At 38.2% G+C, this 241,822-nt stretch overlaps 3 protein-coding genes and 1 long non-coding RNA gene across 8 annotated transcripts in view; 3 read left to right on the top strand and 1 right to left on the bottom strand.

Annotated features, from left to right (window-relative positions):
* The first annotated feature begins 7,209 nt into the window (after positions 1–7,209).
* Positions 7,210–8,137, top strand: LOC110679395. Its single transcript, XR_002502450.1, has 4 exons — positions 7,210–7,353; positions 7,426–7,505; positions 7,563–7,641; positions 7,722–8,137. It is a non-coding gene; the product is annotated as an uncharacterized LOC110679395 (long non-coding RNA).
* A 13,459-nt stretch (positions 8,138–21,596) lies between these two features.
* Positions 21,597–22,647, top strand: LOC5578028 (attacin-B). Its single transcript, XM_001656718.3, has 2 exons — positions 21,597–21,876; positions 21,939–22,647. The coding sequence occupies exons 1-2, from the start codon at positions 21,653–21,655 to the stop codon at positions 22,510–22,512; spliced, it is 798 nt and encodes a 265-aa protein (XP_001656768.1). The 5' UTR covers positions 21,597–21,652; the 3' UTR covers positions 22,513–22,647.
* A 19,281-nt stretch (positions 22,648–41,928) lies between these two features.
* LOC5570171 (ATP-binding cassette sub-family G member 1) lies at positions 41,929–215,286 on the top strand. 5 transcript variants are annotated; one of them, XM_021853894.1, is made up of 9 exons: positions 78,722–79,053; positions 79,349–79,960; positions 132,896–133,542; positions 193,712–193,823; positions 194,442–194,647; positions 195,834–196,408; positions 198,173–198,880; positions 198,940–199,040; positions 213,196–215,286. In XM_021853894.1, exons 3-9 carry the CDS (start codon positions 133,157–133,159, stop codon positions 213,694–213,696), a joined length of 2,589 nt encoding a protein of 862 aa, XP_021709586.1. In that variant the 5' UTR covers positions 78,722–79,053; positions 79,349–79,960; positions 132,896–133,156; the 3' UTR covers positions 213,697–215,286. The 5 variants fall into 5 exon arrangements, with proteins under 5 accessions (XP_021709587.1, XP_021709586.1, XP_021709585.1 ...); XM_021853895.1 differs by lacking the exons at positions 78,722–79,053; positions 79,349–79,960 and adding an exon at positions 41,929–42,422; XM_021853893.1 differs by having other exon boundaries at positions 78,722–79,960.
* A 19,797-nt stretch (positions 215,287–235,083) lies between these two features.
* LOC5570170 overlaps positions 235,084–241,822 on the bottom strand; it is a 19,318-nt gene continuing 12,579 nt past the window's right edge. The window contains exons 4-5 of the mRNA XM_001658925.2: positions 235,596–235,757; positions 235,084–235,534 (exon numbers count right to left, since the gene is read on the bottom strand). Coding sequence (XP_001658975.1) covers positions 235,355–235,534; positions 235,596–235,757 — 342 coding nt within the window. The 3' untranslated portion in view covers positions 235,084–235,354. The remainder of the gene's footprint in view (positions 235,535–235,595; positions 235,758–241,822) is intronic.

The following is a 241,822-nucleotide window of genomic DNA, read 5'->3' as shown; positions in this document are numbered from 1 at the left end:
TTACGGAACATTTATAAGGCGTTGCATACATCTAGGCGTTTAACGCTATATGGAAATTTCTGACCTAGATTACAAAAATGGTCCCAGTTTGTGAAAATGGCTGTCGCTAAGAGATTTGAGACCGATTTCATGTTCTACTACAACTAAGCTATCAAGGTTAAGTAACAAACTCATTATGACTTCATCAAATAGTGATCGTAGAACAGATTGTTTGTAAGCGTTTCAAAAATGCTAGAATCTTGCAAATTTTAAATAGTTGCATATAAATCCTCAAATGTACTTTATTCCAACAAAAATAGCTTTGACATGAAGTGTCATACTAATACTCTTTACTTTTGCATTCGTTTTGCTTAACTGATTAACAGAAACTTTGTTATTTCGTTTATTATGTTGTGGGTCTCGCACTATCAAAGTTACCCGCATTATCAAAGTTACCCCGTTTTACGGTACCTATGTTCAATTAGGCAACATTACCGAATTACTGTTAACAATGTAACTTTCCTTTAGGAAATTGCCTGTCTTTAGGCGTATTCTGCTGTTCGAGAAGTTTTTAATTTTAAAATAACTCAAAAAATAAATGACTTGTAAGCATTTGGCTTGCATATTCGGCTTCAGGGGCCATGATTTTAGTAGGTAACGACATTTTCCAAATTACCGAACGTTGTTTACATAGGTGATCAATGTTACCCCATATCAGACAAATAAAAAAATCACTTATAACATTTTTTAAACACGCTTAACCTTTCAAAAAACAAAATAAAGTATATAGTCACGAGCTATGGGTGGCAGTACTTGTTTTAAAAATATAAAATTTGCAACTATTGCATTTTCGAACCAAATATTTAAGATATATTCAAAAAAAAATGATCAATGTTACCCCGGATTACGGTACATACAAAATTGTTCAGAATATTATGCGAAATTTTGACACCGCGCGTAGACGTTCAGGTTACACGTTCATTTGTTTGCTAACCAATGTTGACTTCAACCAGCCTTTTTTCGTTTTTCGCAGGTTCGAGTTGCTTATTTCTACAGTCGAATGTTTAATCGTCAAATTTGTTTAAATCATGCATTTCAGTAATGGAATTAGTGTAATAAACTTTGGAGTTTTCTTAGGAATTTACGTCGGTTTTATTTTGGATTTTATATTTTAATTTATTTCCGGATTTCCATCGGAAATTCCTTTAGATTTTCCTTGAGAATTTCCTTTAAAATTTCCTTCGGAATTTCCTATGGAATTGCTTATGAAATTTCCTTGGAATTTCCTCTCAAATAACATTTGAAATTACTTTTGGAATTTATTTCAGAATTGCCTTTGGAATTTTCATCGGAGTTATCTTCGGAATTTTCTTCAGAATATCCTTCGGAAGTTCCTCTAAAATGAAGTTCCTTTAGGAAGTCCCTCCAAGAAGTTCCACTGAAATTTTCTTTGGGATATCCATCGGAATTTTCTTTTGAATTTCGTTCGAAATTACTTTTGGAATTTCTATGGGAGTTTCCTTCGGAATTTTATTCGGCATTTCCTTTGTAATTTTCTTCACAATATCCTTCGATTTTTTTTCTGAATTTCCTTTGGATTTTCCTTTGGAACATCTTTGGAATTTCACTCGAAACTTCCTTTGTATTTTCCTTTAGAATTACTTTTGAAATTTGCCTTGGAATTTCATTTAGAATTTCCTTTGGAATTTCATTTAGAATTTCCTTTGGAATTGATTTCGCAATTTCCTCTTTTATTTCATACGAAATTACTCCTGGAGTTTATTTCAGAATTTTCTTTGGAATTATTTCGGGATTTCTTTTGAAATTTGCTTCAGAATATCCTTCGAAATTTCCTCTGAAATTTTATTCGGATTTTCCTTTGGAATTTCATTCGGAACTTCTCTGGCATTTCATTCGGAACTTCTTTTAGACTTTCCTTCAGTATTTCCTTCGGAATTTCATTTTGAATTGCTTATGAAACTTCCTTTGGAATTTCCCTCGGAATTTTCTTAGGAATTTCATTTTAAATTACATTCGAAATTAGGATAGATGTCATTTAACCGTTTTAATTCAAGAAGCGCAATTAATGCACATGTTGATGTTGCACCGGGAAGAAACGATCATTGACTTAATGAGAAAAATGATTTCATCTTAGTAATCCACGACATGTCAGTGAAAAATAATACCTCTACTATTGGTAAACCGTTCCTTTAGTTGCGGTATATTTTTAATTTGTGTTCCTATAGTTGCGGTTTCCGTTGTTTTCTTATGGGATCCTCCACTATAGGAACACTTTACCGCAACTATTGGTACAAGCAAGAACAGTTTTAGCAATTTTAGTGATATTTCATCAGTTTTAAAGCAATTTGAACGATCATTTCAACTATCCCGTGTATCAACAAGCAAATACGTCTATTGACTGTGTCGGTTCTGTGGCTAATGAAATAAAATCAGTGAAAACGGCACTACCGCAACTATAGGAACACCTACAACTAAGGGAACACTTATACTACTTTTAAAATTTATTTTAGAATTTCCGTCCTACTTTCTTTCGGAATTTCCTCTTGAATTTTCTTATGATTTTTTTTTTGGAATTTCCTTTGAAATATTCTTTGGAAACTGCTTCAGGAAGTCCCTCCAGGAAGTTCCACTGAAATTTTCTGAAAGTTTTCATCGGTATCTTCTTCAGAATTTCCTTTCAAATTTCCTTCGGAATTTCCTTTGGAATCTCCTTCAAAATTTTCCTTGGAATTTCCTTCGGAACTTCCTTTGTATTTTCCTTCAGAATTCCTTTTGAAATTTTATTTGGAATTGCATTCGGAATTTCCTTTTAATTGACATTTGAAATTACTTCTGCAGTTATTTTTCAGAATTTTCTTTGGAGTTTCCATTGAAGTTTTCTTCGAAATCACTGTCGGAATTTCCTTTGAAATTTGCTTCAGGATATCCCTCGAAGTTTCCTACGAAATTTTCTTCTGAATTTCATTTTGCTTGTATCTTCAACTAAAATAGACGTGCGGGCCTGTCGCTTTAGTTTTTGCAAGTGATTTTTATTGTTTTACCGTGTTTGTAAGCGTACTTAGTGAGTGTTTCTTACGGGGTATTTAGAGAAGATACCACTGATTGTTTTCGTGTTCACGGGATATCGCATAAACCGCGCAAAACCAAAGTTGTACGCGTTTCGATAAGCGAAAAAAGCCCCCTTGAGCCGGCTAAACCCCTTGCTGTTTAGCCGGCTCAAGGGGGCTTTTTTGGCCTGTGTTGTGGATCAAAAAATTGATGACACTCATCTAGTGGCCTGAATCGGTGCAAACTTAGCCAAAAGTTACTTTTTTGACCGAGTTCAACCATAAAAAGTGTGTGTGCCAATCGTTGCCGTTTCTGACGAAGATAGAAGCCAGAAGTACGTAGCCGGGACAAAGCCGGCAGCTATATCTAGTGACAACAAGGGGGTGGTCACTCTACGCACTTCATTCGGCACAGCTGTGCCTTCAAAGCGCCAAGGTGCGCCAGGCGCGCCAAACGTGCTATAATACTATATGCCATAAAATTCAATGAACTGAAATTATGGAAAACCATCTCAGCAAGCGACAAATGTAATTTTCTTTTCTTGTCTGCCTCTCTTTCAACAAATTTTAATCTGTATTTTGCATCACCTTTTCTAGGATGCGTTAATATCAATACGTAAAATTTACGGGAAAGCCAAGTCATGTAGGTATATGTAAGACTTCGATGTTAAGGCTAAGGAAACAGCCCACACGACAATGAATATTGAATATACGGTGAAGTGACCATTCCGTTACCCTGGTGAGAGCTTCCACCGGGTAGCTCCGGATATCTAGCCGTTCCTGCCCCCTCTGGCAATTTGAGAATTCCATTCAATGAGAGAAAGTTGAACGATGCCTTGCAACCCATAGAATGGACCTATGCACGCGTTCACTATTTGACGTTTTAGCGGTGCCGTGTTATTTATGTGACCATGGAAACTAGTGAATTCGGCACCGCTCAAACGTCAAATTAGTGAACTCGTGCACTGATCCATGGATTCACTCGAATTCACTCGTTGCCATGGTCACGTAAATAACACGGCACCGCTCAAACGTCAGATAGTGAACTCGTGCATCGGTCCATGGACCGATGCACGAGTTCACGAATTAGACATTTGAGCGGTGCCAAATTCACTCGTTGCCATGGTCACGTAAATAACACAGCACCGCTCAAACGTCAGATAGTGAACTCGTGCATCGATCCATAGTTGAACAGAGCCGTGGTGGGAAATCTTTCGTCAAACTTGAAGGGCCTCCTTCCAATGATGCTCTCCAACAGACAAATGAAAGACTCGACAGTTAGCTGCTGTTATTGCTTCGGAGGACGTGGAAATTGCCGAAGCAAATTCAACTATTATCGGACCAAATCTTTGTCTTCCTGAAGGCTGTAATGCCAGCTGCCAACATATCCGTTTCGACCGCCTTATCAACAACAACCTCTGTGACAAGAACTATCCATTCCAACTAACCACTACCCCCGTAACAGCAACCCCAGTGCCATCTTCCAATGCCACCAATTCTACTAACGCAGCTACCACCGACGCATCCGCGGTAGTGGCTAAATCAGAACTAACAAACCAACAAATCGATCCGCTACTGGAATCCGTTTTTACTGATTCCGACAATATTCCTGTGAAACTCAATCTAAACGATGAATTCTTCTCCCCCCAACCGGAGAAATCCGTACTTTCGCCTCATACTCCTAAAACTACCCTTTCTAGGATTTCAGCTCTTTGGAGATGCTAAGTTAAACGCCAATTCGATGAAGACGCGGAATAAGCGAACTATCAGCAAGCTATCTCGCTCCGAAACTCTCTTACAACAGCAGAAAAAATCTAAATTCAAAAGCCCCTCGGATAGCTTAGGGACCATTCCCAAGTTACGATAAGACCATCAACCCAGGCAACCAGAAGTCGCATAAAAGTTAACGTAATAACTCGTTATTTCATACAAATTACATCAAACCCGCAAAACACGGTGGATAAAATCGTTAGATTAACGAGTTTCCTCGCATAAAACGCTTTTTATTCTGAGTTCATTTGTGCATTTTGTTTCGTCCCGTACACTCGTACAAAGTATGTCGAATCAATCCGTAGCAACTGTCAAATCAACATTTGTTATCATAAGTTAAGTCGCATAAGATCACAGGTTAGTTCGGTAGAACATTTATACATTCGCATTGTATGTTATTATTCTTCACATAATGTATGCACGTATATCGCCTCCACGTTTGTACGTAGAATGCCTTTTCGAATCATCTTATAAATTGCATTTTGCACATACAAAGTCTCCACATGATTTCGTTATACGTACATTTTGGTTGTCTGGGAACCCTATTTCCTTTTCACACCACCACCCCAACTAAACAAGATAACCATCCATACCTCGCCGTCCCGTCACGCGAGTCCTCCAATCAGCAGCGCAGCGCAGAACAAATGGTTTCAGTTCGTCGGGGTGCCGGCGAATCGGAAGCCTTGCCCCAATCGAAATCGCCGGGTCGATCCCGGCATCTGGTCGACCGTTATAGCCTGTTCATTTTCCCTGACAGTCGGGGCGCCAGCGTACCGGAAGTTTTACCCCAACCGGAATCGCTGGGCCGACTTCGGCGTCTTTGAAGTGATTCAAATGAAGAGCTCCTGCAAAACTTGTAACATTTGACAATTGGAAGAAGGAAGGAAGGAAAATCTGTTTCGGTTCTATTTTTATTGTACTTCTACTTGTATTGTAGGGAGACTTACGGCTTCGGCACCATTCGACTATTATCGGCAACCAATTTTCAAACGCCAAATACACAGTATTTTTCTATCAAAACACGTCAATGAAAACATTCAGATGATTCTTTGTTCTGCCCGCTTCCCACTGACGAAATTTCCGAGCCTGAACAAACAATTTCGCCAAAGATGTCATCAATAGGGTCCTAAAGCCCTGTCCCAATTTTAGTGCCAAACGCTTAAGTTTAGGCCAAAAACACATGTTTTCTCAATTTTCTAATGTTTTCCGTTGGTTTAAGCCCAAAAAAATTTTTTTTTTAGATTTTGTCACGTCCTTTGGCTTAAACTCAAATTTTGGGTGTATTTTGTTTTCCGTGTCCCTCACGAAATGTCAGATAGGAACAACCCCAGTGGTCGAACTAAAACCCCTGTGGTGTTTTTGTCGATTAAGCGAACGTCAAACATGATCAAAAGTGTCAAGGTTCATTTATGAACTAAATTATTAAATTAAAGTTTAAACATGATATAGCCATTATTTGAGCGGGAAAAATTGCTAAAGTAGTTACAGTAACATGCTTTTTCGTGTTATTAAATAAAAACAAGATTTCATTAAAAAATTAAGGACCCAATTCAAATGAAAACGCCTCAAATTGCGACTGATTTGGAGCTGCCGAAGAGATTCACCAGCAGTTCTTATGGGCAAGTTGCCGAAGAGAATGAGGCTGCCGACAATAGTCACACTGACAAGAGATGTTCGTAGCGTTGTGAAAACGTTTCCAAAAGCATTTTTACAAGTCTGTTGGTGTTAATCGATAGAGGATTGAGCAACGTATAAATGTAAACAGACAAACACGGAATTTGTCAACTGATGCCCGTGAAAATTACAAAGAAGCGCGGCATCAGCTTAGCCTGCCGAGAATACGTAAGTTCCCCTACTTAAAAATGTTTTTTGAGAAAACTGGACCCCCTTATTGCCACGTTGGGGCTAATCGTAGTGAAAATCCGGTGGGTAAGTGTGAATCGACCAATTGAAAAGCTTGGTGTTTAGAATTTGTACAATCGAAAGAAAGATTTACAGGCTGAGAACGATCGAGGTCTGTTACGGTGAGTATTTCCCAAACACGTGTGCCGACCCTGAGAGGTAGAATCACAGGTGAGCTAGCTCGGGACGTGAGGACGTCCATGCCATAGACACTGTAACCGTTCGGTTCCAATGCGTACTTGCTGGCTCCACCACAAGCGATTAACCATTATTTCCCCCCTTAATGAGACCCTGGAAATCATAAAAAACCTTGGAGCTTACCCACTCACTGGATGACAGTAACACGAGTGAGTGAGTGTTCCGCTTTCACGTCATACCATTCCAATTAGGATGCGTATAATTCGAGCAGTTTGAGGCTAGGCAAAACAAACCACAGCCCTGTTGATTTAATAACTGCCCAGAGATGGTGTTGGTATGCAACAGGATGGGCAAACATGTATTGGGGAATGCTTAATTTTATGTAAAACGGCATTTCATATAAAAGGAGGCTGGAATGTGGCGATCTTTCTCTTTATTATCAGTGATCCTTGAACGGAGTAGAAGTAGCGCGCGTGTGTAAAAAGTGAATATTGAGGTTAGATTTATATAAAACCCAATTGTTGGTGAACGTTTTTAATATCTAATGTTGTCTCTTTTCTAATAATAGGATCAGTTAAACATTAAAAATTGTGTTAATAGCTTGTTAGTAATAGTACGGAAAGTAATTCGTTAAAATGTGTTAGTATGGTTAGTAGTGATTATCTAAAACTACATCCTAAATGTTAAAATGTGTTGATCTTATAGCTAAAGTTATCAATACGATGAACATACAACAATACAATGAACGAACACGACGTTTAACCAAACGTTAAACAAGAAAAAGGTATGCTACTATCAGTGATACGAGAAGTGCTAGTTAGAGGTTAGGTTCAGTGACGTCATAGGGTAATCTGTGATGACCAGGTCCTCTCCTGGGACCTTTTTCTTTTATGTCATTTCCTGAGTTTCCTGCAGTGTAGTGTCGTAGATGTGCCATCCGGAAGGCCGTGCGAGTCGTCCTTGCTCCAGAATCGGTCTGTGTGACCATCGCTTCGTTTTGGAGGTAGATGCCGCGCCCCCATTGCTTTTGGCCACGAGGTTGCGCAATGTAAAGCATCACCCTTCCGACGTCGGCCATCTTCCGACCCTCGCCAGAAAAGCTCAATCCAGCAAACATACCATTCGACCAGCAGTCCCAAGGTCGAGGTCCGTTACGTCCATCGAACAACATCCACAAGTTCAGTCCAGCAACCACCGGTGAAGATCTATACCACAAAAAGCATGCAAGTACCCATATTGTGACGTCACTATCAATAATGTTAATAAATTGTAAAATTGAATAGCCTCAGGTGTAGCGCATTCTTAGAAAGAGCAGCCTGGAGTTAAGATCTGTTCACCTATTTAGCTTTGAATCGTCTTCCGGGTTCGCAAAGGAACCGTCAAGCCTCGCCTTTCGTGGATTACTGCAACAGAGACCCCCCCCCCCCTTTTACTTCCATAGTTCTGTTTGCCTTTCCACCGTCTTTTCAAACATCTTTGGACAGTTTTCCAAACACTGCTCCTGCTCAAATATACCATGAGAACGGCATGTGTATCGGGGTGATTGAAATGTCCTAGACGACCCTGTAGATTTTCCCATCCAATGAGCTTCCGAGTTACAACACGTGGGCGTCATGGATAGTTACAAACTATCACCGTTGCCAAGCTATATCCCCTGGTAGCCGAGGCCCCGTTAATGTCTCCCACACCGGAACTGACGGACAACCCTCGGCGCTGGGGGGAGACCTTGAAGAGGGAAGTCTGGCACCTACGCCTGCAACCCTGGACGACGTGGGAAGTTGTGGGCTTCGTAGCCGTGCGGTTAGTGTCACCAAGGTATTTACCCGCATCGTACTAAGGAGTGTGGGTTCGCTCCCCGCCTCAGGCCGGAAAACTTTTCGAGAGAAATGTTTTCCGACTGTGCCACTGGGCGTTGCATGCTAGTCCGTTGTCTAGTGGGGTGCTTCCTTCAAAGGGCAAATAGCCCACTGGAAGCATTAACGTTTAAAAAATTAAAAGACTTACAAGCTCTAGGGACTCGCCGGACTCTACCCGCTACCCCTATGGACGACGAGGGACGTGAAGCTACATTAACGCAAGGAGTCGTCCAATCACCCAGCCCTAACAACCAGTCCTATCCGGATGACAGAACAAGTCGACTATCGCCTGTTGCCAACCCTTTTTTCCCGCCGCCAAGACAACCCTGCCTCTGGTGGATTCAACTCCCGGACCTCCCTTATGTGGGGCTCTGCCTTGTAACGACGACATCCGTTACCAAACTCCATACGCCAATAGAAGCTACTCCATTCCAAAGCCGGCAAAGTTCTGCTTACAATGGAACATCAGTGGCTTCTTCAGCAACCTAGGTGACCTTGAGATCCTGATAAGCAACGACCCACCTTGGATCCTGGCTCTACAGGGGATCAACCGTGTCACAATTGAACAGCTCAACCGCTCCCTCGGTGTCAAATACATGTGGACTATGAAGCGAATGGGCAATATCCGCCGCTCCGTCGCTCTCGGAGTTCTAAAATCGATTCCGTTCACCATTCTCAACATCGATTCTCAACTACCAGTAGTCGGAGTTAAGCTGCAGGTAAGTCTTCCAATAGCTTGCGTCTACCTACCATGTGGGAATGTCCCTGACCTACGCGGAAAGGTAGAAAAATGCATTCATCAACTCCCGGAACCAAGAATGGTCGTCGGTGACCTCAACGCACACCACCCTACCTGGGGTTGCTCTCGCTCTGACGCTAGAGGCAATAGTTTGCTTGACCTCTTGGAGGACAATGATATCGCTATTCCTAATAACGGCTCTCCCACGTATTTCAAAGGGTTTTATGCAACGGCAATCGACGTTTCAGCCGTTACTCGGTCGGAGGTCCAGCGATTCCGTTGGAATGTTAATGCTGACCCTTACGGAAGCGATCACCATCCTATACAAATCTCGGTAGTCGTTGAGGCTCCCACCACAACTAGACGATCCCGCTGTATGATCAGGCGGACTGGGCCGCATACAATAACAACATAAATGCATCCTTCCGCACCCAACAGCCGAGTTCTCCACCATCGGCAATTGTTTCAATCCCGTAAACAAGCAATAAGCCAGGCCGGAAGGCACTCCGTTGATCGTCTCCAGAGGTAAAAAAAAGCTATCGAAGCGCGCAGAAAAGCCCTTCGTGCCGTCAAAAGAATGGAGCTTGACCATCCTTATCGAGATGCGACGCTTGTCAGATATCGTTTTCAGCGCAATGAATGCCGGCAAGTTATACGGGACGCCAAAGAGCTTGTTGGGAAGACTTTCTTGACAGTATTAACACTACACAAACAACAGCTGATCTTTGGGCCAAAGGTAATGCCCTTAGTGGCAAGCGAATCTCTCCGCCCACACTCATCATCGATGGAAACCTTACTGTGGAACCAACGACTATAGCGAATGGTCTTGGCAAATACTTTGCTAATCTTGTGCCTGTGACAGCTACGATCCGGAGTTTATCCAACGATCCGGTGATAGGACCGATGACATAGTAAACTTTAACAAATAATTTAAGCAACAACCAACTTTCCATCAACGAACCATTATTGGTAGGCGAACTACAATACGCTCTAAGCCGAAGTAAAGGAAAGTCTGCCGGTCCTGATGACATTGGCTACCCTATGTTGGAGAAGCTCGACGGTTCAGGGAAAGTAGTACTGCTAGAGCTGATCAACAACCTGTGGACTGGTAACACTTACCCTCTTGAGTGGCGTGAAAATCTCGACGATCCTATCCCGAAACCCGGAAATCAAATTCAGGATACAGCAAGCTACTGGCCAATTTCCCTCACTTGCTGCCTTTCGAAGGTAGTAGAGAGGATGCTAAACCACCGACTAACGCACCACCTACAGCAACATGGTCTACTCAACCACCGGCAACACGCCTTCAGGCCGAGGTATGAATCTAATACCTACTTTGCGGCCCTTGGCGATGTCTTGCAAGAAGCGAAGGAAAAGAACCATCACACCAAGATGATCTCGTTGGACATCTCGAAAGCCTTTAACTGGACTTGGACGCCATTGGAGACACAAAGTCTGTATCTTTAAGGAGGAAACCGGTGTTCCGCAGGGATCCGTGATATCGGTAACCCTGTTCCTGATTATGATGGATGGCGTTTTCGAGGATCTCCCTACTGGAGTCCAAATATTTGTATAAGTGGACGACAATAGTGTCTGGACCGGCTAGACGCTCCCTCTTATCGCCAATATTCACTGGCAGTGTTGGGAATGGTAATAGTAGTAGGCTTGAGTTTTTGCGAAAATCACGTGGCTCTTCTAATACAGTAGTTCAAAATTGTGTATCTCATCAAGTAGCCTATGTTGGGTACATGAATTTCCTAAATCAGTAGTGTAAATGCGGGAAATGCAGCGGGAAATAGAACATTTTTCTACAGTAGTTTTGGGTTGCCCTTAGCAACGGGTGTTTTGCTATTTTCAAGACATTTTGCCTATACAGCAGCTGTGCCTGTGATTTGCTACGCTTGCCTACTGTAGTGTGAATTTCAGAACTTTTCCCAGCTCTGTTCACTGGTATGGTGAGCTTCTACGGTCCGATTATACGCGTTATACAGATGGTTCCCTCTCAACGCAAGGGTATGGAATAGGCATTGTGCATGACGAACTCGCAGTAAGCTTAGGTCTTCCCGAACAGTGTTCAATATTTTCTGCCGAAGCAGCGGTTATATTTTACGCTTCTACCAATCCAACTCATAATCGTCATAATCACCGATCGTCATAATCACCGACTCACCCGATCGTCATAATCACCGACCCAGCAAGATGCTACTTCGCTCTCCAATCGGAAGCTCCCCATTGACACTTACGTTTGTTTTGGGTAGATGGTTAGACAAACTTTTCATCAGAAGTCAATAACGAATCTTTCTAAATGATAATTATTATTCACGTTTTACAACAAAGTGGGCATATGTACTAGTGTCTATATGTTCATTTTGTAGTAGTTTAAAGGTAATTGTGTAAAATGCCATAAATCTATTATTTTCCTGTTTATCGTATTATCAACCATTTTTTAATTTTCTTACAAATAGTACTCTATTTATTGCTAAATGTTGAAAGCATAATGATCTGTTGAATTTATTATTCTTCCAAAATATCATCATTCTTAATATTTTCGTTATTCAGTTATTGAAATATTAAGCATTGTAAAATTTATTATTCTTTGAAAATTTCATCGTTCTTTATATTAAACTGCTGATACAGTGTGATACAGTGATACACTTTCAGTGCGCAGAACTTTTATTAAGTATCAAGTATAAGAGCGAACGACCGTGGAAAAAATATGTGGGATCAGACTTTTTACGGTTGGGCATAGCATATACTTCCATATGTCAGCCATTCCATGAAAAACCAATCTAGTGGGTCTCCGAATTTCGTGCAAATTTGCTATTTTGTTCCTTATCCGAAATAAGGATACACGTATTTTTGGATTTTTTGATTAGGGTGACCATTTCCGAAATAGGGTGACCAGAAAAATCGCGATTTTGCAAAACTTTTATTTTAAAAAAAATTATAACTTTTGAACCGTTTGACCGATTTTCAATCTTTTTAGACGAAATGAAGGCTAAAGATTTTGAATTTTCGAGAAAAACATAAAATTTCACAAAAATGGATGAACCTATGGTAGAAAATCCTTCAAAAAAAGGCAAAAAAATATCTTCTGAATTTCCTTTGTAATTTTATTTAGAACTTCTCTGGCATTTCATTCGGAACTTCCTTTGGATTTTACTTCAGAATTTTCTTCGGAATTTCATTTTGAATCGCTTATGAAACTTCGAAATTACTTTTTAATTGAATTTCCTTTGGAATTTGCTTTGGAATTTCTTTTGAAATTGCTTTAGGAACTTCCTTTGGAATTTCCTTCTGAATTTACATTGGAATTTGCTTTGGTATTTACGTTGGATTTTCCTTTGGATTTTCCCTCGGAATTTCCTTTGTAATTTTCATCGGAATTTCCTTTAAATTTTCCATCGTAGTTTCCTCTGGAATATCGTTCGTAATTTCCTTAGAAATTTCCTTTGAAGATTCCTCTGAAATTTTTATATGGAATTTACTTTGGAATTTCCTATGGAATTTCATATGGAATTTCCTTTGGAATTGCCTTTGAAATTAACTTTGGAATTACCATTTAAATTTCCTTTGGAATTTCGTTTGGAATTTCCATTGGAATTTCCCTCGGAATTTCTGAAAAATAGTAATTGATTAAAATTTCACTTCCATTTTCTGTTGTTTTATTCTATAATAATCGAATGTTCATGGTTTTTTTTGTTGGGGGATTTAAACTACTGCGTCCATTATCTAGAACTATTGTAGTATATCCCAGTTTACTGTACATGTCACGCTAGCTGAACACCATTGATTAGACGATCAGCTGCTTACCTTGACACGTTCCCAATCAGGTATGATGTGGTTTATGAAACCAATCACCTTTCTCGGATCAGCAGACCAGATTTCACTGGGCTGTAAACAGCCGCTATCGAGAAACTTTGATCTGCGCCTGTATAATGCACCACAACTGCAAAGCAGATGTTCCGAGATTTCACGTTCAATATTACAAAAGCGACAAATATCATTCTGAACCTGGCCAATGTTCTTCAAATGATATTTGCTCGGACAGTGCCCAGTTACTAGGCCAGTGTATGTACAAAGAGCCCTCTTGTTGAGCTCTAAAATCTTTTTTAGTTTTATTTGCGTTTGGAGTTATAAATCTTTTAGACTGGGTACACTTTTTGACATCCATCCAGTTGGTCATCACCTTTTGTTCTTCCCAGCACTTAAGTTCCATTTTTACTGCACAGTTTGGTATACCACATAATGGTTCCGGGCCAACAAACTGAGAATTTGAGCCCCGTTTTGAAAGATCATCTGCCTTTTCATTCCCTTTAATGCCACAGTGTCCTGGAACCCAGAATTTACCGAGTTTGATTCATTCAACTGTCGCAACGAGAGAATACATTCCCAGACGAGTTTTGATGTACATTTATATGCAATAATGCGTTTAGTGCTGCTTGACTATCAGAGAGAATACATATATTTGCATATCTATATTTTCTTTTCAGACAGATATTCACACATTCAAGTATTGCAAAAATCTCAGCTTGAAACACTGTTGGCCAGTGTCCCATTGAAACTGAAATATTTACTCCGGGTCCAAAGATCCCAGCCCCTGTATTTGTTCCAATGGACCGATGCACAAGTTCACTAATTTGACGTTTGAGCGGAGCCAAATTCATTAGTTTCCATGGCCACATAAATAACACGGCACCGCTAAAACGTCAAATAGTGAACTCGTGCAAAGGTCCATTTTTGAGCCGTCAGTAAAGAATATGATTGAGCCTTCACGAACCGTGGGACCTCCGACATCTTAACTTGTACGCGTCATTTCGCTTACCTTGTAGAGAAAATCATAGTTGTCCTTAGGTCTCATCCAGTCTCCGTTCATACTCATCACCGGTCCTCTTTTAAAGTGTTGCAAAATGCTCAAATGGCCAATAAGATCACCTGGCAAAACAGTTTTAGACCTCTTAAGCCTTAGAGCACTTCTTTCCGCTTATAATTGCACATATTCGTGCAAAGGCAGCAGATTGAGAATAGCATCTAACGCTTTCGATGGAGTGCTGCGCATTGCTCCCGTTATAGCAATGCACGCAAGTCTTTGAAGCTTAGCTAGTTTCATTCCTGCAGTAGCCTCCCTGGTTTTAGGCCACCACACTAATGAAGCGTAGGTAATTTTTGGTCGTATAATAGATGTGTAAATCCACATAATCATTTTTGGCCTCAAGCCCCACTTCCTCCCGACAGTTTTGGAGCATAACCATAATGCGTTGATCGCTTTATTAATCGCAGAGTCAAGAAGCGCATTCCAGCTAAGCTTGGCATCTAAGATTACTCCCAAGTATTTTACCCGACTGCTAACTTGAATTTCAACTTCTCCAATCTTAAAAGATTTTAAGTTGACTTTCCTCTTTTTAGTGAATGGGACAATCACGATTTTTGACATGTTAATGCTTAGACCCTCCTTTATACACCATGATTGGGTATACTTTAGGGCCTGCTGCATTCTTTCCAATACTACTGTTGTCAAACTTTCCTCTTACTACGATGACTATATCATCCGCAAAGCCTACACCTCGAAACCTTTAGCTTCTAAGCTTCTGAGAAGGTCGTCTACAACCAAAGACCATAAAAGTGGCGAAAGTACTCCACCTTGCGGACATCCTTTCGTCGCCCTTATGGTTACAGACGAACCACCCAGTTCTGAAGTGATTTCTCTTTTTGCAAGCATAGTATGAATCCAGTCGACAATGCATGTGTTGAAATTTCGTTTTTTCATAGCATTTGCTATTGAAGAATATGAAGTGTTGTCAAAAGCACCTTCAATGTCCAAGAAAGAACAGAGTGCGATTTCCTTCACTGAAATAGATCTTTCGACTTTACCTACCAGCGTATGAAGCGCTGTGACTGTCGACTTTCCAGTTTGATACGCATACTGATATTTTGATAATGGATATGTCTGCATGTAAGTTGAGTTTACGTAATCCTTCAATACTTTTTCCATGGTTTTCAACAGAACTGATGACAAACTAATGGGTCTAAAAGATTTCGGGTTCGTTTTATCTCGTTTGCCAGGTTTAGGTATGAATATAGTTCAATCTTAAACTTGCCTTGAAAATCTTCATAAGAGACTGAATCAGAACCGCTTCTCCGTTTTGAATTAGTGCTGGAAATATTCCGTCCACACCTGCAGATTTATAAGGCTGGAAGGATTCCACTGCATGGTATGGTCTGCATAGAGCATCCTTGCACTCCAGTATACTGTATATCCTCGCCTGAAGCCGCTCCCGGAAAATGAGTATCCATCATTAAATCAAGTGTCTCATTACAGGTTTTAGTATACACCCCATCTTGGCGTTTAAGGTTGCCAAATTCAGAAGTATGGTTTTCAGCAAGAGTTTTTTGTAATCTAGCAACAATTGGTGTATTATCTATACTCTCGCACAAATGAATCCAAGTTCTTTTCTTTGATTTCCTTAATTCGTTATTGTATTCAGTTAGAGCTCTTCTATACTGAGCCCAATCTGAGGTTCATTTTGCTTTATTAAACAATTTCCGAGATGTTTTCCTAAGGCTTTCCAATTGTGAGTTCCACCATGGTACGTCCCTACTAGAGGACGATTGCCTGATAGGACAGCTATTATTATATGCTTTTATAATCACTTCGTTTACCTCTTGCGAAAATAATTCAAGTTGTTGTATTGTCTTAATACTAATTTCATTTGTAAAAGTGTCAGATTTCAAGTGATTAGCATAATGATCCCAGTTCGTTTTTCTAGGATTACGATATGCTGTTGGTGATAAGTCGCCTCCACCCCACTCAAAAACAATGTGTTTATGATCCGATAATGAAGTTTTATCTGAGACATGCCAATTCCAAATTTTCTCAGAAATTGCAGAGTTACACAACGTCAAATATAAAACCTCTTCTCTGATTGCATTTAGAAATGTTGGTTTATTACCCTTGTGAGGGATTCCACGGAGGCATGCAAGTCGATTCTGATCGACCATTTCAAAAATATCTGAAACTTTGCACAGTTTTTCAGTTTCATCTAAATCGTCATTTTCCGATATCAAATCTTCAAGTTGAGTCACGACTAACTTTTCAAAAGGGTGTATGTGAAAATGGTTCAAAAATATTCAAAAACTGCACAGCAAAAACGGTTCGTTCGATTGTTAGACAACTAAAGAAACAAAGTTAGACAACTAAATAAAGATTCCAAAAAAAATACACACAAAAAAAAATATTTTTTTTGCATTAAAAAACATCATTTTTGTCACAAAAACTCAAATATCTCAAAACCCTATCGAAATACCAACGTAATTTTTTGAGGGAAAACGGTCCATTATATTAGCTATCTACCATAAAAATTTGGTGATGGTAAGCCAATAAACAAAAAAGTTATGACATTTCAAATATTTCACAAATTTGACACTTAGTGAAATTTTTTTTTTTTTTTCATTGTTAATTTTTTTTAGGACCGCAGTTTGTTGCTGAATTTTTTGTTAAGGGTACCACATGAGGTTAACAAGTTGTTTTCATGATATTTTATTTAATTATTCATAACTATTATAGCATCTATTAGAAAGTTAGATGCGATCCAGTGTTGTGATCTAAAGTCTTGATAGTGTCATATTTTTTATTGTACGTAACTGAAGAAAAATTCTCTCAATAGTGTTGAAACCTTTTGATAAAAGAAACCTATAAGAAATCTAATATTGAAGACAAAAGTTAAAGTTAAAAAGTTAAAATCTGATTACACCTGGGTATAGACCCGCCTTGGTAGAGAATAGACTTTGTTAATAATATTTGGGAGAAAGCGAGTAACTTCAACAACATCAAAAACATGATAGGTACATACCATGAACATACTCACGAAAAAGCTAAAAATATACTACCACTATGGTTATAAAAGATTTAATTGTAAAATTTTTCTTCAGTCAAGCAAACGACACAAAACTAATCAGTAAAAACTTAAAAGTGATTTTGTTTATTAAAATCTAACGAGCAACAAGAGTAGTCGCTTTCTCAACTGTTGCAGGCCGTTTGCAGAAAAAAAGTGCTCGAAAGAGCTACGAAATCTCACCGAAAGCACCATAGATAAACTGAAAGCGGCTGGTTATGCTCCAATGTCTACATTGAATACAAATTTACGCATTTGTACGTCCTGCCGTTTAAACGTTGACAAACGGGCAATCTGTACATCATCGGTGGATCAGGTTGCAGGAAGTTCGAAAACAACAACAACTGAGGAATTACTAGATGCACCGACAACAACTGAGGAGTTACCAGAAGTACCAAGTGCAGAACATCTTGTCACGGTACCATCAGCGACATCTGTTTCAACAAATCAATCAGAAGATGAGTGCATCCAGAAGGTCAACATCGAACGCTTCAACGAAGGGATAGCTGGAATAAAAGTGACTCCGATTAAATGGACGAAGATGGGTTACGTCAATTATCCCGAGAAAAAATACAGTGAAATCAACGAAGCTGTACGAAGAAACCTCTTCAAATTAGGACCTGAGGATGTGGAAAATACAGACTACGATGAGGTAATTATGAATATGAAGGAAAGGTTCTCGAATCTAGCCACGACAAGGAAAGAAAAATTATTGATTTTGTCGATGCTGCCAAGCTCGTGGTCTATTCAAGACGCCATTGATGAGTTCAAAACCAATAGAAATACAGCAAAAGAGGCAAAACAATTCAAAAATAACTGCCTTGCAACCAAAAATGCTAGGTCGAGTTCTTCATTAACAGATGAGACAAAAGAAAAAATAATTCAATATTTTGAAGACGATGAAGTAAGTAGAGCTATGCCTGGCCAAAAAGATTATGTATCTGTAAAAAAAGATGGAAAGCGTCAAGCAATCCAAAAACGATTAATGATGACTACTTTGAAAGAAGCGTTTGCGTTTTTCCTCATTTGCAAGCCTTCGTCCAAGGCAATGCAAGCTTCTATCCAATCCAGTAACACATAATGTTTGTGTGTGCACAACACACGAAAATATTAACCTAATCTTACATAGTTTGAAAAGAATCAATTTATCAAAGGATATTAAAATGTTAACTGGTAGTCTTTTGTGTGAAAATACAACATCAAATTGATATCTACGATCTTGTTCGGATTGTCCAGATTCTTCATCATTGGAAAATACTTTATTCGCTGAGTTTGAAGAAAATTATATTGATCAGTTATCATTTGAGCAATGGGTAACCACGGATAGGTGTGACCTAGAAACTATTGTAAAACCTGTAGATGAGATGTGTCATTTTTTTGCTTGAAATTAGAAAGTTTAATTCCTCACGACTTTATTAAAACAGAGCAATCCCGCTTTTTAAAAAATACGAAAAATACATTACAAGATGGTGAATTTTTAGTCATTTGTGATTTTTCTGAAAACTATAGCTTTGTATTGCAAGATGAAGTGCAGTCCCATCACTGGAACGTACAACAAGCTACAATTCATCCATTAGTTATTTATTTCAATGGAAGTACGCAAATTGAACATTTTAGTTTTATTGTAATTTCCGAAGATTTAAGACACGACTCAGTATCTGTAAATTTGTTCATTGCCAAAATGATTAACTTTTTACGCGTTGATAAGGATAAAGAAATCAGAAAGATACATTTCATGTCTGATGGAGCAGCATCGCAGTACAAAAACCGTAAGAATTTTTCGAGCCTATGTCAATTTAAATCAAAGTACGGAATTGATGCAGAATGGCATTTCTTTGCTACGTCACATGGCAAAGGTCCTTGTGATGCTATTGGAGGAACCATAAAGCGCATGGCCACAAGAGCAAGTTTAGCCAAAGAACGTGAGCATCCAATTAAAACTGCAAAAGAACTATTTGATTGGGCGAATCGCAGAAAAGAAGAAGATTTAACAAAATTATCATTTTGTTTTACTACTACTGAAGAGTACGAATTAACGGCATCAGAGCTCAGCGAGCAATATAATAACGCGAAAACGATCCAAGGAACCCAAAAATTTCACTGTTTCATTCCATTGTCAGAAAATAAAATTAAAGCAAAACTTTACTCGAACTGTACTGATAATGCTGCAAAAGTGTTCGATATTGTAAAAAAATTTAATAACAATAAATAAATAAATAAATATCAATAAAATGTTTTCATGATCTCATAACGCATACCCAAATCCAAAACTTTTAAAGTTTATATATAACATTTAGAAACTCATCGATCATACTCTAAAAAAAAATATCCTGGTAAAAAAAAATTATTTTCGTGAAATCTGTTAATTCATTTTAATTTATACATATATACATATACATATAATATTTATACATATACATAATATTTATACATATAATATACATAACAACCACCGCTATGTCACGTTTGATGAACTCTGTAATAGGGTAGCATTTCATTGTACTATTAACAAGAATCGCAGTTCTCGGTGAACTCTGATTCTCGTCATAAAACAACTTACATTTTTGCATTTGAATTCCAAGAATTTTTCCTTTGTTGGACCATGGCTCTTGTAGTAGGGCCATGTCCAGTCCCTCTTTTTTGAACCTCCGGCTTAATACGGCAGAAGCGCCTTTAGCATGATGGAGGTTCACCTGCAGGAACTTAATTAGCTTCATTTTTTCCAGTAATACGCTCCTGTTTTCCTTTTGGGGGAGCGATAGGCCTATCGTGTGCTTCCAGTTGGGATCTTTTGTAGTTAACCGCTTCAGTTAAGGCCTCCATGTTGGCTCCCCTTGTTTCTGTTTTCGAGTGGTTGGGCGTTGTTTCCTGCTGTACATTTAGTTTTGGCTCATTCCCGTTCGTATTGCCATCGTCTTGGCTACGGCCTTGGGTTTTGACTTTCCTCAACTGCGTTTCGCCAAAACGAAAGTTAAGGTCAAAGTTGCGATCAGCTAACGTTCTTAGCGATCCTTCGTCCAAGTGCAACTTCCATTCTGCATGTTTGTTCGCATTTGTTCGATTAAGAATATTCCAGCCATTTGTATTAATCCCATCGTTCTGGCTCTCTATGAGCCCTTTTAGTCTTTCATCATTGAAACTCGCACTCACGGGAAAAATGCATGGAACAGCTCCGGGCGAGGAATATCCTTCTCATCCAAAGCAAGTAGCTCCGCATTTTCCCAGGGAGTGAGTGACCGAGTAACATCTTTAAGCCACAACGCCGTTGCTTGATCCTTGCAAGCAAGGATCAAACGCCCTTGTTTGTAGCTACATTTTGTAAACTTCGGTTTCACTGTTGCGTGTCTTTGCTCTTCAATTTTTAAAAGCAGAGCGTCTTGTACAGCATCGAGTTGAGCTGTCGACATTTGCCTGCTAGGGAACCCGTTCAAGATTATCCCATCTTTAACCAGGCTCGCCACGTCCCTGAAAGAGTGACCTCTTGAGTTCGAGTCAGCCTTTGAACTTCTAGGACGTTCATTAACTTCCTTAGTTCGTTCAGCTTCATTGACACTCCGGTCTTTCTGCTTTCTAGACGTAGCCCGGTTATCATAGTTGGTCAATCCAGTACGTTCCTTCGGACAGAGATGAGATTTCGTCCTTTTTGCCTCAGGCTTTTCGCCACTACCACCTTGATCGCCATCTCTTGATCGTTTACCAACATTTGGAGTGTCAGGAGCATCTTTTGAAAGTACTTTCATCCGAGCTTCCTCCATGGATAGCCCAGATTTGAGTAGTTTCTTCATTTTGTTCCGTTGACCATTAGCCAGATTTTTTCGCCATTTAATTTTAACGTCTTCTTCATTTACCAATGATTCACTATCTATCTTATCTGCTATTGCAGGCCTGATAGTGACATTTATATCGTCATCACTTTCACGTTTAGGGGTATCGAGAATGGAAGAGGAACACGATTGGTCCTCTGAGCCAGATTCTCTCAACATTATTAATTCATGGTTAATAAATTTTACAATGAACTGTGAGCTGGACATTGGGCAATGAGTTTGCTCAGCAAAGACCATTACTCAACTATTGTTTATGAACAAATATCGAAAGACCAACAAACCGACTGGGGAATCACATCCCAAAGCAACATCTTATCAGCTACGCAGCCTGGATAATTTATATCCCGCTTATCCGAATGTACTTTCTTTCATTCAAAAATCCCCGAGGATCTCCTGTCATAAAATTTGGTATAGTATAAAGAACCGTCGAGCACTCATATTATCATTATACATCAAGGGAAATTTGATCAGTTCAGAGATAATCATGGCTGCTGGATGCAACACATTGCTGTTCACTTTCGTCTTTCTGCTTTTGGCAGGCACGGAATGTCTTGCACAACTCCATGGTTCGCTCACTCCAGGTAACAACTTCCAACTGGGTGGAACTCAACGTATCGCCGGCAACAATCATGAGAACATGGAGGCTTCCTTAGGTCTGGGCGGTAACACCAACGGAGTTCAGGGCAATTGGAATTTGGACTACAACAAGTACTTGGAAAATTTCAGGATGTTCCAATCGCTGGGTTATACTAAGTTGTTCTTTATTTCAGAGGAAGAAATAGCGCCGGAATTTTCGGTTCCCACTCACTTCCCGGTCCCGACAACACCGTTGGCGCCCGAGGTAACCTGAACCTGTTCAGCGGCCAAAAGGATCGATTTGACGTGAGTGCATTCGGTAGTCAGTCAACGAACAACGTCAAACAATTCGGAACAGGACTTCACTTCAACGAGCATAGTTTTTCCGCTACGAGAACAAATCAGCCGGGCGCTGGATCGCAAACCCGTCTGGACGGAAGTGCAAACCTGTTCAAAACCCCGTCGAACCGGTTGGATCTGAATGCATTCAAAAGCCGAACTCAACCGGTTGGAAGTCCATCGTTTGGAAGTCACGGAGCAGGACTGAACTGGAACAACGCCAACGGACATGGGGCATCGGCAGGATTCGACAGGACTCCGGCGATTAAGGAGACAAACTTGTATGCTCGCGGCAGAGCCAATCTGTGGCAATCGAAGAACCGGCAAACTTCGCTGGACGCGTTTGGATCGGCTAGTAGAACCGTTTCGGGTCCAAGAAGAGGCAACACAAACTATAACGCCGGGTTTGGACTGAGTCATCGCTTCTAGAAAATTAGATTTGTGTTTTTTTTAATTCACTGAATTTCAAAGACAACTTCTCTACCGGCAGCATTAATTTTTATCACAAAAAATAATTAAATCGTAATAACTTTATTGTAATATCGAAATGTTTCACTAGTTTTCAAAGAAATCTTCTATTTTAGAATCTGTGTCGATTTTGCTTATTGAATTGAATTGGTCTTGAAGATAGATATTCAGATGTTTCTTAGGCAATCGAAATGTATCTAGGAACAAAAGAACAATCAAAAATGCTGATTAATTTGTTCATGGCGGTACACTCCAAAGTTTGGGTTCATCCAAAACAACAAAAATGTTTTTTGAGATGATAATTATAAGACGAATTTATGAACGCGAAACCAGTCGGTTACATTCGTTAACTCGGGTCACGTGCCGCACAGCTGATGGCCAACGGCAGTCCATTGAGATTTTGTGGTGGGTGGCATCATGCGCATTGAAAACTTTTCATCTGTTATTCCAATCCCACATTGCATTGATTCTCTCACGTTTCGTCTTGGAGAGTGCGTTTTTGTGAGTAACCATACAGAGCATAACAGAACCGATCGTCATCGCTCGTCGGTACACATGTACCGAGCCATCATTCATAGCGAACAAGCTGGGTATCAAGAGCTGCAGCTGGGACGTAGGTGGAGAGAAGGTCGTCGTCATTAACAGGCAAGAGCATAAATCATCAGAAACATAATGGAAAGGGTACACGCTAAAGACTATTATACATGTTGCAAGTCCGATTCTCGACCATAGATTCAACGAATTTCTTCTAGAAATGATAGAAAGCTCCTCCAGAGATTCTGGGAATCTCGTCCGGAGATTCTGAGAATCTCGTCTGGAGATTCTGGGAATCTCGTCCGAAGATTCTGGGAATCTCGTCCAGAGATTCTGGGAATCTCGTCCAGAGATTCTGGGAATCTCGTCCAGAGATTCTGGGAATCTCGTCCAGAGATTCTGGGAATCTCGTCCAGAGATTCTGGGAATCTCGTCCAGAGATTCTGGGAATCTCGTCCAGAGATTCTGGGAATCTCGTCCAGAGATTCTGGGAATCTCGTCCAGAGATTCTGGGAATCTCGTCCAGAGATTCTGGGAATCTCGTCCAGAGATTCTGGAATCTCGTCCAGAGATTCTGGAAATCTCGTCCAGAGATTCTGGGAATCTCGTCCAGAGATTCTGGGAATCTCGTCCAGAGATTCTGGGAATCTCGTCCCGAGATTGGGAATCTCTCCGGAGATTCTGGGAATCTCGTCCGGAGATTCTGGGAATCTCTTCCGGAGATTCTGGGAATCTCGTCCAGAGATTCTGGGAATCTCGTCCAGAGATTCTGGGAATCTCGTCCAGAGATTCTGGGAATCTCGTCCAGAGATTCTGGGAATCTCGTCCGGAGATTCTGGGAATCTCGTCCGGATTCTGGAATCTCGTCGGAGATTCTGGGAATCTCGTTCCAGAGATTCTGGGATCTCGTCAGAGATTCTGGGAATCTCGTCCAGAGATTCTGGGAATCTCGTCCAGAGATTCTGGGAATCTCGTCCAGAGATTCTGGGAATCTCGTCCAGAGATTCTGGGAATCTCGTCCAGAGATTCTGGGAATCTCGTCCAGAGATTCTGGGAATCTCGTCCAGAGATTCTGGGAATCTCGTCCAGAGATTCTGGAATCTCGTCCAGAGATTCTGGGAATCTCGTCCAGAGATTCTGGGAATCTCGTCCAGAGATTCTGGGAATCTCGTCCAGAGATTCTGGGAATCTCGTCAGAGATTCTGGGAATCTCGTCCAGAGATTCTGGAATCTCGTCCAGAGATTCTGGAATCTCGTCCAGAGATTCTGGGAATCTCGTCCAGAGATTCTGGGAATCTCGTCCAGAGAATTCTGGGAATCTCGTCCAGAGATTCTGGGAATCTCGTCCAGAGATTCTGGAATCTCGTCCAGAGATTCTGGGAATCTCGTCCAGAGATTCTGGGAATCTCGTCCAGAGATTCTGGGAATCTCGTCCAGAGATTCTGGGAATCTCGTCCAGAGATTCTGGGAATCTCGTCCAGAGATTCTGGGAATCTCGTCCAGAGATTCTGGGAATCTCGTCCAGAGATTCTGGGAATCTCGTCCAGAGATTCTGGGAATCTCGTCCAGAGATTCTGGGAATCTCGTCCAGAGATTCTGGGAATCTCGTCCAGAGATTCTGGGAATCTCGTCAGAGATTCTGGGAATCTCGTCCAGAGATTCTGGGAATCTCGTCCAGAGATTCTGGGAATCTCGTCCAGAGATTCTGGGAATCTCGTCCAGAGATTCTGGGAATCTCGTCCAGAGATTCTGGGAATCTCGTCCAGAGATTCTGGGAATCTCGTCCAGAGATTCTGGGAATCTCGTCCAGAGATTCTGGGAATCTCGTCCAGAGATTCTGGGAATCTCGTCCAGAGATTCTGGGAATCTCGTCCAGAGATTCTGGGAATCTCGTCCAGAGATTCTGGGAATCTCGTCCAGAGATTCTGGGAATCTCGTCCAGAGATTCTGGGAATCTCGTCCAGAGATTCTGGGAATCTCGTCCAGAGATTCTGGGAATCTCGTCCAGAGATTCTGGGAATCTCGTCCAGAGATTCTGGGAATCTCGTCCAGAGATTCTGGGAATCTCGTCCAGAGATTCTGGGAATCTCGTCCAGAGATTCTGGAATCTCGTCCAGAGATTCTGGGAATCTCGTCCAGAGATTCTGGGAATCTCGTCCAGAGATTCTGGGAATCTCGTCCAGAGATTCTAGGGAATCTCGTCCAGAGATTCTAGGAATCTCGTCCAGAGATTCTAGGAATCTCGTCCAGAGATTCTAGGAATCTCGTCCAGAGATTCTAGGAATCTCGTCCAGAGATTCTAGAATCTCGTCCAGAGATTCTAGGAATCTCGTCCAGAGATTCTGGGAATCTCGTCCAGAGATTCTGGGAATCTCGTCCAGAGATTCTGGGAATCTCGTCCAGAGATTCTGGAATCTCGTCCAGAGATTCTGGGAATCTCGTCAGAGATTCTGGGAATCTCGTCCAGAGATTCTGGGAATCTCGTCCAGAGATTCTGGGAATCTCGTCCAAGAGAAATTCTCGTCGAGAATCTCGTCAGAGAAATCTCGTCCAGAGATTCTGGGAATCTCGTCCAGAGATTCTGGGAATCTCGTCCAGAGATTCTGGGAATCTCGTCCAGAGATTCTGGGAATCTCGTCCAGAGATTCTGGGAATCTCGTCCAGAGATTCTGGGAATCTCGTCCGGAGATTCTGGGAATCTCGTCCAGGAGATTCTGGGAAATCTCGTCAGGAGATTCTGGGAATCTCGTCCGGAGATTCTGGGAATCTCGTCCGAGATTCTGGGAATCTCGTCCGGAGATTCTGGGAATCTCGTCCGGAGATTCTGGGAATCTCGTCCGGAGATTCTGGGAATCTCGTCCGGAGATTCCTGGGAATCTCGTCCGGAGATTCTGGGAATCTCGTCGGAGATTCTGGAATCTCGTCCGGAGATTCTGGGAATCTCGTCCGGAGATTCTGGGAATCTCGTCTGGAGATTCTGGGAATCTCGTCTGGAGATTCTGGGAATCTCGTCCGGAGATTCTGGGAATCTCGTCCGGAGATTCTGGGAATCTCGTCCGGAGATTCTGGGAATCTCGTCCGGAGATTCTGGGAATCTCGTCCGGAGATTCTGGGAATCTCGTCCGGAGATTCTGGGAATCTCGTCCGGAGATTCTGGGAATCTCGTCCGGAGATTCTGGGAATCTCGTCCGGAGATTCTGGGAATCTCGTCCGGAGATTCTGGGATCTCGTCCGGAGATTCTGGAATCTCGTCCGGAGATTCTGGGAATCTCGTCCGGAGATTCTGGGAATCTCGTCCGGAGATTCTGGGAATCTCGTCCGGAGATTCTGGAATCTCCGTCCGGAGATCTGGAATCTCGTCGAGATTCTGGGAATCTCGTCCGGAGATTCTGGGATCTCGTCCGGAGATTCTGGGAATCTCGTCCGGAGATTCTGGGATCTCGTCCGGAGATTCTGGGAATCTCGTCCGGAGATTCTGGGAACTCGTCGGAAGATTCTGGAATTCTCGTCCGGAGATTCTGGGAATCTCGTCCGGAGATTCTGGGAATCTCGTCCGGAGATTCTGGGAATCTCGTCCGGATTTGGGAATTCGATCGAATTCTGGGAATCTCGTCTGGAGATTCTGGGAATCTCGTCCGGAGATTCTGGGAATCTCGTCCGGAGATTCTGGAAACTCCGCTGGGAAATTCTGGGAATCTCGTCTGGGATTCTGGAAATTCTCGTCGGAGATTCTGGGAATCTCGTCGGAGATTCTGGGAATCTCGTCTGGAGATTCTGGGAATCTCGTCCGGAGATTCTGGGAATCTCGTCCGGAGATTCTGGAAATCTCGTCCGGAGATTCTGGGAATCTCGTCCTGGACGATTCTGGAAACTCGCTGAAATTCTGGGAATCTCGTCTGGAGATTCTGGGAATCTCGTCCGGAGATTCTGGGATCTCGTCCGAGATTCTGGGAATCTCGTCGGAGATTCTGGGAATCCTCGTCTGGAGATTCTGGAAATCGCTGGAATTCTGGATCTCGTCCGGAGATTCTGGGAATCTTGTCCGGAAGATTCTGGAAATCCTGAATTCTGGGAATCTCGTCGGAGATTTGGGAATCTCGTCGGAGTTCTGGGAATCTCGTCCGGAGATTCTGGGAATCCGTCGGAGATTCTGGAATTTCGTTTTCTGGAGATTCTGGGAATCTCGTTCCGGAGATTCTGGGAATCTCGTCTGGAGATTCTGGGAATCTCGTCTGGAGATTCTGGGAATCTCGTCCGGAGATTCTGGGATCTCGTCCGGAGATTCTGGAAATCTCGTCAGAGATTCTGGGAATCTCGTCCGGATTCTGGGAATCTTCGTCCGGAGATTCTGGAACTCGCTGGAAATTCTGGGAATCTCGTCTGGGATTCTGGGAATCTCGTCCGGAGATTCTGGGAATCTCGTCTGGAGATTCTGGGAATCTCGTCGGAGATTCTGGGAATCTCGTCGGAGATTCTGGGGAATCTCGTCGGAGATTCTGGGAATCTCGTCCGGAGATTCTGGGAATCTCGTCCGGAGATTCTGGGAATCTCGTCCGGAGATTCTGGAATCTCGTCCGGAGATTCTGGGAATCTCGTCGGAGATTCTGGGAATCTCGTCCGGAGATTCTGGAATCTCGTCCGGAGATTCTGGGAATCTCGTCCGGAGATTCTGGGAATCTCGTCCGGAGATTCTGGGAATCTCGTCCGGAGATTCTGGGAATCTCGTCCGGAGATTCTGGGAATCTCGTCCGGAGATTCTGGGAATCTCGTCCGGAGATTCTGGGAATCTCGTCCGGAGATTCTGGGAATCTCGTCCGGAGATTCTGGGAATCTCGTCCGGAGATTCTGGGAATCTCGTCCGGAGATTCTGGGAATCTCTCCGGAGATTCTGGGAATCTCGTCCGGAGATTCTGGAATCTCGCTGGAATTCTGGGAATCTCGTCTGGAGATTCTGGGAATCTCGTCCGGAGATTCTGGGAATCTCGTCCGGAGATTCTGGGAATCTCGTCGGAGATTCTGGGAATCTCGTCCGGAGATTCTGGGAATCTCGTCCGGAGATTCTGGGAATCTCGTCTGGAGATTCTGGGAATCTCGTCCGGAGATTCTGGGAATCTCGTCCGGAGATTCTGGGAATCTCGTCGGAGATTCTGGGAATCTCGTCCGGAGATTCTGGGAATCTCGTCCGGAGATTCTGGAACCCGGAATTCTGGGATCCGTCGGAGATTCTGGAATCTCGTCCGGAGATTCTGGGAATCTCGTCTGGAGATTCTGGGAATCTCGTCCGGAGATTCTGGGAATCTCGTTCCGGAGATTCTGGAAACTCGCTGGAGATTCCTGGGAATCTCGTCTGGAGATTCTGGGGAATCTCGTCCGGAGATTCTGGGAATCTCGTCCGGAGATTCTGGGAATCTCGTCCGGAGATTCTGGAATCTCGTCCGGAGATTCTGGGAATCTCGTCCGGAGATTCTGGGAATCTCGTCCGGAGATTCTGGGAATCTCGTCGGAGATTCTGGGGAATCTCGTCCGGAGATTCTGGGAATCTCGCCGGAATTCTGGGAATCTCGTCCGGAGATTCTGGGAATCTCGTCCGGAGATTCTGGGAATCTCGTCGGAGATTCTTGGGATCTCGTCCGGAGATTCTGGGAATCTCGTCCGGAGATTCTGGAATCTCGTCCGGAGATTCTGGGAATCTCGTCCGGAGATTCTGGGAATCTCGTCCGGAGATTCTGGGAATCTCTGATCCTGGAAGATTCTGGAATCTGTCCTGGAGATTCTGGGAATCTCGTCTGGAGATTCTGGAATCTCGTCTGGAGATTCTGGGAATTCGTCGATTCTGGAATCTTCGGAGATTCTGGAATCTCGTCCGGAGATTCTGGGAATCTCGTCTGGAGATTGGGAATCTCGTCTGGAGATTCTGGAATCTCGTCCGGAGATTCTGGGAATCTCGTCCGAGATTCTGGGAATCTCGTCCGGAGATTCTGGGAATCTCGTCCGGAGATTCTGGGAATTCGTCCGGAGATTCTGGGAATCCTCGTACCGGAGATTCTGGGAATCTCGTCCGGAGATTCTGGGAATCTCGTCCGGAGATTCTGGGAATCTCGTCCCGGAGATTCTGGGAATCTCGTCCGGAGATTCTGGGAATCTCGTCCGGAGTTCTGGGAATCTCGTCCGGAATCTCGTCCGGAGATTCTGGGAATCTCGTCCGGAGATTCTGGGAATCTCGTCCGGAGATTCTGGGAATCTCGTCCGGAGATTCTGGGAATCTCGTCCGGAGATTCTGGAATCTCGTCCGGAGATTCTGGGAATCTCGTCCGGAGATTCTGGAACTCGCTGGAATTCTGGAATCTCGTCGGAGATTCTGGGAATCTCGTCGGAGATTCTGGGAATCTCGTCCGGAGATTCTGGGAATCTCGTCCGGAGATTCTGGAATCTCGTCCGGAGATTCTGGGAATCTTCGTCCGGAGATTCTGGGAACTCGCTGGAGATTCTGGGAATCTCGTCTGGAGATTCTGGGAATCTCGTCCGGAGATTCTGGGAATCTCGTCCGGAGATTCTGGGAATCTCGTCCGGAGATTCTGGGAATCTCGTCCGGAGATTCTGGGAATCTCGTCCGGAGATTCTGGGAATCTCGTCCGGAGATTCTGGGAATCTCGTCCGGAGATTCTGGGAATCTCGTCGGAAGATTCTGGGAATCTCGTCGGAGATTCTGGGAATCTCGTCCGGAGATTCTGGAATCTCGTCCGGAGATTCTGGAATCTCGTCCGGAGATTCTGGGAATCTCGTCCCGGAGATTCTGGGAATCTCGTTCCGGAGATTCTGGGAATCTTCGTCCGGAGATTCTGGAATCTCGTCCGGAGATTCTGGGAATCTCGTCTGGAGATTCTGGGAATCTCGTCCGGAGATTCTGGGAATCTCGTCCGGAGATTCTGGGAAATCTCGTCCGGAGATTCTGGGATCTCGTCCGGAGATTCTGGGAATCTTCGTCCGGAGATTCCTGGAAATCTCGTCGGAGATTCTGGGAATCTCGTCCGGAGATTCTGGGATCTCGTCCGGAGATTCTGGGAATCTTCGTCCGGAGATTCTGGGATCTCGTCGAATTCTGGGAATCTCGTCCGGAGATTTCTGGGAATCTCGTCTGGAGATTCTGGAATCTCGTCCGGAGATTTCTGGAATCTCGTCCGGAGATTCTGGGAATCTCGTCCGGAGATTCTGGGAATCTCGTCCGGAGATTCTGGGAATCTCGTCCGGAGATCTGGAATCGTGGAATTCTGGGAATCTCGTCCGGAGATTCTGGGAATCTCGTCTGGAGATTCTGGGAATCTCGTCCTGGAGATTCTGGAATCTCGTCCGGAGATTCTGGGAATCTCGTCCGGAGATTCTGGGAATCTCGTCCGGAGATTCTGGGAATCTCGTCCGGAGATTCTGGGAATCTCGTCGGAGATTCTGGGAATCTCGTCCGGAGATTCTGGGAATCTCGTCGGAGATTCTGGGAATCTCGTCCGGAGATTCTGGGAATCTCGTCCGGAGATTCTGGAATCTCGTCCGGAGATTCTGGGAATCTCGTCGTCGGAGATTCTGGGAATCTCGTCCGGAGATTCTGGAACTCGCTGGAATTCTGGGAATCTCGTCTGGAGATTCTGGGAATCTCGTCCGGAGATTCTGGGAATCTCGTCGGAGATTCTGGGAATCTCGTCGGAGATTCTGGGAATCTCGTCCGGAGATTCTGGGAATCTCGTCGGAGATTCTGGGAATCTCGTCCGGAGATTCTGGGAATCTCGTCCGGAGATTCTGGGAATCTCGTCCGGAGATTCTGGGAATCTCGTCGGAGATTCTGGGAATCTCGTCCGGAGATTCTGGGAATCTCGTCCGGAGATTCTGGGAATCTCGTCCGGAGATTCTGGGAATCTCGTCGGAGATTCTGGGAATCTCGTCGGAGATTCTGGGAATCTCGTCCGGAGATTCTGGGAATCTCGTCGGAGATTCTGGGAATCTCGTCCGGAGATTCTGGGAATCTCGTCCGGAGATTCTGGGAATCTCGTCCGGAGATTCTGGGAATCTCGTCCGGAGATTCTGGGAATCTCGTCGGAGATTCTGGGAATCTCGTCCGGAGATTCTGGGAATCTCGTCCGGAGATTCTGGGAATCTCGTCCGGAGATTCTGGGAATTCGCTGGAGATTCTGGGAATCTCGTCTGGAGATTCTGGGAATCTCGTCGGAGATTCTGGGAATCTCGTCCGGAGATTCTGGGAATCTCGTCGGAGATTCTGGGAATCTCGTCGGAGATTCTGGGAATCTCGTCCGGAGATTCTGGAATCTCGCTGGAGATTCTGGGAATCTCGTCGGAGATTCTGGGAATCTCGTCCGGAATTCTGGGAATCCTCGTCCGGAGATTCTGGGAATCTCGTCCGGAGATTCTGGAATCTCGTCCGGAGATTCTGGGAATCTCGTCCGGAGATTCTGGGCTCTCGGCTGATTCTGGGAATCTCGTCCGGAGATTTGGGCTCGTCCGGAGTTCTGGGCTCTCGTCTGGAGATTCTGGGATCTCGTCCGGAGATTCTGGGAATCTCGTCGTCTGGGATCGTCCGGAGATTCTGGAATCTCCGTCGGAGATTCTGGGAATCTCGTCCGGAGATTCTGGGAATCTCGTCCGGAGATTCTGGGAATCTCGTCCGGCGATTCTGGGAATCTCGTCTGGAGATTCTGGGCTCGTCTGGAGATTCTGGAATCTCGTCTGGAGATTCTGGGAATCTCGTCGGAGATTCTGGGCTCGTCCGGAGATTCTGGGAATCTCGTCCGGAGATTCTGGGAATCTCGTCCGGATTCTGGAATCGCTCCTTCTGGGAATCTCGTCTGGATTCTGGGCTCGTCCGGAGATTCTGGGAATCTCGTCCGGAGATTCTGGGATCTCGTCCGAGATTCTGGGAATCTCGTCCGGACTGGGATTCTGGAATCTCGTCCGGAGATTCTGGGAATCTCGTCCGGAGATTCTGGGAATCTCGTCCGGAGATTCTGGAATCTCGTCAGGAATTCTGGGAATCTCGTCCGGAGATTCTGGAATCTCGTCCGGAGATTCTGGAATCTCGTCGAGATTCTGGGAATCTCGTCCGGAGATTCTGGGAATCTCGTCCGGAGATTCTGGGAATCTCGTTGGAGATTCTGGGAATCTCGTCCGGAGATTCTGGGAATCTCGTCCGGAGATTCTGGGAATCTCGTCCGGAGATTCTGGGAATCTCGTCCGGAGATTCTGGGAATCTCGTCCGGAGATTCTGGGAATCTCGTCCGGAGATTCTGGGAATCTCGTCCGGAGATTCTGGGAATCTCGTCGGAGATTCTGGGAACTCGTCTGGAGATTCTGGGAATCTCGTCTGGAGATTCTGGGAATCTCGTCCGAGATTCTGGGAATCTCGTCCGGAGATTCTGGGAATCTCGTCCGGAGATTCTGGGAATCTCGTCCGGAGATTCTGGGAATCTCGTCCGGAGATTCTGGGAATCTCGTCCGGAGATTCTGGGAATCTCGTCCGGAGATTCTGGGAATCTCGTCCGGAGATTCTGGGAATCTCGTCCGGAGATTCTGGGAATCTCGTCCGGAGATTCTGGGAATCTCGTCCGGAGATTCTGGGAATCTCGTCCGGAGATTCTGGGAATCTCGTCCGGAGATTCTGGGAATCTCGTCCGAGATTCTGGGAATCTCGTCCGGAGATTCTGGGAATCTCGTCCGGAGATTCTGGGAATCTCGTCCGGAGATTCTGGGAATCTCGTCCGGAGATTCTGGGAATCTCGTCCGGAGATTCTGGGAATCTCGTCCGGAGATTCTGGGAATCTCGTCCGGAGATTCTGGGAATCTCGTCCGGAGATTCTGGGAATCTCGTCCGGATTCTGGGAATCTCGTCGGAGATTCTGGGAAACTCGTCTGGAGATTCTGGGAATCTCGTCTGGAGATTCTGGGAATCTCGTCCGGAGATTCTGGGAATCTCGTCCGGAGATTCTGGGAATCTCGTCCGGAGATTCTGGGAATCTCGTCCGGAGATTCTGGAATCTCGTCGGAATTCTGGGAATCTCGTCCGGAGATTCTGGGAATCTCGTCCGGAGATTCTGGGAATCTCGTCCGGAGATTCTGGGAATCTCGTCCGGAGATTCTGGGAATCTCGTCCGGAGATTCTGGGAATCTCGTCCGGAGATTCTGGGAATCTCGTCCGGAGATTCTGGAATCTCGTGGAATTCTGGGAATCTCGTCCGGAGATTCTGGGAATCTCGTCCGGAGATTCTGGGAATCTCGTCCGGAGATTCTGGGAATCTCGTCGGAGATTCTGGGAATCTCGTCCGGAGATTCTGGGAATCTCGTCCGGAGATTCTGGAATCTCGTCCGGAGATTCTGGGAATCTCGTCCGGGATTCTGGGAATCTCGTCCGGAGATTCTGGAATCTCGTCCGGAGATTCTGGAATCTCGTCCGGAGATTCTGGGAATCTCGTCCGGAGATTCTGGGAATCTCGTCTGGAGATTCTGGGAATCTCGTCTGGAGATTCTGGGAATCTCGTCGGAGATTCTGGGAATCTCGTCCGGAGATTCTGGGAATCTCGTCTGGAGATTCTGGGAATCTCGTCCGGAGATTCTGGGAATCTCGTCCGGAGATTCTGGGAATCTCGTCCGGAGATTCTGGGAATCTCGTCCGGAGATTCTGGGAATCTCGTCAGGATTCTGGGAATCTCGTCCGGAGATTCTGGGAATCTCGTCCGGAGATTCTGGGAATCTCGTCCGGAGATTCTGGGAATCTCGTCCGGAGATTCTGGGAATCTCGTCCGGAGATTCTGGGAATCTCGTCTGGAGATTCTGGGAATCTCGTCCGGAGATTCTGGGAATCTCGTCCGGAGATTCTGGGAATCTCGTCCGGAGATTCTGGGAATCTCGTCCGGAGATTCTGGGAATCTCGTCCGGAGATTCTGGGAATCTCGTCCGGAGATTCTGGGAATCTCGTCCGGAGATTCTGGGAATCTCGTCCGGAGATTCTGGGAATCTCGTCCGGAGATTCTGGGAATCTCGTCCGGAGATTCTGGGAATCTCGTCCGGAGATTCTGGGAATCTCGTCCGGAGATTCTGGGAATCTCGTCCGGAGATTCTGGGAATCTCGTCCGGAGATTCTGGGAATCTCGTCCGGAGATTCTGGGAATCTCGTCCGGAGATTCTGGGAATCTCGTCCGGAGATTCTGGGAATCTCGTCGGAGATTCTGGGAATCTCGTCCGGAGATTCTGGGAATCTCGTCCGGAGATTCTGGAATCTCGTCCGGAGATTCTGGGAATCTCGTCCGGAGATTCTGGGAATCTCGTCCGGAGATTCTGGAAACTCGTCTGGAAATTCTGGGAATCTCGTCTGGAGATTCTGGGAATCTCGTCCGGAGATTCTGGGAATCTCGTCCGGAGATTCTGGAATCTCGTCCGGAGATTCTGGGAATCTCGTCCGGAGATTCTGGGAATCTCGTCCGGAGATTCTGGGAATCTCGTCCGGAGATTCTGGGAATCTCGTCCGGAGATTCTGGGAATCTCGTCCGGAGATTCTGGAATCTCGTCCGGAGATTCTGGGAATCTCGTCCGGAGATTCTGGGAATCTCGTCCGGAGATTCTGGAAACTCGCTGGAATTCTGGGAATCTCGTCTGGAGATTCTGGGAATCTCGTCCGGAGATTCTGGGAATCTCGTCCGGAGATTCTGGGAATCTCGTCCGGAGATTCTGGGAATCTCGTCCGGAGATTCTGGGAATCTCGTCCGGAGATTCTGGGAATCTCGTCCGGAGATTCTGGGAATCTCGTCCGGAGATTCTGGGAATCTCGTCCGGAGATTCTGGGAATCTCGTCCGGAGATTCTGGGAATCTCGTCCGGAGATTCTGGGAATCTCGTCCGGAGATTCTGGAATCTCGTCCGGAGATTCTGGAATCTCGTCCGGAGATTCTGGGAATCTCGTCGGAGATTCTGGGAATCTCGTCCGGAGATTCTGGGAATCTCGTCCGGAGATTCTGGGAATCTCGTCCGGAGATTCTGGGAATCTCGTCCGGAGATTCTGGGAATCTCGTCCGGAGATTCTGGGAATCTCGTCCGGAGATTCTGGGAATCTCGTCCGGAGATTCTGGGAATCTCGTCCGGAGATTCTGGGAATCTCGTCCGGAGATTCTGGGAATCTCGTCCGGAGATTCTGGGAATCTCGTCGGAGATTCTGGGAATCTCGTCCGGAGATTCTGGGAATCTCGTCGGAGATTCTGGAATCTCGTCGGAGATTCTGGAAACTCGCTGGAAATTCTGGGAATCTCGTCCGGAGATTCTGGGAATCTCGTCCGGAGATTCTGGAATCTTCGTCCGGAGATTCTGGGAATCTCGTCCGGAGATTCTGGGAATCTCGTCCGGAGATTCTGGGAATCTCGTCCGGAGATTCTGGGAATCTCGTCCGGAGATTCTGGGAATCTCGTCCGGAGATTCTGGGAATCTCGTCCGAGATTCTGGGAATCTCGTCCGGAGATTCTGGGAATCTCGTCCGGAGATTCTGGGAATCTCGTCCGGAGATTCTGGGAATCTCGTCCGGAGATTCTGGGAATCTCGTCCGGAGATTCTGGGAATCTCGTCCGGAGATTCTGGGAATCTCGTCCGGAGATTCTGGGAATCTCGTCCGGAGATTCTGGGAATCTCGTCCGGAGATTCTGGAATCTCGTCCGAGATTCTGGGAATCTCGTCCGGAGATTCTGGGAATCTCGTGGAGATTCTGGGAATCTCGTCTGGAGATTCTGGAATCTCGTCCGGAGATTCTGGGAATCTCGTCTGGAGATTCTGGGAATCTCGTCCGGAGATTCTGGGAATCTCGTCCGGAGATTCTGGGAATCTCGTCCGGAGATTCTGGGAAATCTCGTCTGGAGATTCTGGGAATCTCGTCCGGAGATTCTGGGAATCTCGTCGGAGATTCTGGGAATCTCGTCCGGAGATTCTGGGAATCTCGTCCGGAGATTCTGGGAATCTCGTCGGAGATTCTGGGAATCTCGTCTGAGATTCTGGGAATCTCGTCCGGAGATTCTGGGAATCTCGTCTGGAGATTCTGGGAATCTCGTCGGAGATTCTGGGAATCTCGTCTGGAGATTCTGGAAATCTCGTCCGGAGATTCTGGAATCTCGTCTGGAGATTCTGGAATCTTGTCGGAGATTCTGGGAATCTCGCTGGAATTCTGGGAATCTCGTCTGGAGATTCTGGGAATCTCGTCCGGAGATTCTGGGAGATTCTGGATCTCGTCGGAGATTCTGGAAATCTCGTCGGAGATTCTGGAATCTGTCTGGGAATCTCTCGGTTCGTCTGGAGATTCTGGAAATCTCGTCTGGAGATTCTGAATCTCGTCCGAATTCTGGGAACTGTCGGAGATTTGGAAACTCGCTGGAAATCTTGGGAATCCTGTCCGGAGATTCTGGGAATCTCGTCCGGAGATAATTTGGGAATCTCGTCGGAGATTCTGGAATCTCGTCCGGAGATTCTGGGAATCTCGTGATTCGGAATTCTCTCCGGATCTGAATCTCGTCCGGAGATTCTGGGAATCTCGTCTGGAGATTCTGGGAATCTCGTCTGGAGATTCTGGGAATCTCGTCTGGAGATTCTGGGGAATCTCGTCCGGAGATTCTGGGAATCTCGTCCGGAGATTCTGGGGAATCTCGTCCTGGAGATTCTGGGAATCTCGTCCGGAGATTCTGGGAAATCTCGTCCGGAGATTCTGGGAATCTCGTCCGGAGATTCTGGGAATCTCGTCCGGAGATTCTGGGAATCTCGTCCGGAGATTCTGGGAATCTCGTCCGGAGATTCTGGGAATCTCGTCCGGAGATTCTGGGAATCTCGTCCGGAGATTCTGGGAATCTCGTCCGGAGATTCTGGAATCTCGTCCGGAGATTCTGGGAATCTCGTCCGGAGATTCTGGGAATCTCGTCCGGAGATTCTGGGAATCTCGCCGGAGATTCTGGGAATCTCGTCCGGAGATTCTGGGAATCTCGTCCGGAGATTCTGGGAATCTCGTCCGGAGATTCTGGGAATCTCGTCCGGAGATTCTGGGAATCTCGTCCGGAGATTCTGGGAATCTCGTCCGGAGATTCTGGGAATCTCGTCCGAGATTCTGGGAATCTCGTCCGGAGATTCTGGAATCTCGTCCGGAGATTCTGGGAATCTCGTCCGAGATTTGGGAATCGTCGTCCGGAGATTCTGGGAATCTTCGTTCCGGAATTCTGGGAATCTTCGTCCGGAGATTCTGGGAATCTCGTCCGGAGATTCTGGGAATCTTCGTCGGAGATTCTGGGAATCTCGTCTGGAGATTCTGGGGAATCGTCGTCCGGAGATTCTGGGAATCTCGTCTGGAGATTCTGGGAATCTCGTCCGGAGATTCTGGGAATCTCGTCCGGAGATTCTGGGAATCTCGTCTGGATTCTGGGAATCTCGTCTGGAGATTCTGGGAATCTCGTCCGGAGATTCTGGGAATCTCGTCCGGAGATTCTGGGAATCTCGTCCGGAGATTCTGGGAAATCTCGTCCGGAGATTCTGGGAATCTCGTCCGGAGATTCTGGGAATCTCCGGAGATTCTGGAACTCGCTGGAAATTCTGGAATCTCGTCTGGAGATTCTGGGAATCTCGTCCGGAGATTCTGGGAATCTCGTCCGGAGATTCTGGAATCTCGTCGGAGATTCTGGGAATCTCGTCCGGAGATTCTGGAATCTCGTCGGAGATTCTGGAATCTCGTCTGGAGATTCTGGGAATCTCGTCCGGAGATTCGGAAACTCGCTGGAATTCTGGAATCTCGTCGGAGATTCTGGGAATCTCGTCCGGAGATTCTGGGAATCTCGTCAGGAGATTCTGGGAATCTCGTCCGGAGATTCTGGGAATCTCGTCCGGAGATTCTGGAATCTCGTGGAGATTCTGGGAATCTCGTCTGGAGATTCTGGGAATCTCGTCCGGAGATTCTGGGAATCTCGTCCGGAGATTCTGGGAATCTCGTCCGGAGATTCTGGGAATCTCGTCCGGAGATTCTGGGAATCTCGTCAGGAGATTCTGGGAACTCGTCCGGAGATTCTGGGAATCTTGTCCGGAGATTCTGGAACTCGCTGGAAATTCTGGGAATCTCGTCTGGAGATCTGGGAATCTCGTCCGGAGATTCTGGGAATCTCGTCCGGAGATTCTGGGAATCTCGTCCGGAGATTCTGGGAATCTCGTTCGGAGATTCTGGGAATCTCGTCTGGAGATTCTGGGAATCTCGTCGGAGATTCTGGGAATCTCGTCCGGAGATTCTGGGAATCTCGTCCGGAGATTCTGGAAATCTCGTCCGGAGATTCTGGGAATCTCGTCCGGAGATTCTGGGAATCTTGTCCGGAGATTCTGGAAACTCGCTGGAAATTCTGGGAATCTCGTCTGGAGATTCTGGAAATCTCGTCCGGAGATTCTGGGAATCTCGTCCGGAGATTCTGGGAATCTCGTCCGGAGATTCTGGGAATCTCGTCCGGAGATTCTGGGAATCTCGTCCGGAGATTCTGGGAATCTCGTCCGGAGATTCTGGGAATCTCGTCCGGAGATTCTGGAATCTCGTCCGGAGATTCTGGGAATCTCGTCCGGAGATTCTGGGAATCTCGTCTGGAGATTCTGGAATCTCGTCCGGAGATTCTGGAATCTCGTCCGGAGATTCTGGAATCTCGTCCGGAGATTCTGGGAATCTCGTCCGGAGATTCTGGGAATCTCGTCGGAGATTCTGGAATCTCGTCGGAGATTCTGGGAATCTCGTCCGGAGATTCTGGGAATCTCGTCCGGGAGATTCTGGGAATCTCGTCCGGAGATTCGGAATCTCCGGAGATTCTGGAATCTCGTCCGGAATTCTGGGAATCTCGTCCGGAGATTCTGGGAATCTGTCCGGAGATTCTGTCCGGGAATCTGGAATCTCGCTTGGAGATTCTGGGAATCTCGTCTGGAGATTCTGGAGAATCTCGTCCGGAGATTCTGGGAATCTCGTCCGGAGATTCTGGGAATCTCGTCCGGAGATTTCTGGGAATCTCGTCCGGAGATTCTGGGAACTCGCCGAGATTCTGGGAATCTCGTCCGGAGATTCTGGGAATCTCGTCCGGAGATTCTGGGGAATCTCGTCCGGAGATTCTGGGAATCTCGTCGGAGATTCTGGGAATCTCGTCCGGAGATTCTGGGAATCTCGTCCGGAGATTCTGGGAATCTCGTCCGGAGATTCTGGGAATCTCGTCCGGAGATTCTGGGAATCTCGTCCGGAGATTCTGGGAATCTCGTCCGGAGATTCTGGAATCTCGTCCGGAGATTCTGGGAATCTCGTCCGGAGATTCTGGAATCTCGTCCGGAGATTCTGGGAATCTCGTCCGGAGATTCTGGGAATCTCGTCCGGAGATTCTGGGAATCTCGTCCGGAGATTCTGGGAATCTTGTCCGGAGATTCTGGAAAACTCGCTGGAAATTCTGGGAATCTCGTCTGGAGATTCTGGGAATCTCGTCTGGAGATTCTGGAATCTCGTCCGGAGATTCTGGGAATCTCGTCCGGAGATTCTTGGAATCTCGTCCGGAGATTCTGGGAATCTCGTCCGGAGATTCTGGGAATCTCGTCCGGAGATTCTGGGAATCTCTCGGTCCGAGAGATTCTGGGAATTCTCGTCCGGAGATTTCTGGGAATCTCGTCCGGAGATTTCTGGGAATCTTCGTCGGAGATTCTGGGAATCTCGTCCGGAGATTCTGGGAATCTCGTCCGGAGATTTTCTGGGAATCTTCGTCTGGAGATTCTGGGAATCTCGTCCGGAGATTCTGGGAATCTTCGTCCGGAGATTCTGGGAATCTCGTCCGGAGATTCTGGGAATCTTCTGGAGATCTGGGAATCTCGTCGGAGATTCTGGGATCTCGTCCGGAGATTCTGGGAATCTCGTCGGAGATTCTGGGAATCTCGTCCGGAGATTCTGGGAATCTCGTCCGGAGATTCTGGGAATCTCGTCGGAGATTCTGGATTCGTCGGAATTCTGGGAATCTCTCGTCCGGAGATTCTGGGAATCTCGTCCGGAGATTCTGGGGAATCTCGTCCGGAGATTCTGGGAATCTCGTCGGAGATTCTGGGAATCTCGTCCGGAGATTCTGGGAATCTCGTCCGGAGATTCTGGGAATCTCGTCCGGAGATTCTGGGAATCTCGTCCGGAGATCGGAATCTCGTCGGAGATTCTGGGAATCTCGTCCGGAGATTCTGGGAATCTCGTCCGGAGATTCTGGGAATCTCGTCCGAATTCTGGAATCTCGTCCGGAGATTCTGGGAATCTCGTCCGGAGATTCTGGGAATCTCGTCCGGAGATTCTGGAATCTCGTCCGGAGATTCTGGAATCTCGTCCGGAGATTCTGGGAATTCTCGTTCCGGAGATTCTGGGAATCTCGTCCGGAGATTCTGGATTCTGGAGATCTGGAATTCGTCGGAGATTCTGGGAATCTCGTCGGGAGATCTGGGAATTCGTCGGGGAAACTCGCTGGAAATTCTGGGGAATCTCGTCCGGAGATTCTGGGAATCTCGTCCGGAGTTCTGGAATCTCGTCCGGAGATTCTGGGAATCTCGTCCGGAAGATTCTGGAATCTCGTCCGGGATTGAACTCGCTGGAAATTCTGGGAATCTCGTCTGGAGATTCTGGGAATCTCGTCTGGAGATTCTGGGAATCTCGTCTGGAGATTCTGGGAATCTCGTCCGGAGATTCTGGGAATCTCGTCCGGAGATTCTGGGAATCTCGTCCGGGAGATCTGGGGAATCTCGTCTGGAGATTCTGGGAATCTCGTCGGAGATTCTGGGAATCTCGTCTGGAGATTCCAGGAATGTCGTGCAGAGATTCTGGGAATCTCGTCCAGAGATTTCGGTAATCTCGTCCAGAGATTCCGGAGAATCTCGCCCAGAGATTTCGGAGAATCTCGTCTAGAGATTCCGGAGAATCTTGTTCAGAGATTCCGGAGAATCTCGTCCAGAGATTCCGGAGAATCTCGTCCAGGGATTCCGGAGAATCTCCTTCAGAGATTCCGCAGAATCTCGTCCACAGATTCTGGAGAATCTCGTCCAGAGATTCCAGAAAATCTCGTCCAGAGATTCCGGAAAATCTCGTCCAGAGATTCCGGAAAATCTCGTCCAGAGATTCTGGAGAATCTCGTCCAGAGATTCCGGAGAATCTCGTCCAGAGATTCCGCAGAATCTCATCCAGAGATTCCGCAGAATCTCGTCCAGAGATTCCTGAGTATCTCGTCCAGAGGTTCCGGAAAATTTTCGTCTAGCGATTCCGGAAATTCAGTTGAAAAGTTCATATAATTAATTGATGAACGTTTTTGTGTGCATCATTCTTAGCGTGTAGCACAATCAACTCTCTCACGCACCCTCGCATTCACCAACCACTCTCCAACCACCAACCAACCCTGCTCTCGCTCCATCGAATCAACTCCCCGCACACGCTTCTCGCGAGAGGTAGGAGGGTAGGTCAGCGAACCGCTTATTCGCTATGCTTCTGCTGCCTAACCACTTCCAATGACGATGACTGTTCGGTACACTCGCACCGAGCAGTGTTTAGCTCGCTTTGGTGGGCCAAGTGTGCCGAGGGGGAAGCAACTGGGAGAGGAGGGGGATCAGCTGTTTGGGTTTGAGTGCGCCTGTACTCGCTCCGTTCGTTCTCGTTGTCTACTGCTGCTCTAGCTGCTGGATAGGTGTAATAAGGGGCGAGCCCCTTCCCGTTCGTTGCCATCGACCGTCGTCGTGACGACGACTCGAGCCACATTGAGAGCTTCAGCGAGGTGCGGACGATGGGGTTGGTTGGGATGTGGTTGCGGCTGGGTTAGTGGAACATGCGGAGAATACGGCCAAACCTTTGCACAGTGGTGACGCCAGTTGTGATGGTGTAGCGAAGAAGTTAACTGAGTGGAGTTAACGCAGAAGCAGCAGCAGCAGCATCTTCAGGTCAGGAAGTCAGGGGATTTCTGATTGGTGACACGATTTCGCGAAGATAATCATATTCATGTACGGAAATCGAATGCAGGATAACCGGAGTGGATTGTGCAATAGGACCTTAAGATATCGCGGGGACTGAATGTACATTGAAATCGTTCGCGATGATTGTGTGATGTTCTTACGACAAAGTGATCTGGTGTTGGGAAAGAAGAGAAACTGAAATCGCTGAAAACGGGTAAAGTTCAAGAACAAAGAAATCTCGATATGTATTGTAGAAGCAGTTGATTGCGGAACGAGCTATTCTCCAATGGCGTTTACCCAGTGTGAGTCACTTCCAGATGTTGATGCAGCTGATAGAAAGTAGCTGGAACGCTAGTCGCTAGCAAGGTAAGTTTTGTTCCCCAGGGTGTATCTCGTGTGCCTCGTTTTGCGAGTTATACATATACCGAGTGAATTGCCCGGTCTTTGTTCCGCAACGTAGCTCCAGTCGTCATGGTTGGCCTTCCTCTCGTTGTTATCGTTTACTCCATCAGTAAGAAGGCTAACGATTCACAATTCTACTCGCAATTACGAAGTAAATCTAAATAGCTCGCAACAGTTTGTTTGCAGCAGCGCAATATTTTTAAGTGCCCTGCTATGTTTTGCTACTAAACCTTACAGTAGGAATTTTCAAGGTGACGTGACAAATAGGTTCTGTTTTGGTACGAATCCAGCCAGTTGCTCCATTGATAGCCTAGATTCGCGCTGAGGGATGCTATCAATGGACGTTGTTCATGTGTAAACTACAACTACTATTTGCGTCACTCGGCACTAGGCAAATCCCAAGCAAATGCAAGGACGCATGTGGGCGACAACAAAAATAGCACACTCTGCTCCCAGATGATGGCCACACGTATCGCTCCTGAACAGGAACAGTATAGAGCGCAGTTTCAGGAGCAACAATCTGAAACAATGAGATGAAGGTCTTGTTGTGTCGGACGGTACAGTAGCAGCCAATAATGTATCCGCATTATCATTGGAGTAAGAACAGGGGGCAGAGGGGCCAGCTCCCCCCACTCCACCAGAACCCTACAGACTCCCTCCCACCCCGCCAGATTTTTTTCATGAAATTGATTAGTTATGCCGAACAATCTTATGTGTTAAATTAAGAGCTTAAAAATTAATATAGTTAAATACTCTCCTGATATGTCAAGCTTCTAGCTGATACGACTTCCTCCACAAGCACCTCGTTAATGCTGAGTAAACTTACGGTGGATGAGATGGTTACATTTATGGTTTCTGATCTATTCCATCAAATATATGTTATTCAATATAAACAATACGTATTTATTTTTTCATAATTAAGCATCTCCAATAAGTTCTTTGGAAAAATTTTACATGAATTTAGTAAAACATTTTTAATCTTCCTCCAGAAATACTTTAACTCGTTAACGCCCAGCGTCCTATTTTAAGGACAGATGCGCCGAACGCCCAGCGTCCTCAATTGAGGACAGTGATTTGCGCAAATAACTTGAAAACGATGCAAAATTTAAATATACTATGTTTGGAGAAGTTGGCCATAGACCTGATTTCTTTCACTCAGTTGACATTATATTAAGGAATTCATTCACCAGATAGCGCGACAGTATGATCAAATATACCTTATACCTGCACATCTAACTCCCTGAAAAACGTGGAAGTCCAGCTTTGACAAAGCATATCTCTGTTGTTTTCCAAGCGATTTCGAAAATTCTTTAAGCAATAAATCCGAGCATCATTCAAGATCATTGTCCAATTTAATTGTCTCCAAATAAATGCGTCGTCCCAAAGTTATTTAGCAATAAACACTTCCTAGCATTTTGGAATATACATTCAACAATTAAACGAAATTCAAAGCGATGACAATTTTTTTTTTCGGCATGAAAGTTATTGTAGAAATGCAGTGAATCATTTTAGCAGGAATACATTTTTGGTAACACTCAAAATTTATTTTACCAAAAAATAATAATTACACTGCGGAACACGTTTTTTTCTCCAGCATCAAAATACCTTTATTTACTTAATTATGGGTTGCTGAATCTATTGCCGTTTACAGAAATATCATAGCACGTCTCGTTTTTGAGATATTGGTTGTTGAAAATGCAAAAATTGACTATTTCAGGCAACTTGCATGCAAGTTTGCCAGCTTGTAAGGCAATTTATTTGTTTAATTTGCCACAGAATTCAAACTTTATGTGTATAACAATATTTATAATCAAAGTTTATAATATTTTTGAAGCGGAAAAGTTATTTTTTGATGGTTTAGAAAAGTATTGTATTTTGCCATATAAGAGAAATGAAGAGTTTTGTATGGAGACTGCAAGCATGTAGAAAAAGATCGGTTTAATCTAAATATAATCGTGAAATTTCGACCAAAATATATCTAAAACGAAAGTTTTAGTCCTCTTTTGCATGTTTGGTGGATAAGATCAGAAAAATGTTTGATAAATTGTACTTCAAATTTTAGGTAAACATCAATAAAACTAATGTTTTATACAACTTTGGCGACCTGTAGCTAAAATTGTGACGTGCTGGAAAATTTCTGAGAACGGCATCAGATTCAGCAACCCCAAATCTACTAGAGACACATAATTTGATCCTTGAGACACGCAAAAATGTCATTTCTGTTGCGCTGTGTTATTATTCGTTATTTGAAACTGTTTGCTTATTAAACAAATTCCAAAGCAATAGCATACAGTTTCATTGACATCAATTTGACAAAAGTCCACTGATCATTTTTGGGTAGTAATATAAATTATTGATAGCATTCAAAATTTGTTTTTTTTTTTAAAAACTACGAGACACTTTAGGTATCCAAGTAAATCAAAATTCATAGCTTATTAGTATAAATTTGCTTGTACATTTCCAACGAACATATTTGAACAGACATAGTTATTTTGGATTACACAGAAAACATTTTTTTCTTTCCAAAATAATACGAGAAACCATAGAATTTGAACCTCTTTGCCTTAAAATCAATATATAAAGCAATGGCATACATTTTTTTGGCATGAACTTACTTGTAGAAATGCAGTTACCATCTTTATGAAGAAATAGTAAAGTATGAAAACACTCAAAATGTATTTTACCAAAAATAAATATTGAAAAAACTTATGTTGTATAACTGTATGCTCATAAATCGAATTGCAAAACAATGACATGTAGTTCTTAGTAATAAATTTGATTAGGCATGAGCATGAGTATGATTGACTGCCCGCAGATGCAACTCCGTTATTGTGAGAACAGCTGTACTTACACAGTGAACCAACAGACACTACTCAGGATCAGTAGCATCCTCAATGTGTAAGTACTGGTGCTCTCATTATTATAATAAACAATAACGGCGCCGGCTGCGTCCGAATGCAGGTTAATTTAGGGATGGGAGGGAAATGTTGACGTGTTACTTGATTTATAGAAGCCGAGGAGTCCTCTGCACTTCCACGAGTAGACACTGGGAGATTGATAAGGGAAAGGTTTGGGTAAAGGATTCGTTTTGGTAAGCGATAAATATATCATTTCAATTGAATGCACCTAACCGGATTCCCGATATTACTCGATAAAAGCATTGAACGCCAAACAAGTGTTCGTCGCTCGCCCTACAGGAGCAAGTGACAAAATCAGAGGATCAAACACTACTAACGCGATCCGATACTATTCCGCCGTGCTACGCGAACGACGCGCGACATGTTTGATCCTCACCTTATCGCCCACTCCCACAGGAGCAAGCGTCAAGGTCGAAGGATCAAACAGAACCTAGTTCTGAGTAATAAATTTGATTGTACAAGAACAATGATTAAATTTGAGGGAAAAGATAAATTGTTGATTACACTCAAAATTTATTTTGCTTAAAAACTACAAGAAACCCATGTTTTGAACTTATCGGCCTGTAATTCGAAATTCAAATCGATCCCACATATTTTTTTTTTTTTTGTATATTTTTGCTTATAGAAGTTAGGTTAACATGTTGAGGTAAAATGAATATTTCATATCACACTCAAAATTTATTTTGCTGAAAAATTGAGATAGCCCTCATTGTTTTAAATTAGTTATATTCAATTGAAGCCATAAATTTCATTTTTTTTTTTTTTCGACATAAACTTTATTCTAAAAGTCTAGAAAATTTGTTTGGGCAGAGTAGAAATTTTGGAAAACACTCAAAAATTATTTTACCCAAAAACTTCTTAAGAAATTTGTTTTACCTGTTTGCCTGTAAATCAAAATTCGCGGTAATTACTTGAAATCTTTTCGGCAATGCATTGATTGTTGCAGTCTAGTCAACCACTTAGAGCAGAAATAAAGCTTCTATGTTGTTATTTTTACAACAATTTGCTTTTTGATGTCTAGTGAACATGTTTGAGCAAGTACTATTTTTTAGAAACTACTCAAAATTTATTTTACCTTAAAAACTAGAAAATATCCTTTTATTTAACCTTTTTTTACCTCCAATCAAAACTCAAAGCTATGACATGTTGTTTTTTTAACCTAAGTTTGTTCGTATAAGATGTTTGGACAGAAATAAACGAATTCACGAGTCATCGCATAAAATTTGGTTAGAAACAAACAGTTACGAACATTCTTTTTCGTTATTTTAGAAAAATATATTTGAGGCCCAAGTAAAAATAGTACAGAAGCCAAAACTGAAAAAGCAGTTTTCTCTTTTAAAATAGGCCACTCAAAGGAAATAAAAACACACAGCTTTTTTATTTGCCAAATAAAACAGTTGTGTCTTTTTATTTTCTTTGATTTGTTGATTAAAAAAAGAGAGAACTGTTTTTAAAGTTTTGACGTTGGTACCATTTACACTTGGGCCTTAAGTATAATATTAGCTTTATACTCCAAACCATAAATTTTCAATGGACTTCTATTAGCTGATTGAGGTTTGAAAGTTACAAGTCTTTGTTTTATTTGTTGAACTGGATGACATCGACAGAAAAAAAAGAATAAGATTTTTGTTTAGATCCTCACCATAGACTTATTTTTTTTTTTTTTTTTTTTGCTGAAACTGTGTTTATTTTATGGAAACGTAACTATTGATAACAATTTCTAGATTTGAGCACAATTGTAGGATACCTTGGGCGTTAACGGGTTAGGTACGTTAACAAAGCGTTATACATTTCCATTAATTTGTCCCGGAATTCACCAGAAATCGTCCCTCATTTCCCAAAAAGCTTGTTACCATTTTCCGGAAGTAGAATTAATTTTCTATATAAACGATGGAAAAAACTGTCCAATAATTCGTCTCAAAAATGCTTAGGAATCCTACGTGATGTTACAGCTTAAATGCTATCAGATAATCTACAATGCATTGCAACAAGGTCCCATTAAAAAATTTTACCGGTAGCTTTTCGAAAAAAAAAAAACACTCTTCGTATTGCTGCGAACAGTTTACAAAAATGCTACTGGCAATTCCTTCATGAATTTTATCAAATGTACACGAGAAATTTATTCAGGAATCCTTCAGAATATACTTATTGATTTTTTCGCATGAAAATCCAGTCAAAGTGGCTGAAGAATATTTTATGCAATGCATTCCGCTTCAATACCCGAGCAAAATTGAATAGCAAAATGATAACATATCTAGTTACCCGGTTATCATCATTTGATAACTGATTTTTTTATCAGTTTGGCTGAATTAACAGCCAACATAACAAAAATGAGAACTCAAATTTGTTTGTCGAATAACAAAGTAATAGTAAATTATGTTATCATTGAGATCAAGTTGATAACTAAATTTGAATCATCATATAATTTTGAATTTTATGGTCATATATCAGAGAAAATTTTTGAGAGATGAGTGTTTTTAATTAAACCATCGCTTCAAATAATTTTACAGAATTTTGTATGACGAAAAGTCAACTTTGTTTAATAACACACGCTTTATAGAAATGTTATAGAAAAGATGTCTGATAACATATTTTGTTATCAACCTGTTATCAAAAATGTTTGTCGCGGATTCAATGATAACAAATTTTGTTATCATTCGGTTATCATCGATAACATAATATCAAATTGATAACAGCGATAATAAAAGTTGTTATCAATTTGATATCATCCGATAGTTATCCGACTTTGCTCGGGTATTTGATCGAAATTGGCTTGAAATTAATTTAAGTTATACAGTGGAATTCCGTTTTTGGCAACAAAGTCGAAATTATCAGTTGTTAAAAAAGGAACCGTTCCAAAATCGGAACCCATTCTCAAAAATATAATTGGGATGTTGCTACATACCCGTTATGAAACAAAATGCTGGCCAGAATTCGGCAATGGTCCCCTAGACAGACAGTACAGAAGAAACCGGTGGATCATTCATTTCTCCAGTTACTGTCAAAGTTATGGATGATTTATTGAAACTTCAGAAATTCACTTGAATAACGTAATTTATTTTTGAAAAATCCATAAAAAGTTAAGGGAATGACTTTTTGCATGATTGTGGAATGCTTCTTCATTCGCATTGTATGTAATTCTATGCAATAACAAGAATAGTGAATCCAAAATTTGTGTTGAAAACTCTGTTTGAATCATATACTATCTTGTTACTCTTGCGTGAAAACTTGTGGTTTGTTTTTGTTCAAACAAGCTGCTCCAAATTTGAAGAAAAATGGTTTCTATTGACTGTATCACCTAACGGCAGACTCATGTGGGCTGGTCACGCCTCCGCAATTCGAATTTTTAATATCCTTAAAATTTCTACTAGTACAGTTTTGTTGAATTCCACTACCATATATAATTACCATGTATTTACAGAAGAAGATGAAAATCATTTTCTCGAAAAATGTTGCTTTTAATTCCGTAATAAAATTTCATCAAGGATCTATCTTAAGTAATGTGGAAAAAATCTTTCTTTGATATGTCACTGGTATTTGAGCTGTTTATTCAACAGAATGATGGGTATCAGCTTCTCATAGCATTTCCACATAATTTCTTCGTGGTAGTCTGTAAGAAAATTTGTTAACGAATCCCACGATAAATATCTTAAAATATGCGGCAAAACTTCATTACAAAACAAATTTCATCATGATTTTGGAAATAAAAATATTTAATTATGCATTTCTAAGAAAAACTTTAGCTCTAAGGCCATTTTTAATACTGATTCTGTTGAGAAATTTCGTTAAATATCTTCTCGACAGCAGTTAATTATATCTCTGATTTGAATTTTTATTGACGCTGCTCTAGTAAATGTGTTGGGGTTTATTTTACATACTTTTCAGGAATAGCTTCGCCCAATAAATATCTCAAAATGTTTTTCAATATTTTTTCTTGAAATCCCGGTAAAAATTGTTCCATTTGTCCATGGCATCCATTTTCGATCATAAGCCTTGTAGAAATCTCTGAAGGTTTCTTCATAAGATCCAGGAAGAACTCTTCATGGGATACTGGAATGTAAAATCCTGTATAACATCATTCAAAATAATCGAGAAAGTGATGAGAAAAAAAACTACTTATTAAACTTTAACACTTCACTTCTGTAAAAAAAAAATTAAAAAATACTAAAATCACTAGTAAGGCGAGCAAATACCTTCAAACTCAAATATGTTGCTTATCTTGATAAGATATATCTGTCAGGATAAGCACATATTAGAGTGTAAAGGTATTTGCTCGCCTTACTAGATATTTAAGTATTTTTTTTTTTTTGCAAAAGTGGAGTGTTAAAGTTTAATTGGTACCGTAATCCGGGGTATCATTGATCAGCGGGGTAACATTGATCGGAATGACCCATCTCGTAAAAAGTTTGTATCGCCATTTATTGATGGAACATTTTCAAATCATGAATGGTGTTTCTCTTTCTTATATTCATAAGCTAATGAAAGTGAAGATTGTTCCGTTAATTGCGTTCACCTTATGCGTAAATATAACAACTTTACGAAACAATTATTTCAATGGTTAAGGATGACACTACCGAACATTCATGTCTCACATAAGTTCTGCAAACGATATGAGCAAGGAAATTGCGGTTCTCACTAAAAATGGCATCGCCGAAAACGATTCCGTTGTCAAAACATTCATAAGTATGCTTAATTAGGCAACATCAACAAATTACTGTTAAGAATATAGAATTCCCTTAGGAAATTGCCTACCTTTAGGCGTATTGCGTGGTTCGAGGTGTTTTTAATTTTAAAAAACTTAAAAAGTAAATGACTTGTAAGCGTTTCGCCTTCATATTCGGCTTCGGAGGCCATGATTTAAGTAAGTAACGACATTTTCAATATTACCGATCATTGTTTACATAAGTGATCAATGTTACTCCATATCAGCTAAATCAAAAATCACTTAAAACATTTTTTTAAACATGCTTAAATCTTTCAAAAAACAAAATACAGTATATACCCAGTAGACCTATTCATATTTTCAAAAATGTCTGGAAACTTCCCAGTCAACCAATACTTTGATTTTACATGTCGAAATGAACTTCTGGTCAAAGTTTCAGCCAATTTGGAGTAAATTTAGGTGTGCTTCAATCAATTATGTGTTTTGGCTATTTCAAGCTTTAAAATCATAACTACTGAAGGAACACCCAAACTTATCGCAAATACCTCTACACAGTAGTTTAACCAATTCTACGAACTTTTGTCGAACACGATTTTATGATTGGAGCAAGTTTTAACATAGTTTGGTCGAGGTTTGTGTCTCGAGGTTCTTGAAAATCTCTATTTTCGGGGAGTGTTTTCTCTAAAAAGCATACCTGTATGAAAATTTCGTATTTTTAATTTCCAGAACATGATGACTATGCATGTCTAAAAGTTAATCCCGTTCAAAGCTACCATTTATCTTACGAAAATAAATTGTGAAAAATAAGTAATTATGAAGCACATTTGCAAATCCGCTGTGAGTGAGCCAAATGCACCACCGTGAGCTTCAAAGAACATAAAAAATGAACACGTTAGCACTGCCTTTTCTCAGTCGATGATGATGATTGTTTTCAAATCGTTCTAAATGGTCAGTGAAATGCGATCAAAACAATCATCACATGGAAAGAAAAAGCAATGCTAACTTGTTCAATTCATTCAATCGTCGGTATATGTGTCATGCATGATTTAACTTTCATCAGGTTGCGATGCTGTGATCGATCTTTGGGCATTTTTTGTGATTTATTGCCTCAAGCAACATGTAAGCATTTGATGGTCAATGAATTCGTAGATTCATTATGTTTGATTCTCGTTGAATGGGGCTTGAAAAAATAATGTCAATGTGTGTTTTCTATACCATGTATAATGAGGAAACTGTGATTTCTGGGTACTGTGGCGAACAAATCTGGATCAAACAATGTTAAAACTCAATTTAATCTTTTTAGCGTCTTCGACAAACTTTAACAGAATAAAATAAGCTTTCAAGTAGTGGTAATAGCAAGTGGTTTTGATTTCCCACATGCTAGTTATGAATTTTCAAACCTTAAAATAAGCCCAAAAACACATTTTTAACTTGAAGCATACCGTAATCTTTATCAAATGAGCTGAAAATTTGACCAGACGTTGTTCTTAACATGATAATTCAGTATACTGCTTGACCGGAAGAATTTCAGACAATTTTTTAAATATGAACAGGTCTAATACCCAGTCAACATTTTGGTTGGTATAAATTTTGTTATACATCATTCTATATGAATCAATTCAATCGTATAGAATGCACGAAAAGGCTATATACCCACCAAAGTGGAGGCTATATGCGTACTTGGCACGACTTTTTCGGACTTTCTGCGATCAGATATACGATGCCACAAAATTTGGATGAAAATAAAAACAATAGTTTCCAGCGAGTCTCGAACACAGGACCTCTGGATCAGGAATCGAGCACTTTACCACTGTACCATCAAGGGTTACTTATCCGTTGGGTGATTATTTGCCAATCTTAATACATGTTTCATGTACAGCGACCCATCGTCAGCAGATAGACAAAGTTTGGGTGGCAATTTTTGCTAAGTTATTGCGATTTCATACGATGCTTCTTACTGGATTGATATGTGATCTGTCAGTTTATATAACATAACGTGATTCTATGTTGCACTATTTACGACATGTTTTGTTGTCAACACAGATTGTCGTTTATAAATCGTATTGGGGATTTATATACAACTTGTATTGACATTGATAACGCTTAATATGGCATCTTGTGCAATTCTGATTTTGATCGCATGAATATGTGATTTTGGGTGCACATTCTTAAACGATACGTGGTTCACTGGGTAGTCACGAGCTATGGGTGGCAGTACTTGTTTTAAAAATATAAAATTTGCAACATTTGCATTTTCAAACGAAATATTTAAAAACTATTCAAAAAAATGATCAATGTTACCCCGGATTACGGTAGTTTTTTTTCTCTTACACATACATCCCTCCCATAAATTTAATAAAAAAAAGTGTAGAGATAGTGATAATGAAAACCTATTTGATTTTATGTGTAAGTTTGATTTAATTTCTTTATTTCTTAAATAGCTTAAGACTAAAGAATTTTTACATGTTACACACCATACTTAGGATGATTTTTAATGCTTTTTTTAGTCGTTTTTAAGTATTGGAATCGTAGGAAAAAAAACTCTTTAAGACTTTCTGGTGTAATGTTCAAGAGAATCGCAACTAATATTCTTTGAGTTTTTTTATCTATTTTTGGAATTAATGGAGGATTCTCTGAATAAATGTATACATTGATTCCTTGAGATAGTTTTGGGGGAGCGCAGAGAAATATCAGAAGGAAGGTCTAGGTTATTCCTGAAGGGTTCTAAATTTATTAAAAAATGCAAAAGGGGATGGTTATAAGAACAAAAGTAAAATTATAGTGGCCTATTTTCCCGGAAAACTCTAGATGAATTTTCACGATTTCCCTATATACCTCAAATTTTCAAAATTCATATCTTCTGAACTATGCACCGTAGAACTAAAGTCTTCTTGTGAAATCGAAACGAAATTTCCTCAGCAATCTATTAAAAATATAAAAAGAAAAACATTTCCTGGAAAAATTTTTACCATGGAGAGAATCGTCGGAAAAATAGCGAAAAACTATCGTCTGGGCCGACAATGCTCATGCCATCCGTGAAGCAAACAAATTTACTGGATCTGTTGAAAATAGTTTCCCGGCTGTTAAACCCTGGTCTCTGCATAGGCTCATTTTCTAGTCCCCGGCGGGATTCAAACAAACTGGAATGTTCGCCTTAAATCTTCTCACAATTTTGCACACCTTCCATCGTCACTCTTATCTGTTTAGTGAACATCCCAGAAAAGCTGTCCATGATTTTCCATAGCTCTACGCGGTCGTTACTGTCATATGTCGCCTTGAATTCGATAAGACGATTAGGACCTGGTATTCACGACATTTTTGGAGGGTTTGCCAGTAAAGATCCGGTCCGTTGTTTGTCGGTTGACCTGTCTGATTTTGATTCTGATGATTATCCAATATCTGAAGTAATTTTTCGAATGCCTTTTGTGTTATAACGTCATCATTCGTCATATAAACCATTATCCGCATAGCATGCCGAATAGTCTATACTAAGCCAAAACTATAATCCGAAGAAGAAGTCCACTTCCTATCTTCCGTTAGAGCTAGCAAGGTATGTACTATATAATCGAATAAGCACTATACTAGAACGCAACGTTCTGCTAGCGGGGACGCTACCAACTACGCTAATGCCAGTATCGAATCGATATCGGTATACTTTCAAAAAAAAAATCACGAAATGTGTAGTGACCAAGTGAAACAATATTAGTTCCACAGTCCCATACATCAGCCCCCATTCGAACAGGAATTTTATCCCACTTCTGCGAATCGCACCAACCCTCGAACGACCACGATGCACAGAGATTCAGTTGTCCAAAAAGCTGGTAAAACCCAAATTTTCAAAGATAGTGTTTTCGGGGATTAGAGATTAGAGAAGATTCTTCGTGTCTAAGTTTTGAGAAAGATGAAAACCTCAATAGGTATGAAAAACAGCAAGTTCAATCTATGAAAACCAAAAAAATGCAATTCTACACCTCATCAATAGTAAAATGATGAGAATGCAAAATCTATGTCATGATTATTTCAAAAACTGTACCACTGTGCAACGGTGGACGAGACTTGCGCAATACCGGTAAAGGTACCTACATATGAGGATTTTTATTCGTGGTATTTAGCGTAAACAAAAAATACCATTCCTATATACCAACACGCCAAATTCTGTGTCCGAAACTATGTCGGGGCCAACGGAACAGAAACGGCTTTAGGCGGATGGACGGTCGGAAAAGTGCGAGGGCAAACGATGGGATGATGGCGAAAGCAAACCGACTTTTCTGTGTGGTCACGGATGTTTGCTTGATACCGTTCTATCCTATTCTGGTGATCAAGTATTCGCAGCAGATCACATCCGGAAAGGATTGGTTTTGATATCGGTTGATGTGCAGTTACGTCTTCCTTGACCGAAAGGCTTCATTTTCGATGGAATTTCGACTGAGTTTGGCTTCCGAGCAAACAACCAGAAAAGCCGTATGACCACCTAGGTGAACGATTCACGGTATTTCAGTTTGAAGTGTGTTAATAAAACTGTTTGGGCAGCGTTTCATTCGGAGAATATTGAGAGGCGGAGGCGAATGATGCTTAATTTACAGCTGATGCGGGACGTACATTGTGCTAGATTCTTGGAATTTGATTTGAATTGATTTTGGAAATTTTTAGCTCGGTCCGTTACCAACGAGTTTTATACGGTTTTGTCTGCTTCGATTACGCATAACATATGCATTTTTTCTGCAAAATTTGGGTTCATTGCCCTGTGGGGTCTAATTGAATATTCCAAATGTAGATATTAGTCGGTCATGCTTCGTGTGTGTATTTCGAACGGAACGTTACGCTACTATATCTGAAACTTGGAAAAGATTTTTTTGATTTCTTTATTAATATCATTCCAAAAATTACATTTATTTCTTATATCTAGGTGTTCTGTGTTAGTAGACAACACTATCATCCTAATTTGGTAAAACAAATTTAAGATTTTATTAATATTTTGTTAACAACATATTACATTTCACTTGCCGTAGCAGTTCAGATTTTTACAGGTGAGTTGATTTCACCTGCTTATTTCAACATTGGATATTCTGTGTAATTCATTAGTACTACACCGGGTAGGGAGCTTCAGAATCATTTTCAAAATTCTATATTGAATCCTCTGCAGAGCTTTCTTCAACAGCTTGTCCATAGGCAGCATTCATTTATTACGTAACGCTAAAATTGTAAATTTTTGACCACCTCCCCCCCCCCCTCCGTAACGTGAAAAATTTCAAATTTTTGTATGAGTCGTAACGCTTGGGCCTTAAGTGAGCCGTAAGTTACGGTAAAGATGGGCATGGCCGGGAATAGCGGTATTCATGGTTCTGGTATTCTTTTTTCAGATTAGATCAAGGGTAACTCCCAAACCTTGTACTTGAAAGCAGTCTATATGAGATTATCGAAGATAAAATATGAATACAGCTAGTATCCAATCTACGAAGTATACAGTAACTACGCTAACGCTAACGAATATTATAGGTTGAGTTTTGGAAGCATTAGGAGAAATATTCTATTTTAGCATGTATGAAAAATAAATCCAATCTTTTTGCTGTCTACTACAGATGACACGCAGGCCTCGTCCTTTGGTCTGTGAGGAGGCCTGTGTCATCCGCAAACAAAGATTTTTGGGTTGTAGGACATTTCCCACAAAGTCAAACCATAGAACGCCATTCCCCAGAATAACGTTCCCAAGAATCCCATTCCCCAGTTGAATACCGTTTTTGCTATTCCGTTTCATATCACCCTATTTTTCATCAAGCGGATGAACAACATAACGGCCTACTTTTTCAAACAAAAGAAACAGTATCGAAAAGTACTACTTTTCAGCACTGTTAGCGGTGCTGAAAAGTACCACTTTTCAGTTCTGATTTTGGAGTCAGATTAAACATAATCTGAGTATCTTTATACGCGATTGCTCTAAGGCGGTGTCCACAAATTATGTAACGCTCGAAGGGGGGAGCGGTAGGCTCAAGCGTTACAACTCATACAATTTTTTTAAACTTTCCATACAAAAAGCGTAACGGGAGAAGTGGTCAAAAATCTATAGATTTCTATTTAGCTTCAAACTATACATTCGCTGGGGGATCCGGATCTTACTACAGTCTTTCTGCTATGGAATCAGAACATTCAGTGGACGTAGTGAAGGTAGTAAAGTCAGTTTTTTTGAGTCTGAAGTTTCACGCGACGATTCGGTAAGCATTTTGGCACATCTAAAGCAACAGTACAATATTGACCATTCCACGAATTTTTAGATTCTAGAGAAATTATTCATGTGCTGGATACAATTTGCACACTCACTAACTTAGCAGGCGTATGGTTTGAAAGCTATTGACGTTTCAAAACAATTCAAAGCAGTTCAAATAAATTGCATGAAAGTTTCTATATGGTTATGTTCATTAGAAAGCAATTAGGATTGATATAAAAAAATCTCCACCGTATTGCCAGCTACATACCACTACCAGACTTATTTTACATTGTTCCTTTTGCATGGTCTTTGAAAGCTCGAACGGCCAATAGCCAGCAGCTGTAAAGCTCATTGGGAAGTTTTCCTTCGAAAAGATATTGTTTGCTGGATCCAATCTAATTGAGTCATCCAAATTGTCTCCAGAATCAGATCTGTTTCCCGCAGATTCAGGACATAATCGTTTAGAGGTTCGGCATTCCTCCTGACGGAAGAACTTTCAGCAACTTGATCTACGTCTTTCTCTAACGGTTCACCCAAGTACTCCACGTTGAGAAACGAAGTAAACTCGTCATTCTGCACTGAGCTCTGTAGTATTCTTTCGGTGGCGTTTATGGCAATGTACAGATTGCATTTCTGTACTGAATGAATTAAATTCTCCGGTGGATGAGTCAGTTTTTGGCACCCAAAATCAAAACTAAGACGAAAATAGTTAGTATCCAAGCATGCTACTAAACTAATGTGTGAGGTGTGCAAATGTTCACTGTGCAAAAATTTTCTGCACAGTAGTCTAATAAGGTGCAAAATGCTCAATATGATTCAGAATTATTTTGGCTTCTTACCTGGTTTGTTCTCGAATAGGAATAGCCTGGAAGCATGCATTTCAATCAGTATGGTATCGATGCAGGTGTGAAAATTTGTGACAGTCATACCACCTCACTGTATCACAGCCTACGTGATTAAAAATTTTTGAGCAAGGATAGCCACGTGGATACTCTTGAAATATGTTTATGCTAATAGAAATAATCCAACACGGCATTTTTCGTAATAGCAAAAAATGTTGTATGCAACTCGTTGCAAAACTCGATATTTTCAGCACTCGTCTTACTTACTCGTGCTGAAAAAATCTTCATTTTGCAACTTGTTGCTTAAATAACTATTAAAAGGTGAATGATTGCGTCCCTTGTCTCATTTATGTCTAAATTTATACGATTCTTTGAATGCTGTCTTGTAATCCCTCGTCAGCTCTGCGTTAGATAGGGAAAGTGTACCAGTTATGGCCATAGTGGTTCCCTATTTGGCCATACGGGAAATTTCGATAGCTTTCACATTTTAAATCTTTTTGAATGTTTAAACATCAAACACCTCGATATAACGTAACTCGATTTTTATTTTCGTTACGTTATATCGAAGCAATTTTTTTTCTAAATTTCGGTCCACATGTATTTGATGAGAAAATGGGTCTTACATTGATATTATTGAACTAACAGGATTTTTTTTATCTGACGTATTTTTTCGATGTTTTTCGGTTTTAATTTTTTTTTATATTTTTTTCTTATTATCTTCTTTTTCCAGTAATTCCTCCTAATGAAATGTATTCAGGAAAAGTCTTTGGAGGAATCCTTGAAAACTCGGAGTAAATAAACGAGATCTTTCAGAAATCTTTAAAAATGTTAATGTTGAGCAGTGAACATTGAACATTTCTAGCAGGCAATTATGGAACTTCAATAATTTTGTTATGAGGAGCTCGTGGTAAAACTCCTAAAGCTAATGTTTTTGTTATTTCTTGACAGATTTTTAGAATGAATGTTCCAAGAATTGCTTAATTTTTTTTCAGAATTCATGAAGAAATCACGAGAACACTCCACTAAAAAAAAAGATCTTAGAGAATTACTTGAAAACCTCAATGAAAAAGAATCAATGAATGGTTTTATTTCACATAGAATCATTGAAGAAACTTGAGTAGTTCATAAAATGTTTTTTGCATAAATATTTGTAGAAAGTTCTGCAGAAAATCATAATAAAATTGCTGGAGAAATGCCAAGAAAATTGTTTTTCAGGTTTTTGGACGAATACCTGTACGATTTTTTGGAATTATTTGCAGAGCATTCTCTAAAAAGGTCGCTGGGAGAATTCATGAAAAATTTGCTGTAATTATTTATGAAGCTCTAGACTCCGGAAATATATTGCTGTTTGCATTTCAGATGCAAATCTTGACCAAACTTCCTCCAAATGCGGTAACACAAAACAATCAAAGGAACCTAGTAACGATTATATAAATCACCGCCGCCCTAGCAAGAAAAATCTATCTTTGACATCGCATTTCTTGTGAAAAATATTACCGCGTTTGGTGTTTCCGCATTTGATATTTGCATTTTATACGTACAAAGCAATATAAGGAATCACATGCGGAATGATTTGAAGAATTCATAGTTGAATCTACTTTATATGCTGGAGAAATTACTTGGTGATATTTTTGTACAAAGGCACAGTAGAATTTACAGATATATAAAAAAAAAAACTATTGGAGAAATTTAAAATAACTGAATTTAAAATTCCTAGAATCCGGAATTCCATGTAAACAGTTCTTCGAGATATGCTGGAGAAATTCCTGAAGGAATATACGAACCAATTTTTGGTGAAATTGAATGCGAACTTTCTGATGAAATTCCTCAAGGAATTCTTAAGACTGGAGTCAGGTCAATTTTGATGCAACGTTGCTGAAATTGCTTAAAAATATCTGATGGAATCCCTGGCATCATTTTTGAAAAAAATCATAATCTTAATTTAACATAAATATCAGGAGGATTAACTAGTGGAATGTCTGGCATATACCTGTTGGAATTATTATAAGAATGTGTTTTAAGTTTTATACATGAATACCAGGAGAGTTTAGGATCCATGGAGAAACTTTTGGCGGAATCTCTGGAGGCATCCTCACCCGGATAAAAAATACAATACAAAAACAATATAACGTATTGTAACAGTACCATTCAATCTATTGGAAATACAATACAGTATATTGCAAAATGACAATACAATTACAGTACAATATATTGTTTTGAACAGTTCACTGTATGGTATATGAGATTTTTGCAATATAATGTATGGGTTTTTAAGTATCGTAACAATACAAATAAAGATATTTTCTCATACATACATTTTGAAAATACAATACGATATATTGTTCATGTCTTGATTAGCATTTTGTATATTGTTGTACAACACAAAAACAATTCAACGGACTGTATTTCAATTAGTGGTGAAAAGTATAGAATTTGTATTTTGTATGGATTGTTCCCCAATTTACCGGATATTAGTGCCAACAGTAGCAAAATAATGCTAACTCCTATAGAAGTAAAGATATTTATCATGGTTGCATTCGTCGTTACAGCTAATGTCAAGTGGCTTCTACAAAACTACTTATTTCTACTTTTTGAATATTTTTCACCCAACATTTCTTGCTTTCTGAACTTGTTTTGTTTACTTCTTTCAGCCAAGCTACACAGAAAAAAACAACAGTTGTTTTACGCGAAAATAGGAATTTGACCAAAATTGTAAGGTACAAAACCAATAAAAAACAATACAGTGTTCTGTTACAATATATTATATTATTTTTGAATTGTATGTTCAAACAAGAATAATGTTGCTTCGACATTCAATTACAATACGCTGTATTATATCCAAAACGTTATATAGTACATTAATGGTTTATTCCATTCACTGAATGGTACGTTTTTATCCGGGCAGAATGATCCTAGTTGAAATCCGTGGAGATATCGGTTAATGACTGTATTCAGTGATAATAAACGCTTGCATTGCTTTGATTTAGTATTGGTTGGTGTTTGAATCTTGAAAAATATTTATTGCAGTTCATAAACCGTGTTTTTAATGAAAATTGAAAAAATAAATGAGAGCCAAAAAAAAGTTACGTTATATCGAGGTAAAAATTACGTTATATCGAGTTACGTTATAAAGAGGTTACGTTATATCGAGGTTACGTTATATCGAGGTATGACTGTATATCTTAAATCTTACTACTAAAACACACAAAATCTTTCAAAATGTGAAAACATTCAAGTAATCCTGTATGGCGAAATAGGGAACCACTATTTCCATAACTGGTACACCTACCCTAGTTCGTTTCAGTTTTTATTTTGTTCAATAGTTATTTATTTACTCGTTGTATACTTATGACACACTGATGGTATACATAATATGGTACAATTATCTTAAAATGAGATTCATACTAATAATTGCCTAAGGTAACCTTGGAATAATTTTCTTGACAACTTGTACCATGGAATATACAGTACTGGACAGAATAAAGTACGCATTGGTCATTTTTCCAAACAAAATGGTCAAGTTTGGAGATCTGAATCTCAGCTTCTAGAGGTCCGATTGATCTGAAATTTTTACCACAGCCTAGATATAACATAAATTTTACTCAATTGAAATATCACTATATTTGAAACACAATCTTTGGAATTATTGAAAATCTCTCAATTTGCGTAAAATTGCATAATTTTATTTTGAAAATATTTTGGAAACAATCTGTTTTACCGAAAAATGATGTTCGGCAAACTTGTGTGTCTTATCAAATTGCAATTTTTTGTAGAAGGACATTTTGCTCTAAATATTTCCATATAAAAAATATTGCTATTTCAAAATTTTGTCATTTTTATCGAAATTTGAGATTTGCGATAACTTAAAAGTTTGTTAATGAAAAACTATGAATTTTTATTCTAACAAATTTGAGGTTACTTTCAAGCTGCGGTGAAAATTTCAGGTCAATTGGACATCTAGAAACCGAGATTTTTTTTTTTTTTTTTTTTTTTTTTTTTTTTTTTTTTTTTTTTTTTTTTTTTTTTTTTTTTTTTGAATTTCTTTATTAGTATCATTCCAAACATTACATTCATTTCTTATATCTAGGTGTTCTGTGTTATTTGACAACACTATCATCCTAATTTGGTAAAACAAATTTAAGATTTAATTAACATTTTGTTAACAACATATTACATTTCATTTGCCGTAGCAGTTCAGTTTTTTTTACAGGTGAGTTGATTGCAGCTGAATTATAAGAGAAAAAAAAATGTTTTTAATATACTTAACCTAACTTAACCTAAACATATAACGCATTAATCGTGGCAATAGAAGATTGTAACGATTTTTGCCTGAAATTATTAATGATTGTATTTGACATTTGTTCCAATGTTTCAACATTGGATATTCTATGTAACTCATTGGTACTATACCAGGGAGGAAGCCTCAGAATCATTTTCAAAATTTTATTTTGAATTCTCTGCAGAGCTTTCTTCCTGGTATTACAACAGCTAGTCCATATTGGTACAGCATACAACATGGCTGGCCTGAAAATTTGTTTGAATATCAACAGCTTGTTCTTAAGACAAAGTTTTGATTTTCTATTAATAAGGGGATAGAGACATTTTACATATTTATTACATTTGGCTTGAATGCCCTCAATGTGATTTTTGAAAGTTAAATTCTTATCTAGCATGAGCCCTAGATACTTAACTTCATCTGACCAATTTATTGGAACCCCTCTCATCGTGACAACATGTCTACTTGAAGGTTTCAAATAAAGAGCTTTTGGTTTATGTGGGAATATTATTAGTTGAGTTTTGGAAGCATTAGGAGAAATCTTCCATTTTTGCAAGTATGAAGAAAAAATATCCAAACTTTTTTGCAATCGACTACAGATGACACGCAGGCTTCGTCCTTTGGCGGAGAGGCCTGTGTCATCCGCAAACAAAGATTTTTGACATCCCTGAGGTAGCTCAGGTAAGTCAGATGTGAAAATATTGTATAATATTGGTCCCAAAATGCTGCCTTGGGGAACACCAGCTCTTACAGGAAGTCTTTCAGATTTGGAGTTCTGATAATTAACCTGAAGTGTACGATTTGACAGATAACTTTGAATTATTCTAACAATGTATATTGGAAAATTAAAGTTTTTCAATTTTACAATCAAACCTTCATGCCAAACACTGTCGAATGCTTTTTCTATGTCTAGAAGAGCAAGACCAGTAGAATAGCCTTCAGATTTGTTGGAACGGATCAAATTTGTTACACGTAAAAGTTGATGAGTGGTCGAATGTCCATGGCGGAATCCGAACTGTTCATTGGCAAAAATTGAATTTTCGTTGATGTGGGCCATCATTCTGTTCAAAATAACCTTTTCAAAAAGTTTACTGATGGAGGAAAGCAAACTGATTGGACGATAGCTAGAAGCTTCTGCCGGATTTTTGTCTGGTTTTAAAATTGGAACAACCTTAGCATTTTTCCATTTGTCAGGAAAATATGCTAATTGAAAACATTTGTTAAATATATCAACTAAAAATGATAAGCTACTTTCTGGAAGCTTCTTGATGAGGATGTAGAAAATTCCATCATCGCCAGGAGCTTTCATATTTTTGAATTTTTTAATAATAGTTCTCACTTCTTCCAAATCAGTCTCCCAGGCATTTTCGAAAACGTTCTCTTGATTGTGAATATTTTCGAACTCCTGAGTAACTTCATTTTCAATTGGACTAGTAAGTCCTAAATTAAAATTGTGCGCACTTTCAAACTGCATAGCAAGTTTTTGAGCTTTTTCGCAATTAGTTAGTAATAATTTGTTTTCCTCTTTCAATGCCGGTATTGGCTTCTGAGGTTTTTTCAAGATTTTCGATAATTTCCAAAAGGGCTTAGAGCCAGGGTCCAATTGAGAAATTTTATTTTCAAAATTTTTGTTTCTTAATTGAGCAAAACGTTTCTTGATTTCTTTCTGCAAATCCTGCCATATAATTTTCATAGCAGGATCGCGAGTGCGTTGAAATTGCCTTCTCCTCACGTTTTTAAGACGGATCAAGAGTTTAAGATCATCGTCTTTAATCACGGATTCAAATTTTACTTCACATTTTGGAATTGCAATGCTTCTGGCTTCAACAATGGAATTTGTTAAAGTTTCAAGAGCATTGTCAATATCAAGTTTAGTTTCTAAAGAAATGTTAACATCAAGATTGGAGTCAACATACGTTTTATATATATTCCAGTCGGCTCGTAAATAATTGAAAGTGGAGCTGATAGGATTTAGAATCGCTTCTTGGGATATTTGAAATGTAACAGGGACATGATCAGAATCAAAATCAGCATGAGTAATCATTTGGCTACAAAGATGACTAGAGTCGGTTAAGACCAAATCAATCGTAGATGGATTTCTAGAAGAGGAAAAACATGTGGGGCTATCAGGGTATTGAATTGAGAAATATCCTGAAGAGCACTCATCAAATAAAATTCTGCCGTTGGAATTACTTTGAGAATTATTCCATGACCGATGTTTGGCATTAAAGTCACCAATGACAAAAAATTTTGACTTATTGCGAGTCAATTTACGCAAGTCAGTTTGGAGCAAATTAACTTGCTGCCCAGAGCATTGAAAAGGCAAATAGGCAGCTATGAAAGTATATTTACCAAACTGTGTTTCAACAGAAACACCTAAAGTTTCAAAAACTTTAGTTTCAAATGATGAAAACAGTTGATGTTTTATACGCCTATGAATGATGATTGCAACTCCCCCACATGCCCCATCAAGTCGATCATTACGATAAACAAAAAAGTTAGGATCTCTTTTGAGTTTAGATCCAGGTTTTAAATACGTTTCGGTAATAACTGCTATATGCACGTTATTAACCGTAAGAAAATTAAACAGCTCGTCCTCTTTACCATTCAGAGAACGAGCATTCCAATTTAAAATATTTAAATTATTATTTGGATCCATTAGAAAAACGTAATCCAATAACAATTTGATTTGTAAATTTTACACCTACTTGGACTGCTTCAGTCATAGTGGTGGCTTTGAACATTGCATCAATCATTAGATTCAATTGTTCAGTTAGAAAATTAAAATCAGAGGCAGACATGTCATGTGATTTCCCATTGGAATTTTCGGTAGACGAAGAAGCGGAGTTACCTGTGGCGGTAGGGTTTTTTCCATTTGATTTGAAACTAGTAGAATGGGTACCCATGGATCGAGCAGGGGAGGAGTTCGAATTTCCTGCTACGATATCGGCAAAGGATTTACCGTGGGTAGATACATTCGAAATAGAAAGATTCGAACGGCTACCCGACGGATTAAAATTAGTTTGTGCCTGAGCATGATTATGATCTTCCTGATGGGTATGATTCCTAATCAAGCGATCGTTAACTGAAAAATGAGCATTGTTCGATACTCTACCAGGCAAATTCCGGAAACGACCGTTATCGTAACGGATATTATCTTTCATCTGCCTGGCACGAGCCTCAATGACCTTTTTTCGTGAAGGACAATTCCAAAAATTGGACTTATGGTTAGCCCCGCAATTACAACATATGAATTTGGTGGTATCTTCCTTCACTGGACAGACGTCTTTGGCGTGAGAAGAACCTCCGCAAATCATGCATTTAGCATCCATGCGACAATTTTTTGTACCATGACCCCACTTTTGGCACCGACGGCACTGAGTGGGGTTCTGGTAATTTCCTCCAGGTTTCTGGAAATGTTCCCATGTCACACGGACATCAAACAAAAGTTTTGCTTTTTCTAAAGCTTTAATATTATTTAGTTCTTTTTTGTTAAAGTGAACTAAATAAAATTCTTGAGAAAGCCCTTTCCGAACAATGCCAGATTGGGTTCTCTTTTTCATAATGATTACTTGGACTGGGGAAAATCCAAGTAAATCATTTATTCCATTTTTGATCTCTTCAGGTGATTTATAGTCACTTGAGAGACCTTTCAAGACAACTTTGAACAAACGTTCAGTTTTGTCGTCATAAGTAAAAAATTTGTGCTTCTTCTCTTCAAGATGTTTGAGAAGAAGCTCACGATCTTTAAGAGTTTCCGGCAAAACGCGACAGTCTCCTTTCTTTGCGATTTGGAAGGAAACCTTGATTCCCCTAATGGAGTTCAAGATCTCCTGCCTAAATCCCCCAAATTCGGAACAACTGACCACGATAGGCGGCACTCTTTGCTTCCTCACTTGAATCAAAGAGCCTGGGCTAGAGGCTGCTTCGATTTGGTGTTCGGAAAATTTGTCTAGAGCATCGAACTGATTGCTCATTTCGATACAATTATTCATTTCACCCTTGGAAGAAACTTCGCATTCCGGGGAAGCGTCCTTTCTTCCATTCTTGCCACGTGTAGTGACAGTTTTAAAACCCACTTTTTTGGAAGGAAGTAGTGAATTCAGAGATTCACCCTTCCTTTTGTTTGTTGTTGATACCATGTTTAATTAATAAACGAAAGAAGACGTGACCTTCGAAAGGTTTTTTCCCAAGACGGTGTCCAAGAAGGATTACCACCGCTAGCTTTCGCCAACGGGTCCAACGAAAAATCGAAGGCACGGGTCCAAACAAGGATCGTAAAGGGATCAATAGTAGAAAAAATAGTACTGAAAAGTACTGTTTTAGTAGCACTGAAAAGTACCGTTTTTAATTTTAGCACTGAAAAGTACTGTTTTTGTAGCACTGAAAAGTACTGTTTTATTAGTAGATGAAAAAACCGAATTTAGTACTATACCATTTAATTCCACTAGAGTTTGTATCCTTTGACAGATACGCGTATTTCGACCTCAACTGTAAGGCCGTCTTCAGTGTCGTGTACTAGACGGGAGTCTAGTACACGACACTGAAGACGGCCTTACAGTTGAGGTCGAAATACGCGTATCTGTCAAAGGATACAAACTCTAGTGGAATTAAATGGTATAGTACTAAATTCGGTTTTTTCATCTACTTATAGGTATTCTACTAAACAGCTCGAAGATTTATTATCACTGTTTTATTGCTTTAGGTAGTTTTTAAGAAAACTTCCAAGAGCAGAGAGAATTCGTGTACGCACAGCACGAAAGTACGATGCGCACTCTCTAGAAACCGAGATATAAGCCTCCAAACTTGACCATTTTGTATGGAATAACGGCCAATGCGTACTTTATTCTGTCCAGTACTGTATACTAGATATCTGCCCTAGGTATTACACAATATTCAACCTACAAATATAGACTATTTTTCTTCTTAAAATGTTTTGAGAGTCGCATTTGTCTTTGAAGAACAAGTATGTAGAAAGCCTTTTATGGCATTCATGCAACGAGACAAATCATCTAAGGGGCCGTCCATAAATTATTTGGTGATCTATGCAGAAATTCATAGAAGTCTAGCCAAAGACCACGGCCCATACAAATTTTAAGATGCTTGTATGGACAAAAAAAACCGCGAGTGGAAAGAGTGAGGTGCCTTGAAAATCCAAAAATTACCACATCGACAGTCTCTAATGTAATCTGACGCACTGACCAAATTCTTAGGCGGAAAAAACAATCCTTACATATGTTATACTATGTATTATTATCAATTTTGGCCCAAAATGTTGGAAAAAATAAATATTTTGTTGTTTTTATAGATTATTCTCCCTCCTTTTGAACATTGACTGTTCTTTCTAGGTTTACTGTATTTGTCTTATGAAGAATAATGAAACACAATTACTCAAGAGAAGTCCGTTTCTCTTTTATAAAGTTATTTAGAAGATTTGTAACAAAACGTAAGAGCTACAACATATTTAAGCCTGTGTGCAGTAGAATGGCCTATTTTGATCAAACTTAAAAAAATCTTTAGTTACATCCACCAAATTTGTTTAGCTTCTGGAGGTCCAAGAAGCTACTGTGAAAATTTGATTAGAATCTATCAACTCTAAGAAGGGAATAAACGAGCTTGAGTTCACGGATTCCACTCTTATTTTCAGAGTAGCTTCTTTGGGTCCAAATGAACCAATTTGGAGTGTAACTAACTTGTGATTATTTCAAATTAAGCTTTTCCATATATAAATGGATCATCCTAATAGAAACATTATTATCGTTTTGTATTGATTCCAGTTCAATACTGTTGTAGATGAAAAGCTATGATTTTCGAACTACAATAATTGTACTAATTTTCGGATTTTTATACAAAGTAGACCAATATCATATGAATAGGTCGAAAACTAATGTAAGGTCAAAAATTAGTGCTCTTCCTCTCAACTATCGGTGTTCATTTAGTCTTTCAGACCTGGAGTTCTGATAATTAACCTGAAGTGTAAGATTTGACAGATAACTTTGAATTATTCTTACGATGTATATTGGAAAATTAAAGTTTTTTAATTTTACAATCAAGTCTTCATGCCAAACACTGTCGAATGCTTTTTCTATGTTTAGGAGAGCAAGACTAGTATAATAGCCTCGAGATTTGTTGGAACGAATCAAATTTGTTACACGTAAAAGTTGGTGAGTGATCGAATGTCCATGTCGAAATCCGAACTGCTCATTGGCAAAAATTGAATTTTCATTGATGTGGACCGTAATTCTGCTCAAAATGACATTTTCAAAAAGTTTACTGGTGGAGGGAAGTAAACTGATTGGACGATAGCTAGAAGCTTCTGCAGGATTTTTATCTAGTTTTAAAATTGGTACAACTTTGACATTTTTCCATTTGTCAGGAAAATACGCCAACTGAAAACATTTGTTATATATATGAATAATAAAAGAATGATATGCTACTTTCTGGAAGTTTTTTTTGATGAGGATGAAGAAAATTCCATTATCGCCAGGGGATTTAATATTATTAATTTTTTTTTAATAAAAGCTCTCACTTCTTCCAAATCATTCTCATGATTCAGAATGTTTTCGAAATCCTGAATAGTTTGATTTTCTATTCGACTAAAGTCCTAAAATTAAAATTGTGCGCGCTTTCAAACTGCATAGCAAGTTTCTTAACTTTTTCGTAATTAGTTAGTAATAATTTGCATTTCCGAAAAAAGTCGTTTCTTCCATTTTGCCACGTTTGGTGACAGTTTTAAAATCCACTTTTTAGAAGGAATTTGTGAATTCAGAGGTTCACCTTTTGTGGTAGCAACCATATTTGGTGAACAATTGACAACACCTTCTAAGAGATTTTTTTTTCAAGACGGTGTCCAAGAAAATTTATAGATCTAGACTGCAATCTTTGAAATTCATATTTCTCATCAATAATCGAAGCCACTACGGTAATTTTTTTCCATCAAAAGTAGTGTAGCTCTCTTCCCTAGCATGCGCTCTCAAAATTTTATGTTTTATCTTTCTCCAACATTTCTCCACCAGTGCAACAACAAAAAATATGCACACGCTGCAGCAGAGCAGCCAAGTGCATATGTCCCTCCACCGTACATAAGTTCGCCAGTTGAGCCTGCATTACTCGATTACTTATCGCTGTCCGTCCACCACGGTTCGCAATTCGCAATTTGATCGCCACCGCGTCTTTGTTTGGACGCACTTATGGCACTTATATCATCATGCGCCTCCATCCCATTCCACTACTGAGCAGCACGAACGATCACCCCCTTCCTTGTGCGCTTACTAGGTTGGTATAACTCTTCCTTCTTCTATACACAGCTGTCTGTGGATGGATACGATATCCAAACAAACCAACAACCCGGCATTGGCGATAGGCATAAGAAGGTAGGGTAACTCGGTGTTATACGCCCCACCCGGGCAATACGCCCCTCCTCGATATTTAACGAACCAGATTCAATATGAAATTGAAAATGACTGAGAATCCTTACAATTCATGAGACTGTCTCACTATGAAAATTTGACAGTTATAACGCGCAGCACAACAGAGATAATGCAAAAAGTATCAAAAGTCGAATTTCGATGTAATTTTTCACGCAGTGTTTTTAAGCATTTTTTGAGTCAAATATCACAACATAAAAGCAACCAATTGTAAAACGTTGGCTCTTGAACTAATGAACGAATATCATTAGTAAGGATGACCAAAAAGAGTGAAAATTCACTGAAATATTCGTTTTCCAACAACTTCTCATCCCTGGGCAATATGCCCCATCACGGGCCGGATGATATGCCCCACTCTTGATGCCATCTATTCCCGAGCAAGCTCTTTAGCAGTTTTTCAGCGTGCATAAGCAGCTGACAGTCCTGGGGCATATAACCCCTGTGTTGTGGGGCATACTGTCCATTTGTCATGGGGCGTACTATCCGTTTGTTGTGGGGCGTATTATACTGATACTGGGGCATATTGCCCAGGCTCTTTTTGAAGTGCGTGATTCAGATGATTGTAAAAAAGATGTTATTTTCAGATAATTAAATAGATGTTGCGGAAAAGCTTACATTTGTTTAACAACTAGTAAGATAATGGTCCTATTGAAGTGCTTTTTTCATTAGAGATAGTGCTTTTGACCGAGATATATCCATTTTTGCTTAAGGGGGGGCATATTATACCGAGTTACCCTATCTTGTTGTTGGATGCCGTTTTGCTTCTGGGTTGAATCGCGTTTTGATTAGGTTCGTATTGGTGAGCTCGGTTTGGGTGCTGTACAGCGATGCCAAATCTACGGGAGCTAGGGTTTTCGTTAAAGAACTGAGGATTTTGGAAAGAATGCTAATAGTTAAAATCTGTCGGGAACCACATGATTTTAAGTACAATCTAGATGTTTTTGAATCAGTCTAGCGAATTGGCGTAAAAATCAATTAGTAAGACATTAATTGATGATTCCGAACGGTAGAGTGAGGTGGGGCAAAAATTCGACATTAGTGGTATAAACAAAACTTCCATAAAAACAATAGCAGTTGAAGAAAAATTTAAACCACACAATGAACCTTGAAAATATTGACAATAATATTGCAGAACAAACTTGTATCAAAATATTTACCCATTTTAAGTTATCACTGTTTTCAAATTGATTTTCTTAACCCTCTGTCTGTATGTCGAGGTCAATATGACCCTAGAGAACTTTGAAGGACTTTAACTTTTTTTGTTAGTGAATCGATATGTTAGTTTTTTTTTTTCACACATTGGTACGTGTTTGTTTCGCACATGAAATTTTCTCAAATATCTCGTAAAATCAAGGGGTGGATCACTTTATCGATGCACATTTGATGTGCATCAAATGCAAGAAATACATTTTTTATCATCAAAACATCAACTTAGCACTGATAAATGAGATCACAATCAAACTGTCAAGCTAAGCGATGTTGGTTGTTATTGATTTAATTTTCTCTGCAATCCTGAATAATATTCATTTTCTTCTTCCAGATTTTTTTTAGATAACCGAAGTAGAGAAACGGCGGAAAGTATTACAAACCTATTTTGAACAGTAGAAGACATCACAGAGGGAACTCTTGGCCATTCTAATGGAATGAAGTAGAATAAAAACTAGGGACAAATGTATGAATAAACATGTAAATCTGGTGGAAGGGAATTGCTTTGAAGAAACGTTCCAACCACTCGAGTTCCAACAAGGCACATTGCAAGCGTTAAAAGAATACAAATTTGCTACCATATTACGGATTAGAGCACGAAACGGAAAAGTAATAGATTTACTGGTGCGTCCATAACACGTTGGTTTTCAAGCAACAAGCGCATCAAATATTGACTAGTAGTTGGACAGTATTGCTGTGTGCGTTTGAAAAGCAATTATCAAATGCGGGAACACCAAATTCGGTAAGATTTTCAACAAGGAAGGCGAAGTCAAAATTTGATTTTCATGATATGCATCATGGTTGCTAAGTATCCTTTGGTTACTTTGTGTTACCGCATTTGAAGCTCAGTTAGGCTGGATTTGTACGTCAAACGCAAACAGCAATAATATTTCCTCCAACATATCCATTGTATCTAACACATTTTTAAAATCCCGTCCTCAAATCTCAGATACAGTATTGTGCCACGGGCCATATTTTTTAAAACAGCAAAGCAATGGTATAAGTTAGTAGAACAGCGAAAGGGCCAGATATGGGAAGGGTCTTCAAGCTCTCCACGAATCGCACAAAACGAGGCCGCAAACCGTACATTGGGCAGGCCTGATTTTAGCTTTAGGTTAACTATAAATCAATAGTACACGATTATTTTATTCATATATTTGGGATGCCGGTTCAAAATTTTTGTTTGCTTTGGGGGTATGAAGGACCAGTATCCACAGTCCATTCTTTCCTTTTATTTTGTATTTCGTCTTCTCACGCGGAAGTTGCACTGAAGCCAAGATATATGGTCTCTCAGTTCCAAAGTAAGCTTGTCTTTTTCTCTGAGGTTTTGTCTGCTAACAGCAATAGGATTTTGCTCCTCCGAAACTATTGGCATCTTCTGAGATTAAATCCTGAGAATAATCTTTACATAATTTCTTCTGGCTAGTGAAAACAGGACGTACCGGAAATCAGTCGTCACGGTAAGCTGATGCAGTTATCCTTTCTTGACCCTTAACGACTGTGGTCAGTTTATCGGAGGATTCTATGGGTCGTCATATCCGAGCATGAATTTAAAAATAACTTCCGCAAAATGGACAACGTCTTTGAATATGTTTTATCTACCTCAATAGGGCAAGTGTACCATTAGTGGTGCACCTAAGGGAAAACTGCTAAAACACGGTGTTAAGATCATGAAATATATGATTTTAACGTATCATTCGATAGATCTCAAATCCTTCTATCATTCAAATGTATAAAAATCACGATTCATTTGAAATTTCCCTGCAAAAAGCCTTGCACCAATAATAGGAACACTGTTCCTTTAGTGGAGGTATATTTTAAGGATGGTTCCTTTAGTGGCGCAAACCATTGATTTCTTATGGGACCCTCCACTATGGGTACTGATGCACCACTATAGGTGCAAAGGAGCAAAAAAATTAAGCAAAATAATTGTTTTAAATAGTTTTACGGTTGAATTTCATGAATATTATTCGATTACTTGTACCATTTTTGCATCGTACATAATACAAAAATATCACATAATCATTTATTAGCGCGAAACATGCCAAAACACATTACCTCCACTATTGGAGCTACCTCCACTAAGGGAGCGTTTGCCCTAGTTCTGTTCAGTAGCTGAAAAAAAACGTTTTGGATTATTGCTCTCATTAGAATAGTGATTACCCATCAATTTCCGGAAATCCGTGAGAAGAATCATATTGAATTGTATCGAACCTGGGAGGGAGAAACCAATACGCATTTTATGCACGTCAAGGTGCCAGTAATCATAAGCCATCATGAGAGCCTTCTACGTATCATTTATATAACATTAAGTGTCAGAAAGAATGTTTTTGTACAAAACTATTTAATCATCGCAATACTTGGTAGTACATCATTCGTTTGTATCAACTTAAACAGTCAAGCATTTGAAACTAACTGTCCCATTTAAAATCAATAACAAACTCAAAATTATGAATAGCATTTTGTTCAGAAAAGAGTCATAACTGTGTGATTTTTAGAGCTTTACAATTTTATAAATTATGTTAAACGTTCAAAAACATCATAACCGACAATAATGTATAGAATCAGTTTGAAATTCATGAAAAAAAAATATTTTCAAACCATATTGATTTCTTAAAGTGTCCAAAGGTTCCAAACGGGGCTATTTTTGTTTTGAAGGACACATTTTTTTTCGATATTCAAGCATTTTTGTTTTAATTTCTGGATGGATTTGCCTCATATTTTGCAGAATTGGGTACGCACATATACAACTTAGATATATGCAAGAATTATCGAAATCTATCCATAATTCTTAGAGCTATAAATCCTCAAAGTTGAAGACTGTGGACATAATACTAAAGCTCCGATTGTCGGTACGCAGAAAACACTTCGTCATTCCAGGTTATAACGCATTTATCGTGGTAATAGAAGATTGCAACAATCTTTGTCTAAAATTATTGATGAGAGCCCTATTTATAAGTTGAGTCGATCAAAATGACTCGACTAGAGCCGCTGTCGACCAAAAAATTTGCTCCGCACGGCTCTGTCACTCGAGTTTTTTGCCAGTTGTCATTCTATGTGGCTAGCACGGCATACGAAATTAACAAAGCAGGCTCTTTATTAATGAAAACTTCAAATTTGATTGTAAACATGTGACGTCATTCCAATAGTTGCATGTATCATCCGGACCACTAGATCACTTTTTTCACAGGTGGATAGGAATGCCGTCATCAAGTAGCTGTCAGTTTTCGAAATATACACTGGTCCCACAGTTATGAAAAATTATAGAGAGCAAAATAAACAATATTTTCTTATGAAATCAATTCAAAATGGTAAAGTGAAGTATATAACTGCAGTTCATGCACAATGTTGTCATTAAAATTTTTGAAAACAATTGAAATATTCACTTATTTGGTCATTGTCGAAAACCACAATTTATAAATCGGCAAAAAAGTTGTCCACAAATATGAATCAAAGTGAACACGATTTATGAATCAGTTGTCTACTTTCAATTATTTTGCAATATAGGTCATATGTTTATTAAAACACTGCCTCGGACAGCGTTTATTATATCCGGGGGTGAACCGGAACCAAGTATTTCCAGAATCTGCATGACATTGCTTGATTTTTAATTTTGCTACTGAGCGAGCTTAGTGAACATTGAATTTGTGGATTTATATGCTTCTGGAGCATGTTTATTTAGAGGATGATGGCAGGTAGTGTAATTAGACAATCATTAGAAGTAGATGGCAAAACTCGTAAATGCTTGACTCTGCGACTGCTTTTACTGCACTGATAAAAATCCACAAGTTCGATCTGCGTGTTTAAATTGTGGATCGATTCATGAACGTCCATATCGATTTGCTATGATTTTCTTGCAAACTTCGTTCCTTTGTTTTGCTTCATGGATTGATTCATTTTTTCCACATTAGTTCTCGAAGCTTTCCCTTCAGATTTGTATGCGTCAACCTATGCACGCATAGATCATCACCCAACACGGATTCAGTGTGTTTTGCTTATGTTTTTTGTTTCTGTTCGGAACATAAACCACTGGGACCAATATTTGATCTATTGTGGTATATCCCGTGTCCTTTGTTTAGTGCATGTCGTGTTACATTATCACTATTGAGAAGTGATTAAGTATTCGGTTTTCTTACAGTTGTAATTCCTAACTTGATCACAGGAAAGGATTCTAATTGAAAGGTTCCGCTATATATACCCTTTGAAGAATGTGGTGGGTAGACTCTCCACAGGCGCGCCCTTTATCAGTCAAAATCGGATCCCTTGATAAAGTCAAGAAATTACACCGATATTGTCCATGCATCAGAATCCTAGTCCTTACATCTTCAAACTAGAGAACTAAATAAATATTAGATTAGAAAACAAATTGTTGTATTCGACTCATTTTTTTTTCCTTATCTCAATATCATTCTCGGCAACCGGGAAAACCGAGACTTGTCGCTTTCAACAAGGTTTAAAAATGTAACAAGGACTAAAAATGTTCCTTTGATTACTATAATATCCTGTTCTCTTCGTTTGAAGCAGTCAGGACTAGGGTTCACTGGTAGATCTTTACCCCATAACGCACCACGAAAAGGTGATCTACCCACGTTATGGGTCTTGCTTATGGTTAGCTTGTGTTTTTTCAAATTGGTCAATTTATCGATTTGCGCAATGAGTTTGTTATGGTGAAATCGATGAGCTTTGCTATCAATTTCCATGTTCAAAATTTCATTTGTGATCAACCCACAGCGAACTAAATTTTGAAAAAAAAAAATGAAGTTTGCTAATCCCGGGCTTTCCAAATTATGGATTTGCAGCCTCCCGCTTGTTGCTGACTCACTTGAATAAACAAAACATTCAAGAGGAGGCAGAGGAGCCTTCCCAGTAAACACACCATCGTATATGATGGTATATAAGAGTACAAAGGTGGAGGCGATATACGTACATCTTACATGTAGCCTTATGGCGCATGTACGTGTATCGCCTCCACTTGTGTACTCTTATGCGCTATCGTATACGAGTTTGTGTTTACTGGGTTGAATCCATATTTTGGGGAGCGAGAGTTCTTCTACCAAATTTCTTCCTTCATTCTTATGACATTCATGTTCTGTCACACATGGCTATCTAAAGTCACTACATTTCGAATTCAATAAGCAAATCAGTCGATTCTTATAATTTATTATTTAGACATTCATGTTTGCTTCACATGATAACTTAAGTTTGATACACATGTGAAGAAATGACGGAATCCATATGGCTACCGCACTCAAGTCATGTGGTCTCCTCATTGCGCAAATCTATGAGTAAAACACATGACCTTGACGTGTAGATTTTTATCAGTGTGAGGATTCCAATATTATATAGTGGCACATTACGCACGTGAAAAAATCAGAATGTAAACGATACTCCATGACCACTGTTTTTTTTTTGTATTTTTTAAAAGTGTGAATACTTTTTACTTCTCCATGTGTCTGATAGAAGAGCCAACAGTTTAGCCTGGGAGTAAACCTAAAAAAAACTTACGTGCAACAAAAGAGATCATAAAAATGACAAAAATGGTATTTATATCAATCAGGAAGAATGCAAATAAGTTCTTTTAATTCCCACTCGTTGCTTTTGGTCCTTCTGCAGAAGCAAAACCCCGTTTTATAGCAAAATTATGAAGAACCTATCAGGTGTAGTTAATAAATTCTTTACATATTTTACATCTGTACTGTTTTTTTTTGTTCCTCCATTGTTTATCCATAAATTATTCAACATAATAATCTCTGAGGCCTTACATAAACAACGTCTGCAATTTGTATGGCCATATAATACCCCTAAATAACTTTTTTCATAAGAATTTGTTTTTCCTAAATCATGGAAATTAATTGTTTTGTTCAGACTCCTTTTCCACAAAAAAAAATCGTAGTTTATGAACGGTCCCTTTGCACTGTTGCTCTCCCGTAACAAAATTTTACATTGAACATTATTTGAAACTTAGAATCATTTTTCATAATACTAAGTACTAGTAGTTTGAACGCAGATTCATAAATTGTGACTGGTCTTTATATTTCCCACAATTTATTGATCAAGTATTTTACTCAAAAATCTCATCAAAATCCGTATAAATACGCATTTACCTCTAATAGCTATGTTTATTGAATCTGTAAATGTTGTCTGGGGCTCAAACTCTTACAAAAAATCTTTGAAACACACTTAAAAACGTCATTTCTAGCTAGGCGTCAATATGTACACGGCTTACGAAGTTGGCCAAAAATACAGCCCAAATAGCTATAAAAAGAATTTAGTAATATTGTTGGTTCATACCGCGATCGAGAGCTATTTTACTGAGATAAAAAGCCTTGAAATGGTTGAACACTATGTGTAGCTTGTCAGTAAAAATGATTATGTGATGTTTTGTGATAAGTTTGATAATAATTTTGTGTTTTGAAATCAGCTGATTCATAAATTGTGGGTGATTCAACTGCGTGGGGTGACTGTATCATCTTCTCAATATTGTACACGGTGTATGAGTCGACGAGTGACATCTGAAATATGCATAATTTCTTTGATAGATTGATCTGGTGTCACAAACGAGTGAATCTGCTCGATTTACAAAATATACCCCTAATTAAATTCGACATTTGATCGAATGTTTCAATATTGGATATTCTATGTAACTCATTAGTGCTGCCAGGGAAGGAGTTTCAGAATTATACAATTTGTCAATATACAGCATACAACATGGCTGACCAGAAAATTTGTTTGAAGATCAAAAGCTTATGTTCTATTAGTAAGTAGATACAAATATTTTATATATTTGTAGCATTTGGGTTGAATGCCTTCAATCTGATGTTTGGAAGTTGAATTTTCATGTAGCATGAGCCCTAGGAACTGAACTTTATCTGACCCATTTATTGGAACCCGTCTCATCGTGACAACACGTCGAGTTGGAGGTTTCAAATAAAGAGTTTTTGATTTATGTGAGGTTATTACAAGTTGAGTTTTTAATGTATTAGAAGAATTAAGAGTGTAAGTAATCTTGGCTTCTTCTTGTGATCTCCAATTTATTTTTGATTCCACGTGCAACTGTTTTCAAAAAAAAATACAGCTCCTGCTCAAACCCTTTCTATCATCTGAATTTTAATTCCAGAAATCTTCATCCTGTCTTACAAATATCTTTAAAGTGTATCTAAAATATCATGCATTCTACCGAAATCCTTTTATACTTCCAAAGTTGGCAGCTTTTGCCGTCCTCGCTTTCTAACGAAATCCTTCTTTCTGTTGAACCCAACTTTCTTCTACTATCCGCACTTTGATCTTAGATTTTCAAGCATATTTCTGAAAACTTCAGCGGCATTCTGAAAGTCCTATCTTTCGCTTGTGGTTTAAGGGATGACCAACAAATTAACTTTTAGTATATTTCAAGGTGTAGTTCTTATATGGTAATTTTAACTGGGATACTTTTGCGTCCACTATTCACAGTAATAAATCTTTTATCACATAAATCAAAACTACAGAATCAATGTTCAGAAAATATGGCATCGCTGCTCTTGGCATCTGCTGCAGCGCTGCCAGATATACAGATTTCTCTGTATTACACAGATATTTTTATTCTGACACAGATTCAATTTGTATGGAACACAGATTTTTTATCAACAATTTTTGTATGGCCACAGATTTTTTTGTATGGGACACAGGTTTTTTAACCCGGTAGATACAGATTTTCTATCAAATCATCTGGCAGCTCTGATCTGCTGTTGATGTTGCGAGAAAGAGAGTTTCACCAGTTTCACGCGCCGCAGCCCCCACACGCTAACTTTAAAGTACCCTTTAAATGAGTACCATGTACCCATTTTTATAATCAGTATGGGAATGTCAGAAAAAGGGTATTTTCCAATGTCATAAAAAAGGGTACTTTAGCCCCATTTCGAAGTATCTCCTCTTGTGAAAATAATGGGTAAATTGTACACATGCTAGTTTAGTATCATCAAAACCGCCATTGTACGATTTCATTTCGTTGCCACCCGGACTTAATGAAAAATAAATTGTTCAAAGTGTAAATGACGCGATATTTCAACCAAATCAACTGACCAGTTTCGTACGATGCTTTTCAGACACGTAAGTAATTTCGGCGATTATCTGGAATGACCTCAAAAATGAAGATTTTTGCAAATTTCTCTTTTTTTGCAGACACTTTGACATCCGTTCCAATTCACCCAATCGGTTTGGGCCGGCTCCAAGGATGATCGCAATGATAAACGAATGTAAAAATTTCAAAACATTGTAGAATAAAATAATTAATATGAATGGTAAATACAGTGCGTTACATTTACGAAGTTTTTTAATGGTATTTCAATATATATTCGTAACTTTTTTCTCTGGATCCCTAACCTCAATCTACGGCAATATTCCTTTACAAAATGAGGTTTTATTACCCATGTTCATTGTGAAGACCAAGAGTGAAAAATACCCATTATTTGAAGTTCAAGGCGAATACTCTTTAATGAGTAAATCGACTTTACTCTTTTAATGAGTTAAACCACTTTTCTTGGAAATGGGTATTATTTTACCCATTAATGGGTACTTCCGTCTTAGCGTGCATCCTCCGTTACCATGCAGCTATCATCACCGCGTGTTGCGCGTGGAGGGTTTTAGAATGGAGCACAGCGAAAACCAGCTGAGAGAGAACTTTGAACCATCAAGCAACGGCAGCAGCAGAAGCAGAAACAGCAATGCACCACCGGTTCCGAGATCAAGAGCCAAGTCCAATCCCAATCAGTCTGAGAGCAGTTCGCCAGACGGTTAGACCGTAAAACTGTCCTCGTCGTGTCGTTGGCGTTATCGGTTCGGTACCCAATCATCATCTCGGATGAGTTTTTTTTTTCTTGCGGGTGCACCGACGATATCCGGACTCTTGACTCTCTGCGCTTAATTCAGCTGTATTCGATGAACTTGTGCAACCGGGCAGCAAAAATGTCAGAAATCAGCCATCCACGGACGGATCTGAAAGTGTGAATTCGCAGGAACCATCTTTGCTTCGCTGAATTTCGGGTGAACACTTTCGTTGTATCGGTCGATCGAAGTATGCGAACTGGTTAGTTGCTCTGTCGCTACGATCTCTACGCGGTGAACGCTATTCTTTAATAATCCAGTGATTCGCAGTTTACTTGGATGAATTTCATTGTGATGCCGCAAAGCTTATTCTGATGAAATGACGATGGTGCAAAACCAGATGTAGTAGGCTGCAGCTGCTTTCCAATGGAAAGAACAAGTGCACAGATCCGTGATTTTGCAACGCACTCTTCGATAAACGGCCTCTCATGGATATCGCTAGATCGTCCTTGAGTTAACTCATGCACGGAAATCTAGTCTTGTTTGATCGTTCCCAGGTGATATGTTTCCCGTAGTTCGGAAGAGCGATTTGGTTGGAAAATATTTGTCTATGGGTTAAAAATAGAAAAACAAAAATCTGTGTATGTAAAGTGTGCTCAAAGTGGTCATATCAACCCATTTGCATAGGTGCTCGCCGTGGAAAAATTCAGATTGCGGCGAATAAGTGGAAAATTTCACAACCGTAGACGGTACCGAAAAAATCTGAAATCTTCATAGAAATCGATCACCGTCTAGGGTTCTCTGGGGCGTCTGGTTTTTCCTTTCGGTGTGTGAATGTAGTGAAAACCTGGTGAGAGAATCTCATCCCGCTAGGACCTACGCGTGTATAAGTGGGGTGGAAATTGTGAAGAAGAGTGTTCGGGAAAATGCTTCAACGAGAGTGAGAGTGGTGAGCATTGTGATCCTTGGTGTGCCCCGGAGAAAGAGCGAAAGTTACGAAACATAAACACGGCCGCCACACAACACAAGGAAACAAGTTTGACATAAATATAAACATAAACATTTCACGGGGGGTGGCGGCTTGAGTGCACGTGTACTTAACTGAACAGAACCAGCCAACGGGCGGTTTGTTGGTGTAGGATTCTCGTCATCGTCGGCGAAATAGGAAGGTATGTTACGCGGCTGGGAAATGGGACAATGCTATGTTTCGTTGTGACTCGGCATATGCCACAAATTGGTCGACTATTTAGGCAAATTGATCTAAACACGAACTTGTTGACAAACCATTCAATCAAAATGAATCCTTTGTTGTCTTGGCATTCCTAAGCTTACAAACCTTATCAACTAATCGAGCTGAGAGAGTATATTTACTGTCTTGCTTTCGATCGATGCAAATGATTCAATCAAGGTTTTAGAACATGATTCAAATAATGTTCTAGGTCCGTCAAATATTCTGGGAGTATAGGTCAGATTATGTACTAGATCTACCAAGGCTTTGACTGCTTGCTTTTCAACAGTGCATATCCTATTGAGCTCGGTGAGTCTATGTGCAGCAATGTTAATTATGTTCTCACATAATTGATGTTCTAGGGTCTCTAAATTCACTTAAAGCTCCAATCATTTGAATTACTTTGTATTTTTACAAATAATAACGATATTTTTGAACCTGAATCTTCACATATTGGGAACATCGGTTTTACTTCTCTTCCGATGGAAGTCAACACTATAACCTTTGAATTGTCAATAACTACCTCGGGAATGGGATTCGATTCCAGGTCATCGATGTGAGAGCTATGTATTTTAAACACTACGCCAGGCTCGTCTACTTTTGTAATGTTGTTTTGTGAAGATGAAAAGGATTTGTGTTGCTTTTTTTAATTTCTTTATTAGTATCACTCCAAACATCACATTCATTTCTTATATCTAGGTGTTCTGTGTTATTAGGCAACACTATCATCCTAATTTGGTAAAACAAAATTTAAGATTTTATCAACATTTTGTTAACAACATATTACATTTCATTTGCCGTAGCAGTTCGGATTTTTTACAGGTGAGTTGATTTCACTTGCTTATAAGAGAAAAAAAACGCTTCGAATATACTTAACCTAACTTAACCTAAACATATAACGCATTAATCGTGGCAATAGAAGATTGTAACGATTTTTGCCTGAAATTATTGATGATTTTATTTGACATTCGTTCCAACATTAGATATTCTATGTAACTCATTGGTACTATACCAGGGAGGAAGCTTCAGAATCAGTTTCAAAATTTTATTTTGAATTCTCTGCAGAACTTTCTTCCTGGTATTACAACAGCTAGTCCATATTGTAACAGCATACAACATGGCTGGCCTGAAAATTTGTTTGAATATCAAAAGCTTGTTCTTAAGACAAAGTTTTGATTTTCTATTAATAAGGAGATAGATACATTTTACATATTTATTACAATTGCCTTGAATGCCCTGAATGTGATTCTTGAAAGTTAAATTCTTATCTAGCATGAGCCTTAGATACTTAACTTCATCTGACCAATTTATTGGAACCCTTCTCATCGTGACAAAATGTCTTCTTGAAGGTTTCAAATACAGAGCTTTTGGTTTATGTGGGAATATTATTAGTTGAGTTTTGGAAGCATTAGGAGAAATCTTCCATTTTTGCAAGTATGAAGAAAAAATATCCAAACTTTTTTGCAATCGACTACAGATGACACGCAGGCTGAGCAGTTCCACGCCGTTTCGCAAACCCGATTATTTTTGTATTTTTTTAATCGCCTGAAAATTTGCATACAGATTCTTTATGACCAAAAATGCTATTATGCACTTTCAGACCGCCATTTTGAACCTCGTCTTATTTTTGAGAAGGGCGTATCGGAAAATGCATGGCAAATCTTTAAAACACTGTAACTCGAAAACGGTTTGTCCGATCGATTTGAGATCTTCTACAAAGTTGTAGGTATTGCTTAGGACTATATGGAGAAAATATGCACGGTAAAAAAATGTTACAGATTATCTTTTATTTCAAAAACAAAATTCTAAAATCGATTTTCTCCAGAAACGCAGTTTTGATTTTTTTTTTTGTTTTTGGATATGTTTTAGGGGACAACTTATTTGATTTATTGCACAATGTTTCAAAATGGAAGAATTATGGACAAAAAAGTTATGATTTTTTTTTTAAATTACAGATTTTGAAAAAAAAATCGAAATAGAGGAAAACAAGAATTTTTTATGTGATTATTTGAAAGTACAGAAAAATTGCAATCGAAAAGTACCTAAGTAAATTTTTTCTAGGTTGCATCAATTTCGAGATATACTCATATTTATATAAAATTTTCAAATAAAAAAAGGAAAATAGGCCCTTTTCAAGCATATTTCGTGTTTCTCCATTCCAGAAAAAAATTATTTTGATTGAACGAATCGTAGCTAAATCGTTTATCGTTTGATCAAAACATTTATGCTTAAAGCTAAGTATGCTGTTCCGCTCAAGAAAAGTAAAAATTTCTGCGGAAGAAATGGTCAAGAAATTTTCTGCAGTGAGCTTCATTTGAAATGACATTTCTTTTCAACTGCGTACTGCGATCGAAGCAAAATGCTTTTCTTGACCATTTCTTGCAAGAAATTTTCCACGCATCGATTTGCTGAACAGAATAAACTAAATAGTAAGCTTAAAATTTGTGATTCTTGTCGTTTAAAACTATCTAATTGTACTCAACTATCTAGTAGCGATGACTCATCGAGCAGTGATGAACATGTAACTTCTGATACTGAAATGAATGTTCCAAGTCAGGAGTCTTTGGTAACTGTACCGCCAATGACCTCGGTCAATACGACTGATTCTGAAATAGGTGAATGTTCACAAAGTGTAAATATTGAAATTTTTAACCAATCAATTTCCAGTATTTTAACATCTCCAATTGATCGTAAAAAAATGAATTCAATAAATCATGTAAAGCGAAAATATGAAGAATTTAATAAAAAAATAAGAAGAGAAATATTCAAGTTAAATAATATTGATGAAATTGACAGAGATAAGGTTAACGAGTTTGATGAAATGATTGCACAAATTAAAGATAAATTTTCTAAAGACGGTATCACCAGGAACGAAAAACTCCAACTACTTTCAATATTGCCGAGGTCATGGACGGTTCAGAAAATAATGGATACATTTAATACATCCAGGTATTTGGCAACACAAACTAAACAGTCATTAGAAGGATTGTTCCTAATAATAATGTAAATCTCGTACATCTTTCGGGCTAAGTAATGTAGCAAAAAAAAATATAAAAATAAATATAAAAAAAGCTAAGGAACTATATGATTGGGCTCAAAATCGGAAAGAAAAGCAGCTTACACAAATCTTCATTTGTTATTCAACTACTGAGGAATATGATATCATTGCACAAGAACTTAACCAACTATTTTCAAGTGTAAACACAGTTCAAGGCACTCAGAAATATCACTCGTTTATCCCTATCTCTGAAACACAAATTGAAGTTAGACAATTTTCGAGCTGTGACGATAACAAGAAAGTAGTTGATATAATTAAGAAATAAAATTGCAGTATATACAAAAAAAAAAAACAAAAAAACAAACTATCCATGGTTGTACGATCTTGCCGCGATCAGATGGCTTTACTCATTAGCCAGGCTTAGCCCTGGGGACCAAAGGTACACCGTTGTGATAGAATCACATTTTTAATGCCACGTTTAGATTTACCGTGTATATCTCGGAAGTGATGCATCTCAGCTAAATTTTACTTGAGTATTTTTCGATAGAAATTTTTCATATTTAAAAATATATAGTTATTTTTCTGTACTCAAAAAAACGGACCAAAATTATCGTTTTACATAAATTCGTTTTATTTATTTTTTTGAATAATTTATTTTTTATCCAAAAATTTTCCGTTTTGAGGCATTGTGCAAGAAATTACAAACAATATGCTGCAAAACATATCCAAAAATTAAAAACATTAATTTTGCGGTTTTTAAGAACAATGAACTTCAAATTTTCATTTGAAAATTTCGTTTATATTTTTTTTTACCGTGCATACTTTTTTAAATACTTTAGTATATAGGTTTTGATCAAACAATAAACAATTCAGCTATGATTCACTCAATCAAAATAAAATATTACTGGAATGGAGAAACACGAAATGTGTTTGAAAAGGGCCTATTTTACTTTTTTTTATTTGAAAATTTTATATAAATATGAGTATATCTCGAAATTGATGCAATCTAAAAAAAAATTTACTTAGGTACTTTTCGATTGCAATTTTTCTGTACTTTCAAATAATCACATAAAAAATTATTGTTTTCCTCTATTTCGATTTATTTTCAAAATCTGTAATTTTTTTAAAAATCATAACTTTTTTGTCCATAATTCTTTCATTTTGAAACATTGTGCAATAAATCACATAAGTTGTCCCCTAAAACATATCCAAAAATAAAAATAAATCGAAACTGCGTTTCTGGAGAAAATCGATTTTAAAATTTTGTTTTTGAAATAAAAGATAATCTGTAACATTTTTTACCGTGCATATTTTTCTCCATATAGTCCTAAGCAATACCTACAACTTTGTAGAAGATCTTAAATCGATCGGACAAACCATTTTCGAGTTATAGGTTTTTAAAAATTTGCTATGCATTTTCCGATACGCCCTTCTCAAAAATAAGGCGAGGTTCAAAATGGCGGTCTGAAGGTGCAAAATGGCATTTTTGATCATAAAGAATCTGTATGCAAATTTTCAGGCGATTTTCAAAACATACAAAAATTGAATTTAAAAAAAAATTCGTCATGTTCGGTGGAACTGCTCAGGCTTCGTTCTTTGGCGGAGAGGCCTGTGTCATCCGCAAACAAAGATTTTTGACATCCATGAGGTAATAACTTAACTCAGGTAAGTCAGCTTTGAAAATATTGTATAATGTTGGACCCAAAATGCTGCCTTGAGGAACACCAGCTCTTACAGGAAGTCTTTCAGATCTGGAGTTCTGATAATTAACTTGAAGTGTACGATTTGACAGAAAACTTTGAATTATTCTAACAATGCATGTTGGAAAATTAAAGTTCTTTAATTTTACAATCAAACCTTTATGCCAAACACTGTCGAATGCTTTTTCTATGTCTAGAAGAGCAAGACCAGTAGAATAGCATTCAGATTTGTTGGAACGTATCAAATTTTTTATACATAAAAGTTGATGAATGATCGAATGTCCATGGCGAAATCCGTACTGTTCATTGGAAAAAAATGAATTGTCGTTGATGTGGGCCAGCATTTTGTCATTTTGAACAGACCTTTTCAAAAAGTTTACTGATGGAGGAAAGCAATTTGATTGGACGATAGCTAAAAGCTTCTGCAGGATTTTTGTCTGGTTTGAAAATTGGAACAACTTTAGCATTTTTCCATTTGTCAGGAAAATAAGCTTATTGAAAACATTTGTTAAATATAGCAACTAAGAATGATAAGCTACTTTCTGGAAGTTTCTTTATGAGGATGTAGAAAATTCCATCATCGCCAGGAGCTTTCATATTTTTGAATTTTTGACGTAGAAGTACGTCTTTCTTCTCTATACAGGAGTGAAATTGGAATTCCAAAGCCAAGAGCGTTACGCTGGCATGAAATATTTTAAACGTTTATAACTTTTCGCTGGCTTAACGAAATTTCTTGATTAGCACCTCAATCGAAAGATAAGACATCAAAGCTTCATGTCGTTTACTTACTGAATCCCACATACCTGTCCAAATAGTTTAATAACTGTTTTAAAAACGAACGTTGATTTCAAGCAAATCTATAAATAGGGGTGGCTAGAGAAAATTTGACGTCATTTGCTTTTCACTCTCCGATTGGCTCGCATCACAGCAGGCGACAGATCGGCTTGCTCTGACTGGGCGTGCTTCTCAGGCACAGACATCGATAGCGAAGGACGCCCCCGTTTGTCTTGCTTCGCTCAAATCAAACTGTCAAGCGAGCGAGAGAAGATGCCGTCCGAAGCTAAAGCCATCACCGCTGCCGCCGCCTAGAAGAAGAAGAGGAAGCAGTCCACAGGTGAATTTGCGGTCGAACTGTGAACACGGTCGGGCGAGTCATTCTCGCTTTGTGGTTCACCGCTTGTTTGCGTTCACCCAGCCATCGTCATCGCCGCCGCAAATTTCATCGGCCGAGGAGCTGTTGACCCGCGCTTCAAAATTTCGACTCGTGATGAAATCATCATTGGTGGTCAAGAAGCAATCCCGTTAGGAGCAAATACCAGAAGCCCCCTGAGTTTTGCTGGTCCGAGCAGTGTTATTTATCCGTAACAACATCGAAGCTAACAAAGCCATCGGTTCTTTTCAGAGCCATCAAATTTGTGGAAAAGAGTTAAAAGAGAAATATTTCCAACTTTATTTATAAGTTCTAATATTCCTAAATCAATTTCACGGCTTCATACAAAATTTCATTTGTCATGAATAAGTTATGACTCAACCATTTGAGATTGTACTCGCGGACGCTGCTGCAGTGTCGTCGGGGTGAGTGCTCAACGATTGTAAAATAGAGTGGCTTTTCCAACAGCGCCTTTTATGTTCCATATTTTATGGGAACACTTTGATTAGGAAAATTATCCCATGTAACATAATTGCGACATATTTAGAATGCTTTTGATAAGACATTCTCATTGAACAATTGTAATAATTTTGGCACCCATGGATCCGAAATTTACCGTCATAATAAAGAAAACTATTGACTATTAATAGCTCGTATTGAATATTTAGGGAATGCCAATCATTCCAACAATTCATGTTCGACCAATTTCTCACGTATTAGTATTCTCCGCAATTTTCAAGTAATTCCAAGCCCAACACATTATTAGCACATACCCATTTCCCAGATTGGTCGATCAGAAAGCGAAGAGCACAAAAGGGAGGAGCATCATCTGCTATTCCAAGGTTATAAAACATGCTGCCTTCGTTGGATTCAGTTTCATTCCATTTCCGCTTTCGAGCTGGAAAGAGCTCTTGCTTAGCGAGAAGTACCTCGCTGCTAGAAGCCTGCTGAGCTGTTAATCTAGAATCTGGTTTGTGAAAACGCTCAAGATTTCAAAATTGAGCTACGTTTCCAGATTTCAACTAAATCCCTGTGATCCGCTACCCTGTTGCTGTTGTGCTCCCATGAAATATTTAGCTGGTTTGTCGAATAAACTGAGAACTTATTCACATCTTCTTATTCTTCTTCTTCTTCTTCTTGGCATTAACGTCCTCACTGGGACATAGCCTGCTTCTCAGCTTAGTGTTCTTATGACACTTCCACAGTTATTAACTGAGAGGTTTCTTTGCCAAAATTGCCATTTTTGTATTCGTATATCGTGTGGCAGGTACGATTATACTCTATGCCCAGGGAAGTCAAGAAAATTTCCATTACGAAAAGATCCTGAACCGACCGGGAATCGAACCCAGACACCTTCAGCATGGCTTTGCTTTGTAGCCGCGGACTCTAACCACTCGGCTAAGGAAGGCCCCAACTTATTCACATGCATTTGAAACTTTTTCAATTTTCCATACAAAATGACCAACTTTGGTATGTTAGATCTCAGTTATTTATGGAAATATTTTCGAATGAAACTTTCACAGAACATCAGATGTAACTTGAGTTTTAACATATATTTTTGAATAATTTTTCCAATCACAAGTTTATAAGTAATAACGGTTTGACTAAACCGTAATTTTCGACGAAAAATTCAAAACTTTTTATCTTAAAATCTGATAGCCTCACACGAAAACTGTCTTCAGCAAACTTATTCATCTCGTCAAAATCTACAACTTTGCTGAAGATACCATAAAGCTATTCCTTCAATATGTTTAGTTATGTCAATTATAAAAAATCGTCAAAAAATTCACTTTAGTCAAACCGGTACTGCTTGTCAACATGTGATTGGAAAAATCACTCAATAATATATGATAAAATTTAAGTTATGTCTGATATTCTGTGAAAATTTCATTCAAATCGGTCCATAAATAACTGAGATATAGTTTATCAAAGTTGGTCATTTGGCATGAAAAATCAAAAGAGTTGCAGTTTTTTTTTCTCAGCGAAGAATCACACCATCAACGAAAATAGCGCGAAAGCAATAACCAATCGCGTGCGAGTAGCGAACGGAGTGACGAAACAACCAAGCGAGAACCCCACCACTTGCCATCGGTGAACGGAGCTCGAGCCAATAAAACCACTGGTTGTTCTGCTCCCAGCTCATTCACAAATCGAACGGCATAACGAACGGATCAAGCAGCGGAGCAGCAAAGAAGAGCGCGTGAAAGCCACAGCAGTGTGCGAGTAGCGAACGGAACCAGAGAGCGAAAGCAACAACTGAAAAACAATGGATGTACAAGATGAGCATTATGCTGTTATTTCATCCCGATGGCACTGCAGCAGCGTTCTCGGAACATCCTCAAATTGTCGTATTGTCGATTATTCGTGATAAATCAGATATTGTATGATGCTACGAGATGAATTAAGAGATTATAGTAAGCTTGTGGTAAGCACATTAAGAAATATTACTAGCTATACTGTGTTTATCACGAGAAGTTCTTACTAGCTCGAAAGTGTAAATGAAATGAACCGAATACTGTTGTTGTTACAGAGGGATTTTAATCCGAAGGTCATTCGTCCCTTAAATGAACCGAATCTGTCGAAGATAGTATGTTTTACATAATTTGAATTGCAGACGATGCTCCTCCCTTTCGTATTCTTCGCCTTCTTCTGATTGACCAATCTAGGATAAGATACATGAAGTTGATGTCTTGGTTAGGGATTTACATATCTTGGAAAATTCACATGCGCGTTCGTATGGACAGTAAAAATATCAACATTATTTTAACAGCTTACAATAAATTGAAATCACGCATGTTTTGGTTTCGTGCAAATTTTAAATATTTCTGATCAATGTTCAATGTGTTCTGATTTATATACTATGACATTTGCAATAGACTAACCTGTAGAAAAATTTCAGATCAATAGTTGCTCATTACAATTGGTCAGGAAACAGTTTATTGATCAGTATTTAAAATCTGTCGCAATTTTAATATATTTTCCAATTTCCATACTCGACAATTTAGGAAGTGTTCCCCTATTATATGATAAATCAACGATGCTGTTAGAAATACCATACAATGCTGAGTAGTATGATGTTATTACGGTCCGACGGTGCTGCAGCGGTAAATTCTCAAATTCATGTAATTATGTGGGGTAAATTATGTGAACCAAATTATAGTATACCGCGATATTTAGATCATTATAGATAAATCAGTAAATATCATCCAATAAACCCTTTTATGAACGTATATTGGCCCTGAAAAGGGCCGATTGAGCTTGGATGCTGTGACCACGAGTCGAAATTTAGAAGCGCGGATCGGTCAACCTAGAAATCTTGAGCGATTTCACAAACCAGATGCTGGATTGAAGCTTGAAGATTAACAGCTCAGCAGATTTCTAGCAGCGAGGTTCTTCTCGCTGAGCAAGTTCGGAGGAGCTCTTACCAGCTCGAAAGCGGAATTGGAATGAAACTGAATCCGACGAAGGATGCATGTTTTATATCCTCAGAATAGCAGATGATGCTCCTCCCTTTTGTGCTCTTCGCTTTCTGATCGACCAATCTGGCAAATGGGTATGTGCCAATAATGTGTTGGGCTTAGAATTACTTGGAAATTGCGGAGAATGCTAATGCGTGGAAAATTGATCGAACATGAATTGCTGGAAGGGTTGACGTTAACTAAATATTCAATATGAGCTATTGATAATCAATAGTTTTCTTTATTATGAAGGTAAATTTCTGATCCATGGGTGCCAAAATTATTACAATTGTTCTATGAGAATGTCTTTTCAAAAGCATTCTAAATATGTCGCAATTTTGTTACATGTGATAATTTTGCTAATCAAAGTGCTATGGAACATCAAAGACGCTGTTGGGAATACCACTCTATTTAACAATTGTTGTGGAATGTTGAGCACTCACCCCGACGGCACTGCAGCAGCGTTCGCGATTACAGTCTCAAAATGTTTAGTCATAAATTATTCATGACAAATGAAATTTTGTCTGAAGCTGTGAAATTGATTTAGGAATATAAGAAGTCATATATAAAGTCGGAAATATTTCTCTTTTAACTCTTTTCCACTAATTTGATGGCCCTGAAAAGGGCCGATGGCTTTGTTAGTTTTGATGCTCTTACAGATAAATAACACTGCGGGATGTTATCAGTTGATTGCCATGGTCAAACGGGGAATCCTCAACTCAAATGTATAAATTTGAGCAAGTTATTTGCTTATACGACGAACCGAAAGTTTCGTGGCGTGGATGGCGCACAACAGTAACAGGTAGTGGATCACCGGGCTTAAGTCGAAATAATGATGGCGGCGATGACGATGGCTGGGTGAACGCAAACAAGCGGTGAAACACAAAGCGAGAATGACTTGCCCGACCGTGTTCACAGTTCGACCGCAAATTCACCTGTGGACTGCTTCCCCTTCTTCTTCTTCTTGGCGGCGGCAGCGGTGATGACTTTGGCTTCGGACGACATCTTCTCTCGCTCGCTCGACAGTTTGATTTGAGCGAAGCAAGACAAACGGGGAGGTCCTTCGCTATCGATGTCTGTGCCTGAGAAGCACGCCCGGTCAGAGCCAGACGATCTATTGCCTGCTGAGATGCGATCCAAACGGAGAATGGAAAGCAAATGACGTCAAATTTTCTTTAGCACCCCTATTTATAAATTTGCTCGAAATCAACGTTCTCTTTTAAAACAGTAATTAAACTATTTTTACAGGTATGTGGGATTCAGTAAGTAAACGACATGACCCTTTGATGTATTGTCTTTCAATTGAGGTGCCATTCAAGGAATTTCGTTAAACCAGCAAATAGTTATAAGAGTTCAAAATATTTCATGCAAACGTAAGGCTCTTGGTTTTGAAATTCCAATTTCACTCCTGTATAGAGAATTTTTTTTTTACTTTCAAACTGTGCGGCATAATCAAATGCAAACGCATTCAGTTCCCGATGGTTAGTGCCTGTGCTTTTACTGTTCATAAGTCGCAGGGTGGAACTTTCCCCGAGGTCGTGTACGACTATGACAAAAGCCAGGATCAGCAATTGGTATATGTTGGTTTGTCACGGGTTACTTCACTGCAAGGACTATTTTTGACAAACTCTACCATTTTTTCAAGTTCCATCACGCCAAAGGCAGCAATTCTCCCAAAAGGGTTGACTTGAGGAATGAGCTGCAGCGCTTAGGCAATCATCGATTAGTGACGCTTTGAGACGAACTGCGTGAAATACTGGATCATAGCGGCCCAGCCTGCATATTGATGAGTATCAATGTACAGAACCGAAATGCTCATGCAATGGATATTGCTACATACCGAAGCACTGGACCGATTCTATCGATTCTCACGATCGAAGCACCCGTGCTACCAAACATCTAATCTACTGGAGGAGTTTGGCGAACTACAGCTGGAGCCAGAAACCGATCACCCAACCAAGCAACACAAGGAAGCAACGACCAAACAAACAAATTCAATCATCTGGCATTATTCTTGGAAAACCAAACACTGGTTCTCGGAACCACAGAACGACAAATGGTTCTTTTCAGGACTACCAAAATGAGTTCAAAAAGAGTTAACTTCTGAAAACTTCATCCGATCAATAACAACACAAAACTAGTACACTTACAAATTCATACACATGACAAATCAAATTATTAATTATCGTAGTTCTACGTCAACCCCGCGGTAATGTAATATACATTACCCACCCCAATTTTTTTAATAATAGTTCTCACTTCTTCCAAATCAGTCTCCCAGGTTTTTTCGAAAACGTTCTCTTGATTGAGAATATTTTCGAATTCCTGAGTAACTTGATTTTCAATTGGACTAGTAACTCCTAAATTGAAATTGTGCGCGCTTTCAACATGCATAGCAAGTTTTTGAGCATTTTCGCAATTACAATAATTGTAATAATTTGTTTTCCTCTTTCAATGCCGGTATTGGCTTCTGAGTTTTTTTTTCAAAATTTTAGATAATTTCCAAAAGGGCTTAGAGCCAGGGTCCAATTGAGAAATCTTATTTTCAAAATTTTTGTTTCTTAAATCTGCAAAACGTTTCTTGATTTCTTTCTGCTAATCCTGCCATACAATTTTCATAGCAGGATCGCGAGTGCGTTTAAATTGCCTTCTCCTTTCGTTTTTAAGACGGATCAAGAGTTTAAGATCATCGTCTATAATCACGGATTCAAATTTTACTTCACATTTTGGAATTGCAATGCTCCTGGCTTCAACAATGGAATTTATAAAAGTTTCAAGAGCATTGTCAATATCAAGTTTAGTTTCTAAAGAAACGTTAACATCAAGATTAGAGTCAACATACGTTCCATATATATTCCATTTGGCTCGAAAATAATTGAAAGTGGAGCTGATAGGATTGAGAATCGCTTCATGGGATATTTGAAACGTAACAGGGACATGATTAGAATCAAAATCAGCATGAGTAACTAATTGACCCAGATAGCCGTAGCGCTAAACGCGAAGCTATTCAGCATGACCATGCTGAGGGTTGTGGGTTCGAATCCCGCTGGTCGGGAATCTTTTCGTAAAGGAAATTTTCTCGATTCCCAGGGCATAGAGTATCTTCGTACCTGCATACGATATATACATGCAAAAATGGTCAATCGGCAAAGGAAACTCTCAGTTAATAACTGTGGAAGTACTCATAAGAACTCTAATCTGAGAAGCAGGCTTTGTCCCAGTTGGGACGTAATGCCAGAAAGAAGAAGAACTAATTGGCTACAAAGATCACTAGAGTCGGTTAAGACCAAATCAATCGTAGATGGATTTCTAGAAGAGGAAAAACATGTGTGGCTATCAGGGTTTTGAATTGAGAAATATCCTGAAGAGCACTCATCAAATAAAATTCTGCCGTTGGAATTACTTTGAGAATTATTCCATGACCGATGTTTGGCATTAAAGTCACCAATGACAAAAAACTTTGAGTCAATTTTCGCAAGTCAGTTTGGAGCAAATTGATTTACTGTCCAGAGCATTGAAAAGGCAAATAGGCAGCTTTGAAAGTATATTTACCAAGCTGTGTTTCAACAATAGAAGTTATAAACTATAGAAGAAGAATGTCGCTGGCGTCGCAGTAGGAACATCTTTTGCTGGTGGAGATTGGCGGGGCTATAAATGTCAAAGCGGAAATGTATGCAGTTTGACACTTATGTACCCAACATGTTTCTGAGCGAGAACAAAGGGAACACCAGCGACATTATTCTTCTATGATTTATTATTTCTATTGTTTCAACAGAAACACCTAAAGTTTCAAAACCTTTAGTTTCAAATGACGAAAACAATTGATGTTTTATACGCCTATGAATGATGATTGCAACTCCCCCACATGCCCCAGAGAAATAAATATTAAAAGAAAAAAAAATAAAAACAAAAAAACAGTATCAAGTGGCCGTGCCAAACGTCTTCTTCTTTCTGGCGTTACGTCCCCACTGGGACAGAGCCTGCTTCTCAGCTTAGTGTTCTTATGAGCACTTCCACAGTTATTAACTGAGAGCTTACTATGCCAATGACCATTTTTGCATGTGTATATCGTGTGGCAGGTACGATGATACTTTATGCCCAGGGAAGTCGAGAAAATTTCCAACCCGAAAAGATCCTCGACCGGTGGGATTCGAACCCACGACCCTCAGCTTGGTCTTGCTGAATAGCTGCACGTTTACTGCTACGGCTATCTGGGCCCTGTCATCATTAGTGAATATTGAAAAAAAAATATTCGTATTCTTTTGAATTGCTGCCAGAAACTTAAGAAACTTCTTCATTCGTTAGAAAAACAAAGGAACCATCTCTATGGCATTTCTGAATGAATCAATGTATGGTTTCTTAAAAAAAAACATCTACAGCCTGTATATTTTCTGGGACTTGCCGTGAGCATTCCTTGAAGTAATTCTTGAGAAGTTGCTGGAACATTTATAGAGAATTATTAAAAGATTATTGAAGACTCTTTGGATGAAGTAATGGATCAATCTAATACCACATCCTGTTATACACAGCACGAGTGTGATGGTGCAAGTGATTTCTGAACATGCGATTACACTTGTGATAATCTAGCACACTCTCTAGAAGTTCTGATATTTTGTGACACCATTCATAAAAATATTTCTTCTTCTTCTTGGCATTAACGTCCCCACTGGGGCATAGCCGGCTACTCAGCGTAGTGTTCTTATGAGCACTTTTACAGTTATTAACTGAGAGCTTTCTTTGCCTAAGTTGCCATTTTCGCATTCGTATATCGTGTGGCAGGTACGATGATACTCTATGCCCAGGGAAGTCAAGGAAATTTACATTATGAAAAGATCCTGGACCGACTGGGATTCGAACCCAGACATCTTCAGCAAGGCTTTGCTTTGTAGCCGCGGACTCTAACCACTAGGCTAAGGAAGGCCCCATAAAAATATTTAGAGCAGCTGAAAATTGTTGTGGGAAGTTACCCGCGGGAAGTGGCGCAAAGAAGTAAAAAAAATGTTTTCTGTTAATCCATTTGTTATTTAAATATAGGTGAGGAAAAAAGAACAACCTCACTGGCTTTAAGGCAAGCAGTTTGGTCTAGTTTTTGGGAAATTTGTTCAATAAAATTGCTTTTAAAAAGACTATAACGGGTTCAGCAGGCTCTTCAAAAATTTCGTTTCAGATTCCCCGAGGAAAAGCTTCAAAAGTTTTCAAGGGGTTTTTTTAGGTACTTTCAGGGTCTTTTACAGGGATCTATCCCGAATTTTTTTAGAATATTTCACTACCAATTCTCCCTTAAATTCAACCCATTTGTCGAAAGGATGCTTAGAAGAATTTCTCCATAATTTGCTCCAGGAAATGCTTGATAGCTCCAAAGCTACCTCCAGTAATTTGCTTAGGTATTATTTTGATTTTTGTTTTTCCAAAACAATCGAACTTTCTTCAGATATTTATTCACTAATCCTTCAACCGAATTCTCCAGTTGTTAACCTAGGAGATCTTCCAAAGATTTCAACAGATTTTTTTCCGAGGATGCCCATGAAGGTTTATTCTAGAGAGTTTGAAAAAAATGGATTGAGGGATCTGTAAGGGAACCTGTCTGTTCTTTAAGAATTCATCCACGTGCCCTTCCAGAAGTACAAAATTCCTTGAGGGTTTCTTCTAACCATTTCTTTTTTTCAAAATATCATTCCTGCAGTTTTACCAACTCAAAAAGTTTCTCGTAAATTTCCCATGCAATCTTCAAAAGTTTATTTAAGTCCTCACGCTAGTTGAAACTTTCAATATATTTCCGATATTTCCTACACAAATTTCTATCCAATGCTTTTTGAGAAATTTCCCCAGAACATTATGCGAAATTCTATCGCAAGATTCGATTGATTTGTGTTCGATTTTCTTATCAAATTATCTAGGAAATCTTCTGAAACTTCCTCAAGAGTTATTGCAGCGTTCCTTGTTCATTGAGAGTGAATTTAAAATTTCCCAGAGCTTTATCGGAGATTACTCTAGGGTTTTCTTTGAAAAAAATCTCACGGATTTATTTTTCAGAAAAGTTTCCTTGGCATTTCCCTGAAAAAAAAACTTTTAATACTTATTTGAGAAAATCTCACAGAATTACTGGAGAAATTTCTGTAGAAAACATAGAAGAAATATATGTACAGTTGCTGAAAGTATCTTTAGAGAAATTCCTAGTTGAAATCATATATTAATCCTCAAAGACAATTTTAAAGAATATCGCCAGAATTTCTGGAAAAGTATTGAAGTATGTCCAAGGAAATCGATAGATGAATCACTGGATAACATCTTTGAGAAATTAGGACTTTCATGAAAAGTTCCTCAAACAATTTTTGGAGGAATTCTAAAATAATCTTTGGAGAAATTCCATTAATGCGATTCTCTTTGGAAAAATCCAGGTTGAGGTTTTTCTGCAATTTTGTATTCTATACAAATTATATGGAAGTCAAAAAATCAAGCTAGTCATCTAAGAAGTATGTTATTTGTTTTTCTGTTGAGCGGAAAAATCACCTGAAAATATCGTTAGAACACTTGGAACAGTAGAACTCAACTCAAACCTGACCAAATTGTCACTTACGCTCCTTCACATTTGAGTCCCTTGAACATAGTCACTTTTCAGGATTAACATTTTTCTTAGTTTGAGTTTGAACGTGGACGCGCCTCTGAGAGATTGTAAGTAGCATATGATCTATAAGTTGTGCATAAATGATTCATATTTGAATAAAAGCAAACATAGCATTAGGATTTCTGTTTGATCTATTTCAATCCAGATGATCAATATCGAGATCCAGACAAAAAATAATCATTCTCATATAATAATTCCCTGCATGCAATAATAAAATGGAGTCCAAATGCTTATGTAAATCGGATGCTCTGATGTTTCAGTACATCAAACAAGGCCTCCATCAAAGCTAAAGTATGACTGACCAAAATAATTCAAAAATAAGTTTGATTGAAACGCTTTAAACAAAGTGGAATTGTTAGCGTTTAAAATAGTATAGAATCTGCAAATATGTTATTCATTTTAACTTGTTCCATTTTGGACAATGTTCCTATTACTATTTGATAATTTCTTGTCTTTGTCATAGATTATGTACAGCGAAAACAATGCATTATGTAGTTGTTATAGAGGAAATGATGAATAGAATGCAAATTCATTGCGGAATATTGACAAATATGTTCAACGGATAATTGTCCATGTATTCCGAACAACGCTGACTTCAAGATCATATTTTCAGGCATTTTAAACTATTCTAAAAAACTTTATAGTGTATTTTTACAATGTATGAAAGAATCTTTGAACATTTACAATGTTTTTTGGTTATATGAAACATAAGCAAATTTGACTTAATAATGCCTTTATTAACACAGTTTTCAAATAAAAAAAACCCTTGTGAATATTTTCAAAATGCGTCTTAGCCATCTCAAACATGACTTTTTCATGTTTTCTAAAGTTTGTATTACTTTTTGTTCATTTTAAAGGCGTTTGGAATTTTGTCGCGAAATTTTGTTTTCTGGCCCATAGTGCCCTGATATACCATAACCAAATTCTCGTGATCTTTTGGTTTTAATTTCCTCATTTTTCAGGCGATTTCAATGAAATTTTTAAAGAATACATGTTTCATGAACTGTACTGGAAATCTGAGTCGAACGATCCGTTCCGGATTTATACGGATGTCCCGTGTGTATATCGACTGTCTATATCGTTCTAAAATGCTAAAGGTTGGCGTCAGCGGCAAAAAGTATAGAAAATAACCCGCACACCTTGGTCGATGCGTCTAAATGCTTTGTAACTCTTGAAAAAAAATCTATTGTAACCCCTTGAGGAATCCTCGGATAAATTTCTGGCTGAATCCCTGGAGAAATTCTTGCAGAGGCCTATCGAGGGATCTCTGGAGAAATTACTAAAAAAAATCCCTGGAACATCAAATATGCTTTTTTCCTACGCAGTCTCTATTTTTCACCGGCTTTTTAATAAAACAGACTTCGTAGAATAATAGCATATTTCATTAATATACACAGTTGATTGTCCACCAGCTCATCTCTGGAACAATTTGTAAATGAAATAATTTAGAGATTTTTCTGAAGCAATATTTTGAAAATTCGTGAATAAAAAACTTAAAAAACTCTGCAGGAATTGCTATAAAGATTTTACTAGAGAAATTCTTGAATGAGTTCATGGAAAAACTGCTGTACGAATCTCTGAAGGGCTTCCGGAAAAAAAATCTGGCTGAATTCTTGAATAATCCTTAAAAGTATCCCACGAAGAATCACTGTAGAAATTTTGCTGATGGAATTTGTAGAGAAATCCCTAGAAAATCCCCTATTAAAATTTCTCTGGAGGTATCCCTGGAGTGATTCTTTGAGAAATCTCTGGAGTAATTCTAAGGATAATTTCTGATGAAATTTCTGCAGGAATCCATAGCAGAATTTCTATAAGAACTCTTGGAGGAATCCCCGAAGGATTTTTAGGAGTCCCTGGAGAAGTTTAGGGGGAATCCCTGGAGGATCATCTGGAGAAATCATTAGAACAATTCATGTCGCGATTGTTATCGTGGTAACTCTGGGAGAATTCCTGCAAAAAGTTCTTGATGAATTTGTGAGTTGCACCTGCAGGAATTCTTGTAGAATCCCTGGAGCGATCCGGGAAGGAATCCTGAAGGAAATCTCCAGAACAATTCCTGGAAGAATCTTGAGAGAACGTCCTAGGACTACTTGGGGATACCTTTGTATGTTTCCGTTGAGAAATCCAAAGAAATCGATTGAAAAATCTCTGCAAAAATTCCGGAGTTTTCTTGAAAGAATTCTTGAAACATCTCTTGGAGCTTTTCTGGGAGATATTCTTGGAAGAATCCAAGTAAATTTTATTACTTCAGGAATCTATGAAGGAATCATTAGAGACATCCTCCATCACTGAAGGAATCCCTGTAAATATTTTTTTGCAAGAATCCTTGGACGAATCCCCTATCGAATCTCTGGAGAAACTCCGGGATGAATTGCTACACACTTAGATATTTTCACGAGCTCGGCTGTGCGAATCTCGGTTTTCCAATTTTAACCGAACCTCAGCTAACAAATTGTCCGGTTGCTTACGAACGAAGCACGATTTACTGATACTCGGCTTTTATTTGCTGAGATCCTAGGAATTTTATTTGCCGACTACTCGGCTGTGCGAATCTCGGTTAAAATTAGTCACGATTCGGCATTCTAAATTAAGTGTGTAAGATTTAACTGAAGCCCTATCGGAACTGGTCTAAAATGTATCATGGTGAACAATAGTTCTTCCTGGAGGAATCTCTGACCAAAGCCCTAGTGAAGAAATTCCTGTAAGGACATTTTCCTAGAGATTTGTCTTGTAAAATCTCTGAAGGAATATTCGAAACAATTCCTAAAGAAATGTCTGGAGATATTTAGAGAGGAAATCTTGACGAAAATTTCTCAAGGTTTTCCTAAAGGAACTTCTTGTACCCTATTTGAATAGGTCTTAAAATTACGATTGGTGCCAAAAGTTATAATTCTCCAGCAATAAAATGTCGTTTTACTTATCCAAAACATGTATTATGACTTGTCGTATGATTTCGATTCCTTGTATAACGGTGCTCCCCTGACTGTTATTATCAGAAAAAAATCTCCATCAAATCTGTGCTCACCAGTCGGTTTCCAAAGCTTAGTTGCATGTCTGGGCAAAATTTAAAAAAAAAAACGACGAAATTTTCAGTTACGCCCTGTTTGAGGTGTAACCATTGAAAACGCTAATTTCAAAAAGATTAAAAAGGCATTCTAATACCGAAAAGGATGTTCAAATAATTTCAATGACACGTTGCACTTACATGTCGTCAAACTCTTTCATAATTGTTTATTTTTTCAAAGGCTCAAGCGCTCTGAGGCATTACGGAGCCATTTATTCTTATTAAAAAAATAATGTTATTGCCCATCTAGCTACCCCTTCGGCTGTTCCGGCTAACTTTGTACTGCCCTAGAACTGGCAACTTTGACAAAAAAAAAGCTCTCAGTTAGTAACTTTGGAAGTGCTCATAAGAACTTTAAGCTGAGAAGTAGGCTCTGCCTTAGTGTGGACGTAATGCCAAGAAGAAGAAGATAAAGCTAAAAGAACAAGAGTTGGTTCAAAAATGGATTTTTGAGAGCGTTTTAAAGTCATGGGTCATTTTTGAACCTTAACCCCTCTACCGGCAGCTTCATTTTGTACCGCAAGGAAAAAATTCAAATCGCGATAACTTTTTTGTTTCTCAGTATTTTTGCACCATTTTTTCACAAGTTCTAAAAAAACTCTTCTAGTTTAAGAATACGTGTCGATATTGACGATTGGTGATCTGGTTTTAAAGCTATTCCAATGTTGCTTGGGGGACCGACATTTTCCATATAAAATGTCTTGGGCGACCATTTTGTTTTACGTCAACTTATCGAAAAAATAAAATGTGGGCTATACAATGCACAGTGGGACGGATTGGGGTTTTAGGAGGAAAGATGGAACTCACGCCTTCAATTGTGATTTTGCGTAAAAATGATGTTCTACAAAGTTGTTTCTATTTTAAAAACAATTTTTTTGGTCGGAGCGAAAATCAGGGTGGCCCTTTGAGAAAAAGGATAACCATAAAAACTTTTTTATTTTAAGGAATATTGGTACAGTTTGTCCTACAAAGTTGAAGATCAGAAAATTTTAGGCTGATTTGATCAAAAAAGTTTTTTTTCTAGCTCAAAAATTGACCGTTTTGGAGCATTTTTCGCTATTGATGTAGGGTGGCCCTTCAAAAACAGGTTTTTGTGTTTTATTTTTTTTATTTAGAGTATTTCAGCAAAGTTGCCTTCCCATCACCTGTAGAGCTGATTAAAATGCAAACATACAAGATATAGCTAATTGAAACGAATAGATACAAGAATCTTTTCGTCATGAAAATTTAATTTACTTTCTTAGACATAATGTATCATCGATACTAATACATACGATATACGAAAGCAAAATGACAAAGATGAGAGCTTTCTTCTTTAATAACTGTGGAAGTGCTCTTAAAACAGTAACCTGAGAATCATAATCTGTTCCAGTTGGAACGTAATGCCAAGAAAAAAATATTAAAACATTTTTTCTGATGAAGAGTTATTGTTTGTTTTTCATGAAAAATGTTTCTAGCTCTTCATCGAAAAAATTGTGCAGGCCCCAAAATATGGGTTTCAATCAGCTCTACAGGTGATGGGAAGGCAACTTTGCTGAAATACTCTAAATAAAAAAATAAATCACAAAAACCTGTTTTTGAAGAGCCACCCTACATCAATAGCGAAAAATGCTCCAAAACGGTCAGTTTTTGAGCTAGAAAAAAACTTTTTGATCAAATCAGCCTAAAATTTTCTGATCTTCAACTTTGTAGAACAAACTGTACCAATATTCCTTAAAATAAAAAAGTTTTTATGGTTATCCTTTTTCTCAAAATACCACCCTAATTTTCGCTCCGACCAAAAAAATTGTTTTTAAAACAGAAACAACTTTGTAGAACATCATTTTTACGTAAAATTACAATTGAAGGCGTGAGTTCCATCTTTCCTCCTAAAACCCCAATCCGTCCCACAGTGCAATGCCATGTAATCAGGAGCTACTGTAAAAAAATCATTCAAATTGGATAAGTATTCTTTGAGATATCTGGAAATCACGATATTTGGTTTTTTGAAGTTTTCAAGATCTTTATTTGGCCAGCGTGGTACCATCAACATTACTCAAAGACGGATTCACCATATAGCTTCATTTTTTCACAACATACTCTCATTAATATATTGTTTCGAAGAGTGTATATCCGATTACGATAAAAATTCTGTGCGTCGGTCCCTCAAGGAATTTCGGAAAATCTCTGGATCCAGATGGCCAATCATCAATGTTGACACAGATTCTAAAACTAGATGAGTTTTTTGAGAACTTGTGAAAAAATGTTGCAAAAATACCGAGAAACAAAGAAGGTATTTCGATTTGAATTGCTTTCTTGCGGTAAACAATGAAACTGTCGGTAGAGGGGTTAATGCATAATGTGTCCTTGATGCATTAGGAAGGTTAAAATGAGATGATTGATAAATTGTGGGTGATTCAACTGTTTGGGTTGACAAGACTGTATGTCTTCTCTTGCCAAACGTCAAAAATAAAAATATAAAAACTGTTGTCATTATAGATTGGAATGTGATAATGCTATTTTGGGGTTAGAGCGCTCAGTATGATACTTATGCTTAAGAAAACGAAGTTTATGTTTTCATCTGACGTTTCGGACACATTTATTGTGCCATTTTCAAGGAACGGTTAAAGCCTTCAAAAATACACAATAAATGTATACGAAATGTCAGATGAAAACATACATTCCGTTTTCTTGAATATTTCCGACTGAGCGCCTTAACCCTAAAATAATTGTTTTACACCAAAATTAAAAACAAATGGTACAAATATTTGGAATGAATTTTTGATTCCATGTGACTTGCACTATTTTGGACGGTTGAATAATTTACTATTTTAGTTTTTCGTTTGTCCAATTGCCACGTTGACATTTCGTTTACTTCACCGCCTTCTACAAAGACAAGGGTGTACTTTTTCAAAGTCTTTACCACCTCTGAGTTTTCCATGTAGTATATGGATGGTCCCTTAGCTCTTAAAAATAATTCAATAGAAAATAAGCTATTCAGTCTTACCACATTTGTATGGGAGTCCCTTCGGTCGGCCACTTACCCGTGACATTTTATTGCTTGTTTATTTATTGCACTATGATAATACCATAATTTTGCTGGCACACTGAGAATGGTTTTTCCTTGAGTTTTTGCTGCAAGTGATTGGGTTCTCATTAAGCTATCGAATCGCTTCCGTAAAGCATCAATAATTCAGAACATTTCTTCGATTGAACCCTTCGACGAAACGTTGGAGGCGTTCCTTCACACACTTGGCATCCACGTCATAATGAATAATTTAATAATCAAAAAGCGCAAAATAAGCTTCCCACTGTACACAGATTCCTTTTTTTGCTGTTCTATTGGTTGGCTTTAAGAATCCGTACCCCAGCAATATCACGCTATCAATATTGATCGGAATCATGCGATGAAAATGCATCAATTTTTTATCCACCACGCCGTGCTGGTCCCAGAGGTGGCGTGCAATGCATGTCCCAATAATCTACATTTACTTGTTCACGTAGTTAGAAAACATGATTTACATAATGCGAAATTCCATATCGATTTCAAAAATTGTCGTGAAATGCCGAAATTTATTACATATTAGTACATCCCTAAGAGTAACAGTTTTAAAATTCATTAGAAATCTCGACCTGCTCTACGAAACACCTTCGTGTGGTCTCCTCACCTAAATGGGGGTGTTTCGTGAAGAACCAGCACCTGTTCCCTCGGCATGATAACGCCCTTTCGCTAAATGTTTCCCACCAGGGCGGACAAAGAAGATGAGACTTGCACGCTTGCAGGTGGGAAAGAAAGGTCGGTAGCTGTCGGGTCGGAACAACGTCGGGCTGAGGACATCCTCCAAGCACCTGTTAGAAATCCCAACAACAGCGATGCGATATATGATGCAAGCCGTAGTTGACCTGAATTTTGTTTTTCCGCCAGTGGCGGTGCACGCTGGTTCAATATGAGTCATGAAGCGATCATAAATCATCTTAAGGATTTCTATGCTGTATCAATATGAACTAGCTGTTGTATTAGCGGGAAGAAAGCTCTGTCAGCATCAAGTTTTTTTTTGTAAAGAAATGTTAACATCAAGATTACTATCGATGAGTGTTGTAAAAACAATTGTTTTCACATCCTCAAAAGCTTAGTTGACCCATGAAAAAGTGAGGGATTGAAAAACAAAACAACTTAGTTTTCGTTTTTGGCCTATGAGCGACCCCACTGTGCGATAGTACTTCCCGGTAAAGGTGCTTCAGGATTCTAAGAAAGGGCAATCTCGTTCGTATGTTACCAACATGAACGCCGCTTTCGTTGGCAGCTGCCGGTAGACGTAACAATCACATGGGACGTTGTCCCTAACTGCATGTGCTATGCAGTGTTCATGTCAAGAGGAAATCCGATTTGCTGTGTTTATCTTTTCAATCATGGATCCGTGCTCTTTTAGGTTCGCTTTTTGTAAGTAACATCTATTCTGTCTCAGTTGATTCTTATTATTCTACATTTGTGCCAATGTTTTCCTCTCCTTGCTAGAATTTACTAAAAATTTGATTTCGTTATTATATTTAGAAACTCTATCTGCACTGGTGCAAACAAGTGCAGCTGCACTTGACCGATTTCTTGCAACCAGTTAACCAGACATAGTCCAACCGTCAGCCACTAGTTGCTGCCGGACTTAACGATGACTACCAAATGACAGCGACGGTAGCAAAGTGGATAGTAAAACGTATAATCAACAGAGAAAAAAGAAATATTGCCCGCAAATTAATGGGAAACCTTCGACCGGTTGCTTTCTCAGTAATGAGTTTCCTAGAAAGTTAATAACTTTGCTGGAAGGCGATCAACTGGTATTCGGTACTTAGAAGGGAGCACCTAATGGAATGTAGAGTATGAGTCAAAAGGTTGCGTGGCCCTAGAAGTGCAATGATGTCGATGATGAATCATTAGCAAGATGAGGTGATGCAGTGATTGGCAGCTTGTCGTTCTTTGTCCAACAACACGTGCTGATTACTGGATGCTTGTTCGTTTAATAAGTTGGAACTTGGGTCCAAGAATCAACAATCGCGCAGCATAAGATCAACTGAAGTTCTTAAAAGAAATAAAGTTGTAATTGCGATGCTGCTGTATAATATTTCTTCTGACAAGTATTATTTTTCTCGCTGTTTGTTTCGATTTCTTTGATCTACAGTTTAATGCCTACCCAATATGTGAAAAAAGTATATAATGGTAGCCTCAATGTCCTTCTAGTTAACAGCTATCCTTGTTTTTGAGAAGCATTGGCGTAAACAAGGAGGGCCTTTTGGTAATATGAATTTTGGTAAAGTTTTACAAAAAAAATGTTTTTCAAAAATAAACAATGATGCAGCAAGCAAATTTTATTTTGCATTCTTTTTTTCGTGAAATTTTAGATATTGTATATTCAAATTTATGAGCCATTCGATAAATTTGTCTCTGAGACGTCGGGAACAGAAATGAACTTCTGGTGAGTAAACAACAGCGAAGCAGTTGCATTCAAATGTAACAGCAAAAATGTGAACATAGAAATTTCTTTATGTATAGTAAGATAGCGAAGGATTCGTACAAAAAACAACATCGAACCGAGTAAAGTCGTGAATGTCGCAACGATTTTTTTTAAATGTTAAGTTGACACCAATTTTCTGAAGTTCTTGTATTGATAAGGTAATAAGACAATGTTACTATTTGTTTCTTTAGAACAAACCTAGAAGTTAAAGTTTGAACAAATCTAGAAACTGCAAACGATTTTCTGTAAGTCACACTAATATTAGAATTTTTTGCATGTGAAATTACAAAATATTCTTAAATTTTTCTTGGCTCAGATTCCTTATTTTACCAAGCCTAATGAAACAGCCGTTTCCCAGACAACCAAAATGTACGTATAACGAAAACACCTGGAGGCTTTGTATGAGCAAAATTTCACTTATAAGATGTCGCGAAAAGGCCTTCTGCGTACAAAAGTGGAGGCGATATGCGTGCATATATTATGTGATGAATAGTAACATACAATGCTTGTGTTTAAATATTCAACCGAACTAACCTGTGATCTTATGCGACATAACGTATGATAACAAATGTTGATTTGACAGCTGCTACGAATAGGTTCGACTTACTTTGTACGAGTGTACGGGACAAAACAAAATGTACAAATGAACTCAGAAAAAAAGTGTTTTATGTGAGGAAACTCATCAATCGGACGAGTTTATGCACGGTGTTATGCGGGTTTGATGTAATTAGTATGAATAAACGAGTTACACGGATAAAAATCTGATCCCCACACCATGATTTACAAATCATGAAATTCATAAATTGGTTAGGTCATAATATCAGGATCACAAATCATGGTTCCTGGAGTCATAATCATGATTCCTTATAAGCGTAACATCCAGTGTGAAAACACTAAGCGGCGCATTTTGCTTCATCACATTCGTATCGAGCACTCTTAATTCAAGATGACGAAGCGGTTGAGTGGTAGAGTACGTGGCTCACAATCGGAAGGTTCTTGGCTCGAATCTCATTGCATGCTATGTTAAACTTTTTTTTTTATTTTGTCGATCATAAACGGATAAGCGACTCAGCATTTTTGGCATTTGAATCATGATTCCGAGCAATCAGCTACAAAAACCTAACGTGTGTGTTGCGTTACGGCAATCTGACTCATGATATCATGAGTCCAAATCATGGTGTATTTTCATAAGACGAAAACACGCTGGAATCATGATATCATGAGTCATAATCTTGTTTTTGGATTCTGATTTCTACCCGTGTATAACGTGAACTTTCATGCGATTTTTGGTTGTCTGGGTTGTTAGACGACCTTTACTTACATCTATGTCAATCGCCTGTATAAAAACTGATTGTTTTTTTTAAGAATGAGCTCATGATTTTTTCGGGGTGGTGGGACATTTCACATATAGACGTTTCGCAAATGGACGTTTGACATAATCGACTTTTGGCATTATATAAGAGAATTATATGCCTTCTTTAAAATGCTACCTGTTCTTGCATGAAACTGCTTTATGCCAAACGTCCTTCTAGGCGTTTCTAGGCCTATCGTAAGAATGATCTGAAGTGTATTTTTTGACCCATAGTGGGGCGGCGAAATTTACAAATTAGCCCGAATCTACATTTTATCTTCAAGTAGCGAAGCGTAGCGAAATTTGCCTGAAGTGACCAAAAATTTTCCACATTTACACTAAGTTTTGCGAAAAACTGTTTTTTTGGTTTATTACAATTAAACTTTTTTTTTGGCAATTTTTCGATGAAAATTTAGTGTGTATTTTTCTGTAAACATAAGTTTATGGCTGGTATAAAGTATGTCTGTCGTAAAAGTGTCGATATTTTGTGTTTCGACCATCGAAGACAATCAATTTTGAAACTACAGTCGACTCTCCATAACTCGATATTCAAGAGACCATCGACTTATAGAAATATCGAGTTGTAGAATATACCGACTCAAAAAATCCCAAATTCGAAGGAACGAATTCCGGTATTTCCAATACATATATGGTCACTTGTATAAGAAAGCAATTTTATTTTGTTGAAAATAGCTTAGCTTAGCTTAGACTGACTACACATATCAATGGTTGCTATTCCGTGATAGACCGAAGTCAGTGAAAATGCACAAAGAATCAACTGGAAGTTCGGCTGGGATTGGCCATAATCTTCTTCAGTGTGCATAATTCAGTGCCTCTATTAATACAGGGTCAATAACGGCGCCGGCCACGTCCTTGCAGTCAGGTGGAATTGGGGGAAGGAATGTTAGTGTGTAACCTTTGCTATTTGGAGACCGTGTTTGCCTCTGCATCTCCACAAAGGTTACTGGGAAGGATATTTGTTTATGGGGAGGATCGTTGGGTCAAAGGATTCACTTTGATAAGTGATTAGACCATGATAAATAGTTTTTTGTCAAATATAGGGAGTCGATGCTGGTTATGGACCATTTGCGTATTATGGACCCCCTACAGAAAAACATAAAATTAACACTCAAAGCAACTTTATTCCTATGAAAATCCACCGGGGGAACTTCGATTACATTGTTAGTCAGCAGTTTCAGGCAAAATATTTGGTTTGAGTCGCATAAATACAAATATTTGAACAGTCCATAAAAGGCTCGTCGGCAGCGAGCCGGATTACATGGGAATCAAATGGAGGGTCCATAATACGCAACGTCAAATTTGTAAACAATCCTATTATGGACCCCGGGAGGACCCATAATAGGCATTCGGACAACAGTTTTTCAAATACATATTTGGCTGAAAAAATCGAATGATTTTGTATGTTTCATAGACGTACTATGAAGTAAAGACATTGAATTTGTTGTTAGACTCCATAAAACGTATATGCGTCTGAGATATCATTGCGGAAAAGCGTCTAGAATGAATTTCAGCTACTAAGGGGTCCATTACTAGCATTGAAACCCTAAATATGCTTTTATGAAAATATAATATTTTCATTTGATATGAACAATTTCTATGTAAAGGAAAATTATGCCGACACTTGAGGTGACGAACCATTCAAAGTTAGTTGAACAAATATCTAAATGTAACATTCCTACAGCTGTCAGGACGAAAGCATGTGTTATTATATTTTACTTATTTGAAAAGAAACAAAAACTCGATTGGCTGGAACATCATAGAACACTCTTATTCTTATGCCGACACTTACAGTGGCGAACCATCCAAAGTTTGTTGAATAAAGTGAACCTTTCCCAAGTCTACACTTGTAGTGTCGAACCATTCAAAGTTTTTTTTTATAATTACAAAAATAAAGATAAAAAGAAAGGGGTGTTTTGAAAACAAAAAAATGTTAAACATAAATAATTCATGAATTAGAGTTTATGTCGACACTCACAGTGACGAACCATTCATAGTTTGTTGAAAAATCATGTTTACGTCCTACCGTTGTATTGATTAAATGTGCAGTCATACATATTTTATAGATTAGAAATAGTAGCATGAAACGAGCTCACCAATTGATCCGTCATCCTTGACTGAGCAGCAACAATCCACATTCAGCTTAACTCGTTTGCTCGGCTATATAAAAGCACTCAGAGAAAATAGGCGCACGACCCGAGAGGGAAAACAACTGACGACTGCTCGGGCTTTCTTGACGCACTGCCAAGGAGCAATCGTCAAGGTCGAAGATCAAACAGAACTAACCGATCGCGGAACTTTTTCACTTCACTCGACCGACGCGCGACATGTTTGATCCTGCCCTCGTCACCCGCTTCCGCAGAAGCAAGCGTCAAGGTCGAAAGATCAAACAGAACTCTCAATTTTATTTTGTTGAAAATATTTTACAAACTATTATTTGACAACTTTTTTAGAAATGCTTGACAAATCACTGATCATATTTTTTATTATCGTGCTTTTCAACATTTATTACAACTTGCAAGTATTCCTTCACCTCTAAACAATAATTAGACCGAGTTTCCTCGAAAAAGAAGGATTTAAAAACAAATATCGAGTTATGGAGAGAAATTTACCTCTAACGTGACATCGACTAATGGAGATATCGAGTTATAGAAATATCGACTTATAGAGAGCATGGCAATAATCGGTCGGTGTTTAGACAGACTGGATTAAGTATTTAAAAATGAGTTCTGCAAAACGTACCATTTAAATGCTTAAATTTGGAATAACCATATATTTGCCTTGTTTGCTGTAATGTTGGAACCTGTCTATTTCATAACACATCTGTATCAAAATCGTACCGAAAAGATCTAAATTAATAAAGTCCTTGATTTATCTTTAGCAGGCCGAAATATCATCTAATCCGGTATGTCTGAACACCGACCAATTGGTGAAATTATTTCTAGGGAAGTGTTTCAAGGAAGATCAATACAAATTTCTTTATGAATATCCTAATAAATCTTTTCCCTCTTCTCAGGTATTTTGCTATATGTTTCTCTACAGATTCCCTTATCGCTATTCTAATTTCTGAAGCAAAAGATTTCCTGTTTTTTTTTTTTAATTTCCTCTGAAGATTAGAAGGCAAGATACATTTCAAAAACAATTTTCTTTCCAATTCTGGAATAATACGGAATAATGCAAAATTTCTTTAAAAACATAGAAGAATTTTTGACGTATTCTAGAAACATTTTTAAGGAATTTTGATGAACTTCGCGGAAGAATTTGTAATAATTTGTTTGGGAAAACTATTTAAAGAAATTCGCAGAAGAATTTCTAGTAGAACTTGCAGCGAAATATCTCAGTATTAGACTGGACAGAATCAATGATTTTTTGGAGGAATTGCGAGGGAATACTGAACTTTTGAAATATTAAGTAACATTTTTAGGTGAATTCGGGAACATATTCCTGAATCAATTTGCTAATAAAAATTAGACGTAGAAGGAATGGATGTCCACCAAAAGGAATTCACTTCGAAAGTATGAATAAGTCCCACAATATAAGTTGACTAATTTCAAAGAAATTTGCAATTATGTTCTTCTGTTCTTCTGTTCTTCTGTTTTTCTGTTCTTCTGTTCTCTGTTCTTCTGTTCTTCTGTCTTCTGTTCTTCTGTTCTTCTGTTCTTCTGTTTCTTCTGTTCTTCTGTTCTTCTGTTCTTCTGTTCTTCTGTTCTTCTGTTCTTCTGTTCTTCTGTTCTTCTGTTCTTCTGTTCTCTGTTCTTCTGTTCTTCTGTTCTTCTGTTCTTCTGTTCTTCTGTTCTTCTGTTCTTCTGTTCTTCTGTTCTTCTGTTCTTCTGTTCTTCTGTTCTTCTGTTCTTCTGTTCTTCTGTTCTTCTGTTCTTCTGTTCTTCTGTTCTTCTGTTCTTCTGTTCTTCTGTTCTTCTGTTCTTCTGTTCTTCTGTTTCTTCTTCTGTTCTTCTGTTCTTCTGTTCTTCTGTTCTTCTGTTCTTCTGTTCTTCTGTTCTTCTGTTCTTCTGTTCTTCTGTTCTTCTGTTCTTCTGTTCTTCTGTTCTTCTGTTCTTCTGTTCTTCTGTTCTTCTGTTCTTCTGTTCTTCTGTTCTTCTGTTCTTCTGTTCTTCTGTTCTTCTGTTCTTCTGTTCTTCTGTTCTTCTGTTCTTCTGTTCTTCTGTTCTTCTGTTCTTCTGTTCTTCTGTTCTTCTGATTCTGATGAGATTTATTCGAAAAGTTGTAATTTTATATATAAGGACTATGGAATTTCTGAAAGAAAGTTCTCAAGGAGTTCTAAAAAATGTTTCTGAACTTATTGATTGCATAATTTCTTCAGAGTTTCTATGTTTGATTTCAAAACAATCTCAGAATAAAAAATTGGATAAATTGTTGAACCTTACAATATTTAAGGAGATATTCTTCAAAATTTCTGGATACATCCTTGTATAATTCTAGTAACATTGCTATATCAATTCAAGAGTGAATTCCTGAAAGAAATGGTGAATTTTTAATGGGGTGTATGCTTGTAGAAATTTCTACTGGAAATTTTAAAGCATTCCTTGTAGTAATTTCTGATGTAAATTCTGGTGGAATCGATACAACAGATGCAACAATATTTGGGTGGCGCAAATCATCAAAAAGCAAAAATCGTAACAAAACACCCGCTATATTTGTTCATTTGAACTCCCAGAAGCTACTGTGAAAATTTGATCGAATACCTTCAAGTTGAAGAAGAGCGGTCTATTTTTTTTTATTGGTGACTTGAAATGGTTTTCAGGGCGTTGTCCTCTAAATCATGCGATAAATATTAGGAATATATTTGATTCCTAATGGTCTTATTTTGTTTATCTATAAATTGACCACCTTTGTGTTCATCTAGTTAGGCTATAGGACTATGTAAATTTGTGCTCTTAAAAATTTGATGTGTTGTTTCGATTGATTTCTCCCTAATATTAATTCATAAAAAGGCTGTGCTAGGGTACCCGTCCTATTATGGAGGACTTAAGCACGGTGTTGAAATTTAAATCGTATTTCAGTGTCTGAAACCTTAATATTGTAGTATTTTGCATTTTGAACTGTTAAAACTATCCTTTATCTGGAGTATAATAAAGTAAAAAAACAAATTTTGGAATCAAACATACATTTCTTTAACATAAATCTGAAGCTCTTCCTCTGTCCTATTATTGCGGTATTTCGTCCTATTATTGCGGTAGTGCCGTCCTATTATTGCGGTATACCAAAACTCATAGATTTTATTACATTCAATATACATTTGATGCCACACAATGTTCTAGCATTGAAATTATGCTCCCTCCATGTTAATGACACTGCACGGTACTGTCAGTTTGTGTGACTTTGGACGTATCTATAAAGAAAACTAATTAATTACTTTATGTTACGATTTGAAAACAAATCAAAAGAATCGAATGATTTTCTGCCGGTTTCGTCTCCTCTTCCGTCGTAGCTGGACAATGTTAACGCAAATAGACAAGGTTCTTTCATCTAAGACCACTAGTCGCAATATAAGAAATTATTTTTTGACTCAAATATAACCACAATTTTGGTGCTTTTAAAATATTTTTCACTAGTTTTCACCAATCCAATGCAATTTCAAAAAATTGCTTCCTTGCAATCATCTTGTATTTTAGTTTTTCAACGCATTTTTGCCATGTTTTCCGATTTTCAATCAGTTTACGTGATTTATCGGTAAAACATTGTGTTTATTTGCAATATATTTGTAAAAAAAGAGCAACTACAGGGTAAAGATAAACAGATATCTTTTGTTTGATCAAATTAATGTATGAATGACACAAAATTATGTTACAAAATAGTACCCTAATAATATAATTAATGTTTCCAGCAATTACATTGAAAATGAGTATTGAAATATCGGATGTTTGAATGTGATTTACAGATACCGCAATAATAAGCAAACAGCTATTTTCATTGTCCTATTATTGCGGTATATGCTTTTTCTCAAAAATATAGAACTTTCATTCAAAATTCAATATCTATCATGTAACTACATCCATACTGAACTGATATACCCACTGCATATAATTGTTTTGTTTCTTAACTTACAAATTCACGCTTATGAAAACCCGTCCGTAAATAGAGGGACTGGTTAAAAATATAGGCTTTTATTGATGCATCATTTGTTTGTTCTTCCATCGATCAAAATCGTTTAATTTTCAAAGCATTTATCTGGCACAGCTTGGGACCACTATAAGCTTTCATCATCATCAATAATATCCACAGAAAACAGAGTTTTCGATTAATAATGAGTGTTTAAATCAAATGCCGCAATAATAGGGAATACCGCAATAATGGGCAAATTACCCTATATATCGATATTTTATTTTCGCTGAGAATAATGTTTGAAATACATATTGGGGGTAGGAGTAGGTGTACATCGTATAGCAATACTGGACCCCAAGCTTGGAGCTTGTTTGATTTAATCATGCACTATTATCCCCCCGATCTAATCAGAGCTGCAGCAGAAAATGATAAACAGACTGACATGATGTGTTGCGGATCATGATTGTTACAGAGAGCGATAAGTGAAAAATATTCTCAATTTTCTTCAAATTCAATCCATGTATGTTGACTAGGGAGCCGGATCCAATTCTTGGCACTTTTGATTCACTTCGGCAGTGGGGTTTTTTGAAAGCAACAGATCTCATATTTGGCTACAATATGCCTCATATTGAAGCGCTTCTTGTTGCAATGTTTCAGACAATTCGGCCGAGAAAAACTCCCATCCCAAAGTGAATCATTGAAGTGCCCAAGTGGTTCAGGGTGCAGAACCTGGAGATGCAGCAATGTTAGTATAATAAATGTCAAATCAGTTGTACGCCAATTGGAAAATATAAACATCCCCAGTTTCTCGCGATTTCTTGACATTATTCTGCTGAAACTCGTCCAGCAACAAACCACGTTTAATCAATACATTTCCGTTAAATTGCCCTAGATTGGCCACAACCAATGTTCTGCTTATGGGGGTTATGTTTCGACAACAAGCCCGTGCGCCGTCGAACCCGGACAGTTATGCGACAGTTTCGTTTCCTCAAACTGTCAGCGGGCTGCTATCGGGCGCAAACCACGTTGCGGGATACGGCGAATAAGCAGCTGTCCGTGTGTGGATGAGCAATGAGGCGACAATGACGCGAGAGGGCGCGAATGCACCCACAAGGAAGAGGGCACGAGCACTAGTTCGTTCTCTCGGTACGTTAAGGGCACTCGTGGACAGTTGGGGATTTCAGCTATACGCGTTGTTACGTTTGATGTGGTGATTCATGGGCTTCCGCCGATTGCACAGATGATGGTCGACGAAGACGTTGCAGTTATTGCGATAGGGCATCAGTAGTTGTAACGTATTGAAAGCGTTGGTGTTTGAACTATACCGTGAGACTTTTGGCACTTCTGGTCGGTGTCGGGTCACGTGTTGTAGCACAAAGTGGAAATAAGAATATAGGAATAAATCCAAAGTCCGTATTAGCCACATTGGACTGACAGGCGACAAGGATTACGATAGTGACAACGACATCAGTGGAAAGTAGATATGACGCAAGTTGATGTTTTCCTAAGTTGCTTGAAATACGGTGTTCGAGCATATCTAACGATGATATACGAAGACTCACCGGCGTAATTAAGTAAACTGTTTGTTGAATAGTTTATTTGACTGATAAACAACGTCCGTCATATTGCTTTTACGATTTTCGTGAAACCCTCGCTATCTTTCGCCGTATCTTCAAACAAGTATAGTGGTTATCACGCTCAATTGTAAGGGTGCCCTAGTGTAGATGTAGTTCCGGGTGTAAATTTTTCAAATTGGGTAATATTTCCATATGCATTTTGATGAGTCTGGAAAGCGTGTGCTAGTTTCTTTGAGGAAAACAAAAACAAACTGTGTATGACGAGCGTATGCGAGTGTTCGTGTGTTCAAATGTCACTAAGCTCTATTGACCATTCAGTGGCTCATAACGATCAATAGTCCAATAACTGATCATAAATATCGAATGCTACTAGATATGTGCCAGAAAGAACGTATCTCATCCATCACCATAAAGGATCACTAGGGGTGAATTGAAACACTTTTCAAGTTCAAAGCCGACTTGAATCACATAACAAGATTTTAACACGTTTTTATCAGCACATTATCGTACCTTATATTGTTACACCTTTAATGAGATTTGTTTTATTTGTGGAAAATTTGGTTAGAATTTTGTTGTTTTAACTACTAACGATGGGTATGGGGTAATTTGCAACACAGTGTCACCTAAAGTTGATTATCGTAAACAGTCGTTGGGGGTGAGATTTGGTCAAGAATGCGTATTACTTTTTACTTGACTTGATATATTCTTCTAAATATTAGCAGCGGTTTTCAGAACGTGCTTCCCAAAGCATTTGGTGCTCCACGAAGCATTAGCAAGTGCTCCGCGACACTTCTGAAAATTTCAAAAGATTGCCTTAATTTAATCATACTTTTTGTTTGAAAATATACTAAAATTTATGTAAAAAATACGAACTAAACCAAGTCACACCTTGTACTAGCATGAACCTACACGGAGAAATTGTAAAACCCATATTTGAGTATTTTTTAACTTACTTTTGAGTTGTTTTTCTATCCCTATTTCATTCGCTTCTTCTATTGTTGTCAGAGAGCGAAGAGCAAAACAACCCAAAAACCGAACCTTAGTGCGTTACCTCAAATTTGAGTAAGTGATACAGTACTGGAAGTTGAGTTATTTGATCTACCGATTGAGTGAAAAGAACTTAGCAAGTAGGTATTTTTTCGCATGGTTGCAAATGAAAACAACTCTTCTACCCCATCAACTCGAAATTAGGTTAACGCACGAACCCCCGGAATTGAGTGGAATGAACTCACTTTTGAGTACTTCATTTTCTTCGCGTAGAGAACAAAATAAACGTTCATGCAGACGAGTTTATCGTTGCTGATTGTGGCCAATTTATTATTGTTTTAGCTCAGCGCACTGTTCAGCTCTATAAATGCTTTGTTTGTGGTTTCAATTCATCTGCATATGAAAATGTTATGATTTATGATAAAAAAAGCAAAATTTATAAGTTAGAATGTTAAAAACAACTAATTATAAATTTCAACAATTCCATAAAGCTTCTAGTGGAATACGTTCAAGTGCACTCTCAAAACTCTTCCGCAAAAGTACTGACAAATTTCTCCAGAACTTTGTTCAGGGATTTCTTTTGAGAATTATATTGTTGTCGTCCTGGGATCTCGTCCTGTGATTCTTCCGAAAAATTCACCAGAGATTTATTCAAGTATTTTCCAGAGATTTTCTGAGCACAAGCAATTTTCCTGAGGGCTTTTTAAAGAAATTTTCCAACAGATTTACTAAGAGAATTGTGCAATTCATTGTAGAACTTCTCAGAAAATTTCTACAAATGTTTCTTCTCTAATACCTCTGTATTTTTTCAAGAATTTCTTTACAAGTTACTCTACAAATCACGACATATTCATATCAAATTTATATCAGATTACTAGAGCTAGAGTTTCCAATTTTCCCGGGATTCGGCTTCCCGGGAAACGGGAAATAAAATTACGATTTCCCGGGAAATCCCAGGATCCCGGGAAATTTTCAAAAACGTGAAAATAAAGCAAATTTGGTGGAATTTTTATTCATAAGTTATTCGTTTTCCATGAATATTTATTTACACCAGCAAATTTCTATGGTTTCTTCTCTTTTTGTGAGTTTGTGTATCTAAAAAATGTTGGTTTCGTATTAATCGCTAGACTTCAAGACAAGAAAATTTATAACATTGAGTAAAAGTCCATGTGGGCCTTATTCTTGACAATTCGTTTTTTTTTTGTATTTTCGTACAATTCGTATGAAATTTAAATAATGTTTACCAACATTGAATCAATCCTTTCAAGCAGTAGAATAAAAACCAACTAGTTGAAAATTATTTTGCATCCATGAAAACTTTATAAGCCTACTCAATTCATGGAAAAGATCCCTGGAAAAGTATTTGTTCGTATAGCTTAAAATCATTTTTAGAAGAACATATTGTTAAAAAATATACATTTAATCAACAACTATTTAATTTCGGAAAACAACAAATCAACATCAATATATAACTAGTGATCTAGTGAGTTTCAAGCTTATAATGATCTTCTTCTTCTTGGTATTACGTTCTCTTTGTGACAGAGCCTGCTTCTCGGCTTAGTGTTCAACGAGCACTACCACAGTTATCAACTAAGACTTTTCTTTATCAAAGTTGCCATTTTCGCATTCGTATAGTCAAGGAAATTTCCATTACGACCGGGACCGACCGGGAATCGAACTCAGACACCTTTAGCATGGCATGTATCCGTGGACTCTAATCACTCGGCTCACAAAGGCCCCTGGTTAGAATGACATGAAAAGGAAATAGCGCGATGGTTTTTGTTTGAAAATAGATGGTCAATCCTTTTTTTAATAGAACTGCCCGGGAAATACAAAAATTCCGGGAAATACGGGAATCCCGGGAAACGGGAAATCTCATTTCCCGGGAGATGTTCCCGGGATTGCAAACTCTATCTAGAACTATACATACAAATAAATATTTGGAAAAACTTCAATTCAAATTGAATTAAAAAAAAATACTAAATTCCTGTCGAAAATTCAGAGTTTCTGAAATTCTTTGATGATATTCTATGCGATATACTTGACAGTGGTTTGTGTACGATTTACTACAGAATATCTTGTTCTTTTTTCTACATCTTTTGTAATGGAAAATTATCGGAAATTTGCTGCAAGTATCTGAACATGTTTTGCATGAGCTCCAAAATTGCATGATACTATGGCGAACAGTTTAATGTAGAAAAAAAAAGTTTCCTACTTGCAGAAACTCAAAATAAAATGTTTTTTTTTTTAATATATATTCTTAATTATTACAGTAGGAACTGTAGAGAATTACCACGAAACTATTGGCGGTAATTTTAAAGATCATTGCAAAAATAAGTAGAAGAAATTTTTGCATCAATTTGAAAAATATAAAAATTTTCAGAAATCGTACATTATTTTTGTATAATCCGGGGATTTGATGCATAATATCCAAAAAAAATAATAGAAGAATTTCTGACGCAATTTGTGATGGACTTTAGATGAGCTTCATGGCAGAGTTTGTAATGAAATTTTAAGGAAAACTATTTGAAGGAGTTTATAATTAACGAAGGAATTTCTAGTAGAATTTTCAAATTGCATACTTAGATATTGTATGAAATTTGACAAAATCAATTATGTGTAAGAGGAGATGCGAGGGGAAACGTATGAACAAATCTCACAATATTATTTGACTAATTTCTAAGAGATTTTAGCCACCCTTCGATATTCCTTGAGGAATTCCACAATACGAAAATTCTACCAGGAATATCAAAGAGCGGCTTCAAAAATTTTGGCACAAATCTGATGGAAATTATTCAATTTTTTTTTGACTTGCTTAAGAATAATAAAAACATAGTAAGTTGTCTTGAATAATACAGTTTAGAGTTGAAGCAATAAGTTTGTTCATGTAAAATTAGTTTTAAAATTTAGCAAAACGTAGAAAGAATTTATAGCAGAATAAACAAACAACGTCGATTTTGTTGAACTTTTAACTGTCATCCATCTGAAAAAAAACTTAGGCAGTTTGAATTTTTCCCTAGTTTTCATTTAATGTTGTAGGAAATTTTACGGGTTGGAGTGCTTTGTGAAGCCCAAGCAGGACAGTTCGGTTTTGCGTCGTCCGATTGATTTAGCTGACGGATTCGCGCGTTTTCGTTGCCGGAGAATTTTTTTCCCCCTGTTTTGGAGCGTCTTGCTGGGTAGTGCTTTGTGAAGCCCAAGCAGGACAGTTCGGTTTTGCGTCGTCCGATTGATTTAGCTGACGGATTCGCGCGTTTTCGTTGCCGGAGAATTTTTTTCCCCCTGTTTTGGAGCGTCTTGCTGGGTAGTGCTTTGTGAAGCCCAAGCAGGACAGTTCGGTTTTGCGTCGTCCGATTGATTTAGCTGACGGATTCGCGCGTTTTCGTTGCCGGAGAATTTTTTCCCCCTGTTTTGGAGCGTCTTGCTGGGTAGTGCTTCGAGAAGCCCAAGCAGGACGGTTCGGTTTTGCGTCGTCCGATAGAGTTTGTTGACGGTTTCGCGCGTGTTTTCGTCGCCGGAGATTTTTTTTTTTTCCCTTTGTTTTGGAGCGTCTTGCTGGGTACGTATTTGGGAAGGCCCAAGCAAGACGGTTTATTTTCGGGACGCCAAGAAGTTTTGCTGTCAGTGTCAGTTTTGTGTTCAGTCGAGAATGGATGGCCAACTGGTGAGTTCGTTTCATGCTTATGATAACACATATTTTCTTGAAAGCGTAACTTTTATGTAATATTAAAACAAACTTTGTATGGTTTGTCACTATAGGTGTCGGCATTATGCTTTTTTCTTATACAATTTGAATATACATATATTTTTCTCTTTTTGACATTATTAAAAATTATCCTTTGAATTGTTCGACATTGTGAATGTTGACGTATTTTCTAAAACTTCTACCATATCGAGACAAAATGCACAGTAATACTCATATGTAATTTTCAAACAAACTATGTATGGTTCGTCACTACAAGTGTCGGCATTATTCCTGTTTCATATAAGTTAAAATATATACATGTAATTTTCAGTTTTCGTCATTAATAAAAACGTCTTTTGAATTGTTCGACATTATAGATGTTGACGTAATTTTTCCAAAAACTTCTCGAGACAAAAATACAAAACTAGCTTTAAATACAAGTCGTATATTTCCCCCTTGTCCATGGATCGCATCACCGACCAGAGGTGACTCCCAGATCTTTTCCTTCCTCACTAATAAACACCCTTCCCGTGGTGATTGTGGAGATGCAGAGGTATTCTCGGTCTCTAGAAGCAACAATCATTACACCCTAACATTCCTTCCCCATCCCAACTGACTGTAAGGACTTGGCCGGCGCCGTTATTGATCAATAATATTAGATCTGCTAAAATTGCACTTCGAGAGTAAGCGGAAACTCCCATCCCTTATTCATTTGGATCGTAGTGCAATTCTTACCAGTTCCGATCAATCACGGAGTAGCAACCATTGACATGTACAGTCAGTTTATGCTATGCTATGCTATGCTATGCAAAACACCCCTTTCTTTTTACCTTTATTTTTGTAATAAAAAAAACTTTGAATGGTTGGACACTACAAGTGTAGACTTCCGAAAGGTTCACTTTATTCAACAAACTTTGGATGGTTCGTCACTGTAAGTGTCGGCATAAGAATAGGAGTGTTAGGAATGTTTCATTTAGGTATTTGTTCAACAAACTTTGAATGGTTCGTCACCCCAAGTGTCGGCATAATCATGTTTATATCTCACAAATAATTATTTATCATGGTCTAATTGCTTATCAAAGTGAATCCTGTGACCCAACGATCCTCCCCATTAACAAACATCCCTCCCAGTAACCTTTGTGGAGATGCAGAGGCAAACACGGTCTCCAAATAGCAAAGGTTACACACTAACATTCCTTCCCTCAATCCCACCTGACTGCAAGGACGTGGCCGGCGCCGTTATTGACCCTGTATAAATAGAGGCACTGAATTATGCACACTGAAGAAGATTATGGCCAATCCCAGTCAAACTTCTAGTTGATTCTTTGTGCATTTTCACTGACTTCGGTCAATCACGGAATAGCAACCATTGATATGTGTAGTCAGTCTAAGCTAAGCTAAGCTAAGCTAAGTTTTCATTTAATGTTGTAGGAAATTTTACGGGTTGTTCTTATGTATGGATTTTTTATAAGACAGAACCGCCTCACGGATGCTGTGTTGCGAGGATTTTCTACTTTTGTTGCAAAAAAACGTGACTACCGAAGAGTTTTTTAGTCAATAATAAGAGGCGTGTAATTGAGGTGAATGAAAGAAATTAGGCATTTAAACTGACCCGCAGTAAACCGAATATACCCCTGCATCTATGCCAAATCATGCGGGAAGGTAAATGGGTAAGGTAATTTTATAGCAGAGAGAGTTGCTTTTGGTTAGCTGACTGCCTATTTATCAGGCATAAGGATAAGCGTACTATAATGATGGAATAATGGAAGCGTAAGGACACGGTTTCTTGCCTGTCTCTGTTTCTAGCGATTGCTATAAACAAATAGTTTAATTTCAGTAAAGACTTTTGGTCATTTCCGATCCATTTCAAACTTCAAATCAATGTAACTTATGAAACTTGATGATTTTGACAATTATTTTTTGTGGGGGACTGAGGGAGAGGGAGACTTCCATAAAATAGTTACCCGAAAATTCAAACAGCTCGCAAAAATCAGTGTATAGACCGATTTTAGTTCTTTTTGGCTTAAATGAAAGACACGTATGTCTAGTTTCAAAAACCCTCTAGGATATCCGGAAAGTTTCTAAATATGCCGAGATAAATCCACCAAGCATTTGAAGTAGAATTCATTAAGGATCAGGTTAAGAATCAATCAAAGATTCATAGTAAATTGCCAAGTGGGATCTTGAAAATCTTAAATCATTTTAATAATAAACTACAAAATACACCAGTTAGAGTGTTAGCACAAATCTGCTATGGAGAATATTAGGGCGAAATCCACCCATTTTTTCCATTAATCTGTTACACTTTTTTTTAGATCTACATATGAGTGTTTGTTCCAGATCCCTTCATTGGTCTCCACACGAGTTCACTAAAAATCAATACAAGCATTATGCATAGAATTTCTCAAGGAAGTTTGTAAGAAATTTGTCAAATATCTTGCTTAGAATCTCCAGATTAAGTTTCAAAGAATCACTTTAAAGCCATGAGTGGCACGTCTTAGATGGCGCTTAAAACTGGATAAAGATCTCGGAAAGAATCTACCGAGAATCACGTCAGGAACCAATCAAGTATTTAGAGTATATTTTGACAATAACATCGTCAGGAATCTGATGAAATATTATTTATCTTCTAGGAAAGAGCCTGCCTATCAACTGAGTGTTCAATGAGCGCATCCAGTATTGTTGACTGAGAATTTTCTTTGTCAAAGTTGTTATTTCAGCATTCGTAAATGATGCGCAAGCACAATCTAACATAAATCTTATAAGCAAATATGTTGTTTATATCAGAAGAGATTCAAAAATTATCTCGTCAGGATTTTAGCAAAAAAAACCTCTCACGCATTCAATGATCTTCTTGTGAATTATCAAAACCCGTAAAATATTTTCTAACCACGTTTTGTTTTCGAATAACTTGGAAAAGTCGATGTTTTGGACCCAGCAAAACTAAAACTAAGAAAAATGTTTTGGAATCCCAATTAGGATCCTATCGATGACGTAGGAAACAGTTAAAGTTACTCCTTAATATACGTTATATCTCGATTTACAGGAATTACAGTATTTTAAAGACATGCGATCATTTGTTCATACTTTTGAATAACCTATCCGATTGTTATGTAATGGCATCTTTCTTCGATTGCTTTGATTCGATACTACTATAGATCATATAGAGCTGATAAAACGCTAATGAGTACATTGAAAATTTTATATTATTATCAAACGCCCAATTCGAGGAATTATAGGGCTCGGCGGATAAAACATTCAACTAAAGCCTTCTTTTATGTGAACTCAGCTGTAATGAGTAGATTCAAATCCGGTAGATATACTATATACATTAGACCTATTCATATTTTCAAAAATGTCTAGAAACTCCCCAGTCAACCAATACTTTGATTTTTCATTGCAAAATAAACTTCTGGCCAAAATTTCACTCAATTTAGAGTAAATTTAGGTGTGCTTCAAATCAATTTTGTGTTTTTGGGCTATTTTCAAGCTTTAAAAAATCATAACTACCGAACGAAACATCAAAATTTATCGAAAATATCTCTACATAGTAGTTTATCTAATTCTACGAACTTTTGCCGAACACGATTTTAAGATTGGAGCAAGTTTTAACATAGTTTGGTTGAGGTTTGTATCTCGAGGTTCTTGAAAATCTCTTTTTTCGGGAAGTGTTTTCACTGAAAAGCATGCCTGCATGAAAATTTCGGATTTTTAATTTCCAGACATGATGACTATGCATGTCTTAAAGTCAATCCCGTTCAAAGTTACCATTTATCTTACGGAAATAAATTGTAAAAAATAGGTAATTATGAAGCAAATTTGTAAATCCACTGTGGGTGAGCAAAGAGCACCACCGTGAGCTTCAAAGAATACAAAAAATGAACACGTTAGCACTGCCTTTTCTCAGTTGATGATGATGATTGTTTTCAAATCGTTCTAAATGATCAGTGAAATGCAATCAAAACAATCATCACTCGGAAAGAAAAAGCAATGCTAACTTGTTCAATTCATTCGTTTTCGGTACATGTGTCATGCATGATTTAACTATCATCAGGTTGCGGTGCGGTGTTCGATTTTTGGACATTTATTGTAATTTATTGCCTTAAGCAACATGTAAGCTGTTGATGGTCAATGTATTCATAAATGTATTATGTTTGATTCCCGTTGATTGGGGCGTGAAAAAATAATGTCAAAGGGTGTTTTATATACCATGTATATTGAAAAAACTGTAATTTCTGGGTACTGTGGAGAACAAATTTGTATCAAACAATGTTAAAACTCAATTTAATCTCATTAGCGTGTTCGACAAAATTTGTCAGAATAAAATTAGCTTACAAATAGTGGTAATAGCAAGTGGTTTTGATTTTCCACATGCTAGTTATGATTTTTCAAACCTTGAAATAAGCCCAAAAACACATTTTCAACTTGAAGCATACTGAAATCTTTATCAAATGAGCTGAAAATTTGACCACACATTGTTCTTGGCATGAGAATTCCGAATACTGCTTGACCGGTAGATTTCCAGACATTTTTTAAATATGAACAGGTCTAATATACATGCACCGGTTAATATTCCGAATGGATGTCTAGATCGAGTTTAATTTGTAGCCATCCTTCGGCCATCAACCAGATCCATGTTAACCCCTATACCGGCAGCTTTATTTTTTACCGCAAAATTCAAATTCAAATCGTTATAACTTTTTTGTTTTTCAATATTTTTTCACCATTTTTTCACTAGTTCTCAAAAAACTCTTCTAGTTTCGAAATCCGTGTCGATATTAATTATTGGTCATCTGGTTTTAAAGATATTCCGATGTTCCTTGGGGGACCGACATTTTCCATACAAAATGTCTCTTGCGGCCATTTTGTTTTTGATCAATTTATCAAAAAAATAAAACGTGGGCTATATAATGCCAGGTAATAAGGAGCTTCTCTGAAAAAATCATACAAATCGGTTCAGTATTCTTGGAGATATCTGAAAATTACGATATGATGTTTTTTGAAGTTTTTAAGATCTTTATTTGGCCAGCGTGGTTCCAGAAACCTAAATGGCCATTACTTAAAAACGGCTGCACCAAATTGCTTCATTTTTTCACAACATACTCTCATTAAGGTGATTATAAAACGAAGCCAGACTTCGAATTTTCAAGTGCACAAGACGAGAGTGTCTGACAACATTTCGCGTTGAAAACCAATCAAATTGCTTGCTTGCTGGTGGTGACCAATGGGATAAATTTTCAACGCGGAGCGCTGTTTGGTTCTCAAGTCTTGTGCTCTTGAAAATTTGAGGTGTGGCTTCGTTCTATAATCACCTTAATGTATTGTTCCGAAGAGTGAATATCCAAATACGATTAAAATTCTGTAGCCTGAGAAATTCACGGGGGGTTCTAGTTACGGGTCGATCCCCCAAGGAATTTTTGAATATCTACAAAACCAGATGATCAATGATCAATATCGACACAGATCTTGAAACTAGAAGAGTTTTTTGAGAGCTCGTGAAAAAATGGTGCAAAAATATTGAAAAACAAAAAAGTTATAACGATTTGAATTTGAATTTTGCGGTAAAAAATGAAGCTGCCGGTAGAGGGGTTAATCAAGGCGCAAACAGAGAGACTCACATTAGCCCTATGTAGGGGAGATGTACCATGCCCACACAGTTACGGATCACCCACAGTGACGGATCACTTTGGCGTTCAACATCGGATAACTCGCTCAAAACATAAACGTTGACGTAAAACATATTTTTCCCATGTTATACTATTTGTCTTCTACCATTTGTAATGTTAAGCATAACATTCAACCGCTAAATAACAGTGTTTTTGACAAATGTTCAGTTGGTACCACACAGCTATCATTATATGGTCGTTTTCTGTAAGAAGTGCCGTCAGCATTCATAAGCTCCCACAGGTGGTAAAATTCAAATGTTATAGTATGTTTTATGCTCGTTCGCTTCGATTTAGTATGAATTCATCTTTGGAAAACATTCTACTTGAATTTTGATTCAAAATACCGAATATTAGAACTTCTAACTAGTGATCCATAATATGGACCAGGAACTGATTGTTTACCACGGTTATGGATCACTTCCAAAGAATGTAGATTTCTGCTATTTTATGCATTGGATTCGACATTTTTAGACAACAGCACTAAGGATAAAACTAATAAAACATAAAGGTTTGTAAATTTCATATTTTAGCAGACAAAAATGGGTGGAAAACTAGGTGTGGAGCGGAAACAGTTCATGTCTCAGTTACTACAATGCAGTATCACAATAAAAAGGGCATTTTACCCTTGTTTCCAGCTCTAACGCTGCTAATTTTTGCAGTAATATATAACACATTGTTAACTTTTGCCATACCATGCAATACAGATGCATTGAGTTGAAAATCCCTTGATTTTGCGCACTGATCCATAATATGTCACAATTTGATCCATAATATGAAAATTGATCCATAATATGGTTTTCAGGAACCGACACAATTTTTAATTTTTATGCAATCCTATGTAAATATTACACTCAAAACAGTTTACTAACCGAAGTTCCAATTTGGAACGATTCGATTCGTGCTTTTAAATTACAATTTTACGTTTTCCATGTCGTTTTATTGAATTTTATAGGTTGGACTCCACACTATTTGATCCATAACTGTGGGGTCATGGTATGGGGCTGAACTTCAAACGGCATTGCACTTCCTATACCTAAGTACCTACGTACTGTTGTCGGGTCAAACAAAATTGGAACTCGTTTACATGCTTTCCTTAGTGTCGAGCACCGACAAGCGAGGCTCAATTCGGTAGCAAGACCATATTAGCATATTGATTTATATTAAAATGGTACATGCTTTTGTATGTTGGTACAAGCAAATGCTTCGGGGCTCTATTTTCGTAAGCTTTTTCTCTTTTTGTGCTGTTTTTCTGGGTTGAGCAAGTGAGTGGGTGACACAGAATTCTATGTCCTTAGAAAATATTTTCATGTTGCTGTTAAATATATTACATACTGTTAAATGCTGAATTTCTTGTATAAACTATGTTAAGCATAAACAGTTATGTCTCATGTTGATACTTCTTCGTCTTCTCAGCTTCCATTTACATCGGTCTACCTCGAAACTGATCGAGATTATCTTCTACTATTGGATGTACTGTTTACCTAATAGCATAGAGAAGTGAACTAAAATCTAATCGTTTTCATAAATTTTATTATGTTGAATTTCTTAGCACAAATGACATATATGCCCAAGTAATCATTAGCCGAAAAATCGCATTTTTGCGCTATTGAAAGTTACGAAAGAGTATGCCAGCTGTATAACAGCACTATATAAGCATGCAGGGCGAATTAAAGTGCTATTTGGTTGCTTTGATATTAAGACATAGCATATCAGGATATCCCGTATACCGCAGCTTTCCAACAAAGCGGTTTCCATCATCGTCACAGACAGAGGCGTTACTGTAGGGTAAATGTTCCAATAGTGGAGGTACTAAGCACGGTTCAACTTCATTTAACCCCTCAAAATTCTAGTAGCGCAATGAATGTACATATTATTGTTGTAACGGGAAGTAATGACATTCACTTATTGAGAAAATTGATTTCATCGCAGTAACCATCGTGATGTCAGTGAAAAATAATACCTCCACTATTGGTACACTGTTCCTTTAGTGGAGGTAAAATTTTAATTTGTGTTCCTTTAGTTGCGGTATCCGTTGTTTTCTTATGGGACCCTCCATTATAGGAACACTTTACCGCAACTATTGGTACAAGTGAGAAAAGTTTAAGCAGTTTTGGTGGTCGAAGGAGTTTGAACGGTGTTTTCTGCTATTTCGTGAATCAATAAGCCAATACGTCGATTGGAGGTGTCGGATCTGCAGCTAATTCAATTAAATCAGTAGCACTACCAATAAAATGGCATTACCGCAACTATAGGAACACCCACAACTAATAGATCACTTACCCTACTTATTGAACACAAGGCACAAAGGATCAAGGATGGAAAAAAATCAGCTCTAACGACAAACAACACGGTATTTGAACGGTCCAAGAGGGCCATCGCTCTTGCAGCAACATGATTTCAACACCTCACCACGCGCGCTAATCATAGATATATCGAGCATCCGATAAACTGTTTGTCGTAGGACAAAAGGTTTGTCGGATATTGTAACAAGTTGCGATTAATGCGAATCAATTTAAAATTCACGGATAAACTTTCTCACATTCCATGCACGATTGACTTGAGGATCAAAAATGGTATGCTAGAAGTCATATCGCAGAGTGAAAGCGTGAAAATCTTCCAAAATTTATGAATTCGGTTTGCGAACAATTGATCGTTAGCACACATGCCGAGCGATTCATTTTTCGCGGAGCGAAGTTTGTTGTGATGGCTTGACGACTAAGGGTTTATCGTTGTTGCTATGATCGCATGACAAAGAACAACCACGATGCATCATTTGTTTTATCATGATCACTAGATTTCCATCCTTGCAAAGGATACAACGAAACACAAGTGTCACATTTGCATTGAGCCACTATGACACATTCCAGTATCCAGCTGTTTCCATTTGATTGTATAGCAAAATGCATCCATTTTCAACGCCAGCAGAAGCGACAAGCTCAGCGTCTGTCTGTCTCAGTAAGTCAGTGTGTAGCTGCAATACTAGATTTCCATTTTCCGCCAACAACAATCCTTCGGTCATCTACAGGCTAGGGGGGAAAACACCTTTACGGCTCGATTGACATTGACGCTGGTCCTATACTTGGATGTTTCTAGCTAGATTGTGAGTTTGATTGAGCTTCGGAATTGCTGCCTAAATGGCTATCATCGTTTACCCCGGGTGCAATCTGGGCAGGTAAACCTTGAATTAGGTGAAATCGATATGGTTGAGATCAAAATGGTCGTGGAAGTTAACTATGACTGCATCTAGTTGGAAAACATAGTATGAATATCTGATTGCAGTATGCATGGGGGTGCATGCTGCGTCATTGAAATGTGTACGAGTCATTTGATTTCTGTCTAAAATCAAGTTACTCAAAATCGGGTTCTTCTGGACCAACACTAGGACGGATCAAAATTTAAAAATGTTTGAAAATCCAATCTCCCACATCTTCCATTCCATCCTTACCATAAAAAAATGTTCTGTGAAATCTTCAGCATTCTTCTGCTTCTGCTTCTCTTCTTCTTGGCATTAACGTCCCCATAGGGACAGAGCCTGCTTCTCAGCTTAGTGTTCTTATGAGCCCTTCCACTTTTATTAACTGAGAGCTTTCTATGCCAAAGTTGCCATTTTCGCATTCGTTACGGTTACGGTTATACTCTATGCCCAGTAGGGTGCCAATGAAAATCGATTTTTCGAATTTCAAAAAATGATTGTGCTCAAAAGTTTTGTCTTCTCGAAAAAAGTCCCCATGCAAAATTTGAGCTCAATCGGACTTCATTAAGTAAACCCCCAAAGCGGTCAAAAAAGCCAAACTTTGACCGCTTTGGGGATCCACTTAATGAAGTCCGATTGAGCTCAAGGGGTACATGAGCAGAGGGGTCCGATTGAGCAGAGGGGTACATGAAATTTCCGAAATCGAAATTTTTTTTGATGCCAGATGTCTTGGAAATGCATGAAACGTCGAGATCTGGTGTTATTTGGATTTTTTTTTTTAAATCGACCTTTTGGGAGTGAGTTGGTGGAGTGAATTGAATTTGAAATGAACGATTTGAATTCAATTGCTGAGATATTCAAGGCAATAGTATTGAAACATATCCTATATCATTGTTGGCCACTGAAAGCATCTTCTTCTTCTTTCTAGCGTTACGTCCCAACTGGGACAAAGCCTGCTTCTCAGATTAGTGTTCTTATGAGCACTTCCACAGTTACTAACTGAGAGCTTTCTTTGCCGATTGACCATTTTTGCATGTGCATATCGTGTGGCAGGTACGAAGATACTCTATGCCATGGGAATCGAGAAAATTTCCATTACGAAAAGATCCTCGACCAGCGGGATTCGAACCCACGACCCTCAGCATGGTCATGCTGGATAGCTGCGCGTTTACCGCTACGGCTATCTGGGCCCCACTGAAAGCATATTATATGTGATATTTCATTAGGGTGGTTCATTTACTTTCCATTAGGGTAGTCCTTTTTGTTAAAAAAAATGAATTTTAATTGAATATCGAAGACAATAGTATTGGAACATCTCTCACATTATCGTAAGCCATTTTCTACATTTGATATGTGGTATTTTATTAGGGTGGTTTACTTATTTTCCATTAGGGTGGGCCTTTCTGTCGAAAAATCATAATTTGAATGGGATATTAAAAACAATAGTATTTTATCACCTCTTTCATCATCGTAGAGCATTTCCTTCATTAGATTCGTGATATTTTATTAGGGTGGCTCACATATTTTCCATTGGTGTTTGCCGAAAATTAAAAAAATAATTCAAGATATTTTGAATTTGATTCTTTTTTTTAGCGCAATAGTATTTTAACATCTCTTAAGGTAAGCAACGAAAGGGAGAGGAAAGGAATTGTGATATTAAAAAAATATCTTGTTGGTTGTTTTTGGTACATTACTGTTTCTGATTTTCATCCGTTGACAATTTCGAATTATATGTTTTAATTAATGCAATACCTCGTTCCGCATTGTCATTTACGACTTCCAAACTTTGAATACGCCTTTTGGCATCTTCATATTCTTTTTTGCAATTCCACTGCGTAATATCAGTTTCCAACAAGGATTCCGGAATTTCTAGAGTATGGAACATTTTTTTAGTATCCTGACATCCTTGTACAAACGAGTGTAGCTCGAGTGTTGAAACGTCGTTTGATTCGATTATGGATTTAGCAGGTACAATTTTTTGGTATCTGAAAATCAAAATATTGTTAGAAAAATAATAATCTCGGTACAACAAATTAAACAAAGTATTTACCTGATGTGTGTAAGGCTTCCATAATTCTTTTTTTATCTGCTACATCCAACTTTTCGTCAAACAAACACAATCCGATGAGATTGCTATCCAAATACTGCAGATGATTCAAGAACCCTTTATGTACTGCTTCGGCAACTTCTTTGTCAACAGCCTCGTAAATTTTAAGCGATTTTATCAAATAGAAGTCATTGCTTGCAGACATTGCAGCACACGAAGAAAGAAACCAGTTTCTTAGATATACTTTCACAATGAATACATTAAATCGTGCTAATCCATCTTTAGTTGCCTTAGGTAACGCAAAAGTGTATCGGTAAAGGAACATTTTAAAAGGATAAATCATTTTAGGCATCCATCTTGCATTATGGAAAGCACCAGGAGCTCTTATTTTAAAATTTTCATTAATTTTTCCACCCAAAAATATAACCGTAAGCTGAATAACTTCACGGTAATCTTCGCGGTGATGATGTTCTATTAGTTGTCGCTGAAAAAATTCTAATAGAATCATCCTCTCGTTGTCTGTTATTGATGATTTAACGAACGCATCATTCAAACCAGAATGGTATGAACTCTTTTCTAAGCGGTGCCATTCCATCTGAAAACGCTTAAAGATTTCAACATTTGGAGATTGTGCTGTTTCAAATTTCAGTACCTTGAATGCCTTGCCAACTAACAGCTCGTGTATGTGATGTCTACAGGGAAGTCCAATAAGCTGTCTTTTAAACATATTGTTTAGATGTTGACACGCTCCTTTCTTTCGACCAGTGTTTGATGCAGTGGTATCATATGATGTAAACAAAACCCTAAAATAATAAAATTGAAGCTAAAAAAAACTTACCTGTCTTCAAGACCCCAATCGACAACTGCATTATAAACTGCTACTGCTTGTTCTATTCCTGTTGAATTTTGGATGGAGGGAACAGCTAACAACTTACGGATGCCATCACCAGATACAACTATAGCCAATCGTTCAGTTTTGGGGATGGCTTTAGACGACAATATACTAGGAAGCAGCTTTGAATCCCAGTGAACTGTTAAGTTAACCTGTGGCTTAATGTTGTTTTCAGCTCATGGTGCTTTTGCTCAAGAATTTTTTTCTTGAATATCTAATGGACTCCTTGTTCAACAATAATGTTGAAACGTCGTGCCCCAAAGATTTCGCTATAGATGAAATTAGAAATACCGCATTTCGATCACTCACTTTGCAGCGGTCCAACCCAAGTAATCAGTAAGCACGATAATGCGGCACGGTAACAGCATTATATGCGCATATAGGGTTGTTGTCCTGCTCCTTTGCTCCTACGGCCACATAAGATGAATAGTATTGGAAAGAAAAGTGATCAATTTAAACCATCACTTTTCCCCGCCATAAAACCTGCAATTGTAGTAGTGAGAAGATTTATGTTTGACTCCCTCTTACCACTATATGCAAACACAAAGCACGTGGTACATCTGTCAAAACACTGGATGGCATTTAAACATGCCCTGAATTCAAATATAAAGCCAATATAGTGCTTATTTAATGCCTGTATGCATCAGGCTTAGAAGTATTAATGATGCTGTAATAGGGTTTCTATGCAGCGGAAGTACTGTTATAAGGTGTGTAAGCATTTGTGGTGCTATTATAAGGTATGTACGCATCTATGATGCTGATTTAAAGCTTATTATTAGTGCTTATGGTTACTTGGGAAAACAGCAGCCACATCGACAGTAATAACGTGTTTTAATTGTGGTTTAGGAGTTGAAGATGGTTTTGAAGGACCTAGAAGAAAATATAAAAATCAAAAATATTAGAATCCATGAAAAACATTTTAAAACATATTTGCAATGTATTTAATTCACACTTACCTGGTATCTGTAAATCTTCGCCGATAGTACCGAACGAAGTAAAGCACTCACTCTGGGTTTGGGATGAGGACTCGAAATCGCTACCAGTCAATGTTTTCTTTTGCTGTAGACTTGCTTCTTTCTGCTCACTAGTTGGCGGATTAGTCTCTTCTGTTGCCTGTATATTAGCTTCCTCCTCAAAATCACTATATGAGATAGTTTCCTTTGGACCAGTCTCAGTTGTTGTTGGAGGGGTGGATTATTCTCGTTGTTCTTGCAAATACTGAGATGCTTTTTTCTCCTCTTTAGTTTTTGGTTTATACTTCTTCACGATGTCGAAAAGGTTCCGCAATGAATGAGAGAATTCATTTCTCTTTTCAGTTTCTTTCGCCAACATCCTTAGTATGTGCTTCGGCAAGCTTTTCCAAGTTTCATACTATCGCAAGATTTTTTGTTCCACTGTCACGTCGTCGATCAAATGATTCAAATGCTTTTTGTTTCATGTTGTCTTCAAAGCTTGTGTTGTTAACTGGGCGCTAACTCTAGGCTTTTGCTTCTCTGCTCGCAAATGAAACATGAAATTCCGGAATACTTCACAGTATGTCGGCAAATTTGCAGATTAGGGGAACAAAGGTAGATATTTTCCAACTAGCCGAATACCCTCCATTTTTAACAAAAAACGCTTGCACACGGCTTGATAAATTGTTTTGACACACGAATTGCTTTTCTTATTCACCACTGAAAACAAAAGACTGAAGACAAAAATCTACCGATTTGATTTTCTTTACTTTAGGTATAACTTATATTCTATGTAGGTAGAAAAAGCAGGAGATTTTAGCTACATCTTTGAAGAATAAACGAAAACTGATTGTTAAAACTGGAATTGCCTACGTTGTTACAACCGAATCGCGTGTACTATAGCAAGCAGAAGGCAACGTACTTCTGTTTCGGGAATGAAGACTGAGAATCTCTTTTGAAAATATAAACTAAACACTTTTGTTGCCCTTCATCGTCGCCCATCTTTTATTAGTTCTTTTATCAAAGATTTCAATATTTTTCTTAGTGATTCGATTATCCGGAGAATTCGATTATCCAGAGTGAAAAAAATCGATACTCCGGATAATCGAGTCCGACCTGTTCTCCCCATAACTGCATATTTGTAACATTCGACAAAAGTAGGCATTGAGTAAATGGAATACAAAGTTTGCATTTTATGGCAGTATGGAAGGAAACTAAAGTTTCTAAAAATTACCAGGAACTCAAAAGTGCTTATTTGAGGCTGATATGTTGTACGACTCATATCGCATACTAGGTGAATTGTCAGAAAATAATTCTGATAGAAATTTCATTGATATTACATCACGACGCTAATTTATAATCTCAATGTGACTGTTATGCGGTTGTAATTACCAATGTGACAAAACGACTTGGTATTTTTTTCGAATTTTCTAGAGCAATCTCTCAGATTTCAGTAAGTTGATCGAAAGTATTTATCGTTTGATGACTCTCCTTGGTATTAACTTCGATTTCTCAAAAATGTCGAATGTGACTGTTTTGCAGTTATGGGCAGTGTATGTCGTTGAGAAAATGTTGCTTAATGCTTAGTTTAGTTGTATTAAATCAGGGTGATGGTGAACAGCTAGATAGAAGAAATGAATGTAATGTTTGCAATGGAACTAATGAAACAGTTAAAAAAATGAATGCATTGTTATTAATTACTCACAATTAGACGACAATCAAAATTCTCGAAAACTCTACAGTTCAAATTGACATCCAACAGCCTATCGGTGTCAACCGATGCAGTTTGCGAAGGGAATTAAAAAACATGACACACAATTCAATCAATTAGTTGCTAAATGCACTGCTGCTCCACCATCATTTTTTTCCACCGATATGCCGAAACCAGAGAACGGCTTTTCTGTCGTGCAATTATCACTAATTTTCTGCTTGTCATCACATCTACTTTTATCTTCTCTTGTTGCAGAGTTGCCCTCATCAAGCGAGCTGCTGGAATTGAGCCGCAAAAGCATCATCATCATCTAGGTATCTACCGACATACATTCGGTAATTATACATAGTGTCATCGGTGCAGCAACCAGGCTGATCCAATTCTACCACAACGCAAAAAAAAAAAACAAAATGAACTGACCGCACCCTACTCCGGCTAGGTCCCATCAGACCTACGTAGCATAGCAACATTTTGTACTACTCGGGCGCGGTAAACCTGAACCATCTTCACCCTCCGATGGCCACCGAGTTCAGTGGCCAGATAACCCGAAGCGACGGTGCCATAGAGATTTCTCAAGGCAAGGCAGCTTTATCGACGGCCGGACATCACCACGAACTAACCGAACTGTCGGTGGTGGACATCAACGCATCGCTGGCCGCATCGGTGCCAATGATTTCGTCGGCCATCTCCAGTGCTTCGGCACCGACGACGGTCCAGAATGTGTCCACGGTGACCACGAGTGGGAATGTGTGCCCTGGAACCGGTGGCGGAACGTTCTCCAATCTGTTCAACTTGTCTAACAGTGCGGATCTGACGGCGGTGGCGTACAATTCCTATACGCAGAATGTGCGCTGCAAGTCACCGCCGACGTTGGTCGATAATCTCAAGAATGGAACTATTGGGTGAGTAATCTATTTCATTATGCATACATTCTCAAATAAAAAAAAAATGCTCTTTAGTTCAATATGATGTCATTGGGTCGGTGAAAGAATCACAAGAATGTCGAATCTTCGACATTACCTAAACAAATTGAACAAGTACTCGTTCCACATGATTGATTACCATGGGCGTAGCCAGGTTTGCCATCAAAGCGGGGCGAGCAACATCAAATAATCATTGACAAATTTCACTCGAAAACAATTATTATTCATAACATGGAGAAGAGAGGAGGCGTGGACCTCCATTTTTTAGAAAATTTCGATTTATGATACAATGAAGTTCACCGTCGTACTTGTTTTCATGCATTCAGTTGTTTGCTGGCCTTGATAACATTCTAGAGAAGAGCCGTGCAGAATCGTTGAAAATGATCTATTCCACTAGAAATTACGGTACCGTAAAATAGGGTGCCATTGATCAGTGGGGTAACATTGATCAATGTGACTCCAAGTTGAAATTTCGATGTATTGATATGCATGAATTGTGTTGCTCTTTTTTATATTCATCAGCTAATGAAAAGTAAGGATTTTTGTGAAAAAAAAATAGTTTTGTTCATTTTTTTCCAAATTTCATAACAATGATTTCCATGATTATGGATGAGACTACAAAATATTCATTTCTCACAGGAGGTCTGTAAATGACATTATTTATTAACTTGACCTATAATTTATTTATTTACATCAATGAGTTACATCAATTAGTTTGATAAAATCTCGATAACGATGTTACGCCAATTAACTCGGTCCATGGCTTTGTCCCTCCAACTTCAATTTTGGCCCACGCTCTCCAGATCTTGTTGCACCTGATCAAGCCTCCTCACTCGCTGTGCTCCCCTTCTTGTACCAACCGGATTCGTTGCCAACTATCTTTGCAGGGTTTTTGTCCGGTAGTCTTACAACATGCCCTGCCCAACGGCTTTCGCCATCTTCTGGGTACAGGGTTCGCAGTAGAGCTCGTGGTTTATTCTCCGCCGCCACACACCGTTCTCCTGCATGTTCATGAAATCTGTTCACAAATCCTTTTAGGAGTTCCGCGAAACATTTCTCTTGACTTTTTTATTGACATTATTCCAAAGATTCCTCCAAAGATAGAGCCTGCTTCCCAGCTTAGTAAACAATGAGCACTTACACAATTATGAGCTTTGAGGTTTATTTGTCATAGTAGCCATTTGAACATTCGTATTATGTGTGATACTTTATGCCTTTATGCCCAGAAGAGTCAAGAAAATTTTCATTACAAAATCAAATTACGGGAATCGAACTCAGACACCTTCGGCATGGCTTTGCAGCCGAGAACTTAACCTCTTTACTAAAGAACCCCCTTGATTAATTACTTAAACAAATTTCAAAATTAATTGCGGTAAAATATCTAAGTACAAATGCTTGAAGAAATCCCAAGTAGGATTTATTGAAGAATCCATGACAAAAATTAAAATTGCTTGGAGATAGTCGTAAAATAGATTCAGAACGAATTCTTGAAGAAGTTCTTCTTAGAGTTTCTGGCCAAATTTGAGAATTTCGTTAAAAAACAATATATTTTTAGAAATTTCAGAAGTCTATGGACGAATTCTAATATTGGGTGGTTCAGTAAAAAAAATATCGAAGTGGCAAAATAATGCATAATGAAATTCCGAACTGTTTCGAACTTTTGTTTCAAAAGTTTTAACAATGATTCTTACACAAACCATCAAATATTTTGTCAACTATTGAAAGGAGAACTTCACTACCGGCCTTAGAGTGTCCATTTCTCGTCGATCTTGCTTGTCCCGGGATTTGGGATAAAAATTGATGCTTATTCCGGAAAATCTCGGGATCTTTTGCAAATTCTACATTATAAAGTAGTTGACCTGGCAAATGTATTGCCACCCATAATTCGTTTTAGAAAGCTACGAAAATTTCCCCCATACAGAGTACAGCTTAATTTTTACTCACTTTTTGAAAATTCTTCTTCTTCGTTCCATGGATTACTACGTTTTTTACTCTACATTACATAACTCGTACATTACTTAGCTTAGCTTAGCTTAGACTGACTACACATATCAATGGTTGCTATTCCGTGATTGACCGAAGTCAGTGAAAATGCACAAAGAACCAACTAGAAGTTCGGCTGGGATTGGCCATAATCTTCTTCAGTGTGCATAATTCAGTGCCTCTATTTATACAGGGTCAATAACGGCGCCGGCCACGTCCTTGCAGTCAGGAGGGATTGGGGGAAGGAATGTTAGTGTGTAACCTTTGCTATTTGGAGACCGTGTTTGCCTCTGCATCTCCACAAAGGTTACTGGGAGGGATGTTTGTTAATGGGGAGGATCGTTGGGTCACAGGATTCACTTTGATAAGCGATTAGACCATGATAAATAATTTGACGCGAGCAAAGGATCAAACACTACTAAACTGCTTCGCGATCCGCGACACTATTTTATCATGCCACGCGAGCGACGCGCAACACGATTGATCCTGCTCACATCACCCGCCCCCGCAGGAACAAGCGACGCGAGCAAAGGATCAAACAATACTCTCTACATTACATTACTCGTACATTACTTATACTAAGTCGCCTGTTTTAACATTCTATCATAGGATTGTGCATCTTTTCCCCGAATGCAATATCTCCAAATTCCAGTTCCCGGATAACCCGTTTCCCCGAAAAGTGATGCAGCTCAAAAAAGAGCAAGCACATTCTTTAAACGAATTCCATCCAGAATGAGTCGAAAAAAATTAAAATCGTGCTCGATAGTCTTCTATTTGGATTAAATTTTGCACATGTTTTTGGTATGGGTGAATGAGTGTTTTCCATAGCAAAATTGATCATTCTGACTCAAGAATAACTTTTGAAAATGGCCTATAATTTTTTGCATGCAACTTATTTGAAAAATTCGAACTCCAAAATTGTTGATTTTAGAGAAAAATGTTCTATCAAGAAGTTGTAGCGAACCGTTCCTTCTTTCTGGCATTACGTCCTCACTGGGGCAGAGCCTGCTTCACAGCTTAGTGTTCTTATGAGCACTTCCACAGTTATTAACTGAGAGCTTACTATGCCAATGACCATTTTTGCATGCGTATATCGTGTGGCAGGTACGAAGATACTCTATGCCCTGGGAAGTCGAGAAAATTTCCAACCCGAAAAGATCCTCGACCGGTGGGATTCGGACCCACGACCCTCAGCTTGGTTTTGCTGAATAGCTGCGCGTTTACCACTACGGCTATCTGGGTGAACCGTTTGGACTATAAAAAAAATATACACTGGAATAATGTTTCATTTATTTCCATGAAAAATTCAAAAACTACACGAAAACCCTATTAGTAACATTTTTTTTAGATTTTTACCATAGATTCTTGATAGTAAACAGATGTTTGGGACAAAGTTTCGTGATGGAGACATTTTTAATAAAAAAAACTTTTTCTAAGAACAACTTTTGGCCGATTTTCAATTTTTTTTTGTCCAAATAAATACGTTCTGATGATACAATAAGAATCCTGAAACTATTCTGAACCATAATGATGATATGGATAATTTCTCTAGAAGTAGTCATTTTCGAATTATATCGAGTTTAATGTAAAAAATATCATTTAAATATTAAAATAGGCCATTTTCATTACTTATTCGCGATTCTCCATCAAGGAAAATAAGTATATGGAAAGAAACGGATTGTTATTAATGGAGAATCGCGAATTACTAATGAGAATGGCCTATTTTAATATCTAAATAATATTTTTTGCATTACTGCTCGATATAATTCAGAAATGGCTTCTTCTAGAGAAATAATTCATATAAACATTATGGTTTTGAATCATTTTAAGATTTTTATTGTATCATCAGAACGTATTTATTTTGACAAAAAAAAAACAACATTTTGAAAATCAACCGAAAGTTGTTCTTAGCTTTTTTATTAAAAAATTCTTTATCATGAAACTTTGTCCCAAACATCTGTTTACTTTTAAGAATCTATAGTGAAAAATAAAAAAATATTAAAAATGAGGTTTAAAATTTAAAGGCCATTTTCAAAAGTTATTCTCGAGTCAAAATGACCGATTTTTCTATGGAAAACACTTATTGTACCGAACCAAAACCATGGGCAAAATTTGCTTCAAATCGAAGATGGTCGAGTTCTGCGACTGACCGATTTGACATGGAATTCGTCTTTTGTGATAGGGTTCTGAACTAAAAGAAAAAGCAAAAGGCAGATATTTGATTATTCTCGACTAACCACATATTGCTAAAAATGCTGTGAACAGTAAAATTCGAAAAAAAAACCGCCAATCAAATAAAGAAGGGTGCACATCCCAAGTAACCAAATAGTACTTTATTTCGTCCACACACTTGATTTAGAATGCCGAATCTCGGCTAATTTTAACCGAGATTCGCACAGCCGAGTAGTCGGCAAACAAATTTCCTGGGATCTCAGGACATAAAAGCCGAACATCTGTTAATCGTGCCTCATTGTTAATCAACCAGAAAATTTGTTAGCTGAGTCTCGGTTAAAATCGGAAAACCGAGATTCGTACAGCCGAGCTCGTGAAAAAAATCTAGGTGTGCAGAATAAGCACTCTGCTAGTGCTAGTGCTATTATACAGTTGACACGCACTGTACTGGCCGTATTATAGCACTATAAGAATAAAAAAGTGAATTAGCAGGCTAAGGGGTTACGTGGGATTCGATGACCAGTTCGTTCACCACTTTGAAATGCAAGAATTTACAACAATTATGAGTGCCAAAAACTTTTCAGGGAACTATGCTATTCAAACGGGCTATCCGGTGAACGGGCATTCGGGGAAAAGTAACACAACCATATAATAGTGTTGTCGAATTGTATATTATGGGGTACTTTGTGTTAAAGAATGTTAATTTCTATGAAAATAATGTTAAATTCCTGAATCATGTTTGATGTGGTATTGACAGATAAACACAAACTTTTTGTTATAAACAAGGATTTGAACATAGTTTTTTCGCACATTCAAGCTTATAAATACAAATGTCAAATATTAAAGTGCCATAGTAATCAAGATCAGAAAATAGTCTTTGAGATTTCGTACTACGAGCGACTCACAGTAAGGACAAATCAGTAACGTTGTCAGAATAAACCAATGTTAGTCCAAGCTAAGTAATGGCTCGTGCCACTAGGATTATGTTCTAATATCGTACTTATCTTTGATCAGCGAATGATGCTGATACAAACCGATGCCAAACAATTCTTTCACAAGACGACTTTCGTATTGTGTTAAAATGATTTTGATAAATATTAATGATTTATTAATAATTATTGGAAATAATGCAATGAAATAATTACTTACCGTTGCTTCTATTTGTCGTATCCATTTTCATTTCTATCGCAACCAGTTTTCAAATTCGTCTGCGATTTCGGTGACAAAGTGCAAAGCGAACAATTGAACTGAAGTTTTTTATCGAAATACATTAGTTTTACTGCATTTGGATGTACAACTGTACAAACAATAAAAGTTTTCACAAAATTACACTTAGAAAATTAATCTCTGTTGCAGGTAACTTTAAATATCCACCTTAGTTTGATACGACGAATAATAGCGCTTATATTATTTTTTTACACAATTTTTCTATAGTATAAAAATGCTTCAAATATCACAAAGATACTTGCCTTATATGTATGTTATAGTCCAAGGTTTCAGTAAAAAAAAATCATTTTGATTTTCGAGCTTCGAAAAAATACACAAAATTTGGTATACCTTCTAAACGCGGGGTTAGGTATGAGCACATAACATATGTGGAACTCTGAAGTCAAAGCGAGTTGAAAAGTTGTAACCACTTTCAGCTGCTGGCAAGTGGTGTATCTCGTATAGAAGACATCGAACTGTCATTGCCAATGGTAAACAAAAAACATATGATTCGAGCAGTAGACCAGTTGCTGCGAAGATAGCAGATCGGGGGACGTTTAACAATGATGTCTGAAGATAAAACACATTTATTTATCATAAAATGTAAATGTTTTATGCTGTACTCTTCAATATTCATGTTCCAGAACCACAGAATGTGATCTTTTCGAAAATATTATTTTCCATCAAAATAGTTATTGAATTACATAACGTGAAAAACTTTTGTTTTCCAAAATCCTTCCATTCATTCATCTAAAAAATACTTTGTTAGAAAAAACATAGATAGCTTATACATTGACTCAATTATTTCAAAAATGAGTGGCCAAATTCTAATTATGAGGCTGAACTAAATAGTTATTCCCACTCTCTTCGTTGCCACTCTGGATATATGTTATCTTTTTTTTCATTTCAATACAATGACGATTGATGTATTGGTGGTATAACTCTTTTGACATTTCGATGTCCTTATACCAGCATGCAAATATTAAAGTGGGTCCTGATTTTGAGTTTCATGTCCTGATTTTGAGTTTCTTTTGAGGCGTCTAGATTTATTTTTCATATTTTAGGATTTGTCCTGCTTTTTCAGCACAGATAAAAGCAACCACGGGATTTCCTACCTTCGTTTCAATACTTTGATGCAACGCAAACAGGGTTTCCTCCATCTAACATCTCGTGCTGCACACCATGTCTAATCAGAGTTTCTGGAGAGATCCTTTACGAATGTTTCATAGAATCGTGTAGAAAAAACCTTCGGTTTCCAAAGAAAATCTTTGATGGATTTCTCCCAAAAAACTGACGAGCTCCTTAGAGAATTCTTACGAGACCTTTATGGAAACTTAACGGAAGCTTTTTTATGAAATTATTTAAAAAGATTCTTATTGTCTAAGCAAAAAAAAATAACTAGTTATATTTAAGAATTTGTACGTTTACTCATACCTGCTTATCAGACGTGTCTCGTGATTTTACATTACAAGCCCGCGACATTAAAAATTGAGAAAAAAACATTTGGAAATGTAATTGGGAATATGAGTCATATTCGGAATTTGACCTAAAACAGAACTTGCAAAAGTAGGGCCGGATCATATTTTTGGCACTTTTGATTCATTTTGGCAGTTGGGTTTTTGAAAGCTACTGAACTCATATTTGGCCACAACATGCATCGTATTAAAATGCTTTTTATTGCAAAGTTTCAGACAAATTTTCCGAGAAAAAACCCCAATGTACCCTAAGTTGTGAAAATTTTAAAATGTCCTGATTTTGAGTCTTCAGGAGATGGTCACCCTACTCATTACGCGTGGTAAAGATGGACAAACTATGGGTGAAATTATGAAAAAAATCCACGTGCTCGGCTGGGATTTGAACCCAGGACTCTTGTATGCTAGACGAGTGCTTTACCAACTAAGCTACCGGTCACCAAGTGGCTCGATAGCTTAGTTGGTAAAGCGCTCGTCTAGCATACAAGAGTCCTGGGTTCAAATCCCAGCCGAGCACGTGGATTTTATTCATAACTTCACCCATAATTTGTCCATCTTTACCACGCGTAATGAGTTAATTAATTTAATAACCATGCCGATTGGATTACCGAACAGCTCAATATAAGCGTCAATTTATAAAATGATGACCATTATTGTCAGTATTGTTGCGGGCCGATACTTTCAGGAAAATCGTTCGTTGGGTTTAGAGCTACGTATTTATGCTATTTATTTTGATATTCTGCCACAAAGAAAGTGCTGGTGACTATTGATTTTTGAAACTTTTATATCTGAGCGGTTCCACAGAAAATGACGACTTTTTTTTTCCCAAATTTCATTTTTATATTTTTTGATTTGGATGAAATTTTGTACATGCTTTCTTTATGCCCAAAAATGCCTTTTTGCATCATCGGCTCGCCATTTTGACTCTAGCCTTACTTTTGAGAAGGGCCTAAGAAAAAAATCCTTAATAATTTTCAAAAAATTATAACTTAGAAACGGTTTGTCCGATCAGTTTGGTGTCTTCCACAATGTTTTAGGTTATTGTTGGGACTATCTGGAAAAAAATATTCACTGGGAAAAAAATGTTGTAATTTTTTACATATCAAAATAAAGCTTAAAAAACAATTTTCTCAAAAATCGTATTTTTGATTTTTTTTATTATTTTATATGTTAAAGTAGACAAAAAATGAAGTCTTTTGCACAGTGAGTCAAGATGGAGAAATCATGGACAAAAAAGTTATGATTTTTTAAAAAAAGGTTGATTTTTCAATATGGTCTAAATAAACTTTTTGAATGCTTTTCGACCCGATTTTATGAAAGTACGCAAAATTTTCAACAAAAAAGGTATATGAGAAAATTTTGCTAATTGCTACCGAAACATTTGAAAAGTTTATTATGACCATTTTCAACAAATTCACCTTTTTTTTTAAAATCATAACTTTTTTGTCCATGATTTTTCCATCTTGACCCACTGTGCAAAGACTTCATTTTTTGTCTACTTTAACATATATAAAAAAAAATCAAAAATACGAGTTTTGAGAAAATTGATTTTTAAGCTTTATTTTCGATATATAAAAAATTACAACATTTTTTCTACAGTGTATATTTTTTTCTAGATAGTCCCAACAATAACCTAAAACATTGCGGAAGACACCAAACTGATCGGACAAATAGTTTCTGAGTTTTAATTTTTTGAAAATTGTTAAGGCTTTTTTCCTTAGGCCCTTCTCAAAAGTAGCGCTAGGGTAAAAATGGCGAACCGATGATGCAAATAGGCATTTTTGAGTATAAAGAAAGCATATGCCAAATTTCAGCCAAATCAAAAAAAATTGGGGTGGGTAATGTATATTACATTACCGCGGGGTTGACGTAGAACTACGATAATTAATAATTTGATTTGTCATGTGTATGAATTTGTAAGTGTACTAGTTTTGTGTTGTTATTGATCGGATGAAGTTTTCAGAAGTTAACTCTTTTTGAACTCATTTTGGTAGTCCTGAAAAGAACCATTTGTCGTTCTGTGGTTCCGAGAACCAGTGTTTGGTTTTCCAAGAATAATGCCAGATGATTGAATTTGTTTGTTTGGTCGTTGCTTCCTTGTGTTGCTTGGTTGGGTGATCGGTTTCTGGCTCCAGCTGTAGTTCGCCAAACTCCTCCAGTAGATTAGATGTTTGGTAGCACGGGTGCTTCGATCGTGAGAATCGATAGAATCGGTCCAGTGCTTCGGTATGTAGCAATATCCATTGCATGAGCATTTCGGTTCTGTACATTGATACTCATCAATATGCAGGCTGGGCCGCTATGATCCAGTATTTCACGCAGTTCGTCTCAAAGCGTCACTAATCGATGATTGCCTAAGCGCTGCAGCTCATTCCTCAAGTCAACCCTTTTGGGAGAATTGCTGCCTTTGGCGTGATGGAACTTGAAAAAATGGTAGAGTTTGTCAAAAATAGTCCTTGCAGTGAAGTAACCCGTGACAAACCAACATATACCAATTGCTGATCCTGGCTTTTGTCATAGTCGTACACGACCTCGGGGAAAGTTCCACCCTGCGACTTATGAACAGTAAAAGCACAGGCACTAACCATCGGGAACTGAATGCGTTTGCATTTGATTATGCCGCACAGTTTGAAAGTAAAAAAAAAATTCTCTATACAGGAGTGAAATTGGAATTTCAAAACCAAGAGCCTTACGTTTGCATGAAATATTTTGAACTCTTATAACTATTTGCTGGTTTAACGAAATTCCTTGAATGGCACCTCAATTGAAAGACAATACATCAAAGGGTCATGTCGTTTACTTACTGAATCCCACATACCTGTAAAAATAGTTTAATTACTGTTTTAAAAGAGAACGTTGATTTCGAGCAAATTTATAAATAGGGGTGCTAAAGAAAATTTGACGTCATTTGCTTTCCATTCTCCGTTTGGATCGCATCTCAGCAGGCAATAGATCGTCTGGCTCTGACCGGGCGTGCTTCTCAGGCACAGACATCGATAGCGAAGGACCTCCCCGTTTGTCTTGCTTCGCTCAAATCAAACTGTCGAGCGAGCGAGAGAAGATGCCGTCCGAAGCCAAAGTCATCACCGCTGCCGCCGCCAAGAAGAAGAAGAAGGGGAAGCAGTCCACAGGTGAATTTGCGGTCGAACTGTGAACACGGTCGGGCAAGTCATTCTCGCTTTGTGTTTCACCGCTTGTTTGCGTTCACCCAGCCATCGTCATCGCCGCCATCATTATTTCGACTTAAGCCCGGTGATCCACTACCTGTTACTGTTGTGCGCCATCCACGCCACGAAACTTTCGGTTCGTCGTATAAGCAAATAACTTGCTCAAATTTATACATTTGAGTTGAGGATTCCCCGTTTGACCATGGCAATCAACTGATAACATCCCGCAGTGTTATTTATCTGTAAGAGCATCAAAACTAACAAAGCCATCGGCCCTTTTCAGGGCCATCAAATTAGTGGAAAAGAGTTAAAAGAGAAATATTTCCGACTTTATATATGACTTCTTATATTCCTAAATCAATTTCACAGCTTCAGACAAAATTTCATTTGTCATGAATAATTTATGACTAAACATTTTGAGACTGTAATCGCGAACGCTGCTGCAGTGCCGTCGGGGTGAGTGCTCAACATTCCACAACAATTGTTAAATAGAGTGGTATTCCCAACAGCGTCTTTGATGTTCCATAGCACTTTGATTAGCAAAATTATCACATGTAACAAAATTGCGACATACTTAGAATGCTTTTGAAAAGACATTCTCATAGAACAATTGTAATAATTTTGGCACCCATGGATCAGAAATTTACCTTCATAATAAAGAAAACTATTGATTATCAATAGCTCATATTGAATATTTAGTTAACGTCAACCCTTCCAGCAATTCATGTTCGATCAATTTTCCACGCATTAGCATTCTCCGCAATTTCCAAGTAATTCTAAGCCCAACACATTATTGGCACATACCCATTTGCCAGATTGGTCGATCAGAAAGCGAAGAGCACAAAAGGGAGGAGCATCATCTGCTATTCTGAGGATATAAAACATGCATCCTTCGTCGGATTCAGTTTCATTCCAATTCCGCTTTCGAGCTGGTAAGAGCTCCTCCGAACTTGCTCAGCGAGAAGAACCTCGCTGCTAGAAATCTGCTGAGCTGTTAATCTTCAAGCTTCAATCCAGCATCTGGTTTGTGAAATCGCTCAAGATTTCTAGGTTGACCGATCCGCGCTTCTAAATTTCGACTCGTGGTCACAGCATCCAAGCTCAATCGGCCCTTTTCAGGGCCAATATACGTTCATAAAAGGGTTTATTGGATGATATTTACTGATTTATCTATAATGATCTAAATATCGCGGTATACTATAATTTGGTTCACATAATTTACCCCACATAATTACATGAATTTGAGAATTTACCGCTGCAGCACCGTCGGACCGTAATAACATCATACTACTCAGCATTGTATGGTATTTCTAACAGCATCGTTGATTTATCATATAATAGGGGAACACTTCCTAAATTGTCGAGTATGGAAATTGGAAAATATATTAAAATTGCGACAGATTTTAAATACTGATCAATAAACTGTTTCCTGACCAATTGTAATGAGCAACTATTGATCTGAAATTTTTCTACAGGTTAGTCTATTGCAAATGTCATAGTATATAAATCAGAACACATTGAACATTGATCAGAAATATTTAAAATTTGCACGAAACCAAAACATGCGTGATTTCAATTTATTGTAAGCTGTTAAAATAATGTTGATATTTTTACTGTCCATACGAACGCGCATGTGAATTTTCCAAGATATGTAAATCCCTAACCAAGACATCAACTTCATGTATCTTATCCTAGATTGGTCAATCAGAAGAAGGCGAAGAATACGAAAGGGAGGAGCATCGTCTGCAATTCAAATTATGTAAAACATACTATCTTCGACAGATTCGGTTCATTTAAGGGACGAATGACCTTCGGATTAAAATCCCTCTGTAACAACAACAGTATTCGGTTCATTTCATTTACACTTTCGAGCTAGTAAGAACTTCTCGTGATAAACACAGTATAGCTAGTAATATTTCTTAATGTGCTTACCACAAGCTTACTATAATCTCTTAATTCATCTCGTAGCATCATACAATATCTGATTTATCACGAATAATCGACAATACGACAATTTGAGGATGTTCCGAGAACGCTGCTGCAGTGCCATCGGGATGAAATAACAGCATAATGCTCATCTTGTACATCCATTGTTTTTCAGTTGTTGCTTTCGCTCTCTGGTTCCGTTCGCTACTCGCACACTGCTGTGGCTTTCACGCGCTCTTCTTTGCTGCTCCGCTGCTTGATCCGTTCGTTATGCCGTTCGATTTGTGAATGAGCTGGGAGCAGAACAACCAGTGGTTTTATTGGCTCGAGCTCCGTTCACCGATGGCAAGTGGTGGGGTTCTCGCTTGGTTGTTTCGTCACTCCGTTCGCTACTCGCACGCGATTGGTTATTGCTTTCGCGCTATTTTCGTTGATGGTGTGATTCTTCGCTGAGAAAAAAAAACTGCAACTCTTTTGATTTTTCATGCCAAATGACCAACTTTGATAAACTATATCTCAGTTATTTATGGACCGATTTGAATGAAATTTTCACAGAATATCAGACATAACTTAAATTTTATCATATATTATTGAGTGATTTTTCCAATCACATGTTGACAAGCAGTACCGGTTTGACTAAAGTGAATTTTTTGACGATTTTTTATAATTGACATAACTAAACATATTGAAGGAATAGCTTTATGGTATCTTCAGCAAAGTTGTAGATTTTGACGAGATGAATAAGTTTGCTGAAGACAGTTTTCGTGTGAGGCTATCAGATTTTAAGATAAAAAGTTTTGAATTTTTCGTCGAAAATTACGGTTTAGTCAAACCGTTATTACTTATAAACTTGTGATTGGAAAAATTATTCAAAAATATATGTTAAAACTCAAGTTACATCTGATGTTCTGTGAAAGTTTCATTCGAAAATATTTCCATAAATAACTGAGATCTAACATACCAAAGTTGGTCATTTTGTATGGAAAATTGAAAAAGTTTCAAATGCATGTGAATAAGTTGGGGCCTTCCTTAGCCGAGTGGTTAGAGTCCGCGGCTACAAAGCAAAGCCATGCTGAAGGTGTCTGGGTTCGATTCCCGGTCGGTTCAGGATCTTTTCGTAATGGAAATTTTCTTGACTTCCCTGGGCATAGAGTATAATCGTACCTGCCACACGATATACGAATACAAAAATGGCAATTTTGGCAAAGAAACCTCTCAGTTAATAACTGTGGAAGTGTCATAAGAACACTAAGCTGAGAAGCAGGCTATGTCCCAGTGAGGACGTTAATGCCAAGAAGAAGAAGAAGAAGAATAAGAAGATGTGAATAAGTTCTCAGTTTATTCGACAAACCAGCTAAATATTTCATGGGAGCACAACAGCAACAGGGTAGCGGATCACAGGGATTTAGTTGAAATCTGGAAACGTAGCTCAATTTTGAAATCTTGAGCGTTTTCACAAACCAGATTCTAGATTAACAGCTCAGCAGGCTTCTAGCAGCGAGGTACTTCTCGCTAAGCAAGAGCTCTTTCCAGCTCGAAAGCGGAAATGGAATGAAACTGAATCCAACGAAGGCAGCATGTTTTATAACCTTGGAATAGCAGATGATGCTCCTCCCTTTTGTGCTCTTCGCTTTCTGATCGACCAATCTGGGAAATGGGTATGTGCTAATAATGTGTTGGGCTTGGAATTACTTGAAAATTGCGGAGAATACTAATACGTGAGAAATTGGTCGAACATGAATTGTTGGAATGATTGGCATTCCCTAAATATTCAATACGAGCTATTAATAGTCAATAGTTTTCTTTATTATGACGGTAAATTTCGGATCCATGGGTGCCAAAATTATTACAATTGTTCAATGAGAATGTCTTATCAAAAGCATTCTAAATATGTCGCAATTATGTTACATGGGATAATTTTCCTAATCAAAGTGTTCCCATAAAATATGGAACATAAAAGGCGCTGTTGGAAAAGCCACTCTATTTTACAATCGTTGAGCACTCACCCCGACGACACTGCAGCAGCGTCCGCGAGTACAATCTCAAATGGTTGAGTCATAACTTATTCATGACAAATGAAATTTTGTATGAAGCCGTGAAATTGATTTAGGAATATTAGAACTTATAAATAAAGTTGGAAATATTTCTCTTTTAACTCTTTTCCACAAATTTGATGGCTCTGAAAAGAACCGATGGCTTTGTTAGCTTCGATGTTGTTACGGATAAATAACACTGCTCGGACCAGCAAAACTCAGGGGGCTTCTGGTATTTGCTCCTAACGGGATTGCTTCTTGACCACCAATGATGATTTCATCACGAGTCGAAATTTTGAAGCGCGGGTCAACAGCTCCTCGGCCGATGAAATTTGCGGCGGCGATGACGATGGCTGGGTGAACGCAAACAAGCGGTGAACCACAAAGCGAGAATGACTCGCCCGACCGTGTTCACAGTTCGACCGCAAATTCACCTGTGGACTGCTTCCTCTTCTTCTTCTAGGCGGCGGCAGCGGTGATGGCTTTAGCTTCGGACGGCATCTTCTCTCGCTCGCTTGACAGTTTGATTTGAGCGAAGCAAGACAAACGGGGGCGTCCTTCGCTATCGATGTCTGTGCCTGAGAAGCACGCCCAGTCAGAGCAAGCCGATCTGTCGCCTGCTGTGATGCGAGCCAATCGGAGAGTGAAAAGCAAATGACGTCAAATTTTCTCTAGCCACCCCTATTTATAGATTTGCTTGAAATCAACGTTCGTTTTTAAAACAGTTATTAAACTATTTGGACAGGTATGTGGGATTCAGTAAGTAAACGACATGAAGCTTTGATGTCTTATCTTTCGATTGAGGTGCTAATCAAGAAATTTCGTTAAGCCAGCGAAAAGTTATAAACGTTTAAAATATTTCATGCCAGCGTAACGCTCTTGGCTTTGGAATTCCAATTTCACTCCTGTATAGAGAAGAAAGACGTACTTCTACGTCAAAATACAAAAGTAAACCGACATTCGAATTCAAATGGAACCGCTCATCTGAATATGCAAATCAGTGAGAAGATTAATGGTTTGGTAGACCAAGAGCTATGCAATACATAAAAAGCTATTTCACTGAAAACACCAGCCTGGAATACTGATCTACATACTGAGATTTATGAGTTCCTCAAGTGCCTCCTAGTGACAAAATATCGAACTAACTGAACGAGCAATATGTAGCCTTTCAACAAATGAACAACTTTGCCGAAGAAACTAGTCTTCTAGCATAACCCAAATATTTCTGGTGTTACGTCCAAACTGGGACAGAGCCTGCTTCTCAGCTTAGCGTTCACACTTTGCACACTACAACAATTTGTATCACAATTTTTGTCAAATCCACTTTCGTCGTGTTCGGGCTAGTGATTTTCGAAATTGACCACAATTTTCACAGCAGCGATTTTGGTAACGACAGCTTGAAACTATAAATTTATTATTACTATTTTTCTTATAAAACTAGTTACACCTCTACTTACATTTTATGGTTTCTTCGCTTTATCTAATTTCTCTTCGGGTCTCAGTAGTGGGCGCAGCGGTATCGATTATCCTGCGATTACAATTTATATTCTGAAAATTAATTTCCTTTACCGCAAGATATAATGTTCTAACTTCTACAATACACTGAAGACCCGTTTCCACTATTCTTCCACTATCCCAAACCTTCTATGCTTCAAATTCTTCTATTTCAGTTCTGTTTCCCGATTTAATTCAACTCACAATTTACGATTGTTTGTTTACTTCTCTCGCTTGGAGCAATTTAACCACCAAACAATTCACCTACTTCTTTTACCGCCAACTTCACAACGACCATCATCAGCATGCGCGATAAGCGCAGGGTTTTTCGATGTATGGTGGTGCGAACACGTCGGAATCCAGTACATTTGAAGCTTTTTATTTTCGAAACGTTAAAATCGATGAGATTTTAGCGTTTTTTAAATCCTCATAAATAGTCTGTTCTACGATCATTATTTGATGAAATTTTAAAGAGCTCGGCACATATCTCTGATCGCCCAGTTATAGAACATGAATCCGCTCTTAAATCTCGTAGCAAAAAAAAAAAACATTTTTACAAATTGGGGCCATTTTTGAAACCAGCATTTTTATGACAAGCCCTACAAAATTGTTGAAGCTCTCATACAAAAAGCGTGACAAGGTTAAGGGGTTTGAAAAATTCCCAATTTAGCGTGACATACTGTGTAAACCAACCGTTTTGTGACTCGTCTCGAGACAAGTAGCGTGATTTGGGGCAAGTATGCCACCGTAAGAATATTGTTCTCTTACTTCGTCCAAAGATTATCAATACCACAAATTTAGTCGCATGATGTTAGTATCTCATGTCACCTCGTAAGCGGCATTCAAAAATAAGTACTACGACTAGAGTCGACTCTGGTACATGGCACTGGAGACGGCCTTATAGGGGAAGACGGAGTAAGACCGCCCGCATAAGCAATTTAATTAATATGTCAAAAATAAGAACCGATAAATCCTGTTTTGACGCAACATGTCGTTTTTTGAAGCCTTGGGCATGATCAAAAAATATCACAGGCTGTGATATTTTTTGATCAAGACCAAGGCTTTAGGTGTTGTATCTGTAAAAAAAAAATATTTCTTGCAGCTTAAAAAAGTGATTTCTTATCACAATAATTTTGAGCGACGGAGTAAAACCGCCAACCCACAACAATTTTCGTACACAATTTTGCGAGAAAATATATCAGTTCCCTATGATACTAAAAAGTACAATGTTTTATAAAATCTACATTGAATAACGTGGATATCAATTTTGGGGTTGATTAATTAAAAAAAAATAGCTAGGGAAATTGTACCAGTTATGGCCATAGTGGTTCCCTATTTGGCCATATGTGAAATTTCGATAACTTTCACATTTTTTATATTTTTGAATGTTTTAACATCTAGATACATCCTTCATCTTACTGCTAAAACACACAAAATTTTTCAAAATGTGAAAAAAATCAAGTTAACACGTATGGCGAAATAGGGAACCACTATGGCCATAACTGGTACACCTACCCTATATACTTATCATCACCTTGAGAGTCAAGTTGAGACACCCATATTTTGGGAAAATATGCGGATTTGGCTATATTTTTCAACAAAATAGGTTTCATTTGACTTGCATTGTAATGTACAACGAAATTACAAGTTTTGAAATGGTTAAGACATTTTATTTAGTATAAATTATGTTTTTGGGTTTTCGGCTTTCAGTCTCTAGAGATCATAAACGGATTTCCGTTCTACACCTGACGTTTCGGTCACATTTATTGTGACCGAAACGTCAGGTGTAGAACGGAAATCCATTTATGATCTCTAGAGACTGAAAGCCGAAAACCCAAAAACATAACCTCCATCACAGTCGATTCCTGTACAGTATAAATTATGTGTGGTGGTCTTAACAGTAGTTGCCTTAACCCCGCTTGCGCAATTTGCACAAGTAGGTCCTTATTTCAAAGCTGAATTTTTACAAATCACATTTCTTCTCACAAAAGAATATTTCACATTTTTGTGAAGGCATGGACGGTAATTTGTTATGCTTTTACAAATAAATCCTTTCCGAAATCCTAAAGTGAGCTTGTTTTTGATATGTGTTATGAAAAATGTAATGTAAATATCACTTTAAATGCTTCGGAATGTCAACATTCTTGTGCTTATGCAAAGTGCTTGGTGAACTTTCAAGAAAAGCGAACTGAAGGTGGTCCGTCTTATCCCGTCTTCCCCTACTTAAGGTCGAAAAAGATTATTTAATTTAAAGAATGTTCTATCAGTGTTCCATAAATATATCTATGACGGTATGCTGAGAGAAACTATTTGCACAGATTTCATAGAAATTATCGGAGGAATTTATGGATGAACTTCAGAAAAAAAAAACCTTATATGCTATCATTTTGCAACCAAGATATCTATCGAAACCAAACCAAAATGTATTCCTCAAGAATCTTCTTAAGAACAATAATCAACAGTTTTTATCTACAGTATGGCCTTTTATAATACGGTTAAATAAACAAATGTACATGGAAGTCGCATAAAAATGAACGCATTTCGAGTAAACCATAGTTTGAAATCGGTATATCTCAAAATCCCGATAATATTGGAACTTGGGGTCTTCAGTAAAGTTGTTCTGGAGGTGAAATGCTAACGATGGTACCTCATTTAATTCGGAATTCGACCGCTAGGTGGTACTAGTGGGCATGAGAGTTTGACTTTTGTTTTGCAGATATTTCAGGATCTTGACCTTCAAAAGGATGTCGTGTAGGGCAAAGTTGTTTAGTAAGTTAAGGACTATCATTGTTCGAGCTAGTTGATTCAAAATTTTGCCACTAAGCGGCGCTAGGGAGCATGAAACTTTTGTTTCGCAGATCTCAGGATTTTGACCACTTGAAAGATAGCGTTTTCGGCAACGTAGTTCAGTAGCTCACGAGCTATCATCGTTTGAGCCAAGAAATAGGATACTTTACCACCAGGCGGCGCTGGTGAGTATAACTTTTTTTGCGAATACTGCAGGATCTTGACTTTTTAGACAGGCACCTTCGGCAAAGTTGTTCTGAAGCTCAGAGACTATCATTATTTTACAAAATCTCGAGCTTTAAGCATTAAACAAAGACATAATTTGAGCTACTGAACAACTCTGCCGAAGACGCCATCTTTCTAAGCGATCAGGCTTCTGAGATATTTGCGAAACAACTGTTTTATGCTCACTAGTGCCGCCTGGAGGCAAAATTTTAAATCAACTAGCTCAAACAATGATAATCCTTGAGTTACCGAACAACTTTGCCGAAGACGCCATCTTTCTTAGTGGTCAGGATTCTGAGATCTGCGAAACAAAAGTTCCAGGCTAACTAGCGCCACCTAGTGGCAAAATCCCGAATATCTTGGCTAAAATAATAATAGCCCTTGAGCTACTGAACAATTTTGCCGAAGACGTCGGATTTCTAAGTGGTCAGACTTCTGGGATATTCGCAAAACCAAGGGTGTTGTACAAAGTACAACGCGCGACTACTCGCGTTACAAAAATTCGCGCCACGGCCGAAAGGTTAATTAAGTGAATAGCGGTATGTTCATGCTTGAGACAAAAACGTGTTCCGCAGTGTTATTGAAAAAGCTTTTTGAAGAATCTAAGCAAAAATGTCTAGTAGGATATAAAAAGTAATCCCAGAAAAATAATCCTGGGAAACATATTCAAATTCCTTGAAGAATTCTACGACTGGTTTCACGATAAATACATTTAAACAAAACTTGGCAGTTCCTTGGCATTAACTTTCTGCGTTCCTTATTATTGGCAGAGCATTTGTAAGATCCATTTAAGATTCCATTTAAATATCTTTGGAAAAAGCGATCGTTATACAATTATTTAAAAAAATATGCATTCAAAAAATCTTTGAAAGAAGAAAAAATAATTTCGACTGTGATTGTATTTTTTTATCCGACAAGAGGGAGGTTGCACAACGCCCTCTGCTCATCTTGACTACGTCCATGTTTTTTACTGTTATCGCTTCGTTCCGCTCTTCACACAACCCAAAACGGAACCGGTTTCAGCACTTAGAAGTCAGATGCGAATTTATTTCAAGTGTCATTTAATGTGATTGCCGGCTTTCGAAAAAAAAGGCCACGGCGACACGTCGTTTCGAGTAGGTACTTGCCATATAATGGGAAGCCCGAAAATTATAATTCAGCTGGTAAGGCGGCATCCACAAATTACGTAACGCTCTTGGGGGAGGGGGGGAGTAGGCTCAAGCGTTACGGCTCATACAAAAATTTGAAATTTTACATACAAAAAGCGTTACGGAGGGAGGGGGAAGGGGTTCAAAATTTTCCAATTTTAGCGTTACGTAATGAATGGACGCCGCCTAAGGGCATGCCTCCACAGACAAACGGACATCTTATTACGTCACCGCAAATAGACGTTTCCCCTAGCACTGAACGCAAAGTAGAATTGCATTAACGACTGCCACCAGAACCATAAATTATCCGGCATTCTCGCTCCACGTAACACACGTTCCCGTGCTGTGTAATGGTGCTAAATCATCTTGACTCTGGCGCCACTTCCTGAAAGCTGTTCGACTTCCTTCTGCGATACTGGTGGAGACAACCTCGGCAAAAAGAAGTAGGTATACGCAAACGCAACAATGCCGGACGGTGGCACATATCTTGCTCGTCGGTATCGTAGCCTGAACGTATATTTAACAGCGTACCATCGAAGGCGAATGCATATCTTTAGGCGACAATTTTACACTCGACCGAAAAACGACTGCTACAAGAACAACAAAAGTTTTTCATTCTGTACGTGGTAAAGGTTAGGAGTCAAGTGAGTTGCATTGCATCATCGCAACGCTTCGTCGTCGTTGCAGTTGTTCTCGATACGAGTACCGGGATGCTCCTCAAAGTTCACGAAAAGATATTGTATTTTATTATCTGGAAATATTTGTTTAAGTAAATTTTTCCATCTCGTTGATTTGCGGTAACATTGATTAGTAACACTCATATAAAGGATGTACTGATCAAATACCAAATACCATAATACCAATGGCCTCAGAGTCATAATATTGAGGTCAAATTCTTGCAGATCCTTTACGATGGAAGGAAATAATTAGATAGGAAATAGTAGTTTACGCAACAAATTGCAGAATGATGATTTTTACAGCACGAGTCGTAAATTTATGCTACGAGGCTTGCCGAGTAGGATAATTACGACGAGTGCTGTGAAAACCGAGTTCTGCAACGAGTTACATACAACATGTTTTGCAATTTCCACACAGCTAAAAATATGTTGTAAAATTAAGATTATTTTGATGCACATATTTGGAGCATCAAAATAAACCTAAATTTCAATGACAAATCCATTATTTTTCAATCGAATTCACTTTAAATTTACACGATCATGTAATATTCAACCAGTTTTGGTTGAAAATTGAATGCATATTCATTTAAGTTTACATGATGCTGTAAAAATACAAGACTTGGATTTATTTTTACAGTAAACCTCAGTTTACATCACATTGAAAATTAAATATTTTTTTCTGTGCACTTGAGGGTATCAGAAATTATATCGGAGCTACTAGTTTCGGCGCTGCAGTCTTGGGTAATCAAAACCACTGTTTTAGATTTTTCCCGACGTTTCGACTCTAATCCGAGTTTTCTTCAGGGGAGAATTCTGTTTAGTCGTATTTCGTATGGTATAACATAAAACTGTCAGTGAGGAGATTCGTTGAGGGAGATATGATATTTGTTGAGTTGTAAATGTATTCCTGGTTTGAATAAAGAGAGTTGCAGCTGCTGGTTGAGGTATCAGCACAGACAAACAGACGTAACACTTAGAACAAATCTCGATCAAAATCATAGTCACGAGGGCATGTACGCCCAATGCTAAAATCGGTGTGTTTGGCCGATAGGCCAACAGATGGCGGTAGTGTGTAAACGTCAAACACGAACAAAAACGATGCGAGCGCTGCGGGTGGCGGACTGGCCACCTACCATATTTTTGAATCGACCGTTAAAAAGATGGTCGATGGACAGTGATGAGAGTGTGACGTCTGTTTGTCTGTGGTATCAGTCAGTAGCTGTCTAGTTGAAGGATACATCTATTGTATTGTTTTTCTTTATGATTTGCAATCGGATGTGGACGGGCTGGCCTCGCTAGAATCTGCGTGGTTTTAGCGGGCTAGACTTTCAACAGAGCACTTCCACAGTTTAAGGTTCTGTCTGCAAAAAATACATTGTTTGTGCCTTAGGGTCCTTTTGAACCCAATTCAAATCGCAAAAGCTTCGCGAAATTTAAACCTATTATTGATTTTTCTGCAGTTTTGGGAAGAAAATTTAGTTGAGTTTTATTAAAATATATATGAAAACTACTGGTCCCGGCAAACTTCGTCTTGTCATCAAGTAGGCTGTTTAAAAACGCTGTGGTTCCTCCCATACAAAATGTCAGTTACCTTCACTCTTGTTTTTCCGACTTTCCCGGTGAAGATCCTGGGATTTTTATACACACAAGCACGTCGGAACCCGTGACAAACAAAACGAAGAAAGAATCATTCAGATCCGCTGACCCGTTCGTAAGTCATTTCGTGACATACAAACACCACTCCATTTTTATTTATATAGATTTAAAACGGGGGTGGTTCAACGCGGGGAGGGGTTATTTTGTAAAAGGTGAAAAAATGCGAAAATTTTAAATTTTAGTTGATTCTATTACAGAAACAGTTTCACTAGAGTTTGTATCCTTTGACAGATACGCGTAATTCGACCTAAACTGTAATGTCGTCTTTAGCGCCGTGTAGTTGACTCGACTAGTGCAGGAAATTTTGCTGATCGTCGATAACACTTCGCTGAAGTTCAATCAATCGTGCTGAATTGTTTGCAACATGTTTTGCTGAAAACTTCAGCTTTGAAAAATTCTGCAAAATAATGCTGAATGAATTGAGAGTATATTCAACAGTAGCCCAGATGGTGTAAGTCTACTAAGCTATTTATATTTACTCGCCCTAAGATATTTGCGTTGAATGACATAATTAGATGAAGGCCAGGGTGCACTCCCACAACATCGTCTAATAATAGCTGATAAATAAGGAAGTCTCTACCTGGGTTTCTTATCAACGTTTGTTGTTTGTCTCCGCTGTGGTGATGGCAAAATACTGAACGAATGTAAAGCTTTTTTTAAAGATGGCAAACGTTTTGAATTTAATCTGTCGGCTGATTCCATCATCATCAGGGCAATTGGAATCACAAAAAAAAATCATCCAGCTTCTCACATTTAACTTTTGAAACTAACAAATCTGTCATTTGGGTGGTGGTCTGAAGAAGTATGATAAAACCAACATACATATCTCACAGCATCTGTCCAAGTCCCGTGATTGACGATTTGCTAGCCAGCAATATGGTTCATACAGCTGATCAGTAGGTATACCTCCATCAACGAAAGGTCCGATCCGATCGGTTGATCTATGCAGTGCATGTTGCACTTGTGAGAAAATTCATACTTCGATAAAGCGGTCAATTAAATTTAATCAAAATTAAATTTGCTTTACGCAAGCAAACGATAGTGTGACTTAAGCACATGACATCTTGCGTGTTTCTTTTTTGCGGTACAATCTCTTGGTTAGTTTTAAGATGTTCTTTACATAAAGATATCATGTTTGCCCTTTTTGCCATTACAGTCAATCTAACACACAGAATTGCATCCTGTTTCACAATTTGCTAAAATTTTAAGCTATCATATAAAAGTTGATCTTGGATCTCTCCTCTCGGTATATGCTTAATTATTTAAATTAATCAAAGTTTGATGTAAAAATCCGATCTAAATTTGTAAAAAAAACTCGTTTGAACAAAATACGTAAACATGAAGTTATAAATTTTTACTTTTTGTTCATTGCCATGAAGATCACTTCGAATGTCAATTCAAGTTTATGAATTATCCTTTTTGTCCAGCTACGGCAAACAATGCGAGATATCGTTGTAAAGACAAGGGGCGACAAATAAATTCTATAATCGAATCAAACAGCAATACAGGGAAGGATGTTTTGGTAACAAGCGAATTGTTACCAAAACCTTAAGCTCTCAGTTTAGCAATTGTGTGGCAATATAAAAGAATGTGAAAAGCTAGGAAACAAACACAAATTTCGCATTCGAAATACTGTTTAACAGTAAAAAATAAACATAAATTGAAATGGTTTTGCTAATTTGCTAACAAAAAAAGTGATGCAAAAGCTTGAGAGGTTTTTTTTTAGATTTCTAGCATAATTCAAAACAAATTTTAAGAATGTCACGGTGGTTCGAAATATCTTCAAGTAAAGGACTTTCAATTGTTTTTATTTATGCAAAAATTACAATTTATATCTAATCCACCACATGGAGGTGTATTAATTTTTTCACAAATGTTTGAAAGCAGTTTTCAAGCCATTGCGGAGCCAAACGTTTGAATCCGTGGGGATTTGTTCACAGCCATTCCATGAAAAACTGATCTAGTGGGTCACCGTATTCTGTGAAAATTTTTCTATTTTGTTCCTTATCCGAAATAAGGATACACGTGATTTTTGAATTTTTTTTGATTAGGGTGATCATTTCCGAAATAAGGTTACCAGAAAAATCGTGACTCAGCATAATTTTTATTTTTAATAAATCATAGCTTTTGAACCTCTTGACCGATTTTCAATTTTCTTGGACGAAATGAAAGCTAAAGATTTTGAATTTTCAAGAAAAATGGCAAATTTCACAAAAAATGTTTTTTACATGAAATTTCCGTTTTTCGTGTTTGGAAGGCCTTGTGATTGGAACCAAAAAAGCTATTGCTGTTCTCATTTTTTCTTGAAAGTTCAGAAAATTTTACGTTTGCTGTTAAAAATTTAAAGCGATGTATGTTTTTTAGTTTTTGATATATATAAATATATTTTTTAAAAATAAAAAATCAATCATATTTTTATCGGCACACACTGTAGGTCTCAGTGCATTAGATTTTTTATTTTAAAAAAAATCATAACTTTTGAACATCTTAGCCGATTTCCAATATTTTTTTTTTTATGGAATAAAAGCTTAAGATTTCAACTTTTCAGAAAAAAAACATGAAAAAAATGTTTACAAAAATATAAAAAATTCTAGTTTTTAGGCTTCTTTTAGTTTTTTTTTTTGTTTTTTTTTCGGTTCTGGGACCAAAGAGGGTTTTACTGTTCTCATTTTTTTTTTCTAGAAACTTTAGAAAATTTTACTATACCCTCAGCAATGTATGTTCTTTAGTTTTTGAGATATATATATTTTTTTGAAATTTAAAAATCAGGTATTCCGCATTCAGACATCCAACATTAAGGGTTTTTCCTCAATACCTGGTACCTCATGCAGCTTCCTTTTCATATTTTTAGTTCAATCATTTAAGAATTTAATGGTTCAGGTATATATACGGCACTATACTTAGTAATAGGTACGTTGCGATTCATGATATGGGTATGGTTTAAGATAACAAAGTTTAACATATAGTTTTGAAGATATTAATAGTTTAACATATAGTTTTGAAGTTGTTGAAGGAAATATAATTTATTTTTTTCTGTTCGGGATGAACCACTGCAACCAGTTTTCTGTGATCTTTTGTGGTATATCCGTGCCCTTTGTTTAGTGCATGTCGTTCTACTCCAATACTATTGAGAAATAATGAAGTACCGTAAAACGGGGTAACTTTAATAATGCGGGTAACTTTGATAGTGCGAGACCCACAACATACTAAACGAAATAACAAAGATTCTGTCAATCAGTTAAGAAAAACTAATGCAAAAGTAAAATGTATTATGTAATACATCGCTGAAAATTTTATTTATTTTCATGCGAAATTTTTTTTTAGAATTTAATATTTTTTTTCTGAAAGCTGCAGTTTTAAGCTTTTATTCCATAAAAAAAGATTGGAAATCGGTTGAGATGTTCAAAAGTTATGATTTTTTAAAAATAAAAAAATTAATGCACTGAGACCTACAGTGTGTGCCGATAAAAAATGACTGATTTTTTATTTTCAAAAAAATATATTTAAAAAATAAAAAAACATACATCGCTGAAAATTTGACAGAAAACGTTCAGGAAAAAATGAGAACAGCAAAAGCCTTTTTGGTTCCGAGGCCTACAAAAAACGGAAATTTTATATTTATTATTATATTTTTTTCATGTAAAAAAAACAATTTTTGTGAAATTTAAATATTTTTCTTGAAATGTCAAAATTTGTTGGTTACCTTATTTTGGAAGTGGTCACCCTAATCAAAAAATCCAAAAAACACGTGAATCCTTATTTCGGAAAAGGAACAAAATAGCAAATTTTCACGGAATTCGGTGACCCACTAGATCGGTTTTTCATGGAATGGCTGTATATCTGCAGAGAACTTCCCTGAGAAATTATAAATAACATAAACCCTATTGAACTATATTTAATTGCTCATGAATTTCTTGCGGAATATTACGAGGAATTCTTACAGTAACACCTGGAAGAGTCAACCATTATTTTTGCTGGAAGTCTGGATAAATTTTGCTGCGATTTTTTCAAACAATTCTGTAAAGAAACTTTAGAAAGATCTTCAAAAGCAAAGTTGAATCCTTGCTTGGTGATCTTGAAGACATTTTTGATGAGACTTCTAGAATTTTTTGTGCTATTTTTTTGGAGAAATTCTCAGCAATTCCTGAAAATCCTAAACAAACTATTAATGAACACAGGAGGATACTTTAAACCAGCGGTTTCCATATCGTGCTCCGCATTGGCAGGTGCTCCGCGACAGTTTTGAAAATTTGAATCATACCATCATACTTAACTTTTTGCTTTAAAATACAGTTTTAATTATACCAAACAAAGCCATATCTAGATTTTTTAAAGACTATAAGTTATTACTTAAAAATTTTAAAAGAGGGTAAAGCCCATTTGAATGGATTATTTTCGAAATATTTTTTTAAAAGGTACAAAACCTCTTTTAAAAATAGGTTATTTATTTATTATTTAGGTAACACCTAAACAGATAACACTGAATCAACAATTTCACGCCACAATACTCGGTTCGTGGCCGCAGCTCTCCATCCTCGGTTCTGCCCCACGCTCGCCAAATCGATACGCACTTGATCCGCCCACCTAGCTCGCTGCGCTCCACGCCTTCTTGTACCAACCGGATCCGACTCGAACACCATCTTTGAAGGGTTGCTGTCCAGTATTCTTGCAAAATGCCCTGCCCATCGTATCCTTCCAGATTTGGCCACCTTCTGGATACTGGGTTCGCCGTAGAGTTGGGCGAGCTCGTGGTTCATCCTTCACACCGTTTTCCTGCGCACCGCCAAAGATCGTCCTAAGTACCCGACGTTCGAAGACTCCAAGTACTTGCAATTCCTCCTCGAGCATCGCCCACGTTTCATGCCCGTAGAGGACTACCGGCCTTATGAGCGTTTTGTACATGATACATTTGGTGCGGGTGTGAATCTTTTTGACCGCAGCTTCTTGTGGAGACCATAGTAGGCCCGACTTCCACTGATGAGGCGCCTCCGTATTTCACAGCTAACGTTATTATCAGCCGTCAGCAAGGATCCAAGGTAGACGAACTCTTCGACCACATCGAACGTATCTCCGTCTATCGTAACACTGCTACCTAGGCAAGCCTTGTCGCGCTCGGCCCCACCAGCTAGCATGAACTTTGTCTTGGACGCATTCACCGCCAGTACAACTTTTGCTGCCTCGCGTTTCAGGTGGGTGTACAGTAGAGTGATGCAAATTTTGAAATTTTGGCTCCCCTATGCTTAAACGATGTTTATTATGGTAAATAGCATCTTCCCAAAATTTGAAGTGATTCGGAAGAAATTTGACTGTGCACACGCCATTTGAAGTTTGCATGGATATTACTATGGAAAACGCTCACCTTTTGTGTTCAGCCCTATATATAGTCTTCAAAATATTTTATGGAAAAGTGAACAAGCTCTACTCATGTGAAATCTATGCAGCTACAACTTTGCCGAAGACCACATTTCGATTGGACGTCAGGATAAATTGCTATTCATAACCATAAAGTGGGTTTGCATTTTGCATGCTCAACCAACTGCTCGGCAGGCAACAGTGGTGTTCCTGGCGGGTAGAATAGATCAAAGTAATCCAGGCTACTATGTTCTACAGCAAAACAGCAGTGTTGCTCTGAAAGTAATTGAATGATCATCTCAGCATGATTCACACTTTGTTATCAATGATAACAAATTATCCTTACGTCCAATCGAAATGTGGTCTTCGGCAAAGTTGTAGCTGGGACGAATTCACATGAGCAGAGTATGTTCACTTTTCCACTATGACGAGCAGTTAGAGCACTAAATACAAAAGGTTTGCCTTTTCCATAGTAATCTCCATGTAAACTTCAAATGGCGTGTGCACAACCAAATCTCTTCCAAATCACTTCAAATTTTGGGAGAATGATTTTTATCATAATTGACATCGTTTAAGCATAGGGGAGCAGAAACTTCAAAATTTGCATCAGTCTAGTCAGGTATGCCACCATTTCAAATGTTCGGCAGACAATGTCAATATCATCCGCGAAGCAAACAAATTGGCTGGATCTCGTAAAAATCGTGCCTCGGCTGTTGAGCCCGGCTCTCTGCACAACACCTTCTAGCGCAATATTGAACAACATGCACGAAAGTCAATCACCTTGTCGTAGTCCCCGGTGGGATCCAAACGAACTGGAGTGTTCGCCTGAAATCTTCACACAATTTTGCACACCTTCCATCGTCGCTTTATCAGTCTCTTGAGCTTCCCGGGAAAGCTGTTCTCGTCCATAATTTTCCATAACTCTACGCGGTCGATACTATCGTATGCCGCCTTGAAATCAATGAAAAGGTGATGCGTTGGGACCGACATGTTTGGAGGATTTGCCGTACAGTATTGTCGATTGGCCTTCAACGAAGCCGGCTTTATAAATTCCCACTAACTCGTTTATTACAGGTGACAAAGGTCGGAAGATGATCTGGGATAATACTTTGTAAGACGCATCTAGAATGAACCGCTCGGAAGTTCTCACAATCTAATTTGTCGCCTTTCTTGTATATTAGGCATATTACATCCGGCATTCCTTTATCTGATCTGTTTCCCAGATTGTACCTATCAGCTGGTACATGGTACATGGCCAGCCTCTCCGGGTCCAGCTCCGATACCATCATTGCCAGCAGCTTTATTGTTCTTGAGTTGGTTAATGGCATTCTTAACCTCCCTCAAACTGGGAGCTGGTTGGTTTCCATCGTCCGCAGTACTGACGAAGGCATTTCCTCCGTTGTCCCGTCCTTCATTGACTGCGCTCTCAGCGCCATTCAGGTGTTCGTCGAAATGCTGCTTCCACCTTTCGTCCGTCAAAATGCTCCCATCCTTATCCCTGTACATCTCGGCTCGCGGCACGAAGCCGTTACGAGATGCGTTGAGTTTCTGATAGAACTTACGTGTTTCTTCCGGTAATGTAGCCTCGAGGTGCTACGCGTACGCAGTTGCGACATCCGGTTGCTTAAGCTGCTCTAGGTCATACCGATTGTCGATACCGTACGTTGATAATGACGAAGAGTTTTGGGCGCAGTTTATCCATCACCAGATAGGTGTTAGAGTCGATGTTAGCGCCACGATAGGTCCTGACATCGGTAATGTCGGAGAAGTGACGTCCATCAATCAGAACGTGGTCGATTTGTGATTTTGTCTGCTGTGGTGATCTCCAGGTGTATCAGTATGGAAGGCTGTGCTGGAAGTATGTGCTGCAAATGGCATATTCTTGGAGGTGGCGAAATCAATTAGTCGTAGGCCATTTTCGTTTGTCAGTCGGTGGGCGCTGAACTTTCCAATAGTCGGTCAACCTGAGCGTTTAGATCTCCTATGGTGAGACTTCGTAGCTTAGGCAGCTAACGTACTCGCGTTAGAGCTGAGCGTAAAAAGCGTCTTTATCATCATCAGTGCTTCCGGATGAGGGCTGTGCACGTTTATGATGCTGAAATTGAAGAACCGGCCTTTTAGCCTAAACTTGCACATTCTCTAATTGATCGGCCACCACCTGATCATGCGATTCTGCATATCACCCATCACTATAAAAGCTGTTCCCTGCTCGTGTGTGTTGCCCTCTGATAGATGGTATGGTTACCTCTAAACGGATCCCTTCCAACACTCTTCCTGCAACGCTACGATGCCGAATCCGCGGTCCTTCAGCACATCGGTGTGTATGCATGTGCTCTCGATGAAGTTGAGAGATTTACAGTTCCATGTACCGAGCTTCCAATCGCTAGTCCCTTTACGTTGCTGTGGTCTTTGCTGATTGTCCCGGATCGTATTCTGTCGTTGATTATTCGTTGCTTGATTTTTTAACGACTGGCTTTCAGGGCCTGACACCAACCCCCTAAATGTTCGCCACCATGGTATCCTTTTTGTGATCGTCACAGACCACAGAGGACAAGCTTCTTCAAAAGCTACCATAATGTTATAGTATCAACACATTGTAGTATCATGCTAAAAATATGTATACTCTAATGACATCATGATTGGAACCGCTTCAGTTAGCACCAAAAATTCGCTGGAAAATTTTTTTTGGTCCAGCCAATCACCGACGGATGAGTTCAATCTCAAAGTGATAATTCCCATACAACCAAATTAGTTATTGCCCAGCTCTGAAATAAATTTAGCTCATAATCTGGATGCTGAAGATCATGTTATAATGAACACCAATTTGCAAAAACACGATAATTCCGCGAGCTGCTAAGTAATTACCGAACACGAACAACAAGCATTAAGAATACCATGTACCCACTACATAGGTAGTTAACCGAAACGGCTGTAAGTAATTTTTATCGCCCATTTTGGCCGCATTTGAATGAACGCACGGCCGGGACAATCAGATTCACCTGATCGTCCGGAGCACACATCGATTCCATCAGTGCAATCCGTTCCAATTGAAATTGTCACCGTCGTCATCACGAACGAGATGGTCCTCCATTATCGGCCAATCATCATCGCCGGCGGCGGCGGTGCACTATGGGCTAGACTAAAAATTTAGCGACGAAATTACGAACGATTTCATAATGAAAGCAAAAAAACTTAAATCTAATACAAACTTGAATATGCATACAAAACTCTTAATTTTATGTGATAAAAGTGAATTTTTAATTGAATTTAAGAGAGTTGCTGAGAATAATAAATTTCAAAATTATGTTAGGGAATGATACACAAATTATGTCACGCTAAATTGAAACTTTTTTCACACTCCCTTCCCCTTATCAAAATTTTTGTGAGTTGTGTGTGGTCTATTGATTCCGCTGCATGCTCCCGTAGAGTGAGCGTTGGAATCACGATCAAGCGTATTCGGTTCGCTTTGTCCAAGTGCGAAAAGATATGTGTTTTCAATCGAGGATGGCTTGCCAGCTGGTGTTTTATCGTGAGAACGTTACGGTTATGTAATTTTTAAACCAAAAACCAAGATGACTACCGAATCTTTTTTTCCTTCCCGTGGTGATTGTGGAGATGCAGAGGTATTCTCTGTCTCTAGGAGCAACATCATTACATACTGACAATCCTTCCCCATACCAACTGACTGTAAGGACTATGAACAATGTAAGCAGCATTATTTGTGCTGTTCATTACCGTTGCATTACCGTTTTTTAATTTGATTTATCAGAATTCTCATGAGAATTTTGAGAAGATTGTAATGAGAACCATAAAAAGATTATGATGAGAATCCTGAAAGGATTCTGATGAGAAATCCTAAGAGAATCCTGATTAGAATTATGTGCGGATTTTGAAGAGAATACTGAGTGGATTCTGATGAAAACCATGAGAGGTTTATAATGAGAAACCTGAGAGGATTCTGATGAGAATTCTGAAAAAAATCTTATAAGATTCATGAAAAGATTCTAATGAGATTCCTGACTATAGGACTCTGATAAGAATCCAACGAGGATTCTGGTGAGAATCCTGAGAGGATTCTGGTGAGAATCCTGAGAGGATTCTGGTGCGAATCCAGAGAGGATTCTGATGAAAACCCTGAGAGGATACTGATGAGAATCTTGAGATGATGGATTTGTATGGAAATCCTGAGAGGGATCAAATAAGAACCATGAGATGAGAACCATGATAGGATTCAGATGAAAATTATGAGTGTATTTTGATGAAAATTCAATGACGATTCTGATGAGAACCATGAGAAGATTCTGAATTAAGGACTGTTCATTTTATAAAGTGGACACTTTGTTTATGCTATACTTTTTTTATTTATTGATAAAATCATAATCGGTTTTCTGTGCATCGTTTAACTATTATTCTACAATGCTATGAAAATATAAGATCTTAGAAAATGCTTTTGGTTGAAGAGCTAAATAGTTTTTCCAAAAACTCCTAATAAAAGCTGTTCGTCAATGTTCAACTTTATTTTTCGTAAAACAAAACTTTTAATTTGTATGAACAAATTGTATGTTTGTTTCCTTTACCATTCTACTAAAGGTATAGCTTTAAAAAAATTCACTATATTCCACCATTCTCTGACATTAGGTAACTTTAGTGATTTACTCATTTATGGTCAAATTTGTTGATACTCCATCCTATCACTCCCAGTAAAAGAGAAAAGCAAAAAGTGTGTTCAAAACTAGTTTGTTTCACTAAAGAAACTATATTTGTACAAACGAAAGCTAAATCGTGCGTTTAAACCACAGTCTTAAGTACAAATTTTACTGTTTATGATAGTTTTACTAGAAAGTCTCATACTTTTAAAATCGTGTACTCATATTCATCGATCTACAGCAAATTGTAAATGTTTTTTTCCGAATACAGGTATGTTCCGTTTTTATCACGTTCCGATTTTGTCACGCTCCGATTTTGTCACGTTCCGATTTCGTCAACAAATTATTCCGTTTTTATCAACACACAAAAAATCAAATTTTTATTTTTTTTTAAATGCTTAGAATATTAACTTAAAGTTTATTTTGAAACAATTCAAATGTTTTTCAATTCTGTCAGGATTGATTTTTCGACATTATGTTAGTATTGAGCACCAACGATACATGGTAGGTGTCAAGTCTGATACGATTCAATAAGGTTTGACTCCTTCCTATTAGCTTATCAATAAGAGTTTTCAAACTTTACGTGGGCTGTTTGACAAAATTGATGCATGCTTCAACAGTCGATAGTTGCTCTGGCCACGTCCTAGCAACAACTGGAATTTGTGATTAATTGAAGACGAACTTAAGAGAGTTACAGAGACCTTTCCTTTTTCTTATATAATATGGCATCATAAAATCATCGATATGAATGTGATAGACAGTATGTTCAGTACTTTGTTATAAGGGATGGACCTGGGAATAAATTCAAGAATATTTGGGCAACGATCGAGTTAATTTTATTTTTGATAGGACTGTTGACCCCGTCATATAATCTGGACATAATCTTTTATCTTTAAAACTCGATAGCATTGTATAGATTATAGCGGCGTCCGGCTATTTGACCGAATGCCGTTTGGCCGAACGCTATTTTGCTGAACGCTATTTGACCGAATGCCAATTGGCTGAATGGGCCGTTTGGCCGAATTACGGAAAAAAAATGTCGCTATATAAGTGCTATAAAAGAATAATTGAAACGATCCGATCATTCAGGACAAAGTTTGAAACTCAAGACTCTTAGCTGATGGTTGACTCGTCTCTGGCCTACCAACGGTGTACTAGGGTTAGAAGTTACACTTGCTAAAATTTTTATAAGAGATTTTTCCTTCTTTTGATCATAGGCTGTTCATTCATATTTGAATATTTTTAATAGTTATTGGCTTCTTAAACGTTCATAAAAAGTCTTATTAAAAATATGTTTTTTTTTTCACAAGAGTTAACTTAGGTGAGATGTTATTCCCCTCCAAGATTATGAATGCAACGTGTGAACTGAACTCTGCACCATTGATTGCGTATATTAGTTAACCAAACGAATCGGTGAACACTTACGTTAAATAATCTCACTGTTTCTCCGTTGTCAAAAGAAGACACCAAACTTGTGGTTACTAGAAATTGCGAAAACCTATGTTGGCAGCTATTACCGCTAACACAGAAGTGAATAATTGCTTACATTTAGGATGTTGTTCTTTCAGCATTGACTGTTCCTTAAACTAACACAAAATTGATTATTTATCCTTCATTAAGGCTGATTTGCTGCTGAAAAGGAACCGTTCAAGAAAATTCTCGCTGATTCCTTGCAGACATTTTTTACAGCGATTCTCGTTTGAACTGACATTTCTTTTTAACTGGGTACTGCGATCAGAAAAAAAGCGTTTTCTTGAACAGTTCCTTGAAGGAATTTCCCATGCTTCAAGATGAGCCGAGAAATTACAATCAGCAGCAAGACTTTAAGAATAAACTGTTCTTTGAAATTCATTATAAATGCATGCTAACTGCAAATCACTATTGTTACCAATTTCGACCAAACGATATTCGGCCAAATAACCCGGAACCATTATTGCAAACAGCTATAGATTAGGTCCTATCCCAAGGGGTAGGTGAAGAGTTCCAGCAAAATTTAGAAATCTACTGAAATTTTTGGTATCTCCATACAATTAGTTTGCATCGAGGAAGAGGGAAGAGGTCTGAAATGGCTGACAATTCGAGAAACTGTTGATACTGGACTTTCCCACGTCACGCACGTTCCCATCCCAAATTTGCTGAGATCTTGATCTTTGAGCAGACACACACACCCCTTCTCCACATGCAGGTCAAAAGGTTAATTAAGAGTCTTATACCAACTGCAATACGCTTATTCATTAAACTAAACAAACAAGTTTCAAACCAAAAAGTCCTAATTTATTGATGCTTGTTCTGGAGTTCGTAGACTTTTGTGATTTTGATAAATTTATTTAATATAAGTTTTACTAAACAAAAAACTAGAACTTAAGTTTAATTTAGTGCTAGCCTATTCGTGATCTAACGAAAAGCAAAAAGACGAAGGTGGCGCTGTTCTAGAATGGCGATTAGTGAAATTTCAGTCTAGTTTGAGGGTGATAACTGTTGTAGAAAAATCCTCACAATAATTTTACTCATAAGATTTTGGCAATTCATAGCACATGAAACCGTTAATATTCATTTCAGTTTGCAAAACTTTCGCAACATAACCCTACATTCAATCGCAAACCGTGTGTGGGCAAAAATGTAAAAAATATACTTTGGCAAAAAAGCTCGCAGTTGATAACTGTGGAAATGTTTTCAAGAACACTGAGCTGAGAAGAAGGCTCTTTCTCAGTTGAGATGTAATGCCATAAAAAGAAGCATAAGGATGAGGACGAAAAGAAGAAAAAAAATATTTTTCTTGTTAAATCTTTATTGAAAAAACAATGATCAGCTTGACCCACTTTCTTATACAGTCGAATTTCGTTTGTTGCACTACGTTTAGTTGCACTTCGTTTTAATTGGGCTCCCGTTAAGTGGGCTATAGCCCACCTAAAACGAAGACAAACGTCACTTTCTGACATAAACCGTAATTTGTCAAAGTTGGTAGCGCTGAATTTCTATTGTAATCGGTTATTTGACAGCTCAAAACTTAGCCCGATTAGTGAAAGTCTTTCACTAGGTGGGCTACGGGTTTAATGCAACGAACGAAAGTTGACTGTAGTTAGTTTTACAAATACGACCCATTTCGTAATGCAAAGCACATTTATGTAATTATCGTTCTATTATTCCATATTACATTTATTGGAATTATGATCTAGAAAACTAAAACTATTGATAAATTATCGCAGAATCGTATTAATCGGTTGGAGTCTGCAATCAGTTTTCATTACGAACCTATACGAATAAACTATTTAAATGCTCCATACAGCTCCTAAACATCAATACTTTACATTTGTATGATGAAAATGTATATTATCCTGACGGAACTGAAGATTTCTGTTCAAACTTGTAAAATATTTTATCTAAGAAAATTACTCCGTTTTTGTCACGGTTCCGTTTTTGTCAACTGAAAATTGCCGATCGTGTTGATAAAAACGGAACATACCTGTATTTCAATTGGTAATCTTGGAATAACATTTTATGAAAATAATATGTGGAAAATAAAATATATTTTATTACAGCAGTGTTGCCAATTTTGATGATTGTCAATGAACTTTGAAAGGTCTTCTAAGAATAAAGCAATTGTGTTTCTATTGTGCTTTAAATGTGACGTGGGGACTACATAAGTAACTCTTTGCAGGCGTAAGTTATTTTTCATATTAAAACTATATTAGGACTTCCGTCAGGACGTACTTTTAATCAAAATATTCTACTCATATCAGTTCCCTTCAAATTTAAAATAGTTTCTCTATATGGGGTAAAAATGATTTTATTATATCTGTAAAATTGTTGTTCCAAAAATAACTTGATTTTTTCCATCAGGCTTCTGATTGATGATGCTTTTGAAAAACAAGCCTTTTTTGAAAATAAAAAATATAAGTTGTTGAATTTTCCAGCCAATTTCTAACAATCATTGATTTTGATAACCTCCAAAAAATCGACCGTTCTAATCGTTGTTCCATATTCGCGTGAAAATTAATTATTTTGGAGAATTTTTATTATCACAACATTGTACAATACTAGTCGAACGATGTGCAGAAAACAGATTGAAATTTCATTGATAAATTAAAAAGATACAGTATGCACAAGGTGTCCACTTTATAAAATGAACAGTCCTTATACAGTCGACTCTCCACATCTCGATGTTCTACATCTCGATATCTCTCTCTATGTCGATGATTTCATGAGTCCCTTCAGTCTGCATACATTTTCACTCTCCATATCTCGATATCCTCCTTATCTCGATATCTCCATATCTCGATGTGTTTCTGTCATTTTTCGTTCTCAATTTTCTCTCCGTATGTCGATATGACCAATATCGAAGGTTACTAGACCAAAGTTTTGGGATTCAAAACAAATTGGGAGTGCCAAATGACGTTTGTTTGTGTATTACTTTCTTGGAAACGGAGTGTTTTTCAATCTAGTATTCATTAAAAATTTGTTCTTTGTCTCGATCTCTCCCTACCTCGATGGTCCCTTCGATATCGAGATGTGGAGAGGCGACTGTAATAAGTGGATTTTGATGAGAATCCTGAAAAGATTCTGATGAGAACCCTGAGAGGATTCCAATGAGAATCTTAAGAGGATTCTGATGAGAATCCTGAAGGAATTCTGATGAAAATCCTGAATGGATTTTGATGAATTATGAGTAAATTTTGAGGACAATTCTTAGAGGATTCTGATGAGAATCTTGAAAGGATTCTGATGAGAATCCTGAGAGGATTCTGATAAGAATAATAAGTGGATTTTGATAAGAGCTATGAGCGGATTCTGAAGTGAATCCTGACAGGATTCTGATAAAAATTCTGAGAGGATTCTGATTTGAATCCTGAGACGATGGATTTTGGTGAGAATCCTTAGAGGATTTAAGAGACCATGAAAGGATTCTGGTGAGAATGCTGAGAGGATTCTGATGAAAATCCTGAGAGCATTCTGATGAAATCCTGAGAGCATTCTGATGAGAATCCTGCGAGGATTCTGATGAGAATCCTATGAGGATTCTGATGAGAATCCTATGAGGATTCTTATGATAATCCTGTGAGGATTCTGATGAGAATCCTGTGAAGATTCTGATGAAAATCCTGAGAGTATTTTGATGGGAATCCTGACAGGTTTCTGATGGGAATCCAGATAGGATTCTGATTCGAAACCTGAGTGAATTCTTACGAAAACTCTTAGAGGATTCTGATGAGAATCCTGAGAGGATTCTGATGAGCATTATGGGTGGATTTCGATGAGAATGCTGAGATAATGCTGTAGAGAATCATGAGAGAATTCTGATAAAAATTATGAGTGGATATTGATGAGATTCTTGAGAGGATTCTGGAGAGAATCCTGAGAGGTTTCTGGTGAGACTCCTGAGAGGATTCCGGTGAGAACCATAAGATGATGAGAACTATAAGTACACTTTGATGAGGATTCTGAGATGCTTCTGATGAAAACCATACGAAGATTATGACGAGAACCCTGAGATTCTCCCCTAATTCCCCAAATTCTGATGTGAACCATAAGAGTATTCTGGTAAGAATCCTGAGTGGATTCTGAGGAATCCCTGAGGGTTTTATGATGAGAATCCTGAAACGATGGATTTTGATGAGAATGCAGAGAGGGTTCTGATGAGAATTATGAAAGGATTCTGAAGAGAATCCTGAGAGGATTCTAATGAGAATCCCCAGAGAATTCTGATGAGTATTATGAGTAGATTTTGATGAGATTCCAGAGAGGATTCTGATGAGAACCATAAGAAGATTCTTAAGAGAATCTTAAGAGGATGCTGATGAGAAATCTGAGAGGATTCTGATGAGAATTCAGAGAGGATTCTAATGAATTCTGTTGAGAACCATGAGAGGATTTAGATGAGAATTACGATTGGATATTGATGAGATTCCTGAGACGATTCTTATGGAGATTCTGAGATGATTCTGATAAAAATCGTGAATGGTTTCTGATAAAAACCATGAAAAGATTCTGATGAGAATCTTGAGACGAGGGATTGTGATGACAAATTCCGAGAGAATTCTGATGAGAACCATAAGAGGATTCTGATGAAAACCCAATTTTGAGAAATGAGCATTTATGTTTCTGGTACCAATCTTGCCGTGTTAGGGTCTTGAAAACTTAAAAAAAAACATCATATTGCAATTTAAAGAATACTTGATGACGATTTAACTGATATACAAATCAGATCAAAAAAATCATAGAAGATCATTCTTATCTGACATTGTATAGTCCAGAAAATAAATTTTATATGAAGAATGTCCGCCCCAAGGAATATCGAAATATCTTCAAAACTAAATTACCAATGATCGATAGTGACACAAATTTATCAGATTCTCAGATTTTTTGGTAACTTGTGAAAAAAATGGTGCAAAAATATCGAGAAACAAAAAAGTTCTCTCCATTTGAATATTTTTGGTGGTAAAAAATGAAGCTGCTAATGAGTATTCAATATAAATGAGAATTGTTCCAGTCATATAGTAAACAAAATTTTTTCATCGAATTCAGTATTTTTTAATAAAAACATAATGTTGAAGCTATTGCCGTCCTTCTTTTTGAAATTAAATTTATGAAAAGTTTGTAGAATATCAAATTTGTCTAAAATCAAAACTGCCCATAGCTGCATATTTGTAACATTCGACAAAAGTAATCATTGAGTGAATGGAACACCAAGTGTGCATTTTGTTACAGTATGGGAAGGAACTGAAATTAAAAAAAAAAACTAGGAACTCAAAAGTGCTTATTTGAGGCTGAAAATTTGAACAGCTCATGTTGAATATTGGGTGAATAGTCAGAAAATAATTCTGATAGAAATTTCTTTGCTAATACATTACGAGGCTCATGCATAATCTCATCTTGGTATTTTTTAAGAATTTTCTTGAACAAAATCACAGATTTTAATAAGTTGATCGAAAGTATACATTATTTGATGACTTTCCACGGTAATAACTGGAATTTGTCAAAAATGTTGAATGTGACTGATATGCAATTATGGGCAGAAAACTAGTCTTAGTTAAAAGTAGCTTACTTCAAATTTTTATTCTTTTAACTAAAAAATCATTTTTGTTTGAACATAACTTCATGAATACTCATCCGATTCCAGATCTTTTTACATGCTTTTGAAGCTACTTTAGTTGTTTTCACACTTTGTATACAACGAATTAAATTAAATTTTGACTAAGTTGTTTAACAAAAACTACTCAAAAACATGATTTTTTAAATGAAAAAAATATTTTTTTCTGAAATGATAATTATTCTTCGCCAGAAATTACATTTTTACTGTTAAACAAAAAATTATGAAGCATCTTGTTGTAACTTCAAGTTTAAAAATTCAAACATTTTTAAAAATATGTTTACTATAAAGTTTATGAAAAATTGCTTCTAAGAACTTTTTATATGTTTAACAAATAATAAAACCCACTTTCGGCTTAAGTACTAACGATTAACTGACAAAAAATTGATAAATATAATATTTTCCTTTGAATATTCATGTTTTTTAGCTGTTTTTATTGAATAAATAAATCGAAATAGTGTTTGAATAAATTTGTAGTACCCACAATTTGAAACCCACTAAATTTGCTTCAAAAGCATGTAAAAAAGTTGGAATCGATTAGGTATTCATGAAGTTATGGCCAAAAAAAAAATATTTTTTTAGTAAAAAAAGGAAAAATATTGAGAGAGCTACTTTTAACTAAGACTAGTTTTGATTTTAGACAAATTTGATATTCTACAAACTTTTCATAAATATAATTTTTAAATTAATGATGCTAAGAGCTTCAAAATTGGTAAGAAAATTACAAAGTTATGACGACTTCACTGAAGGACGTATTCTGTAACTTGAAAATTTATCTTCAAGTCGCTTGCACCACCTCTAAATCTTAATATTTTTTGCTTAAAATTTGAGGTCTCCTTTTTTATGTGATTTGAATTTAGGAGAGCACACGAATTTTTGGTTTTGAGACATTTCGAAAAATAAGCCGCACCTTAATGGACAGCCTCCTAATTGATCTCATAATACAAAAAGGTTTTGGACTTCTGCAGTCGAATTTTGATTGTTGCAAGCAAAGTGAAAAGTCGCGCAAAAGTGCGTTGAAAACTACCACTTTTTTTAAGCGACCGCACCGACAATTTTCAGCAGACCTGAAATGCACTTTATTTGGCTATGTCTGTAGTCAAAATCAGATTGATGTACTCTAAACATGTACTCTCCAAACATTAATTGCTCCGAATTTCCATGATAGTTTTTAAGCTAAAATAGTAATTTTACCACATATTTTTTCCCATGTGGCCCACAGTGCGGCAGCCCTATGGCCTCTAATTCAATCAACGAGTGCACGATCAAATGTGGATGAGTGCAGGAGAAAAGACAAGAACGACAGAGGCTGAGAAACAGCTGGCGTAGCGTGCGCATAGAATTCGATCAGTCAGCATCCATCAACCTCAACTCCTCGGAGATGGGGCGCTTCCTCTAGTCGACTCGGTACGCTTGTCGCGATCGGTACGCGTCGGACTTTCGCTCCCGCGTTTGCAATGTCCAAAATTATCAAACGGCTGAGTGCCAGCCTGGAGGACGATGATCCTCCCTACGAGGAGCTGGAGAGTGCCCCAACTCCGGTGGCGGCCAAACGGGCTCCTTTGGTGGCGATGAGTTTTCCACCTTCCGGGGCGAGTAGTTTGGACAATTTTGAGGTTTGCCGAGGATCGTCGCCATTGGGGCATTCCTATCAACCGAGCTGTGATAATAGTTTTAATTTGAGTTATTTTAGTAAGACGCGATACGAGGCGCGCCGTGAAGAAAGTCTTGTGGAGGAGGATGAAGATTTGCCGGGTGTGTGGATCAGAAGGTTAGTTGGGAAATGTGTGAAAAACGAACAACTTCACGGGAAAACAAATGTACAATGTCGGAAGATCTGTCCCGATTCGATTCCAAGTAGCAAGAGTTCGATAAGAAAATTGGGTCTATGCCATTTTTATAAAGTATGACAGAACCTAACTTAGGTTAATGATTCCAATCGGCTTCTAGATTTCAAGTATTAAAAAAATGAAAGGCATGAAACTGACCTACGCTTACGACTTGTCTAAACAATGTGTAACATAATAGGTATCAATGAAATGAACACAAAATTCCATTTCGCAAACCGAGGCATTCAAACATTCAATCGTTCGTCGTTCAAACCAGAGGGAGGTCTGGATTTCATTCTCTCACGATATTGTTGTATATAGGTAGGTGGCATGAAATTAAATTTTCAGCGAGGTCAATTGCTAACCCCAACGGCTAATGGGAAGAAAACGCAGCTGTCTGTCCAGTTCTGCCACTGACTGACTGACTAATTTGCGTGTATAGATGTTGGATTGAAAAGAAGCATGGTGAGAATGAAATTATATTGGTCAGTTGAAATCAGTCGACTTATCAAAGTTTCGACAAGGTGCGCGATAGTTGATCATTCACTGCAGTCTTAGTATAAGTTCAGCTCTAAGTTCAAACAATCCAATTTTAAACCAATGGCTCATTGTTTGTTAATATGTTTAGGCACTATTCGATCATTCTAGGCTATATTGCAAAATTTAACCTTAGTAAAGACTTTGTGTCATTTTCGGCCCATTTCAAAACTCAAATAAATTAAACTTGAATTAACATAGCAATTCGTAATTTTGTAACATTTGTTTATAAAAATCCTTAGTTTTCCAAAATAAAAAATATTAAAGGGCCCTTCCATAAAAACTTACAAATTAGGACTTTGTGTCTTTTTGACCCAAAAATTCAGAGTTTTGATAGATTTCAATTCTATTCTTAATTTATTGTTCCTGAAACCCTCCGGAAGATCTGAATTTGGTCACTGTGGCAACTGGGACTGGTATACAATAAAAATCTGAAAAATATATTTATCAATGACGATACGATTAATGATGATCATACTATCACTTATTTTAGCGAAAATTATAAATTTAAGTACATGAAGTTTGGATAGAGACTAAAAATTTGATTCCAGCTATGGTCGATTTTCAAAACGGTCAAAACCATATGCACATTCAAACATGTGAAAATCAAAAAAAAATGTTGCATATCTAAAAGTATAGATATTTGACATAAGTAAATCTGATATGAATTATCTTTATTTATATTGAAAATACCTGTAAAGTTATGAAGTTAGTTTCGTAAAGTTATCCTATGTGTAGAGAGGAACAAACTAACGATATTTTAGAATTTTACTATTTTGTCAAATGTTTCCTAGCAAAGCCAAACAAAATTTTAAACAAAATTTTTGAAGAACATCTAAGAAACAATGTACTTGATCTCACCACATCGAAAGTTTTTTATTGAAACATTCATTACTAGTTGAATTTCAACAAATCACAAAAGTATGGTATGTGCTGGCTAGATAAGAATTGATTTCCTAAAATCAAAAATTTAAATGTAGAAGGTACTTCTACAAACAAATTTGTTTCAAGCAGCATTTAAATGGCCCCAAGAAATAATACAAAAATATTAATTTGTTTGACAAATATTGTGATTTCAAGCGTGTGCTAGAATAAGGGCGCATGTTGCATGATCGATTTCTCTTCATCGATCCTCTCTTCTGTGAATTAAAGTGACAAGATGCAAGTTTGTCAGCATTTTTTCACCTCAAGACGCAAGGTTGCATCGATGCCAAGTGGATGTAAGTACGACTTACGCCCTTATTCTAGCACACGCTTGATTTTCATTATCAAAGTCATACTTATACTTTCTGTGACACCCTATGGCATTTTTTTTAGAGTTCTGTTTGATCTTCCGACCTTGACGCTTGCTCCTGCGCAGAGTTGCTTAATATCAATCACATCAGCTGATGGCTGATGGTCTAAAACTATCAATATCACTTGCGAGCTATCAATATCACTTTGATTTGACAACCAACAGCAGTGATGCGACATCGCACTCTAGATCAAAATCACTGCAGAATGAGTGATCACGTGGTCATTATCCACGCTATTAATGTTTTTCAGTGACCAATACATAGTTTCAATCTATCTGCATCACTGTCGAAAATATCGTACTGATAAATTGCCATTTTATGTGCTTAATTTAAAGCTAAACTTAACCTATCAGTGATATCCATAGTCTATCGCCATCAATGCACTGGTGATGGAGTAGACAGCATGATGTTGATGTGATAGGAAATGATCCGATTTGTATCGCAGTCGGCCTGTACAAATCAGCAAATTTTGAGCATTGATAGTGACATCGAGCAACTCTGCTCCTGCGGGAGCGGGTGACGAGGGCAGGATCAAACATGTCGCGCGTCGCTCGAGTAGTGAAATGAAATAGCGCCGCGGATCGTTAGTAGTGTTTGATCTATTGATCGACTCGCTTGCTTTTGCGTGGGCGAGTGATGAACACTGGTTCGGGGTACAATGCGTTTATCGAATTATATCGCGAATCCGATTAGGCGTGATTATATCATGGATCGCATCACCAACCATTGGTGACTCCCAGATCTTTACCTTATCCCACTAACCCAATATCCTTTCCATGACAACTGTGGAGATGCAGAGGTATACTCGGTCTCTAGTAACAACGGTTGTCTAACTAACAATCTTTCCCTTCCCCGATGACCGTAAGGACGTGGCCGGCGCCGTTATTGACTTTTAAAATTTGAGCTCTCGATTTGTGCACATTGAAGAATGATAAGCTAATCCCAAGCCCCATTCATAAATTCCCTGTGCAACTTCGATTGTTCTGGTCAATCACGGAGTAGCAACTACGAATTGTACGGTCATCTCGTCCTCTTAATGCTACAACTAGATAACTCGAAAATCAAAATTTTGAGATGTGCAACTTTGAAAGTATGACCGTTTAACAAGGTGATGGTTAATCGCAGAGATTATGATTGAAAAATAATCTTTAACTTGTGTATTTTGAATCACACGCTTAAGACCTGTGGATATTTTGCAGATCTAATTAAGAAAAATGTTTTGACATATTGAAGTCAAAAATTTCAAATTTCGAGTTATGTAGTTGTAGCATCAAGGGGACGATATATGCTCATGCTCATGCTCATGCTCACCCTATGGCATTTTTTTTACAAATGTTTCAATGAAAACGATCTCAAAAGTTTATTTAATGATTGCATCTAGATTCTGGAATTACAACGAGTGTTTTCAAAAATCCAGAAATTGATAAAAGGTTTCTGACGAAATTCTCCCATTAATTATTCAAATATTCTACTGGCAAATTTTACAGAATTCCTGCAGAAATTCTTCATCATATTTTATTTCAGTAATTTCATCGATAATTACTTTAAAACAAATTATCAAAATAAGAACTGTGACTAACTAAACATGGAAAATGCAAAGCCCTGTATCTTTTTTCTTAGCTTTATTTCCATCCTTCAAATGTTACTGAAGTTCGAGTATATGTTAAAAAATTATTGTACCATGAAAGAAACTTACTATTTAATTTTTGACTAAACATCGTACCAACCTCTGCCATTAGATTCTCAACATGATTACAATTCAATTCGCAACAACAATACAAGAAAATCTGCCAAACTTTCACCAGCCTTACGTTGCTTTACCTTTCTTGCTGCTCAATGTGCTTCTTGTCAATGTGCTAAAAATGTGTAAAAATAGAGACATTATTACATATAAGCACGAACTGCATTTATTTATATTAAAAAAAAACAAAGTTTCATCAACAAAAAAATCTGTTCCCGATGTTTGTCCAAAAAAAAACAAACTTTTGATGTACCTTTGAATAAATGATTTTCTGTTACTTTATTTTTTTTTCCTTTGGGAATTTCGGGGTTTCGAATTATCGCTCTTGTGGTTGTGTATGTTTTTTAACAACATATTTCGAATAGAACACTAAAAGCCTAGCAATTGCAAAAGGAACCTTTCACGTTTGCTAGGACCACAAAATGTAAAAAGATCTAAACTGTAACCCTATCTGGTAATTAAAGTCATCGGTTTAAATGAATATTAACAAAAAAATTTAAAATTTTTACATTTTTTCTAAAACAATGTGGATGGTTGAATTTTTTTTTTTTGTCATTTTAACGAAATATTTTTCGAATGCTCTTTTTGATCTGTTGTCATGGATGTCATGGAACAAGTCTAAGAAGAGTTTAATTCCCACGCTTGACATATTTTTGAGACTATTACTTATTAAATGGAACAAAAATGGAATTTTACTAATTAGGTTCGTCACAGTCCTTATTGTTAAATTGTATTGTGCCATATGGGAGACACACTTGCTCCATAATGCTGAAAAATAGGTTATTTTTAATGATATTTGAGAAGCTCAACTTTTAGAATTTATTTCCATTTTGAATGACACAGTGCTCATAAAAAGATTTAAAACTACCATTATGATACTAAATTGGTGGATTTGATGAGCGTTGGACAAAGATAGAAATCAAATTGCTTAGGGTAACAAAACTTGCCCCAAATTCCGCTATTCCGAAGCATTTCCGTTTTTGTATCAGAAAAGGCATTCATTGGTTCAATCTCCCTGTTAATAATAAATCATTGAATGACCACTCTGAATATTTTTTGGCCTGGAAGTGCTCATTGAACACTAAGCTGAGAAGCAGGCTTTGTCCCAGTGAGGACGTAATGCCGTAATATTTTTATTTTCTGCATTACGTAAAAAAATAGATGCTGTCTTACCAATAACAATGAATATAATGGACATTAATATAAAATTTTAAAATAATGAAAGAAAAGTGAAAAGGGTCTAAATATCGTAAAAAAAAACGTCGAAAGGAACAAACTGTTGAGAGGTTAGAGCGTTCAAAAATTTCATTCCCTTCCAATTTTCTCCTTTCATCTTTTTGTCCTTTCGACATTTGGTTCCTTCGATATTTTGTCATTTCAACGTCCTCTAAAAGTTGGATATTCTATAACACCCTAAAATTGCTCTAAAAAGGAGGCATTTGCAAGCTTTTATGATGATTTATTTAAAATTACTGTCAACTCTCCCTAACTCGATATTCCGTATCTCGATATCGTGTATGAGAACCATAGTAAAAATTGGTTTTCATGGCTACCCCGATGGTTTCATGGACCGCATTTGCACTAGTTTTGATACCGATACTTTCCTAACTAGATAATCCCATCAATAACGAGTTATCTTGAGTTGAATGTAACTGCTTGTCCCAGATATCTATTTTTTCGTAATAATCTTTGGCATCTGAACTGGCATTAAAATTGTACATCAATATTCCAAATATTTGCTGAGATATTTCATATTATGGTTTGACCCACTATCACCCCCATCGACGGTACTTACCTTTTGATTATGATTCTGAACTTATCTTATGCTGCCCTTCTACGCCTACTTGCTCCATGTTCTATGTAAACCATATGGACCGCGGTACAAATATACGAAGAATGGCAGTAATAATAGTTTACGGAACAAGTTGCAGAATGATGATTTTCAAATCACGAGTCGTAAATTTATCCTACGAAGCTTGACGAGTAAGATAATTACTACGAGTGCTGTAAAAATCGAGTTCTGCAGCGAGTTACGTACAATATTTTTTGCAATTTCGTAGAAAACCACTTGAGGGTATCAGAAACCATATCTGAATGCATCACCATTATATAACAATTTCTGAAATTTGAGGTGTTATCATTTCGAGCCTATTTCGATGAGAAATTGCAAAAAAAAAAATACTTTTCGCAATTTCTCATCGTAATAGGCTGTTTTTCATCACGCCAATCTGTCATGAAACGGCCTACTTTCCTGCACTGAAGTATGCAGTGCGGGAATAGTCATTACGCAACTGAAACCAATGCTGTAATGATTTATTACGCAACGCGTTCTCATTACGCAGCTGTTTTGAGTTGCGTAATAAACCATTACACAACATTTTTTCAGAAATTGTAAGATAATGTGAATGCATTCCGATATGGTTTCTGGTACACTCAAGTGGTCTTCTACGAATTTGCAAAAAAATTTGTACGCAACTAGTTGCAGAACTCGATTTTTACAGCACTGGTCGTAATTATTCAACTCGGAAAGCCTCGTATGATGAATGTACGACTCGTGCTGTAGAAATCATCATTCTGAAACTTGTTGCGTAAACTTCTATGCTGCTTCTCAGCTAAGTGTTCTTATTAGTACTTTCACAGTTATTGACTGAGAGCATTCTGTGCCATTTGAACATTTTTGTACTAGTATAACGTGTAGCAATCTCGAAAATACCCTAAGCTCGCTCAGTGAAGTCGAGAAAATTTCCTTTACGAAAAAACCTCGACAAGCGAGATTTGAACCCACGACCCTCAGCTTGATCTTGCTGAATAGCTGCGCGTTTAACGTTTCGTCAATTTGAACCTCTTTTTAAATATTTCGGTTGATCATTTGAAGCATATTTGTACACAAATAAACGAAGATAGTCAAATATCGAAAAGCGGTGTAAGGCTTGAAGCCCACTGAGCAATTCCACCAAACATGACGATTTTTTTTTTAATTTTATTTTTGTATTTTTTGAATCGCCTGAAAATTTGCATACAGATTCTTTATGATCAAAAATGCCATTATGCACTTTCAGACTGCCATTTTGAACCTCGCCTTATTTTTGAGAAGGGCGTATCGGAAAATGCATGGCAAATCTTTAAAAGACTGTAACTCGAAAACGGTTTGTCCGATCGATTTGAGATCTTCTACAAAGTTGTAGGTATTGCTTAGGACTATATGAAGAAAAATATGCACGGTAAAAAAAAAGTTACAGATTATTTTTTATTTCAAAAACAAAATTTTAAAATCGATTTTCTCCAGAAGCGCAGTTTCGATTTTTTTTATTTTTGGATATGTTTAAGGGGACAACTTATGTGATTTATTGCACAATGTTTCAAAATGGAAGGATTATGGACAAAAAAGTTGTGATTTTTTAAAAAATTACAGATTTTGAAAAAAAAAATCGAAATAGAGGAAAACAATTTTTTATGTGATTATTTGAACGTACAGAAAAATTGCAATCGAAAAGTACTTGAGTAAATTTCTCTAGGTTGTATCAATTTCGAGATATACTCATATTTATATAAAATTTTCAAATAAAAAAAAAGCAAAATAGGCCCTTTTCAAACAGATTTCGTGTTTCTCCATTCCAGAAATATTTTATTTTGATTGAGTGAATCGTAGCTGAATTGTTTATTGTTTGATCAAAACCTATATACTAAAGTATTTAAAAAAGTATGCACGGTAAAAAAAATATCAACGAAATTTTCAAATGAAAATTTGAAGTTCATTGTTCTTAAAAACCGCAAAATTGATGTTTTTAAATTTTGGATATGTTTTTTCTGTACTTTTAAATAATCACATAAAAAATTATTGTTTTCCTCCATTTCGATTTTTTTCAAAATCTGTAATTTTTTTAAAAATCATAACTTTTTTGTCCATAATTCTTCCATTTTGAAACATTGTGCAATAAATCACATAAGTTGTCCCCTAAAACATATCCAAAAATAAAAAAAAAATCGAAACTGCGTATAGTATAGTTTTTTAAAGATTTGCCATGCATTTTCCGATACGCCCTTCTCAAAAATAAGGCGAGGTTCAAAATGGCTGTCTGAAAGTGCATAATGGCATTTTTGATCATAAAGAATCTGTATGCAAATTTTCAGGCGATTCAAAAAATACAAAAATAATCGGGCGTGGAACCGCTCCACTGCTACAGAAAGCCTGTTCGAAGCAATATTTTTCCCAAAAGAGTGCAAGTGATGACAGCAAATGATAGATATCATGTTGCCAACACCGGTCCTCAATCGTGAACCGCGAACGTCAAACTGACCGGTGCAAAAATGTAATTACACCGAAAACCGATTAAAGTATACACAGTACGACACGCCTATCTATTCCCGGTTAATAAAGCACCATTCACAAGTTGTGCCGGCCGCCGAATGCTTCCAGTCATTCTATAATGACGTAATTCGTGACATTCGGTATCCAATGCTTTAAAGGGAATTCCAGCCCATTTCGTATGATAGAGTCGAAAGTGCACGACGACAGTTAAGTGCGAATGTACTTACTTGCGATGATGGCATACTTCCAGAAACGATGATATTGCGAATGATGCGAATTCGTGTCAACTTCTCAGTTTACTTCTAGCTAGAAGTAAACAGAATTCTGAATCAAAATTCTGGCAAAGTAGCGAACCTCAAGGTTGAAAAACTTACCAGAATCTTAATCAACAGCCAATTGAAAAACATTGCACGTGTGTTCGGATTCTTGCAAACATTCGACCAAATAATGGGCTCTTGAGCAAATCGCGCCACAAAAGACCCGTGCCCTCGGCTGGACGGCTGATAACAGATAATCGTGCGTGCGCAGTATGACGCTTATCCCAGGTTCATCGCTCATTTCGGCAACAAACGGAAGGTACAATGTGCGCTGCTGGTAGCACAATTTCGCTTGCAAAAGGTATTGGCGTTGTGCAGCACATTACCAGTAGTAGGGACAATAATCAATCAGCGTTGAGGTCAGGGCAGAGCAGCGCCCGGGCTCGTTCCAAAAAATATTGCGCGATTAATCGCTCAAATCGCTTTCGCATGTACATGCTTCCCACAGTTGTGGAACACATGGCAGCTGATATTTTTCTAACGTACATATAGCAGTTAGTTCTGAAATCTATTTGAAACCTGGATCCAAACTCAAAAGAACAAGCTTTTGATTTTCAAACAAAGCTTCAAGCCAGCCATGTTGTATGCTGTACCAATATGGATCAGCATATATGGTAATACCAGATAGAAAATTCTACAGAGGATTCAAAATAAAATTTTGAAAATAATTCTGAAGTTGCCTCCCTGGTATAGTACTGATGAGTTACATGGAATATCCAATGTTGAAACATTGGAACAAATGTCGAATTATATTATTCGATATTTTAGGCAAAATCGACACCACTTTCTATCGCTACGATATATGCTTTTTATGTAAGGTTAGGTTAAAATCATCGAAAATCGATTTTATTTTCTCATATAAGCATATGAGTTCAATTCATCTGTAAAAATTCTGAACTGCTACGGCAAATGAAATGTAATATGATGTTAACAAAATGTTCATAAATGTTTAGTTTTACCAATTAAGGATGATACTATTGCACAACACAGAAAACCTAGATATAAGAAAATAATTTAATGTTTGGAATGATACTATTAAATAAATAAATAAGTCAAACTGGTTCCTAACTGCGGTGGAACTGTGCAAATCCACCAAACCAGCTGTGTGATGTGATGTGATTGTCTTCGTTGCCAGTAGAATTACGGAATGGTTCCCACTTGTTTTCTCCCCCAATCAGTCGTGTGCCGACAGGCGTCAGAATCGGCCGGTCGCGGTTCCAAAATTCACGTTCACTGGACGACCAGACGACGGTAATTTGCCGCCCGGTATATTCGTGGTTTGCATTATTGATTCGAGAGAGAGAACGAACGGTGCGCAGTTGATAAAACATGTGGCGGATCGATGCAAAACCGATCGAAGCGGGAGATTTGGACGGGAAGCTGCTCGGGGGAAGTGGCTTCAGCTCGGTGCTGCAACTGAACGATCTGCAGAATAACGTGAAAATGTGAGTAGCTGTGATGGTGTTGTTGTGGTTTAAAAATGTGATCAGCGGATCCAAGTGAAATAAAATTTGGACAAACAATCAGATTCATGAAGCGCACAAAGCTGCTTCATCAAGATTCATCGGTTAATGCACTATGTGCTATTTTGGTCCACGAATTTATATGCATTGCATTTGAATGAGTGAGAATCTTCGATAGATTGAAATTTTTAAAGAAAATCTAAAATCTTGACTAAGAGTTGTTGTTGAGCGCTTCCATAGTTATAAACTGAGAACTTTCTTTGCCAAAGTTGCCATTTTCGCATTCGTATATCGAGTGGCAGGTACGATGATACATTATCCTCAGGGAAGTCAAGGAAATTTCCATTACGAAAAGATCCTGGACCGACCGGGAATCGAACCCAGACACCTTCAGCATGGCTTTGCTTTGTAGCCGTGGAATCTAAGCACTCGGCTAAAGAAGGCCCCTCTACTATGGACCGATGCACGAGTTCACTAATTTGACGTTTGAGCGGTGTCGAATTCACTTGTTGCCATCAACCCCCCCGCGAAGTGACAGATAACGCAATTTTCACGTACCTACTTTCAACGTAAACAATCCATCCACCGCTGCCGGCACAATTTTTCATTATGGCAGATCGGAATTTTGTTTCGTTGTTGACGGGTGCAAAACAACGAATGGAATGAAATGAAATAAGGGCGAGTCTGATATTTTCGTCTGCCAATGGAAATAAATTTAATAAAATCACCAAGTTTAAGCACCAAATGAACTTAAGAGCGTACCAATTCGTTCGGTGAACAGATTAAATGACGTGTTAGTGCTTTGTTTTGCGGGAAAGTAATCCATAAGAAATTACTTACAATACAGCCTAACTGATTTGTGGATCGCTTTTATGCCCTCAAAAGAAAGCGCTGGCCGTAACATAAAATAAAATAAAATATTGTGGGCCTCGTGGCCGTGCGGTAATGGCCGCCAAAAGTTAGCTTACTTTCTGGTAGGGATCCAACATATTGACGTTTGGCTTTGGATCGGTCAATTGACTTGTCCACCGGTGTGATAAATTCATTCGGTTAAAGAATTTTGACACTTTAGCGGGTCACGTAGATGCTTCCCACGTGTTTCGGTCAAGTGTAAAAATTCTTGGACTGAGTGCACCGGTGGATAAGTCCATATCAAGCGACCCAAGTCAAACGCCAGATCACTAGATCCCTTTTTGTAAAAGTGGGCTAATTTTTGGTGATATTAGCGTTCGTAAAAGCGGGATACTTCATCCAATAAGCTTATATGATTGAAACTTAGACATCTGGTGGTGAATATGAGAAAAAAGTGTACAAATCCGCAAAAGAAAATGTACTGCGAGTTGATATGATCTCAGATTGATTTCAAGCTTATAACAGTCAATTTCCCATAAAATAATGATTATCGCAAATATCTAAGGGATGATTCAAATATTACGTAACGAAGAAATTTGCCAATTTAAACCCCCTCTCTCCCTGAAGTAACAGGTTTTATATGGAAAATTTCAATTTATTGTATAGCGTTAGCGTAGTTACGGTATACTTCGTAGATTGGATACTAGCAACATTCATGTTTCTTTTTAATAATCTCATTAAGACTACTTTCAAGAACAAGGCAGGGGAGTATACCTTGTTCAAATCATAAACAAGAATACTAAAAGCATGAATATCGCTATTCCCGGCCACGCCCATCTTTACCGTAACTTGAGATAGGGGAAGGAAATGTTGATGTAGCACTTACTTAATGAGAGGCCACCGACTCAGCGACACCCTCATAAGTGCTACGGAGTTGGAGGTTGGGGAAGGTATATTGTCAGGATTCGCCTAGAAAGCTGGCGATAGACCATAAATATTTGTTGTTTAAGCGTTTTCAAATTAATCTTTTGAATGCCGGCAATCAAAAGAGAAAACAATAGCTTATTTATAGTATAAATAGTATTTCGCGAAATGCTTGTCGATTGTGCAGTAATATTTTTGCTCAATAACCAGTAAAAAGCAAAACCGATCCCTCCAGGGTCATCGGATTGTATAAAATAACGATACGCGTAAAAAAATCACGTCTATTGAAAAACTGTACTATGCCCATTGAAAAACTGTACTGGGTGGTAATGTATTTTTAGATATTCGAAAAACGAAAGGAAGCGCGTTCGAACTAAACACCCTAGGATAACACAGTCCGTTTTTCTGCTCAAAATTATACGAAAAGCAGAATCGATCCCTCCAGGGTCGTCGAACGGTTAAAAAGCATCCACAACCGATTGTTAGTTGCGTAACACCCGCCCGGACAGAATGCGCAATCTGAACATAATTATCAAACTCCGAAAATAACATTTTCCGTTCAAGAAACGATCAGAAGTTCCACGTCGCGGACAAAAACGATCCGGAAGGCTCACAAAAGAAAAAGTATCATACTGGAACAAACTCACCGGATTGATTCTCTAAATTTATGTGATGCCTGTCACTTCCGGATGGTTCGGTGAACTTAGGGCAGCCAAAAACCAACAGTACTGAGGACACAAATCAAACAAATCACTTTTTCATTTTCACTTTTCACTATTCCATTTCTGAATGTAAAAACTGTCCTGCTTGGGCTTCACAAAGCACTACCCAGCAAGACGCTCCAAAACAGCTTAGCTTAGCTTAGCTTAGCTTAGACTGACTACACATATCAATGGTTGCTATTCCGTGATTGACCGAAGTCAGTGAAAATGCACAAAGAATCAACTAGAAGTTCGGCTGGGATTGGCCATAATCTTCTTCAGTGTGCATAATTCAGTGCCTCTATTTATACAAGGTCAATAACGGCGCCGGCCACGTCCTTGCAGTCAGGTGGGATTGGAGGAAGGAATGTTAGTGTGTAACCTTTGCTATATGGAGACCGTGTTTACCTCTGCATCTCCACAAAGGTTACTGGGAGGGATGTTTGTTAATGGGAAGGATCGTTGGGTCACAGGATTCACTTTGATAAGCGATTAGACCATGATAAATTATTTGACGCGAGCTAAGGATCGAACACTACCAACCTGCTTCGCGAACCGCGCCACTAATAAATCATGCCACGCGAGCGACGCGCGACACGATTGATCCTGCTCACATCACCTGCCCCCGCAGGAGCAAGCGACGCGAGCAAAGGATCAAACACTACTAACCTGCTTCGCGAACCGCGTCACTAATAGATCATGCCACGCGAGCGTCGCGCGACACGATTGATCCTGCTCACATCACCCGCCCCCGCAGGAGCAAGCGACGCGAGCAAAGGATCAAACACTACTAACCTGCTTCGCGATCCGCGCCACTAATCTCAAGGTCGAAGGATCAAACACTACTAACGAACCGATCACTTTTTCACTACTTCACTACCGACGCGCGACATGTTTGATCCTGCCCTCATCGCGCGCCCCCGCAGGAGCAAGCGTCAAGGTCGAAGGATCAAACACTACTAACGAACCGATCACTTTTTCACTACTTCACTACCGACGCGCGACATGTTTGATCCTGCCCTCATCGCGCGCCCCCGCAGGAGCAAGCGTCAAGGTCGAAGGATCAAACACTACTCCCCAGCAAGACGCTCCAAAACAGGAAAAAAAATCTCCGGCGACGAAAACATGCGCGAAACCGTGAGCTAAATCTATCGGACGACGCAAAACCGAACTGTCCTGCTTGGGCTTTACGAAGCACTCTGAAAATTTCAATTTATTGTATGGACCGAAACACTACAAAATATCCCTTACCTCCCCTTGTTGTGTTACGTAATATTTGAACGATCCCTCACAAATTTGTCTTGCTTTGGATTGCCAAGTGGTCAAAAAATAATTTCGTAAACAAAGGAACGGTTACTATAAGCAACTTACAGCATGCGGACCACATCACACCACTATTCAAAACTCGCTCGTGGGCCATACAAAATCATCCCGATGACCGTACAAATCCTTTTAGAGAATCGCTATTTGGTGATCACTCGTTTATAATGATGTTATAAATGCCAAATAAAAAATGTAAAACTTTTTTATGTACATCAAGCATAACTAGAAAGTTTACGCCCTATTTTGAGCACACTCCATGATTTTATTGAGTTTGACAGTACCACGGACCAAAATTTTTCGGTACATTGACGTTGTACTGCAGCTGTCATGATGCTCCCGGGTTGGTTGCCATGGACACGTAAATAACACGGCACCACTCAAACGTCAGATAGTGAACACGTGCATCGGTCCATGGACCTATGCACGGGTTCACTATTTGACGTTTTAGCAGTGCCGTGTTATTTATGGGACCATGGCAACCAGTGAATTCGGCACCGCTCAAACGTCAAATTAGTGAACTCGTGCATTAATCCATGGACCGATGCACGAGTTCACTATTTGACGTTTGAGCGGTGCCGTGTTATTTATGGGACCATGGCAACCAGTGAATTCGGCACCGCTCAAACGTCAAATTAGTGAACTCGTGCATTGGTCCATATAAAGCTCCTTCATTTTTTTTTCTATTTTTCAAAGGTAGTGATATCAAAGAACAGCTCGAAAACAACCGTTTACTCCTCAATGAGTTGCAAATGTTCATATTTTGTTTGTTTGTTACACTGCACATCAGGTCATTAAATCATCATGCTTGTTATAAAGATCGCCTTTTTATCATCATCAGCTCCCGAATATATTTAAAAACCATCATAAATTTGCTTGCGATATTCAACTTCAAATTTATACGCAAATTCTTCTTCTTCTTTCTGGCGTTACGTCCCAACTGGGACAAAGCCTGCTTCTCAGATTAGTGTTCTTATGAGCACTTCCACAGTTATTAACTGAGAGCTTTCTTTGCCGATTGACCATTTTTGCATGTGTATATCGTATGGCAGGTACGATGATACTCTATGCCCTGGGAGTCGAGAGAATTTCCTTTACGAAAAGATCCTCGACCAGTGGGATTTGAACCCACGACCCTCAGCATGGTCATGCTAAATAGCTGCGCGTTTACCTTCAAAAATTAGCCAATGTCAAATAATTAGCCTTTTTGGACGTTTTGAGGGATAATTGTACTTTTGACCAGCATTTGTAAGTGGTTCACCAAACTTTTGAGATTAAAAAAATGGAATCAAAAAATGAGCTTATTGTCAGTGTGGTTTTCTACTGATTTCCTCAGAATTTCTTCTTTATAAAACAAATTTAAATTCAAATCTCTTTAAAATAAATTAAACTCATTAAAAAACTAGAAACTAGGAAGCTCATTCAATTATCACTATTAAGGTGAAGATGCATCGAAACCAAACCTATATTTTCAAAAGCACAAATGTAGAGAACTTAACAGCCGTTTAAGCTGAAAACTTATTCGATTGGTCACCACCAGCGAGTGACCAATCGATTAAGTTTTCAGCTTAAACCGCTGTCTGATTCTCTAGCTTTGTACTATTGAAAATTTGAAAATTTGGCTTCGCTGCATCTTTACCTTAAATAAGGCCTGTTCATTTAAGAAAGTGGACACGTATTTTTTACAGTAAACTGTTTGTTTTCGAACAAATTCTTGAAAAAATCGATGGAGCTTGCTTCTCTTCCATCCTTCTTAAGATGTCGTTTGATTATTGCCCAATATGTTTCAATGGGGCGTAGTTTTGAGCAATTTGATGGATTCGATCATTTTTCTACAAATTCGACTTTTTCCTTCTTGAGCATCTCCAAAGTAGCTGAAGCATAGTGAGCCGATGCTAAGTCTGGCAAAAACAATGCTTTCAGTAGATAGGCAGAAGCAATTTTTTAATGCATTCAGTTCTGTAATTTTCGCTGTTGATTGAACCCGTCGTGAAATATGTAGTATTTTCATACTGCAGGAGCAAATTGCTTGCCATAACAAATCATTTTTTTGGGGCCCAGATAGCCGTAGCGGTAAACGCGCAGCTATTCAGCATGACCAAGCTGAGGGTCGTGGGTTCGAATCCCACCGGTCGAGGATCTTTTCGGGTTGGAAATTTTCTCGACTTCCCAGGGCATAGAGTATCTTCGTACCTGCCACACGATATGCGCATGCAAAAATGGTCATTGGCATAGTAAGCTCTCAGTGAATAACTGTGGAAGTGCTCATAAGAACACTAAGCTGAGAAGCAGGCTCTGTCCCAGTGGGGACGTAACGCCAGAAAGAAGAAGAAGAACAAATCATTTTTCCCAAATTTTTCTGTTGGGATGTATCGTACGTCGTCAGGAATATCTGTTTTGACCAAAGCGTTGAAAAAATTCAATTTGGACACTTCGCGATTTTAGCCAAATCTCGGAACGACAGTTTTTCTGTACACCATTTGTGCAGAAAAAAATTGCGAGTCGCCATGTCAATTCGACCGATCGCTTGGAATTTATAATTTTTTTATGTCAACTTTTGTCTGCTGTCAAAATAAACACTTGGGTACACACTGAAACGAAATTTTATTTGTTTTTATGGAATTTTCACACCAAAATGTTAATATTTAGGTGTCCACTTACTTAAATGATCAGTCCTTAGTCTAACATTGTAAAGCTCACGTTTTTTTTTTTTTTTTTTTTTTGAAAAAATCATCAAAAACAAAATGGCGGTCAAAGAATTTTATGTGGGGAATGTCGGTCCCCCAAGGAACATCTAAATATCTTCAATACCATATGACCACCATATCGAATCTCGTCGCCGGTACCAGTTTCAATTTACCCACATATCACGTTGTTTTCGGCGGAAAACGATGTTTACGTGAGGAAACGAAAAAGGCTCCATCCTATTACCCCGAATGGGTCATTACCCTGAACGCCACTACCCCGAATGAGCCATTACCCCGAATAGTATGAGACACAGTGAAGTATCTTGTTTTGCGGGCAAAAATACCTTCCTAATGAAAACTGGTAATTATAGGCGAGTTAAATTCGTCGGTAAAATGTTCATCATATATTTTCCCTTCTTTTATATGTCAGCTATTCTTTCGAAATATCTTGTTGGCAACTATCTTCCTCTCATTCTTTTGAGGCGGTGCCTGTTTATCAGCTCAGTGGGCACTTTCGTAGTTCAAGTGTTCATTCACTAATTTCATACTGCCAAATTTGCCATTTTTGACACCTCGTACCATTTTTGTATGGAAATTCTACATATCGTGTATGGGCTGTAACATTGGGAAAACAACCACCCACAACAGCGTTATAAAATGTTTGATTGGGCTTTTAATAAAATAAGCCTTTTATTGACTTTCTTTGTCAATTTACCATCTATGCCTCTATGCCCAGGGAAGCAAAGGAAATGTAAAATGCATAAGATCCGCCGTCGGAGAAATTCGATCCCATATCCCTCAATATGGTCTTGGCGAACAGCTGCGTTTTCACCGGTATTTGAACTTCTTGGTGGTGCTCATATTTGAATTTTGTTTTTAACAAATATTTTTTGTTCTTATGAAAGTTGTGCCATAACATCACGTTGTTACAGCGATTATTCACATCATTGCTGCAAACATTTCACCATAAATTTGCCCTTCTTTCTTAAATGGGCTGTTCATTCAAGTTTTCGTTGGATAATCTAGTCACTAATATTTCCACATGGAATTGCTTTTTTTTTAAAGAATGTATCCTGAAGGCATTCGAATTATAGCAGGATTTACTTTTCCTGCTATAATTCAAATCAGAAATTTTTCCTTTCTTTTATCTTCTTGTATTAAAACAGACAGATCTCTTATATTTTTGCCATCATCATTTTTCCATTGTCTCAAATAAAAAAATATATATATTTTTTGTGGTTATCTCTTCGAAATTCAAATTAATGATCCCACAAACATGTACAAGTGTATTAACGTTTCCTTGCTATAGCGGAACGGTTGTCTATTAGATTGGTCTTTAAGCGGGTTCCATAGAACAGCACTTGCAGCGACTATCGCAGGGTGATCTTCCATTACCATCGTTTATGAAACAAAATCTTTAATAAGATCTTAATGTAAGTAGCCCGACACCTATAAAAATGAGTAAAGGAAGTGGGTTCCGACGTCCAATAAAGTACTTTACTACATTCCCATTTTGTGGGTTCTATAGCTATCCTTTTCATAATAAATTCACCCTTCTTTTCAAAATAGGCTGTTCTTCAGAGCATTGCAATGTGGCTGTGTGAATCTCACCAAAATTAGAGGACAAATCAAACCAAAACTTTGTTTGCAATTGCAAATTATATGTAATGTTTAGCTTTTCGGTAGTTGTTAAACTTCCACTCGGCTGGTTGGCCGTAAACCACGATTCATAATTAAAACAAGTACAAAACTTTGTATTTAAAAAATATTTGCCGAAAAACTCGCTGCTTTTTATCTTTTATAATTTGAATAATTATAAACCAAATTCATGTTGAACCAAATTCATGAAATACTCATAAGGAATCGTAAAATTATCCCCCCACTTTCTTACTAGAATAAGTCTCATAATGTTATGCATTCGGGGTAATGGCGTTCGGGGTAAGTTCGGGGTAGTGGTATTCGGGGTAGTGTCATAAAGTCCATTTACATACTTACTTTACTTTTGCTGGCTCTACGTCCTTCAAGACATGACCTGCGCCACAATATTACGCCAACTAACTCGGTCCATGGCTGCTAACCTCCAATTCCTCGATCGCCCCACACTTCCAAGATCCTGCTCCACTTGGTCAAACCACCTAGCTCGTTGCGCTCCCCTTCGTCTTGTACCGGCCGGATTTGAGTTGAACACCATTTTTGCGGGATTGTTGTCCGGCATTCTCACAACGTGTCCCGCCCATCGTACCCTTCCAGCTTTGGCGACTTTCGTGATACTGGGTTCACCGTAGAGTTGCGCAAGGTCGTGGTTCATTCTTCTTCTCCATACGCCGTTCTCACATACTCCGCCGAAGATCGTCCTAAGCACACGTCGTTCAAAAACTCCTAGCGCTTGCAGGTCCTCTTCGAGTATTGTCCACGTCTCATGCCCGTAGAGGACTACCGGTCTTATTAGAGTCTTATACATGGTCGTCACGCGTCTGCCTATGCGAACTCTATCGCGCTCGGTTCCTCCAGCCAGCAGATATTTCGTCTTCGTCGTATTTACCTTCAATCCCGATCTGCTTCACGTTTCAGCTTGGTATACTGTTCAGCAACCACCTGGAACGTTCTTCCTAAAATGTCCACGTCGTCAGCAAAGCAGATGAACTGGCTGGATTTATTGAAGATCGTGCCCCGCATGTTGAAGCCCGCCCGTTTCATAACACCTTCTAGCGCAATATTGAACAGAAGGCAGGAAAGACCATCGCCTTGTCGAAGTTCTTTGCGTGTTTCAAACGGGTCCGATAATGCACCCGATATCTTCACACAGCACTGTACACTGTCCATCGTTGCTTTGATCAGTCTAGTCAGTTTCCCGGGAAAACCATTCTCGTCCATAATCTTCCATAGCTCTTCGCGGTCGATGGTATCATAGGCCGCTTTGAAATCGATGAATCGATGCGTAGGGACTTGATATTCGCAACACTTTTGGAGGATCTGCCGCAACATAAAGATTTGGTCTGTCGTCCATTTACATACCGTGATATAATTTATAAGGAAATAAGGAAAAATAAAACATTTTCAAGAGCTACTACAACATCCAGTTTGAACTAATTCAATTAATTATTTAATTAATTGATTTTATTTTTTTCTCCTCTATTTTCAGGAACTCTCAAAATGCTCTCTGCAATGGCTCCATCATGACAAATGGACAAACCAAGGACTCGAATCTGCGGAAAGTCCTTAATAACAGCGAAAACGGTCAAAAAAAGGGCATGGTAAGTAAGTCTTGCAAGGCAAGCTGATGTCACAGACAAACAAACATTCAGGACAATTCTTCTAAATCCATGTCACTCAGTACTGAAAGCACTGTAATTTGTAAATCGCACATCATAAAATTTTATTGAGCTGTCTACTTGTCTGTGCTCGCTCATGTCATGTTAATTTCCACGACAAGGATCCCAATCTGGTCCAAGTAGCCATCAACTCACTCGACTGCACCAGTAAATAAAAACCCTTCAAAACATGCTTCCTTTCTGATAAATTTCGAGTTTCCAAGTCATCAAACAGCTGCAGTTTCGCATATCGGGATTACAGAAAATGTCTACCTCATGCATGAGGCTTATGGTACTAGCACCGAATCCCTATCATTTCGATAATAGATCACCACCTGATATTGAGACGGGTGTGATAAAATTCAACGCACCAGGAATAAATCAATCCCCTAATCAACGGTCATTCTTGGATTTACGTTATCTCTAGCGTAGTTAATCGAGCATTCAATGGGCCATCCGACGGCTTATCGTAGCCCACGCGGTCATTGTTCCCTGTGTTGAATGGATTTCCGAAAGAAGCGTAATACCAAGATTTCCCTCTTTTTTCTATCGTGTTTTCAGGCCTCGCTAACACATCTACCAAAGAGGCCACCCATCGACATCGAGTTTAACGAGTTGGCTTACTCGGTGTCCGAAGGTCACAAACGGAGCTACAAAACCATCCTTAAGGGCATCAATGGCAAGTTCCGTTCCGGCGAGCTTACCGCCATCATGGGTCCGTCCGGGGCCGGCAAGAGCACCCTCATGAACATCCTCGCCGGCTACAAGTAAGAGCAGTTGGGGCACATTGGGGGTGGGGTGCTTATTTTCAACAATCTTTCGTAGTCAAAATGTCTTTTTCTTTTTCTTGGCATTAAAACCTCACTGGGACAGAGCCTTTTTCTATGTTAAGTATTCAATAAGCACTTCTACACATATTAACTGAGAGCTTTCTTTGCCAAAGTTGCCGTTTTCGCATTCGCATATCGTGTAATAGGTACGATGAAACTCAATGCCTGGACCGACGTTCAGCATGGCTTTGCTTTGTAGCCGGAATTCCAACCACTCGAATAAGGAAGGCCCCCCATTCTGAAAAGATTTTTCGTTAAATATCGTCTAAAAGAGTGAAGATATCGCAATTTTTACCCACATTATACTACCTAAAGCATCACCAATAATTCTTATTTTGGGACCGATAACACAGCGTAACAAAAATGACACTTTTGCGTGTCTCAAGGATCAAATTATGTGTCTCTAGTAGATTTTGGGTCGCTGAATCTGATGCCGTTCTCAGAAATGTTACAGCACGTCACAATTTTTAGCTACAGGTCGCCAAAGTTGTATAAAACACTGGTTTTATTGATGTTTACATGAAATTTAAAGTATGATTTATCAAACTTTTTTGTAATATAATCTACCAAACATGCTAAAGAGGACTTGAACTTTCAATTTAGATGCAAATCAGTTGAAATTATACGATAAAATTTAGGTTAAATCGATTTTTTTCAACATGCTTGCAGTCTTCATATATAATTCTTTATTTCTTTTATATGACATAATACAATACTTTTCTGAACCACCAAAAAATGACATTTTACCATTGAAAGTATTATGAACTTCGTTGATAATTATTGTTCTATACATGAAGTTTGAATTCTGTGACAAATTGAGCAAATCAATTGCCGTACAAGTTGAAAAACTTGCATGCAAGTTGACTGAAACAGTCAAATTTAGCATTTTCAACAGTCAATATCTCAAAAACTAGACGTGCCATGATATTTCTGAAAACGGCAATGGACTCAGCAAACCTTAATTTAGTAAATAGCGGTATTTTGGTTCTTGAGACAAAATCGTGTTCCGCAGTGTAATTGTTTTCCAAAAAGTAAATTTTGACTACGAAAAATTTTGTTTAATAAGCCCCACCCTATGGTCACATTCTTCTTTCGACATTTCTAAACACTTTACGTTTTGCAGAACCTCCAATCTGATAGGGTCTGTCCTAATCAACGGCAAGGAACGAAACCTGCGAAAATTCCGCAAGCTGTCCTGTTACATCATGCAAGACGACCGGTTACTACCCTACCTAACAGTGCGCGAAGCCATGATGGTATCGGCCAACCTTAAACTGGGCAAGGACATATCCCTGGACCTGAAGAAGGAAATTGTCGAGGAAATCATCGAATCCTTGGGACTGTTGGACGCGGCCAGTACTCTGGCACTAAACCTGTCCGGAGGCCAACGCAAGCGACTGTCAATCGCCTTAGAATTAGTGAACAACCCACCCGTCATGTTTTTCGACGAGCCGACCAGCGGCCTGGACAGTGCCACCTGTTCGCAGTTGATCCACCTGCTCAAATCGCTAGCCCGAGGCGGGCGCACCATAGTCTGCACCATCCACCAACCTTCGGCGAGGATATTCGAAATGTTCGACAATTTGTACGTGCTCGCCGAGGGACAGTGCATCTATCAGGGCAGGGTCAATGGGCTGGTGCAGTTTCTGGCGTCAATTGGACTGGAATGTCCCAGCTATCACAATCCCGCCAATTACGGTAAGTTGAGTGCTATTATCTTTGAAAAATCTTGCCGTTCCTCTGCCTGGTACAAGCCTCAACGATTCGTTTGCGCGAAGGGCAATCCCAAAAGTTAGACTTATGGTTGTACCCGCAATTCGCGCATGCAATCTTTTTGGCAGACGCACAATGGTCGAAAAAAAAAAACGAAATTTGGCCAAAACTCGTTTTATCGCCTTAATCGATGAAATATGTAATCTGAATATGTTATTTGGCGTTTTTATTGTTTCAGAAGGGGTTATTCACACATTACGTAATTTTTTTTTAAGTTTTTTTATTAGAAATGCAATAAAATTTGGCTGAAAGCACAAATTTTGTTTGTATTTTAACGAGTTTGATCGAAATATGTATGAAGAGTGGTTAAATATATTTTATATCAACTTTGTATGAAAAATATCGTCAAAATGTATGAAAATATTGAATTACAGTCGACTCTCTATAACTCGATATTCAAGGGACCATCGACTTATAGAATTATCGAGTTATAGAATATACCAACGCAAAAAATCCCAAAATCGAAGAAACAAATTTCTGCATTTCCAATACATATATGATAACTACTGTAAGAAAGCAATAATATTTTGTTGATATTATTTTACAATCGATTAATTGAAAACTTTTTTCGAAATGTTCGAAAAATCCCATTTTTTACCTTCAATATTTTTTTTTATTTTAATGTTTTTAAACATTTATTACAACTTGCAAGTATTTATTCACTCACAAACAAGAATTAGTCCAAGTTTCCCCGTATAAGAAGGATTTTAAAATGGATATCGAGTTATGGAGGGAAATTTTCCTCTCACGTGACATCGACTAATGGAGATATCGAGTTGTAGAAGTATCGACTTATAGAGAGCACGATGTATGGGAATTTGAAGGGACCGAAAAATCCATCGAGTTATAGAGTATATCGAGTTATAGAATATCGAGTTGTGGAGAGTCGACTGTATTCAAAAAGCTCCAACTTGCAAATCAGCAAATTTCTGCAAAAAATTTAAACGTTTTTTGTAAGATCTAAGGATGCATTTTAAGGTGCAATATTCGAAATGGCGGCGACATGACGCGACAAGAGTTGTTTTTCATGTTCAAAATCATCAAAAATACTAAAGTGTAATATTGAATAGTATTAAAGCTTCAATCAAATATTTGTTCCATCTTCATGCTCGATACAAGTGTTGAACCATAAGCTTTCAGATAGTGAGTAACTTTGGGAAAATATTGCATTCCTTAAATATGCATTTTGTTCTTTATTTTATTGTTACATTTTTCAATTTTTTGACTTCAGTCAGTTTGACGTCATAAAAGTCAAAGAAATTTATATTGTAGGTAAATTTCAATTAGGAATCATAATAATATAAAACATGAAGTATATTTTAAAATGATAGAAACCATAAAAATCTCAAAAAAGTGTTTGGGTAGTTTTGGCCGCTCCTTTATATGGAGCCCGACCATTGTGAGACGTTCATAGCGTGTGAAGAACCTCCGCGAATCATGCATTTAACATCCGTGCGGCAACGTTTGGTGCCATGACCCCAGTTTTTGCACCGACGGGGTTTTGGAAATGTTTCCACGTCACACAAACATCGAACATAAAGTTAGCTTTTTCTAAAACTTTCGTATCATTTAGATTTGTTAAAGTGAACAAGATTCTTGAAATAGCCTTTTAAAAATTGTATTTAAAGCCTCGACTGATTGCTCACTGTGAATCGTGGTAATTCCATTAACATTTCTGTATAATTCCAGTGATGGAAGTGGCCTGCGGAGAGCACGGAGACTGGAACAGCAAACTGGTGACGGCGGTCAGCAACGGCAAGTGCAACAACTACAATCAACCGGTATTAGCTCCCAATCAATCGCAGATAAATCTACCACTAGCGAGTGATCAACAGACGGAGAAGATCGTGACGGCCCTGTCGCTGGGAGCTGGCGAAGATGACCTGGTCAAACCCTCAGCCGTCGAGTTCACCACCATCAATATCGAACCGCTGAACAATGAGAGCAAGTTTTCATCCTCTGCGGTTGTTAGCAGTAGTAAAACGGTTGAAGAATCGGTCAGTGGCACCAGTACGGGGAAAGGGACCTCCGAGGGCGGAGGAACTATCTCAACTACCGGGGGACCTACGACCGCTTCGTCCAAACCAACCTGCACCACGTCGCTGCTGGATTCGACCGAAAGCGTGAGCATCGAGGTGCCGAAGAAGATGGCCGGCTTCCCCACGTCCGGCTGGATGCAGTTCTGGATCCTGTTGAAGCGAACGTTCATCACAATCATGCGGGATCAAACGCTGACGCAGATGCGACTGGTGTCACACGTGGTCGTTGGGGCGATTATTGGAATGATCTACTACGACATTGGCAACGATGCGGCCAAAATTATGAGCAATGCCGGGTGCATTTTCTTCACCACGATGTTCACCATGTTCACCGCAATGATGCCGACCATTCTGACGTGTAAGCAGATACGAAATTTCAGGATGAATGCCAATCTTTATGTTATTCTATCGTTTTAGTTCCGACGGAAATGGCCGTATTTGTGAGGGAACATCTCAACTACTGGTACTCATTGAAATCTTTCTACTTTGCGAAAACGGTAGCCGATCTTCCATTTCAAGTAAGTATGACGGAATGCTTCGGGATGGGGTTGGTAGTATTTTATAGTAAAATCTGTATATTCAAACCTGTTTTTTTATGTAATTCCATTTACGTAACATTACGTTAATTGAAATTTGATGCATTTTTGGTACACTGTTATAAATGTTTATCCAAGTTTATCCAAGTACTCCTGTGAATTTAGGACTTCAAATATACACGCATAACCAGTGAACTTTCAGACGTTACTGGATAAGGTTTACAGCCAAACAGGCTCAACCAAATATGTTGTATCGAAATTCGAAATCAACGTGTGTTAACAAGGATGGAAAAAAATCGCATCTAGCGGATAACAACACAGTATTGGAATGCTCTAAGAGGGCCGTCGCTCTTGCAGAAGCCTGATTTGAACAGCTCACTACGCGCGCATAATAAGGATATATGGAGCATCCGATGCACTGTTTGTCGCGGGACAAACCGTTTGTCGGATATTGTAACATGAATCAGAACGCGTTCATGGCATAATTTTTCGTCCAAACCATTCCCGAATGACTTTTCGATAAAAAAAAAAATGGCATACTAGAAGGCAGATCGCGGAATAAGATCGAAAAAATCCTCCTGTGACTTTAATTTGCGAACAATTAATCGTTAGCATACCGTTTTGTCTCAAATTCCGAACAGACTCATATTCCGAACACTCGGTTTTTGTATGACGATTTGGTTGAAATGTTTCGCTGAAATATGTCATCAAATTACCAGGGCAGTCAATTGCAATTCAATTTAAACGTCTTCCAATCTATTTTATACCTCACAAGTAGTGATGATTCTCTAGTTCGAGACCAGTAGAAGTAGCTCAGATGAATTTATTTGCGAAATTATCCATTTGAATATTATTTATTTGTGTTGTTCGGAATTTGAATCAAGGTGTTCGGAATATAAGACAGAATGAACACAGTGTTCGGCATTTGAATCAAAATGTTGTTCTATACTTTTACGTTAAAACAATATTAACCTTTCGGTCGTCGCGCGAATTTTTGTAACGCGAGTAGTCGTGCGTTGTACTTTGTACAACACCCTTGGTTTTGCGAATATCCCAGGAGTCTGACCACTTAGAAAGATGACGTCTTCGGCAAAATTGTTCAGTAGCTTAAGGGCTATTATTATTATAGCCAAGAAATTCGGGATATTGCCGCTAGGCGGCGCTAGTGAGCATGAAACTTTTGTTTCTCAGATCTCATGATCCTGAGCACTTAGAAAGATGACGTCTTCGACAACGTTGTTTGGTAACTCAAAGACTATCATTGTTTGAGCTAGTTGATTCAAAATTTTGCCACTAGGCGGCGCTAGTGAGCATGAAACATTTGTTTCGCAAATATCTCAGGAGCCTGATCACTTAGGATGATGGTGTCTTCGGCAGAGTTGTTCAGTAGCTCAAATTCTTTCTATGTTTAATCCTTAAAGTTCTAGATTTTGTAAAATAATGATAGTCCCTGAGCTTCTGAACAACTTTGCCGAAGGTGCATGTCTAAAAAGTCAAGATCCTGTAGTATCCGCAAAACAAACATTTCATGCTCACTAGCGCCGCCTGGTGGAAAAATACCCCATTTCTTGGCTCAAATAATGATAGCCCTTGAGCTACTGAACTACTTTGTCGAAGACACTATCTTTCTAAGTGGTCAGGCTCCTGAGATATCTGCAAACAAAAGTTCGCCACCTAGTGGCAAAATTTTGAATCAACTAGCTCGAAAAATGATAGTCCTTAACTTACTAAACTACTTTGCCGAAGACGACATCCTTCTAAATAGTCAGGATCCTGAAATATCTGCAAAACAAAAGTCAAACTTCCATGCCCACTAGTGCCACCTAGCGTCAAATTCCGAATTAAATAAGGTACCATCAGATAGCGCTTCACCTCCAGAACAATTTTTTATGAAGACCGTACATAGTGCGTTGATTTTACCGTATTATAAAGGGCCATACTGTAAATAAAAACTGTCGAGTATTGTTCTTAAGAAGATTCTTGAGGAATACATTTTGGTTTGGTGTCGATAGATATCTTTGTTGCAAAATGATAGCATATAAATCACAACTGTTGTACAAAGTACAACAGCGCGACAGCCCGAAAGTTAAACAAGTTTAACTATACAATTTTATCAGCAAACCCAACAGCTAATCGTTAGACTTTGTGAAGAAATTAAAATTTTCATAAATATCAGCTAATTTGTGCCTATCAGTTGCATTTAAAGTCACTGTTGGCCTTAAGTGTTCGAAATATGAGTCAAAACGGTACATGCCGAGCGTTTCTTTTTTTGCGGAGCGGAGTTTGTTGTTAAGCCTTAATGACTAATGATTTATCGTTGTTGCTATGCTCGCATGATAAAGAACAACCGCGATGTATCATTTATTTTGTCATGATCACTAGATTTCCATCCTTTATCCAAGAACGTCTTTAAGTGCAGGCCTTTATATCTACACGAGTAACCAGAGATCCTTCGAAAGTTTATGAATAAGGTTTACACCCAAGCAGACTCAAACTAACATATTCTGGCAAGTTTGGAGTCCAAAGGCTTTCTAAAGTTATTCAAGAACTCCGTTGAGCCTAGGTCTCCAGATCCACAAATGTAACCAGTAATCTCTTGACGATAGAACAAGAAGGTTTAAATACATTCATACTATTATGGTAAATCAAGTTTAACACTTAGCATAACTGGTTTTTGACATTAATAATTAAGATATCCTATCAAGTTTCTAAATCGACGATTGTTTACGGTTATCAAAATCTTCTTTGAGCAAAGGCCTTCGTATCTACAGTTGAAACCAGTAATCTTTCGAATGGGTAAGAATAACCCTAAGTATTGGCGTAAATAGGGAGGGGCCAGGTCCTCGGCGTGTGTTCTAATCGCCACACCTAGTCCGTCCCCACAACAATTCGGTTCAGAAATGTTTTGACGTAGAAGTACGTCTTTCTTCTCTATACAGGAGTGAAATTGGAATTCCAAAGCCAAGAGCGTTACGCTGGCATGAAATATTTTAAACGTTTATAACTTTTCGCTGGCTTAACGAAATTTCTTGATTAGCACCTCAATCGAAAGATAAGACATCAAAGCTTCATGTCGTTTACTTACTGAATCCCACATACCTGTCCAAATAGTTTAATAACTGTTTTAAAAACGAACGTTGATTTCAAGCAAATCTATAAATAGGGGTGGCTAGAGAAAATTTGACGTCATTTGCTTTTCACTCTCCGATTGGCTCGCATCACAGCAGGCGACAGATCGGCTTGCTCTGACTGGGCGTGCTTCTCAGGCACAGACATCGATAGCGAAGGACGCCCCCGTTTGTCTTGCTTCGCTCAAATCAAACTGTCAAGCGAGCGAGAGAAGATGCCGTCCGAAGCTAAAGCCATCACCGCTGCCGCCGCCTAGAAGAAGAAGAGGAAGCAGTCCACAGGTGAATTTGCGGTCGAACTGTGAACACGGTCGGGCGAGTCATTCTCGCTTTGTGGTTCACCGCTTGTTTGCGTTCACCCAGCCATCGTCATCGCCGCCGCAAATTTCATCGGCCGAGGAGCTGTTGACCCGCGCTTCAAAATTTCGACTCGTGATGAAATCATCATTGGTGGTCAAGAAGCAATCCCGTTAGGAGCAAATACCAGAAGCCCCCTGAGTTTTGCTGGTCCGAGCAGTGTTATTTATCCGTAACAACATCGAAGCTAACAAAGCCATCGGTTCTTTTCAGAGCCATCAAATTTGTGGAAAAGAGTTAAAAGAGAAATATTTCCAACTTTATTTATAAGTTCTAATATTCCTAAATCAATTTCACGGCTTCATACAAAATTTCATTTGTCATGAATAAGTTATGACTCAACCATTTGAGATTGTACTCGCGGACGCTGCTGCAGTGTCGTCGGGGTGAGTGCTCAACGATTGTAAAATAGAGTGGCTTTTCCAACAGCGCCTTTTATGTTCCATATTTTATGGGAACACTTTGATTAGGAAAATTATCCCATGTAACATAATTGCGACATATTTAGAATGCTTTTGATAAGACATTCTCATTGAACAATTGTAATAATTTTGGCACCCATGGATCCGAAATTTACCGTCATAATAAAGAAAACTATTGACTATTAATAGCTCGTATTGAATATTTAGGGAATGCCAATCATTCCAACAATTCATGTTCGACCAATTTCTCACGTATTAGTATTCTCCGCAATTTTCAAGTAATTCCAAGCCCAACACATTATTAGCACATACCCATTTCCCAGATTGGTCGATCAGAAAGCGAAGAGCACAAAAGGGAGGAGCATCATCTGCTATTCCAAGGTTATAAAACATGCTGCCTTCGTTGGATTCAGTTTCATTCCATTTCCGCTTTCGAGCTGGAAAGAGCTCTTGCTTAGCGAGAAGTACCTCGCTGCTAGAAGCCTGCTGAGCTGTTAATCTAGAATCTGGTTTGTGAAAACGCTCAAGATTTCAAAATTGAGCTACGTTTCCAGATTTCAACTAAATCCCTGTGATCCGCTACCCTGTTGCTGTTGTGCTCCCATGAAATATTTAGCTGGTTTGTCGAATAAACTGAGAACTTATTCACATCTTCTTATTCTTCTTCTTCTTCTTCTTGGCATTAACGTCCTCACTGGGACATAGCCTGCTTCTCAGCTTAGTGTTCTTATGACACTTCCACAGTTATTAACTGAGAGGTTTCTTTGCCAAAATTGCCATTTTTGTATTCGTATATCGTGTGGCAGGTACGATTATACTCTATGCCCAGGGAAGTCAAGAAAATTTCCATTACGAAAAGATCCTGAACCGACCGGGAATCGAACCCAGACACCTTCAGCATGGCTTTGCTTTGTAGCCGCGGACTCTAACCACTCGGCTAAGGAAGGCCCCAACTTATTCACATGCATTTGAAACTTTTTCAATTTTCCATACAAAATGACCAACTTTGGTATGTTAGATCTCAGTTATTTATGGAAATATTTTCGAATGAAACTTTCACAGAACATCAGATGTAACTTGAGTTTTAACATATATTTTTGAATAATTTTTCCAATCACAAGTTTATAAGTAATAACGGTTTGACTAAACCGTAATTTTCGACGAAAAATTCAAAACTTTTTATCTTAAAATCTGATAGCCTCACACGAAAACTGTCTTCAGCAAACTTATTCATCTCGTCAAAATCTACAACTTTGCTGAAGATACCATAAAGCTATTCCTTCAATATGTTTAGTTATGTCAATTATAAAAAATCGTCAAAAAATTCACTTTAGTCAAACCGGTACTGCTTGTCAACATGTGATTGGAAAAATCACTCAATAATATATGATAAAATTTAAGTTATGTCTGATATTCTGTGAAAATTTCATTCAAATCGGTCCATAAATAACTGAGATATAGTTTATCAAAGTTGGTCATTTGGCATGAAAAATCAAAAGAGTTGCAGTTTTTTTTCTCAGCGAAGAATCACACCATCAACGAAAATAGCGCGAAAGCAATAACCAATCGCGTGCGAGTAGCGAACGGAGTGACGAAACAACCAAGCGAGAACCCCACCACTTGCCATCGGTGAACGGAGCTCGAGCCAATAAAACCACTGGTTGTTCTGCTCCCAGCTCATTCACAAATCGAACGGCATAACGAACGGATCAAGCAGCGGAGCAGCAAAGAAGAGCGCGTGAAAGCCACAGCAGTGTGCGAGTAGCGAACGGAACCAGAGAGCGAAAGCAACAACTGAAAAACAATGGATGTACAAGATGAGCATTATGCTGTTATTTCATCCCGATGGCACTGCAGCAGCGTTCTCGGAACATCCTCAAATTGTCGTATTGTCGATTATTCGTGATAAATCAGATATTGTATGATGCTACGAGATGAATTAAGAGATTATAGTAAGCTTGTGGTAAGCACATTAAGAAATATTACTAGCTATACTGTGTTTATCACGAGAAGTTCTTACTAGCTCGAAAGTGTAAATGAAATGAACCGAATACTGTTGTTGTTACAGAGGGATTTTAATCCGAAGGTCATTCGTCCCTTAAATGAACCGAATCTGTCGAAGATAGTATGTTTTACATAATTTGAATTGCAGACGATGCTCCTCCCTTTCGTATTCTTCGCCTTCTTCTGATTGACCAATCTAGGATAAGATACATGAAGTTGATGTCTTGGTTAGGGATTTACATATCTTGGAAAATTCACATGCGCGTTCGTATGGACAGTAAAAATATCAACATTATTTTAACAGCTTACAATAAATTGAAATCACGCATGTTTTGGTTTCGTGCAAATTTTAAATATTTCTGATCAATGTTCAATGTGTTCTGATTTATATACTATGACATTTGCAATAGACTAACCTGTAGAAAAATTTCAGATCAATAGTTGCTCATTACAATTGGTCAGGAAACAGTTTATTGATCAGTATTTAAAATCTGTCGCAATTTTAATATATTTTCCAATTTCCATACTCGACAATTTAGGAAGTGTTCCCCTATTATATGATAAATCAACGATGCTGTTAGAAATACCATACAATGCTGAGTAGTATGATGTTATTACGGTCCGACGGTGCTGCAGCGGTAAATTCTCAAATTCATGTAATTATGTGGGGTAAATTATGTGAACCAAATTATAGTATACCGCGATATTTAGATCATTATAGATAAATCAGTAAATATCATCCAATAAACCCTTTTATGAACGTATATTGGCCCTGAAAAGGGCCGATTGAGCTTGGATGCTGTGACCACGAGTCGAAATTTAGAAGCGCGGATCGGTCAACCTAGAAATCTTGAGCGATTTCACAAACCAGATGCTGGATTGAAGCTTGAAGATTAACAGCTCAGCAGATTTCTAGCAGCGAGGTTCTTCTCGCTGAGCAAGTTCGGAGGAGCTCTTACCAGCTCGAAAGCGGAATTGGAATGAAACTGAATCCGACGAAGGATGCATGTTTTATATCCTCAGAATAGCAGATGATGCTCCTCCCTTTTGTGCTCTTCGCTTTCTGATCGACCAATCTGGCAAATGGGTATGTGCCAATAATGTGTTGGGCTTAGAATTACTTGGAAATTGCGGAGAATGCTAATGCGTGGAAAATTGATCGAACATGAATTGCTGGAAGGGTTGACGTTAACTAAATATTCAATATGAGCTATTGATAATCAATAGTTTTCTTTATTATGAAGGTAAATTTCTGATCCATGGGTGCCAAAATTATTACAATTGTTCTATGAGAATGTCTTTTCAAAAGCATTCTAAATATGTCGCAATTTTGTTACATGTGATAATTTTGCTAATCAAAGTGCTATGGAACATCAAAGACGCTGTTGGGAATACCACTCTATTTAACAATTGTTGTGGAATGTTGAGCACTCACCCCGACGGCACTGCAGCAGCGTTCGCGATTACAGTCTCAAAATGTTTAGTCATAAATTATTCATGACAAATGAAATTTTGTCTGAAGCTGTGAAATTGATTTAGGAATATAAGAAGTCATATATAAAGTCGGAAATATTTCTCTTTTAACTCTTTTCCACTAATTTGATGGCCCTGAAAAGGGCCGATGGCTTTGTTAGTTTTGATGCTCTTACAGATAAATAACACTGCGGGATGTTATCAGTTGATTGCCATGGTCAAACGGGGAATCCTCAACTCAAATGTATAAATTTGAGCAAGTTATTTGCTTATACGACGAACCGAAAGTTTCGTGGCGTGGATGGCGCACAACAGTAACAGGTAGTGGATCACCGGGCTTAAGTCGAAATAATGATGGCGGCGATGACGATGGCTGGGTGAACGCAAACAAGCGGTGAAACACAAAGCGAGAATGACTTGCCCGACCGTGTTCACAGTTCGACCGCAAATTCACCTGTGGACTGCTTCCCCTTCTTCTTCTTCTTGGCGGCGGCAGCGGTGATGACTTTGGCTTCCGACGGCATCTTCTCTCGCTCGCTCGACAGTTTGATTTGAGCGAAGCAAGACAAACGGGGAGGTCCTTCGCTATCGATGTCTGTGCCTGAGAAGCACGCCCGGTCAGAGCCAGACGATCTATTGCCTGCTGAGATGCGATCCAAACGGAGAATGGAAAGCAAATGACGTCAAATTTTCTTTAGCACCCCTATTTATAAATTTGCTCGAAATCAACGTTCTCTTTTAAAACAGTAATTAAACTATTTTTACAGGTATGTGGGATTCAGTAAGTAAACGACATGACCCTTTGATGTATTGTCTTTCAATTGAGGTGCCATTCAAGGAATTTCGTTAAACCAGCAAATAGTTATAAGAGTTCAAAATATTTCATGCAAACGTAAGGCTCTTGGTTTTGAAATTCCAATTTCACTCCTGTATAGAGAATTTTTTTTTTACTTTCAAACTGTGCGGCATAATCAAATGCAAACGCATTCAGTTCCCGATGGTTAGTGCCTGTGCTTTTACTGTTCATAAGTCGCAGGGTGGAACTTTCCCCGAGGTCGTGTACGACTATGACAAAAGCCAGGATCAGCAATTGGTATATGTTGGTTTGTCACGGGTTACTTCACTGCAAGGACTATTTTTGACAAACTCTACCATTTTTTCAAGTTCCATCACGCCAAAGGCAGCAATTCTCCCAAAAGGGTTGACTTGAGGAATGAGCTGCAGCGCTTAGGCAATCATCGATTAGTGACGCTTTGAGACGAACTGCGTGAAATACTGGATCATAGCGGCCCAGCCTGCATATTGATGAGTATCAATGTACAGAACCGAAATGCTCATGCAATGGATATTGCTACATACCGAAGCACTGGACCGATTCTATCGATTCTCACGATCGAAGCACCCGTGCTACCAAACATCTAATCTACTGGAGGAGTTTGGCGAACTACAGCTGGAGCCAGAAACCGATCACCCAACCAAGCAACACAAGGAAGCAACGACCAAACAAACAAATTCAATCATCTGGCATTATTCTTGGAAAACCAAACACTGGTTCTCGGAACCACAGAACGACAAATGGTTCTTTTCAGGACTACCAAAATGAGTTCAAAAAGAGTTAACTTCTGAAAACTTCATCCGATCAATAACAACACAAAACTAGTACACTTACAAATTCATACACATGACAAATCAAATTATTAATTATCGTAGTTCTACGTCAACCCCGCGGTAATGTAATATACATTACCCACCCCAATTTTTTTTCGTTTTAAATATATATGCATTCATGTAAAATTTTTACAATTAGAAAATGTTGCGTTATTTGTAAGAAAAATAGATAAAACTTGTTGTTAGATTAATGATGGATATCGATGATGTACTGCTTTGTTTTTATATGTTTTTTATAGGTTTTTATTGGAAGTTTGAACAAATCTAGAAAGCCTAACTGCAATCAATTTTCTGTAGGACACACTAACCACAGACTGTGCACTAACATTATAATTTTATGCATGTAAAATCACAAAACATTCTTAAATTTCTCTTGGCTGTGACTCCTTATTATACCAAGTCCAATGAAACAGCCATTTGTTAGGCGACCTTTACTTACATCTATGTCAATCTACTGTGAAAAAAAGGCTGTTTTTCAAGCATGAGCTCATGTGTTTTTCAGTAAATATGTATTTCTCAGTCGTGAATTTATATTTTAAAACCGGCCGGATTTAGTTTTCAAATTTTAGTAGCCCAAAATTGAACATTACTAGAGAGAGTGGGGCAAAAGTTCAAGTGGGACAAGATTATCATACGAATCGATTGAGATTTGTGACTATTTGTTTTTTTTTTTACGTCAAAATTATAATATTTGGTCAAACTTTCATTGCATGTAAATTAAATAAGGATAAAATCTTTTCTGAATTTTTATGTAAGGGCGTTTTATGCATCATAAGGATACTTTGAGGTTTATTAATTACTACATAATTGCTTGGAATCAATTTTTGGCCCATAGTTTTGCAAAAGTTCAATTCAGCGTGGCAAAAGTTCGACCCATATAAGCTCGCAGAGAAATTTACAAATGTATCGTTGAAGGTAGTTTTTGCAAGTGCTCACCGCATCAAAACAAAGGCGCCACTGTATATGGGATTTAACATTGTGACAGCATTGCTGTTCTGTCAAACACACAAGGCTACGGTGGCGCTATCTATGCTTTCCATAGCGACCGTTTTGGTTATTTTAATGATCCTCACTTAGTTTTGCGTGTTTTTTGGGCTTTGGACAATTTTTTGATGAAAAATTAGTGTGTATTTATCTGTAATCATAAGTTTATGACTGGTATTTAGTATGCTGCCGTCAATCGCAAGTCAGTCCCATCTGTAAAAAGCAGGCATTGAGAAAATGGGCTATGAAGTTTCCAAACTCGTTTTCCATTCGAATATTCAAAAAATTCCAGAAGATTGGAACATTCTTCTTCTTTCTGGCGTTACGTCCCCACTGGGACAGAGCCTGCTTCTCAGCTTAGTGTTGTAATGAGCACTTCCACAGTTATTAACTGAGAGCTTACTATGCCAATGACCATTTTTGCATGCGTATATCGTGTGGCAGGTACGAAGATACTTGATGCCCTGGGAAGTCGAGAAAATTTCCAACCCGAAAAGATCCTCGACCGGTGTGATTCGAACCCACGACCCTCAGCTTGGTCTTGCTGAATAGCTGCGCGTTTACCGCTACGGCTATCTAGGCCCTAAGATTGGAACATATTCAAATCTTTATGAAACTTTCACGATTTGCTTTTCACTACGATATCTTTCCGAGAAAAATATAAAGATGATCAAAACACGGTTCATTTTTGTGTTACACCGTGCGGTTACATTTCATTATGGGACAATTTGACTTGCTGTTTTTTCCTATTTTTTCCGAACAAATCATATTATCTCATTAGTGTAGCTGAAAGAGCATTGGAAGATATCAATACTGAGTCAAAATTAGGGCGAATGTGAAGACTAATACATTCTCAGTAAAATCGGTTTGAAGTTTAGAGGATGTAATTTTAATTCTATATTATGTTTCCGATCGATTTAATCGCATGATGCATTTTTGTAGGATCCATTACAATATTACTTTTGTAGCAAAACATTTAATTTATTTACATATTATGAATAACATGTTAAAATAAATAAAAATCCATAATGCGCCATTCATCAAAATTTAGATCTGTTGCGCCCCTCGGTTTTTCGTCTTCTTCAGTTTGACAACAGCGATTGCGCCTTTTGACCTCGTCCTTCTGGTTTGACTATCATCAGCTTCGCCGTTCTGCTACGCTCTCTCACACGAACCTTTATCACTATCGCCCTTCTGCACACTCAGTTTGAAATGCGCCCCGTTGTCACACTCAATCTCAAATGCGCCCGATTACCGCAGGGGGGGAAGTAGGGCGAAATTGACATCAGAGTTTGAATCGGAAGAGAATGTAAAATGCGCCTTTATGTTTTTCTTACTTATTTCGTGAAAAACGTTATTTCTAAGGAACATATGTGCATTATATGATTGTAATTTATCAAACAAACTGTTAGGTGAATAAAACTCAGTTTGTTTACATTTGTCAGTTAGGCCGTTAATCTGGTACTGTATTGATATGTTGAAAACTGAACTCAACTCAATTTTGACAAAAATGCAGATGGGTATCAGAAGGCCGGCTCCAAAAGCACCCCCACTGACTTGCGATTCACGGCAGTATGTCTGTCGTAAAAGTGTCGGTTTTTTTATGTTTCGGCCAGCGAACTTTTCCCCACCAGTTCGTTTAAGACAATCAGCGAAATTATAGCAAATATGTTGAAGGTTCACTGCATGGTATTTATTTCTTTTCAACTGCTCTTGTTTTTATAAAAAAAAATTATACCACTAAGGTCGAACTTTTGTCCTACCTTACTCTGATTGAATATTAATAAATCCTTGAGCAAAATACCGTCCATCCTGATTTCTTCAAACAATTGTTATCGTAAGAATTTGCTGATGACAGCTTTATTTGAATACAAAAAAAAAACCTTCAATCCTTCAATATGATGATAGCCAAGCAGCTTTAGGATTTAAAGTTTTTAACTCTATCAAAAAAGGTATTATTCAATCCTATGTTCAAATTTTTGTTACAAGAGGTTTCAACAAAGAATCGTTCGTTACAGAATTGCTGAGCAACAATGATCCATTTTTTCAAACTAGCAAGCGTTTTTTTTTCAAAGGCTTGGGTTTCTTTTGACTTGTCGGCTTCAAGAGGTTTGAATTTCTCATTGATCATGAACTTTAATTGAACTGATACATTTAAATCTTTATATTATTTTATAACTTTGCAAAAAAATCTTGTTCAAATCGAATTGGAAAGGATAATCCTGATTACAGTCTGCCATCAATACTTGTATTCTATTCGACATCTATAAGATTGAGTAGAACACGTCATCTTGGCAATATATAACAAAACAAATAGATTGTTAAATATGAGCTCGAAACATGGTACAGCCTAATTATACAATCCTGTATGGATATTATCCTAGTTTGCAAGATTCTTAAAGGTCACATGTTACGCTTGTATATCTAATGATACATACTCCAAGCAGTTCTTCGGTTATGCTTAAAAAGTTGTTGAACTTATTCTCTGGTAGCATAGGTAAACAAGCCCGTATAGGTAACAACCTAGTTCCTAATCCTCCGAAAGGTCACTTGTAGATCAGAAGACATGTACTCAAAGAAGTTCTTGTATAATCGTGAACGGTAGTTCAACTCAAAACTTGGCGGAATATATTTTCATGAGCCTAAATGAGTCTAAATGTACCAGAGATTATAAGTTACGCTTGTAGAGCTGAAGGTCTGGTTCCCATGGAGTTCTTGGCTGACCTAGGTCACCCAGGCAAATAAAAATACAGTTAGCATAACTTTACACAGGCTTTGACAAACAAGTCTCGATGGTAATGGCCTAATCGGCTATGCAAGTTTACTTGGCTCTATGAGGCACACAGGAAAGTTTTAAATTCAAAATAAATTCGACATGATAATAAATCTTCGAGCTGTTTAGTAGAATACCTACAAGTAGATAAAAAAACCGAATTTAGTACTATACCATTTAATTCCACTAGAGTTTGTATTATTTGACAGATACGCGTATTTCGACCTCAACTGTAAGGCCGTCTTCAGTGTCGTGTACTAGACTCGACTTCGAGTCGTCGAGTCTAGTACACGACACTGAAGACGGCCTTACAGTTGAGGTCGAAATACGCGTATCTGTCAAATAATACAAACTCTAGTGGAATTAAATGGTATAGTCCTAAATTCGTTTTTTTCATCTACTTAAATTCGACATATTTTACTAAAAAACCACATAAATCTCAGTTCCGAAATGACGTAAAGTTTGAATTCCATTTCAGATTCAGACGCGTCCAGAGATTCAACGAATATCGTCTCGAGATTCAACGAAACTCGTCTCGAGATTCAACGAATCTCGTCCAGAGATTCAACGAATCTCGTCCAGAGATTCAACGAATCTCGTCCAGAGATTCAACGAATCTCGTCCAGAGATTCAACGAATCTCGTCCAGAGATTCAACGAATCTCGTCCAGAGATTCAACGAATCTCGTCCAGAGATTCAACGAATCTCGTCCAGAGATTCAACGAATCTCGTCCAGAGATTCAACGAATCTCGTCCAGAGATTCAACGAATCTCGTCCAGAGATTCAACGAATCTCGTCCAGAGATTCAACGAATCTCGTCCAGAGATTCAACGAATCTCGTCCAGAGATTCAACGAATCTCGTCCAGAGATTCAAGGAATCTCGTCCAGTGATTCAACGAATCTCGTCCAGAGATTCAACGAATCTCGTCCAGAGATTCAACGAATCTCGTCCAGAGATTCAACGAATCTCGTCCAGAGATTCAACGAATCTCGTCCAGAGATTCAACGAATCTCGTCCAGAGATTCAACGAATCTCGTCCAGAGATTCAACGAATCTCGTCCAGAGATTCAACGAATCTCGTCCAGAGATTCAACGAATCTCGTCCAAAGATTCAACGAATCTCGTCCAAAGATTCTACGAATCTCGTCTAGAGATTCAACGAATCTCGTCCAGAAATTCTACGAATCTCGTCCAAAGATTCTTCTTCATCGAATCTTGTTTAAAGAGCGATTTTGTCTGAAGCTTCACTGACTAGTTTACATTATTTCAAAACTTAAATTCAAATATAATCTCCTTCAAATAAAATTTTCATTATCTTTTTCCAGGTTCTCTTCACCAGCGTGTACGTCATCGTCGTGTACTACCTAACGTCCCAACCGATGGAACCGAAGAGGGCCGGAATGTTCGTGCTAATCTGCATCCTGACGTCGTTGGTTGCGCAAAGCCTGGGGCTGTTGATCGGCGCCGGGATGAGCGTGGAGACTGGCGTCTTCCTCGGTCCGGTGTCCACCATTCCGATCATCCTGTTCTCCGGCTTCTTCGTCAACTTCGACGTCATTCCCAAGTATCTGCAGTGGTTGACCTACGTCAGTTACGTGCGGTACGGCTTTGAGGGGGCGATGGTCTCCGTCTACGGCATGGGCCGAGAGAAATTGAGCTGCACGGAGATCTACTGCCACTACCGGAGTCCACAGAAGTTCCTGGAGGAGATGTCTATGGACAAGGCCGAGTACTGGATCGATGCGACGGCGCTGTTTTGCCTGTTCATCGGTCTGCGCGTCGTTGCCTATCTGGTGCTGCGCTGGAAACTGCATTCCATCCGTTAAAAAGTAGAATACGAACCCGATTAGGACATTTTGTATTTTTTGTACTTTATTTTCGGTAGAATAGTATGTAAAACTCTTAATTACTATTGTATTTTCTGGAAATTTTTCTTCGGTCATTGCATCAGAACAGAAAAATCGAAATTTTCTCCCTCTATTTCTGTTTTTGGAATGGGAAATGTCTTATTTCGTGTCGCGCTTTTGGGATGACCGACTGGACCTAACTTCAAACGTAACCAAAAACAAACATTTTTGATCTTATAGAATAATGTAATCGATATATATAATCATGCTCTAGCCAATATTATACAATGTTCGCTTCGTAAAACATAAAATTGCTGCCACCAAGTCAAACTTGTTGAGGAAAGTGGTCATCCCGGAAGCGCGTAGATCACGCTTGAAACCACCAATTTGAGATTTTTAACTGAATCACACACTTGCAAATACTCTCAATACCAATCACATTCAACACCGTGACACACAAACACATCCACACTCAGAAACACAAACCTTCCTCAGAAAGACACATGCTAGCAGAATAACAAACATTTATGTAGTCTCAAAAATGTATTCATCCTTATATAGCTATTAGGGTAAACCAAATGAAGAAGAATACTGCGATGCTGAAATTAGCGCTGCAGTGCACCGTACTCGAAATGCGATCGATATTATTGAAGAAAACAAGAGAAAACGCTCTGTTAAGAGAATAAAATGAAAAATCCAACCACAATAAAAAACCAAATGCATTTTCAATTTAAGTTTTCGCATGAAACGCAAAAGCGGAACCACAGGAAAAAAACGGAGAAATGAGATCAAACATTAGGAATGAAGTATCGAATGGCTGCTTCAAAGCATGAAGAGGAACAGCTAAACGTTGATGAAAAGGAAAACACTAACTCATAGTATATTCTACTATGTCCAACATATTTATGTTTCGTAGCAACTACATATTGGGTGAACGAATATGTTTATAAAAATCCGTTGTTTTGTATGTCTTTTTTTGTCCTGAAATTTTCTTCACTAGTGATAGATGGTGGTACTAATAGGTTAGTCATTTAGTTGCTTTACTTCGAACGAACCAACAAGGGAACCGCTTTCAGTATAGAATTTATGCGAAACAAGGGCTCATCTTACCTCTTTACTTTGCCAGCGAAGCAAACTGAAACTGAAGCCCAACAATCTGTGACCGACATGGAAAGCATTTTTGTAGAATGTGAGTGAATTGAATCGCTTATTTTTCCTATTGTCTATTTCTCTTTTTCACGTACACACCCACTTACAATACTAAAACACCTACAAACGAATATTTAATGGTTTGGATTGTATTTTTCTGATTATTATCAAGTAAAACGTTTGCAAATAAGATGGATACATAACTGGTGTACGGTAGGGGAACATGAAATGGTGGAAAGCATTAAAGAAAATACAAGAGAGTGCGAATCTGATGGATGGAATAGCTGTGCTTAGCGACAGGATCCAAGCAGCTGACGTTGAAATGCGAATAAAACACATACAATTTTTGGTGATTTTTAGCTGCGAATTAGTGTGATATGAAACTTGATTTCACCAATTTTTAACATAAGTATGAAAAAAACGAAACGGACTTTTGGTGTTTGCATTGAAAGAAAGCCGGATACTATCGCGAAGCTCCACAATAATCGGTTCGTGGCTGCATCTCTCCATCCTCGGTTGTGCCCCACGCCCACCTAGCTCGCTGCGCTCCACGCCTGCTTTTATAGCGGGGAAACTTAAAAATTTGGATTGCTTCGCGGAAATAACCAGCAGCTAGCAATCCCCGCACAGAGGAAATGAACCACAGCAAGCATTGCGGTTTTAAACATAATTCAAATGGTTGACAATTTAAGGTGAAGATGAATCGAAGCCAAACTTGAAATTGTCAAGAGCACGGATCTGAAGAACCAAACATCCGTTTAAGCTGAAAACCTAATCGATTGGTCACCACCAGCAGTTCGGCATGTTGTTGGAAAGATTCTGCAAAATTAAAACTCATGATGTAGTTGCTCGAATCTCGTAGACTACGGTCTTCCAAGTATAACCACTTGAACGTAGACCAACGTAGTTGGAAACCGTAGACAAAGTGTTTCCTACATCGTGATTTGTGTCACTATTCATTTTTGAGAATGATTCCCAATGATGTCCCCCTCCAAGTATGTACTGCAGTATATTAGTTAGAGTCTCACATGCAGCTGTATTTACAATTGAATCAATTTTCGTAAGAGATGTACTATCAACTAAACATTCGATTTAGCTAAATATCAGTTAGCGCTTTATGGTGGAATGGCGCAATTTGTTCTAGAGTTCAGGTACTCCACAAGTTGTCGTGTGACAACCAAGAGGGTGAGAGATTCAACAAAATTTGTCGAAATTATCCAAATCATTGTGACAGTTGTTGCCAAATAAACAGCAATGATATAATCTTTAAAGTCACCGGTGACTATGATAATTTTATTGGAAAATTTGGCAATCAATAGCTCCGGATTTTCCTTGACAATTTTTTCTTGCAACGCGTAATACCAACTGGATTTGATGCGAACACCATCTTTGCAGGGTTGCTGTCCGGCATTCTTGCAACATACCCTGCCTATCGTATGCTTCCTCGTTGCTCATCTTTCACCGCCAAACACCGTTTTCCTGCACAACGCCAAAGATCGTCCTAAGCAACGTTCGAAGACTCCAAGTGCTTGCAGGTCCTCCTCGAGCATCGTCCACGTTTCATGCCCGTAGAGGACTACCGGCCTTACGACCGTTTTTAAATTGGTAGGGGAACTGTGGGTAAAATGAACAGGGGGGGTAAAATGAACAGGTTTGTGTTTTACGGTAATTATGCTATAAATCTATGCAAAATATAGCACCATCCTTAATCCTTAGACTAAGGGACTATTTCGACAACTCTAGAGCGATCTAGAACTGTCAAAAGCTGGAAAAGTAAACAAAAACAAAGTACGTCTCTCCGTTTTCTCATATGATGTAATTTTTCACTCGTGGAATCTAAGGTTTTTATGACTAAAATCATCAAAAATCTATTAAACAGCGTAGCACACCATATCTTTAAAGTATTTATGATAAGTAGACGGAAATTGAAAGTATTTTTATCTTCTGAATGATTAGAACAGATGATTTGAATATGTTGATTTTTTGGGGGTAAACTGAATCACTCAAGATGGGGGTAATATGAACACCATGGCAGGGCAAATGCTGACGGATTTGATATCAGATGCCGAGAGGTTTCCGGAGAAAATACAAAGACAGACATTGATAGCCATCCAAATGGTCGCGGCTAAACGTTCCATCGATTCCGGAATGTCTGTGGGATATGCATTGAGCATGTACCAGATGCCGAGAATCATACCGCAACCCGTAAAATTTGAATGGTGTTCATTTTACCCCCACTACATGTTCATTTTACCCCCAGCATGTGTTCATTTTACCCCCAGTATATGTTCATATTACCCCCATTGTATGTTCATTTTACCCCCAAGTATATGTTCATATTACCCCCGTTACATGTTCATTTTACCCACATGTTTGGAACATTGACTCTGTGTAAAGAAATTTTAAAAATTATAATAATGTTGATAAAATTCTATTTCTATCACAATATTTCATCTTGTTACATTGCATAAACATCCTTCTTCAATTCTGAGCAATTGAAAAAGAATCTGACAGCTTCATAAGCAAGAAAACATGAAAATTGCTTAGGGTGTTCATTTTACCCCCAGTTCCCGTACATTTGGTGTGGGTGAGAATCCTTTTTGACCGCAGCTTCTTGTGGTGGCCATAGTAGACTCGACTACCACCAGTGGCGTAGCTAAGGTTTTTGGGGCCCAGTGCGGAGTTTGATTTAGGGGCCCTCAAAATAAAAATGAACGCCGTCTAAATGTAAGACGGTTATGTAAAACCGACTGTTGAAATAAACATTGAACAAATAGCTTTCGTTTTAGACCTTCAAAAATTCAACGTAGAATTTTTCTAGGGATAACCATAGAAGTTACCTCAGAGATTCCATAATGAATTCCTTGAAAGATTCTTTCAAAAAAAAATTTCAAGAAAGTCATTAGTGCTCATGTATGATATGAATGGCTCATAAATGAATCCAATGATTTTTACATCATTTTCAGATTGAGATTGAGATGAGATTTCAATTATTATTTTCTTCAGGGATTTTATAAAATTTCGTTAAAAATTATCGTTCAGATTTCAATCAGAGAATTTCTACAGAAATTACTCCAGTGATTGTTATTAAGATTCTTTCAGGAATTATTCTAGAAATTATAGGGAAATTTCACAAAGATTTATTCAAAGAATGTTCCCAGTCATTTTCTCAGGAATATCTCCAGAAAAAGATCAATGTTTTTTTCAGAAATTATTGATGATTTTTTTCCAAAATCCTGGAGTTATTTCAGCAGGAAATCTCAAAGTAACATCTGATGAAATTCGATTTAGTTTAAAAGTAACCCTTGATGAACTCCCACAAAGTTCTCTGAAAGAATTCTTGGGCTCTTGAGGAAGTCTCGATGGGTTTCGAAATTGAATTGCTAAGATGATTGAAATTACTAGAGTATTTACTGTAGAATTAGCTGTGGTGTGAACTTGTGAAGGAGCAATGAAGATTTTATTTGAAAAGATCCACAAAAAAATGTTTGGAAGAACTTCAGGAGTAATTTTGCATGAAATGTGGGAGAAACAGAGTTTGGATTTTGATCCGAATAAGCCAAATGACCCATATTCGGAGAACCGTTATTCAGACCCATAATTCGTGAACCGTAGCAGTTCGTGGTACTTCGCAAACGATGAGCCCTATGAATGTTGATATTCATTCTCTCGATTGGCACGTGACGAGAGAGCATTCAAGAGCAGCAACTTCCACAGACGACTACGCAGTTAAGCCATTGGAGAGATTTAAGTTTTGCTTTAAATTGATAAAAACTTTTGTGTTTCCGGTAATGCAGTACTTAGCAACTGAATTATAACATATTGATACATTAATCATCTCTTTGATTGCAAACATAATACAAAAAAATAAACTTATTCGCTTCTGATTTTTTTTATCAGAACGGAAGATTGCAGCGAATTTAACACGTGGTATCACACATTGATCGGCACCATACAGAGTATGGTGTGTGTATTTCTTTTTTAATTTGTGATTCTGGCAGCAAATTACGAAAAACATCCTCTATCCTTTCCTTGAAACGACGCTGGAAGATTTTTGAGACACTTGGTGGTGGAATCAATAGACATTTCCAGCAGCTCTAAATGCAGGGGAATGAAGAATGTCGTATTGGAGAACAAAAACTGTAGAGAAATGTATGTTTTACAGGTACTTTAATGAACAGAAATCAATTTTATGAGGTCAAAACCATCTCTAATCGGCATACAGTGTTGTAAAAGTACTTATAATACGTTCAACTAGTGTATTTATTTTGATTTTCCTTTTTCCAAATTCTCGTTAGAATTTTTGGAATGTAAAAAATATCCAAAAACACAAACTCGACTTGAGGCACCTCCTAATCATCTCCAAATTGGATGAAAATTTGCCTGGTAGTTTGTTTTAGTATTTCAACTAGGACTAGGGAATGACTGGTTGAATCCCAGAAATTTTGATTTTTGTGAAACTGTCTAATCCTTATAAGCAGCTCAGTGTTTGGATTTTGATCCGATCGAATCATATTCGGAGACTGTAACAGTTCGCGAATCATAACAGTTCGTAGCACATTGCATTCAAAGAGCCCTATGAATATAAACATTCACTCTCTCGTTTGGTACGTGGCACGAGAGCATTCAAAAGCAGCAACTCTCACAGACTGCAAAAGTATCGAGCCATTCGGGTGATATATGTTTTGCATAAAACTGGTAATAACTTTCAAATTTTCTAGTAATGCAGCCTAATTATAATCTATTGGACCATTGAACACTCCTTTGGTTACAAACAGAAAAAAGAAAATAAAAAATATTCGCCTCTGTTTCTTGATCAGAATGAGGATGGGTCAGCGAATGTTACAAGTGTTGACACACAGTGATCGGCGCCAAACAGTAGGGGGTCGTGTGTGCTTGTTATTCTCCCAAGCTACGTTCATAGACAACATATTCTGATTAAAGTAATCATTGAGTAACTTTACATCCGATTGTATGTTATCTTGAATAGTTGCTACGTTGTTTCCAACGTAAAAACTAGCTGCATCATCTGCAAACAATCTCAATTTTCCTTTGAGGGGAAGCCTTCCCAAGTCATTTATAAATAATAGGAACAGAAATGGACCTAAAATACTGCCCTGCGGTACTCCTATAGAAAAAGGTTTCAGCGTACTTCGAATATTACAAATTGCGATCTTCCATTTAAATAGCTATTTATAACATTACCTGCCATTCCTCTCACACCTATAAACTCAAGTTTAGTTTTTAAAACGTCATGATCAATCGTATAAGAGGCTTTTTGTAAATCGATAAATAATCTACCAACAATTTTTTTCGAATCAAAAGCACTAAGAATTTTATCAACTGATTCCATGCAGGCAGTTTCCGTGCCAGATCCTTCTCTAAACCCAAACTGATTTTTGTAGAGAATGTTATGGCGTTTCACAAAAGACATTAATCGTTTGGCTTGTATTTTTTTTAAACATTTTACTGAAAATAGAGATTATAGTAGGTCTATAATTGCCAACGTCTTCCGGTCACCACCTTTGAAAGTAGGAATAACTCTGCTTTTTTTAAACAATTGAGAAACTCGCCTTCTGCCATGCATGTGTTGAAAATTCTGGACAAAATTTTTGAAAAGATTCCTCTGTTGTTCTGCACATCTTGATCGATACCTGGACTTTTGCTGGGTGACAATTCATTAATAATATTGCTCACTTCAACCTCTGACACCGGATTCAAAAATAAAGTGTGTTCAACTGAGTTTATTGTTCTGTACTTATTATAATCTTTGTTGCTGTTTAATTGGCTAGCTAGATCTAAGCCGATCGATGTAAAATACTGGTTGAACTGGCATGCTATGCTTAAAGGATCAATAATGCTATGATCATTTACTTTGATAGAAAAATTGCGTTTATGATTCTGGTGCTTCCCTAGTAATTTATTGATATTGTGCCAAATTGTTTTGGTATTTCCGTCACTAAAAAGTGTTCTGTAAAAATTTGTTTTAGCAATCTGTTTCGCGTTTTTTGTTAATGTGTTTTAAGAGTTCTAATGTTCAAGTGTCATTGGGGCTGCGTTAATGTTTCCTCAATAATTTGTTTTTCATCTGCATAAGTTTCCACACATCGAAGTTTATCCATGTACACGCTATAATCTTAACTTTGATTTCAAATAATTTAGTATGCTTTACTTTTAGCTCGTTGTATTTGTCGATTATGGATACAAGAGTATTATTTGGGTTTAAATGATTTGGGATGCTGCTTAGTTGAGTTAAGACAGGAATATGATCACTTATTTTGTTATAGATTGCACTGTTAATAATAGTTATGAAACTTTCCAAATTACAAACTACGTGATCAAGATGTTGTCACTTGCAGGTCTGGAGGAAAATGTATTAGTTACACAAAACCTAGGACAGGACGTGATAGCTCAACTAAGACTGCCCTGTTGTTTTTCCGTCGATAACCTTAACGATACAAAAGCCAGTGCTACCAGTATCTTTTTTATACAAATCTTGTGAACAAATTCTAATATCAAGGCTCTAATCTAATTGTTTATTGCACGCATCATTCATTTAGCGCGATAGAGAATACCATAATTTTAAAAAATCAGGTTGAATTTTAAAACCGGTGATATTTTTAAAAACAATTGACACAATTTCCACTATTTGGATCTCAAATAGGCATCTTATATTTATTTTAGCATTGTAGGAGCACATGCTTTGAACATAACATCGAATATAAATAGATTTGAAACGAAAAGATTTCACGAAAAATTTCCAAACTTTTGATAAAAAATCTAATCTATGAACTGGCAACACGGTCGTGCTAGTAACAAAGTGCTCTGTTGCAATCCAACTCAACGATTTGAAAGTAAGCCTTTGCCAAAACGACCAATGAGAAGTGGTCTTTTTTGACAGGCAATTGGTTTCATTTTTGTACTTTGACCTGTCACGTCTTGTCTTAGCACAAAACGAACTAGAAGCGAGTAGATTTTTATATTCTGTAACAATTGAATTATTTTTATTTATTGTAATGTTAATATCACCAAGTATAACATTAGGCGACCTTATGTAACTTTCCATCACACACTCAATAAATTGTTTGAATTCATTAATATCCGAAGATGGAGGGCGGTATACATCACAGACATACAAACTCTACTGCAGGTAGTAGGTACCTAGGCAGACAATTAATCGTTCCATAAAAAAATATAAAATTTCCATAAAAAATGCAAAATTTGCCAGTAAAGAAACAAGGGTAAAATCAACAGAAAAGTTAAAAATTTCCATAAAAAAATTAAGAAGTGCATAGAAAAAACAAAATTTTCCATAAATAAAAAAATTTTGAGCAATAAATAGATTCAAAAGTGCAGTAGAATCGACAATAATCTCACTAAAAAATATCAAATTTTCAATTTAACAACCTCAAAATGTCCGTATTTTCTTCACAAAAAGCAAGAAATAATTATAAATTATCCACAAAAAAAGGCAAAATTTGCAATAAATAAATAATAATTCGCCCACAATAAATCAAAAATTTCCATTCAAAAAATCAAAGATAGCAATAGCAGTAAATGCAAAGTTGCAATAAACAAACCCAACTGAGCAATTCAAAATGACAATCAATACATGAAAATGTTGTAGAAAATTCCAATATTTAAGTAAAACTTTCCATAAAAATAACGTACTTTTCCAATAATGAGTAATAATGTGTATAAAGGATTTCATAAATTTTCAGTCAAACTAAAGCATTGTTTTCACAATTGGAGCGTCGTACATACAGTATTGGACAAAACATTTGCAACTTTTTCGATTTTCCAAACAAAATGACCAACTTTGATAAACTATATCTCAGATATTTATGGTCTGATTTGAATGAAATTTTCACAGAATAGCAGACATAACTTGAACTTTAACATATTTTTGAGTGATTTTTCCAATCACAAGTTGAAAAGTAGTATCGGTTATACTAAAGTGAATTTTTTGACGATTTTTCATAATTGACATAACTTAACATATTGAAGGAATAGCTTCATCGTATGTTCAGCAAAGTTGTAGATTTTGACGAGATGAATAAGTTTGCTGAAGACTGTTTTTGTGTAAGGCTATCAGATTTTGAGATAAAAATTACACTTTAGTCAAATCGTTATTACTTATAAAATCGTGATTGGAAAAATTGTTCAAAAATAAATGTTAAAATTCAAGTCACATCTGATGTTCTGTAAAAGTTTCATTCGAATCGGTCCATAAATAACTGAGATCTAACTTACCAAAGTTGGTCATTTTGTATGGAAAATCGAGAAAGTTGCAAATGTTTTGTCCAATACTGTATGTAGATGTAGAAATTGCATTTTAGAGTTCGATAATTAATTACGTAAGAATTTAGGGGAGGGGAGAGTGGGGAGATTGACCGGGTTTGAAAAAATATTTCTTGCCATATAGAAAAAATTAATGTTTCTTATGAATCGTGGTTTACGGCCAACCAGCCGAGTGGAAGTTTAACAACTACCGAAAAGCTAAACATTACATATAATTTGCAATTGGATTAGATGGACAAATTGATGTGAAGATTTGCGAAAAAGTTACACGTCTTCTCAGTGAGAATCGAACTCACGACTCCCCGATCTCTAGTTGGGGCGCGTTAACCACTACGCCATGAGAGGACTCATGAACGCAGAAGTTAACCTGAATTCGATTTCAGCTCAATAATCACGTGGTCCTCTTTCGCAAAGTGCACCTCTTCCGGAAGAATTAGATGCCCATCCAAACATAACGCTTTCTATATATATCCAATGCCTAGCCCGAGAGCGCATTGTTTTTAAGGTATAGGAATAGCACAAGAAGAATTAGAATCCCATGTTCCATGTTTCATTTCAACTTTGCCGAAATAATTAAAATTGTAGCGCCTAATGATGGGGTGTATTAAAAAACATTTTTTTGTGATTTTTCGAAACCTCGCCTCCCCTCCATGTATGATTTTTTGTATGAAACATTAATTTTTTCTATATGGCAAGAAATTTTTTTTTCAAACCCGGCCAATCTCCCCACTCTCCCTTCCCCTAAATTCTTACGTAATTAATTATCAAACTCTAAAATGCAATTTCTACATCTACATACAGTATTGGACAAAACATTTGCAACTTTTTCGATTTTCCATACAAAATGACCAACTTTGGTAAGTTAGATCTCAGTTATTTATGGACCGATTCGAATGAAACTTTTACAGAACATCAGATGTGACTTGAATTTTAACATTTCTTTTTGAATAATTTTTCCAATCACGATTTTATAAGTAATAACGATTTGACTAAAGTGTAATTTTTATCTCAAAATCTGATACTACATCTACATACGACGACTAATTAGCTCCAATTGTGAAAACAATGCTTCAGTTTGACTTATGAAATCCATTACACACATTATTACTCATTATTGGAAAATTACGTTATTTTTATGGAAAGTTTTACTTAAATATTGGAATTTTCTACAACATTTTCATGTATTGATTGTCATTTTGAATTGCTCAGTTGGGTTTGTTTATTGCATTTTTGCATTTACTGCTATTGCTATCTTTGATTTTTTGAATGGAAATTTTCTGATTTATTGTGGGCGAATTATTATTTATTTATTGCAAATTTTGGCTTTTTTTCGGAAAATTTATAATTATTTCTTGCTTTTTGTGAAGAAAATACGGACATTTTGAGGTTTTTAAATGGAAAATTCGATATTTTTTAGTGAGATTATTGTCGATTCTACTGCACTTTTGAATCTATTTATTGCTCAAAATTTTTTTATTTATGGAAAATTTTGTTTTTTTTTTTTCTGAAAGACCAAGCAGGACAGTTCGGTTTTGCGTCGTCCGATAGATTTAGCTCACAGTTTCGCGCATGTTTTCGTCGCCGGAGATTTTGTTTTTTCCTGTTTTGGAGCGTCTTGCTGGGTAGTGCTTCGTGAAGCCCAAGCAGGACCGTTTTTACATTCAGAAATGGAATAGTGAAAAGTGAAAAATGAAAAAGTGATTTGTTTGATTTGTGTCCTCAGTACTGTTGGTTTTTGGCCGCCCGAAGTTCACCGAACCATCCGGAAGTGACATGCAGCACATAAATTTAGAGAATCAATCCGGTGAGTTTGTTCCACTTTTTCTTTTGTGAGCCTTCCGGATCGTTTTTGTTCGCGTCGTGGAACTTCTGATCGTTTCTTGAACGGAAAATGTTATTTTCGGAGTTTGATAATTATGTTCAGATTGCGCATTCTGTCCGGGCGGGTGTAACGCAACTAACAATCGGTTGTGGATGCTTTTTAACTGTTCGATGACCCTGGAGGGATCGATCCTGCTTTTCGTATAATTTTGAGCAGAAAAACCGACTGTGTCCTAGGGTGTTTAGTTCGAACGCGCTTCCTTTCGTTTTTCGATTATCTAAAAATACAGTACCACCCAGTACAGTTTTTCAATGGGCACAGTACAGTTTTTCAATAGGCGTGATTTTTTTTTTTTACGCGTATCGTTACACAATCCGATGACCCTGGAGGGATCGGTTTTGCTTTTTACTGGTTGTTGAGCAAAAATATTACTGCACAATCGACAAGCATTTCGCGAAATACTATTTATACTATAAATAAGCTATTGTTTTCTCTTTTGATTGCCGGCATTCAAAAGATTAATATGAAAACGCTTAAACAACAAATATTTATGGTCTATCGCCAGCTTTCTAGGCGAATCCTGACAATATACCTTCCCCAACCTCCAACTCCGTAGCACTTATGAGGGTGTCGCTGAGTCGGTGGCCTCTCATTAAGTAAGTGCTACATCAACATTTCCTTCCCCTATCCCAAGTTACGGTAAAGATGGGCGTGGCCGGGAATAGCGATATTCATGCTTTTAGTATTCTTGTTTATGATTTGAACAAGGTATACTCCCCTGCCTTGTTCTTGAAAGTAGTCAGGATGAGATTATTAAAAAGAAACATGAATGTTGCTAGTATCCAATCTACGAAGTATACCGTAACTACGCTAACGCTAACGCTAACGCTTATGGAAAATTTTGTTTTTTCTATGCACTTCTTAATTTTTTTATGGAAATTTTTAACTTTTCTGTTGATTTTACCCTTATTTCTTTACTGGCAAATTTTGCATTTTTTATGGAAATTTTATATTTTCTTATGGGACGTTAATATTTTAGCCCTAGTTCCGTACCATGTTTAGAAATTTGTACTTCCAAAATTTCAATATATTGCCTACAATTTCTTCAAACAGAAACATTTACGTAAAAAATCCTTTTTTTAGCAGAATAAAAATCAAAATGTTGCGTCTTTTATATCATCCAAGTATTTTGTTTTGAAAATTTTAATAAGAATTTGGAACATTTGTGAATTAATTTTTTTGTAATTTCACATTTCCATCCAAACTCCCAAAAAAAATTACATCTCAAAAACCTTTCAAATTTTAAATTCATTGTAAACTGTGTAGATCCCCAAACTTTTCCATGACTCAAGTCGATAAGAATTGAAGATTGAGTATGAAAAAAAATATAAGCGTATAGATGAAATTCCGTCAAATGTAATATTCATAAGGGGGGTCTGTAGCCTTGAGGTTACGCTTTCATAAGCGGAAGGTCATGGGTTCGATTCCCAGCCCCTCCACAAAAAAACCCGTCCAGCCACCAGAAGACGCCTCACGGAAGACCGTGCTTTGGGGAGCACATCCATCCTCCGTCAGTATCAGATGGTGACTGAGACAAACTGACCCTCTTCGCAGGCATCTAGCCTCACTAACAGCAGAGCTCTCTCTCCTACCTGCTCGATGTGTGAGTAAAATAGTAGGAGAGAGTGAAACCGATGTGGGGTATTTAGAGGTGTGGGCGAACATTAAATTAGTATATGTGATAAAATCAGTTTTGAAGTGGTAGTTGTGCAATGTCAACTTCGGCGAGCCGAAAGTTCACGAAGTATCCGAAGATGACGTCACGTTGCGAAAGCTGCGAACAAAATTTTTCGCAGCCTTGTCGTCACCATCAGCTGATCGTTTTGTTTACATCTTTTTCGTGACTAATACAAGCAAACACATACTAAGAGCCGGACCTGTTATATATGACATTGGAGTGAAACTAGATGTAAATATAGATAAGTTGAAAATAGATCTGTATCGATAAAGAAGCTACAGATCAACTGAGTCCGGCACAATAGTGGCCACGTCTGAATAAAAAATGTAATATTCACAGAAGAATACTTTCTATTTAGCTTTATTCAATTCTACTTTAACGCTTCTACCAAATAATGTCAATACAACTAGATCAAGATTACGGAAAATTTAATACTTGGGAATTGATCAATGTTTCAAATGAAATATGGTGATAGAATATCGAATATGATTGAAATACTGCTTAAAAAAGAAATCCTTTATAAGAGAGATTCGCGGAAGCTGACATTTCTGTCAAAGTGTGAGCCAATCGAGCAGCGAGAGCTGTCAAAGTGTGAGCCAAACGAACATAAGTTATGTTTGTTTTGAACTTTTCTCAATGAGTAATGTAATCCACTTGAAATTATTTCGGTAAAAGTAATTTTGCATGAAGCAAAGAAATGAAATGTTTTACTTTTTTGAATTTTTGTCAATGCGATTTTTAGTTTTTGATTTTTTCGGCTGTTTATTAGTTTTGATATGTAGCTCAAAGATCTATAACGAAACAAAATACACTTTATAGCAATGAGGAAGTCATGTCCGTGTTACAATATTATTCTCGACGCCGAGCAAAATCAGCACTGCTGGTCTGTTGCCAAATCTTTCCATTTTACTTCCGCTTATCTCTCTATAAATGATTACTACTTAAAACCAATGTACCATTAGTCGGCGTTCGAAAACTAAGAAAGAACAAATGGTTGACATAAGTTGAAATGTTCCATCAGTTAGTTTAATGGGAGGTACGTTTGCCCGAATGGACATTCAGCATAAAGACGATAGGCTTAATAGACCATTTCCGTCAGATCTAACCCCCAGTTTTTGTATTTTTCTTCGAAAGACAATCATTTTTAATTAATATTAACGCTTTCAGATTTTGTTTATATATACTCCTGATTTTCTTACAAATTTTTGAAAACATGGATACTCACCACATTTTGAAAAATAATTCGAGATGCGGCACAGTTTGTTCAACCCTATGGGTATCAGCGTGGTGATTTTGCAACAGTTTTTCGATTCCACCCCTGCATTGGGATGCTTGTTTACATTTGCAAACGTCAAGTCAGGTGTGCGCTCAAACTGACCGTGATCCCGGTCAGGGCGCCCCAAACAGGAGCGCCACCGAAACTACTCAAACAAACATTTTTAAACCAGGTTGGAACTGGCGCAACCCGTTCTGAATCACAGTTCCAACTCCAACCCGATTCAAGTCTTCCTTTAGGAAAATATATTTTCCTCCACAAAAATTCAAAACCACCCCCTTACAACAAATCTCTCATCCACCCAGCAGTTATGGTACCGCTAGTTCCATTAGAGGCTATTTTTCACTATTCATGCCGACAAATGCCTTAATCTAACTGTTAGCTGTTGATCCGGAAGATTTCCGCCTTGAGGCAGCAACAGCTGCGCAAGGAAATTTTGAGCGGCTGTTGCTGTCTCTAGGCGGGCATATTCAATCCTTTCAATCCTCGTCGGCACAAAACAGAGAGATCAGGCATCTGTCGACTACAATCCTTGCGTTACAGACCGTTTAGTGTTCGCCGGATGCGGTCATAACCGGCCAAAGCGGCGAAGGTGGTTTCCGCGGTGATTACGGTGACTTCAGGAGCAGTGCAGGAAGGAGGGAGCGAAACCGCAACGGAGCCCTCTATGATGAATGAAAACATAAACAAAAATCATCTGGTCATGCCAGCTGATCGTAAACTCACCACAACGTGGTGGCAAAACCATAGGGGAAAAATGGGTCTGCATTTTTTCGAGGTGAAACAAATTGTAGGGGACCGAGGGGTGAACTAACGTGCCGCAAGCTTTTCATTGTTTTCTAACGGTTAAAGGCTCCAAAACATATCGGTTCCTTAGGAAAGTTTGTTCAGTAAATTGACAGAAAGCATATAAGCCAATAATTTTTTTTCACGGAAATGGTCTATTGGCAGTTTTTCTGAGTTATGCTATTAAAGTAGTTATTAGCACTAAGCTTCTAATATTTCAATCAAAATTATATATGAACACTTTCATGATTCACTTTACATTGGGTTATTGTCGGTCGAAACGTAATTAACTATGAAATAAAAATACGGTATTAAGCGTATATTATTGTCAAATATAAAATATATTATTGTCAAATACAATGACGTGAAAAATCCTAAGCCAAAAATTGCTTTTTCATGTTAAAAAATGTTTTGTTATGATTCTTATGGTCATAAATCGTCGAAAAATACGAGCACTTTTTAAATCGTTTTTTGAAATAACGCGGTGTTTTACGCGGTATGTCAACCGACGTAAGGAAAAACTTAGTGCATACTCTAGCAAAGATCTATCCGGCTATTTTAAAATATCTGATGGAACATTAAATAATTAGTCTTTGTTTTTTTTTTAAGTTTAGTGACGGAGGAAAGCAAGTTTTTTTTTTATAGGCACTCCGTGCTCGTGGCCACTACTGTGCCGGACTCAGTTGATCTGTAGCTTCTTTATCGATACAGATCTATTTTCAACTTATCTATATTTACATCTAGTTTCACTTTATCCTACTCTTTTACTCTCAAACCGAGCAGGTAGGAGAGAGCTCTGCTATTAGTGAGGCTAGCTGCCTGCGAAGAGGATCAGTTTGTCTCAGTCACCATCTGATACTGACGGAGGATGGATGTGCTCCCCAAAGCACGGTCCTCCGTGAGGCGTCTTCTGGTGGCTGGACGGGTTTTTTGTGGAGGGGCTGGGAATCGAATTTGTATACGTTTTAGTGTTATATATTTTGTAAAAAATTAGATAGGTTATGTGCTTTATACCAGGATGTTTTGATCAACGAATTTCGAAAACAAAGAGAATAATAAGGATGCACAGTTTAATGCATAGTGTTCGACAATAGGTGATAAACATCTATCTACTATAAGAAATAAAAAATGTATTAAAAGAGAATGCACGAGATATTCAAAAAGAATACTAAGCTTGTAAACCTTTAGTTTTATAACAATGAACTTACACCATTCTTAGAAAAATTTAGATACAATTACAAATTACGTGGAACTCTATGAAATATTTTTTCAAGGCATTTTTCACAAGAAAACTATGAACCGATATTTTGCTATTGACATGAAGTTGTTCTGGTGATGACCTTAAAAAACTGACTTAAAAAAAGGCCGATTCATATTTTTTTCCCGAAAATTTAGCTCAAAAAAGTTGAAAAAAGTGACTTTTTGACGATAAAAGTGGCTTAAAAGAGAGACTTTAAAGTGACTGGCTTAAAAAAAAGTGACTCGCTACCAGCCTTGGAAATATGGAATGCAGGGAAAACATATAAATCTGTGCAGCAGTTTTTCTAGCCATCTTTGCAAAATATGTTAGTATAAAACTCATAAGCTCATGGTCAAAAGTATTTAATGCTATTAATTTAATAACAATACATTGAAAGGACTCCTTGAAGAAAAGAAAAAATAATTCCTGAAAAAAAACTGCTAGAATATTTAACAGAAGGATTTTCTTGGATGAATAATTACTAACATCCTGGGGAAATTCGGGGGTTAGTCTTGGAATAATTAAATGCTGATGGAATCTTACTTGGGGTATTCATAGAGGAGCTGTATAAATCTATGAAATTGTTTTATCTCAATTCAATAAATGACTGGGCTGAAATTGGCGGTCAACAAGAACTGTATCAATCGAATCGTCAGACTTTCTCCAATCTGGAATTTTTCAATGCGTTGAATGGACCCGTTACTCAATCAACAAACTGAACCAAGCCAAGCTTTGGATACCACTTTGCTCACTGTGAAATAAAACGGAGGATTGATGTCCGTCATAGTTTAACGTTTATATTGAGATGAAAGAGCTTAGAATCCAAATTCAATAATGTACCAAAACTTTGAATGCGTAATTCTCGCGAAAGAAGCATCGAACGACAGTGCAATTTCTATGTAAGCTTTCATCTTTGTACATTCATTATTTCTGCATATTAGTGCATTTGAACAGTAGTGTTTGGATTTCGTCATGCTTCACCTTTGCGTGAAATTCGTGAATGAACTTTTGCGGTCCCCCCTCTAAAATGAAAATTCTGGTTACGCCCATGGCATAAGTTGGAAGGCTATATGAGTGGCAGAGCAACCTCGTAAATTGTTGCTGGCGAGTTTTATCAAAATAATTTATATATAACCAATGAATGAAAATATAATGTTCATTCTTGAGGTAAGTACAAGACCATTAGAAAGCCCTCCCAAATTCTCACAGGCCGCACAAAATTCAGCCTGAGGCTTTACGTTGAGCATAATTGAATACGCACACTGATGAGTTAATTTAACATTTGCGATTGCACTGTCATGCTCAAAATCAATTTGGTCTCCCTATTGAAAGAACAAAATTATAAAAGCCCCTGGCAATGATGGAAATTTTTACATCCTCTTCAAGAAACTTCCACATAGTAGCTTGTTATTCTTAGTTGATATATTTAACAAATGTTTACAGTTGGCAAATTTTCCTGACAAATGGAAAAATGCTAATGTTGTACCAATTTTAAAAGCGGACAAAAATCCTGCTTAAGCATCAAGCTATCGTCCAATCAGATTGTTTGCCTCCATCGGTACACTTTCTGAAAAGGTCGTTTTGAACAGAATAATGGTCAATATTAACAAAAATTCTATTTTTGCCTATGAACAGTTCGGATTCCGTAGAGAATCGATCACTCCTCAGCTCTTACGTGAAACAAATTTGATTCTTTCAAAAAAATCTTAAGTTTATTCTACTGGTAAAAGCATTTGACAGTGTTTGGCTTGAAGGCTTGATAGTAAAATAAAGAAAAAACTTTAATTTTTCAACATACATTGTTAGAATAATCCAAAGTTATCTGTCAAATTGTACACTGGGGGTTATTATCAGAACTCCATGTCCTCTAAGAGAGGTGATCGATTATCAAGGCAGATTTTGGGCCATTATTGAACAATATTTTGACATCTGACTTACCTAAGTTTTCTCAAGGATGTCAAAAATCTTTGTTTGCGGATGACACGGGCCTGTTACAAAATTTGTAGGTATTACCTCACTTGAATCCCTTGTTCACACAAAGTAGAGATAATGTTTAACCAAACAGATGAATTCCATAAGCTGTTACCCTTCTTATGATGTTCGACCAAATGGCAGAATAAAAGTTATGGTTATACGTTGTGTTACGTCGAATTAAATAGAAATAAAAAGAATGAAGCGAATGTGGAATTCTACTCCATCCGTATATAACAGCGCTGACATTTGAAAGCGTAATCTACAGAAAATAAATCTCAACTGATGTTTAACGTCCCATCATAATCATCAATTGTTGTACAGAAGCCTTATTTTTAATTTTCCTATTTATAAAAACAAGCCGTGTTCTGCGTCCGCATAATTTATGTGTGATACTTTTTTGTACACAAGTCCACTACCTAATGCTTACATAAAACATAGGGCTAGTCATGATTGAGAAATGCTCTGTAATCAAACTCGGCAGGAAAAAACATAAAGATGATTAATTAACTCATTACGCGTGGTAAAGATGGACAAATTATGGGTGAAATTATGAAAAGAATCCACGTGCTCGGCTGGGATTTGAACCCAGGACTCTTGTATGCTAGACGAGCGCTTTACCAACTAAGCTACCGAGCCACTTGGTGACCCAATAACTGAGTTGGTTACAAGTTTAGAATTCAAATCCCTACAGACCACGCGGACCCCTTTCATAACCAATATCCATCCATCTCTTGTTCCTACACACGCGGAGCGAGCGAGTGCGATTTATTTAGTGTTGAAACTGTTTGCCTATCGTACCTACATCGCTTCCACAACAACTGTATTGTGGAAGAGTAAAGATGTGGGAAGGCTATCAACGTGTCGTTCTCACTCAAGTGACGACATGACTACTACAGAGAGGCAGTACACTCTAATATAAACTGACACTTATATTGAGCTGTTCGGTAATCCAATCCGCATGGTTATTAAATTAATTAACTCATTACGCGTGGTAAAGATGGACAAATTATGGGTGAAATTATGAAAAGAATCCACGTGCTCGGCTGGGATTTGAACCCAGGACTCTTGTATGCTAGACGAGCGCTTTACCAACTAAGCTACCGAGCCACTTGGTGACCCAATAACTGAGTTGGTTACAAGTTTAGAATTCAAATCCCTACAGACCACGCGGACCCCTTTCATAACCAATATCCATCCATCTCTTGTTCCTACACACGCGGAGCGAGCGAGTGCGATTTATTTAGTGTTGAAACTGTTTGCCTATCGTACCTACATCGCTTCCACAACAACTGTATTGTGGAAGAGTAAAGATGTGGGAAGGCTATCAACGTGTCGTTCTCACTCAAGTGACGACATGACTACTACAGAGAGGCATTGGATATTGGTTATGAAAGGGGTCCGCGTGGTCTGTAGGGATTTGAATTCTAAACTTGTAACCAACTCAGTTATTGGGTCACCAAGTGGCTCGGTAGCTTAGTTGGTAAAGCGCTCGTCTAGCATACAAGAGTCCTGGGTTCAAATCCCAGCCGAGCACGTGGATTCTTTTCATAATTTCACCCATAATTTGTCCATCTTTACCACGCGTAATGAGTTAATTAATTTAATAACCATGCGGATTGGATTACCGAACAGCTCAATATAAGTGTCAGTTTATATTAGAGTGTACTGCCTCTCTGTAGTAGTCATGTCGTCACTTGAGTGAGAACGACACGTTGATAGCCTTCCCACATCTTTACTCTTCCACAATACAGTTGTTGTGGAAGCGATGTAGGTACGATAGGCAAACAGTTTCAACACTAAATAAATCGCACTCGCTCGCTCCGCGTGTGTAGGAACAAGAGATGGATGGATATTGGTTATGAAAGGGGTCCGCGTGGTCTGTAGGGATTTGAATTCTAAACTTGTAACCAACTCAGTTATTGGGTCACCAAGTGGCTCGGTAGCTTAGTTGGTAAAGCGCTCGTCTAGCATACAAGAGTCCTGGGTTCAAATCCCAGCCGAGCACGTGGATTCTTTTCATAATTTCACCCATAATTTGACCATCTTTACCACGCGTAATGAGTTAATTAATTTAATAACCATGCGGATTGGATTACCGAACAGCTCAATATAAGTGTCAGTTTATAAAGATGATGCTGGAAATAAACACCTTGTAATAGCTGTGTCACTTGTGGTGACAGTAAGAATTTGCGGCGATGTGTCGAAAATCATTATCATCTCCGAATATTTTTGCATCCTCTCAAAAGCACCGATTCAGCAAACCAGAACCAGACGTTAAAAAGTGAAAATGTCAAAGGGTTTCTCACTCCACATCGTCTAATTGGTCAACGTTTTAGCATTTTTGTCATGTCAGGCACGTCATAAAATTAGTGCGCTCCTGAAAATGCATGTCGTTGAAACACGTGGACCGGGGCTATGAACGTTCCATTACAGGCATTCCCTGTTGTACCTAGGCTAGAAGCAGGGTGACAAATTTCAAGTTGTTGCGTCTGCTCTTTCTTTGTTCGTCTGAGAGTTTATGATAGAGTCCACAAAATTGACATGGAAGCTGCGCGATGGATCGTAAAACCCTTCCTGGAAATCTCCTACGATTCATTTGCACGCCAATATTAGTACTGAAATATAGAGAGCATAAGGCAAAATGGGCCTAGTGCGCATCGTACCTTCGTGCAGTGCGTACACAAATTCTTTCTGCTTCCGAAAGTTCTTAAAACTACCTGGAGCAATAAAACAGTACTTTACAGTGCTAAAATAACGGAGGTTTCCAGTGCAGTTTTTCCTGTCTATTGATCCCTTCTCGATCCTAATTTGGACTCGTGTCTTCGATTCTTCGTTGGACCCTTTAGCAAAAGCTAGCGATGGTAGTCCTTTTTGGACACCGTCTTGGTAAAAAAACAACTCTTAAACGATCACGGCTTCTTTCGTTCATTCACTAAACATTGTTGCAAGAATTTAGATGATTAGAATGATAGTGTAGTCACACACAGAACACCCAGACATAAGAAATGAATGTAATATTTGGAATTATACTAATGAAGAATAAAAAAATAAAAATAAAAAAGAAAGAATAATAAAAGAAATGATGATCAAACTAGTTTCGCTTTTTATTATAACATCTAAGAGTGACTCTGAATAAGACGACACTGTTTAAAATCATAACAAACATGCTTTAGAACACTAATAAAATCTAACGAAACGCACTTACCTAAAACTTTGATGACCAACAATTTAACATATAAACATAATTAAAACAAATTACAGATCTAAGATTAAGCACAATTCACATGCAAACATATATCGATGACCGTAGCTGAAGTTTCGCTGATGTAAGAGAGTTTTCCCGGTAACACTTCAGTCCGTGTCACTCAAAAATAACGCATCGGGCCGGAGCACTCGCACTAATTTACAACGAGGGAACTGATCGACCAGAGTTCTCACCGTTTCATCTGGGCAGTCATTTTTCAGGGCGAGCTGGAGCACTTTAAGCGCCGGCATCAACTTCATCATCTGTTCGTAGAAGCCCACCTCAATCTGAAATCGGGAGAAAAAATTCAGTTTGAGAAACTATCCCAGAACTGCCCCTCCAACTTACACTAGCCGCATTGATGCAGAGTTTCTCTAGATTCTTAGCCTCTCTAACCGGCTGCGAAGAGTGCCATTGTCCCTTATACATACTGAAACAGGTTATGTGAAACTCTGGCGCCTTGAGCTTGCGGCAAAATTCCACAAAATGCTGGAGATCAGTTCCGTACCACTGGAAAATTATCGATTATTAGTATGTACAAAACACAAAAATAGTGATAAGCGTAGGTGATCAAAACCATTTTTTTCAGATCAAAGTTTTTTTTTATAATCTTTGGATCTAGGGCCCCAAACTACTGCATAAAATATGGGTGCTATAGGTTTCGTCCACGAAGTGTGATTGAAATGTGTATGGGAGCCTTTCCCATAGAACTGCCAACTGTTCCCGAGCAACACGCATGTTATAATTGTGTATTATCAACTAATATATGACTAATTTTTGTCATATATCAGTTGATAATACACAATTATAACATGTGTGTTGCTGGGGTTGGCAGCTCGAAATCAGCCGTTTTTTAAGCCGTTTTTATTTAATTGATGACGATTTTGGCAAAATTGTTTGTTCAGTCTCGGAAATCGTATCAGGAGAACCTGACTTGGTTACCAATGGATGGATGACAATTCAAAAAATCATCTTAATGTGTTCATTGAAGTGTTTTGATAGAAGAATACTATGAATTTGGTGTTTCAATTTTAGTTGTCGAGAATAGCCGAATAGTGCCGAAGACGTAGATTACCCTTTATAATGTTATTCAAACTTTAGACAAAAAACAGTCTTCTACAAAGTTGTTCGTATTAGTTGGACTCATACAAAATTAACAAGACAGGCTCTTTACTATAGTGTAAACATCATATTTGACGAAGACTAGCCCAACTTACTATGGGAGAAAAATGAATTTGTATAAATCGGGACACCTTCCAGGATTATTTCTTAGAGTCAGAGAAAGAGTTCCTGAAAATTTCAGTTCAATTAGTCGTTTCATGGGCTGGCGCATTCAAATTGAAGGTGATATGGGATTTCCAGCTCAAACGTATGGGAGCACATCATCTACTGTTGGGTTCAGGAAAATTGTTGATCGTGTTCAATTGAACCCAGAATGTTAAAAATACTACTTGATACCATGACGAATAATATTGTAGAAGGTTGTATAATGATTAAAATTGATAAAGTTTGTGTTTTACCAATCTGAAGTATATTTGTTAAGCTCTTTGTTTCTTCAACACAGCTTGGTGGTAGCCACTAAGCCAGGGCTGCCCAACGTACGGCCCGCGGGCCGCATTCGGCCCGCGACCTCATTTTGTGCGGCCCGCGGAAGGTTCGAAGATTCTTCCCGTTGGCCCGTTGAATATTCTACCAACCCGAAATTAGAACATACTAAACCTAATTAATTTTTAATTTAGTTTCAACCTAATATTTTAGTATTGTAATTATTTATATTGTTTTGTTTATAAACCTTCTTAGATACTATATTTATTCAAATTCTAAATCTAAAATTATGAGTGTTAAACAATGTTTCTACCATGGCTTCTTTCGACATTCATTCATTTGTCATTGAACATTTGATCCTTGACGGGATTATAAGAAAGGCAGGATTTTTTTCAAAATCTTGAACAGGATTTTTCAAGAATTCTGGACACGACTTTCACGGATAACATTGACAGGATTCTCACAGAATGTTTACCAGGATTCCATAACCAGAATTTTCAACGAATTTAATACATAGGTTTGTAAAATCCTGGGCAAGATTGCAACATAACTTTATGTAACATTTTGCCAGAAAACTAAACGAATTTATAACAAAATTATGAGCAGGGCAATTTTGAAATAATTTTAGGCATTTTCAAATATTTATAGATAGCATTCAAAATGATTATTGAGTAAGATTCTGAAGGAAACCAAGGCACGAAAGTTGTAAAATCTTGGACATTTTGTTCAAAAATTTCGTAACAGCTTGGTCGGAATTTTAGCACACTTCTGGGACTCTCACAATGTCCAGCAGCAATTATCTTTTTATCGATTTCTTCAAATGAAATTTAATCCATTCACTGAATTTCCTCGGGTTTTATGAACTTCATTTACTAACTTTCGTCAGATCGCATAGGAATATTTGTGCGTTTAAAAATGTGGCCCGCGATACAAACTTATTCTTGCAATTTGGCCCGCGGTTTAAAAAAGGTTGGGCAGGCATGCACTAAGCGCATCATAGCCACCAATGATGGTGGGCGAGCTGCTGCACATAGGCGCATGCATTTATGTGATTGTACGGGGATGCTAAGCCTAACTTTCAACAGCTGAAATGTTAATGAAAATTAGCACGTCCGGAATAATCGGGAAAATAGGGGAAGACTAAGGTATCATTTTGCATGGAAGATTTCTTGACGTTTTCCAACAGCCTGATGGCAAGACGAAGTTTGCCGAGACCACTAGTTTTCAATATATTTAAAACGAATATTAACTGAGAGCTTTCTTTGCCAAACTTGCCATTTTCGCATTCGTATATCGTGTGGCAGGTACGATGATACTCTATGCCCAGGGAAGTGAAGGAAATTTCCATTACGAAAAGATCCTGGACCGACCGGGAATCGAACCCAGACACCTTCAGCATGGTTTTGCTTTGTAGCCGCGGACTCTAACCACTCGGCTAAGGAAAGCCCCATATATTGAGGAATATATTGCAATTTTAGAGATAACTTTCCGTTCCACGGTTGAACAGAAAGCTAACGCAGCTGTCACATCACTGATTTTCACAAAGTGATCATCGATCGGCTGCGAAGATATCTTATAAACTACGCTAATGACCGGTGTTTTCTGTTGTTTTTCAATGCTTTGGACTCGACAAGCTTATGTACTTTGATTAGTTGGTTTCGTTCAATGATACAATAATTTTCAAGGCTGCGGTAGAACTTGGCGGCTACCGCAGAACGAAAAATTGTCAAAGGAATCGCAATATTACCATCCTAATATTGTACACCGTGGTTGGACAATTTGTTTTGTGTTGTTCGAAATTGAAGAGGTTCTTTCTTTGGAGTACCGTAAAACGGGGTAACTTTGATAATGCGGGTAACTTTGATAATGCGAGACTCTCAACATACTAAACGAAAAAACAAAGTTCCTGTTAATCTGTTAAGCAAAACGAATGCAAAAGTAAAGAATTTTAGTATGACACTTCATGTTAAAGCTATTTCCGTTGGAATCAAGTACATTTGAGGATTTATATGCATATATGGAAAATTTATAAGATTTTAGCAATTTTGAAATGCTCTCAAACAATCTGTTCTACGATCACTATTTGATGAAGTCATAATGAATTCGTCACTTATACTTGATAGCCTAGTTATAGTATAACTCGAATTCGGTCTCAAAACTCTAAGCGAATACTATTTTTACAAACTGGGACCATTTTTGTAATCTAAGTCAGAAATTTCCATATAGCGTTAAACGCCTAAAGATATGCAACGCCCTACAAATGTTCTGTAATTCATTCAATTTTGTTCGAGTGATGCTCCATTATCAAAGTTACCCCAAAACAGAAAACCGACTTTCGATTATATGAAAAATTATATATCCATTAAGAATAAATCTTTTGGAAATCTATCAACTGGAATCGATAGTTAGGATACCAGTACTTGTTTTAAAAATATGAATTAAAATTGTTTGAAACAGCATGCATAAATATTGAAGTTTTCTTCGAAAAAACTATCAAAGTTACCCCGTTTTACGGTACTGATTTTTGGATCCAGCGTTTTCAATACTAAATAATCACCCGTTCGAATGCAGGTTAGATCGAATACCGTTTCGCATTCTCGTTTACGCCAGCAAAATCAATTAGGCCAAGGATTCGAACGAATAGGATTCGATCGAAAGTTTAATCCGCCTAGAGTACCTGTAAACAAGAGTGACGTCATGTTCCAGTTTTGACAGGTCTCCTGCTCGATTGGAACGCGGATTTGTATGGAATTGACAGCTCGCCACTGTTCCAATTTTGACATTGACGGCACTCTTATCTAAATCCACTCTGAATCCGCCGTAAACAAGAATAGGGGTGAATATCTCATCAAAGCAGTCTATGAACTACTTTAATAGCCTTGACAAACGCGTTATTTGGTGCGTAAAGGAACTCGCTATGTCTTACTGTTTGGGATTTTTTGTTTTTCTTGAAAAATATACATACACTTCCCACCATACACACGGTGAATTTCACCGTAAATACCATCTAAATTTTACGGATTCCGGTGATTTTTCACCGAATACTGTAAAAATTTACCGTACTCCGTTAATTTATTTCACCGAACTGTTCAGCTGTTGAGATTTTACAGGAATCCGTAAAATAATTTAAGTGTGTAAGTATGGAATCGCGTATTGCAACACTCATACTGAATATTGCAGCACCTTGAAAAGTTTAGCATCACCTAAAATGAATATTATCTCGTGATTCTGAAGTGCTAGATCAATGTATTTTTGAGGGCATCTTAAAAAATACGTCTTTGAGCCCCTGCGATTTTTTGTTTTTGTTGAAAAAACTTTTATCATTGAATTTTGGGTGATGCTAAACTTTAAAGTGTTGCAATACTCAGTATTGCAACGATTCCATACTTATGGTGGGTAGTGTATCTACGGGTGGTCCATTAATTACGTAAGGGTTTATGGGAGGTGAAGATTTCTTACGCGCCATACAAATTATTTTTGGTTTTCATACAAAAAATCTTACCATGGGGGGAGGGGGGGTTGAAAAACCGCTAAAATTGTCTAACGTAATTAATGGACAGCCCCTGTAAAGCTAAGTATGCTGTTTCGCTCAAGAAAACTAATGAAATTACTTGACTGAATGGGTCAAGAAATTTCCCACAGAGAGCCCCATTTTAAATTATATTTCTTACAGTTTTTCCTCTGAAAATGAATTTTTATTCTCGATACGATTTTTTTTTTCTTACCAACCGAACTAGGTCAAAAATCTAAATATGACGTTTTGTAGAACAACTCATGGGCTTTCATTTGAGGTGTAATCCAGATATGCCGTTTCAAAAATTTCCGAAAAAAAAAATTTTTTCGGGGTAGGGTTTAAACTTGAGCCATTTTGCGAGTACCGCAACCCTCTTGCATAGAGAGGTTGTATTGATGTTCTTCGATCGAGCTGAAATTTACAGGAGTTGTTTTCCTATGTAAAAGAAGTTATATCGCAAAATTTCAGATTTTTATATTAGGGGAAAGTGGTACAAAATAACCACTAATGATTTAATATAAAATATATATACAAAACCAGGTAAACTGCTATAGCTATAGTAGAAATGCACGGATTTGTATGAAATTTGGCATGTTTACTTTATGTTATATAAACTTCAAAATGAACATGGTATTTGGGTTTGAAAAAATGTTTCAAATCGAGAAAAACCTGTTTTTTTTTTTGTAAAATTATTTTGTTTATCAAATCAGCTTATATTTTGTCAACCAAACTAGGTCAAAAAACTAAATATTAAAAAATTAAAAAAAATCCGGACGGTATGAGCGGTATGTGAAGGCCTCCGATTATATCATACCGTGTTGCCGCTGCCATATCTGAAAGAAATGTCATTTCCTTGCAAAAGTGATTGTGTGGATAACAATAAGGCATTGCACCAATGTTTTCGGTGGGCAGTAAGCGTTGTTTCTTCTCACGCTGTTTGGTTGGGAATCAACTACCATATTTTATTAATTTGGGTAATGTTTTGGTGGGTTCGATTGGGAAGGCCACATATGTGTGTACCTTATATGATGGTATGTTTGCAAGAGATCATTTTGTAAATAATTGAGTTGAGCTCAGCTTTGTTTCAACATAAAATTGTAAAATTGAACCATGCAAAGCTTTTCAAAATCAACTAAATATATCACGCCTTTAATAACTTGTAGAATGCATGTGTTCTGTATTCGTTTAAAAATACAAAAGTAAGCAATGTTTGTGATTTAGTTGTTTGGACAGACATGTTTGTGGTTTAAACTGCAATAATCCGCATTGAACGACGCACAGTATTGTTCTTATTACATATTACTCATGTGTTGATAATGATCAAAGTATTATTTCAGTTTTATTTGAAAATTGTGTACTTACTTCCGGACAGCCTCTTTTTACTATTTTAAACAATCACTATATAGAAGGCATATTTTTCATGCAATATAGTTATATAAACGTTGTGGGTGGATTAGTTGGCACTATCGCTAATACAAGTTCACCACGGAAAATACACCACGTCTGGAGTATTTTT

The sequence above is a fragment of the Aedes aegypti genome, chromosome 3 (assembly GCF_002204515.2).
Source record: "Aedes aegypti strain LVP_AGWG chromosome 3, AaegL5.0 Primary Assembly, whole genome shotgun sequence".
Taxonomy (NCBI): Eukaryota; Metazoa; Arthropoda; class Insecta; order Diptera; family Culicidae; genus Aedes; species Aedes aegypti.
Note: the sequence above shows the minus strand (reverse complement) of the source record. Positions and strands in the feature narration are given on the sequence as shown.

Excerpts from the sequence above, each read along its gene's own strand:
- LOC5570171 (XM_021853895.1), top strand. The coding sequence starts at position 133,157 with ATGGCCACCGAGTTCAGTGGCCAGATAACCCGAAGCGACGGTGCCATA. Across the intron at positions 133,543-193,711 it reads CTCAAGAATGGAACTATTGG|GAACTCTCAAAATGCTCTCT; the intron begins GTGAGTAATCTA and ends CTCTATTTTCAG. Across the intron at positions 196,409-198,172 it reads TCACAATCCCGCCAATTACG|TGATGGAAGTGGCCTGCGGA; the intron begins GTAAGTTGAGTG and ends GTATAATTCCAG.
- LOC5578028 (XM_001656718.3), top strand. The coding sequence starts at position 21,653 with ATGGCTGCTGGATGCAACACATTGCTGTTCACTTTCGTCTTTCTGCTT. Across the intron at positions 21,877-21,938 it reads TGGAATTTGGACTACAACAA|AGGAAGAAATAGCGCCGGAA; the intron begins GTACTTGGAAAA and ends TCTTTATTTCAG.